Source organism: Heterocephalus glaber, unplaced genomic scaffold, assembly GCF_053883595.1.
Source record: "Heterocephalus glaber isolate CG9 unplaced genomic scaffold, H.glaber_assembly_v1.0 deba00001719, whole genome shotgun sequence".
Classification (NCBI taxonomy): domain Eukaryota; kingdom Metazoa; phylum Chordata; class Mammalia; order Rodentia; family Bathyergidae; genus Heterocephalus; species Heterocephalus glaber.
In genome coordinates, this window is record NW_028258432.1 from 7,858,376 (window position 1) to 8,114,280 (window position 255,905).

The 255,905-nt window shown below is 39.3% G+C and overlaps 3 protein-coding genes and 2 non-coding genes across 10 annotated transcripts; 4 read left to right on the forward strand and 1 right to left on the reverse strand.

Moving 5' to 3' along the window:
• Positions 1-61,571: 61,571 nt before the first annotated feature.
• Usp12 (ubiquitin specific peptidase 12) lies at positions 61,572-156,999 on the reverse strand. The gene is made up of 9 exons (XM_004854815.3): positions 156,722-156,999; positions 104,845-104,925; positions 90,844-91,057; positions 83,139-83,368; positions 78,641-78,717; positions 78,459-78,542; positions 66,728-66,925; positions 65,766-65,844; positions 61,572-64,721 (listed from the first exon to the last, which is right to left on the reverse strand). Exons 1-9 carry the CDS (start codon positions 156,767-156,769, stop codon positions 64,620-64,622), a joined length of 1,113 nt encoding a protein of 370 aa, XP_004854872.1. The 5' UTR covers positions 156,770-156,999; the 3' UTR covers positions 61,572-64,619.
• Positions 157,000-157,333: 334 nt separating this feature from the next.
• On the forward strand, positions 157,334-196,320 carry Rpl21 (ribosomal protein L21). 6 transcript variants are annotated; one of them, XM_013075882.3, is made up of 12 exons: positions 157,334-157,527; positions 186,000-186,065; positions 187,282-187,389; positions 188,433-188,579; positions 189,116-189,210; positions 189,612-190,133; positions 190,618-190,769; positions 192,714-192,792; positions 193,282-193,343; positions 194,269-194,381; positions 194,869-195,019; positions 195,193-196,320. In XM_013075882.3, exons 8-12 carry the CDS (start codon positions 192,726-192,728, stop codon positions 195,280-195,282), a joined length of 483 nt encoding a protein of 160 aa, XP_012931336.1. In that variant the 5' UTR covers positions 157,334-157,527; positions 186,000-186,065; positions 187,282-187,389; positions 188,433-188,579; positions 189,116-189,210; positions 189,612-190,133; positions 190,618-190,769; positions 192,714-192,725; the 3' UTR covers positions 195,283-196,320. The 6 variants fall into 6 exon arrangements, with proteins under 6 accessions (XP_012931336.1, XP_087055537.1, XP_087055538.1 ...); XM_087199411.1 differs by lacking the exon at positions 190,618-190,769 and having other exon boundaries at positions 189,743-190,133; XM_087199412.1 differs by lacking the exon at positions 190,618-190,769 and having other exon boundaries at positions 189,964-190,133.
• On the forward strand, positions 194,088-194,158 carry LOC147821743 (small nucleolar RNA SNORD102). Its single transcript, XR_015446643.1, has one exon. It is a non-coding gene; the product is annotated as a small nucleolar RNA SNORD102 (small nucleolar RNA).
• On the forward strand, positions 194,425-194,552 carry LOC147821744 (small nucleolar RNA SNORA27). The gene has a single exon (XR_015446644.1). It is a non-coding gene; the product is annotated as a small nucleolar RNA SNORA27 (small nucleolar RNA).
• Positions 196,321-196,520: 200 nt separating the features above from the next.
• Positions 196,521-220,629, forward strand: Rasl11a (RAS like family 11 member A). The gene is made up of 5 exons (XM_087199410.1): positions 196,521-205,305; positions 217,669-218,167; positions 218,566-218,622; positions 218,720-218,799; positions 219,897-220,629. Exons 2-5 carry the CDS (start codon positions 218,044-218,046, stop codon positions 220,362-220,364), a joined length of 729 nt encoding a protein of 242 aa, XP_087055536.1. The 5' UTR covers positions 196,521-205,305; positions 217,669-218,043; the 3' UTR covers positions 220,365-220,629.
• The last annotated feature ends 35,276 nt before the right edge of the window (positions 220,630-255,905 follow it).

Sequence of the window (255,905 nt, forward strand, 5' to 3'; positions counted from 1 at the left end):
TGTCTTTCTCTTCTGCCATTCTCACAGCTCACATAATGTCCTTACAAACCAAAGATGGGTGCCCCATCTCTAGACATTCCAAATTCCACGGCAAAATCACACTCAGAAACACAGGTGTTTCTCCTCAATACACTCTTTCTTTCCATCAAGGACAAAACGTTTTCTCAGAAGTCCCCTGTATTAAGGTTCTCTAGAGAAACTGAACCACTTAATATAAAGAGATTTATTTAAAGGAATTGGCTCACATGATTCTGGAGACTGACAGCTCCCAAGATCAGTAGGTGAGTTGGCAAGCCAGAGAACCAGCAAAGTAGATAGTGTAGTTCTGCCAGGTTCAAAATCCAGGAAGATCTGATGTTGCAGTTCAAGTTCAAATTCAGGAGAAAACCTCAGTGCCCCAGTTGAAGGCCATTGGGTTGAAAAAATCCTCTTACTCCAGGGAAGGTTGGCCTTGTTCTAGTCAGATCATCAACTGATTGGATTAAACTTACCAGTATCTGACGGGTGGAAATCTGCACTACTCAGTCTACTGATTGAAATGCTACCTTAACAGACCAATACAGAATGACAGAAATAATATTTGGCCAAATATCTTGGTACCCTGTAGCCCAGTCAAGTTGATGCCTAAAATTAACCATCGTTCTCCTTGACTTGCCACCTCTGTTTTATTGACCAGAACTGGAAAATGTTTCCCTTACCCCAAGCCAACTGTTGACAAAGGAAATGGGGTACCATGATGCCTCAAGCAATCATGACTAATCCCCCGGAGTAGATGCAACCTCAATGTGCACACTACTACTGGTGTTGGAGCAAATAAAACAGTTTTTTTTAAAAATAAGGAAGAGCAAGAGTGGCTATTAGTCTGGCAGCCAATAGTACTATGGAATTAAGACCCACACAACTATGGTTCTTAGCCCCCATCTCTACTCCTATGGCCTCTTCTTCCCTCGCGTTAATTTGGGGCAGATCTCGAGCAGTGTCGTTTGTTTCCTTATATGCCACAGTGCCACCTATTACTTCTTCCCTCTGTGACCCCCAGCTTCACTGTGCAGCCTCCATAAAGCTCCAAGCTGTGAACCTCTGTCAGTGGACCTTAGACTTCATGGTACCCTAAAAGCTCGGCAGACCTTGAGCAATGAGAATGAGAACAGCTCCCATGTCAGGGTTGCTTGGATGGAAAGTCAGGGATTTGGGGGGTTGACTCGTAGGTCAGCATCCACAGTCTTCTCCTCCCCCTAGCATATACTACTGGGGATAGGATGAGACCAGGCTGGATCAGTAGCATTTCTAAAAATTCTACTCTCCTCCATCTCCATTGCTTGCTCTTTTACTGACCCCTTGATAAATTCTCTCAACTTCATCAGAGTTCTTCATATCATGACTCCCATCTGTCAGCCCACAGTCCAGATCCTGGTCTCAGCCTCAGAGCTAACTATTCCTGAATGTGTGTGGAGCTCAATTTTGGATAGTCTTTGAGTGTTTTCCACGGGGAGTCTCTCTCTGCTCACTTAAATAAATAGCCACAAATAGATACTTGGGAGGAGAAAGTACTCATTCCTTGGGACTGAAATATCTAATCTTAGCTGTCTCAAGATGGTACGTTCAGTTATATGTTGTATTTTTTTAGTATGGATAAAGGTAGAGTGAGGACTACATTAAAAAATGAAGATGAAGTGGTAGGGAGGGCCAGTTTATTCACACTCACTCAGTCATTCAACAAATATTTATCAAATCTCAACTATATGCTAGGCACTTTGTGGAACATTGTGACTATAACAAAATAGCCATGTTCTCTACACCCATGAAGTTTACTACACAGGTGATCACAGAGTGGTCCTAGATATCCAGGGTTACTCTGATGCTAAAAGCAAAGAAATTACAAGAGAAGAAACTTACAACCAGTCTATAAAATTTTAACAGGGCTGGGGATTTAGCTCAGTGGCACCGTGCCTGCCTTGCAAGAGCAAGGTCTTGAGTTTGATCCCCAGTACCGGAAAAAAAAATTTAAACAAACAGGCTAAGTAAATATAACCCTGCAGTGCATTAAATGGCTCATAGCTTAATTGATTTATTTCAGGAAATCAAAGTTATGTTAACATGAAAAATCAATTTAATTTACTATATTAAAGAATAAATGACAAAAACTATCCGATCATCTCAATACATTCAAAAATTTTTTATAATAAAATGCATTTCTCATAAAAATTCTCCACAAAATAAGAATGGAAGAAAACTTCCTTAATCTTATAGCTGGTATCCACAAAAAGAACCTAAAGTAAGACTGTATCATAATTAAGAGTAAAAATCTGAATATTTAACACTGAGCTTCTAGCCTGGGCAATAAGGCCAGGGAAATAAATTAATGGCATGCTAAATGGAAAGGAAGAAAACATTTTTATTTTTTATAGGCAACATAATCAACATACTAAGAAATAACTTTTTAGAAACTATTAGAAGTAATAAGTTTAACAGGACTGCAGGATACAATACAAACATTTTAAAAAACAGTTGCATTTCTATGTTTTAGCAACAAACAATCCAAAAATGAAATTAAGAAAAAAAAATCCATTCATAATAACAACTAAAAATAAGAAAGAGGGACAAATCTGACAAAGACACCGAAGACCTGTGTATTGCAAAACCAGTTTTTGGGGGTTTTTTTGTTTGTTTGTTTGTTTTAATTTTTTTTTTTTTTTTTTGCAAAATCAGTTTTCATGGGTCAGGAGACAGTATTGCTTAGCTAAATCCTCTGCTCAAGTCTCAAGGGCTGTAATCAAAATGTCAGCTGCAGCACTGGTCTGATCTGATGCTTGGGCACCTCTCACAAGCTCATTTGGGCTGTTGGCAGAATTCAGTTTCCTGTGGCTGAAGAACTCATGGGGGAATCTCATCTTCTAGGAAGCTAATATTACAGTGTTTCTATGGTATCCAATTAAATTGGCCCACTTAACATAATATCTTTTTATTCACTCAAAAATCAACTGATTAGTAACCCAATTGCAGAAGTGAAATCCCATTATGTCATAAGTCCTGTCCATACTTGAGGGGAAAACATTATACAAGTCATCTCTACTGGGAGGTGAGTATCCTGGAAGCCATTTTAGAACTCTGCCAATCATAACCTGTATACTGATGACTACAAAATGTTACTGTGAGAAATTAAAGCCCTAAGTGAATGGAAAGATACACCATGATCATGATCTGGATGACTAAATACTTGTAAGTTATCAATTCTTTTCAAATTAATTTATAATTCAAAGTCATCAAAATCAAATTCCAACAGGCTCTTTTATAGACATTGACAAGTTGATTCTAAAATTTATATGGAAATGTACAAAGTAGCCAAAGAACCTAGAACAGCCACAATATCTGTATTCATCAGCTATCATTTTCTATGACAACTTGAAGGGGAAAAGGTTGATTTTGGGTCACAATTTCAGAGGTCCCTCTGCTTTTAGACCTGTGGTGAGGCAGAGGGTGTGGTGGAGCAAAGTTTCCGTGACAGCCAAGGGGGCAGGCAGTTTTCCTCTTCCTTTAGTTTGTCCTATCAGGGTCCCCATTCTAGTGGATTGTGCCACCCACATTCAAGGTGAGTTTTCCCACTGAGTTTGCTGTCCCATATGTTAATTGTCCCTGGAAATACCCTCACAGACATGCCAGGAGTGTGCTTTGCTAATTTTCTAGGCGATCTTCAGTCCAATTAACTTGACAATTAAGATTAACCATCACAACATCTTTGAGAAGGATCAGTATTGGAGGACTAACACTACTTAATATTGACCTGTCATACCGCTATAGTTATGTCAACATGGCATTAGCATCAGTGGACCCTTTATTTACAAACTCAATTCATTCCTGAGGGCTGGTTGTAATTCAAGTTGGTCAATTGCCTTCAAAGTCTCTCTCCTAAGCAATTTTAAGCCACACTTTCTTCCAGGTAGATCTCAAGGTCCTTAGACATTGGAAGAGTATTTCTCCATTAACCCCACATAGGAAAGAATGTTGTAATGTTCCTTCCAGAACTCTTTAAGGGTTAAATCTGTATCTGAGATCATCTGGAAGAACAAGCACCCAGTATTAGGTCATAACTCAAGACTTATTCATAAGTTAAAACTAAAATTCTGGTCATAGCCCAAGTTGTTCGTATGTCAGGCTGGTCATAACTTGAGGGTCCATTGTAGACACAGAAAGTCAAACAGGTTAGAGAGTCAAGAAATACAACCACAAACATACAGAAAAATGATTCTTCACAAAGATGCAAAAGCAACTTCCTGAAAAATAATTGTCTTTTCAATAAATGGAATTGAACATGCGTGGGTAAAAAATTTTTAAACTTTGATACAAATTTCATACCATATACTAAAATAAACAGAAAATAAATAATAGACCTAAGCATAAAACCTAACACTATAAATTTTCTACAAGAAAACAAAGGAGAAAATATTTTTTTCTGTTATGTTAGGCAAATCTATCTAAAATTAACAAAGACAGCATGACCCATAAAAGAAAAAGGAATAAATTAGGCTTTGTCAAAATTAAAACTGCTGGGGCCAGGGATTTACCTCAGTGGTTCTGCTGCCTGCCCCACAAGCACAAGGAACCGAGATCAATCCCCGGTACCAAAACAAAAAAAATTAAAACTGCTTTTTCAAAATATTAAGAAAAGAAAAAAGACAAATCACAGATAGGGAGAAAACATATGAAAATAATATACCTGATAAAGAATTTGTATCCAGAATATATTTTAAAATCTCTCAAAATTCACTAACGATAAAAACAAACAATGTACCTCTTTTAGATGGGCAAAATATTTGGACACTCTTCACAAGGAAGATGCACAGATGGCTAATAAGCACATGAAAACATGTTCAGTGCCATAAGTCATTACAAGAAATGCAAATCAAAACCACAAATGCCACTGCACATCTATTAGAATGACCAAAATTTTAAAAATTTATTATACTGAGCATGGTAAGCATATGGAGCAACTGAAACTCTCATTCACTGCTAATGGGACTGTAAAATGACACAACCACTTTAGAAGTTTCTTAAAAAGTTAAACATAAACTTACCATATGACAAACAGTTCTGCTAGACATTTACTCAAGATAAATAAAAATATATTGCCACAGAGAAACTTGTATTTGAATACCATAGTAGCTTTATTTGTAATAGGTCAATGCTCATCAACATGTGCATGGAAACAATACCAATGCCTGTCAACATGTAAATGGAAGGGCTGGGGATTTAGCTCAGTGGTTCCACCGCCTACCTCAAGCTCAAGGACCTGAGTTCGACCCCCAGTACCAAAAACATGTAAGTGGAAAATCAAATTATAGCATATCACTACAATAGGATACTACTCAGCAACAAAAAAGAATAAACCATTGATACATACAAGATCATGATTGAATCTCAAATTCTGAGTGGAAGAATTAAGATTTTTAAAAGTACATGTATTATTCCATTTTATCTCAGTATGCTCAGGCTGCTGTAACAGAATACCATAGATTAAGTGGCTTAAATAAAAGGATCTCTCATAATAATGGAGGCTGGAGAATCTGAAGCTAGAATGCCAGCATGGGGGCTCTGGTAAGGGCTCTCTTGCCAATGTGCAGATAACCGCTTTGCATTGTGTCCTCTCATAGCTGAGAACAGAGGAAGCAAACTCTTCTTATAAGGGCACTAGCCCCTTTCATGAGGCTTCCGTGACCTCATCACCTGCATAAGACTGAAAACCATCACAATGGTGATTAAGATTAAAAATATGAACTTAGGGAGGCACGAATATTCAGTGCATGGTATATTTATTTAAAATCTGCAAAACATAAACTAACCTATAGCAGTGGAAAGCAGATTGATGAGACAAACAAGGAGGAAGAATAAAAGACAAAAAAGACACACAGTAAAACTTCTGAGGATGATAGAGGTATGATCAAAACACACAGGGGATGTTCAAATTTAAGGAAAATTATTACACTGCTATTAATTCCTTCTCAAAAGACTCCCCCTTGCTTCAAACATACTTACCCATTTTCCTTGTCACTTTCTGAAGCAGTTCTGGAAGTCCTCTTTTGTGAGTGTCTTTAATTGTGCTATTGTGCCTACCTTGATGTCCTGAAATGATTCAAAATATTGACCTTAACGATCATTTTCTTTGGAGAAGAGCCATAAGTTGTTCAGTGCCAGATCCAGTGATTAAGGTAAATGAGGACACATGTAATGTTTTTATTTGACAGAAATTCCTGTAAACATAAACTGTAAAGTATTTCAGAAGGTAGCAAGAATAATGGGATAAATGTGTTTGAAGAAAAGGGGACTTTTTTGAGGGAGATTAATGGCAATATGCTTTTTACTATATTTTTAAATTCAAATGCTCACCATATATTTTTATCATCCCATGTACATTGCTTTAATTACTATAAGTCATCTAGAAATGATTTAAAGTACACAAGAGGATGTGCATAGGTACTATACAAATACTGTGCCATTTTAAATAATTGTCTTGAGCATCCATGGATTTTGGTATCCTATGCAATCCAAGAACAAATTCCCTGTGGATACCAAGGGATAACAGCACTTTTAGAACTCCAGATGATTCCAATGAACACTCAACATTGGAACTCCTCTGAGGGAGTATGTGTTTGACTTAGTTACTTTTCTTGTTGCTCAGACAAAACACCTGACACCCAAAGTTAGAGGAGGAGAAGTTTATTTGGCTCACAGTTTGTAGAGATTTCAGTCCATAGTTGACTGACTCCAAGGCAGGGTGGCATCACAAAGGAGAAACAGTTCATGGCAGGCAGAAGGCAGCAAAGCAGCAAAGTAGCAACAAAACAACAGCAGCAGCAGCCTGTCTCTCCCTTTTATCCCTTCCAGGTCACTCACCCTTTGGGTGGTGCCACCCACACCCAGGGTGTACCTTCCCATTATCAACACCTAGAACTATGCCAAACCAGTCAGTGGACTAATTTAGTAATTGGACACCCTTAATCCCAACATCACACACTTAATCCCAGCATCATATGCCCTAGAAGCAGCCACCTCTAAAAAGCCCTGCTTTTGTCCACATGAAGCTTTGGGAGGACATCTAGCCACAAGCTATAACAGTGTGTCAACTTTTTGTGGCTGTGACAAAAGTCAACTTAAAGGAGCATGGGTTTATTTTTAGCTTGTGGTTTCAGGGGTTTCAGTCCATGGTCAGTTGGCTCCATTGCTTCTAGGCCCGCAGTAAGGCACAAACACGGCCGTGGAAAGGTGTGGCAGAGAAAAGGGGCTCACTTCCCACCAACAAGAAGCAGAGAGATCAAGGAAGAGCCAGAGAAGAAAGAGCTGATGACAATGTCTATGCTTCAAAATTCATCACCTTTACTGTGGTGATGATTCCACAGGCGTATTATAGATCAACAATACCTCAATAAAACTACTTATATTTTTCAAGTTAGACATATTTGGCAAGAATATTTCAGGTTCAAACAAAGAGGTCACATCGCCTTCCATCAGCCAGCACATAATATCAGATTGACCCTTTGTTAGTGATGTTAAGCTTCAATAAGTTGGTAAAGCAGTGACTGCCAGATCTTTGCATTATTAAAATCATTTTTCTTTTGCAATTTATAGTATGAAATATTAGCACTGTCCAAATATTCCCTGCCCCTATTTCCTTTCAAAAACTCATTTATCACAAAGGTTGGCAAATGGTTTTTGTACAATTCCAGATACTAAATAATTTAGGCTTTGTGGACCATAATGACTGTAGCTCAGTTACTGAAATCTGCGCTTGTAGCACAAATGCCCTCATACACACTATGTAAATGAACAAGGGTGGCTATGTTACAATAAAACCTCATTTATGAGCATTGCAATCAGAATTTTAAATAAATTTTCCATGTCATGAAATATCTTCCTCCCTTTGATTTTTTTCAACTATATAAAATTTTTATTAGAAAAAATTGGCTCCTGGGTATACAAAATTCAACAGTAGGCTGGATATGGCCAGGGAGTTGTAGTTTACCAAATCCTGGTTGTAGAGAATCCATTTATAACACTTGCTTAAATCATTTATTTTGTTGAGGTTTGCAAAATGGCAATTTTCTAATTCAATCATTCTTTCCACCTCCTATACATTGCACATTTTTCCTGCATAATGTGCATATTAACTGACATTTTTCTCTAAAGAGCTGCTTCTCATCAATTAGGAATGAACTGCACTTTCTCCTCAAAAGGCACAATAAATGTTTAATTCTTTAATTAAAAATTTCCAAAGGGAAAGATATTAGTGTAACTGTCATATTCCCTGACAGTAAATGGCCTCTCTCTCCTCCCCCTTCATTTCCCTCTGCCTCTCTCCTGTCTTCTCCCCTTCTCTTTTTTCTAGCTGTCATGAGACGAGCAGTTTCTTCCACAACACATTTCCTCCATGATATGTTTCTGCCTCACCATAAGCCTAGGAACAATAGAGTCAGCCAATCATGTCCTGAAACCATGAGGAAAAATAAATCTTTCCTCTTTTTAAGTTCTTTTTCTCAAGTATTTTGTCACAGCAACAAAAAGTGATAAACAGGTTAGTTAACAAGGAGATAATTAATTTGCTGATCATTTTCCCATATATGAATGTCAGAGGGAAAGCAATAGATATGGTAAATTTTCTGTTTTCACACTTACTCCTCCTAGCAATTTTATGAGCTAGGTATATTTGTTCTAATTTATAGAAGGAGAGACTAGGAGAGATTGAGAACCCTTGACCCAATTCATACTACCATAGGCCCTTGTGCCTTGAAGGAGGAGAGAGAGGGAGAGGGAAAGAGAGAGAGAATATGAATCAGTTCCTATTAGTGTTTTTAAAATTACTCAGTGGCTTCCCTCTGGGAAATATGAGACAGGAAATATTCAGTTTCATTTATCAATGGCTTATAACAAAGACACATCTGATAGCCAGTTTAGCTTGTTTCTAAGAGTAAATAGGAAATAACTAATGGAAACTGACAAGGCACAGCCAAACCAGATTTTCTGGTAGAGAGAAACACAGCCATAGAACACACTGGAGGAAATCTGTCACCCTCACTCAGAACTTAGACCAAGGACGATGGAGCAGAGGTGAAACAAGCCGCCTGCTCTTAGGTGAGAAGGTACTGGCTGCTGGCTTTCTTACTGCCACTGATGTGAAACCATAAGATGTTTCTCCCACACATTATAAATGCACACACCAAATATTTGTTCATTCAATAAACTATGTTTTGGGCTTATTCTCACCAGGTAAATAAAAGCCCCCAATCCTAGCTTCAATCAACCAGTGTATCATGTAAATGGATTCTGGAGTGGTTCTGCAAAGGCACAGTGAGGATAGGTGACTCTGCTCCACAGCCTTATCCTTGATGGAAGACTCTGCCAGAACTTGGACCCATTCAATGGATCATTTATCCATGTGTTTGGGGTCTGAACTGAGACACAAAAACCAGTTTGGCCTCCTGGAAGCCCTCCATGTCACATCCCCATATGACATGGCTTCTCAGAGCCTGGTGGCTTCATGGTGATCAGACTTTTTACTGGTTAGAACCATTCCAAGCTTGCATGTTCCAGCTCCCGTAGTAGAAGTAACATTGCCTTTTAGGACCCACCTAGGATGTCACAAAACATCACTTTCCCTATATTCATTTAGCCACAGCAGTTTCAAGTATACTCAGATTTAAGTGAGGGAACAGAGTCCTTGCCTCTTCAGGATAGGGTATCAGAGTCACATTTTAGCAGAGTGTGCAGGGTTGAATGAGGGCTGCTAGATCAAAGGCAGGGTGCCCTGTAAAACTTGAATTTCAGCAATTTATTTGTATAGGTAGATACCAGATATTACATGTGACATGCTTATTATAAAAAGGTATTCATTGTATACCTGAAATTCAAATTCAACTGGGGAACTTGTATTTTTATTTGCTCAGTGTGGTAACCTGACATGGGAGGTATTTTTGTGGCCAATATTTGGAAAATACAGTCTACCAGAGAGATAAACATGCAATAAGGTCTCAGAGAGAAAATCACAGTAGTTGTGGCCCAGTACACAAAAAAGGACCCATAGAATTGAGCAGTGCACTCACAGAAAATCCATGTGCATGGAATTGTAATCAAAGACTCTTTTCTCTATCTTAAAGTTGCAGTGAGGCACCCACATCTTCAGAGATGCTGGACCATCTGTGTCCGTGTTGCTCAGAGATGAACCCTGTCACAGGCCCATCTGCTTTGGTTAAGATGTGGTCTGAGTGGACCGGGGATTTAGCTCAGTGGTTCCATCTCCTGCCTCGCAAGCGCAAGGTCCGGAGTTCAATCCCGGTACCAAAAAAAAAAAAAAAGATGTGGTCTGAGTGTCTCCACAGCATTCATGTGCTGGAAGCTTGGTCCCCAGAGCGGCAACATGAGGGGTGATGGTACCTTTAAAAGGTGGAGCTAGTTCAAGGTGATTAGGTGATTGGAGATGTACCCTTGGAAGGAATCAATGCTGATCTTGCAGAGCAAGTTTTTATAAAAAACTGGCATTGGCCCTTTACTACTGCTTTGCTGTGTGACCTCCCCATCTCATACACCACCATGCCTGCCACTGTAATGCCATTAATCATGAGCCCGTTTGACATGCCAAATCAATAGGGCCACCTGATCTTGTACTTTCTGCCTCCAAATCTGTGAGCAAAATCAACCTCTTTTCTTTATAAAGTATCTAGCCTCAGGTATTTTGTTTTAGCAAAGAAAGAGAGGGAGAAGAAAAGGCAGAGGAGATCAGGGTTGGCAAGCGGGGTTCTTAGTGGAAAGCTGCCCTCCTGCTCATAAAGAACGAGAGGTAGGGCTTCCTCTTCACTTCCAAATGAGCAGGAGAACTCCAGTCTTGGACCAGAGCAAGAAGCAATGCCTGAGGGCAGTCAGACCCTGGGGAACTGAAAGAGCAACTGGGAAGGAACAGTATTCCTTCCACTTTCCCCAACCTCCAAGGCCAAGGGGCAATATGAGGACCCCAGAGATGAGCTTTGCTGGCCCTTGGTTACCTCCCACCCAGCCTCCCCTGCAATGAACCCCAGCATGGATCAGGGGATCAAGATTTCATCCCTTTTTCTGCTTTTGCTTCTATCTTTCCTGCCTGGCAAGCCCTCTCTCCAGTTCTTAAATCTGGCTCCCTCATAAAGATAGAAGGCTGGGGTTGCCCTAGTGGACATTCTAAAACATTTTCAGCCCCAAGATCCCTCCCCTTACAGTTTCAGATCTGGTGGCTTTCACTGGGGCCTTACAAAAGCTAATGCAGTTGCTCTGGCTAAATCAAGAAGAAGGACAGCTGCGAGACTCTGCACTGCTAAGTGACTCCCCAAGACTCTGAAGAGAGGAGAGCATCATGGCAGAGCCAAAGACTGCCAGGACCCCACAGGAAGTGAAGTTTGGCTCCAACACCTTTGAGTTTCTCATGCTTGTAACTCTTGCCTTTCCCTGAAATCTCCCAGCTTAGTTCCAGGCCCCCCTTCCCCCTGGAATTTTCCCTGCTGGATCCAGCTCACACTTGTGTCTACACCTCTGATCCTCCTGCACATGCCTGAGAGTCTACTCCAGGATGTGCACCATGCTGGGCCACATTCTTGCATGGTCCTCTGTTAGGTTATCAGCAGGTCCCATCACACCTGGTTGTGTTTTTAGTGCTTGACCTCATGTCTTTAAATGTTTTAATTGACGTACAATTATACACACTCATGGGGTACAGTGCGACAGTTTGGCACATGTATACAATGTGTAGTTATCAAATCAGGGTAATTTACACATCCAGCACCGCCAACATGTATCATTGCTTTATGTTGGGAACTTTGGGTGTCTTTTTCTCATTCTGCCTATTCTGGAGTTGTCTTACATTACAGGCTGCAGATAGATACTTTTCAACGCTTAAAAAAGAAGAAACATTGCCCGGGGATTTAGCTCAGTGGTTCCGGCTCCTGCCTCGCAAGCGCAAGGTCCCGAGTTCGATCCCCTGCACACACACAAAAAAAGAAGAAACATGTATGTAAGTTTGAAATTTTTTTATAATAACAAATTTCATAGTAACAAAAAGATATCTGCACTCCCTCATTCACTGTAGTACTGCTCTCAATAGCCAAGATATGGAAATGGCCAAGTACCTCTCAGTGGATAAATGGCAAAGAAATCGTGGTACATATGCCACAATGGAATATTATTTGGCCTTTAAAAGGAAAGAAATCCCCCAAAACTTGCAATAACATGGATAAACCTAGAAGTCATCATGCTAAGTAAAATAAGTCAAACATAGAAAGAAAAACACTGCATGATCATTATTACATGTGGACTCTTAAAAAAGGTCAAATACATGGAAACAGAGTAATGGAGGAAATAGGCAAAAGTAAGTCAAAGGGCACAAAGTTGAAGTTATGTAGGATGTCTAAGTCTAGAGAGCTAAAGCACAAACTGAAGATGGAGATTATAGTTATATTGTGTTGTATGCTAGAAATTTATAGAGTAGGTTTTAAGTGCTTTTACAAAAAAGTAACTTGTGATGAGTATGTTAATTTGCTTAATTATAGTAATCACTTCAATATGTATATGAATTTTTTTATTAAGGTTATTGGTACATTTTAGGTACCCAATACAGTTCCATTCATCATTGGGATCTTGTACCTTTGCATGATGTATCTTAGTTCTTATTTTTTCCCCATTCCCCTGCCCTCACTTCACCCCCTCCACCCTTCCCTATTTTCAAAGACTTTGCTTCCATTTTTTTCTTTTCTCATGTCTTTTTTTCTTTTCCCTTCTTTCCTTTCCCCTCACATTTCCCCTACTCCTCTGGACCTTTTCTTCCTATTTCAATTACCAATTATACATTGTGATCCTTATTTACACTTTTAGTTTTTCACATCAGAGAAACTATTCGGTATTTACATCTTTGTCCCATTTATTTCATTAAGAATATGGTTTCAATGTGCATCCATTTAACTATAAATGTCTCTAGTTTCCCATTCTTTATGGCTGAGTAGTATTCGATTTTATATTTTAAAAAAAACCCACATCTTTATCCAGTCTCCAGCTGATGGGTAATTGGGCTGTTTCCAAGTTTTAGCTATATTACAAACTGTGCTGCTATAAACATGGGTGTGCATATATCACTGTGGTATGATGCTTTTAATTCTTTTGGGAAGATACCCAGCAGAGGAATAGCTTGGTCAAATGGGAGTTCTAATCCTAGTGTTTTGAGGTATCTCCATATTTCCTCAGTGGTTGCACCAGTCTGTACTCCCACCAACAATGGAGAAGGGTTCCTTTCTCCCCACAACCCTGCCAGTATTTGTTGTTGGTTGATTTTTTGATAGCAGCCATTCTTTCTGAGGTGAGGTGGAATCTCAGTGCTGTTTTCATCTGCATCTCTTGAATGAGCAGTGATGTTGAACATTTTTTCATGTTTATTTTCTGCTTTTACTTCATCTGAGAAATGTCTGTTCATTTCAGGTGCCCATTTTTGGATTGGGTCTTTATATTTGGGGGGGGTCTTGATTTTTTTTTTAGTTCTTTATATATTTTAGATAGTAGACCTTCGTCTGAGGAACAGCTGGTAAAGGTTATTTCCCACATTGTAGGTTGTCTCTTAGCTCTGTTGGTGGTTTCTCTTGCCATGGAGAACCTTTTTAATAAGATGAGATCCCAGTTGTTGATTGTGCTAGTTCCTGTGCTACTGAGGATTTGTTCATAAAGTCTTTTGCTATGCCAAGGTCTTTGAGAGCTCTACCTAACTTATCTTCCAACAAGTTTAGTGTTTCTGTTTCAATATTTAGATTTTCAATCCATTTCAATTTTAGTTTAGTGCATGGTGAAAGATAGGGGTCTAGTTTTAATCTTTGGCAAGCTGAAATCCAGTTTTTCCAACACCATTTATTAAAGAGGCTATCTTTCCTCCAGTGAGAATGGTTGGTTCCTTTGTCAAAGATGAGGTAGCTGAGTATGTCTGGAGTTTTTTCTGCATCTTCTAATCTATTCTACTGATTCTCTGGTCTGTTTCTTTGCCAGTACCATGCTGTTTTTATCACAGTGGCTTTGTAGTATAGTTTCAAGTCAGGGATTGTGATACCCCCGTCACATCTCTGTTGCCTAGAATTGCTTTTGCTATTCTAGGTCTCTTCTGGTTCCAAATGAATTTTTGGATTGTTTTTTCAAGCTCCATGAAGTATGGTGCTGGAATTTCAATTGGGGTTGTATTGAATCTATATAGCAGTTTTGGAAGTATGGCCATTTTCATTATGTTGATCCTTCCTACCCAGGAGCAGGGGATGTCTTTCCATTTTCTGATATCCTCTTCAATCTCTCTTTTCAGAGCACTATGGTTTTCAGAGTAGAGGTCTTTGATTTCTTTTGCTACGTTGACTCCTAGGTATTTCAGTTTTTTGGATGCTATTGTGAAAGGAATTGTTTGCCCTATTTCTCTCTCAGTGAGTCTGTTGTTTGTGTAGAGGAAAGCTTTTGTGTGTTGACCTTGTATCCAGCTACTTTACTGAATTTGGTTATTAAGTCTAGAAGACTTTTGAGGGTCTTCTTGTAGAGTATCATATCATCAGCAAGTAATGATAGTTTAACTTCTTCCTTTCCTATCTTTATTCCTTTTATTTCTTTCTCTTGTCTAACTGCTGTGGCTAATGTTTCCAAAACTATATTGATCAGGAATGGTGATAGTGGACATCCTTGTCTTGTTCCTGATTTTAGCATGAAGGTTTTCAGTTTTTGACCATTTAGTATGATGTTGGCTGTTGGTTTTTCATAGACAGCCTTTATCAAGTTAAAATAAAAACGATCTATTCCAATTTTCTGCAGGGTTTTTATCATGAATGGTTGTTGAATTTTGTCAAATGCTTTTTCTTCATCTATTGAGATGATCATATGGTTTTTGTCCTTGGCTCTGTTAATATAGTGCATTACATTTATTGATTTACATATGTTGAACCATCCTTGCATCCCTGAGATAAATCCAACTTGATCAGGATGTATGATCTTCTTAATGACCCTCTGTATTCTGTTTGCCACTATCTTATTGAGGATTTTTGCATCTATATTCATTAGGGAGATTGGCTTGCAGTTCTCTTTCTTGGTTGGGTCTTTCTCTGCTCTTGGAATCAAAGTAACACCCATGGGCAGCCATGGGCAACTTTGTGCACCTCTGCAGGGCCCCATCCAATTGGGTGAAGGGCACTCCCTTCTGATCAGTCAAGGCTATGGCAGTGGACCTGTTCCCACAGACCGCACACTGTGAGATACTCATCCTGTTTGAGAGGGTGGAGTCCCCCAATGGCACAAGGAATCTAGAGCACCAAGCCCCCCAGCCCAGCCTCCCTCAGGGCTCCCTGATGATATCCCACAGGAAACTAGGCCCTCCCTCTCATCCTAGGCCCTGGCACAGTCAAAAGACAGCTCTCCCAGAGCAGGGCCCATCATGGAGCAGAAGCTGGAGGGGCTCCCCACAGCCTCTCTCATTTCAGGATGCTCAGGAGAAGTCATAGAACATGAGGCCCAGCTTCCCCACTAGGATCAGCCAGTCTGTTGCCACAGGCTGTGGTTTCTGAAGGTGGGTGTACTCTTGTGTATCCCCTACCCCAAATCCTTTCTGGAATAGCCAGGTTGGGAGAGCAAGAATAAACAGCTGTTGAACAACAACAACAAAAAACAAAGTAACACTTGCTTCCAGGAATGAATTTGGAAGCCTTGTTTCCCTTTCGATTTCATTGAAGAGTTTAAAGAGTAGTGGCAATAGTTCTCTAAATGTCTTGTAGAATTCAGCAGTGAAGCCATCAGGCCCTGGGCTTTTCTTTCTTGGTAAATTTTTAATTACATTTTCAGTTTCACTGATTGTAATTGAGGTGTTTAGAATTTTTATATCTTATTCATTCAACTTTGGTAATTCCTGTGTGTCTAGGAATCTGTCCATTTCTTCTGTGTTTTCCATTTTATTAGAGTATAGGTTCTCGAAGTAGGTATTGATGATCCTCTGGATTTCTGCTGGATCTGTTGTGACTTCACCTTTTTCATTCCTAATTGCAAGGATTTGAGCCTTTTCTTTCCTTTTTTCACAAGGTTGGCTAAGGGTTTATTGATTTTATTTATTCTTTTGAAAAACGAACTCTTTGATTTGTTGATTTTTCGAATCATTCTCTTAGTCTCCATTGCATTGATTTCTACCCTGATCTTTATAATTTCCTCCCTTGGATGAGCTTTGGGTTTGTCTTGCTCTTCTTTTTCTAGGAGCTTAAGGTTCACAGCATTAGGTTATTTATTTAAGCTCACTTTGTTTTCCTAGTATGGGCATTCACTGCTATGAATTTCCCCCGTAGAACTGCTTTCATTGTGTCCCATAGATTCCTGTATGTTGTATTTGCATTATCATTTAATTGTAGAAACTCTAATTTCTTCTTTAACTTCCTCTGTGACCCATTGGTTGTTTAGGAGAGTGTTATTCAATTTCCATGTGTTTGTGAAGTTCTTGCACTTTCTTTTTTTTTTGGTACTGGGGATCAAACTCAGGACCTTGGGCTTGCGAGACAGGTGACAGAACCACTGAGCTAAATCCCCAGCCCTCTTGTGGTTTCTTATGCTATTGATCTCCAGTTTAATTGCACTATGGTCTGATAATATACAGGGGGTAACTTCAATTGCTTTGCATTTACTTAAACATGTTCTATGAGCTTGCATGTGGTCCATTTTGGAGAATGACCCATGCAGCCAGAAAGAATGTATATTCTGATTTTGTGGGGTGGAACACTCTGTAAACATCTATTAAGTCCATTTGTTCAAAAGCTTGGTTCAGTTCTAGTATTTCTTTGTTGATTTTTTGTCTAGATGATCCGTTTATGACAGTGGGGTATCAAGGTTCCCCCTTACAACTGCACTGGTGCTTATATGATTTTTCATGTCCATTAATATTTGTTTTGTATAGTTGGGGGCATTAGTGTTTGGTGTATATATATTTAGGATTGTCATCTCTTCCTCTTGGATTGCTCCTTTTATAAGGATGTAGTGACCTTCTTTGTCTCTCTTAATTAGTTTTGGTTTGAAATGTGTGTCGGCAAATAAAACAGCTACTCCTGCTTTTTTCTGGGCTCCTTTCACATGGAGAACTCTTTTCCATCCTTTTACTTTCAGTCTATGAATTACTTTTTGAACTAGGTGTGTTTCTTGTACACAGCATATTGTTGAATTTTGCTTCTTAATCCATGCTGCTAGTCTATTTGTTTTGATTGGTGAATTAAGGCCATTAACATTGATGGTTATAACTGAAATGTACTGACTTATCCTTGTCATGTTATTTTCCTGCTGTTGGCTCTTTTATTTTTTTATTTTCCCCCCCTCCCTTTAATTTCTTGCCTTGCCTGGTGGCTTCCCTCTGTTGGGCCTCATGGAGTTATGATGTTCATTGTCGTTTTCTAGGATATTGTTTAGAATTGTTTGGAGTGCTGGTTTGGTATTCATGAAGTTTCTCAGGTGTTCTTTATGGTGGAAGTATCTTATTTCCCCATCAATTTTGAAAGATAGTTTTGCAGGATACATCAGTCTAGGTTGGAGGTTGTTTTCTTTTAGGGCATGAAATACCTCACTCCAGGCTCTCCTTGACTTGAGGGCTTGTGTTGAAAAGTCTGCTGTAATTCTGATGGGCTTTCCTTTGTATGTGATATGTTTCTTTTCTCTAACTGTTTGTAGTACTTTGTTCTTCTGTTGGGTTTCTGGGATCCTGATTTTTATATGTATAGGTGTAAATTTTTTTTTTAATCATAGCTAGTTGGAGGCCTATATGCCTCACTTATCTGTATGTCAAATTCTTTCACTCTGTTTGGGAAGTTTTCTGTCATTAAGTCTGTGAACAGTTTTTTTATGTCATTTGTACTTTCTCCTGCTTTTTCGTGGATTCCTATCAGTCTTATATTATTCTTCTTTGCAACATCTAGGAGCTGCTGGATCAATCTCTCATGATCCCTTACTATTTTTAAGAGATCTCTCTTGTCATGGTCACTGACTGCAATCCTGTCTTCTGTATCTGAAATTCTGTCTTCACATTGGCTCATTCTGCTGTGAATGCTTTCAATAAAGTTTTTAATCTCCTGGATATTTGTTTGAATCTGTTTCATGGATTCCATTTCTTTCCTATTCCAGGCATTCATGGCTTCCATCATGATACTGAGTTCATCTATTTTTTTAATCTGTTTCTATTCTAGAGTCTCTAATCATGTCTATCATTCTGCTCACCATCTCTGTAGTTATCTGGGAAATTATTTCTGTTTTGAATTTTTCTAGAGCCTCATTCATCTGTTTTGTTGCTTCCTGTACTATCAGTTCAGGGTGTCCAGGTGGCTGTTTATCACATTTTTCCACCTCATTTCCCCCAGAATTTGCCTTTGGTGAGGTGGAAGTCTGGGTTCGCACTTTGCTTAGGTGTCTTCTCATTTCTATTTTTGTTTTTGGTACTGTCCTTGGTTTAATTCCTGGGTTGATACTTCGAAATTGCTTATTGTAAGTATCTTTGTTGCTTATATTTAGAGTCCTTATGGAATGATCACTTCTCAGAAGTGTCTTCCAGATATAGCTGGTCTTTAGGTTTTGAGTCTCTAATGACTCTTAGGAAATCTCATTTTCAGTATACCAGGAAGGACAACTGATTATGTCAAACACAACACCTTAGCTCAAGTGATACACTCAGCAGCAACAATAGCATCAAGCACAGCTTAGAAAATAACAATTTGTGGTAGTTATTAAATGTATCACCTTTAACTGTGTGAATTAAATCAAAATTGAAGACCAGCTAAAATATGTTTATAGTGAATAAACTCTTCAATATAGCAACTTTACCCTTCAGGATGGGTGCTTATAAGGAGTTGGGGAAGGAGGGATAGATAGGTACAAGGATAGGGAAAGGTTAGAAGTGAGGCCAAAGGACACAGGAAGATCATGCAAACTCTAGGAAACTGTTGAAGACAAGAGAAAAAGACAAAATGAAAGAAAGACAAGAACAGAACAACCTAACAGCAATAGGGAAGCTAAAAACTGCATTCACTTTCCTTTAAAACTAATGACAATCAAAAGAAGGAAAAAGAGAGAAGAGAAAAAGAAATCTGAATTAGGACAGTAACATGAACAAAAAAGGAGGGAGATGAAGAACAGGTGGGAGAGAGATTGAGAGAGAGAGAGAGAAGAAAAACAAAAAATAAATTTGAAAAGAGAAAAAAATTAAAAATAAGAAAAAAATAACTTTGAAAATAAAAAAATAAAAATAAAGGGCCTCTTTTAGGATATGTCTCTGCTATCACAATAGACAATGTGGGCAGCGGTGTGCAGATCTAAGTCAATTAGTCTCAGCAAGCTAGCAACAGCCCCCTGAGATTCAGGCTGATTTCTGGCTGCAAGGCCCAAATTGAGCTCCCTGACCTCCTGCTGGGTTGATCTCTGCAAGGTTCTACTGCAGGTTCCAGCTGCCCTTCCCCTGAAGATAGCCCATGTTCCAATGGGAGGTGGTTATCCCTCCAACTTACCAACTACAGTGGTCTGGTGTGCCTTTATTGCAGAGATTTTCTTCACTTTTCCAGTGGGCTCCAATTTTCATCAAGGAGCCTCAGAGAGGCCCTCTTTCTGTTGTTCACTTCTGCCCTATCTTCTGGAGCTCAGAACAATGTCCTTTATGACCACCTGCACCTTGGCAGTGTGGATCCAGGTACTAGCTCAGCACTGCTGTGGGGTGGGGTGAGGGAAGGCGGTGCTATGCTATGGTGGCCTAAGTGGTTCACCTCCTTGGTGCTGGGGGGGGGGGCTCTTGTGTATCAATTATGTTGTATAGCTTAAATTTACACAATAAAAAGATAAATCCCAAAAAGGAAAATAAATAAGTGCAATACTGAGGCCATACTCTTAAGTGAAAGAAATAGGACACACAGGTAAATACCGAATAGTTTCTCCAGTGTGAGAAACTGAAAGTGTAAATAAGGACTAAAAGGTATAATGGATAATGTGAAATAGGAAGAAAATGTGCAAAGGGGAGGGGAAGTGGGAGGGGTAGGGGAAAGGAAAGAAGGGAATGGGATTAATGTGAGAAAATGGAAAAACGGAAAGAAAGTCTTTGTAAATAGGGAGGGGTGGAGGGGTTGAAGGGAGGGCAGGGGAAGGGGGAAAAATAAGAACCAAGAGAGATTATGTAAAGGTGCAAATCTCCAATGATGAATGTTATTATATTGTATACCTGAAATGTACCAATAAAATTAATTTAAAAGATAAATAAATAAGTGCAAGGCTCCGCAAAATCTTAGAATTGAGGGACTGCAGGTATAGCTCAGTGGCAGAGCACTCGCCTGGCATACGAGAATCCCTGGGTTTGATTCCCAGCACCACTAGATAAAAACATCTTGGAACTGGCTTAAACTCCCCTACCACTTCTCCTCACTCCATGAATCACTCAGGGCCATGTGGTAAGATTACCACTTGTATCAGTCAGTGCTTATTAGAGAAACAAATTTAATCCCAGATATACAAATATACAAGAATGTACAAGATTGGCTTATATCGGCCACCCACAGCCAGGTGTGGAAGAGAGCAAAAGGTCTGTCTACATGCTGGAGATCCAAAGGATCCAGTCAAAGGCCTGGAGCCCAGTGTACCGTCCTGCACTTTAGAGCAAGTCCGTATCAGGAAGCTGAAGGGTCTCTGCTGGAGGCTGAAGCATCTGCGCTGGAAGCCAGGAAATGATATCCAAGATGAAGGTGAAGACTGGAGCTCCTCCAAATAAACAGAAGCGAGTCTTCCTGCTTTGTTTCTCTTTACCATTCTGGTGACAATCCTTGCCAGGGACCAAAACTACGCTGATCCAATATAGTTGGGCGTTTCTTAGCCAAGCTGACACAATCAGTTAACTATCACACTACCCCTGGTCAAATAAGGCAACTGATAAAACACTTCCAAATATAGTCAGTTCTGCTATATTATGACATATGTGTTCTTAAAAATCAACATACACTGAAAAATCACTCAACAAACTGCATAGAGCTTATAGGAGAAAATGAGGTTGGAGAAAAACTAAACATCATCATACTAAAACTAAAGAGAAAACCCAATAAAAACTGTACCCCAGTGTTATACTTGTCAAATAGCTAAGAAATCTATAAATACCATAACAAAGGTGACACTTTAGCTTTAAAAAGATTGATGTTTGTTTGTGGAGGGCTCCAGGAAGGGTTGCAGCTTGGAGGTTCTTGTGAATGGCAGAGAGTGCTCTAAAATCACACAGAAAGTTCTCATACCTTTGTGGGTGGGTGGGGCTCATTGACTTTGGCTTGCTTTGACCCTGACCATCACAGGTAAGCAGCAATCTTTCCTAGACTTCAATCCTGCAGCATGTGTTCTGCCTTTGAAATGCAGGTTCTTGGAGCCACATGTTTATGACAAAACTGAAAATCCAATCCAAGATACAGACTCCTTCAGTTAACTACTGTATCACTGCTAGAAATTCATTTGTGACTTTTTCCTCTGCACTCATGGCTGTGCAAATTATAGCAATGTTGGAAACCACTAAGCCAGTTGTCACTGGGACTAAAGGTCAGTTCTGCAGGTTTTGACAAGTTCCATTTAAGGTCTGTAGTTACTGATAATGTTTTCTTTCTTTCAAATACTCTTTGATGTTTTGAACCAGGATTAGGATATCAAATTAGTGGTTTTCTTTTTAATATAGAAAAGCTCCTAAGCGGAAAAGTATAGCAAAACAAAACTTTCTGGGATATCATACATGGTGACCTAAGTAAGTTGTAGATATTTGGTAGTGAGTGTGTGCATGTTGTGTATTTGTACCCAGCTTTATTCAGTGGGGTGCAATTTGATCAACATAGACAAAGGAAAAATTCATGTAATGCTCCAATTGTTTCCTAATATATCAAGTGCTTTAAAACAAGTCCATGTTTTAAAAGCAAGCTTTATAAGAGAATTGACCATAAATGACAACTATTGTTTTCTCAGAAAAGTACTTTTTACTGAATTCTACTCTCCTTATCTACAATATATTATTTATTTTGCTATCCTTTATTTCATCAGCACTTATAATGCTCCTGAATAAGTTTCATCAACTGGAAAAAAAGACATTTTAAAAACCCTTTAAAATAGAAAGAAGCATCTTGAGGAGGAAGAGAAGGAACTGCGTTCTTTCCAATAACTTGTAAATGACTGGGATGTGTACAAGAGCGCACTTATTATGTATCTTTCCTAACATATGTGAGCCCAATACCAGGGAGTCAATGGGAGTTTCAAAAATGCTTCCTTGTCATAGTAGAAGACAAAAGATATTAAACACTACACTGATGGCATCTCGATTACAATCTTTTGTATCTTGCTAAGTATTCTTCTAAAATCAAATTAAATTTCAGCGCTAAAGTTACCATCTCAACAATGCCCAGGGGGCGGGGGAAATGCTAGGAAGCCAATACAAAATCAAAAAGGCAGGGCACAGGCTGTAGCTCAGTGGTGGAGTGCTTGCCTCGTAGGCCCTGAGTTAACATGCAAGGAGGGGAAAAACGCAAAACTGAAGGAGCTCCGGATAAAAGCTACCTACCCAGGAGAGAATAGCGCATTTAGGAAACATGCTAGTTTGGCCAGGGGTGCTCATGGAAGGGCGAGCCACACACCAGCCCACATTGGAAGCCAAGGCCAAGCACACAGAGGTGGCGGCAGCCTACACCTCTCCCCTCTGACACCTGCTACACACAGACCGCGGTGGGCTGGGCTGCAAACCTCTTCCCTGACGGACCTGCCCTTGCTGACTTGCTCTCCATAAGCAGTCCCTCTCCTAGGAGGCTGCTTCCCAGGGGTCATTTTCATCAGCTCAGTTCTACACTCTGCCCACTTGAGGATGGAGAAGAGAATCAACCCTATGAAGGTCATGGCAGCAGGGAGCTAGGGAGAGAGGGGAGCGAGTTGGGGACAAAATAAGAGGGGAAAAGAGCTTCCTTGCTGTAAGAGAATCAGAGAGAGAATCAGAAACCGACGAAGGATGCAGAGAGAAAACAGACATGCACTGAGCACCCTCTGTATGCTAGGCATGATGCTGAGTGCCAGGAACCCAAAGGCCAGCCAGCAGAAACCTCAGGTCAAAGCAGGCCGAGCCAGAACTATGAGTCCTCTTCCCCACCTAGGCTTCTCCAGGGCACTCCCTGAGGAAGTGAGGATGTGGGACAAGGAAGGTGGGCCTGCCCTTATTTTCTCTGCCACTGTGCCCCCGAGTCCCCAGGCAGTGGGGCAGCTGAGTTCAGCATGGGCTGGAAGAGTCCAGGTGCCAGGCAGAAGACTGTCCTCACTCAACCCTAAAGAAGAGGTCTCCTTAGCTAACCGGGCCCTAAATTTAGGGCGCAGCCTGATAGCCATTTGCTGATTCCCGGGTCCACAAACCAAACTTCTATGGGCCTTGCTAGGTAATCTTCCTGTTGGACTACCAAGGTATACGCCTCTTGGGAACATTTCATTTTGCAACCTAGACCTGACTAACGAACATCAAGTTGCAGGGATATGCAAGTATCTGCCAATCATGTACATAGAACTTTCTAGTCAGGAGTGAGCGTGGTTGCCTCCCTCCTCGCACAAGGAGATCAGAGTGGTAACCTGAGCGGGAACTTTCTCTCATAACCAGCCCCTCCCTCTACTCCTTGGAGCCCTACTTTCATTGTTTTATAGAATGTGGCATCTCCCAGGGGAAAATGAAAGGTAAAGATATAAAAAATCATATTACAGTCACAAATATTTACACATAAATAAATAAGTGTTTTCCTTGAGTGGTGATTTTTTTTTAACCTGTGTTCTACAATTAGCACGTAATAGGAACTAAAATTTGTACTCTAGATAAACTATATTAAAAATGTGTGCTACAAAATGACTGGAAAGAAATGTATAAAAATGTAGATAGCTTCCTGCAAATGGGGGAGTGAGCTGTACTTTAAAATTTTTCTTCTGAATAATCTGCATTTTTCAAATTGTCTAAAGTGATAGTAATAATAACAGCAGCAACTTCCGACAGAGCACTATGTGTCATCAATACACTTGAAACATAATCATTCATTTTGGCTCACAGTCCCTGTAAAAAGTAAAGACTGTTCCTATCCCCATTTGCTAGTTAGGAAACAAAGGTACAAAAAAACCAAAGTAATTTGCCCAGTATGCCGGATTAATAAGTAGTTGAGTGTATTCTTAGCAGAAAAAAAAAATCCTTTCAGGAAGGGCTGGCCCTGGCAATGGGATGTGTCAGTCCATGTGAGCCCCTGGCTGCTTGGCTCCTCCACACCTGGATATATGACCCTGGGCAAGTCCCTTCACCTCTCTGAAGTCTGTTCTGGAATCTGGAGAATCACAACAATCTCTTCCTTTGGGTTACTTGAGGAGATGAAATGAGATACAAAACTCTTCTTGAAGTGCTTATTCCAGAATGAACTGAGTACATGGCAGTAGTATTACTGCTGTCCTTGTCACTAGGACTTGTACAGTGGCATGTTTGAGGAGTGGAGAGTCAGAGCCACCATTGAGTGGAGCAGGGGCCTGCAAACTGGGGTCAAACCAGACTATAGCTCACTTTGTAAATAAACATTTCGCCCAGAACCCAGCCTGGCCCATTTGTTTACATGTCCCCAATGGCTGCTTTTACCCTACACAGCAGGGTCTGGTGGTTGTGATACAGACCATATGACTGAGAAGCCTAAAATACTAACTGGATTTTTTTTTTTAAACTAGGGATTGAATCCAGGGCCTTTATACTGAGCTATATTCTCAACCTTTATTTTTTATTTTGAGGCACCGTCTCTCTAAGTCACTAAATTGACCAGGTTGGGCTTGAATTTATAAGACTCCTGCCTCAGCCTCCAATTTTGCTAGGATCACAGGGATCCACCACAGTACTTGGTACTATCTGGCCTTTTACAGAAAGTCTGTTGAGCCTACAAACCAAGATCAGGCAGGACAAGCCTCGTGGGAGACCAGGAGGTTAGCATTCCACATGCCTGTCTGAAGGACTGAACCAGCATCCAGGACCCCTGCCCCAGGCTGAGCCCCTCCCTGGCCCTTTTGGCTGCTACGAGCACCAGCCCCACCCCCCCAGCAGACTGATTCAAGGTCCTCTTCTCACCATGGTTTTCCAAGCATCTTTGGAACCATGCTGCCTTCCATCTGACCCACCCACCTCCAATTCTCTAGGTACCACTACACACACACCCACAAACCTAAACACATAGGAAAACCTTCCCTGGGTAAGCAGTTATGATGCACCTGTGTATGCCTGTGTATATCTGTATTCACCTGAGGCAGAAAGAGATGTGAGGACCTGGGTCAATTACCAAGCAGGAAACAAGGAGTGCTACTTTGAGGAAGGGGGATGTACTGAGGCCTAAACCCAGGGCCTTGTGCATAGTAGACCAGCACTGTACATCCCCAGCTATTTCTATTCTGTTCCGAGATAGTCTCTCACTAAGTTGCCTAACCTGGCCTCAAACCTGCCATTCTCCTGGCTCAGCCTCTCATGTAGCTGGGATGACAGGCCAGGGCCACCCTCCTGGCAGGAGTACTGCTTTTGACTGATCATGGTCATGCAGGCCAAGTATTTCTGGCATAAAACTCCATGGGCAAGAACCAAGATACATCACATAAAGGTACAAGATCCCAATGATGAATGTAACTGTATTGTATACCTAAGATGTACCAATAAACTTCATTAAAAAAAAAGTCAATAGGCAGTCATGATAAGGAAGGAGGTGGAGAGAAGAGAGAAGAGAACAATATTAAAAGCAAGTCAGAGTGAGGTGCCTGATGGAGGAGGCTGGCAGGATCGGAGTAAGAGGAGTGGTGATGGCAGAGGAGTGGCAGAGAGCAGAGTTCTGAAGGGCTGGGGTGCAGTAGAAAGAAGGCTGTGCAACAGAAAGGGAAGGTGGACCATGGGGGGAGGAGGTGACTGGGCACCCAATGTAGTGCAAGTAGTCATCCAAGGCACAGAGAAATTCGAAAAGTGGGCACAGCGGCACAAGCATGAAGCTGCTGTTTGTACTCTCTCTAATGACTCGAGGAATTTTGAAATCGACTTTGGAAAGGCATTAGTAAAACTGTTTAATGCCACTGAAAGTAAATCCAGAACACACACACTGCCTCCTTCAGGGATGAGCTCTTCCTTCAGGGTCTGCCTGTAGGTGCTTGGCTTATGATTCCTCTAGAAACTTCGCTCGTCCTCCACTCCCACACATTCCACACCTACTACGATGATTTGCTTTTGTGTTTTTCTCCTTGTTAGACTAGCAGCCCCCTACCTAAAATACAAGCAGCTGCAGTCTACTTCTCGGGGCCTTGCCAGATGAGCTTGTGCTGGCTTTGCCTTGTGTCTTCATCTATTTTCTGTTGCTGTAACAAAATGTCCAGTACAGTACTTTAGAAAGAAAAGAGGTTTGTTTAGCTCACAGTTTCAGAGGCATAAAGTCCAAGATTGGGCAGCCCCATCTTTTTGGGCTCTCAGGGTGGATGGCATCATGGTGGCAGTGCCTATAGAAGAGACTACATGGTGAAACAGGGCATGAGACAGATTTAGGGTCAGGGTTACACTTTTTATAACTGCTCTCACAGGATCTAACCAGGGTCCTTCAGAAAATACATTAATCTCTTCCAAAGGAGGCAGCCCCACTGACCTCTGAACCTCCCATCAGGCCCCAGCTAATAAAGGTCCCATCACCTCCTAACGCTGCCCACTAGGGACCAATCTTCCAACACACGAACCTCTGGAGACACACTCAAACCATACCCAGACCACAGCAACAAAGCTGAGGCCCAGAGAGGGTGTCTGACAGACCCTAGATCATCCTGCTGGACACTAATAGAAGCTATTTTTGAACCCAATCAGCTGTGGTTCCAGAACTTGAGCCCATTCCATTCATTCGGGCTGCTACCAAGATATGTTTAAAGAAAGTGCTTTATGAATCCAGGTGAATAACTAATGAGCAATAGGATGCATAGTTTCTGACCTCCCCAGAAGAGCCTTGAGCCTCACCACTTCAGAGTGGGTTTGCAGGAGAAGAGTTACAAGGGTGGCTATGAATATGGTCTCTGAGTTTTAGTTGCTTGACCCAAAAGAACAGCAATGACACCTGCCTTGGGAGTGAAAGTCAAGTGTCATAATCCGATGAAAATGGTCCTGGAAACTTTAAAGTAAAAAATGAATATGGGGTCATATTAATGATAATTATTAAGGTGACTTCTTTTCGTAACCTCTGAGTCATTTATTCACTTATCCATTTCTAAGCATCTGTTAGGCTCTGGCACTGGAGAGACAGGAAAATAGTTTCTGCCCTCACCAGCTCATGTTTGGATGGGACAGCCAGGCAGGGGATGGGCAGTGGTATCACAGCTGGTAAGCCACTAGCAGGAACAGTTCAAGGATCAATTCTTCAGCTCTAGATTTATGGAAGCCTAAGAACTTCCTCTGCCAAACTTGATTCTCTGCTTTGCACCTTTTGACCCTGGTCCCCTCAGGCTGGGCAGAGGTCTGTGGCATTTGGACATTCAGAAGCTATGAGAATGTCTGAGTTACTTTTATCACTGCAGGACAAAATACCCAACACCTGAAGTTAAAGGAAAAGGGTTTATTTCAGCTCACATTTTGTAGAGGTTTCAATCCGTAGTCAGCTGGTTCCAATGCAAGGCAACATGGCAGAGGGGCATGACAGAGGATAAACAGTCCATGGCAAGGCAGGCAGGAAGCAGCCAGCAGCAAACCCCCCTTTCCCTTTTATTCCATCCAGGCTACAAGCCTTTTGGGTGTTGCCACCTACGACCAAGGTTCACCTCCCCATTTTCCACACCCAGAACTATGATAAACCATTTAGTGGACTAATCCAGTACCATATACCCTTAATACTAATATCATACACCCTAATCCAGAATCACACACCTATAATCCAGCCACCTCTGAAAAGCCTCACCTATGAATGCATGAAGCTTGGGGGAACATCCAGATAACAACCCATAACAGAGGAAAGCCTCCAGCTGGGTCAACACCTGAATGAACCTGGGTAGGATAGCTGGTAAGACACCAGCCATGAACACAGTGCCTAGGGCTGCTGTGCACCAGCACTGGGGAAACCTATCTGGGGAGGTCCTAAGCTCAAAGCAAGTAAGTCCCCCAGTGAACACTGGGGCCACTCTCATCTCTGCTCCCTTGCCCACAGGCCTCTCCAATGCTCGTGTGGAGGCGAGTCAATGTATTTGATTAATCATAGCCTGTTTACATTTTGGATGCATTTCCAGCAGAAATAAGCCTGTACTCTGCCCAAGATCCACGCATTGGCAGCAACAACCACACAAAAGTCACTTTCAAAGGGCTTGCTATTCCTAGTGATTGTAATAACAATACAGTCATGTGTCATTTAACCACTTAGCTGTGTTCCGAGAATGCGTTGTTAGATGATGCCTCAGTTATGGGAACACCTAGAATACAGGGTGGCGTTATGTCATGTGTGGCTCTAATAGTGACAGCCACCTCATTTTGGACACATCTGTGTGTTAGAGACAGAGATAAGGGTTTTATGGACATTATCACGTTTTATATAATTGCCACAACCCTATGAGCCAAGTGTTTTTCTATTATCCTGATTCAACAGATAGTCATAGTTGGAAAAATTAACAAATTACTTGTTTGAAGACAGTTACCAGATGGTAGAGCTGGGTTTGAACTTGGATCTGATTCCGTAATTTGTGGGTGTAATCAAGCTTTCTATGTCAATGACATAATCAGTCCTTTATAGCTAAATAGTCAAGGACGCTCCTGTTACTTGCTACCTCTGCCCAGAGTGCTCTCCCTCCAGTATGTGCATAGCTCCCTCTGACTCGTGTCTACAATGGCACCCTCTCTCCATCTTCCTCATCCCTTCCCCTGGTTTACTTTTGCTCACAGAGCTTACCTGATGCCATTTTATACATCTATCGTCTGCTTCTTGTCAGTCCCCTGTTGACAACAGAGTCAGGAGTGGGGCTCTATTGGTTCAACATGGAATCTCCACCACCTACAAAGACTCTGCTCTACAGTAGTGCTCCGAAGACCTTGAATGACTACAGGATATGCAAAGTTAAAATGGTGCCACCTAAAATATTAATAAAGCCTCACTTGGTTTCAGAGTTTGAAGTGACTCAAAATGTTTCCAAATTGTAAGAATTCATCAAGAATCACATGATTTCAAAACTGGTAGGACAGGACAATTATATGCTGTGTTTCTGCCATTATCCAGGGTGGCCCTGTTTTAGCTGAAATCCTTGAGTTCATTATCCTCTGAGCCAGGCTATTCTTTTACCTGAGTGACCCTACGGATGATTTGGATGACGAGTGTACTATTCTTTTATTATTTATTAACATTATAATTTAAAGTATTTTTGGTGCCTATGAATGAAAATGCCATCCAAGTATTCACTATGTGCAGGTGGTGTAAATTTTGTTTGGGAATCATTAATTTTGGAGCAGGAATTAGATGTGACCAATAAAGAAGGGCAAATTATAGACTTTATTAATTTAGGAAAGAAGACTGCAAAATATTAGAGCCACAACGAAGAAAAATTTAAAGCAAGTCTATGGTAAAAAAAAAAATACAATAATGGTTAAAGACTTATGTGCTTTAAGAAGTCATGGCTTTGCTATGTTTTCTTTATTTCCACGGAAAAGAAGGTCTTGAATTATGAGTCACTTCTTGCCTAAAACTTGACTACCTTGGACAAGGGCTCAATGTCTTCCCTCATTGCCAGTTTCTGACCTGCCCAGAAGAGCCTGGAGCCTCACCACTCCAGAGTGGGTTTGCAGCAGGAGAAGAGCTAAAAGGGTGGTTCTCCAGCTGCTCAGTCCCTGGTGGGCAGTTCTCCAACTGTCCATGAGCTAATCACCTTAAAAAAACCCATGAGATTGGTGGCATTTTAGATCTAAACCATAACAAATCCACTGATGGATTCACAATTTAATGGGCTAATGGGAAGTGGGAACTTAGGAATCAGGGCCTAGTTGGAGGAAGTATTCAAGTTGAGGACATGCCCTCGAAGATTATATCTTGTCCCCAGTCCCTCTCTCTTGTCTCTCCTTCCTGGTCTCCATGAGGTGAGCAGCTTTGCTCCATCATATCCTGCCTGCTGTGATGTTCTGCTCTTCCACAGCCCAGTAAGAATATAACCATGTGACCATGGATTGAAACACTGAGCCAAAATAAACCTTTCTTCCTTTAAGTTGTTTTCGCAACCATTTTGTTACAGCAATAGACACTGACTAACATATTTCCTCTCCTTTCAGCCATTGAAATCTATGACTCTGGCTCATTACCCCAAGCTATGGCTCATTACTCCAAGCTACGGTAATTCCATAACTTTAAACCCTATCATTCTGGTGACAGCTATTCTGCTTGCTCTTTGACAACACTGAGATAACCAGATTGAGATAGCTCCTCCCTGTATTCCTTCCTTTTCTGTGCAGCCTAGATCATTACTGGGCCTTCATGCAAGCCACTCTCTCACCAACATAGTTAGGTGCTGTATTCTCAGGCTCTGGATCTGTGGGTTCTGCATCCACGGATTCCAACTGCTCTGGACCAAAACTATTTTGTGACTGTTAATCATGCTATGTCAACCTGAATGGATTAAGAAATACCTAGCAGATTAGTAAAGCATAGTTTTTTCAGTGGGTGATTGACATGTGGGCCAGTAAACCAGTAGGAGAAGACCTACCCTGGTTGTGGATGACACCAACCAATAGGTTTACAGCATGGATAGAATAAAAAATGAAACAAGAAGGAAGCATGCCCATTTGGAAGAGCTCCAGCCTTCCTGAAAGAGTGTATTCTTTGCTGCCCTCGCCTTTGGACATTGGTTTCCAGGTCTCCAGTTTCTTCAGCCTTCCAACACTGAGTCTACTGGTGATTCCACTGTGAGTTTCCAGACCTGCAACCCTGGACTGGCGCTGCATCCTTGATCCCTCTTGTTCTGCAGCTTCCATCTTCTTGGGCTGAGCAGCTACTGGATGCTCCAGCTCTCCAGTGTGCAGATAGCCACTGTGGACTCTCCTGCCTCTCATTCTATAAGCCTGATAAATCCCCTTGCATAATTATACACATATTTTCTATTGATTCAGTTCCTCTGGAGAATGCTAAATAACTAATACATGTCTGAAAAAAATTTCATCTGTACTGAACATGTATAGACCTTTTTTCTTGCCATTAGTCCCTAAATAATACAGTATAAAAATTATTTATATAACATATACATGGAACTAGTATTTCAGTAATCTAGAGATGAGTTAAAGTATATAGGAGGATATGTGTTGGTTCTATCTATGTAAATACACCATTTTATATAAGGGACATAAGTATCTGCAGATTTTTTTGTCTTTTCTTTTTCTTTTTGGTTTGCTTTTGTTTTTTGAGATAAGATCTCACTATATAGCCCAGGCTGGCCTCAAACTCAAGATGCTCTTGCCTCAGCCTCTCAAGAGCTGGTATTACAGGCATGCAACCACTATGCCATGCAATACATGTGGATTTCTAAATTGGGGAGCCCTAAGCCAATCTCCTGTGGATACAAGGGGACAACTATATTCTTAATCCCTCTGTAAGCTCTTTGCTGACCCAGAAAGGGTCTCTGTCCTATATCAAGTGTCTCTAACTCTGGATATAACCAATCCTCTGCCATATGTTCACACACACACACACGCACGCACACACATGCACACTTACACAGGTGGCCAAAACTATCAGAGAATGTCCTTGAGCATGGGTTGTTGGCACTGCACATCTATGGCCTCCAGGTACAAGTGGCTCTGCACTGCCTGGCTCTTCCCACCTCGGTCACCTCTCAAATCCTCTGAGTTCTTCGGTCTCATTGTGAGTCCTTTCTTAACAATTCCCTGCCACCCGCCTGAACCCTACACCAACTCCTTGTCTGAACTTGTCTGTAGGCTCATCTCCCTCACTCCTGCTCCTCCAAGCAGAGACCTACCCAGCTCAATATTTCCATCTGTACTCTGGATCCTCCTTCCCTACCCACCTTCACAGACTGTAGTAGACTGACCAATGGACCCCAAAGATATCAAGTCCTAATTTCTAGAAACTAAATGTTATCTTATTAGCAGACAATTGCATTAAGAACCTTGAGGTAGGGAGATTTATCCAGGAGAGCTCTAAATATCATCCCAAGGGTCCTCACAAGAAAGAGGTGGAAGGAGATTTAATACAGGCAGGAGAAAGTGATGTGACCATGGAGGCAGAGATTGCAGTGGTGCCGCCGAAAGCCAAGAAATATCAGGAGTCATCGGAAGCTGGAAGGGACAAAGAACAAAACAGATTCTCCATGTGGGCTTCAGAGTGAGCGCAGAGCTGCGGAAACCTGGAGTCCAGGCTCTGGCCTTCTCTCCTGCCACCCAACTCCTCTCTCACTGTATGTGCTGATTGCACTGTCATTGTCACGTGGGTGCCAGTGAGCTCTGTACTCTGAAGTCCACAGAAGCTTCCCGTCCTTATCTTACTGTCTGGCAACAAAAGACCAACATTTTAACCAGTTGTAGTCCAATAGCCTGTGAGCTCCTCACAGTGCTGGGACCATGGCATTCTCTGAATGTTTAATGTTTTCAAGATTGTGGTCTAGCTGTGAGAAATGCAGAGAAGAAATACAGTGTCATCTGAGCACAGTCTATACAGGGCACTGGAGCTCCAAGGGCTCACAACCCAGACGTGTAGAGGACAGTCAGGGAGGCCTTCTGTAGAAGGAGAGTTACCTCCAAACATCTTGAGTGCAGGGTACTGAAGAGAGCTCGGGAATCCTGGGGGGTGGTCAGAGACTTTTGCTGTGTCTGCAGGAGCCACTGGCAAGAATAGCGGGAGCTAAGGAAGGAGGTGGCTCTCTCCATACTGAGCACAGGCCTTGTCCCAGCTGGGGAAGAGCCCTGCAGTGCAGAAATGAACAGCAGGTAGGCTCTGCCTACCAACAGGGCACACCCTAGGCCAAGGTGTTTGTCCACAGAAAGCAGATGAGAGAGAGATTCTAGATGTCTACAGGGAACCTCAAATCACAGAGATGCTGGATAGGAGTCCCAGGACCTCCAAAAGCCACCCTCTAAGCAAACAAGAGTGTTCTCTTTGTAGTTTTGCTGGAGACAATTAAAAAAGGCAAAAAGACAAAAGGAGTCTAGGAATTGGTGCTGGGTGGGGTTATGGGTGGTTTACCAGCTTCAGGGGAAGAAACACCAGGGTCTAACTCTTAGCACTAACCACGCTAGGGAGGAATTGGCAGAATCAATCTCTGTCTCTCTCTCTCTCTCTCTCTCTTCTTTCTATCCTTCATTCCTTCTTTCCTTTCTTTCTTCCATTTTTTGACATAATTCTTTACACTCAGATTTCCATAGCCATAAACAAGACCTTAAGAGTGAACCACATGTGCAAAGGGCCTGACCCCAAGAGATGCACATTGAGGGTGAGTGATTTTGACAGTCACAGACAGCCTCAGGTTCTGCTTCTGCGTGGCTTGAGATAAAGAGTGAATACTCCAAGAATTTGTCAACTTCAGACTGATTTCAATGCTGCTTGGAGTTAATTCCAACAAAGATGTAATAGACATGTCCAGCCACTTGGGTGAGAACTCAGGAGAAATCTCAGCGGACAATGGAGGTTTGCACTGTGGACATTCTCACTTTAACCCCTGGAGGTGCTCTCACAATTGAGGAAGAATGTCAATGTGATACAGGTGCCATGGAATTATGTCACTCTGATAAGCACCAGTATATGTCACTTTAAATATAAAAATTGAACTGTGGGCAGTACCTTGCACATAATAGTATTTAATAAATGTTTTGGGGGAAAGGAGTATATTTCCACATGTTACACTCTCGGAATATGCGACCACTGGAGCAAGTATTCTTATAGTCCTTTCTTTCTTTTTTTCTTTCTTTCTTTCTTTCTTTCTTTCTTTCTTTCTTTCTTTCTTTCTTTCTTTCTTTCTTTCTTTCTTTCTTTCTTTTTTTTCCTGTGCTGAGGATTGAACCCGACACTTCACACATGCTAGCAAACACTGTGATGGCTAATCTTGATCATCAACTTGATCAGCTGAGAGAAATCTAGGAAGTTAGTAAAGTATACTTCCAGGTGGGTCTGGCTGGTTCTGAGAGCATGGGCTTTGGGGACTACCATATATCCCTGACCTCCTCCTCTCTGGTTCTTCCCCTGTTCCCTCTGGCTGCCCTGAGGTGACCTGCTTTCCTTTGCCATGCCCTTCTGCCATGATGTCCCTGCCTTGGAGCCAGCTAACCATGGACTGAAATCTCTGAAACTGTGAGCCAAAATAAACCTTTTCACTAAGTTGTATACCAGGCATTTTGTCCTAGAAACAGAAAAGTGACTAATACAACCACTAAGCTGCATCCCCACCCTGCTTCTATACTGTATTTCTTAAAAAGCAGAAACCACTACAGCTGGACCCAGGGTGATGCCACCAGGAAACTGTCCTGAACCCCAAGTACCCACTCCACCTCTCTGTTCCTTCATACCAACCAGGTTCTGGGTGAAGCACATGCCCCTCTGAGGAAAAACTAGTTCTGTGTCCCTAGGAAAATCACACTGGGAAAAGATGAACTGCTCCACTTAATTGGCCAAGGAAGTCTCACAACCTGTTTTTCTGCCCTTTTCTGTTTTACAAGCAGCTGTCAAACTGTCCCTTGCTGCTACCAGCAGCTGTCATTCTTGTTCTTCTTTATTTGTAAAGGCCCCCAGGACTGGTGTCCTTCACCTACAAAAGCTACAACAGGTTGTGGTTGTATGTCAGCCTAGGGGATTTTAGGTCCTTTATCTATAAATTCAAGACAGAATAGGGCCTGGGGCTAACTTAACCTGCCGAGTAATTTCTACTGATAGAAAAGAGGCACACAGGCTTATTTTCTTCTCCAATAATTCTACCTTTCAAAGGTCACGAAATGACAGGAAGGGACGGTGAGAGAAATGAGAGAAATAATGACAGAGTGGACACAGTGAAAGGGAATCTAGGTTTTTTAGTGGAGATATGATTTTGAAATTGTGTTTGTAGGCTCAGGAAGAGAACTATATCTATTGGTTTCTTTCCCAAAGACAGTTTACTGAACACAAGCACTTTCACTAAACAAAAGAGAATTAAGACCAAAGCATGGTAGGCCTGGTTAAAGTAGTATGTTTGGGCATTTCAGGCTCCATATTAGATTTAAGATAGATAATGATTAGCTGGGCATGGTGGCACATGCCTATAATCCTAGCTATTCAGGAGCCTGAGGCAGGAGGATCCAAAGTCTGAGGCCAACCTGGGCAACTTAGAGAAACCCTATCTTTAAAAAAATAGTAAATAAAAAGGACTAGTGATCTAGGGATGTAGCTCAATGTTACAGTGCTTGCCTAGCTTCTATGAGGCCCTGGATTCAATTCCCAGATAGATAGGTAGACAGACAGACAAACAGATTTAAAACAGCCCATACATAACTTAAGAAAGTGTTGGGTGATACCACACTAAGCAAACCTTTTGCCCAAGGGGAATCAATGACTCAATTGACTATAGATTTCTCATTTTTTAAAAAAAGACTAAAATATCCATAGAAATAGAAAGGAACATGTATGTCTTCAATGTGCTGAAAGCAAAGGTCTGCAATCTATATTTCATATTCAGTGAAAATTTCCATCAGTGAGAAGGTAAATTGAAGACATTCTCAGATTTTTAAAAAAATCTAAGAGAATTTATTACCAACACATATGCCCTAGAAGCGTTGCCAAAAGAGTCGATCAGACAGCAGAAAAGTGATGTTAGAATGAAACTTGGACCATCAGGAATGAAGGAAAAACCACAGAAATGGTAAGCAGCTGGGTGAATACAATGCACTGTTCTTTTTCTATTGAGTTATTTAAACCATATTTGACAGTTGGAAGCCAAAATTCTAACAGTGTCTGAAGGAAATTTCCTATGTATATAGATACATGAGACCATGAGACCATGGCGGGGAATTGTCAGTGATGATACCAATTGGTGGTAAATGTTTCACATAAGTGGAGTTAACTACTTACACTGCAGTCCCTCAAGCAAAACTAAAAACTGTACAAAGAAATATATTGAATAAAGGGACTAAAAATTAAATGAATAACCTTAAAAGAAGGTAAGGAAGGGGAAATAGAAGGAAATACAGGGGGGAAAAGGAGAAAACAAATAATTAAATGGTAGACCGAAATTTTTTAAAACATCACTAATTACATTAAATATAAGTAGTCTAAACACATCAATTAAAAGACTGAGATTAATTTTTTAAAATATAACCCAATCATATGTTGTCATTGAAAGTAAGATGAGGTACACTGGGGTAAGCACTTGCCTGGCTTGGATTTAATTCCCAGTACTGCAAAACAAACAAATAAATAAATTAATTAATTAATAAACTAAAATAAAAAAGAAACTAAAAAGAAGAGCAAAATAAACCAAAAGAAGAAAATAAAGGAAATAATGAAGCAGAAGTCAATACAATTGAAAACAAAAAAATAGAGAAAAGTAAAAATCTAATTATCTGAAAATCAAAATTGATAAACTATCTAGACTGACAGAAAAAAGATAGCAGACACAAATTACTAATAAAGGAAAAAAGAGGGAATTTCACTAAAGCAACTAGAGAAGAAAATATCAAATAAAGGTGGGGGCAGAGGAAAAGGTGACTGTCGGGTGCAGTGGCATATACCCATAGTCCCAGCTAGTTGGGAGGCTGAGGCAGGAGGATCCCTTGAGGCCAGGAGTTCTGGGCCAGCCTGGACAATACGGGAAGATTTCTTGCCTCAAAAAAGAGAGAAAGCAAGAGAGGAAGACAGATAGGGGAGGAGGGAGAGACCAAGGGAGAGGGGAAGGAAGAAAGGAAGGAAAGAAGGAAAGGAGGGAGGGAAAAGGAAGGCAGGCAGGCAGGCAGGCAGGCAGCCATAGAGAGGAAGCATCTCACCAAGGAATGAGTAGTCAGTCCAGGGTTCTGCTGGAGAGCTTGGAGTTCTGTAGGAGCAGAAAGTGTGCTGCAGCCAGCAGTGAGGTGGGCACACACAGAACTCAAATTCCTGTGGAAGTTTATTGATGGTGGAGGAAAGGGACGCTCAAGGAAGGGAGTTTTGTGTCTGTCTCTTTTTCAGGGAGATGCGAGCTCCTGAGCACTTCACTTTCTGATGGGAGGGACCCAGTAGGGAGGAGGAGAAAGGCTGAAGCAGAGGGAGAGTGGTCCCTCCAGATGACCTGGCCTCTTCCTTCCTCCTTGAGATTAGAGGAGGAAGGCTGAGGAGAGATGGAAGGGAAGCTGGGAGGATTGGCTGTGGGAGCCCAAGGACATTTTTGATTGATCGCTTGTCGTTGTCTTTGTGTCTTTCATGAACCATGGAGACTGCCAGTCCTAACTGGTGCCACTTCCCAACAGAGGATATCAGGCAAGTGACTCTGCCTCTCTGTGCCTCTGTTTCCCCTCTGAAATATGGAGATAATGAACCCAATCTCAGAAGGTGGATTAATTATGAGGATTAATTGAAATACAGTGGTACCTCAGTTCACAAACTTAATTCTTTCCACAATTATGGTCACAGAATTTGCTCCACAATTCTGGGTGCTTGCAATTAATTTTGTGAATCGAGGTACAATGTATTGAATTTAAAAATGTTTGGTAAATGACGCTCCTGCCTCTGTTAATTATTATCATTAACAGTACCGTTAGTAATGTTTCCATGTCAGATTAGATTATAAAGTCTATGCTTTTGCTCTTCCTGTCCCCCCACCCCCAATACTGGAGGTTGAACCCAGGGAGTGCTGAAATGGTCTTTTTTATTTTATTTTGAGAGAAGGTCTTGCTGAGTTTCCCAGACTGGCCTCAAATTGTAATCAACTTGCCTCAGTTTCTCGGGGAGCTGGGATAACAGGTATGCACTACCATGCCCAGGCTTTTTTTAATTTAATTTTTATTTTATTTTATTTTTTTGGTACTGGGGATCTAACTCGGGACCTTGTGCTTTCAAGGCAGGCAGCGGAACCACTGAGCTAAATCCCCGGTCCCAAGCCCAGCCTTTTAATTTTTTAGATTCAAAAAAGGCACATAAAATATTTCCTTGTTGCCATGGCCTCCACCTGGACGATCAGGCAGAGCCTGTCCTTTTCCGTAGCCTCATCCCATGCTCAGCTGGCTGTCACTAGAATGCAGTGCTGGGTCTCAGGGCTGCAGATCAGAGGAGCTAGGACGTTAGCTAGTTAGGCCAAAAGCTGAGCAGAGCTGGAAGGCATGCACTGCGATGTGTCCAAACACATGGCAGCTCTCCCAGGTGGCTTTGAGGCAGGGATTAGCAGGGTGAGTCATAATCCTGTGTGTGCCTTGGTGCTCACTGACACGTGTACACAGATGGAAACTGCAGCATGACAGTCTGCTCAGGCTCCATCCCAACCCTGCAATTAAATCCAGATCCCAGATTCCTTCCTTGTCTCTCTGGCCTTTCCAGAGGCTGTCTCAGCTGAAGACGCGGAGCTCTTGCCTGCTTTACAGTAACAGGCTGTGCCCCTCCAAGGTCTCCTCTTTTCCAAGAACACATCTTTTATAGCCTTGTGCCCTGCCCCTGGGCAGAGACCCAGTTCATGAATCACCCCACTGTTGTGCCTTTTCATGTTCAAAGATCTTCTAAAAATACTGTCAATCACCAAGGTAGAGCATAGAAACAAGAGACTGGAGACCTACAAACCCAATCTCCGAGCTTGGAACTTTTCTTAAATTACTTCAAAACAATCTTCAAAGCCCAAGCACAATCATGACCTTCGAGGAAAATGTCAATGTGGAGCAAGGCCTGTGTTCTGACCCCACCTAGTCACATGTACTTCCTTGCTTCTGCCCATCTGTCTTCACAGGGTCCCTGACATCAGTCTGGCTGCTGTTTTCCCATGGGAGCATTGCACGTATTTCTTCAGTGTTCTTCTTTGCCCTCGATATCAAGAGCTGCTTTGTAACATGGCTCTAACCCAGTAATATTTGGGTACATTCTCCTGCTGGGTGCTCTTGGAGAAACCGAAGGAGGGGGTACCATGTCTTGGAAAGATTCCCACTGGAGGGGATTTCTACATCTTAATAGAAGGTAGAAGAGAACTAAGCTTTGTTCATTGTAGACTGTTTCAAAGAAATTCCACTCTAGAAAAGGTAACCATGTGTCCCAGTTTTCCCAAGATAGACTTGGTTTATAGCAGTTGCTCCAGGAAACATCTTTTTTATTTTTGCTATCGGGTATCAAACTCAGGACCTTGTGCTTGCAAGCAGGTGGTGGAACCAATGAGCTAAATCCCTGGCGAGAGGATACATCTTAACAGCACCTCTTTTACTCTCCAAAGTGTCTTGCTTTGGCTCTAAGATTACATCATCCTGGTTATCCTAGATCTAGTTAGTGGCTGTCAACTTTGCCCCTAACAATTGGCAATTGGTTAATCCTGGCATTGTCTGCCAGAGGGAGCCCAATCAAAGTCTTTTTAGATCTGGGAGAAAGCATCGGGGACATTTGGCAGCACGCCTCTAACTCCATGTCATCTAGCCGTCTTCATAGGGGATATCTCTGTCACCAGCCTTCTCTGTTCTCAGGAGCAGAGAGCTACCCTATAGTAAGAAGTATCTGTGTCAGAGGCTTCTCACTGGCAAAGAAAGGAGACCCAGGCCACGGGCAGCCCAGCCATCTCACTCTTAAATGGCCAAAGCTGCCTTGGCCACCTTAGGATGGCAGGGAGCACCTTCTTTTGAGGACAAATTTCATCTAGTGCCCATGAAGAATGACAAGGATACTTACAAGAGCCCAGATGGACCTAGTGTCTGCACATAGCAGATACTCAATAAATGCTTGTTGCTCAGTGATGAATTCATACATCAATAAAAGGGGTATAAAACTGACAAATACCTGGTCCTGTACCCTGAGCTGGGAAAAAGAATAACATCCTCATCTAGCTTTGCCCTGTCTTCTCCAACCCAGAGCTCCTTCCCTGGAGGGAAGAGTCCCTCTGTCACTTTGCTCCTGGGATCCAGCAGGTCCAAGTAGCTGTCCTCAAGGCCCAGCTCCACCTCTGCTACCTCATTCCAGTCCCCAGAAGGGAGCGAGCCAATCATGCCTCGGCAGCTCTGAGCCCAGACAGATTGCAGATGCCAGCCTCAAAGAGAAGGGAGAGGACAAGGACTCTCCCTGGGGAGCAGCCTTGCTCCTCTCTCTCCCACCCTCTATAGCTCTAGGTTACAAACTTCACTCACTCACGTGGTTCCCTTTTGCTTAAGATCCTGGAGGTGACAGGGTAGAATTATAACATAGATTTAAAAGTGCAAAGCATTAGCTGAGATAATGAGGCTTGTTTCATAATGACCAAGTGACAATATTTGGACAGTTTCCCATTTGGGCTGTTGTTTGGGGTTTTTTTGTTTTTTGTTGTTGGTTTTTTATTTTTGGTACCGTGGATCGAACTTGGGACCTTGCGCTTGTGAAGTGGGCAGCGGATGTTGTTTGGTTTTGACAGTACACAATACTCTTGCGGAAATTTTTTTAGTAAGTCAAAATTATCTTTTGAATATGCTCAATTCACCAAATCATATCACAATTTTATGCATCTACTAACACAGCTTCAAAATATATAAAGCAAAACAATGTCAGAACTAAAATACTGGACAAATCTATGGTTGTGGTAAGAGATGTTCACACAGTTCTCTCTGTAACTAACATAAAAAATCAGCAAGATTTTTTGGACAATTTGACTCATCCTCTTAGAAAATGATCTGGTGTTATCTTTAAAATTATGGTGGGCCGGGGATTTAGCTCAGTGGTTCCACTGCCTGCCCCACAAGTGCAAGGATCCGAGTTCGATCCACGGTACCAAAAAAATAAAATAAAATAAAATTATGGATATGAAAACCCAGTTTTCTAGTTTTCAGACCACAGAGAAACTTGAACGTGTATGCATGCTGTGTTAGTTTCCCATCCCTGTGATAAAATACCTATGATAATAAGCCTTAAAAGAAGGAAAGAGTTATTTTGACTCACAGCTTCAGAGACTTCAGTCTGCTGCTTGGTGCTGCTGCTTTTGGGCCTGCATTGAGATAAAATATCACAGCAAGGAGCATGTAATGGAGCAAAGCTGCTTTTTGCATGGTGACCAGGAGACAGAAAGATACAATAAGGGGCTAGGGTCCCAATGTCCCCTGTGTGTCCAATAACTCCCTCCCACTAGATCCAACCCCCTAAAGGTTCCACCACTTCTCAGGGGCACCACAGGATGGTGACCAAGCCTTTAGGAGACATTTTAGATCCAAATGATAACAGTCACACTAAAAAAAAAAAATCCATCGCGGCATTGTTCATCACAAACAACCCTATACACCAGCCAATCTCTCACCTACAATGTAGTGAATAAGTAATTGTGGTATATTCCTTTAGAATCCCTCCTACACTGCTTTGAAAATCAGTAAACTTGGGCTACACATAGTAATATGGACAAATCTCAAAAAGCAATATTTTGAGGGAAAAGAAAATAAAAAGCAACAATATATTTCTATTCTTATCAAGCTTAAAAGGCAATAAAAATGTATTGTTTACCTAAGGGATCATAGAGATGGTGGTCACCAAGTCAGGAGGATGGGTGCAGAAATGGGGGCACCCTGGGGACCACCCAGGGGCTTCCAGGGCACAAGTCTTCTTGACTTAAGTAATATTAGTCAAGTATGCACTTTAGAATTTTTCATTAAACACTGCAGACATTTTTATGCAAGTTTATGTATATGGGCTGCATTTACTGATAAAAATGAAGTTTTCAGAATTTTAGGAAAGCCTGGGGCCAAGTGACCTCTGGATTGTAACCTGACCTGCCCAGGAAGCTCTGCCTTCCTTCTCTTTCTCTACGCTCTTCACTCACTTGGTCTTGGTCCCAGTTCCTGGCTCCCTCCTATAGCCAGGCTCCTTCTAAATAGACCAGTGCTCAGGTGGGCTTAAAGGAGAGGCAGGGGGAGCCACTGGCCTATTTTGGATCTGGGACCAGCACCTTACTCCAGCCCAGTAAAGAAGCATTTTCTACCCAGTCTACAGTCCACACTCAGTTGTTAGGATGCCCCTCGTCCTTTGTTGTTATAAAAAGCAGAAACTTGCCTTGACCTCCTTGCCTTGAGGACATCACAGGAAAGGGGGGCTGTGACAGGGCAGAATTCAAAGTTCAGGCGTACCAACCCTTTGGCATTGTCTGGCCCCAAAGGCCAGTACAGAGTGGTAAAGGCCAAAATGGCAGAACACTAAGCCAAGCATCCTGGGTAAAATCCCTGCCCCCCCTTTCTTCCATTGTTTGGCCAGAAATATCTGGTCCCCAAAAGTGACCTGGAGCTAGGGTATTTCCTGTCCATGCTGAAGGCCCAGCCAAGTTACTAGGCTTCTGGGAACCACGTTCTGATATAGATCGACTGCTGACACCTGTGCATAAAAAAGATTCCCTTAAACAGACATTTCTCAAAAGCTTCTAAGCCTCAGAGCCTACCTAGAGCCTGATAAATGAAAGCCTTGGGCTCGTCCTTTTTTGACATGGAGCTCTGCAGAAGCATTCCCCAACAGTGATTCCCAAACATGGACAAGACCAGCCACTGCAGCTGCCACCTCTCCTGACACTTCGCAGGCCCCACCACTGGGCTCCCAGACCCTCCCTCCCATTGAGTGTGCTGCAAAGACAAGCAAATCAGGCTCTGTGGTCTTCCTTCCTCTACTCTCCTCCCTGGAGGACAAAGAAATGAAGGAAATAGTTCCCAGGTTTTCCATGTCAGGAAAATAGCTTCTAAGTGAAAATAGCTTCTAAGTGAACTATGTCATGTTGTGCCTTTTCTCGTAGAAGCAAATAGAGGTACCTCCTCTCTCATTCACGGAATCTCCACTTCCGTGTGGAAGGCACAAGTGGCAGTGTACCCTGAAGGTGGCTCGGTGGTATCCAACAGCAGGTGTCCCTTACTGCGACTCGGTTCTCTCTGTCCCACCAAAGGCCCTCCACACTCACCTTTTCACTTAGGTTCCTTGAAAGAAGCTCAGGAAGTAGTTAAGTCTCTGTTTCCTCTGCTCAAGACCAGCCTTCACCCCTGCAGGCTGACTCCCTAACTTGCGTCCATGAGGCCTTGCCATGCCTTCAGGGCATCTTTGCTGTCTCCTGTCCTGACCGTGTGCATGTGTTACCCACTTGGCTTTCAGGGGGCTCACTCTCTGCTGATTTATATTCTCTCCCCCCCACCCATAGTCAGTTATGCAGATAGCAGCCAGGGTGACCCTTTTAAAATATACATCTTATACACTTATAAATATAATTAGCTCAAGATAAGATCAAAATCCCCAGAGAAATCCCCAAATGCATCACAATCTGGCTATACTTACTCTCTGACTTTGCCCTAGCTCTCACTTTCCTGCTACCTCTGCTTTCTCCATTCCTTAAATGCATCCAGCTCAGGCCTACTTCAAGGTTTTTACCTCAGTGGTCCCCAAATGCTCTCCCTAATCTTCACATAGCTCCCCAACTCCTTCCATGGATTTACATCTCTGCTAGAGAATTTCTTTGAGAGAGGCCTTTACTACACACAACAGCCTCTCCACCCCTCCCTTCATGCACAAACCCTGTAGACAGGCTTGTGTGATCATATATGTGCCATACTATGTGATGTACGTGCCTGTTTACTGCAGCATCCTTCACTGGAAGGTAAATTTCAGGAAGGCAGGGACTTGGTTGGTCTTATTCACTTCTGCATTTCCAGAACTTAAAACACTAGCAAGCTCCAACTTATGATGGTTTGACTTATGATCTTTTGACCTTATGAGGGTGTGAAAGTGATAAGCAGGCAGTAAAAATCATACTTCAAATTCTGAATGTGGGTCTTTTCTGGGGCTAGTGATATGTGTTCCTGTCCTCTCTCATGTAGCTGGGCAGTGGCAGTGACTGTGATGTGCTGCTGAGCTAGGATCTTCCATAGGGTGAGTGTACTAAATCCTTCTTCAACTTATGGGTTTATTGGGATGTAAGCCCCTCATAAGCTGAGGAGCAGCTGTACTGACACATAGAAGGCACTCAAGAAATGTGTTAAAGAATTAATGATAACAAATATAGAAATATGTAAACACTCTATTTTAACTTAAAACTCACATATGTCTTGTCACCAGGCCAAAGCTCACATTCTTTGAATGTGATACTCCCATCAGGGACCATTTCTGGTATATAGGACATCTAGAAAGCATCACCCACAATTTCAAATTTTAATTTATTTCAAGCAGTATGATGTTAAAGATACTTGAAAAGCAATTTCAGGACAGAGTCCTTCCATATTTTTATAATTTTCCTCCATCTCCTCTATACTTCATCTAAAATAAATTAAGTCAACTTGCCTTTGAGTCTTTCCAAATCATTTGACTGAGTTGTCAAGAAATATCTTTTTGTGATCATTAGATTGGTTTTTGTAATATTTAATTTGTTTACATGCAGTATAATTAACTTAGTGACAACCACATGAACTAAATTGGCATAAAATGGTTTAAGAACCAAAACTACTGAACTCAAAGATGCATGGATGAGCTGGGGAAGCCACCCACAGTAGCTGGACCACAGGCACCCCAGTGAGTCTGCACCATCAGCTTGGAAGAGGCCAGCACATGGAGCTTCTCCAGTATGAAAATCTCTGCTACCCACATGACCACTACGATGGGAACTGGTGCGGAACCCACAGAAGAGAACAGGAAAAGCAAAATTAGGTCAAGGCTACGGTAGCGTCAGTGCTCCTCAAAGGCCCATGCATTAAAGGCTTGGTTCCCAGCCCATGGCACTGCTGCAAGGTGGTGAAAACTTTAAGTGGGGCCTAGTGGGACATCTCAGGCCTCTAGTTCCTCCTCTTCCTCTTTCATTCTGTGTATCTGTGCATGAGGGGACAGCCCTTCACCACTGCATGCTCCTGCCATGATGTACTGTGCCACCACAGGCCCAGAGCAATGGGGCCAATTGGCCAAGGACGTAAACCTCTAAAACTGTGAGCCAAATTAAACCTTTCCTTTTTTAAAGTTGATTTATCTCGGGTATTGTTACATTAATGAAAAGTTAACAGTCAGCTGAATGAAATAAGGAAGGATTCACTTTTAACTCTTGCTTTCCTAACTTGGTAGCACTTTACATAGTCCAATTGTCTGTATCACAAAATAGCTGAGACCAGATAATTTATAAAATACAGAGGTTTATGTAGCTCATGTCTTGGGGGCTGGACAGTCTATAAGTGCGGTGTTAGCATCTGTTCAGGTCTGGTCCAAGCTTTCTGGCTGCAGCATAACATTGTGAAGGGCATCACGTGGTGAGACAGAACAAGTTTACCAGAAGAAAAGTCACTTTTACAGTAAAGCCACTCCCTCAAAAACCCCTCAATCCATTAATCCACTCATGAAGACTATGCCTTCATGACCCAATCAGGTACCAAAGGGCCCAACTCCAAATACCATTAACATACAACTCTGGACATTAAGTTTCCAACACCTGAAATTTGGGGAGCACATCCAAACCATAAGTCCCTGATGGAGAACTCTGGGCCCATTTATGGGGCTCATCTCAACAATACCCCTTCTCTGGCTCTCAGTGAGACCTCCTTATTGTTTCCACTGCTGGTGTCCTGACCCTGTACACACATGGGTCTCTGCCATTGCCATTATCATATTCCTTCTCTGGTGCATGGGAGCAGCAAGTCTGGCAAAGCCTCTGTGAGCCCTGGTTCTCCCACACTGCACCTCAGTCTAAATGGGCATCTGTGGGAGCAACCAACAGACTCTACAAGCAAAGTCAAATGTTTATGATCTTGCAGGTATTTTACCTAAAGCCTTCAAGGCTACAAATCCTCCTCTGGTCTGAGAAAGCTGAGGGTCAAAGCCAAGATCTTCTGGATATTTGCACGCATATTTTCGAAACTTGTCTGCCATCAGACCCTGGCAAAGGATCAAAACCCTCCTCTTCCTTGGCACTTTGGTAAGCCATCTGTTGGATGCAGACATGAGCTAGTTCTACTGTTGTATCCACACTTAGGAGCCATTTCTGAGTGACTCGATAATGGTGACCTGTAGGCAGCAGAACCACAAAACCAGGAATCCACAGACCACAGGACAGAGGGTCAATCACTCTAGGGGGGAAAAGATTTTCCAGACCTTGGAGATAGCTTTGATTTGAATGAAGCTATTGATCTAACATAATATGCTGGTCAGCAAGGACAGTGGACAATGAGACCCCAAAACCATGGAAAGGGTCACTCTGTAACAGCAGAGCTTGGACATGCCCATACAGATCACCAGTCATGGGTGAGAAGGGACACCTGTAGGAGCATGGGGCATCCAGCCTGCCTGACAAGCATATATCTTATGAGCTAGCAAACCAGATGCCAGGCAACATGCAGACCACACAGTCATTTCCTCTGATCCAAGTCACTCTGATCATTGGTTTTCTTTGCAGTTTTCTTTACAGGGAGCATATGGTGTTCAGGCCAATGCAAACACAAGTGTGTGATAGTCTGTGTGATAGCTACATTCTTCATTATTCATAAATTAATGAGATTACATTCACTCTCAGCAGGTGCCAGTCTCTTTGAGATCTGTCACCTCCAGATCTCTAACAAGATGGTTTCTGGACGTGGATGCATAAGGGCAGGACTCAGATCCCTGTATCCCATCCCTCAGCCATGTAACATCTCTGCTAGGCCCACCAATGTGGATCAGCCACTGCCCACAGGACCCAGTGCAGCGCTTCTCAGTGCTGGCTGCACATGACATCTGTGCTTAAGAAAATGTGAATACCGAATAACTATCCTCACCTGAGGTCATTTAGAATCTGTACAGGGAAGGCTAGGACCATGGCTTTTTTCAGAGCTTCCCTGAAGATTCTAAAGATTAATGAGAACCAGGAACCACTGGGTCAGCATGTCTAAGATGAAGACACAGCCCTCCGATTCTGGAACCAATCTGAACAGTCCTCTGATCTGTGTTATACTAAGTACTTGTGGCATTAGTTACCATATTTTGAGGGCCTAATATGTGCCAAGCCTGGTTATGTATGCTACTTACAGTGAGTGTCTAAACACCTAAAAACAACCCTATAAAGTAGCTATCATTATCCCATTTTTCAAGTTTTATTTTAATTTGTAAAGAAACAGACTCAGGTTAAGCAACTTGGTCAAAATTTGCACAGCTGGTTAAGTAGAAAAGCCAGTACCTAAACCCAGTGTCCGATTCCCGAAGTTCAAGCTTTCTCTTACACCATGTTATCTCTAACCTTTAATGGCTATAGAAGCTATGATTCAAATGCTGGGCTTGGCAATAGTTTTCTCCTTATATTTCATCCATAGGAAATTGAAGTTGGAAGACTTCCTCCAGAGGAGTTGATGCCGAGATATCTGCCTGCTTTCAGGAAGTCCAACTCATTTACAGTAGTGTGTAATCTAATTTTAGAGGACAGCAAACTAGAGGATAATTTTGAGTTAAATGGCATTTGTGTTTTTAATCAGGAGCCAATGTTATTGATTATGTAATAATCCACTCTCGCTGCTTATTTTAATCCTTAGGAAAGCAGTAACTTCCTGCATTAAACTCATTCTGACCCTGATTCTGAAGAGTTATTGCAAGGCTTGAATTTGATGAGACTCACACATAGAACAATGGAATTAGGTGCGTAAAATATGAAAATGGAGTGAGTCCTTTCAATTGCAGAAGTAACTCCTGAGGTACAAAGAATCCTTGGGATCCTCCTAAAAGCACTCTTTGAAGAGGCCTCCACTCGTTTGTCATATTCCCTGACTGATGATCCAGCTACTGTCATTAGAAAACTGGCCAAATGCTTGGTTCCATAATGACTGCTGGGAAATCAAAGAGCCTGGCTGAGTTACTGAAACAGCACTGTGATGTGAAGCTCTGATAAAGTCACACATTGCTTATGAAGGTAACATCCTGAAGACTAAGCCTTCAGTGGCCAAGGTCAAAGTTCAGCATAGTGGTGGGATGTGTCATCCACAGCATAGGTGGAGTACACGCCTCATAAGAACACAGACATTTTATTCGGCTTTACAAGTTTGTGATGATCTCTCCATTTGGTGCCCTTGGGGGTACTCTTGGCCTGAACCCAGAAATTCTATTTCATAAAACCTGATAAACGTGATGTTTAACATTCTGTTTCAAGCTCCCTAAGAGGTTCATGAATGTTCATTGACTAAATGATGGAGATGGGTGAAGGTATATATCCCCAGTACTTCGGTGGGGACTTTTAATACATTTATTAGGCATTCATCTAATACAGTGATTGTAAACCTTTTAGAGCTTTCAGTGATAACAAATAGCTGGCTGTGGCACATGTGCCACAGGTTCTCCACTGCTGATGTAATATAAATCTCACAAGGTTCAAATGAAGAAAATGAGCTCCAGTGAGTAGTTAACAAGTGATGGAATCAACTTTCAAGCCAGTTCTGACTAGCTGCAATCCTCATATTTTTTCACTGTACTACTTATTAACAGTATCCTTGGGAAGGCTCTTGTCTGTTCAGAATGGTGGCTCCAACCTTTGCCCATCCCATTTCTTCATGTAAGATCTTGGGCTCAGCCCCCAAGTCAACTTAATATACTCAGTAAATATCTGTCTTGTCTGCAGGGCACTGTGCCACGTGCTTCCAGAGAGATGACCCAGCCCTCAGGGAGGTTGAGATCTGGTAGCCCGGTGCACAAGTGCCTTAGAGGGGAAAGAAGGCAGGTCACAGGAAGGAAAGCAAGCAAAAATTCTATCCAACTGAGGAGTCAGTTAAAGTCTTCATGTAGTGGCTGATATGTCACAGAGGGCTCAAAGGATGCACAGAACATTAATTAATGGAAATGAGGACAGAGGAAATGGCATGCTCTGGGGCCCACTGTACAGGCACTATACTCTGGGCCTGGGTTTTCTTGGATCCAAATCCTAGCTTTGGCAATTTGTTAGGAGGGTGACTTCGCCAGCAAATAAATTAACTCTCCACATCTCCATGTCTTCACCATAAAAGAGAACCAGTTCTGTTTGACTTCAAAGTGCACACTTTTTCCTCTGTACTCCTTATGAACAATATGTAAAGAGTGCCTGTAACAGAGAACTATACAGTGGATGCGAGGGCAAAATGAGATCATGAGTGTTCAGTGCTAAGCCTTATTCCTGACACACAGAAAGGGCCACATAAATATTAGCTAGTTTTTAAAAATTATTTGTGGGCACATCAATAGCAGCTTCACTGTGTTAATTTCTGTTGTTACAACAAAATATCTGAAAACCTAAAGGGAGGAAAGGTTTATTTTGGCTCATGGTTTCAGTCCATGGTCAGCTGCCTCCATGGTAGAAACATTATGGCAAAAAAGATATGGTGGAGGAAAGCTGCTCACCTTATGGCAGCCACGAAGCAGAGCAGAAAGAAGGGGAAAGAGCTTAAGAGGATGGGAAAAGGAACCAGATACAGTCCACCAGGGTCACAGTCCTACGATCCACTCCCTCCAAGCAGGGCCCACCTTCTGTTTCCATCCTCTCTCAATAATGGCATCAAATTCTGATCTATCATTACAGGCTTCACTAGCCAACCAACTTCCAAAATCCCACCAACCAAGCCTTCAACACAATGAGCTTTGGAGGCACATTTTAGAATAGATTATAGCCATAACACCCATTTGACTGAAGATAGTTAAGTGTAGATTAACTTCCCATCCCTAGCACTTAGTACCTTGCTTGGGACATATTAGATACTCGTTAGAACACAATCCCTTAACTCTGCAACTCTCCCCATTAATCACATGCAGTCACACCTACTCCCAATGGGTAAGGTAAGGAATCAGTGGGACACTGCACCTGAGAGCATTCAGCATAGGCCTGGCTGTGGTGGGTACTCAGTAAATGCTAAGTGAATCCAAGCATCTCCAAGGTCTACTCTGCATTCTTTCCTTTCTGAATCAAGATAATAGAAGTATAGTATTTCTCAAACTGGAATATAGGATGTAATCTGTGTTTCATGGGCTGCCAACGGTGTTCTATGAAAAAAAATCACTGCCTATGTCTATTTCCTTCTGAAATTTAGGCACTATTCATGCAAGAAAATAGACTCCTATATAACTGTCATTTTTCAATAAGGTGTGGTTAAGACATGGAGGAGTGTGTAATTAAAACAGTATGGTCCTGAGAACATGAACGAACTGACAGATCAATGAAACTGCAGAAAGCCTTCAACAATTACAAGTGTGTATGGGATGTCAGCACATGATAGAGATAGCATTTCAAATCTATGGGGAAGAAATGTTTTTTATTTTATTATTTTAACCAATACAAAAAAACCCCATAAATGTTGTACATATTAATGGGGTGTCATGTGCTGTTTAATACATGTATGTACTGCAAATGTTTAAATCAGGCTCATCAATTCTTTATAGTGAAAACTTTCCAAATCTTTTTGTCTGTTTGAAATGTACAGTACATGATTGTCTCTAGTCATCATACCGAGATGTGAAGTATACCACTGAACAGAGGTAGTTTCATGAAGGTTAGGTGTAAGGTGTGGTCAGAAGCCATGCCAATGGCTCTCCTGCTCTGTCACTTTAGAATCTGAATGTGGAGAAGAAATTTTATTTAGTGAATATCATCAGAACAACTAGCTGTTTGAGTTTCTCTTTCACATCAGAGTTTCCATAGTGTACAGAGACTATTGTTTAAAATCAGCAATGATTATTCAAACTCTTGCACTCAATGAAAAAATTTCTATGCTGAAGACACAGCAATAAAGCTACTTGTGTTTAAGATTCTCACTGAAGCAGCCACACAACTGCATCCTGCATCTCAAACTTGCTCCCATTTCAGAGCTCATGCATTTGCTGTTTCCAGCCTGTAACTACACCTTGCTCCACATGCTGTTTCCTATCTTTCAAGTTCCACTCAAATTCCACATAGCTTTGTTCATTTGCTTCCTACACATTCCAGTATCTAACAATTTTGTCATCCACCCTTGTTAGAACATCAGTTCTGGGAGGGCAGTGGGTCTCATCACTTCTCTACTGCCTGTAGTAGTGAGCATGAATTAGGTGCCCAACATTTCCTGAATGAATTAAGGAATGAATGACCCCCCCTCAGTTTAAATATCTGAATGTTACCTCTTTTTCAAGAAGCTTGACGTGATTTTTCTTTTAGCCATACTAGAAGCCTCACTAGGAAGTCTGTTTCCAATTTTTATTTTCAAATAGCTACTCATTCATTCTTGGTTTCTCTTCAGTATCTAAAAGACAATTTACTATAGTTGTATCTCTTTGCTAAGGCACCAATTTATAATTTCAGCAGTATTTTGGGTGATTATATTTAATAATTTAATTCTAAAAATGATAGTTATTGCTTCCAAATCACATTTCATTGAGTCTAATGCCAGAACCTGCCAGTACCACACTCCAGAGTTAAATGGCAGCTGCCAAAGATCGAAGGAGTTCCACCAGTCAATACTGTAACTAAAGAGATTGTGCGTATGTGTTGCTTACTATGTTCAGCCCTCTCCCTGCTTCTAGTTTGTGTCCATAGCAGCATCTGACTCAGAGAAACTGACCCGCAGGAGAGAATAATGACATACAACTGAGAAATTTCTTTACATAATATGACCAAGGCAGGTGCCTAAACCTGCTCTCAATGGCTTTGACTTGAGTCATGTCCAGGGTGCAGAATTTTTCCCCTACTCTTATGTCCTTCTTCTGTGCTTTCTGTCCTGGCCTCGAACTTTTTGTGAGGGGCATATCAAAAAGATTTTACTAAATAAATATCTCCATATGCCTTCTAGATGACAGTTATCTGACTATGGCAGGTTCTACATTGAAAAGATGGCGGCAGCAGTGCCTACCCTGGGGCTTCCTCCCATTGCAGGGTGACAAATATGTGCACTTCCATTGAGATTGGGCAAGCCTTTAGGGCTGCCTCCATCAACAGGCATGATACTATGTGACTTTGGAGGGGAGATCAGAAAAATGCCATGTAATAGGAAGCAAAGGGGCAAAGGGGAGGGGGAAGTGGGAGGGGTAGGGGAAAGGAAAGAAGGGAATGGAATTAATATGAGAAAATGAAAAAATGGAAACAAAGTCTCTGTAAATAGGGAGGGCAGGGGAAGGGGGAAAAAAAATAAGAACCAAGAGAGTATATAAAGGTGCATATCTCCAATGATGAATGTCATTATATTGTACACCTAAAATGTACCAATAAAAGGATATTAAAAAAAAAAGAAAAAGAAAAATGCCATGTAGTCCATCTCATTCTCTGGGGACACATCCTTTTGGATCCCATCCACCATTTTTCAAGGAAGTTCAAGGTAGCTCACACACAGACACCATATGAAAGGATCTGAGAGTCCGCCGTGTGGCTATTCCAGCCAACAGCTCAGCTGGATCCCAAGAGACAGTCTGGATCTACCCTCAGATGACCCTCATCCCAGGTGCCAGGTCATTCTCGGCCCTTGAATCTTCTTTACCTGAGTCCCTGACATCAGGGAGCAGAGACAAGCTGTTCCTACTGTGTCCTGGTCCAGGTAATTTTTTAGCCATAATTAAATTTTAGCCATAATTATTATTAGCCATAATTAAATTTTAGTTCATTAGGCAGCCATATTATGTGGAAAATTGATTTTAGTCTTATATTTTGTAATTTCAACATGTGTTCTAAATGTCCTATGAAACACTATTCTTATTTAGAGTTTAAAAGATTTAGAACAACCAAGCCCACTACATAAACATTCAGGGTAAGGAAAATTACATACGCATTAAGATGGATTCCACTGATGTGGTGTATGTTCATGTGTTTAACATATTTTCTGTGAGCAACTTGCCAAAGAAATAGCATTAAGGCTTTGAGAGTGAAGAAGTCTTCCATGGGGTGAGGTGAGAAGGGAGTGACTCACTTGAAAGTGACTTTAAATAAAACACAGAAAATTCAGGAAAGCTGAACAAAAGGTACTGGGAGGGAATCCACCACCCCTTCCTGTAAGAATCCCTAGACAGCATGTGTGGAAGGTGGTGTTGGTGGTGCCAGGTTCCTGCTAAAATGTGCTAGATCTGAGCCATCTCTACTTACATATTATTTCAGGACATCGTGCTCTCACCAGGCCAGATGATGGTGAGACATGCAGATGACTGACATATAGAAAGTTCACATATACACCCAAAATATTAAAACCAGCTGTCTCTTGATTATGTGTGTTCCAGTCTGGTAAGAAGACTTTCTACACTAACCAGTGATTAAAATAAATACTAGACCCTACAAACATGGACTGTAACAAGAGCTGTAATCTCCTTTCCGCTCACTGCACTTTCTTCCCTAGTCCACACTCTTTCTCAGCTTCTGCCAACACCTCTCAGTCCTCTACTTCTTCTTGCTTATTCACTCCCATCTCCCTCTCCCTCACCCTGTGATTAATAGTGGCTCCACATTGTCACATCCAAGGGACATGTTTTCATCCTCATTCTCCTTGTCTGGCTAGCATCTGACATTGACTATACTCCCTTCTCTGTCTGCTTCTTGGATTCCTTTCTCTTTCTCAGTGGTCCCCAGGACCAGTATACGCACTATACACCAAACGTTAATGACTTCCAAGATCATCTTTAGTTCAATCCTCCCCTGATCTCTTGCCCCAAATATCTTAACTTCCTACTGGGCATCTCCATTTGGTATTATCACAGGAACCTGGAGCTCAAAAAGTTCAAAATCAATAATATTATTCCCCAATATGATATCCTCTTCCTCTTTTTCCTCTGTTCCATTAGCCACCTAACTAGACACCCAGGGCCCAAATTAGAAAGTCCACCCATCTACTATGTATTCATCTATTATTCCTTAGGCATACATGAAAAATTGCCTCACAATTTCAAAGTAGTTTGTTGGTGGTATGGTGAGCCATAAGCTGGTGAATGAGGAAGCAAGCATTTATATTACACTATGGAAGAGGGCACCTGGGGGTGGGGCACTACAGAAACACTAAGGTTCTAACACCTCAACTTCAAAAGATCAGGAAAGATTACACTGAGGCAGTGACAAGCCTATACCTCAAGGTTAACCACGAATTTCTAAGAAATTTGGGAGGGCAAGACTGTTACAGGCAGAAGACATAATATGTACACAAAACTGGAGAGGAGAAATAAAAATGCACACCATATTTCTGAACTAAATCATATGGCAGAAGCTTTGACTATGAAGGTGTATGTGTGCGCTTCGGGTGGGAGGGAAAATTAGAATGATATAACAGAGTATTCAGCAGCTAAATTAACAGGGTCCTTGTTAAAAGACTGTGGATTTTATCTGGATGAACATGGAGTCAAAAATGTTTTAAGCAGGCAATTTCTTTTAGTATTTATTCAATAAATATGTGCATGTTATAAAGAGCACTCAAATTTCCCTGTGGAGAATGGGTATGTGTAGGCCGAGATAGGAGGCAGAAAGGCTGATACAGGCAACAGACGATGGTGGCCTCACCAGAGAACTGGATTAGGGATATCAAACAGTAGATAGGTTCAGAGGAGTTTTAGGAGCTTGAACCTGAGGACTTGCTGAATGTCTATTAACGACTGTGCTGCATCCAGCCTCTGACTGATGCACCTGGGTAACCAAGGTGCCATGAAATCAGTAAATACTGTAGAAAGGACAGGCAGGTGTGGGAAAAGGGGCTAGGCAAGGTGGATTTGGAGTGTCTGTACAACACCTCAGTGGAGCTACCAGGAGCTGTAACTAGACATGTGGCCTTAACTCAGGGATCTTGGTCAGAGACAAGGATTCAGCACTCACTGGCATAGCATAGTTGAAGGCATGGGAGTGAAGAACTTTGCCCTGAGTGTAGGAGAGCAAATGACATAGAATAGAACCCTAAATAACACCAACAGAGAACAGACTCCTGCCTGCTTCCTTCCACAACAAATCTTCAACCACATCCTATAGATTTTACCTCCATATCTTGTCTCAATCCCCTTCTCCATTCCCACAGGTGCCACCTGTTCCAGGTTTTTAGCCCTTCTCAGTGGGGTTACTACGTCTTCTCAGCAGCATTTCTCTTTTAGCTGGGCTCTTCCCACCATGCCACCCAATGGGTCAGTCATATATGTACTATTGGTGGTTCAAACTGCCTAATGGGACAGTCATACATCTACCTTTTTCCACTGCCATTAACAATCTTCACAGTTATTCTGAAATATCAGTCATCTGTTTAAAATCTTTTGAATGCTACCTATGAACATTGTAGGGAAAATCCAAATTCCTTAGCTAGATAAATTAAGCCCTATGGATTAGAATCCTACTTTTCTTGCCTCACATCGTCAAATGCACTTTGCCCTAGCCACACTAAACCACATGGTGTGTTCTTTATACCTGAATGTCTCCCACCTCTATCCACTCATCTAAGTAATCCTTACTTCTTTAACATGCTAACAGCAGTAAGGCTGTACATGCATGACTGTCTCATCCAAGCCTCAAGAGGCTTGTACTACCTGATGAGACTGTTCCATGTCACCTGAGGGTCAGGCATGTTTATGTATCACCAGTGGTTCAAGCCAGCAAGAACGTGTTAAAGCTAGCTCAAGTGCGGTTACCTCCGGAGGCCTTTCCAGCCCAGCAATCTGATTTAGATGCCCTTCCTCTGGTCCCACATTATCTTATTTATGTCTCCATTATGGCTCTCAATACTGTATAATTGCAGTTTATTATTGATTTGTCTGTTTCCTTCACCAAACTGCATATACATCTTATTTGTCTCCTTGGCACAGGCACACAGCAGACAATAAATGTGCTGAGTAAATACACTGAGCACTTTCAACTTAATCCCTACACACTGAATCTCCATACTACTATGGACAGAGATACCCACAATGATCCCTGTTTCCTAAAGGACACTTGGCCAAAGTGACATGGAATGGGACTGGATGTGGAGGTGGGTTGCCTCTGAAACTTTGAACTCTTGTAACTCCTCCCTGTGAACCCCAAAACACTACTCATACTGACTTTTAAGAAAAAAATTTATCTGTTGTAAGCTCTGTGAGAACAGAAATTGTTCTAGTCATCTTTATAACCCCTGCAACAACTGATATGATGCTCTCCACATAATACATATGCAATAAAAACCTGAGAAGCCAGGCATGGTGGCACATACCTGTAATCCCAGCACTCTATGAAACTGAGGCAAGAGGATTTCAAGTTTGAGTCCAGGCTGGGCAACTAATAAGATCCTGTCTCAAAGTTTAAAAATAAAAATTTTTTTTTAAAGGGATAGGGATGTAGCTCAGTGCAAAAGCCCTAGGTTCAATCCCGAGCACCATACAATAAATAAATATCTGAAATACTAGTGCTGAGTCTTAGTATGTTTCTAGACAACACTCTGAAAGCTGTTGCCATGAACTATGCAAGGCAGATCTGATCTGTATCTCAGGTTTCACAACACTTACAAGATGGTAATGCTTTTGCCATTTTATGAATGAGGCAGGTAAGCTCAGGAGGGCTACAAAACTTGCTCAAGGTCATGAGACTATGTAGGACTGGCTCACTGTCTACTTATAAAGAGTGGAACTAATAAAACATGATGCTTAGCTCAGCATACAAAGGAAAAGGCAATCAACAATGTACCAACATGTGATGCAGACTAGGGCTGGGACAGAAGCCAAGAGACTGTGTCAAAACAACCTGTTCAACATATTGGCATCAAGAGCTCCAGAAGAATTCCCTTGAAGAGGCCTGACTGCAATGAGCCACCATACAGCTGGTGAGACTAGACTACCCTTGAGTCATCCTGGCCTCTGACTGCCAGTAATAGTTACATGTGGCACAGGCAGCAGCACCAGGTCCTGGGCCAGTTTCACTGCAATCATAGCTAGGCTACCATCTCTCCAGTAGTCTGTTCACTTTACCAAACTGCTCAACATGTGCAAGTTGCCCAGCAACCACTTCATCCTTTGTCCTACAGCTTCTCAAGGGTCCTTAAAATTGATCATCTTTTGTATTCTAGAGGAAGTGTTACAGATGCAGTGTTTCCAGCATGCTTTCAAAAGCCACTCAACATTCTTCAATGTGAGGGTAATTTGTTTTTATCAACCTGTCCTCAATTATTAAATGCTTCAAGACACTGCAGACCTTGTAACAGGAAACCCAAAACAGTCTAAGCATGCTAGCCATTTCAACTCTACTTAACCTCAGGTTCTAATCAGTTTTGCACATATGGTATGAGGGATGCAGACTAATAGGTCTGGCCTGAGCATATGAATTCTAATTACTCACATGTCATCATGGCCAGACCTCCCACAATTGTTAGGCAAAGTCAATGTACTTAAACCAAATGCTTACAACAAAGCTGTGGCACATCTATCTATACCATCAAACACTTACAATCAAACATCCAAACCTGATCTTCCTGGATATTCAGAAAAACGTCTCCACCTACCTACCTGTGCAAATCAGAGACCTAGGAACCTTGCCCAGTACCCCGACCCTTTTTTGCAGCTAGCCAGCCCATGACCATGTCTGCTCACCTTCAGTCCCAGCACACTTTCTCTGGCCTTCCAAGCCCCTCTCTACCACAGTCCACAATCCAGGAATGTCTTCTGCAAGTACAAACATCTCCACCCCTGCCTGTGTTGGTACAGGATGACAAACTTCATATCTCAGTTTGAAATTTTACATGCAATAAAGTGATTTTAGACCAGTTCTAATTAACAGTACAACATGTAGTAAAATGTAGAATACATACAATGTACAGAAATCTAGACATTACAATGCTCCTATTTTGTATTTATGACAGGAATTTTTAAGAAATACATGTTCAATAATGTTTATTAATAGATTTAATCAATCAAAGTATAACTGGTGATTAGGCAATGATAAGTATATGTAACACTGGGAAAATAGCTGCTCACCTATATATGTATTTTTTGAGGCTTCTATGAATGCATGTGTTTGCAAACCTTTGGGAGGTTAAGAAAATCTAGCAGCCAGTTCAAGTCCAGCCAGCCACAAAAGCATTTGCTTTTGCAGCCTAAAATAAATGGTGTTTGGGCCAGGTATGGTGGCACAAGCCTGTAATCCCACCACTGAGGCAGAACTGCCATGAGTTTCAGGTCAGCTTGGGCTGTGTGAGTTCAAGGCTGGCATGAGCTACGAAGAGAGACCTTGTCTCAAGAAACAGACAAACAAAAATACCATAAGGAAAGTGGTTTCTGACTAAGGGAAAAGCTACCAGCAAAACAAAGTACCAATAAATAGGTTAAAAACTCCACAATCACTGCTTATATCACCCCAAGATTTATACATACAGTATATTACTGTCTTGTTTCTGGCCTTGCAGTGAATAGAGATTTTTGATGACATGGTAGAGCTCAGTAAAATCAAGCTTCTATTTTATTTTTCTGCAATCTTGTTGACAAATGATTCAAGGTACACTGCTGGCTAACCATAGACTGAAACTTTTGAAACCATGAACAAAAATAAATGTTTCCTCCTGTAAGTCGTTTCATGTCAGGTATTTTGTCACACCAATGAGAAGCTGACTAACACAGACTAACACAGAGACTTAACTTGGTCTCTTATCAAAAATCCCAATGGCAATTTTTGCCTAAGAAAACTTAAAATTCACATGAAATATCAAACAGCCCTCAACAGCTGAAATAATCTTAGAAAAAAAAATTATCAGAATCAACACTTCCATATTTCAACTTAGTACAAAGCTACAATAATCAAAAGGGTCGTACTAGTAGAATGGGACAAAAGAAAGAGCCCAGATATAAACCCAAGAATATCTGGCTAATAGATCTTTGGCAAGAGGGGACAAGACCAGTGGAAGTCTTCTCAACAAATGGTGCTGGGAAAACTGGATATCCACATGCAAAAAAAAGCTCAAGTTGACTTTTACATTACATTATATACAAAGATTAACACAAAATAAATCAAAGACCTAAATATAAAAGCCGCAAGTATTAACTCAGAAAACCATAGGGCAAAATCTTTGTGACACTGAATTTCTTGGATATGAAACAAACAAACAAAAAAATGCAACAAAAGAAAAACGTGGCTGTATCAAAATTAAAAATTTCTGTGTATCAAAGGATACAATCTCTAAGAGAATGAAAAGATAGAATAGGAGAAAAAATTTATAAATTATGTTATCTAATAAAGGATTACTACCTAGAATTTTTTTTAAACTACAACTCAACAAAAATCACCCACTTAAATGAAAACATGGACAAAGGGCTTAAATAGCCATTTGTTCAAAGATATCCGAACGTCAGTATGAACATGAAAAGACACTCAACATCACTAGTCATTAGGGTAATCAAGTCAAATCACAAGGTATCACATTCCACACCTACTAGGATGGCAATTACTCAAACAAAAATCAGAAAATAACAAGTGTCACTGGCAAAGACATGGAGAAATTGGAAGACTGATGCACTGCTGCTGGGAGTATAAAATGCAGATGTCACTACGGAAAACAGTATGGTTGTTGTCAAAAAAGTTAAACAGAATTCCATATGATCTTGCAATTCCCAGGGGTACCTGCATACCAATGCTCATTAGCAGTCTAAGTCACAACTGCCAAAAGGCAGAAACAACCCAGATGTAAAAGGATGAATGGACTCACAAAACACGGCATATACAGATAGCAGTATTATTCAAGCTTAAAAAGAAATTCTGGCATATGCTACAACATGGATGTGTGCTGAAAACGTTATACCAAATGAAACAAGCCAAACACAGGACAAACACTGCATAATTCCACCCACGTAAGCTATCTAGAACAGTCAAATTTGCAGACACAAAGTAGAATGCAAGTTACCAAAGGTTTGGGGAGAGGTAAGGAGACTGGGGTGTTAGTATTTAACTGGTACAGAGTTCTTATTTGGTATGAAGAGTTCTGGGAATGGACAGTGGTGAGAGCTGCACAACATGGTGAATACACTGTCATTTAACTGAACATTTAAAACTAGTTAAAATGTTAACTTTTATTATTTTACCACAATTTTAAAAAATCCTTTGATACTGACAGGTAAAAGATAAAAGCTTGGGCACCTACATTATACTATATCTGATGCTTTCCAGACGGTGAGATTCTCGGAAAATTACTAAAGACCTGTAGATTCTTTTATAACACGAGGGTATCACTACCCAGTAGATGTTGCCACTGAGGTTGACATCAAATGAAGTAAAATGCCAAGTACTGAACCAATCACATAGCAAGCTATCACTCAAAAATGATGGGTTCTCACTGTAGCAGCTCTGGAGAGTGAGCAGAGGTAGTATGCTGTGAAAGAAAACATAATAATAGGACCAGGGATTTAGCTCAGTGGTTCTGCTGCCTGCCTCGCAAGCACAAGGTCCCAGGTTTGATCCCTGGTACCAAAAAAGAAAAGAAAACAAAGAAAACATAATAATGAGAGGTAGGAAAAAACCAAAATGCTAAACACACAGGTACTAGTAATAAGCGAATTTAAAACAAGACGTGGGGAAGCATTTTTAAGGCTTTTCAACAGTTCATGAAAAACTCTTGGATATACAAGATTTCACTTACCGAAAGTTCAATATGAAGTATGCAATACAGATGCTTAGAGAAGAAAATGCCACCTTAGGTCTTCACTGACAGTCTTATTTGCTTGTGCTGTTTATTCTGAGAACATTCAGAGATCTAAATAAACAAGTGTTTCCAGAACAGGGCCCCCAACAATGACGAAGTCTTTGAACTTCCTATTAATACAAAGGTCAGTGCTGGCAACAGAAGACATGCTAGGAGAATGAGGATGGACTAGAAATGACAGGAACATTAATAACAATCCAACTTACTCAGAAGTGGAACAGGCTCAAAGTACTCAAGGACAGGTCAACTAAGCAAACGTTAAACAGAATCTACAGGAGCAATTACTACACTGTAAAGAGGAGGAATGGTACAACTGCGACCTTTCAGGTAAAAAATTTATGATTCTAAATATAAAAATAAATAGAGACAAACAGAAGTGTCTTAGTTTAGATCTGGAGTGTCACCCAAAGGCCTATGTGTTGAAGGGTTGGCTGCCAACCACTGGGGATACCGGGAGGTGGTGGAATCTTTAGGGGGCAAGCCCTGGTGGGAGGAAGTGAGGTCATGGAAGTATGCTGTGCCCTTGGAAGGGACACTGACACCCTGGCCCCTTCTCTCTTTATTTTGCATCCTGTTTATACCACACACTCTCCCACCATGCTGCTCTATCTTATCACAGACCCAAAAACAATAATGCCAAACAACCAGGTACTGAAACCTGTGAAAGTGCAAGCCAAAACCTTTTCTGTTTAAATTATCTCAGATGTTTTGTCATAGCAACAGGAAGCAGACCATCACAGCAAGCTATGTGTTAATTCAATACAGGCATATACAGAGTACTGGTTCATATAACTGCAATGCTCTTCTAGAGAAAATCTCTTCAGATAACAAAAATACTAACTTGTGCAAAAACAGCAACACAATTTCCATAATGTGAATTTCTAATTTGCAAATACATTTTAGTAAAAAAGAAAAAAAACCCCACAAGCACAAATAAACCAATTTTAATAGATATTATTTTGTATTTATATAGCGCCTTCTTCAAGAACCTTAAATGCTTTACAGACATTATTTCTAATTAATCCCCACAACAACCCTGTGAGGTAGGTATTACTCCCATTTTACAAAACAGGGAGACTGAAGCACAGAGAGGTTAAGTGACTTGCCCAAGGTCACACAGTTAAGTTCACTGAAGAGCCAGGACCTGAGCACCTTAGCCTCCCAGCTCCCAGCCAAACACCTCATGAGAGAATCTTTAATGAAAAGTATCTTTAAAATAAAGCATCAAGAGTAGTATATTATGAAAATGAGGTCTTCCTACTGCCATCAGAGAAAGAAAACAACCTATATTGATGGTTAGAAGCCACAAGACCCATATAGTACAACATCTTCCCTCCCCTTTCCTAAGCCTTCTGGCTCCTGTAGTTCATAAAATTTCCAAGACAGAAGCCATGTGACTTAGAAGTGGAACTTAATTTAGAGTATTTACTTTTAGTTAAGATAATTTATAGAAATCTTTATTCCAATATACAAAATATGGGACAGCTATCCCAACAAACATGTACATAGATATATAGCAAATCAGCCCCATTTACAATTTTAACCTGCTCCTTATTTTAATCACAGCCAACCCACACACAACCTCACAATGCTTTCTAGATGGGTCACTTTTCTTACTTACTATACCTGTATTTTTATCTCCCCAACCCTAACCCTATATATTTTAAAAGTATATTGAGCTTCTGATAAGCTTCAGAACATTTTACTTATATCCAGCTGCACTAAGAGTAAAAAATAAATTTAGAACCATCAGTCATAGTCCCTCCTATGACAAATCACATGATGAAATACAGTGTAAATGTGAACAAAGTATGTGACGACCATGGAACTCAATACAAATGTTAGAAGTTGCTGTAACATGAAATTTAACTTGCTTTGCCTGTATGGATTTTTTAAATGTGAAAACGCACAAAACTCAATACAGTATTTCAATGTTGTACCTTTATGCAAATGACTTCATCTATCTTTATACTTGCTGTGGCCTAGCTGATGTTAAAACTAACTGTGCTTCACCATATCCTTTTTCTTTACAGAAACCTGTAAAAATACAACTTTAAATTCCACAACAATTCGGTTTAAGCTCTCAAAATACAAGCTCTTCTACTCCTCTGACTTCCCCCATGTTCTTGGTTGTTGATTCTCTGTGTAATGTTGGCAGATCAGACAGGCTATGTGTAATTTGTACAAAACAATTTCAGCTAGGGTAAGAGAAGCTGTATCCTAAAAATGAATTTGTCAAAATATTTTTTGATATTTAGTATAAACACCAAATATTGTAATTTTCAGCACATCTGTCTAAGCAGCCCAATAAGCTAAGTAACCCTGTTAACGATCTGTTTATGGGACAAATAGGTGAAGTCATTTCCTGAGCTAAAAGATATGGATAAGAAATGTTAATAGCAGCACAAGAAACATCTTTTTTTTCTTGTCAACAGTTTTAGTAAAATAACTTTAGAAAACTAAAAAAATTACTCCTTCTGATAAGAAACGTCCAATGCCTAATTGCTATTATTTTGAAAGCAATTTTCAATTATTCTCTGCAAGTTACATTGTGCCACTGTCAGACAACTTACTGATGCATGGAAAAATACCAACTGCAATGATGTACATTTTACTTCACACATATTACTTCTTAAAAACCCCAGCAAAATGAAAAATATAAATTTTAATTTCTGAACGTTCTTCCAATCAATCTGTAAAGTCACAGGGGGAAAAATGGCCTTTTTTCTTTTTTTAAAAAATTACTGGCCTATCTAATCAAAATGTAATCTTCAGAAGGTGTTTTCAGCCACAATCCAGGCTGCTAGGGTTATGATGAATATATTACTTTTTAACCAAAGTTAAAAAAACAAGATATTTGAAAATAACTTAGATGACATGAATTTTTGAGCAAGGCTCAATTTGAAACATCAGACTATTTAAGAATTCTAAAGACCAGTACATCACCACTGCACCAGAATTTCTTTTAATCATTCCAACAACTCTAGGGAATTTTTAAATTTTTATTTTACTGAAATTAAAGCTGAATAAAATAAATGACTTATAAACTATGACAAAAGAACAAATATTGAGCCAGAGATATCAGTTCCTCCTGAAAAAGAATATTTACCTCCTCTCATTGCAATTTTTCTCAAGCTCTCTTACTGATTTCAGATAGAATTTAAAATTCCCCTTAAAAACAGAAACAAACAAAAAGAGTATTTAAACTGACAAAACTAATAAAAAATAGGCTAAAATTTACTGACAGAATCATGGGCACTTCATATAATAATTAAGTCTCTACCAGTTTTAAGTAAAATAAATAAGGAAAAAATTATAATTACAAAGCCAGTCTTTCCCCTTGGGGAAACAAAAAGCCACTTCTGACCAATTGTTCCCTACATATACATACACTGTATATTATTATAAGCTTCTTCAGAGAAGCAAAACATATTTGTCTTCCTGACACTGGATTCTACTGTTAGGTTTGTAAGTCAGGAAGGCAACTGCAAGTGTTGGGCCCAAAAGTATTTCTGGTTTATGCTTAAAAAGACACTGAATATGCTTCTACACATACCAACCCCGGGCATCTGTGCAGTGTGTTCAAAATCATCTCTTTACATTATCGATACAAGCCAGCACATATTCCAATTCTTCCTACTGCACCCCCAAGGAATTCAAATTATTATTGGTGCAATTTATAAAGAGAAAATGCATGTCAATATCTGGAAGGCTGTTTTACAAGAGGAGCTGTTATCTCTGATTTCATGTCCTTGTTGTATGGAACTGCACAGACAGCATGATACCTGAGCAAATAAATCAACACCATGATAGGAAGGGCTTGTTAATCCATAGTCTTTGCTTTATTGTGTGCAAAGTATGCTACTGCCCCCTGAGCTTCCTGCATTTCTCTTTTCTTGAAAAATCAGTGCTTGATCCTTTCCAAAATAACCAGAGAAGAAATGAGGCAGAAAGTATCTCTTCATCATGGTCCTCCTCAGTCCCGAGACTGATAGAAAAGGATGTAACCAGATTCAGAGTTCTTTGAAATATCTGATGTCAACCCGTAGAATTCTTCAATAGCTTGTGCATCTATTTTCTGTGAGGCAAAATGCAAATATTAATATATATGTGAACTCTGAGCAAACAGAATAGCTTAAATTTTAAAAAATGACAATATCAAGCACTGGTGAGAATGAACTCTTCCTACACAGCTGGTAGGTGTGTAAAATGGTACAGACACTTTGAAAAAAATATTAAACAATACTTCTGAAGCTGAATGTTCAGCTACTCTTTGATCCAGCAATTCTACCTCTAGGTATAGGTTAAACACATGAAACACAGTAATTTCAATCATTTTAGACCTACAAAAGTGGCAATTTCCAATGGTCCAACCTAATGTAAAATGCAAGAAAAGTGAGTGCATACATCTAATAAAAGACTTGTGCAAGGATGATCAAAAGACTTTTGTTCATAATGGTGAATAACTGACAAAAAGACAAATTTCTCACTTGGTATGTTCATAAAATAGAAAAATTACAAAGCGAGGAAAAACAACAACTACTATAGCAATAATGAGAGGGAATCTCACAATATAGTAATGAGTGAAGAAAGCCAGACCCAAAAGAAGGCATTCTGTATAAATCCACTTATACTGCAACACAGGCAAAATTAATCACAATGATTAATTTTCTAAATACAATAGTCAGTTCCAGGGGATAGAGGGAAGAGGTGGGGACAGGTGTGTGTATTAATCGAGGAGGAGGAGCCTGCTAGAGTACTGAAAATATACTGCATTTTGATCTGGCTAGTGACTGACAAGTATGTCTGCTCATGCAAATATAAACTCATCAAGTTGTTTAACATTTTTGTTCTTTATGTATATTACATAGCTCTTTAAAAGTAATGAAAGACTTTCTTGGAAACTAGTTCTATTAGTGAAAGGTTTCCCTTATTTATTCTAGTTATTAAAGGTTGGTTAGCCATCCAAGCACTGGGCTTGGACATTATGAAATAAAAAGGTAAAATTAAACTATAATCTAAAGACCTGGACATTTGTCTAATATTCATCACCAGTCATATGACTGAGAAAGTGAAGAAATAAATATATTCACAACTTTAAAAAAATTAAGAAACTACTTACTTCTACAATGTCATCATCAAACAACAACCAAAAATCATGACTCTTAACTATTGCAATATAATGTCCTCGATTGGGACCACTAAAACAAAAGAAGAAAAAGAAGAGTTAATTTCTTACTATGCCTATTCATATTATTCTTTCATGCTCTAAATTTCATGTTCTATAGGGAAACTAGAATAAAATATTCCTTACCTATTTTCCTCACCCCAAAAGATAAAACTACACTGATGTGAAATGGAATCCAAATTTAGAATCAAATAATTACTACAAGTTTTCCAAAACTTGGGAAAAAGGACAAGTGACCTGTTTTAAAATTATTAAAGGAATTATATGCAGTCAATGAAGACTTTATGTTGCAAATACAAGTTTTAATTATGTGATGCTCTTATAGTCTGGAAATTTTTTGTTATTTTGTAAATTAATAAGTATAAATACATATCTATCCATGCAGGGAAAACAGGCAAACCACTGCTAGAAAAGAGAATAAAAATGAGCCTGCATACTAAACTGGCTAATAAGAAATGAAAAATACACTCACTAGTAAAATCAGAAAAATGGTTTTTGAAGAGTATTTCCAAAACCTTTTAAATGCTTTTCATAACCATTAACAAGAGGAACATATCCAATTAGTCTCAGAAATGATTTATTTTGTAAAATTTATTTAGGCAGCATCATTTTACCAACAACCACCAAAAAATAAGCAAACAATAAAAAACAAAAGAGACTTAAGGAACACAAAACATAATACCCTTAGAATAATATTTAAATAATAGGAATAAAAACTAAGGCAATAATTTAATATATAGAAAGCTCTAAGAAAAAATAAAATGTACATCTGAAAAATCCATTTTGAATAAAATTTATCTTGAGAAGGATAAAGAACACTTAAAATTCACATCACTCATGAACATACTGAATGCTCTCTGCTCTATTCATTACCACATCCCCAGAGTTGCAATTACCTTCCACAGTGAACCACAACAGCAACAAGGTCGTACATTCGGTCAGGATTGGTTGCATCACCTGAAGTGTTAAACAGACGGAGTTCTAAAGGAAAAACTACCCGATAAGAAAGTTTTGCATATCGATGAAGCTGATCCATATATTTAAATCTCTTCAGATGTAGAGCTAGAATCATGGGCAGTTTTTTAACTTTCATCCTATTAAAAATAAAGATGAAAATAAAATTTCATAAAAACATCCACCATGTCCTTAAGAGAATGATCAAACTTTATTATCTTCAATTAACAGATTAACTCATGGTCAGTTTTTATAGCCCAGACCACCCAGTTTTGCATATTTCTATTATATCTGTATTGCCAACATTTGGAACATCTTAAAACTACCCCCACCTTATCAACTATCATCAAGCCACATCACACAGCATGAAATAAGGCTCCAAAACAACTGGAATGGCACCAGTCCTTTGTTAAGAATCTACAGTTGTCAAACACAGATCTTTAAAATGCACATGATGCCCAGGAGAGGTGGAGGAAAAACGGATTCCTTAAGCTGCCAATTCCTTTGGATGTGAGTGTAGATTGCAACCCATTTGTTCTACTAATCCATGTAATACAAGAACAGATTGACAACAAGAGAAGTATCAGAGACCATTCAAGTTAAGTGTGTTTGGTGGACATTAGCAACAGTCCCATATCAAGAATTACAACTAGGCAACTACAAAGATCCTAAAGGAATGAAATAATCTGGAAATGCAGGTTGTTTTTTGTGTTTTTTTGGTACTGGGATTGAACTTGGGACCTTGCACTTAAAAGGCAGGCTGCGGAACCAATGAGCTAAATCCCCGGCCCTCAGAAGTTGTTTTTAACTGTGAAACATAGGCTATCCTTTACATTCTAATGCTCTTTGCTATGCCACTGAATACTATTTTCTCCTGAGATCGTGTTGGTACTCCTACTTCACACAACAGCCTATTCTTTTAAAGGCATAGCGCAAAACATTACACCTTCTGGCACTAAAGACTGCTCTCTTCAATCTTCTATCAGCACTTCACAGGTTCACTCTATATAAGTCAAGATTTCATGGTAAAACATTTAGATGATTATGTGTCTTTCTCTTCTTCTAGGATCTGAACTCTTGACAGCCAGAAACCATTTCTTCCATTTTTATTTTCCACTATCTAGCAACAAGTCTGCCTCATGATGAATACTTGCAAAATGTTGCAGAACTAAATTTGATGTGGGCTCAGTGGAGCAAAATGTCCTCCATAATTAAATAAATGAAATTTACAAGCCATTACTTCTAATGAAAGGAAAAGAATAAAGTCATTTTATAGCATTACATTAAATCTGCCTTCTACAAACCATAAATATGGCAAGCAACTTATTCCTAAAGTATTTACTACTGAACTAGCCTGGCCTAGTGGTCAAAATAAAAGTTAGCCATTTCTTGAAACCAATCTAGCAATAATGAAGTAAAATCTTTTATGACCTTTGTCTCATTTCTTATTTTTTGGTACTGGGGATCGAACTCGGGACCTGGAGCTTATGAGGCAGGTACTGGAACCACTGAGCTAAATCCCCGGACCCTCGTTTCTTTAATATAAATTAAATATACCATCTCAAATACAGCACTTGAGAGAAAACTTACTTCTAAAAATTTTACATTGTATATTTTTCTGAAAAATACCTGATAATTTGAAATACCTGTCATTGGTGACTGAGGTAACAAGGTAATGACAGATAAGAGCTAGTCCTGGCTTGTGTGGTATGTTATCATGTTAGAAATACTGAATTCAGGTCTGGGGATTTAGCTCAGTGGTTCCGGCGCCTGCCTCACAAGTGCAAAGTCCCGAGTGTGGTCCCTAGTATCAAAAAAGGAAAAAGAAATACTGAATTCTTCTAATGATACATTTGAGGAATATGTGATTTGAGAATCGTGCCTTCTGAGGATTCACCTCATCACAGCCATATCTGTGTGAAGTCTAATTTGGGACAAACACCAGCCTATAATCCAGTTGAACAAAGAGATTGTTACGTGCTTTGAATGGTGCTTTTCCTTCCTTTGTTAAGCACAATCTGCAGCACAACTTTTCTTTTTAACAAAGCTGGAACAGTTTTGGCTTCTTAAACTTCGTATTTGGGTAGGTTAAGCTGCCATACATGTTCAGTGTGAATAGTGTTTAAGTTGAAAATATTGTAAAAAAATTATATTTTTTCAAAAATATTTAAAAAAAATAAATAGTAGAACTGAAAAAAAATTTTTACATTGTAAAAAATCCTACCTATTCAATAAGAGAAAGTGCTAAAATAAATTAACAAACATCACAGAATATTATATAACTTCAAATAAGACTGCTAAAACTTTCTAAGTGGCATGGGAAAATACCTAAGTAAACAAATATACTGGTGTAAAAACTTACGTATAATCCTCAGTCAGATCTGTGATTAAACTGATGAACAGGTGCTAAAACAAAATCTTTGTAAAACAACAAAGTAGTCTTTGAAAATTCTAAAGGAATGTAGATTCAGAAGAATTTTCCCAGGATAAATCAAGTGTCGGTGTAACAGATGGCAGTTAAGATGAAGAGGAAGGAGTGAACATGGGCTGATGGTCAGGAGAAAGATGCTTTTAGAGACTGAACAAGGGCAGAGGGGGATAGAGACAAAAAGAGGAAAAAAAGTCTACATGATAAAACATGTTTGATCAGACAACACATGAAGACTATGAATGCTATTTGGCAGGATGCCCCCACAGGAAAACTACCATCCACTACAAAGAAGACAAACCCTCTGGGGATAAACAGGAGAGTATCAGAGATATTTGTGGGCCCATGTTTTAAAGACAAGGAGAGACTGGCCTACAGAATCATATTAAAATAGTTCTCTAAGAAAAAGAGAATTGGGGCTGGGGATTTAGCTTAGTGGTTCCGCCACCTGCCTCACAAGTTCAAGGTCCAGAGTTCGATCCCTGGTACCAAAAAAAAAAGAAAACAAGAAAAAGAGAATTCCTTGGCCTTGCAAAAGGAGTACGAAATTTATTATTTTGTAGCAGAAGGAAAAAACCAATACACCAAAGAATTTATAGGATTCTGTTTTTTCTTCTATTCAAATGTGTGGAGAGGGGTTATATTAGGATGCTCTTGGTTGCCGTCATTTTTAGTTCTGTTTTGTTTGTTTGTTGTTTTTGAGACAGGGTCTTGCTATGTAGTTCAGGCTGGCCTCAAATTCACTATGTAGCACAGGCTGACCTCAAACTTACAGTGATCCTCCTGCCTCAGCCTACTGTGTGTTGGGATTATAGGAATGTGCCACTACACCTGGTGCCATCAGAGATTTTTATTTTTCAAGTTATTTTAGAATGCAAAGTTTTTGAGGACTGGGGATACAGCTTATTGTAGAGTGCATGGAAAGAAGGGGTAAGAAAGAGAGGTAAGAAGGAAAGGGGAAAGAAAAGCAATTTAAAGTTTGATTTAAACATGATTTTTAAATCTTCTATAAACTGGCTTAATGATGCATTTTCTATGAAAACTTGTTATTTTCTTTAAAGGGTGTTTATCTACCATATAAATCAGGTTTGGATGACTTTATAAAGTTACACATTTTCTTGCTCTTACATCTTTAAAATTATAAATTGCGTTCGTTTTTTATTCTAATAGGTCTTTACCTTTCTTTATAATATCTAATTATAATAAAAAACTATTAAAAAGTATAAGGATGGAAAAAGACACCATATAAGCATTATATAAATATGTTGGTTATACTAATATTAGACAAAGTAGACTTTAAGACAAAGATTACCAGAGGGAAAAAAGAGATACTTCCTAAAATGATAGTCAACTAACCCAAAGGACAATAACAATCTCAAAAGCTACATATCTAATATCAAAGCCTCAAAATTTCATAAAATTAAAGAAATAAACTTAAAACCAGAGCTGAAGTCTTCAATAGGGCCTTCCCGCTAACAAAAAATCAGTAAGGATAAAGAAATTATGAATCATCTAATTGCAGATGAAACTGACATTTATGGAACACAAACCCAAACTGCAGACTACACATTCTTCATAAGCACAATGAGGACATTCACCAAGTTACTAGACAATCAAAGAAGTCTCAATAAATTTCAAGACTGAAATCGTGGAGTACATCCTGTGATAAAAGACAGAAAAAAATATAGAAAATTCCCCAAAATATGAAAACTAAGCATACTACTAAGTAACCCATGGGATAAACAAAACCACAAGAGAATTTACAATATTTTGAAATAGATGATAATGAAAATACAACCTCCCCAAAAGCTGACAAAATCGTGGGACAGTTACAGTGGTGTTTGTTCCCTGGGGGCACAGGAAGGGAAGGAAGCCAGGTAAGGCTTCAACCTCAGGGAAAATCCCAGAGAGGAACAACTGTGTCCTAGTCCCACAGAGAAGCCTGGAGTAGGACTGCTAGCAAGGTAGCTGGGCTTCTACACCCTCTTCAGGACCTGTCAGCCAATGACCAAGGACTGAAAGAAATGCTCAGAAATGCACTTCTCCACCAGCCCAAGGCAGAGACCCCTAAAGAGCAAGTGTTAAGAGTGGAGACACTCCAAAGCACACAGAGAACACTGACACTGTCTTCATCCACCCCTATCTAGAATACCAGCCAACCAGCTGCAGGCAATTGGTGCCTTAATGAGATGGGGGGAGGGGGAAGATACAGTCTCAGGATCCAGGGATGTTTATCTCTGAACTTTACAACAGTCTTAACCACAAAGAAAAGTGGAACAACTGTACAGACATACAGTTCCATGGACTAAATCCTATGCTCTTTAAAATAACATATACAGGGATAAACTGTGGCATATTTACAGTTAGGGGAGAGAATGAGATTCTATGACCTGAGAGAAAGACATGAAGGTGATGAAGTGAAACATAAGCAATCAGAGGACATTTAGACCACAGAATTTATCTCCAGCACATGTCAAAAATAAAGGACAGGTCACAGGTGTGGCTGAGGACCATGGAGGACCCTGCCATGTGGATGAACATGGTATTAAGCAGTATCTAGAGATCCAGGCAAGGAGTCAGGCATCAACTTGTAGAGACGGAAGGGTCCCACCAACTAGAAATACAAGGACAGACAGCCATAACAACATGATGCTGAGTCCCCTGGGCATTGTATGGGTCTTCTTCAGTGCCTGAATAAGGACAGGACTGTCTCCTTTATGGAATAAAAGGAGAGTGAAGGGACAGAGAGACAGGAAAGAGGTGAAGGCAAGGATCTCAGCCCCCAGCCCACTGTCACCCATCATCAGAGCCCACAGACAGGAGTGACAGAACAGTTTTCTTTAAAACCTCAAACCCACCCCAGCATCCAGAGCACAGGAAAACTCCTGACACAAAGCCATCAGTCCTTCTTCATTCTAATTCCTCAGGCTTTTCACTTTACCTTGACTTAGGTGCTGGACTTGCCCCTGGGATAAAGTATATGACCGATATATTCACATTTCCCTAGTGGTTCAATAAGCACTACACAAAAGGAGTTAATGTATACCTAAATTCTGGAAAAGGTTACATTAAAAACGTTAAACTCTTCTATTCTGTGAATCTTCTCAAGAGTCTACAACATAAAGTATGAATATCTAAGAGGAAACTTAATTATATAGCAAATTCATTTGACCACAGAATACTTATTTTGTGGCACACGGTCAACATTTTCAAAAGTCAGTGTTCCCAGAAGGAATCTTTCTTATAGAACTTTTAAAAATATTTATATAAGCTGGGTATGGTGATGCACACCTGTAATCCCAGCACTCGGGAGGCTGAAGCAGGAGGATCAACACGAGTTTTGAGGCCAGCCTGGGCTACATAGTGAGTTCAAGGCCAGCCTGAACTACACAGCAAGACCTTGTTTCAAAAAATACATATATATTTATACAAACATAGACATATGAGTGGCAGTATTTATCATGGTTTTAAAAAGGTAACATAAAATTTACAATTTTAACCATAAGCATACAATAACTATATTAAATATACAAACACTATGGCAAAACAGATCTTGATAACTTAATCTTACAAAACTGAACCTCTTACCAACTGAACAACTCCTCCCCTCTTTCCTCCCTTCTCAGCTCCTGCCAACAGCCACCTATTTTCTAAGAGTCTATTTTATTTTATTTTTTATTTTTTGGTACTAGGGATCAAACTCAGGACCTTGCGCCTGCAAGGCAGGCGGTGGAACCAATGTGCTAAATAAATCCCTGGCCCTCTAAGAGTCTATTTTAGATCGCACATTGTAAAAGAGAGATCATACAGTGTTTGTATTTTTTATGACTGGCTTATGGCACTAGCATGTGCACAAGGCTCACGGTACCGTAGCATGTAACACAGGGTGTCCTTCTTTATAAAGGCTGAATACTAGTCCACTGGATACATACACTACTTGTTCTTGATTCTGTCATCTGAAAATGGACATTTGGGTTGCTTCCCCTTTTGGCTACAGTGAATAATGCAATGAACATGGGTCTGAAAACAATCTTGATCCTGATTTTGGTTCTTCTGGATTTATACTCACAGCTGGGAATGCTGAATCATAGGGTAATTGTATTTTTAATTTTTTCAAGACTTTCCATACTGTTTCCCATTGTAGCAGCAGGATTTTACATTCCCTCCAACAGTGCACAAGGGTTCCATTAATTCTCCACGTCCTCGACATGGGGGGTGGGGGGATAGTGACCATTCTAACAGGAATAAGGTGATAATATCATGTGGTTTTGAACTGCATTCCCTGATAACTGCTGATGTGCATCTTTTCAATTGCTCGCTGGTCATTTGTTTACATTCTTTGGAGGAATGTCTATTCAAGTCCTGTGTCCATTTTTAAAATAGATTATTTTGTTGCTGTTAGCTGCAACTTTTAAAAATATATTCTGGGTACTAGCCACTTAGGAAATATACGGTTTCCAAGTATTCTCTTCCATTCTGTAGACTGCTTTTCATTCTGTCATTTCTTTCACTTTTCAGATTTAAGTCTGATGAAATCCCATTTACCAATTTTTATTTATATTGCCTCTGCTTTTGTTATCATCCTATTGCCAAATCTAAATTCATGAAGCACTTTCTGTTTTCTTCTAAGTACTCTATGAGTTTCAGGTTTGGCATTTAAGTCTTTAAACCATTCTAAATTAATTTTTGTACACAGTGTTAGGTTAAAGATCCAAATGCATTCTTTTGCAAGAAGATATCCAGTTTTGTTGAATTAATTTTCCTTCCTCCATTATGTGATTTTGACATCTTTGTCAAAGAACAGTTAATCGTATGAGTGGATTTATATACAGGCTATTTTGTAACAGTGGTATGTCAAGTGAGTACCATACTGTTTTAATTACTGTAGCACTATATTTTGAAATCAGGAAGTATGATGCTTCTGGCTCTGTTAAGATTTCTTTATCTATTCAAAGTCTTATGGTTCCATGTGAATTTTAGGATGCATTTTTTGATTCTGCAAAAAAAAAAAAAAAAAAAAAATGGCACTGCGGATTTTCTTTGGGAGGACAGGGGGTCAGGAGTTTGAACCCAGAGCCTTCTCACTGAGCTACATCCCAGCCCTTTTATTATTTTGAGGCAGAGTCTAAATTTCCCAGGAGGAACTCCAACTTGTAATCCCCCGCCTCAGCCTCCTAGAGCAATGGGATTACAGGCACATACACACCACCCAGCCCTGCCATTGAGAATTTGATGGACACTACAATGAATCAGATTGCTCTTGGGAGTATGGACATTTTAACACTATTAAGGCTTCCATCTATGAACACAGGGTATATTTCCATTCATTTGCATCTTCCTTAAATTTTTCCCAGCAATTTTTTCTATTTTCCAGTATACGTCTTTCACCTTGCCTGTTAAACTTATTCCTATGTATTTTTTATTACTTCTGATGTTTTTGTACATAGGACTATTTCTTTAATTTGCTTTCAAGGATTGTTCACTGTTAGTATATAGGAAAATGCAACTGACATTTGAGTGTTAATTCTGTCTCCTGCAATTTTGCTGAACATGTTTATTAGTTTTCACAGGTTGCTGTATATAAATCTATAGGGTTTTATAAATAAGATCTGGGAGAAGAAAGAATTTTACTTCTTCCTTTTTATTTTGGATGCCTTTTATTTCATTCTGTTGCCTAATTACTCTGGCCAGAATGAAGCTGCAAGAGTGGACATCCTGTCTTATTCTGATCTCAGAGGAAAAGCCTTCAGTTTTTCATCAGTGAGTATAAAGTATGATGTTTGCTGGGAGCTTTTCACATATGGTCCTTATTACCCTGAGGACCGTAATTTCCTTCTATTTCTACACTGTTGAATTTTTTTTTTCTTTTTAGATCATGAAAGGGTGTTGAATTTTGTCAAATTCTTTTTCTGTGTCATTGGGACAATCATTTTTTTTGTGCTTCATGTAGGGTGAAACCTTTTAAAGTCAAACTAATGCTTGTTTTTAGGAAAAACTATGAGCTATAGAGTCAACACCAGCTTATTCTGACACTAGAAAGTATAAACTTTTAGAGCTGAGAGGGACCTTGGAAGTGGACCTTAGACTCCAACAGATTAAATGACACAATGGAATGTTAACAGAAGGGTGGATACCAAACCCTAGTGAGAAACAGGTAATTTCTGTAGAGTTATCTTTCTGGGAGCTGACCATAATTTACCCTACAGAAATACTCTTAAAAAGTATCCAAAAATACATGAGGTATAAATCTAAACTGTTGGATTTAGAGGACGAGTAGTATGTCTGTACAGAAAAAAATACTATGCAGCACCTCTAAAGAATGATATAAAAGTGTCTTTTCCTTGACATGGCCTCAATTGTTAAGTAAAAAAATTATAAAACTATATAAAGTTTGATACCATCATACATGTGTACATACATACACACTTATAAAATCTAGGATATATAAAAATGTCAACAATGCTTTTATAATGATTCATAGTCATCTATTTTTTCCAATTTCTTTACAAAGACTATATATCCTTTATGTAATTTAATACCTAGTATTGCTCAATATATTAAAATATCAGAGATGTCTTCAAAACAAATAGCTCAACTTAATTCTCAACTACTTGTATATGATACTTGTGTAAACATCAGTCTATAGGAAGGGCAGATATACTAGCAGATGGGGCCTACTCCGTGTAGTCAACAAAGTCTGTAAGTTGTATTTCTCTTAGCTGGATTTAGTCTTTGACCCTATCTTCCTTAACCAATAGTCTTAAGCACTCTCTACATTTGCAAGATGAATCTAATATGTCAGTCCCTGTGCTTCTGTTCAAACTTAACTGAGATGTCTGCATTATCTGCACTAATGGCAGGGACTAGTAAGTAATCTGCTCTGATTTACCTATACCCATTACCCAAAACACCTCCTTTCCTAATAAACTTATCTTTGTCCAAAACAAAAACAAAATCACTTAAAAATCCTAGCTCTTTCCCTTATAAACAATTCAGTTCAATCACTATGTGGGACCAAATAAGACAGTTATCAGAGTAAGCAGGAAAGGGAAGCCCAAGGTGACTGAGGGTGTCCTGAGAGTGTGTGTGTACATGTACACATATGTATGTGTAAAGGAAAGAGGAGGTAGGGAAAGTGAAATTAATTAGTCACAAGTGCACTGACCAAGTAAGTAAATATCACAAAGGTAATAGAAGTGAATTTTCACTCAGAAGGGAACTGTAAATATTAAAAAGGAGACACTAAAATAAACTGTATCTTATTAGTTGTAACTGGAGCTATCACTGGAATTCATGGTTTTTAATATAGCTATAAAGATCAGTAAATGAATAAGAGAAGTAAATAGTGGTATAGGTAATGGTATATTCACGATGTTCATTAAGGGAGCTTAGGAATAATGATATTTCAATAGCAGTGAGTACACCTACATAAAGTCCTGGTGTCCAAACATCATTCTTGCCTAATGAGTACCACAGTCCCTTCGAAAAATGAGCCTAGGATATCTAGTGCCAGAAAGTAAAGAATTGCTCAAAAAATGATGGGCATATCAAAAAGACATAGGAGGCAGCCTGAAGAGGGGTCCTACTGGCCAACCTGGGGATAACTAAAACATGGAAATAAATAAGAATGGTAAAGGATTATAACACATTGAATAAAAAAGGAATCCTTGGGTCCATACTGAGGAAGAATAGGGGGGAGGGAGTGAGGAGGAGATATTACATTTACAATTTCAAAATATCTGTGACCTAGTAAGTAAATACTGTAATAGAAAGGCAATACAAATTACAACAGGAAAAGTGTAGCTTAATGGTAGAGAACTCTGAGAAATATCACCATCATCAAATGTTCAGGGATAGCAGCACCAGTAAGGGTAAGAGTTAACATGGCCTCAGACTACCTTTAGAAAGGCCCACTTCCAAGGCTAGTCCTTAGATGGTATCTGAGAAGTTGGATTTGGGGAGTATTCCTACTACACATTAAATGATGAAGGTATTTCACTGTACCCAGATTGTTGCAATAAACAACACTGGTCCGGACAATGGTGTGTACTAAGCAGAGGGTGGCTATATGACTGGTCCCCAATAAAAATCTTGGCCAGTGAGTTTGTGAAGAGCTTCCCATGATGCCATTATGCTGGAGGAATTCAGTGTTTTGTGTGACCCTACTGCACAGAGACTTCTGGAAGTTTGCCTGGTTTTCTTTCCCCTTTGGTGGGTGTGCTTTGTATCCTTTCCCTGTAATAAATCTTAGCTGACAGCAAGACTATAAGCTCAGTACTGAAGCCTTCTAGGAAGTCATCAAACATGAGGACACCGCAACACATGAGACACATCAAAGTTGTAAGCTACTTAACAGGATACAATGAGAAGAGTGCAGCACCACTTTTAAAAGATTCCTGTCCAAGATACACAAGCTAAATCTAATCAACAGAAAACACAAGACAAACCCAAACAAAGGACATTCTATAAAACAACTAACCTGTGATTCTCTTAAGAGTAATGATCATAAAGGGAAGAAAAGGCTAGGGAACAATGTATGATTCTGGACTAAATCCTGCCTCTATGAAGGAATTAATGTCATGATACCAGAATTAGACCTAAGATAATAGTAGCATGCCCTTGCATTTCCTAATTTGGATGGGATTGGGCATGGAGGAAAACTTCTTTCTTGTTAAGAAATAGCTACTGAAGTGTCTAGGGATCATGAACTAGCCTATTAGTAATGCACTTTTAAAGGGTGTAGGATTAAAAAAAAAACAACATTGTTGGTATTATTCGTGCAACTCATCTGTGAGTTTGAGACTGTTTCAAATTAGAAAGGTAACATCAATGATGATTTCATCTTTGACAACAAAACTGTGTTTATAACATACTATGAGGGCATACATTATCCAAGGTAGGAATAGCAGAAGCTGGAATGGGGTGAGGGGTACAATTTTCTCCCTCTTCCTCATCAAGAAAAAGTCTCCAAATAATTAGGAAAGCTTCAAAGCCAAACTTTTATCTGTACTAGTTTATGACTATTATATAATCACTAAATGTAGAAAATCACCTGAGGGGACAGTTTTGTAACAAAAGCACTCTATGCAGTGTCATTTATCTAGCAATACTCAATCAGCCTTAATCATTGGTGATAAAATTAAGTTTTACTCAGTGTAACTTCTCACAGAACACTGTCAGCTTGAAAAGGCCCTGCAACATGCAAAAACAAAAATCACTGAAAGATCCAAGAGGCACTAAATTACCGTTTGTGTGCTTCCTGTTTGCTGCGACACTCTTCACAGTAATATTTGTATTCACTGCACAGAGTTTCTGTGTTGCTAAAACCCCTGTGTAAAATTAAAAATAACTTTATTTGTATATAGAAGAAAATCATGAATTCACTAAAAAAATTATTTAAATTTCAAAACAATAATTCTACACATACCTTAAACAGTGAGTAATTGATGTGTTTTGTTCCACGTCAACAGAAAGGTCTAAAAAATCTTCATCTTTGCTGCTTATCTGTAAAAATAGGAAATCATCTTTGATTTCTTCAAATATTAAGAAACCATGGTTCCTCATTGACATAATTCAGTATATTCTAAATAATTATTTTTCCTCAAGTTCAAAAGAAAACTACATGACTTGAATATACAAAAGGATATTGAATAAGTAAGTTATCACATGATAAGTAAAACATCAAAGCAAATATCTGACTGCAAAATTTCATTATTTTCCAAAATCTGAATGTTATTTCAAAGCATGTACACATATACTGATTCTCAGAAAACAAACCAAGACTGAATGAAGTACCTGTAGAAAATCCAAAATTATAATCTTGACTTATGACTTACCCTTATCTCTTCCAAAATCTAATACAAGATTTTAATCTGAGTAAATTATTTTATAGAAAGTTATTGTCCGATTATTTGAATTACAATAGAACAGAACTTCACACATACATTTCCCTGTTTCCTTCAGTGATTCTATTCTAAGGTGAGCATGCAGTAGGAAACATGCCTGATGCGGTTCCCTTCTGCCTTTCATCCATGCTGACTACACATTAGGTTTTAAATGCTTTCCTATTTCAACATTGCATCAGTGTTACAGACTCAGTTGCATGAAGCTGTGACTGATCACAGGCATCCATATCTTAGTTTAGACAAATACAAGTAAACAGGAGCACTGTGCATACTGTATTTTACAATAATTCAAGGCAGTTTCAAGAGGATTTGACTACATTAATTTTCTACATTAAGCTAACCTTACAGCCTAAACCTTCATTTAAGATGCCATTCTAGGGCCAGGGATTTAGCTCTGTGGTTCTGCCGCCTGCCTCACAAGCACAAGGTCCCGAGTTCGATCCCCAGTACAAAAAAAAAAGATGCCATTTTACCATACAACACAAGGTAGAGTAATACTACAAGATAAATGATCTGGGTCTCAAAATATCCAGTGAAAAACAAAGGTGAAGAAGCTATGGCACAAGATGCAGGCCTGTAATTCCAGCTCTAAGAGGCTGTGGCAGGAGGATCACAAGATCAAGACTAGCCTGGGCAACTTTGTGAGATTTATCTAGCACATGCAAAACCCTGGGTTCAATTCTCAATACAACAAAGGTGGAAGTGTGTGGGGAGGTGTGTGATTCAGAGACGTGAAAGACAAGTTGATATGTTTAGGGAAAAATAATTAGCCTGAGTTAGTAGGAAAGCTGACAGGGTGACAAGGGATAGTACATCAGAGGTAGGCTAGAGCACATCCAGGAGGGTTCATGTGTAGGCTGAAGAGAAGTAAAGATGAACCAGCCTGGTGTGTCTCCTAATGAGGTTCTCAGATACTGCCTTAGAGGTCTTCATTCTAAATGTTCACTTTTAGGATAATTAGAAGAAGGAAAAAAACCCTCATGACGTAACGCTGCTCTGGATCATCTGGGTGTATCTGACTTACTATGTTTGTACTGCAATCATGTTGGTACCAGGCAGTCACCAAGTGGAGCACTAAACTTTCAGAAGTGGCATTTCTACTGGGCTAGTGTGTCCAACCAACATCACCTCATACAAAGCACTGAGAGATCCTAGTTCAAGACTCACGGAAAACATCTAGGCTAGAGATTTGGACTTGGACTCAGCAGTTCACATGATAATATAAATGGAACATAATCCTCACAGTGCAGAATGAAAAGCAACCCAGGATGAAACCCTTGGTAACACCCACATTTAATGAATAAATAGTGAAAGAAAATCCAAGAAAAGAGCCTAAGAAGGAGCCCTCATAGAACAAACAACATTAGAAAGAAGTACTACAGAAAACAGCCCCCTCCCCACTGCAACAAATGCATTACTAACACAAAAGCCCTACCTCTTCCAGGAAGCTCAGTCCTGCACATTCCCCACACTCCCCACTCCCACTTGGATTACATATACAATTCTGACTCGGATGGCATCCTGGGCTTACCTCTACTGTAACCCACTGTGCTGGGACTATCTGCTGGGTGGTCTTTACTATCCTATGGGTAGCTTAAGATCAGAGACTCATGTTTTAATTATCTTCTTCTCATCTACTCATCTTCTACCTGGCATAATTGGTAAATACTTGTGCAATACTAAACCAAAAAAGAAATGATATATATGTACTCTTGAGACGTCCTTGGATGTCCTAGATATAGACATGGTACATGGTGATTTAATGAATCTGAATAATGATGCCTTAGGTTCTGAGAGAATATTCTCAAATCATGCTTAATTGTTGGGGAACCATCCACAAACATATAATGCAGGCCACAGAAGGACTTAGTGAAGAATGTATAGGAATATCAATACCCATTCCTTACAAGTCACATTAATAAATATTTAAGCACTCTGAATAGAGATGGCTGATATCACTTTCTCCTTCAAAAACGCTGCATCTTTACATCCATTTTTATGTAAATGCCCCTCCCCCAGTCTCCTGTGTTCAAAGGTAGACAACTGGATTATGGGGGTACTATACTCATCAGTAGATTAATCCATTAGTGAGTTCATAGCTCAATATGCTTTTAGGAGGTGGGGCCCGACTAGAGGTAAGTCACGTGGGCATGATCTGTAAAGCATATTCTTGTCCCCAGCTCTTTTTTTTTTATCTCCCCCTCTCCCCCTTCTTGGCTACCATGTGGTGAACAGCCGACCTCCACCATATTCTTCCACAAGTATTTTGCCACTTCTGCCTTGGAGCCAGTCAACCATGGACTGAACTCTTACAAACTGTGAGCCAAAATAAACCTCTGATCCTTTTGGGTTAGGTATTGGGTATTTTGTTCCAGTGATGGGAAAATGACTACTACAACTCCCCTCTCATCCCTAGGCTACAACACTGACTTCAGAGGCCTTGGTAGAACATCCCAAAGGCCTTAAAGGTGGGCCCTGAATCTACCTTGCCTGTTTCATCTACTTCTGCATTTCTCAACATCCTAAACAAATTCAACTATTGTGCCTCATTAAAGACGACTCAGTTATACACATCCGAGATTTTCTAACACAGATCAAGCTCTAATAAACATCAAAAGACTCCAAAACTCCCATTACATCTACTACTTCAATAGCACTACTACTCTAATAAATGAACAAAATATTTTTAGGGCTTGGAATTCATCTTATAATAACATGTTTTCTTATAAGATACATCTTTAAAATTCAATTCCTGACATCAAAGTTGTCAAGTCATTACTGCAATTAACTGATGGATGGGGCAATGGAAAAAAAATCTTACACCAAAGATACTCTTCCTCTAACACGAAAACATCTTCACAAGCCACTGTTGATGTATTCAAGCACTCAGTTATATCTCCTTCATGTAGGTGAATGAGGTTCACCACTAAGACTTTATTTAGAGAACTTAACTTACTAGTATTGTGTCCTTCACTAAGTAAAATTACACTACTGACATTGATCATTAATTAGATAATAGATGCTTGTTTTAAAAAGTCTCACCTTTCATGCCACAGATGAGAAATTAGATGGCAAAGACTAAAATGAGTGCTAGGTTAGCCAAACCTGGGAATAACTAATTTTTAAGCTTCATTTTTACAAAGTATCCAATGAAAAGGTATTTTGCCCTTCTCAAATGTACACAGTATGGTTTAGTAATTTTTACTGCGACAATACATACCACACTAACTGTAGGAAGAAGAAAAAACAACACACAACCATATGTCACATGCCACCTTGGTCAAGGACAGACCACACGAGTGGTCCTGTAAGATTATAATGGAGCTGAAAAATTTCTATCACCTAATGATGTGGGAACTGTCTCTGTTACAGCACAACATATTTTTGATGTATTTGTGATGATGATGATGTTCACAAACCCACTGTGCTACCAATCATACAAAAGGACAGTACTGTATATAATGCTTGAAAGTAAATGATAATGTTCCTATTTTATGTATTTACTAAACCTTTTATCATTAGAGTATATTCCTTTTAAAGGAAAAGTGTACTGTACAGTGTATACTATGTTATGCAGCCTCATATATTTCGTGTTTACATGAATTGACCTGCTATCTAGGTTTGAGTAAGTATATTCTAGAATCTCCACAATGATGAAATCACCTAGGATGCTCTTCTCACAATGTATCCTCGTTAAGAGACAGACAACTGTACACCTCTGACCTATAATTTTCCTGCAAGTTTACCTAAGACACACAATTTCCACAACATGGTCCTATGATTTCCTAATCTGAAATAAAATTAAATAGTTCAGACTACTATAAGTATCTATCATCTCAGGTATTAACTGTCAATCAGCAGTATTACATAAAATAAAGATTCCTTTTAAATGAAAAATACATATTTAACATTTATATTATACCTAAGATTTTTAAGTTCATCTCCCATACTCTCATTTTCAAGAACCTTTAAAATAATGAATCACATTTTTTCCCACATAACATTTTAGGATGTACTTACAGTTTCACAAGTAAGACATCTGGTTTCATTAGTTAATGTTCCCTGAAAAATCTCATGAACCCACGTTGGGTCTGGTGTGCTGTTGTTATTTTCATTATCAATGTTACCGTTAGGTAAGCGACCATTTTGTTTTTCCTGTTTTCTTTCTTCTTGTAAAATATCAGCAATTGTATTTAGTAGGTAATTTAAGAATTCATGGGCATCTTGTTGCATATAGTTATCAAAAAGCTCTAAAAATAAAAATGGAATATTAAAGAATTATTTCAGAATTAATAACTTTACAAAAAACAATTTAAAAATGAATGCCTAGTATTTTATCAAAACTAAAATTACAAATGTTTAGTATTACTTGTAATGTACAAGAAACATAACTTTCACATCTGAAAGTTAGGACTGAACTGGAGAAAAATAAAGTTAAGATGAATGAAAATCTTAATAATGATCCATAAAAACAGGATAAAACCTATCACACATTTACAGGATACTGGGCAGATACGAAACAACTGCTTTTTATTAGCTCATCTAACCTATTATTCCAAAAATATCTCAACACAGCAAGCTTCAAAGCAGAAGCTGTTCAACCACTTGACAAGGCCATGCTAACCACTTAAGAATCAGTTTATTAAAAGTAAATTCCTAGGCCATGCATCCCAGTGAGTCTGATTCAGTAGGTGTGCAGTGAAGCCCAGAAGCTGGAACTTTTCAGTGGCCCTCCAGGTGACTCTGCTATCAGTCAGGTTCTGCTATGGTATTGGGAACTATCTTTTAAAGCCAGAGAATTTCTCAAGTCTCTTCCAACTGTGAGATTTAAAAATTCCATGAATGTTTTGTGCGGTTACACAAATGAAGAGCTAAAATGGGGACACTGGCAATGCTAATATCAAGTGCTGGGCTTGACATGATGCAACCCTATCACAGAACAGCAAGGGCCTTAGAAGAACCATCGCGTTTGAATCTCTTAATAACCAGGTGATATTGCCATTAACCTTATTTTACAATGACAAAACAGAATTAGAGAGGGTAAAGTCACATTGCAAGGAAAGGCAAAACCCAAGATTCAAACTAGGCCGCCTAATTCCACCAGGCAACATAGAAAGTAATGGAAAGAGTGAGCCTACTTAAACAAGAACATCTCTGCATTGTTCAATAAACTGCACTGAGAAAAATTACCTATTTAGCAAAGTTTATTTTTAGATCTTCAATGCACATTTAATAAATTCCAGAAAGACTACAATTTAATTTTTTAAATGAATGCATACAAATTTAGAGGAAATTAGGAAAGATCTAAGGCAAAAGAAATTAAAATTATATTTTAGAAAAGCTACAAGTATGACTGCAAAAATTAAAGTTCTATGCATTAGAAATCATTTTAAAAGTTACAGGAAAAAAAGAGTAACATTGAAACCTGGAAATTATTAACATCTTCTGTAATGTAAAAATAGTATCTTCTCATACAAAAGAAAAGCAAATTAGACAAAAGACCTGAAATCACCGATTTACAGGAAAGAAACCCAAAAGCCTAAAAAATGTGAAAATGTTCAACCTTATACTAATAAAAAAGGTTTTAACTGTCTATAAAATAAAGACACCATCCTCCTTTGCAAAGTTATAAAAATAAAATTACAACAAGTGAAGGTATTAACAGATGAGGTATATTCTAAATAAACGAATAATGATTTCCATCTTGGTATTAAAAAACCAATTAATCTGGGGGCAGAGGTGCATGTCTGTAACTTTACTCATGAAGCTGAGACAGGAGGATTCCAGGTTCTGGGACAGACTGAGAAACACAGAGATCCTGCCTCAAAATAAAAAATAAAATGTAGCTCATTGGTAGAGTGCTTCCTTAGCATGTGCAAGAACCTGGGTTCAATTCAGTATGTGGCAGAGCGGACTGGCTTTAAAAAGTACCAATTAAAGGTGTACCTGGTTAGGGCCAGGCTGTAAAGGATGGTATTATGGTTCTACCTCTAAATGTCACAGGCAATTTACTTAACCTCCCCCGCTAAGGTACAGTTTCTCATCTAAAAACCTGGGCTAACGATAATGTCTGCCTCAAATGGTTATTATGAAGATTAAAAGTGGTCAGAATAAAACACTGCAAGTGCTCAAAGAACATGAACATTACTACTATTATTGTTACTGAAGCAGAATACAAAACTCAGAAAGGAAAAACCACATAAAACTTAAGAACTTCTGTATGGCAAAGACAACATAAATGAAGACAAGTAAAAAAATAAAGAACAAATCTACACATTAATGTCCCAAGTATGTAAAGTCTTAATATTCAGAGTATTTTTTTATAATCTCTTACAAAACTAGAAAAAATACCAACCAAAACATGCCAAAGGAAAATAATCGGCAATTGAATGTAGAAATAGAAATGCCCAAATAATAAATGGCAAGAAAATGGGAGATAAAAAATTTAAAACAATGTCAAAACATCATTTTACGCCCATCACTTTAACAAAACAAAAAAATGACTTTGTATCTAGTATTGGCTTAAGTATGGAAAAATGGGCATTTTTAACCATTGTTCCTGGAGCTGTGAACATGCATAGCATACTTGCTTTGAGGTGTAATTTCAGCAATACCTTTAACAGAATACAACCTAATTCACCTAGAGACAAAAGCCAGATAAATACGTACCAAAACAAGTTGGATATGATTGCTCATTAATAACAGTAAGAGTCTGAAAATATCTTAAGTTTTTATCAACAGAATAGTTTATTCAAATTATGTTATAATTTTGTTATGAAACACTGGGCAATACCATAGTTTAAAAGGAAGCACTTCCACATAAAATAATAATATAGCAAACTTTTCAAGATATTCAACAAAGCAAAGATGCTGAACATGTATAAATGGATCCCATTTATTAACAACAACCAACAATCAAAAGACTCCACAAAACTGTAACTACAGCTTTCTACCTGGATATATATATTTAAATGCCACAGAAAGGTTTGGCTAGAGCAAGTTATTTCTAAGAAGAGACTGAGGGGTTGGGAAGAGGGCAGAGCATCCAGAGGAACTTCTATTTTTCTGTATGAAGATTTTTCTATACAAAATAAAAAGCCTACTTTTTTGCACCCCATTACAGTCTGTTGCGCATCCTTCATAGTTACTTCTTGAGCCCTCACAATTTTTAAAAACCATTCCTGCACCTGTCTAGTCTGCTTCACTTCTTTTATCTAGCTCAAGTCAGCTTCCCTTACTCAGTCCACTAATGAAGGCATCTTTCTTTCAATTTCACACTGCAAATATAAAACTGTAATGTGTAGAACCTGAATCTTTCTGCATAAGAATTTTCCCTGATATCTCCTGAATTATATGGTAAAATTAACATCAAATCTTTCATGATCATTTTTTGTTTTTACATACTCAATCCACCCACAAATTTGAATCTCAAATCAAATATAAGAGTCCAGTTACAGCCACATTTCATTTTCCTGCTATAAATTTAGTCTGAAGGAATAATCCTTAAACTCCCTATCATATTTAAGAACAATAAAAGCCATGAGTTCCAACAGTTTCTGCATTAGCCACACAAAACAACTTTAATTTGGCAGGCTATGTCCGCTGTATTTTTGCCCTTAAGGAATAGTAGATTCACAGTAGCTGTCACCCTTCCCCACTCCCTGCTCAAAGCAGAAGTTCCGCAGCTACCTGCAACACTGAGGTAGCCTGCAACTCTGCAAACTCCCTCGGTGGTCCAAGCTAATTTATGCTTCAAATCCTCACATGGCTCCACCATGTAAAGGTCTCTAGGCCAAAGATGAGATAAAGAAAGTCAATTACAAAAAATAAAAAATTAAAAAATTAAAAAAATAAAGTCAATTACCTTTAAACTTGCCTCTCAAAGCAATAATTCTCCATCCCCCAAAATAATGAACACTCCTCAATCCCAGTCTCCTATCTTCTACTACTCTCATTTACTTATTGTACCTTGTCTTCTGCCTCATCATTGAGATTTTCTTTATTCCCAACCCTTTTGGTTGCTTCTTCTAGTAACTGTATTGGGTTCTAAATAAATTCCCCATCTCTTCAACCTTTTAGCATTTTCTAGTTCCCAGCTGACATTTCTAACCTCTTACTCTTTCACTTGCATATCAAAACTTGCCTTCAGTCAAAAAAGCACGCAAGATATAGCCATACTGTGACCTGAGTGTCCTCTCCCTGAGATCATTTGCCAAACCCACTGTGGGCCTAATTTATAGGGCACCCTGACTCCTACACTAACCTGACACTTCCATGTCTAGATAGCTTCCTTAAGTATACCTGATGCCCTTAAAAACCAAACACTTTCACCTCTTGCTCACTAACTTAAGGGCTGGAAGGTAACTATGCTACAATTAATGAGGAGACTTAAGAACAGTGAGAATGAATTGGAAAAGTCATGGAAGAAGCTAAACAGGATAATGGAAGAAGGCTAATAAAAAGATTTTATAAACACTTCTGTGGCTCTGGTTAGAACTGGAGATGATTCACTAGGATAAGCAACTGCCAGCTCACGGCCACACACTCATATAGTCTAATTTTTCCCTGTTAAGAAAATTATTTCAGCACACATTCATGTTTTTCAAAATAAATGCTTTTTGCTAAAGCAAAAAGATGTGCAAAAATTTTTTAACATCATCTTATGTGGGGGTAATCCTTTTACCACGAAACAATGACTTCATATCCACAGAAATACCTCCACTGACTTCATTCTCTGGAAATAGTACACTGGAATCTTAACAGTACCCGAAAGCAGGTATTACAGATTTTAAAATATCAATGAGAAAAACAAATATCAAAACAAGCAATTCCTGCAAACTATATCATTTTTTTTTTTTCTTTTGAGACAGGGTCTTGCTATGTAGTTCAAGCTGGCCTTGAACTCACAATGTAACCAAGGCATGCTCTGAACTCATGGCAACCCTCCTGCCTCAACCTCCCTAGTGTTAGGATTACAGGAGTGCACTACCACCCTTGGCATAATTTTTAAAACACTAGTTTTTTATGGTTGGCTTTCTAATCTGCTAAACAGCATAATGGGAAAACTGATTTGGTAAGTTAAACAAATTCATTCATTCATTCATACATTCAACAAATATTTAGTAAGCACCTACTATGTGCCAGGAACTGGATTATGTGCTGGGAATACAATGGTGAGCAAAAACAAATGGGTTCCCTCCGTCATGGAACTGACAGTCTAGTAGGAGAGACAGACAATTTCATTATTAAATAAATGTATAATTATAAATTATAGTCCTGATATAGCTGCAGCATTAATGTAAAAATGAATGTTAAGTCGCTTTAAAAATAAATTTTGTTTTCTTCAGAAACAGCTGTACTGTAGCTTTCATTACATAAAATACCTTTTATGCTCTTCTGGGGAAAAAGAACTGACTAAAATAAATAAAAGAACTTATTTACTCAAATCTATTAGGGGTAATTTGAGAACAAGATTAAGAACACACTTGATTTTGTATCTCTCTACAACACCTGAAGCACTGCTACATATGTGCAGGTTCCTTAAGAACACCAACTCTTCATCTCATTACTGCTGTATCCCTGGCACTTAAAACAGAACTTGCCATATATTAGCTGTGCTTGACATTTTCTGCATGAATAAATGAATGAATGAATGAAGGAATGAATGAACAATAGGGGTTGAAACAGCTAAAATGATATGAAAAAAAGTAGATCTGGTCTAAAACAAACTATATATATTGCTCAGTGAATTCAGTGAATTGGGAGCACACAGCTACACGTAGATGTCAGGTGACGTGACCTCAAGCCCCACTTTAAACGATCCTAAAATGTCCAGCTGACAGTTCTAGCTAACACAATGAGATAACCACCCTGTTTCATTTCTTCCAAATTTTTTCCTAAATTTTCTGTAGAATGAGCCTACAGAAGTCATCTGCACAGAGGACTTTTAATTCTCACTGGCATAGCCTCTGGCTGATCTCCCTAGCTCCGCTGCTCACCAGTTCCTCCAGAGGGATCTTTTCCAGATGCAAATCAGGACACACCACCCAACTGCTCAGGGCCCTCCAAGAGTTCCCCTTGGTTTTCAAAATATAACCCAAGCTCTAGGCCTTTATCTTCCTCTCTAATTTCATCTTCATCTTACTCCAATCTCACACCATGGTAACTTTCCAGCCATCCTTCAAGCACTCAGGGCAATTGAACTTTCTGTTCTTTCTGCTTGTAACAGTTTAACCTCCGATCTTCAAATGGCTTCTCACTTCGAATCTCTAATGTTACCTTAGCAGAGAGCTGCTCCAACTGCCTACTCAACCCTGGCCATTCCCTCCTTCTCACCATCCCCGCTTCCTTTTTCTTCCTACCAATGACACCGTGTATTACATAACTGCTGACTGTGTGTCTTTCTTGCTATACTGTCAGATTCCTGAAGGCTTTTTCTTCTCCCCAGTGCCTAGACAGTGCTTGGCACATAAGCAGATATCAGATTATAATAATCAATGCAAACAATCAGCTAGTATCCATCCCATCCTCAAAGATAGCATAAATGTGGAGTGGTATTGTCATACCATTTTCAGGAACACAGTGCAGAAGTCCTCTTACACTATGACTAGGTAACATGAGTTAGAATTTTAAAAACAAAAACTGATTAATGAATAGAAATTAAAATCAGTTCTTTCCAAAAGAGATCAAAAAGATCATTAATGTATAGCAATAATGGTTAAAGCAATATGGAGCTAATGTCTTTTGGGAATAAAACAAAGTTTTAACAAAGTATAGAAGGAAACTGATTCAGGAAGAACCATCAAACAGTGAAAGTTAGTAGAAATGTTAACATGGGTAACATATTTTACAGATTTTAAACAAAGAAAATATCAGGAAGAGAGCTAGGCAATGGATAGTATTTGAAATCCTCTTTGATTTGTATGTACTTCTTTATAATCCTTGGAAAGAAATTCAAAACCCCCAAATCCATTAATATATTTCAAAAGATATTTACAAATCCCAGCAATATCAAATAACAAAAATGATTTTTGACTATTCTGGAGTTGTGAAAAAGGAAACAAAACTTATGAGATGATGACCTGAAATAAATACTCTTCTGGAATCAGTCTCACTGAAAGAATTAATTCAAAGAATTTATAAGCCTTGTGCAGAAACTATATTTTTAAAAGGGAGGAGAAGAATTAAAACTTATTTGTCTTAAACCAGGAGATCTCAGTACTTACTCTGTCTCTTTCCTTTCCTTGGGTACAACTTGGGTCAAGTTTTAAATTTCTGTGTTGATTGCCCCTCCACCCCCACAGCTTCAATAGTGAAAATAAGTGCTCTATATCTAAGATTACTGAGAGGATAAAATGAGTTAACATACCAAAGCATTATACAAACAACAAATCACAATCCTATAGAAAAAAAAAAAACTTCATTCTTGAGATAGAAAGCCAGGCAGCCAAAAAACAGATTATAATTTCTTATTTCCCAACATATAAAATTCTATCTTTGTATATAACACACATCAAACACTAATTACATCTTCATATTAATAATTGTAAAACTATCTCCTCCACTAAACTAGTACACCTTCTTGAAGACAGGAACGTCATTTTTGCTTCCTCAATGGTTAACACATTCTTGGGTATAAATATTATATTCAATAAAAGCTTGAGTTATGGTATGCTGTATTTAATCTACCTACGATTGTAGGCAATGCATAGGGAAGCAGAATTACCATTTTCCTTCCGTAATCTCGTGATGAACTTCTTAGGAGGTATTACTCCAACCTTTTTCTTCTGAGTGGCTATGCTGTGGAAGAGATCTGCTAAGCACGTAAGAAGGTTCTCCTTCTTCCTAGGCTGACTCTTGTATGCTAGAACTTTTTCCCGAAATGGACGACAAAAATAAAGTGCTTGAAGAACTGAATTGCAGTAGCAGGTATTCCCAAACTGGAATAGAAGAAAAATGGGTTTTGTTATATTGGGGGCAATACATTTCAAGAAGAAGAATTTTCCCATGTCCAGTGGTACTTTGGTTCGCAAACTTATTTTTTTCAAATGATTCTGGTCACAAACTGAATTGGACAAGAATCGAATCATTAAGTTCTCAAATCGAGGTACCACTGTATAGTTTAAAGACAGGGAATTTATGATTCACGTAAATTATAAAGCATCTGAAGGCACAGAAATAATAATTCTGTAAATTAGCTATTTTAACATTAAATGAGTGCTCTAGGCATGAGTTGGGGTTAAAATTGAAGGAAAATATATTCAATAAACTTGGACTGTATGAAAACAGATTTTTAAAACCTATATAGTTACAAATAAAGATATTAATTAAAGCACAGGACTCTGGTTAATTTTTTTCTTTTTAAATTCTCATTGTTACAATACTGGTTATATAATTATTCTTTTAAAATCCCTATTGCTATTATAATACTGGTTAAGTACTAAATGTTTTATGTCATACACTTTAAAATATAACTCAAAATATTTTTTTAAAACACAAGATTTTCTATGAGGTTAAGTGCTTCCCAAACAAAGAAAAATAAAAATTTAAAACCAAAAGTCCTTGAAATGTTAAAAAGTCATCAATGTGGAAGTCTAATAACCATTGAAACGTTGAAATATCAGACATCATCATCCTTGACACATCAGACAACAAACAATCAGAGCCAAATCCTTATCTATGGCTCTATCTCTTACTGGTCACATGACCAGAAATATGTTGCTACATCTTGCTGAACATTAATTTCCTCCTCTTTAAAAATGGGAGGCTGGGGGGTCGGGGATTTAGCTCAGTGGTTCCGCTGCCTGCCTCACAAGCATAAGGTCCTGACTTCGATTCCCAGTACCAAAAAAAGAAAAGAAAAAGAAAAAAAATGGAGGTTGGGAGGCAATCTTACCTCACAGAGTAAAGGACACACAGTTTAATAAGTAAGTACTGTCTTCCTTTCCCCTTCCCATTAAGAGACATTGACCCCAAAATCAGCTAATGCAATACCTAAAAGCCAATCAAAGCCAAAGAAGACTATGAAACTGTAAAAAAAGGAACAAGGATAAATCTCACATTAGCACATTAAGTTAAAAGGGATATCATGGGCTGAGGTGTAGTTTAATGGTAGACTCTGCCTAACATGCTCAAGATCCTGGGTTCCACCATGCCAGCACAAGGAATAGAAGGGGAAGGGAATAGGGAATGAGAGAGAAAGAAAAGGAAGGAAAAAAAAAGGACTAGGTAAAGTATTTAAGGATGAGTGATATTATATCTATATCCACAGATAATTTCCTTATATTTTCCAAAAAAAATGGGAAGGATAAATTACAAGCTAATAAAAATAAAAATGGCTATTTATAGAGGAGGAAAAAAGAAAAGAGTAAACAGGGATAATGGTGAGACCCTTCAAATGTGCAATACAATAAATGGACCCTGGAAAAAAGTAGAGGCACAAAAAGCTTACTTTGTGCCTCTACTTAAAAATAAGGAATGAAAGCCAGGCATGGTGGCTCAGGCCTGTACTTCCAGCTCTCTGGGAGGTGAAACAGGAAGATAGCAAGTTCAAGCCCAGACTGGGCAACTTAGCAAGTCTCTGTTTCAAAAATAAAAGTGCCAGGGGATAGGAATTTAGGTCAGTGACACCACTCCATCCTGAGTTCTATCCCCCGTTTCTGAGAAAAAGAGGAGGAAAAAAAAAAAAAAAAGTAAAAGTGCTCAATGCAGCTTAGTGTGAAGGCCCTGGGATAAATCCTCAGCATAGGAGGTCCAGGGGGAGGGGAGTTAGGGAAAAAACTCCAAAACCTGAAAACAAAAATAAATGAAACCAAAATATATATTGACTGGCAAGTAGAACTACACAGAGAAAAAAAAAAAAATAGAATTCTGGGTAGTATCTTTATTTTTAAATTCCTATTGCTATTATAATATTGGTTGTACAATATTTAAGCAATTTTTAAAACAGAAGGTATATTATACAAGCCAAGTGACACTATAATTAAAATTTAAAAGAACCCCAAAGAATGGAATATGAGAAAATGAAAAAAAGGAAACAAAGTCTTTGTAAATAGGGAGGGATGGAGTAGTTGAAGGGAGGGCAGGGGAATGGGGAAAAAATAAGAACCAAGAGAGATTATGTAAAGGTGCAAATTTCCAATGATGAATGTCATTATATTATATACCTAAAATGTACCAATAAAATTCATTTAAAAAAAAAGAACCACAAAGAAACCTATTGATACTGCTATTTGAAAACTGCTCTAGATATAAGATAATACAAGCAAAAATTATGAAATACCTGCAGGAACCAAAATTTTTAATATAAAGAATATTATAATAAAAATGAGAAAAGTAAAAGCCTATAAATTTAAAAAGGAAATAGCATAAGGCCATGCATTTTCATAATTCTTAAAATATGTGTGTGTTTTCAAACACTGTCCAATGGAAAGGCATTTTCCCTACACACTTCCAGATTGTATTAGCTAAATACTTTTCTCTCACCAAAAGGAGTCAGGATGCCTTGGAGATATGGCTGCCACAGAGCTGAGGGAAGAAATACACAATGTACAGGATTAGCCTGGAATATATTTTTGTGTGGATATGAAAATCAACTTTTATTCAAAAGAATTACTGTAATGGATCCAGAAATTTTAAATGATATGAAAGAAAAGCAGAAAAAAGGGCAGAGGAGGGGAACCCTGACTGTCTCCATTAGAGGTTACAAACTAACATATAAAAGGAAGACAGTAAGTTTTACCTTGTTTTTCTTCTAAGAACCATATTTCAGGGGCACTAAATAATTAAAGAAAGAAATTCTAGTTGTAGGTAATTCCAGAGAATAAACTCAGAAGAAATGATTATAAATAATAGAACAGGCAATAATTATCAATGGATGCTGAAAGCATTAGGTTAAAGGTTGATGGGGAATTTTAAAACAGTAATCTGACCTCAACCTTCAATGCATTTCAATATCGCTTAAAGTGAACAACCAAGTAGTTTATGTGTTTATAATAAACTTCCTATGAAGTATTCTTTAAAAACTTTAAAAAATAAATCACTAAATTTTAATCAAGTCTCTAAATTTAACTACTAATTTACAAGATATGCAGGCAATGGAGGAACAAGTTAGATACCACAAAGAAAGATTAGACCAAGTTTGAAATGTGGGGCAGTTCTAGGACAAATGACCTGGTTTCTGCATAAATCAATGATATGAAAAAGAAAATGGGTTGGGAAGGACTCAAAGGACATCACATTCAAATCACAACTATAAACACTCAGAGTTTACTTGGATCCTGATATGAACAAAGCAACTACAAAAATTCACTTGGAGACAAGAGAAGACATTTGTGAACTAACATTAGATGGCGTTAAGAAGCCCTAATTTTACTAAATGTGAGAATGAGACGGTCATGTTTTGAAAATATACCTGGTAGTTGGAAATACATGGTTAAAATTTTATGCCCAAGATGATGTAAGTAACTAGGATTCCTTTTGAGGGAGGGGCAGGAAAAACTGAAAATTAATTTAAAAATTAGCAAAATATTGGTAAATGTTACAGCTGGGTAGTAAATAGGAGTTACCAACATTTTTTTTTTTAAGAAAGGGGAGATTCAAATCCTCTCCAGATAAGATATGTGTGACTTTTCACACTCACACTGCTAGCCAGAGGCAAACACTGGCTCCAGAAAGGGCTATGCTGTTGAGGATTTCCAGAAAAAGGCTAAACTGAATGTGCAGTCATGGCTTACTCATATTTGGGATCATAAATATAATCGGTTACACTTCAATAAAGCCTTTGTAGGGATAAGTATACCTGCAATACATTCTAGTGTGACTAAGGGAAATATATCAATTATGTAGTATAAATTCACCTGAAGTTAAAAAATATTACTATTTGTACCAGAGCCTAAGGAATGTTAATGACTAACAAACTCTAGTTCTGTTAATTGAAGAGAAGATATAATCTCTATAATTTGGACATTTTTTATTGAAGAATATGCAATGGGAACCTAATAACTTTCACAGAGCAGGTAAAACAAAAGATATGCTAGGTGTGGTGGCGCATGCCTGTAACCCTAGCACTCAAGAGGCTGAGATATGGCCTGGGGATTTAGCTCAGTGTTTTCACTGCTTGCTTTGCAAGTGCAAGGACCCGAGTTCCATCACCAGTACCAAAAAAAAAAAGTCTATGGCCGGGGATTTAGCTCAGTGGTTCCACCACCTGCTTTGGAAGTGCTAGGTCCTGAGTTTGAGACCCAGTACCAAAAAAAAAAAAAGTCTATGGCTGGGGATTTAGCTCCATGGTTCCACCACCTGCCTTCCCCGGTACCAAAAACAAAAAACAAAACAAAACAAAAAGAGGCTGAGATAGGAGGATCATCACAAGTTCAAGGCCAGCCTGAGCTACACAGTGAATTCAAGGCCAGCCTGAACTACACAGTGAGATCCTGTCTCAAAAAAACAAAAAACAAACAAAAAAGATATTGTTTCATAGTTATGTTATAATTATTACGGTAATGAGGATTGAACTACTGTAAAAATACAAGAAACAAATGGTTCAGACTAAGAAGCCAGAGGGAACCTATATTTTATAGAGTATGCCAGAAGTCAGGCTCACACTTCTGTCAACATGACTTGCTCATCTTCTAAATATAAAGCAATAGGTAACACTACCCGTTATTACAGTCTTCTTTTACTCTCATTAAAGAAAAATTAAAGGTTGAAACTACTTCTCCAGAATCAGCTTTCAATCTTCTTTATAATTTTGAAATTTTTCCTTTAATTGCCTTGATTTTAAATGTTAATTTCATTCAAGTTCCTAATTCCTAAAAACTTACCTTCCAAATAGATAATTCTCATGCAAAGGTCTGGGATGCTTTTCTCTGTACTCTTGTTTCTAAGTAAGACAGCGCTTTAGGACTGAAATCTACCCTTTGTTATCACCTGGTCTGAAGATTGGAGGTATTACAAACTACAAAAGTTGCTACCTTTCCCAAGGTCTGATCATGGTGCTGGGGGTGGAGCCCAGGGCCCTGCATGTTAAGCATGCATTGTACTGCTGAGCTACACTGGAGCCCCTAATCACTGATTTTTCAATTGCTTATAGAACATGATGACCACCTGTCCTTGCTTTCAAACTGTACTAATAACCTCTTCAGTAAGTCTTTAAAAAAATACAACACCACAAATATTTTTATCGTATCCCTACAAGATTTTTTAGAAAGATTATTTTTAAACTCACATTCCTAATATACATGTATTTATTTATAAACTACTATATTATATTACTTATATTACATTATATTACTTAAAATATGAAAGAATGGTCAAGGTAAAATGGTTACTTAAATTTCTGATTTATTTCAAAATTTTTTATTTCTACTAAAAAGTTACTAACATTTAAATATGAGTAATGAGACTGACAATGCTTTTTTGTAAACTACGGGAAATCAGTGTGGCGATTCCTCAAAAATCTAGGATTAGAAGTCCCATTTGACCCAGCTATTCCCCTGCTGGGTATCCTCCCAAAAGAATTAAAAGCATCATACTAAAGCAATAAATGCACACCTATGTTTATAACAGCACAGTTTGTAATAGTCAAATCTTGGAAACAGCCCAAATGGTCATCAACCGGTGACTGGATAAAGAAGATGTGGTGGTTTTGGTTTTTTTTTTACAAAATGGAGTACTACTCAGCCATAAAGAAATGGATCTGCCTTGAGGCCATACTCTTAAGTGAAATAAATAGAAACACATGTGTAAATATCGAATTGTTCCTCTGGTGCGAGGAAAATGAAAGTGTAAATAGGACCAAAATGTATAAGAGATACTGTGAAATAGGAAGAACAGGTTCCAAGGGGAAGGAGAATTAGGGAGGGGGAGTGGGGGGAAGGAAAGAAGGGAAAGAAAAAAATGAGAAAAGGAAAAAATGGAAACAAAGCTTTTGTAAATAGGGAGGGAAGGGAGGAAAGGGGAAAGAGAAAGGACAAGAATCAAGATATATCATGTACAGGTACAAATTCCCAATGATGAATGTGACCATAATGTATAAGTAAAATGTTCCAATAAACTTAATGAATAAAAAAAGATTTTAAAATAGTGGTTTGATTAATAAAGCTGAAGCTATCATTTTTAGATAAAAGTAAACATTAGAATTCTAATATTTTCTTCCCATAACCAATGGATCATCTTACAAATTCATGTGGAAACTGGTTTTAACTATCATTATGTCAACAGTATCACCTTTTTTAAAACACTGCAGAGGGGAGCACTTCCAAAGAAGCACAACTCCTTCCACTACCCCCACACCAGACCTGGATAATGGTGCCTTCCCTGGCACCATCCCATCTAACAGCGTGCCCTCTTTCACCAGCCAGTTCTGCTTTAGGTGGCCATTTTTAAAAACTACATCTCTACATTCCCCGGCTCACCATCCTCAGCCCACCTGAACAGATTCGATATCCAGAGGGATCTTTCCATTCCATTACAGATGGAAAGACCATTCCTTACCTCATTCCCTTCCTCCACGGCCTCATCCTGCCTTGCGGGAACTGACTTATCTTCTCCATGAAAATTCAATCAAGGAGTTGATCACAAACTCTGCAGCAGGACTGGACACTTAACCTCATCTAGCCAATGTACCTGGACCAGAAAATTATTTTGCCAGGTTTGATATAAACATTCTCTGGGTTCTCTGACAACATAAAATCTCAAGCAGGTTATGGCCATCAGGTAGAGAGAAACTAGATGAGAGAATTCAATCAATGCAAAAGAAAAGAGAACCAAGAAATATTTGCCTGATAAACTTTATAAACTACAATTTTATTTTATCTCTCCTGCATATAATGGACCTTGCTCCAACTAATGACTATGAGCACTTCAAGTTAAATAGCCTTTTATAAGATGGTGTAGGAAGGCAATCATAATTTTATAACAAAGATCCTGGGGAAGAAGTACATTCCACAGTATCACAAATAGATTTACTAAGCTCAATTTGGTGTGGTGTGATGCCTACCAGTATTAGGGAATTAACAACAATAAAATAAAACAACAAAAGAAGGATATTCAAACAAATACACAGACTGCATTAAAAAAAGGGATGCTACTAGTTTAAATCATTCTACTAATATGTAGTTATGCATCACTTAACCACAAGGACACATTCTAAGAAGTACATTGGGCGATTCTGTTATTACACAAACATCTTACAGTGTACCCGCACACATTTGAACGGTCTAGGTCAATCATTCCACGTGGCTTTTCATGAGGCTGATAGCAAAATAATACAGCATAATGTTTACGGTACTTTTTAAAATAAGTAAAATGAATACACTGTAAAATAATGATTTAAAGTATAAAACAGTAAACACATAAACCAGTAAGTTATTTATCAATATCAAACATGTTCTATACAAAACTGTATGTGTTATACTTTCACACCACTAGTAGTGCAATAGTATTTATACTATCATCACTGTGAGCATGAGTTATATTTTGCACTATTATGTTACAAATGTCACTGAGCAACAGGAATTTTTCAGCTCCATTATCTTAATATGTACTGTTCAACCTTGACCTATATGCTATCCATCCCTGCTAAAATCTCCTTATTCAGCACATATCTATAAGTACTAACCAGCTACAAGATAAAAGGAAATGGGCTAATATGATTTATCAGATTAAAACAATGTTTTTAAACAATTCAGCTGATTATATGAACTGGCATTCAAGCGGGTATTCTCCCTCCCCACTAAAAAAAAGGCTTCCAAAGGCTACTTTGCTTATGCAAGGTCCTTAGTCACACAATCTCCACTCTTTCAGTAATGTTGGAATATTAAATTTATCTATAGGAAAATAAGCCAACAGAAAATCTCCACCCTATGTGTTACACAAATTACAATGACAGATACATTAAGTTAGTTGCCATAAAAACTATTGTTTGTGAAAATGTTCTTCTAAAATGAAAATCTCTCTAACAAAGTAGGCATGGTAGTGGATGCCTGTAATTCCAATGCTCTGGGAAGCTAAGGCAAGAGAGTCACAAGTTTGGGCCCAGCCCGGGCAACTTAGTGAGATCCTGTCTCAAAATAAAAAATAAAGATGTAGCTCAGTGAGAAGCCTGGGTTAAATGCCCATACCATTAAAACAAAACAAAACCTGCAACAGAAAATCATTTTTAAAAGGTTGTCATTAACATTGCTGAAATTAAATTCTGTAGGTTAATTAAATATGGTTATTTTCTTCTCTCCGTTAAATACAAGAATACTGCCCATATACATGTGCTAATTCCCAAAGGCAAGGGTTTTTGAGTAATCCTACCACACACTGCTGAAAAAGGGATTCAATCAGGTTGGTTTAAAAGCAATTCTTTCAACACATATTGTATGTTTGTTAAAGCAATTAAGCCTGGAAATGCACACTTAGCTATTAATAGACTGATGAAAATATATAGGTTCCTCATTTTGACAAAATCCAACTGTTGGAAAAGACTGACCACAAAGTTTGCTAAAGCAGCTACAAGCCAGTATCGTTTAGGATGCTATCTGGCAAGGACAGGGACAGGAAAAAATAACTTAAAATGTTGGCCCCTGAATTAACTAAACCACTCACCCCGCCAAAAAATTTTTAAGGGGCACCCATGAGTGAAGTAATACAAAAACTCTATAAATAAAGAAGGGGTAGGGTGGGCCAGGGATTTAGCTCAGTGGCACTGTGCCTGCCTCGAAAGCTCAAGGTTCTGAGTTCAATCCCTGGTACAAAAATGAAGGGGGTGGGAGTTCGGGTAACAAAAGAGAAAAAGATTGATGGTAATTTAGGAGCTGAAAAATAAGACTTAAAGAGAAAAGATTAAAGGCACAGAACACAGTCCCAAAGTATAAATCACAGAAAACTTTAATCACACTACTAATTCTACCACATCTCCTCTAACCACTGATTTACATTTCTAGGTATAATTCACAAGACTCGTGCATCTTTGATAATTGGATTCCTAGCCCCACTGGAGACTGGAGTGCTTGGCAACTAGGAAGAGGTCATTCTGACCTCCATTTGCCTTTACACCAGAGTCACATAGTCTGTTTCAAAATGAGCAGTTTCAGAAACTTGTAGCAAAACATCCATTAACATTCCACCTGTAACACGTGTGGCTGTTACCCACACCCTTATCTTAAGGAAGGCATACATCAGCAAACTCTGAAGACAAAGACCCCAGCCTCCTAAACTTTCTTTCCCTAGTTTTTTGATCTATAGCCCCACTAGCCTCAATGTCCCTTAGAAGAGCTCCTAGCTCTTCCTAGGCCCTCCCCCTTCAAATGAGTTGCTCCCCTTTTCCAGGGCCCCCCACCACCACCATTTTCCCTTCAAAAACAGCACCTGCTGGGCCCACTGGCCCAAGGCAGTAATCCCAGCACTCCAGGAAATTGAGGCATGAGGATTACAAATCCAAGCCCAGTCTAGGCAATTTAGGGAGACCCTGTCTCAAAATTAGAAAAGGGTTGAGGATATGGCTCAGTGCAAAGGCTCTGGATTCCAACCCCAGTACCAAAAACAAAAAATCAAAATAAACAAACAAAAAACCACCTTTTTAAAAACACAAATGACACTAAAATTGGTAAGTGGCAGTTTACTGAGAATACACTAGTATTACTGGCCATCAATGACACTGAGGTCGTACTGTTAAGAATAACACAGCAAAAAATTATAAAGCCCTAGAACTTATTTCATATAGTTTTTATCTGAGATGGTATTTTTACTTTTTCTGAGTCTATCTGCAAAAAAAAGCTGAACATAAACTGAGAAAATGAAACATTTAGAGAAGACAGAAATATTTAGAAGAAAACAGGTTCTTGAGATACAACCTTAGTCCCTTTTCTGCTGCTGTAACAGAACACCACAGCCCGGCTAAGTTTTAAAGAAGAGAAATGGTCTCACTTTCAGACATGTTGCCAGCACCTTGTGCTGCACTGTCTCATGCCAGAAGGTAGAAGGACAGACAACTGCAAGAGAAAGAGGCCGGGGAGGGGCAGGGCAAACCAACCACACCCACATAATCCACTCCCACAATAAGTACATTAATTCATGGGGGGGGGGTTCTTAATTACATAAGCTCCTACCTCTGAGCACTGTCACAATGACAATCAAATTTCAACAAAGTTTTGAAGATTTAGTGCAACTGAAGGCACATAATTAGCTTTGGAGTTTAAACCGAGTAAGGCTGGTAATCATAGAGAATTAATGATATTTGAGAAACTGAGGTTTCCCTATCCCTACAATTCAAATGAGACCTCTCTGATCACTAGGCAACTCTATAAACATTATATTCTAAGCATGATCATCTTAAATATTAGCAGTAGAGACCAGAATTCTTGATAAACAAGAAAAACTAAATATATTCATTTAACATTTTTTGGGGAAATCCCACTAAAATGACAGTAAAAGAATAGATTAGTTAAAATCTCAAAAGGTCAAAATGCGTGATAAAACAACTGCACACTACCATGGAGTTTATCAAACTTAAGGAAGACAGAAGGCAGATGGAGAAAAAGTGAAGGCCAACTGGCTGGAAGGGAGAGAAAAGTGAGAAAAAAGTAGATTCCTTTGTGAAGCCTCAGGAATCGGGGAAGGTGAGGTGTCTAAAAACACAGGTCTAGTTTTAAGCTCACTCAAGCATTGTAAGTCTTCTTTCAGTCCCACAGAAGACAACTGTGGGCTCATTCTCTGAGATGATGAGCAGGAGGGCCTCTGGGTTCCAGGACCTTAGCTACCACAGAGGACAGCAGAGAGACTCTAAGCAGCAAACAGGATGAAATAAGAACCTGAATTAAGTACTCCTAGGCAGAGACTGGAGAAATGGGAGAGCAAAGTTGCTAGAAAAATGGCCCCTAACTACCAAAATGGTAAGGGGTTTGGGGAACTCAGGGGCTATTTTTTTAAAGCCTGTCTGTCAGAGTAACCCTACTGAACCTGCAATGGACAAGCCCCATCCATAGTACAGGAGGCTTCCAATGAGCTTCTCAGAATGTCACTTTTTAACATGAATGAAATCCGAGGAAAGCTACTAGCAGGAAAGATCAAGCTTAAAACAAGGGAAAAAAATTAACTTAGAAGACTCAGAAATAATCCAGCAACTATAAGAAAATTTTAGCAATGATATCCTGAAAAAAATAGAAGATATTGCCTCATAAAATATTAGGATTAAACGAATAATTGATACTTTGGAATAGGAAAAGGTCCAAAGGGGTAGGGGTGGTGGGAGGGGATGGGGAAAGGAAAAATTATGAGAAAAGAAAAAAAATGGAAATGAAGTCTATGTAAATAGGGAAGGGTGGAGGGGGTGAGGGGTGCACAGGTAATGGGGGGAAAAAATGAAAACAAAGATGCATCATGTACAGGTACAAGCACCCAATGATAAATGTAAACATATTGTATACCTAAAATCTACCAATAAAAGAATTTAAGGAAAAAAATTAGGATTAAAAAGCAATATTCTGAGAAATAAAACAGAATTGGACACAAAAGTAGAAAAATCTAAAATATAGAATAAAAGGATATGATAAAAATGGAACAAAAATCAAGAACGTTAGAGAAATAAACCTGTTTCAATATGTAACTGATAGGCCATCAGAAAAGAACAGAAGAATTACAGCTAGGGAGAATATTTCTCCCAAAAAACAGTACCACAAATGTTCTAGAACTAGAATACTTAGTCTGAATGGGCCTATAAATGCCCAATACAATAATGGAGGAGAAAAACTAAGACACTATCATTAAATTGCAGGAACATTACAGGTAGAGAAAACACTATCAGTCACAAGAAATTTTAAAACAAAAAAGGGGCAAAAGTCACATTCAGAAGAAACCAAGGATGTGAAGTGCATGAGACCTTCCAACAATGACAACAGAAGCCAGAAGGTAACAAAATGTCTTTAAAAATCTGAAGGAATGGATCCATATCTCACTATAACAAACAAAGGTTTTTAAATACATACTGTGTCAAATTTATCTCCTATGCACACTTCTTAAAGAAGCTACTGTAGAGTGTGTTTCACACAACACAGGAAAAAACCAAGAAAGAAGACAGGGGAGCTTAAAAAAAAAAGGAAGAAGGGTAAGGAAATCCAGAATAATGGAAAAGACCACTGGGCAAAGCTGTGTGGCAGGTTCTGTAGAGCCCAACCAGCCCAAACAACAAGACCAGCTCCAGAGCAAGGGCTTCAGAGACACAAGAGTATACCTGGTGGGTGGGGGTCGTGAAAACTATGGTGACAAGGTCTTTTGTTTTTAATTCTGTCTCAGACTATAAGAAAATTAAGGACATAGAAAAATAAGAATTCCGCAAACAGTCATATAAAAGGAAAGAAAGTACAATCATAGTGTGACTCAGCTCTTCTAGGAGCTCATCTCATATAACTACTTATAATAGTTACAATAATTAAAACATGGAATAGTAAGGTAAAAACTGTTATACACATAGAAAGAATAGGAATGAGTGAAGTTAGACAGGGAAAGTGGTAGAGGGAGATAGCTAAATTTCTTATACACCATAAAAGTCAACAGATTAAAAAAACAAAAAACAAAAAACAACAGCAGTACAAGCATTTTAATTAGAATGTAAAGTGGGCCGGTGGCTCACACCTATAATCCCAGCACTCGGGAGACTGAGGCAGGAGGACTGCCAGGAGTTCAAGGCCAGCCTAAACTACATGTGAGTTCAAGGCCAGCATGAACTACATAGCGAGACCCTGTCTCAAAAAATTAAAAATAAAAAAAGATAAATTTTAGAAAAAAATTAATTACAGAAGTAATGAACAGGCTATTCTGGGGAGAGGCAGAGAAAGGAAGGGATTGCTGTTTCTTTCTTACAAGTTCTATACACAGCTCCAGAGAAAGGGCACCAGGGACAGAGTACACCTGGTGGATTCAGGACTCAGTGAAAACCGAGATGATTCCCAAAGCAAGGGGAAACCCACATATTACTTCAACTGCTTTCCTGAGATCCCAGGAGAAATCCATCTTATATACCCTAATGAAATCCATCTTATACACCCTAATGAAATCCATCTTATACACCCAATATTTAGTGAGACACCAATTTATTCAATATAACCTATTTTTCCTGTTTTATTATATTATCTATATTTTTAAAAAACACTCTCCATTGATCTATCCAACAGTATGCACAGCAGTAAAAAATAAACTATAACAATTACATATCACAAATGAATGGTATTATCCAATGATTCAGAACAATTAAAATTAGAGTTAAAAATTCTAAAAGTTCTTCCAAAGTTTGAATAATACATTACTAAAAAGATAGGGAAGAATTTTTCTCCTGTATTTAGCACTTTTATAGCAATAGTAGTGGTACAATACCTGAAGTACATTGACAAATACCCTATAGACACATGGAAGCATTTACAAAAGTCTATTTATACTCATATATTTTCTACTTAATTCTCAAAGAATCAAGACCTCACTTGTCTACACACATGGAATTTTGGTTATGAGAAATATGTGACACAAGTAAAAATTAGGCCAACAAAATTTGAAACTATTCTAGGACTCATTTCAGGCCAACTTTCTTTTCATTAACAATCATTTTCAAATTCCAAAATCTGTTTCTTGCACTGAATTCTAATAATATAAATGAACTATTCTCCTTAAATAAATTATGAAATGCATTCATCATTTCTCAAATGGCTTCCAAACAAGTTCTGAAAGCTAAGTATCAGTGGATACTCACATTGACTAATCCAAAATAGTGCTCGTTGACTGGAAACTGTTCTGGACCAATCTCTTTCTCTAATGCCGAGGCATTGGCGCCCTGTAAAATGAAAATTTAAAAAAAAATCTTAATATTTATAATATCTTCAAAATGTGGTCACAATTACATAGGAATTACAGAGATATCCTTTTAAAAACATCCATACACCACACCTGTTTCCTTGGGAAACTCAGAACCCTTGTTAGACTCTCAACCTTAAGCTTCCTGCTCAGTCAAGACTGCAAATGAGTATAGGTACCCCAAGAGTCACTGGATAGTTTCCACCTAACAAGACATTTCCCATAATCTCCTTCAGGTAACCAGCACTTATATATACAGGATATTGTCTTTATTTTTTTAATTTAGGAATTACTTTTAGGCTTTATACAAAATCTTGATACAATCATTAGCTAACAGATATACTGTAACTTCTAAATTTTACCATCACTCCAAATTCAACTACCACGTGCAACTTCAAAATGCACTGAACAAAACTGTTAGAATGTACACCAGTCCCACCCACCAGCTCAAGTGCCCTGTCACAAAACTTTCTCACATATGTTGAAAATAATCAATATACTCAAATTTTTACCATCTGTTGTAAAAATTCAAACTAATACTGTTCTATTCAAATGCATATAACCACTTCCCCCCAAAAATACAAAAGGCACTACCATCGAAAAAACACTCTCATGTTACCTATCTATTTACAATAAAAGATCAGCACACACATTAAGAAGCATTTCTGACCCTTAAAATGAAGAACAGAATGACATATGGACATTTCTCCAGCTACCAATCCCATGCTACACACTCCGTATTCTAACCATTCCACATGTCCCATTTGTCTCCATGTACACCATACACTTTCACGCATGCTTAGCTCTTCCCTCATCCTCCTCACCTCACAGTTTTGACAAGAATTAGCTAGCTACTCTGCCTGTTTCCCAGCTGTAAAAGGAAAAATGTTAGCAACGACTTTATAAGGTAAGTACACATAAACTGAGTTTCATCTTTTGTAAGCTGGCAATGGCCAACACATAGATGGGTGTCCCATAAATGCTGGTTCTCTTCTCACCCTCCCTTTCAATCACAAAGAAACTAAATTCATTAGTAAGTCATGGTAATAAATCAGATCTGCTCTGCGCAAAAGCTTCTAAGAAAGAAACAAAAATCAGAAGAAAACAATAAACAACTCTTAAAATTAAAAAAAAACAACAAAAAAAAAACCAGACCCTCTCCTGGGCTTGGCAGGCAAGAGCTAACAAAGAGTGCCCAGAGGTATCATCACTATACTCTTTAAAAGTCTAACAGCAAAGTAGAATGGTAACCTAATTCAGAGGTCTGGGAAGAGGAAGCCAAGTGGAAATAACTGCAGAACACATTTAACTCTTGTGGATTTAAGAAACTTCATTTGCAAAATAAAAGAGTCAGAATCCACAATGATTTTCATAACTCCTAGATCCAAGTTTATCTGTTGGGTTTTCAATATAAGCTTGTATATGAATTTAGACTTAGTTCAGTTAAAACTATTCATGAAATTAAAAGATTAGGTAATTTCTAAAGTCCTTTCTAACTCAATCTATTATTTCAAATCATTTTTATTAATGCCTCTGACGACACAACTATAATTAACAGAAAACTCCAGGAAGTCCTAGCCAACTAATACATGTGAAGTAAAACAAATCAACAGCTTGAGGAATTGCAGTTATGGAAGGAGTCATTGTAGCAGATCAATATGGAAAGTACAAAACAAGAATAGAATTGACTTTATTATAGCTGTAAACTAAGGCATAATATAGTAAATACTATCTTACATGGTAATGAGGCTATGCAGCAGATTGTGCCAAAGCAGAAGGACCGTTCCAACAGTACTGATTCAAGATTTTCTCTGCAGAAATGGTGAAAGCACATTCCTATCTCTGGCCCAGTGGTGGTGAACCTATGGCATGCGCATTATTGTGTTTTTAAGACAAAAGATGTTAATGTATGAGTTGCTTTTTCTAAGCTAAAACCTCAGTATTCAGTTTTAATTGCAGGGTTGGCACTTTGTGATAAATAAGTGGGTTTGGGGTTGCAGTTTAAGCACTCACCTCTAAAAGGTTTGCCATCACTGCTCTAGCCTAATGCTAACTAAAAAAGTAATAGATTATATATACAAAGCAATCTTACAACTAAGTGGTTTTAAAAGGAGATAACTGGTGGAAACCAACTGCCAAGCTAAAACTTTGCTATACAACCTTTTAGCATTTTGAAAGTTCTCAAACCAGGTATTCTTCAAGGATTCTGCTAAAGGCTGACAAATTTTATGTCAAATAATGGCAATCAAGCATCCTACAATTTGAATTGAGCCTAAATAAGTATTCAAGAGCAATGGCTGAGAACAATTTTCTATCCCCACACTTTAAAAACTATGACCCTACGGGGCCGGGCATTTAGCTCAGTGGTTTCGCCGCCTGCTATACAAGCGCAAGGACCCGAGTTCAAACCCCAGTACCAAAAAGAAAAAAAAAAAATGACCCTACAAAAGTGAACAGTCTATGAAATCTGCCAGTCTTAACTGAGATAAAGAATGTGGTATACAGAGTTTAAAATCCTCTGCTCTGGAGCTTTTATAGGGATCAGGATTGCTTTGTTTTGTCTGAGTACATGATACACACAGATGGAAGAAGTCATTTTTTTCCTGACCTGTTCCCATTTTGTAACTTCGGCAAAAGATCACTTTAGGCTTAACACCTAGTACTACAGAATTTACTGTGAAGAAGCAATTAGATACTCAGGATCCCCTGGATGGAAAAAAAAAAAATAAGTGAATGAAATTTTTTTTTTAATTAACTGGACCAGGCCAGGGACATAGCTCAGTGGCACCTCGCCTGCCTCGTAAGCACAAGGTCCTGCGTTCAATCCCTAGTACAAAAAAAGAAAAAAAAAAAAATTGACTGAACCAGTAAAGGAAGAAGAAATTCATAGAAAGCCCAAAAACCATAGTATAAGGAACCACAGATATAAGCAATTGGCAAAAACCAGATTTCACACTGAAAGTATTTTCTAACCCCAGTGACTTTTAGTGTGTAACAGATAAACAGAATGAAAAGCAATCAGGAAACAGGTACGCTGGATCCCACCCAAGACCCCCAGGCAAAAGAGGAAGTCCCAGAGTTCTCATGTCTGAGGGAATGAGAAATAATACTGTACCACAAGGAAACTTGCCTGACTTATCCTCAGTGCTGGGAGGGGGAGAGAAAGAAAAAACAAATCTCTTTGCGACCCAAATTAGTACAAACTGTGACTAAAAAAAAAATCCCAAACAAGGAATTTAGTCCAAAGAGATGCCAAATGAACGGTGCTGCCTTCCACCCCATAAAAGGCAGAATTACAAATTCACTCTGGAAGAAGATAAATTTAATCTATCTACAAATAATTCCTAAAGTTTCAAGAGATTTTATCTCAAGGTTAAAAATAATCACAAAAATACACAGGGAAACAAAGTACCATAAATAAGAGCTAACAGAAATACAGGCAGCAGAATCAGAATCATAAAGATATAAAATATTAAACTACTGAACACAAGATATTAACAAAAATGCTTAGTATGTGCCAAGAAATAACAATGACTTGACTATTAGAACAGAAACTCGAAAGTCTAAGCAGAATCTTTTTTTTTTTTTTTTTTTTGGTGCTGGGGCTCGAACCTGGGTCCTTGTGCTTGCATAGCAAGCGGTGAAACCACTCAGCTAAATCCCCAGCCTAAGCAGAATTTTTTTAAGAACCAAAAAGTTCTAAATGTAAAAGTTTCCACAGTTAAATGTAAAAATGAACAGTTGTTGTCTAAGAACAAGGTTAGATGGAGGGAGAGAAGGGAACATGAAAAGAATTAAGATGTGTTATGTACATGTACCAACTTCGCATGATGTATAAACATATACTGCAAACATATATTAAGAAATTTTTTTTTTTTTTGGTGCGGGGATCGAACTCGGGACCTTGCACTTGCAAGGCAGGCGCCGGAACCACTGCGCTAAATCCCCGGGCCATTAATAAAATTTTTTAAATAATTATGGTTAATATTGGGTAGTAATTTTTAGTCAGTATTCTTATCAATATAACATAACTGAAATTAAGGTTTCATTAAAAAGAAAATATTTTACAAAAAAGATTCCATGAGAGAATGGATCTACTATGGAAGTACTATAGAGGCACTATGGTATTCTAAAAGTAGCACTAAACTAGGAAAGCTATGGATTTGAGTCCAGTCCTGGCCAGAACACTAAAAAAGCAAGTGACTTGACAAAAGGCTTCTCTCTCTTGACCTCAGTTTCCCCAGATGTGAAGCCTCTATTTCTATACTACCTTTCCTTCCATCCCCACATTTCCATCAATGTGTAAATCCATCAGCTTCTCCCACTTCATTAAAACGTTAAGGATAAAATGTTGAATAGTCTCTTAACCATCTGCAAATGTGAAAAAGAACATAATCTGGGAGATGGCTGTCCTCTGATGAATAATTTTACTTCCACCAAGGAGAAGTGTTTTTGTTTGTTTTTGTTTTTGGTACCAGGGATGGAACTCAGGACCTTGGGTTTTCGAGGCAGGTGGCAGAACCACTGAGCTAAATATCCAGGCCTGATGAGTAATTTTTATATAGTCAACTATGAAAAATACACAAATGACTACTCTTTGTTCTGCCATAAGATACATACAAAATACACAAAATTAAAGCAATAACCAGGAACATTTTCAAGAAAATAATCAACTTATTTTGGAAATAACTTACTTTCTTAATTTAGAAATTTCCCACCAGGTGTGGTGGTGCAATCCCGTAATCCCAACACTTGGGAGGCTGAGGAAAGAGGATCCCTGGTGAGTTCCAGGCCAACCTGGGCTACACAGTTGAGTTCAAGGCCAGCCTAAACTACAAATCGAGATAGTGGCTCAAAAAAAAGAAAGAATTTCCTGTGGCTGAGGTCAGTGGTATTTGCTTAGTGTGCACAGGCCCTCAATTTCAATGGTTAGAACTATAAACAAAAACAAATCAAAAAAAGGAGGAAGCAGGATAGATGAGCAGGAGAAATGTTGCCTTAAAGCTTGCCTTAAATCTTGCCTTAAAGGTAAAATACAGTACAAAATGATGTCATCAGTAAAAAACTGGCACAGACAGCACTAAGCAACTACTTAGTCCTTCCTATATCTGAATTACAATTACCTACATATTGCTCCATTGGTCAGATGAACCCCTGAACAAACTGGAATTCCCAAAGTCAAAATCCAATTTCAGGGACTAGGAAAGTACTTGGAGGTTCCACACTGATGAACAATCATCCTAAAAACCCTGGTCTAGATCTTCTACAGTGGCCTCTTCTCGTTTTGACTGTGCCAAAGTTAAAATGTTCTCCATTAAAAAGTAGTACAAATGATTCTTCAATGGGTCCAGACTTAAAACCAGCAATCACACAGATATCAGAGGGTTTCAAAAGCTGTCTTAAAATAAGAAATCAGCACAAAGGAAAGCCACCCGTCATTAGATGTGGTAGGGCATGGTACCAATGATACAAAGTGGAGTAAGATATAGTCACCAAGACTAATTGTGCTATTTCTGAGAAAAATAAAATATTATTCAACCAATGACCAGGCACCAATAATCACCTTAATGAAGGACCCCTGGCTCTGTTACTATCATAGGTCTTCTGAAAGCCATTTAGTTAAGTTGCAGAAAGAAAGAGAAATTATATACATTTATTTTCTGGTGGTGTGTATTCATTTGTGTGTATGTTCCACCCGCCTGTCTAACCTCCATACCACCTCCAAAATCTCCAACCAATAGGAAAGATGTCTAACAAGTTTTCAAAGTTTTCCAGAACAGATTCCTTCCCCAAAGAAATTAGAAGCTTATTTTCTCCTACAACCACCAGCATAGAAGCACATATTTAATGTTAAATATGTAAATTTTTCATCTACTCAATTCAGAAAAATCCAATTCCGAGACTATTCATCAGCCAAATAATTTCAAATTTAATTTACTAAAACCACATATACATAATCCTTTTTATCTAATAATATATACATAAATATATCAAATAATAAAAGAAGCTAAGCAACAAGTTATATATGTGGCTCATTGATAAAAATGACTAAACCAAAAACAGGCATGACTGTAAGCTCCCAAAAGTTGAAATATCCATGGTCAAAACCATTCCTATCAGACAATATTGCAATTATTCAATTCAGCATCTTCAAAGAAGTTTAGTTATACAATTCAAGGCTATGCAAGTACACAGAATATCTATAGAGAAAAAAAGAAGATTCAGATTCACCTTAAATCTTTTAATTCCGTACTCTGACTCCAATACCCTCCCCCCCAAAAACCATACTTTTGGTCCTTAAATGCTCACAATGAGACAATGAAATATTTAAAGAAAACTTTATTACTTCATCTATGTCAGAAAGTAGCAGTGATGATCCTGTACTTATCAGGACTTATTCTGCTATTTAGCTTAACAAAAACATTAAAAATAAAAATGTCAGGCCAGGGATTTAGCTCAGTGGTTCCACTGCCTGCCTTGCAAGCACAAGGTCCCAAGTTCAATCCCCAGTACCAAAAAATAAAAAATAAAAATGTCAACCATGACCAATACTGGAATAATGACATACTTAACAATCTCAGTGTGCACAATGTAATAAATAGTATTACAAATCTTACTCTTCTATTGATATCAAAACTAATTATGAAAAAAATGCATAATACTCTCATGAGTAGAGTATTACATTTAAAACATAACTATATCTGAACTCTATTACTAGTACTTTACCTAGAGCAAATATGGTCAAGATTAGTTGTTTTTTTCTTCTTTTTTTTTTTTTGCAGGGGTGGGTATCAAATGCAAGGCCTTGTGCATGCTAGGCAAGCACTCTATCACTGAGCTATATCCCCAGACATGAACAAATCACAAAAAATATTTCTTCATTTTAAGTTCTCTCTGCTATATTCTTGATAGTTTCTATGTCTTATTTCGCCAAGTTGCATTTCCACTCTATAAAAGTCAGGGGTCCTGGACTGCCACCACACGTAGGCTGAGGATACCTGCCTGACGTAACTGGCTTGACCGACAGTACTCAACCAAAAAAACCTGTGTTCACTACTTTTCCACTTAAGAAATCAAGCACTTCTATTTTTCCCAACTCCTATGTTATGGTACAGCAAGGTATTTGTAAAGTACCTCCCACTCCTGAGAATATCATTATTAAACTACAAGGTATTATTAAGTTGAAATGAAACCAAAACTGGCAATATAAGTCACTGACTGGCGTAGGTTAGAGTAACTGAATTCATATTCCAGAATTCAGAGGCTAACTCCAGCTCAGCTGAATAAAAAGTAAAAGTATCATCAAACTTAAATCCTGTCTTACCACTCTGACTATTCCATATCCTTCAAATAAAATGAACTCTCAGAGTTTTTGTTTTTTGGGAGGGGGGTTTTGAGACAGCGTCTCACTATGTAGTTCTGGCTGGGCTTAAACTCACTCTGTAGCTCAGGCTAGCCTCAAATTCATAGCAATTCTTCTGCCTCAACCTCCTGAACGCTGGAATTACAGCTGGGTGCCACCAAGCCCAGCTCAGAAAGAGTTCTTAATTATTATCATGATTTTTAAAAAGCTAATTACGACTCTTTCTGAATTGCGGGGACAATAGGAATATTACATTAAACTTAAGCGGAAAGAACAGAATCATCGCTGCCAGTTGTTTTTTAGATCTGAATTCCCTTGGCCTTATATGGTTATAGCTATTTTTCCAGCTGTAAAACTATGAGAGAACTGAAACCAACTTTTAAGTTCTGCAGAAATAAAGGTAATTTTGAGCAACCACACTATCAATCAACGTCCCAGAAAATGACAGCATTACTTTAAAAGCATGCATCATTTCTGTGAATGGTGCTAGGGAAATCCTGCAAGAGACTTCTCACACTACTGTAGTTTTAGTCTCCACCACAATACTTTCACTGTTTTGGACAAAAGGAACTGACTGCAGGTGGCACCAAATGTAGTCACATACAAAACATAAATAAGGGTGGAATGACATCACAGAAAATAGCAAAATAGGAAATTCCAGGGGGTCAGTCCCTCTGCCAAAACCATTAATACCAAAAAACCCATGAGAATCAACTATTCTGTACTCTGGAACCTGAGCAGACATTAAACACCCACAGGAGTGGATTAAGAAGGGAGAGGGAAGAATGAGGAGTTATTACTGAATGATTATTGAGTTTATTGTTTGGGATTATGAAAAACATTGAAAATAATGTTCACAGTTATACAACATGGTCAGTGTAATTAATGTCAATAAATTGTACAGTTAGAAAATGGCCAAGTATCATTTTTATGTGACAGGTATACATATACTTATGTTTTTTAAAAACCACAATTTAAAAAGAAAAAGGCCACTATCAAGGGTATTTCACTAGGCTCCCAAGAGTTGAATATGTTTACTTCCCGCACCAAGTTACTTGCTGCAATCCAAATTTCTTGAGTGAGCACCCTACCTGTAGGGTTCAGATAAGGCTCAGTGTTTGCAACAGTAACACAAGCCCAAAAAGACTGGTTAACTCTGAATGCCACTGCTTTGTTTCAACAAACCATGACAGTTCAAAACAAGGGTACCAAAGGAAGTGAAATGATTAAAATGTTAGGTGCATTTACAAATCTGACAAAATGAAACCCATTAATCTGTATAACCAATATGCACTAATAAAACAAAAAGGTCTATCCAAGAGAATATCAAGCATAAGAGTTAGTAAGTAAGCACTGCCTACCTATGGAAACAAGAGGCCAAGTGATCACTTATAAAATGTCTCCATGGAGCATATTCAAATATCTAAAATTTGCAGTAAAATTCACTTTTCAAATTAAAAACAGGTTTATGTAATTTAAATACAACTTGAGTAGAAATTTCAGAATGTAAGAAGAAATCAATGCCAGTACTTGAATGTGGGTTACATTATAAACGAGAAAGCCAAGAATTGGCAGGAGAGGGCCGGGGATTTAGCTCAGTGGTTACACCGCCTGCCTTCCAAGCGCAAGGACCCGAATTTGATCCCAGTACCAAAAAAAAAAGAAGAATTGGCAAGAGAAATACTGCAGCTGTGGCAGAACAGGAGACACTGAGCAGGCATGGAATCACTATGGAGCCAACAGCTGGGCATGCAGTAGTCTGTGGCCAAACTCTGCTACCACTTCATAAGCCACATACATCAGGCAAGTCACTTTATCAGTTGTTTCTTCACCTTAAAATACAGGAAAACAAACTACCTACCTCAGAGTGTTGCTATGGAAATTAACAAAGGCAAAAGATCTCAAAAACGTAAGGCACTATGTAAAGGCATTACTAGAAACATTAGACATGAAATTTTCCTCAGTGACAGTTTACCAAACTGAGCAACACAAAGGGAAAATTCAAGTGCACTTTGTTTTTGAAAGTACTATGTAGGTAGAAGGTAAAGATTCCAATCTCTAATCTATGTAGAAGTCTTAAGTTAGCTCCCTGTGGACAGCTGTTATAAATACTAGAACAAGCACCAAGCTCCTTTTGAATGTTTTATATAAAACTTTATTTTATAAATACTGCACACAATCTAAAAATAATTCAAACTGTGAAGAGGACTTAAAATTTCAAAAATCAAATTATTATTCACTACTCCCTCTTCCCTTAAGGTCACTTTTCCCTAAGACAACTACATGAACAATTTTAGTTTTTAATAGTGATCATTATCATAACTTTAAATAACAGATTGCATGCCTTAGTCAACAGCTTAATTCTATGTTTTGCAAGATGAGAAACTGGCACATACACTTTTCAGGTCTGCTTCCCAGGCCATGTCCTCATCTGTATTAGGTATTACTGGATACAGTGTTTTTGGAAACTTCTAGTGGTTCTATATCTAAATCTGTCTAGATTTACCAGTTTCATATACATAGTATTTAAGAAACTTCTGCTATCATACAAAAGGAAATAAGTACATTCACCTTTCTACCACTCTTTCCTCCACATCCCAATTACTTCTTTATATATTAGTAGGAATTGTAACAATGCTACTGTAATTGTAACAAAATCTTCCATGCTTCATCTACAGGTTTATTCAAAAAACAATCATCTACAAAGAGAGGATACTGGAAAGGAGTTAATGCCTAATGAGCTTGACTTGTGAAGTGGTGAGGGGCAGGTAGAGATGCTGAATATATACAAGAAAATTTAAATTGTGTATGTTAAAATGTTTACAGATCAACTAGCAAAAATAAAGAAAATGTCATCATTCCAACAAAAGAAATAAAAGGGGGAGGGGGTGGGACAGAAATACAGCCCTAGCTCATTAAACTGCCACTTAAAACAGAATCTTCCATGTTTCAAGCTCTTGAAGCTTTCCTCAAACGTCTGGAACCCCTGGTTAGCTGTTGAGATTTGTCAATGACGGATAGCCCATATACTGTATCTCACATGGATTTCCTTTGCACCTGTGTAGGTCTGGTTATCCTGAAAACAGCTGGTTACAAGTTGTGTATAAGCAGGCAGGCAGATGACCAGGCCTTCCTGTAGGGCATGTGAGTTGCAGGTGGGCAAGTTAACAAAAACAGCAGTACTCTGAGGGCAGAACTGCCCTATCTCACATGCCTGCTATGAAAAACCAAAGTGTCACAAAGTCTTTCCTCCCCACCCCCTCCTTCTCTCCCTCTCTCCCTCCCTCAATTAAAGACCGCCTACTTTCTGCAAAGATCATGTCTCTGGCTTTATCCTAGCAGTGAAAAGCCAGGCTTCCCAGCTACATGCTCTTTTTTTGTTTGTTTGTTTGTTTGTTTTTTTGGTACTGGGGATCGAACTCAGGTTCTTGTGCTTGTGAGGCAGGTGGTGGAACCACGGAGCTAAACGCCCAGCCCTACCTACTCTGAATAGGAAGTGAAAGAAGGCTCCACAGCTATTCTAAAAGAACTACTTTAATTATCCAGCCACAGTCCAACTATGAACTGCTGATTCCAAATTCAAGCTTCCACTAGAGCTCTCATGAGAAGATGACTGATCTCAAATCTTGTGTAACAAAATTTATAAATTAACCTTTTAATTATTCTATCTAAATCACTACACATTTACAGAATCAAGCATTTAAATACTCACTGTCTATTGAATTTATATTAATCACTAGAAATCTGCTTTTTTTTATACAGGTACACATGTATAAACATAAAAGCATTTACAGCCTAAAGAAAGCCAGGAAGAGGGGATGGGCTGGAAGAAGGTAGCAAGGAAGGAAAACATATGCTTTTCTTTGCTTCTCAAGTTTGATGAAAATATCCCATCCGAAAACATAAGAACTTCCCTTTTTTTTTTTGGTACCAGGGCTCGAACTCAGGTCCTTGCGCTTATGAGGCAGGCGGCAGAACCACTGAGCTAAATCCCAGGCCCAAGAACTTCCTTTTAATAGGGCTCATTCTGTCTAGAATTCAGCAACTAACAATATCTTTTCCCACCCATTCTTCCATTGGAGGGCTGATTTACTGCTGACTTAATGTTTTCTACTGGCTGTTTCCCCAACATGGGTCAATTGTGAAAAAGTGATTAAGAAGAACAGGCAACTTTGCCACCGCTGCAGGCTTCTGAAATGATTACTGTCCTGAAATCAAAATACTATTTTAAGCAGACCTTAATCTGTCACACTGCTGAGGGTGTGAAAACTAGAATGACTATAATAAAACATTTTCCATGTTTGACTTACTGCCTTCATTCAAAAAGCCATGACTACTAGAGAAGCCAAAAACCTCAAAGCTCCTAGAGTCCAAGTCTTACAAATACTAAAACAAAACAGACCTTAATGATGACCCTTTAGGTAATTTAAGACAATGAAACTCTTACTCAATAAAGAGACCACAGTAGATAGATAACTTATCTTAGGTTAGTTTGTGAGTTAATTCAAACTAAATTAGAGCATAGTCATTTTTCTGACTTCTAAGTGGACTTACATATAGCTTTCCATACATGTATAAAACTTATTACCCACCAGCCAAAACTGGAAAACTAAAGATAAAGAACATTATGGACTATATCCTCAGGGAGCACATAGTGTAAAAGATAACCTAGATCAAACACAAAAAGTTTTAAAAACACAAAAAAAGTTAAGTGTCACAATACTTACATATAACAAAATAACATCTAGGATTTGCCTCAAAATAATCTGGAAAAGTATAAAGTAGGGAGGAAGAAAAAAGATACAAAACTAGTCAACAGGCCAGCTTGGTGTTGCATTCAGTTGAATGGCATACAGTGAACATAATACTGTTCTGTCTACCTCAATATATATTTAAGTTTTTCTATAATAAAGTGATTTGCCTCAGACAATCTGTACCAACTGTCATGGCATTATTAATAGCACAGATTTTCATTCCCAAAGTGCCCAGTTTAGATGATAAATTCTATGACTGCTCAGACATATCCTATATATCAACATTATGTAATTATTGGCAACATTATATAATTATTTTCAGTTTGCTCCTACTGTATCTACATCATACTTCTAATCAGCTCAGTAACATTTTGCCTTATGTTTCCTACATTTACGATTTCTTTGGCCAAGAAGTTCAGCACACACCTAAAATGTACACACACTTAATAGAGCATTCTATGTAGAATAATCTTTTCCCTTAGATCTGAAGGGAGTGATTAGTTTCTATAATACTAACATACCCTATATTCCTGTTGTAAATTTCCTACAACTTCTACTACATTCTTGGGTAAAACTGTTTCTATAAATATTCATTCTTATTAACTCAATACTTTACATTTCCTTTTGGGGGGGGTACCAGGGATCGAACTCAGGACCTTGTGCTTGCAAGGCAGGCAGTGGAAACCACTGAGCTAAATTCCTGGCCCAATACTTTACATTTCCTTTGAAAAGCATTATCTCCCCTATAGCAATTTCATACATGTAAGACCCACTAGAGGTTCTTTCATGGAGATGGGATATAAATAAATGAAGATGAAGTCACACACAAGTAAGTGTTAACATATATCTGCCTAGGCTGATTCACATATTTATTTTAAAAACATTGTGATGTTTCTGTGCTAGGTACTATTCCAAGAACAAAGTTATGACTTTATCTTTATAAAAGGTCAAAAAAAAAAAAAAAAACCCCAAAAAATCCCCAAGGAAACTGAAGTTTCTTCTGGAATTATGGAATTCAATCCATAATTAATAAGCAGGCGATAGTGAAAAAGATGTCCTAACATTTTTGTCCTTCAAGTAAGTCTACTGATTACCCTGTAATAGGACAAAATAGAAATTAAAGGTGACTCCTTAACTGAAAAATACATTATTTATGTACTTACATTAAAAAATCACAACATGCAACATAAAATGCTATTGCAAAACCCACTTCAAGTTTCTCATCTAATAATACTAATCTAAAAATAGTTTCTTTACTAGATACATTGTGTTTTGGGTAAAGCATAACACAAGAAAAGAAGAATGTACATACTGTCCTTGAGAGAAAAAATGGTGTACAGTTATGGGGAAGTATGGATTCAGAAGGGCTGAGAATATCATTTCTTAATAATAGAGCTGCATCTAGTCCGAAAATTTATTTGAGGGTTATACTTACATGAAACCATCATTTTCAAATAGGTATAGTTAAAAAAAAATACAAAGTCAAAAGATTTAGAATGTAAAATCTTAAATTTACATAACAGGAGTATAAATCAAAGAAGTACTTTTTCATGCTTATTATGCCTATAAGCATACTGGTTTATAGTAGAATGCCGTTAATTAAGAACCTATAAAGCAAAGCCTAGGCAGAAGACTACATGAATTTTACACACATGATGTTAAAATTTAATAGTTTTATTATCAAAATAACCTTTTCAGATCTTTTCCTAACTTTATGGATAACAGATCAGAAGTCTTCTGTACAAATTAGCCCTTAAATTCTAAGAAATTCGAAGCCATTTTTCTTCATAGGTAAAGCACTATCTAAATATAACAAACTCAAAGCTTTTAACTGTAATTTCACAATTCTGAAGTTGCAAAATGTTCATTTGCTCTAACAAATTATTCACAATTATTTTCAAGTCAACTAACACTGATTATCCAATCAAAACAACAAACAAAAACTTAGAGAGTAGAACTGAACTTCAGAAGCACCACACAAAAATGTCGCTGAAGTCTTCTCTGGAACTATTCCAGTTAAAGAGATATGATTCAATGAAGAAAAAAACGAATATGGATTTGAAAGGCAAATCTCTTGAAAAAACAAAAGTTCCTTGCTCTGTCCACTAAAAGAACCTAAAAAACATGACACTACAGTGAGAATGAGCAGATCCAGAGCCCATATCTCAGTTCCTAAACACCATTCTCACCTAAAAGACACTTTAGATTGCAAGGCTGGGGAAAGAGAGATTCTAGAGTATCTTATGCTGAGGTTAGTAACTGTTCAAAGGATAAAGCCATGAAAAGGGGGCAGAGGAGTCAGCTTGAAGTCTACTGACCAAGTCAGAGACAAGTAGAGAATCAAAATTGATGATAACAGATCATAACTATTGAACAAAGTAGAAGTCCATGCTGTTATAAACAAGCACACATACAAAAAAAGGGAACTCTCTTTCTTGCAGGAAAATGTCAACCAAAACATACAAAGTCGATCCCAATACACGTAAGTGAAATTTGGTAAGAAGCAATACATTTACTAAATCTCAAACATATCTCCCCCAAAATTAATTACAAAGCAAAATACAGCAACTTGATAGTGGAAAAAAACCTGATAAACTTGTGTTTTTGCTTAAACCAAAAATAACACAACTTGAATCTAATCATGAAGCAACATCAGTCACACTCAAACTGAGGAACAGTATGCAAAATACCTAGCATGTATTCCTCAAAAATGTCAAGGTCTATAAAGACCAAAAACTGCTGAAGAATGATTATTAAAAGGACATTAAACATATGATAATCTTTCATTTGATATCAGACATTACTGGGGATAATTAAACTTAGAAATAGACTAGATTAATAGCATTGATTTTTTAAATTACACTTGTTGAAAGAGAATATCCTTGCTCTTCATAGTATCTTATTTTCATCCCTGTTATTCTGTGCTGAAGAACTTCCTTCCCTCCTTCCTCCTTCCTTTCCTGTTTTGGAGATTGAAAGCAGGGGTAAACTGGGATGTTTTGCCAATTTACTTTCAAGCAGTTAGATAAAATCAAGTGTGTACATGAGATTTGACAAGCAAACTTAGCAAACTCTAAACAATGAACAGATTTAGGCATGTCTTATATCATTCTTACAAATTTTCTGAAAATTCAAATTTATATTAACAAAATCATAAAAAATCAATCAAAATCATAGCCAGCTCAAAGAACCTTCCACTGACAAAACTCAGAATAAATTAAGCATCAAAAGGGAAGCCTGTAATTGATTATCAAGACATCTATAACTGGTTGTAATACAATACATAAATAACCAATCTGACATTCGAAAAAGAAAATAATAAAAGAGAAAAATACATTTGCAGCATCGGTGAGGAGTATCATACCAATTTCTTACTCTAAAAACTAATAACTAGAGATGTAATATTTACTCTTTTTTGAAGGAACTATGCTTCAACCCCAATTACTGAGACAAAGCTCTTCTTCATAGAAAAATGTCTGCAATAAATGTGGAAAAAATAACAGAATTAGAAATATACTACGAACTTGCTCTTATCATCTACAAGTATACTATGGGACCAGATCCTGGCCAACTGCTAAATTCTCATATTGCTTGGTAACTGTGAACAAGCAATTCACTCATACTGAAGAAATCTGCTGGTTTGCACTTTAATCAGGTCATCAAACTCAGTATATCAGTAATACAATGGCCACAATGAGCCTACATCCTTATCTTTCTTTTTTTTTTTTTTGAAAAGGAATCTTGCAAAGTCACTAAATTGCCCAGGCTGAGCTTGAACTTGCAATTGTCCTACCTCAGCCTCCCAGAGTACTAGATTACAGGTGTGCACCACCAGGCCAGGCTAAATGCATGAGTTTTGATTGGACAGTGGTTCAAAAGTGATAGGGAAAAGTTTTAGATACCTTAATAGATTGAATACTAAGGCAGCTGTAGAAGCAAAATAAGTAATGCATTCCTTTAAGATTTGCTTTTCCCATAACTATTGTTGTTGAAGGTGATGGTTATCTGATTCTTTAACCAGTAACTTCATTATGGTTAACATTTTAAATGAAGTTGCAAAGCCTAGGTAAATAAAATGTGTATGTGCTTACCTTGTGTCTGTGACTTGTAAATAGGAACTGGAATTGTATTTACACATCAAAGACCACTAGGGGTGAGATAATGACGAACAATGGTATAAAAGAAGAGACTAACAGAACGCAGATGGACACTGACCAGACCGGTTTCTGGCGGTCCTGCCTGCTTGTAAGTAGAACTTTTATTATTTTACCCGAATTCTGTGTCTCCGTTTATTTCTTTCCACGATTTCTAGAACATTTGGTTCCCTGACTGGGAATCGGAAATAAAATAGCCCTTTCCAGCATCGGCCCGAACCCCACCAGAGGGAGCGGCTCTCCCTCTCAAGAGGAAAGGCAAGCCCATGCCCCGGGACTAATTTCCTAGGCTCCTCAACAGGACAGGGATCTCCTGAATCCGAGATGGAGGACGACAGGAGGGCTGCTGCTGTTGGTGTCTCATCTGTTTCCTTTGCTGGGTGAGAAATCCCATGAAATCCCCTAGTCGTTAACTTTTGGTTTTGTTTTGGTTTCACTTTGTGAATTTGTATTTTGTAACTTTGGGCAAATACAGCACAGGAGGCTGATCACCCCTTGTGCTTTGCCATTTGGGGAGGTAGCTCCTCCCATTTGTTTTGGTTATAGTTAGGGGGTCACCAGAGGGAATGTGATAACTTCTAAATAAATGTGTGAGTGAAAGAGTTCTGGATAGGAGAGCGAGGGGAACAAGCTACAGTACCAAGACAGAAGGAGGAGGCATTTACATTTAAAGAGCCCTCCCCAAGTCGCGGAGCTTGTGTGCAGTCTGTCCAGTGATTCTGTGGTTGCGTTTAACAAAGGTACAATGGTGGGCTTAAGCGACAGCCCACCTTAGCCTGAACGGACCTTAAAGTGGCCGAGAGGCCTGCAGCCAGGCAGGCAAGCGAGTGGTCCCCACCTTTGTCTTGTGTCTCCGTACAAGGGTACCCATACATACTCAACACGCTGATCAGCTGATCCTGGGGACAGAAACATCTTGTCCTATTGTTCTGAAATGCATGCTTAAGAATTTTTTTAAAAGGTTTTACTGGAAATTATGGTATTAAGATGAAACCCCAAAAACTTAGAATCTTTTTTGAGTTAGAATGGCCCATGCTTTGCCCAGCTTGGCCAACTGAGAGATCCCTAGATGAGGGTCTCGTCTGGTCTGTCTGGCTAATAGTCACTGCCCCTGGATGAAGCCCTAAAGGGAAAGAAGGAGAATCATCTACTTTGGAATATAGAACAGGAGGAAGCTTCTAAGAAACTAAAACTGACTTTGGCAGCCATCTCTGCCTTAGGCATACCGGATGTAAAGCAGCCTTTTGTTCTATATGTGACTGAGTAGACTGAATATTAAGGTAGCTGTAGAAGCAAAATAAGTAATGCATTCCTTTAAGATTTGCTTTTCCCATAACTACTGTTGTTTAAAGTGATGGTCATCTGATTCTTAACCAATAACTTCATTATAGATAACATTTTAACCTAATAAAGTTGCAATGCCTGGGTAAATTTACAATGTATATGTGCTTATCTCCTTTCTGTGACTTGTAAATAACTGGAGTTGTATTTACACATCAAAGACCACTAGGGGTGAGATAATGACTAACAAAGGTATAAAAGAAGACTAACAGAACGCAGGAGGACACTGACCAGACCGGTTTCTGGCCATCCCGCCTGCTTGCAAGGAGAACTTTTACTATTTTACCCGAATTCTGTGTCTCCATGTATTTCTTTCTGTGATTTCCAGAACAAACGAACAAAGCAAAAGATTACAGAAGACATTTTTGAAACAACTAGGGCAACTACACTATATTCTGAATATTCAATGATATTAATAAATTATCACTTTCCTCAGGTAAGAAATGGGAGCTGTTATTTAGAAGTATGCTTTTATTTTCAGACAATGTGTCTAGGGACTGCGTATTCCTCTCTTAGTATTTAATTCCCTCCCAAATATGTCTTTTTTTAGTCTTAAAAGTTAAAAGGCTTGATGAGAACCTAATGAAGAGATGAGTATGTAAAAGCAAGAGAAGAGTAAAAACAAGGAAACAATCCAACAGGAAGAGATAATAATTACTAATATATATATATATACACTGAACAATGGTGTGCCCAACTACATGAAACAAGTACTACTGAACATAAAAAAAAAAACTAGATAAACGTAAACACAATTATAGTGGGGGACTTCAATACTCCACTATCATAAATAGATCAACTTGACAAAAAAAATTAACAAAGAAATATCAGAGTTGAACCAAAACTTCAACAAATGTACTTAATAGGTATCTACAGAGTGTTCCACCCAATAAGAGAACACACATTCTGGTTCCAAAATCAGACAATAATCCAACCAAAACAGAAAACTATAGACCAATCTCTTCAATGTATGTACAGCAGATGGAAAAATATTCATCAAGATACTATAAAACAATGCAATGAATCATTCAAAAGATCATACATCATAACCAAGTAGGCTTCATTTCAAAAATGCAAAGATGGCTCGACATATGCAAATCAATAAATGCAATACACCACCTAAACAAAAATAAGGACAAAAATCACATGATCATCAACAGAGGCAGAAAAAACCTATGACAAAATCTAACATCCTTTTATGATAAAAACTCTGAAGAAAATAGGTATAAAAGGACCTTATCTCAATCTGATTAAAGGCCATTTATGACAAACCTACTGCCATGGTCATATTAAATGGAAGGTATCAAATGGAAAAAAGAAAACTAAAAGCTTTCCCTCTAAAATCAGGAATAAGGTATAAAGAAGGACTTTCTGAACAGACCCTGGTTGGACAGGAAATAGTACCAAGAATCAACAAATGCGATCATAAAATTAAAAAGCTTCTGCACAGCAAAAGAAACAACCAGTAAGTCAAAGACAACATGCAGAATGAGAAAAAACTTTTTTCAGCTATTCCTCAAAGGACTAATATCTATATAGACCACCCCAAAATAAAAGACCCAATCAAAAATTAGGCAAGCAAAATGAATATACCCCTCAAACAACAACTACTAATGGCCAATAAATACATAAAGAAATGCTCAACATTACTGGTCATTAGAGAAATGCAAATTAAAACATGAGATTTCATGTGACTCCAGAAAGAATGGCTATCAAGAAATTAAATAATAACAAATGTTGGTGAGGTTGCAGGGGGAAAAAGAACCCTTGCTGGTGAGAATGTAAACTAATACAAGCACTAAGGAAATCAGTGTGGAGATCCCTCAAAAAACTGAAACTAGAAATTCCATTTGGCCCAGGTATTCCCTTTCTTGGTTCTTCCCAAAACCATTAAAGCAGCCGGGCATGGTGCCACATGCCTGTAATCCCAGCACTCGGGAGGCTGAGGTAGGAGGATCACCCTGAGTTCAAGCCCAGCCTGGGCTACATAGTGAGTTCAAGGGACAGCCCTCCCTACAAAGGGAGACCCTGCCTCAAAAAACAAAAACAAAACCAAAAGTTTTAAAGCTTATTATTATTAGAAGCTGGGCATGATGGTGCACGTCTATAATCCCACACTTGGGTGGCAACTCCCCACAGCCTCCACCCCTAGATTCTTTCCCTCTTCCTTGTGGTGTCTGGAGCCCTGCCTTTTGCAACCCGGCAGCAGCTGACTCTTCAGTACCTGGCTGCAGGCACATCACATCCACATGTGTGCACCCACAAGCAGTCTCTGGGGGTACCCAGGAGACCCCCACAGACTCCATGAAGAGGGATGTTCCCCCCAACCCCCACCCCACCTCCCTCCTAAGTCTCCACTACCCCATCCCACACCTGGTCCAGATCCAGATCACAGTGTGGCCCTAATTCCCCTGCCCTCCCCTCCGCCCATCCCAGTGGCCCCAGCTCCCAGTCAAGCCTGACTCTGCCACTCTCCTGGCCTCTTCTCCTAAGAACCATGGCAGAGCCCAGGCAGCAGCTGCATACCCGCTTGCCACCCTTCTGAGCCAGGCTTAGGGTCAACTGGGCACCTCATACCTGCTGCCCCCATGCCACTACAACCTCCACAGAGCTTGTCCCATTGTGCACACCCTGGAGCACCACACACCCGTGGGACCCTTGCCCACGCTGGGTGCCCAGCATAAGCCAAGACTCCAACACACCCCATGGTCTTGGTGCTGCCCTAGCAATCCCACATGTCCCTTGACCCCTGCACAGCTCTAAAACCCCTGCATGGCGTGTGACCTCTACACCCTCTCAGAACACCAGGGCTTGACCAATTGTGCTGTATCCCCTGGTGAGGAGCACAGAGCCCTGTCCCAGAGGACCCCTCTCTTCTAACAGACAGAGCCCTGCCCCAGAGGGTCCCCCAGGTACACTGAGACCCATTTCAGCCTGCTCCCACCCACCAGAGTGAATAAACTGCCTCACAGCCCACACAGTGCCTGCCCAGATGATATCTCTCTCTAGATAGATATATAGATAGACGGACAGATAGATAGATTTCAAAACCTGCACATATATTTGCAATGCCAGGATTCTAGAAACTCCGACTTATAAAAACAGCAGTTTCATGTGGTTCAAGAATAATACATGCTAGGGCCAGGGATTTAGCTCAGTGGTTCCGCTGCCTGCCTTGAAAGTGCAAGGACCCAAGTTCAATCCCCAGTACCAAAAAAGAAGAAAGAATAATACAAGCTATTTGTTGGGGATAGGGGGAGAAGGCTCTCAGTTCCCAAGGGCGAAAAGTCCCTAACAGTAAGAGATATGGCCAGGATGCTACCTCCCAGAGTGGTTCCTCTTCCTGCCTCACAAGCGCAAGGTCCGGAGTTTGATCCTTGGTACCAAAATAAATAAATATATATTTATATATATCCTAAATTTTGACTGGGGATTTTCACCTTAAATAACAAGGTAATGAAAATGTGCAGACCAATCAAGGGAGGTAAGATGTCATTAAAGCTTCTTTTGCTGATACAAGGAATTCACAGTTTGTGATTACGCGTATGTGGTAGATATGAAAATACAGGCTCCTAGCAGGGAACTAAAGAGCTAAGAAAGAAGGTGACATTTACTGAACTGGGCCCCTTCACATGCATTATTTTATTCATTCCTCCCAATAACCTTTAAAGCAGTGTTTCTGGACATGTAACTGAGTTTCGACAGTTATAATTGAAAAGCCAGATCTAGACCTCAGGGATTCAAATCCTAGCTTTCCAGCTTAATTACTGTATGACCTTAAGAAAATTTCTCAGTTTTCTTAAGTTATCTGTGTAATTCATAAGGCTGTTGTGGGCAATGAATGAGTTAATATGTGTAAAGGGCTTAAAAGAGCAATATCAGGTGTACATTAACTACCACCCCTTTGTTAGCAGACTTTAGTCCATTTTTAGACAAAATAGAGAGATTAGGATGATTTGTCCAATAGTCACAACTACTAAATAGTAAGAGAAAACTTGACTCTATCACAGACCTCCAATTCCTCACAGCACTTCCCTCCCTTTCTTCCAAATAGTATGGTCTCCTCAAACAACTATCAAAATGTAAGATCCTTCCCAAAGTCTAGAAGTAGCAAAAGACATGAAGTTCACTTTTTTGTGTGTGTGGCAACTGTGGTCCCTAAGAATCTTTTTTTCCCCCCATAATGTTGAACTAAAGTAACAATAGTGATAACACTTTGTCCATTTACCAAAGGAACTGAATATAAACATTGTTTCTATGGAAAATGAGTACTACCTCCAAACAAATAAGAAAAACAAAAGAAAACAAAACAAATTTGGAAATTAATGTTAGTTAAGAGCTTCCTACATGACCATTATCTTCCAAAGCTTGTTGTTTCAGTAGGGTAGTTTTGTCTGTAGACAAATTAATAACAAACAAAAACTAGCTCCTATATAACTTAAATCTAAATTTACTATGTGACAGAGTTCCTTTAGAATGTCACTGTGAAATACGATCTCAGATTTACTTCCCCTGAAATACTTTCTTGTCACTAAAACTAGTTGTCCCAAGGTCCCTTTCAAGAACAAAAGTTTGTAATTCTATCACACTAAAATTTATTATCAGTAAAGGAAATGAGAAATAAAAATAAATGTGTCTTAGACCCCAAGAGATTACCGAATAGAAAAAGACCAAAAAGAGTCTAATTTTGAGAATACTGGCATTGATAATTAGTTCAAATTACCCACAAAACAGTGTTAAGGAATTAATGATCCAATTTTTGTTCTAAAAATGTTTGCCACGCATGGAAAAGCCAAGAGAATATACATAAAAAGTTAAAAGTAATTGATTATTAGGTTAAAGGTAACTTCTAGTTTCTTTACACATTTCTATCCATCACAAATACTCCTTTTATATAATAGTAAAACAGTAAAATTTCTTTGAAAGATTAGTAGGAAGGTAGGAAGAGGAATGAGCAGTTAAGGAATCAAGCAATCAGTTATCTATAACCACTTAAAGAACATGTTAACCATTACTTTAATTCAAAATGAATTATAGATTCCACCACTGTAGCACTCTAATTCAGGCTTATAAAAGGGTTTAAAGATATTTACACTATTTAGTTTAGAAACATAAATGAAACTGGGTGTGGTCACCCACACCTGTAATCCCCACACTCTAGAAGGCTCAGGCAGGAGGAGGATACCAAGTTCCCATCCAACCTGAGCAACTTAGTGACTTACCAAGACCTTGTCTCAAGATAAAAAATAAAAATTAGGAAAAAGCCTAGGGATGCAGCTCAGTGCAAAAGCCCTGAGTTCAATTCTCAGTACCAAGAGAAAGTTTTTTAAACCACATATATGATATATATACATACCTAAATGAACCAATTGCTACCTGCCTTGAAAAAGTAGGGTTCCTTAATTCTCTATCTTATTCCTGAAAGGACTTACAATGGCCACATTCCTTACACCCATCTCTATGTGTTCAACTGTGGCCCCCTCAAAAATGACATAATGAAGTTCTAACCCTCAGTTCTTCACACTGTAACTTTAGTTTGTTGGGGTTTTTTTTGTTGTTGTTGTTGTTTTGGTACTGGGGATCGAACTCGGGACCTTGAGCTTGCAAGGCCGGCAGCAACACCACTGAGCTAAATCCCCAGTTTATTTAGAATCTTTACAGTGATAATGAGATAGTGGGTGCAGTCCAATACAACTGGTATCTTTACACAAAGCGGAAATTTGGGCACATACAAATGAAGATATGTGAAGCCACACAGAAAGAAGAGAGGTAACAAATGCCTAAGGGACCCCAAAGCTAGGAGATACACCTGGAACAGATCCTTCTCTATTATTTGCATAGAGAACATGGCCCATCAACATCTTGATTTTGGGCTTCCACATCCAGAATCCCGAGGCAATAAATTTGTTATTTCCAGCCACTCAATTTATGATACCTGTTAGGGAAGTCCTAGAAAACCAATACATCATCTTTATATAAACTCCACATAACCTGCCACACTAATAGCTACTGTGTTTTTAAAAGAGCTAGAATTAAAGGATAAATAATGTATCATTTGAAGATATACAAAATACAACTAATTTATATTACCATTTCAATTTGTTTTCAATTTTCTTACAAATGTCTTCTGGGTAAATGTATCATTTAACTAAGTGATATATTTTCAGGTGAGATATTTTTAAAATCCCAAACTACTCCTTATGACTTAGAAAGTTAATATACTGTAACTGAAATCTCAAAATAGAAATAAAAATACTTCCAACTTAAAAGTATAAGCATTTAATATAAAATTTATGTGCTATAAACACAAAAAGCTCAATAAACTGACACATAATTTTTAAAAACTGTTGAAAGTAGAAAACAAGAAAAAGAAATTTTTTTTAAATTTGGTGATTATAGGGACCAAACTCAGGGCCTCTCATGGTAAAAACACATTCTCCCACCAAGCAACATCTCCAGCCCAAGGAGAAAATCCTGAAGCAAACAAGAGAAAAGTGATGCATCACTTACAAAGGAACTCCATTAAGACTAATGGTTGACTGTTCAGCAGAAACCAAAGTAGCTAAAAAGCAGTATAAGATATTCAAGTGTTCCCAGAAAAATAAGCCATCAATGATGGATGCTAAATCTGTCAAAGCTTTCAATCTAAAAAAAATTAAGACACCCCCAGATTTCAAATCAAAATAAAGAAAAAAGAAAAACCTGACAATCTTAAAAAAAATCAGGCTGGAAGCAAGTAATCTCACAGTGCACGTGAAACAAACAAAAAAAGAATACCTGTAACAGGAACTGTTTAATTTGAAATGACACTATAAACTTATGTTATTTCTTCTTTCCTTCTTCACTGGTTGATAAATCAAATATCCAAAACCCCCAATTTTTTGAACACCAACATGACACAACTAACAAAAGCTTCCACACCTTACCTCATGTGACACGTCACAGTCAAACATGCACACCAAAACTACTGTATAATATTAACTTCAGGCTATGAGCATGATATGTATATAAAAAACAAACGAACTCTGTATTAGACTCCAGTCCTATACCCAAGAGATCTAATTATACATATGCAGCAAATATTCCAACATTCAAAAAATTCAAAATTCAAAAATTCTTCTGGCCTAAGCATTTCAAATAAGGACACTGACCTGTAATATATTTACCAAAACAGCACAGAAGATGTGGTTTGTACTGGGCCAAGGAAATAGATGATAAAATACTAATTATAAAAATATACTCCTGAGTTTGTAACATTAATGGATATAATATATAAGAATGATACCATAAAAAGTAGGGAAAGGGACCAATGAAGTTGGCAGCCTACCTAATAACCCCAGCACTCTGGAGGCGGAAGAAGGAGGATGGCGAGTTCAGGTCCAGCCTGGGATATAGTGAGTGTGACCTAGGTTTTTCCCAAAACAAAGAGTGGGGGAAAAAAATCAGTAATTGGATTAGAATGCTACGTTAGAAAAAATTCACTTAGTGCACACAAAAAAAGCCCAGACCCACATAATGTCACTCATGATTTCTACCAGACATTTAAAGAAATAATACCAATTCTTTTAAAACTTCCAAAAAATAAGAGGCTCAATTTTATGAGGCCAATACTATTCTAAACTAAAATCAGACAAAGGTACACTACAAAAAACCTGCAATATCAATACCTCATGAATGTAAATAACAAATCCTCAACAAAGTAGTAGCAAAATGAATCTAGTAACATACAAAAAGAATTATATGCCATGACCACCATGTAAAATTTATTACAGGGATGCAAGGTTAACCTCCAAAAATCAATTATTGTAATACACGATTATCAACTGAATAAAAAAAAATGGCATGATCTCAACAGACACAAAAAAAGTGCAATTGACAAAAATCTAACACCTTTTCATGGTAAAAAAAGAAAACACTCAACAGAACCAGAAACAAAAGAAGTTCCTTGTTAGGAAAAAAGAAGGAAAAGAAACATAGGTACAAGCTCAACAGGACATACTTATTTGAAACCTGAGAGGGACTGCTGTGGCACCAGAGACCAGACCAGCAACTTGGGGTCTTTGGGTCATGGGAAGGACGTAGTTCAGTGAAAGGGATTATGGCTACCTGCAAAGAACAAAGTTTGTGAGTGCACAAGCAGTAATGGATGCCCAAGGAAAAGACTTGGGAACGGCGGGGGGAGTAACGGTTATCATCAGTAGTAGGACTGAATAATGACATGAGCTGATATCAATAGCAGGGCTGGTACAAGTCACTAGGTGCAGCTATGCAGGGAGAATGGGGGTTCAGAGGGGTCTCTTCTCAGGATGGCAGCAGTTGGATTCCTTCAATTTTCCACCTGATAAAAGGTACCTATAAAAAAATCCACTGCTAACATATTCAATGGTGAAAAACTACATGCTTTTCCCCAAAATCTGGTACAGGTCAAGGAAGTCTACTCTTCTTACTTCTATTTAACGTTATATTGGAGGTTCTAGCCAGAACAAGTGGGCAAGAGAGAAAAAAGGCATCCAGATTTGAAAGGAGAGTAAACTCATCCACCTGATATAATCCTTGTATACTGAAAATCCTAAAGAATTCACTTAAAAATAGTTAGAATAAATGACTTCAGCAAAGAAGTAGAATCGAAAATTAATACATCAAAATCAAAACCAATTATATGCCTGATTTTCACTGAACAATCTGAAAATAAATGTAAGACCACAATTCCAGGCACAATTAAAATACTACTTAGACATAAGCTGGGCATAATAGAGAGGCAAAGGCAAGAAGATCACCAAGTTCAAGAATAGCCTGAGCAATTTAGCAAGAACCTGTCTTACAAAATAAGAGTTGGAGGGCTGGGGATTTAGCTCAGTGGTTTCGCCGCCTGCTGGGCAAGCACAAGGACCAGAGTTCAATCCCCGGTACCAAAAAAAAAAAAAAAAGAGTTGGAGCCAGGCCTGATAGTGCACGCCTGTAATCCCAGCACTCAGGATGCTGAGGCAGGAGGATAACTACAAATTCAAGAGCAGTCTGGGCTACACAGCAAGACTCTGTCTCAAAAAACCAAAGAAACAAACAAACAAAAAAGAGCCAAAGATATAGGTCAGTGCAAAAGCCCTGGGTTCAAACCCTACTACATCCCCCCCCCAAAAAAATTTAGGAATAATAAATTTACCAAAAAGTTAAAAACTTCAAAATATTCTCAAAAGATACTAAAGAAAATAAAAAAATACTAAATTCATGGATTGGAAAACACTGTTAAAAATGTAATATTGTACTGTACTTTACAAACTGATCAATTGATTCAATGTGATCCCTATCAAAATCCCTACTTTTTTAGAAACCAACAAACTGATTCTAAAATTTATACAGAATTTTTTTGGGGGTACCGGGGATTGAATATACAGAATTTTAAGGGAGACAGATCTTATGCAAACAGGAAGGGGACAAAATAGGCAAAATAATCTTCAAAAGACAAAGCTGAAGGACTGAACCTTTGTGATTTCAAAGCTTAGCTCAAAGCAATGGTAAAGCAGTACAGTACAGATGAAACAGGTTCCAAAAACAAACCGATGTATCTATGATCAAATGATTTTCAGCAAGGGTGCCAAGCACAGTCAATGGAAAAAAGAAGTCTTTCTACAACTGGTACTGGGACAACTGGAGAGCCTATGTAAAAGAATGAAGCTATACATTTTCTCTAATCTATATACCAAAAACTATAAAATTTTTAAAGAATTTTTTTACTAGTACACACATTTGCTATTCATGATGCTTACATTCATCTTAGGAAGTAGATACATATGCTAAAAATGAACTTGATTCTTGTTATTTCCCCTCCCATCCCAACTTTCCTCCCTCCATTTCTAGATTTCCCCATCATTATTATTATAGTTCATGCTTGCAACATAAGATTATATTCATTTGGGGTAGTTGGTACATATATAGGGCACATCTTGAATCTTTTTACATCCACTTTCCCCTCCCCCAGTTTCTTTGTTCCTTTCCATTTGCATAAGATCTATCTTCCTATTTCCTTTTATCAATCTTTTATTTTGCTCTTTGTACTCTGGATTACTCAAATGAAAGAAATCACATGGTATTTAAGCTTGTATATCTGATTTATTTCACTTAACATATTTTCAAGGTACATCCATTTTCCTACAAATGATTCAAATTTATTCTTCTTTATAGACAAATAACATTCCATTATGTATAGATACGACATCTTCCTTATCCATTCATCTGTTGAGGAACACATACAGGCTGCTTCCAAGGTTTAGCTATTATGAATTGTGCTGGTATAATCATGGGTATGCATGTATGATGTCTTTTCATAGCAGCCAGGCCAGCATTTGTTATTTCATTTCTTGATGATAGATAGCCATTCTTTCTGGAGTGAGATAAAATCTCAGTGAAAAACTATACAATTCTTAAAAGAAAACACAAGCTCTGGCAAAGGACAGGCCTGGGATCCTTTGCAAAGGATTACAAAATACATTAATAACACCAAAAGCATCAGCAACAAAAGAAAAAAATGAACAAATCAGACTTCATCAAATTTAAAACTTGTGCTTCAAACAGTACCATCAAAAAAAAAAAATGAAAAGGTAACTCAGAGTAGGAGGAAATATTTGCTGATAATGCATAAGTCCCTTGTAAAGGGACTTAAAGAATTCTTATAACAAATATGGGTGATCCAATTTTTTAAAAAAGAAAAGGCTATAGATTATTTTTCCACAGAAGATGTACAAATGGCCAATTAGTAAATGAAAAGGTGTTCAACATCCATAATCATCAGGGAAATGCAAATCAAAACCACAATGAGGGGCTGGGGAAGCTCAGTGGGTGCCTCGCCTGTCTCGCAAGCACAAGGTCCTGAATTCAATGCCCGGTACTGGGGGAAAAAAAAGACCACAATGAGGTACTACTTCATACCAATAGAATAGCTAGAATCAAAAGCACATAACTGATAGGTGCTGATGAAGACATACAGAAATCAAATGCTTATATACTCACTGTTAGCAAGAATATAAAATGGTGCAGTCTCTCTGGAAAGTAGTCTGGCAAATTTTCAAATGATTAAATATAGTTACTATATGACCCAGCAATTCTACTCCTAAGCATATATTGAAAAGAAAACATGTCCACACAAAACCTCGCACCCTTGATTTTCATAGCAGCGTTACTTGAAAAGCCAAAAGGCATAAACAATCCAAATGTCCATCAACACAAAAAATTTGGCAGGTACCTATAATAGCAAATTTGTCTATTACATGTTGCAACACAGATGAAATGTGAAAACATGCTAAGTGAAAACAGCCAGTCATAAAATATATATAGGAAAATATAAATCTCTATAAAGTCAATGAGTGGTTGCCTAGGGCAGGAAGGGGAGTGATGGGAAAGCAAAGGCAGTGGGGGAAGAGGGATGACAAATAAAGGGTAGCAAGTATCTTTTGAGATGATGAAATTGTTCTAAAGTTGACTGTGGTAAACTGTACAACAGTTATACTAAAACACTTTAAATTATGTCTTACTCACTTTTCTTGTTGCTGAGACAAAATACCCTAAGTTAAAGGAGGAAAGGTGTATTTCAGCTCACAGTTTGTGGGGATTAGAGGGTTTCAGGCAATAGTCAGTTGGGTGGTGTGGCAGAGGACCAACGAAGAGGAGAAACAGTCCATGGTGTGGCAGGGCAGGCAGAAGGTAGTGAATAGCAAATAGCAGCAGCAGCCTGACTTTTTTCTGTCCCTTTATAATCCATCCAGACAGGCTACCTGCCTGTTAGGTGGTACCACCCACACTCAGGATGGGGGATCCTTAATCCCAGCATTATACACCCCAATCCAGCTACCTTGGAAACTCCAAACCTATAACCACATGAGGCTTGGGGAAGGGGCATCTAGATACAAGCCATAACAACAGGTGAATTATATAGTATCTATTACAGCTCAAGAAAGCTGTTTTATGAAAAATAACGTGCATGTCAATTTTGAAGGTTTTTTTGATGAATTTTTATCCTGAACACTTGCAGTGTTTGAAACTCAAATTCACTTTTAAAGTCCTCATGTAAATTTAGCTGTTTATATAAAATGGATATATACACGTGTGTGTGTGTATATATATATATATATATACAATTACAAAGTGAAAGAATAAAATATTTTGTAGTTCCACATGGTAAATTCTGTAAAATCTACTAAACAGTAAAATATTCCAAAAACTGAAATGACAAACGGATATCTCACTTCTGTAAGACTAAAAAGTTGCTATATATGTGCTCACTTCCATATACTAAAAAAATCTGCGATACATCTGAGCTACAGATCTTGCTAATATTTGAGAATTAAATGCCCGACCTTTCCCCTTTCATAGTCTACCCTTACAGAGCTCAGACATACACTTTTCAGGTACTGTTCTCTGCTGGATATAATCTGAAGTCTTATCTCCCCAACTGACCATATCTGCCTTCAGAACAAGAACCATTCTTGTATCCACCAGTTCACCCAGCACAGTCCAGAGATAAATTTACTGGTTCTTTTTGTCTCTTCTTTAAATGTCTTTACTCTCTCCTGCAGCTGATTTTCTTCCAGATTCATAAGAAAAATGAAAAAGTAAGTCCTGAAATCTCCAGAGTTGGTTTTTTTTCTTTTTGGTCTCATCCTATTTCTCATAAATTTGCTGAGATTTCAAACATAATTATGGCAGTTCTTTAATAAATTACAAATAAAAATCTTATGAGATTTTGCAATCCCCAAATTAGCTTCTTCTGATATTATCTTAATCATTAAAATCTACTCTCACAGGAATCTCCATGTTTTCCACTTTGCATTAAGAGATACAGTATCTCAAGTGCCCTTTCCTGACTTTCCCATAGGAGGCACAATCTGTTTAAGTCTCTTCTCTAAACTTTATAGATTTTGTTTTAATGAAACCCAACCACCAGGGAATTATAAATACAAAGGGTTTTCATCCAATCTTAAAATCCTAAAATGTATTCTACATGTTCTCTGGTGACCAAAGCCAGGTGGTACAGGTATAACCCCTTTTATCCATTTTCATCATAACCTCAAATGTTACAAAACCTATGTATTTACTTGTTTAAATTGTAGTAGCTAATTTTCCTGACATTCCACTCTGTTACATCTTTACTTCTCTCCTGCTGTGAATGAGGTTGTGCTAACAGCACCTGAAGTCAAAAGTTACCATTTTACTAGCCCTATGACTAGAACAGATAACAATCACCTCTTAACATTCACTTAATGCACTAAAGGTACATGTTTGCAAATTCACTCAACTCCCTCACCCAAAATTCATTACAGGCAGATCAGGAATCAATTTTCTATAACTGAAAGTATGCTGGTTTCTTTGCTAAAGTTTAATAGCCCCCAAAATGTCCACATTATAATCCCCTGAACCTGTGAATATTTTATGCTATATGGCAAGGGGAGAATTAAGGTTGCAGAGGAATTAAGTTTGCTAAAATCGAGGCCTTGATTTGTTTGGGGAGATTATCCTGGATTATCCAGATGGGCTCAATGTAATCACAAGAATTCTCTTGGAGGAAAGGAGAGGCAGGAGAGTCACTGACAGAGGGATATGGGAAAGGGTGGACAGTTGTTGCTGCTCTGAAGATGGGGCGGGGGGGGGGGTCCTACAAGGTGAAAAGGGCAAAGAAAACAGACTCTGCACCAGACCCTCCAGAAAGGAACACAACCCTGTCAACATGCTGGTCAGAGTCCAGTAAGACTTTTCAAACTTTTAACCTCCAAATCTGTAAAATAAAAAATGTTATAAGCCACTAAATTCGTGATTGTTACAGCCTCAACTGAAAATTAAAACACATGTATAAATGCTTTGGTTCATCTTAAACATTACAAACAGAATTAAATGCACTCTAGTACTTCTAAAATCTTAAAATGAGCTTACCTTGTCAGCTCATCTAATTTTCTGAATTATATGCTTAAGAATTTAAAGTTACTTTTTTAAAGGAAAAGGAAAAATACATTAACTTCAAAATGGAACATATTAAAAATGAAAAAGAAAAGCTACTTTTAAAGTGTTAGTATACAAGCAGTCATCTTATTAACTATAGTTCAGGTAATCCCAGACCTTGAGAAGCTGAGGCACGCAGGCCCCAAGTTCAAGTCCTACCTGGGCAACTTAGCTAGACCCTGTCTCAAAATAAAAAGGGCTGAGGACGTAGCTCCATGTGAAGGCCCTGGATTCAATCCCCCCCACCAGGAAAACAATAATTCAGATGTAATAATTTTCACCAGAATCCCAGGTATTCAATTCACCTGTAATATCACAAAGATATACTTAAGTATGTTAAAGGTTCAACAATTTTTTTAGCTATTTTACATCAGTTTATTCATAAAAGGTATGTAGTTCACAAACTTCACATAAGACCATGCTAATCCTGAATGTATTATCCCAATTTTAGCATATATGCTGGTGAAGTGAGCAAGACTTATTTTTAGGCTTTAGCCTATTATTTTGGGAATACAACTACGAAAATATTTTACAGATGCAAAGTTTATATTAACCTAGCTTTAAGTATAACCAAAAAATCTGTATTATCTTTAAATTCTTTTTGTATTTATTTTTTTAAAACTACAAGCAGCTAAAACTCTATTCTGAACCATTAATGAAATACTGGATCTAGGCAACAATTATCAACAGATGCTAAAAAGCCACTAGGTGAAATGTGCCTTGTGTCACCTTGCCATTACAAAAAAATCAGACACTGTGTGCCATATTGTGATGTAATAAAAAAAAGTACATGCCAGTATCACCTATGTTTTTTCACCACTACCCATCATCCCCCCAGTCCAAAAATAAGTAACATCAAGCAAGGAATGTGGATCAAGGATCTAGATCTACAAGGCAACAGAATACAAAGAATATAAGAAATTAAACATCACTAAGAGGACACAGTCAACAGTGCAGAAAACATACACACAAAAAAACTATAGAAAAATCTGATTTCTTCAATTGATGAACTATAATAAAAAAGGAGCCATTCATATTTAAGAGATACAACAACAAAATATGGACCCAACTACATAAAACCACTTAAGAGACAAGTAATTTCAATAACGATTGGAAATTTGAAGGTATTAAGAAATTGAGTGTGTATCTATCTATGTGTGCGTACATTGAGGAGTAAATGATATTGTGGTTTTAATGAGGGGGACACAGTATTTGTACCTATATCAGCACCAGTATGGACCAACAGCAAAAGCACTAGACTGAATATAGAGAGATTTCAGGCAGAATTCCTAAACTCAAATCATGATAGAACCCTTAGAATATCAAGTCTGTGTCACTAGTTTACCTTCATATGTTTGAGTCTGGTCTCCCCAAGGAGACCTCGAAGACATTTGAGCATTGTATCTCCATGTCTAGTACACAACCCACAGAATGAACATTCACTGATATTAATGCGCCTGACTGTTCTGTTGTTAGGGGATGATAAAAATAATTTGTTGTAGCAGCTCTAGCAAACTAGTGCAACTGGTATTCTATAACCAAACATTTCTAATATGATAGGCACTGAAAATAATGGATAATTAAAATGTGCATAGTTTTGGCCTAAGATGAAACAACATGACAACAAAAAAGTTTACTACAGGCTGAGGGTGTAGTATAGTGGTAGAGCATTTGCCTAGCACTTGTAAAGTCCTGGGTTCAACCCCTAGCACTACAAAAAAAAAAAAAAAAAGAAGGGAGGAGAAGAGGAAGGAGGAGAAGTCCACTACACATTAAGTGAAAAAGACAAGCTGCAAATAAAACTTGCAGAACTGGTTTTATTTGAGGGTGGGGATGGAGGTTGATACATACAACACGGTATATTTGTGTCTATAAAGGTAATATCCAGCAACACACATACACCCCAACTCTCACTAACAATCACCTCTTGGGAAAGGATTGCTCTTCGACGGATTTTTTATTATTACTTCACAGAAATTTGTGCTTTCTAAATAAGTAAGGTGCAATGGTGTGGGCCTGTAGTTCCAGCGATTCAGGAGGCTAACGGGAGAAGATCACTTAAGCCCAAGAGTTGGAGACCAGCCTGGATTAGTGAGACTCCATCACAAAACAAGTAAACTTTTTAAAATGCAGAATTAAAACTATACCATTTTTCCACGGTAATCAGATGTCACATTATTCTTTAACAACAACACAGTTAAACCTGTATAATTTAATTTATTTTTAAATCCCTTATTCGATAGTCCAAAAACAAGTTATAAATTATTAAACGGCATAACTATTACTCCATTTCTAAAACTAATCAATATTAAACATAAGCTTGTTCACCAAAGTAGCAGAAAGATTACATTTACCAAGCACCATTCCACATGTACCAGGCATATAATTCTGGGGTTTTACAAGTGTTCTGGCATTAAATTTCATTTGTCTAAGATATTCTTTTTTTTTTTTCTTTTGGTACCAGGGATCGAACTCAGGACCTTCCGCTTGTGAGGCAGGTGGCAGAACCACGGAGCTAAATCCCCAGCCCAATAAATTTCATTTCTCATTATCCACACCTTGCATGTGGTCCAGTCTTTCTAAATATGTCCAGTAACATTTGTAGAGGGCCTTGTTACTTTGGTACCAATAGAACATTCACCAAACTACTCTCTCTAATAACTCATTCTAGGTTTACCATCTATAAATTTATCTACACCCAAGCCTTCTACGGCTTTAGTTTTAAATGTGTGAGGAATTATGAAATTTGAAATTATATATTTCAAATTGTGAGGAACCTAGCAACACCACTGGTAGCCACCCATTAAATATTAAATCTCTTAAGTTCCTTGAGAAAGCTAAAAGTCACATTCATCTTTACAAAGTCTGCTAATATCACATAAGGTATCATTAACATGAAATGGCAAGAACATCACAATAGAGCTAGGCTATTAGCAATGAACTGGTACAATATCTCAACCCAGTCTAAAGAGGTAAAAAGCAAAGGCAGTAGCAATTAAAGTGATGAACGTCTAGGGGAGAAATGTGTAACAGAAGAGACGCTTTAAGAACCTAAGGAAGACAGCAAGAGCCCAAGAATGATTTGCAATGAGCAGCAATCTGAGCAAGCCCTTAAAGAATAAAGATAATTCCTTAAAATGAAGACAATATTATTTGTTAATTTTGCCTTTAAAAACCTGGTGGGAGGGGGAGACAATGAGAAAATAATAAAACAACTACACAGGATAAAAAAGTGGCAGATTATACTAGCATATTTTTAGTTAAAAAGGGCAATCCATGATGTCTTCAAACAAGACAGCGTTGTAAATGTGCAAGTATGGTTATCAGGGTATGGTGTGGTTTTTATAGAGAAAAAGAAAAACAATTTGAAAGTTGCTTCCTTTCAGCTTTCCTCTGGCAAAGCTGATTAAGTTATGGCATCTGCTATAATCAGTCACTTAAACATGTAGGTCCTTGTTCAGCTAGGCTCCCTGTCGGGGAGATACCAGCCCCTTCAAATTTAAAAAAATGCAATAAAAACAAATGAAACTGGTAAGCAACAACAACAAAGTGACCTTTTAAAAAAACATGCAACTGAAGGTGACAATATTTTTGGTTTTGTTTTTGATCAATTATTTCTGTTTTGAGCTTCTCACACTTCAAGTGTTCCAAATTTTGTTCACTTTTACATAAACCTGATTTTATCAGAGGGAGGAAATCACCAATATTACACCCTTAAGTCCATCAAATAATGAATGGTGAGAACACTTGATTCCTATTCCTCACCAGGTCCTAGAAACAAAGCATCATTATTCAAGGCCATTAAGTCTGAAACCTTCTAAACATTATGAAGCCCTTTCTCTATTATTTCTAGAACTATTATTTCAAGAACTATTATTTTCAAGAATTATTATTTTAAAACAATTACTTAAGTTCTCTTATCCCTGAAAAACCCAGATAGATCAATACTGTAGACAGCAGCACAATTTGCTCTTTTGAAAGGGTTTAGACCTTTTAAAAAACACATGTTACTAGAAGGGAATTATAGGGCGCTTGCTAACACAGATGTTAATTGCTCCCTCATACCACAAATAACCTGGCAAAGAACTGTAGTGTCTGTATTAGCATGAGAACCAAGTCCAGATACTCTATTTAAAGAAGAAAATTTAAAAGTAGCACCTCAGTAGGAATAGTGATACACATCTATAATCCCACCACTAGTGAAGCTGAAGCAGGAGGATCACTGAGCATTCAAGGCCAGTCTGGACTACATAAAACTGTCTCAATCAATCAATAAAATAAAATGTAAAACAAAAAGCAGCAGCTCTATGAGCCATAAATTCCTAATACAGTAAAAAAAAAATTTTTTTTGGTACTAGAGATCGAACTCAGGACCTTGCACTTGTGAGGCAGGTGGCGGAACGACTGAGCTAAATCCCCAGCCCAGTAAAAATATTTTTAAAGGGTAATCTAAAACTGCTTCATCAATTACCTGAGCAGTCTTAGACCAGGATGATTAAAATATTCATTTTAACCTCTGAAATGATTACACTTTGTCAAAGGTAACTTGTAACTCCTACCATACATGTATCTATGTGCCTCCTATCCTTCCTTTATAAGAACAAGCAGTCCTACCAATGATGACCAGATTAGTACAAAGGACTTTCACATGTGTAATATCTAATCTAATGGAGAAATTATTATTCTATTTCATAGTTGCACCCAGTTAAGGGGCTTACCAAAGAATAATTTGAAAAAATAATAATCATTAGTAAGGGAAGTTGCCAGGCGGGGTGGTGCACGCCTGTAATCCCAGCATTCCGGAAGCAAAGAGAGAAGGATCACTATGAGTTTGAGGCCAGTCTGGGCTACACAGTGAGACCCTTTCTCAAAAAAAAAAAAAAAAAAGTCTCATTAGTAAGGAAGTGACACTCAAAGCTACACACACAGCTAAGAAGTTAGGGACAAAATTTCCCAAATTCTTGTTTAAAAGGGAACAGTTGTGTCTCATCCATCAAAACTTCAACATTTTGGCCTACAGTTAACACAATGCATTTAGTAGTAAAGAAATCAGAACCTCATCTTCAATGTAAGGATGACATTTGCTTGTTTTGCCATTCATGGAAGTGGGACTATTATCACCTAATTTTTCCTAACTCTGAATGGCTCTCAAAACGACAGATACAAGAAAAAACATGAAACAAAAAAGAAAAGTGCTGATTTTGAAATGCTTTCAAATATCTAGAAAAATCTATATAGTATTAATTTTCTTAGATATAACAGTATTGTTACCTAGATTGTCCTTTTGTTTTAAGTAGGTTTCTTGTTAAACATTATTTTGGCTTTTTTATCCACTTGGATAGTTCCTTTAATATAGATAAGTTTTATTATGAATAAACTAAAGCTTACTTCTTCCACTTTATTTTGGTTTTCTGTTTATCATTCTTTCTCTTTGAATCTTGTTTTTCATATCTTCCTGCTCTCAGCATGTGAATGATAAGGTTTAAACTTTTGCTGGTTTGGAAGTAAATGTTTCCTGTTTGGGAATACATTTATCCCTAACTTTTTAACACATATAATTCTAAATTTTCTAGTAGTGGTTATTTTGCTGACTCCTTAAGAAGCTTTAACTACCCACTGAATAGTCCTTCCACCCAACCCACCTTATTATTGTCTTTTTATCTTGTTTTAAAAAAAGAAGAAAAATTTTAACAATCAATACAACAATTTACCAGCATATTATCAATGTAATTGTTTCTTACATCCCGCAACTTTCTTCTGAACTTAATATTTCCTCAGGCTAAATACATACTTTAATGATTACTGCCAAGGCAATCAGTTGGTAAACTCTCTTGGTGCTTCCAAATATGTCCCCTTCCTTCTCTCCAGGATTATTTTTCACAAGACTCCTTCCATGTCAAACCACTAACAGAATCTAAAATTAACACATTATCCTATGACTTTATCTATATCTTTGTTCACATCTTGTATCCCATCTCTTCCTATCTACACAATAAATGGCTGTTCATTTTGTAAAAGTTCAAAACCTGTCCTATGAAGTTTCTTCCTGAAGCCCTCATCTCCCAGAAATAACCACTTTATCTACACTTAACCATTACACACTAATTAAAAAATGATCCCACTCATTTGTTTTGTCTATTTTTCTCTATAATATAGTAAGCAAAGCTGATTCTCAACCTTCTCACCAGGGCACATAGAAAATAATATATGTAGAGCCCTCAAGGACATAGAGGTTAAGTCTGTTCTCACCTAAATGAGACTGGTGGAGAGTTCCTGATCAACCCAAATACAATCTACCTGTTCAGGAATCGAGGAGGCTTACCTTCTCATCACAACTGTAACCCACTCACCACACATTCAAATGGGAAGAGCCTTAAGACGAGAGCATATCTCAGTCATTTTCCAATTCTCAAGACTTATAAGCCCAGGTATCCATTAGTATTTCCTAAACTTACTTACTGAAGAAAAAAAAGAGACAGAGGCCCTCTTTGGGGGAGAGTACTGGGGATTTAACCTAGGGTCTTCAAACTAAGCCACATCAGAGGCTTAGTCAAAACCAAAAAGCACTGAAATAAAATCAAAGCAACAATATGCCAGCTCCACCAAAAGATGCTATGACTGAAACCACTATTTAAAAGTAGGAAATGTATACTTAGTCCCTGAACCTATGAAGCATTTCAGTAAGAACACAGAACATCTGTTAATTATCACAAAAACAAACATCTACTTTTAAGTTTTCAGTGGTAGACAGCTTTAGACATGCGGATGACTACAGATGGAGTCTAAGCAAGCTTATGCACTTCTTTTGACCCAACACACTTTTAAGAAAAAACAAACAAGAAAGCCTAAACTAGTGAGCAGAGGATTAAGAAGAGCTACAGCACTGCACACAAGCAAATTCAACAATACCTTACATTGTACTATTGCAAAAGTCTCCTTGCTTCCTTTGTAAAAGCAAAAACTTAATTTTTCTTCCAAAACAAATTATTTACAAAAATCATCACTTTTACCTCCGAATACAAATCCTGTAAGGTATTAAATGATCAAATCTTGCAAGTATTTTCCACAACAGAGTCTGATTGAGTTTTCAATTCAGCAACCTATAATATAACTCTTCATAACAGCTAACACTCACTCATACTTTTCTTCCAATAATTTAATGTAATATATAGATATTTAAATAATCCTCTTCTGGCCCAAGAGACAGGGAAACAGTGGACTTTAGAAAGACGATCTAAGAGCAGGATAAGTACATCATAAACTAAGAAAAGATGTTATTGCAATAAAAGATGGAGCTTCATAAGGATATTATATGTACTATGCCCTTCATAAGTAAAAAGCAGAAAAATATGAAAGGGAATAAGGTCTGAAACTGACTTAAATACACCTTGCTCTATAATTACAAAAAGGTAGTGTGCTTTTTTAGTATAAAACAATAAAATTAAAGGCTAGCGATACAGAACCCATGCTTACTATGTGCAAAGCCCTGGGTTCAATCCCCAGTACAGTAAAGAAAAAAATACAAACAAGATTTTTCCTCTAAAATCAGTATTCCAAATTGTATAAATGAAACTGGTTGTTTTTGATCCCAGACAAAAAAACCTAATCTTTCTACAGAGGTAATCAATTACATTCTTAGCTTTAATAGTACATTATAATTTAATCCACTTAATTTCAAAATAAATTAGTGTTTCCTCAGAGATATATACTAATAAACTAGTGTTTCTTATGATGAAAATGAAGCAGCATAATTGTATGTCATACAACAGATTTTGATTTTGGTATCTGTTGAGCTAACAGATTAATCAGTGCAAATGAGTACTTCTTGTCTCACAGAGGGAAAACAAATCAATTCAGAAAGGTAGAGATAATAAGAGCCATGAGCTTAGTACTAGTCTACAAGCCTATCAACTACGTGTTATTTTATCTCCATTTTACAGCTAAAAGAACCATAGCACAGATAAGTAATTTCTCTAAGATCAGCTATGAAAATAAGTGTGAAATCTCAAAAATGGGAATCAATTAAAATGCTTTTTTAAAAAATCATATCAGGGGCCAGGGATTAGCTGAGTGGTGCCACTCCCTGCCTCGCAAGGTCCCAAGTTCGATCCCTGGTACGAGAAAAAAAAAAAAAAAAAAAAATCAGCAAAGAAAAAAGTGTCAAAAATGAGTATATAGCCACAGTGGATTAGTCGGTGCCTAAAATTGTGATGCTACTAACTGCAATATATTTGATTTTAAAGGAAAACAACACATATTTACTTTGTACTCTAATTTGTCATAAATTCTGTAACATTAAAAAAAAATTAGGAAACTAGGCATAATTATTTCTAACTATGTCTAATTCCATGATTAGAGCTCCCCAAAGGAGAATATTTATCAATAATCATTTACAAACTCTCAAAGAATCAGCTCTAAATTTAAGCTCTAAAGGAAACAAAGGAATATTAAAGATTATCTAGTTCAATACTTACATTTCACAGATAGGAAAAAACTAACTCAAAGTTTTGAGTCTTTCCCACACATACTTATCTAAATGTCAAAATCCAAACTAAAATTTACCTTCTAGTCCAAATGGTCATTTTATTATTCCATATCATAGGACACCTAATAAAATATGTACTATACTAAGTTTCTGGAATAGAAACCAAAACAAAATTAGATTGCTTAAAACTGAAAAATTAAGGTTTCAGAAAAAAAATTACACAAAGTAATGCTTAACTAATCTTTTCTGAGACAGTTAAGTTTCAAAAGAACTACAATAAACATGGCTTTCTAGACAAGAAAGAAATATGGTCAGTGGCAAAAGGGAGGTAGAGGGCCAGGGATTTAGCTCAGTGGTGTTGGCGCCTACCTCACAAGCACAAGGTCCCGAGTTCAATCCACAGTACCAAAAAAAAAAAAAAAGGAGGTAGAAGGCTGGAGCTTTCAGAATTTCATCAAAAGCTCAAAATCAAAAAAGACAAGATATGCTGTGATAATCTGGCTGAAATTAGCCAAGATGCACGGTGTTAGGGTAGATAATTAACCTACTTTGAACTTATTATAAAAAAGATTTGCCAAAGATGGAAGAAAAAAGCTAAAAGATAAAGCCATATAAAGATTCTAATGCACATCACCTAACTGAATATTTTATCTGATACTAGTTTTCCAGCATATTACAAGTATCAGACTCAAATTTGTGAATACTATTTGTGAATACTAAGTGCCTAAGATTAAAGCCAATACCTTATTTCCTTTCTAGCTCTACTTCTAATAACCATAAACACATTAACCTGTCAATGACCTAATACCCTATCACTGTGCCTTAATGAGTTAATAATCTTGCCATATCATTATTTTAAAGTATTAAATTAGGTAGGTGTGGTATCACACCTGTAATCTCAGCACTCTCAGAGGCTGAGGTAGAAGGATCACAAATTTGAGCCGAGCCCAGGGAAATCAGCAAGACCTTATCTAAAAAAAAAAAAAAAAAAAAGACTAGGGATATGCCTCAGTACAAAGAATCTGGGTTGAATCCCCAGTACCAGCACAAAAAAAAAAAAAAAAAAAGCGTTATACCTCCATGTTTATCCTGAAACTAAGCATATTTTAAAATGAACGTGACAATCGTTCATAGGAAAAACAATGTAATACGGTTATCAAGGGAATCAGCTCAGGATCTCTGGGAAGACGGCAGAGTGGTGAGCAACAGAGAAAAGGCTTCTCCAAGATTTGGTGTCCTTACACTGGAATATAGCAGGGAAAGAAGGAGGAGGGGGGAATTGGGTCCCCAGGACCCAGGAAGGATCTGAGGCGAGAATTGGAAGTCTACAGGGAGAGTGAAGAGAGACTTTAAAGAGGACGGAGGTACCAAGCAGAGTTCTCTCCCAGAACACGGTCTCTCCAAGAGGTAATGGCAAGCCAAAACTGCCGACACACAGTGACTACTGACAACCTCAGAGGCCTCCATGGAGAAACGCACCAGTGGAATGCAGCAGTGGATGAACAGGACCAGGACTGCAGCAGCTGGTGAGTTATCCGGATTCAAACCTCACTCCGGAGAGGGTGACTGGCTGGTAGCCATCTTGGAGAGGGGCCTACTAAACTCAGAACTCAGAACAGCTTCGGGCAAACTCCATCTAGTGGCTTCTGGTGCTTTGATGTGGGTGCTGATGTCAAGTCAGCAGGAGGTCAGAGAGCGGAGTTCAAGCCTGCAGGAGACACAGACTGTTGTAGGCTCAAAGAATCTGGTTCCAGCCTCATAGCCAGAAACTGACCTGAACTTCAGAGGAACTAAAGGAGCAGGCTGGCTGGGATTATCCACTACCCCACCATGAAGCTGCAGTTAGCTTGCTGGAATTAATCAACTTGGATCTGGACTCTGTTTGCCTATATTGCCCAACAGTGACAGCAGAACCACACCTTGAATTTGACATTTTGGGTCTTTTATCTTTCTTTTCTTTTCTTTTTTCTATTTTTCTTCCTTTCTAGTTCTTGGGGTTCTTTTGTTTAGTTTTTTTCTTGATTTTTTTGAACAGTTTCTAGTTTTTTGTTGTGCTGGTCTGATCTTGTTATTTCTTTCGTTTTCTTTTTCCCACCTGCCTTCTTCACCAGTTTCCTAAAGTGTGTCCTCCAGCCTTGTTTCTGACCTCTTCCTTTTCTTCTATTTCTGTTTTTCACCCTCAAACCCTTTTAAATCTTCTCCCCCAAGGGTAAAAAAGCCATATTAAGGGCTACAATTTGTCATTTCCTAGGCTGTATGTGATGCTATTGTTATTGATTGTACTACATTAGCCAAGAAACTGTGCTAATCAGTTGTTCCTCCTGGTATACCAAGGCTGAGATGGCCTAAGGGTCTTAAAAAAAAAAACAAAAAAAAAACCTACAGGCCAGTGCCAAAGAACTGGCAGCAAGGAGGCAGAAACTTCTCATCCCCAACAAATTGAAGAGGTAGGATCCTGCAACAGACTCAAAACCCAAAAGCTAGCTACACCTGGAAGATGATTCTCAGAGCAGTCATTTCCTAAGGGTTCTAAATACTAGCAATAAAGCTGCCTGCCATAAGCAATTTACATGCATCAACTCAGGAATCAAACTGTAAAAAAGAATAGAAAATGAGAAGACCCTTAAACAAGATGCAACCCATACAGACTTTCAGCTCACCAAAGGCAAACCCCAGGGGCAATGAAGTAGAACAATCCTAAAGCCACTCAGCTGGACTCTCTGAGGTGGTAACAGCAAAAATAACAAAGCAGATGAATAAGGCTCTAGAAAAAATTCAAAGCAGAAATAATTTCCCAGATAACTACAGAGAGGGTGACCAGAATGAAAGATATAGATAAGAAAATAGAGGAGTTCAGGGATGTGATGGAAGCCATGAACCTCAGTAAGGAAAAAAATGGAATCCATGAAACAGATTCAAACAGATATCCAGGAGATTAAAAACTCCATTGAAAGTAGACACAGCAGAATGAGCAAACGCAAGGACAGAGTGTCAGATACAGAAGACAGGACTGCAGTTAGCAATCAGGAAAAAACAGATTTTTAAAAAACAGCAAGGGACCATGAGAAATCAATTCAGCAGCTGCTAGATAATGCAAAGAATAACGTAAGATTGATTAGAGTCAATGAAAAGGAGATAGCGCGGATGACCAAAAAAAAAAAAAACTGTCCTCAGAAGTAATGGCAGAAAACTTCCCAAACAGGGAAAAAGAATTTGACATACAGATAAGTGAAGCATAATAGGACCCCAATTAGCCATGATCAAAAAAATCTTCTCCAATACATGTAATAGTAAAGATTCCAAAAATTTAACACAAGGACAGATAATTAAAAGCTGTTAGAGGAAGAAACAAATCACTTACAAAAGAAAGCCCACCAGAATTACAGCAGACTTCTCAAACTCTCAAGTCAAGGAAAGTTTGGAGTGAAGTATTTCAAGCCTTAAAGGAAAACAACCTCCAACTATGACTGATGTACCCTGCAAAACTATTCTTCAAAACTCATGGAGAAATAAGATACTCCCATGACAAAGAGCACCTAAGAAACTTCATGACCACCAAAGCAACAGTACAAAGTATTGTGAAGGATATTCTAGAAAGAGACAATAAGAGACCCCAACAGAATAAATCTACCAGGCTAGGCAAGAAATTAAACAGAAAAGAAGGAAGCCAACAGCAGGAAAATAACATGACAGAAATAAGACAATACATATCAGTTATAACCATCAATGTTAATGGTCTCAATTCATCAATCAAAAGAAATCAATGGCAAAAAAAAAAACCCACAAGAACTTCACATGCAAATTAAGTAACACCCTCATGAACAACCAATGGGTCACAGGCTGCAGCAGGAGTCTTTTCCATGCTCCCTTTCTCCTCCATAGGTTAGAGTCAAACTCATATTGTAGACCCTGGATGGCACAGCCCCAGGAGACAGGTACATTGCATCCTTCCTTTCCTGTTCCCTTCCTGCGCATGCCCCAATCATGAAACAATCACGCCACGTTGGGCCTAGGCCACACGGCATTATTTGCCTTCCACTATAAATAAAGAGCCTGTGGTGCTCCAGGTGGCCATTACCTCCTGACAAGCTAGGGTTCCACCTGGTCCCAGCTATCAAGAGTAATCTTGGTCTCATCATCTTTTCTTTATCTCCCCCCACCCCAGGCTTTGGACCCTACACTGCACAGTCATGGCAAGACGAAATTAAAGAAGAAATCAAATAATTTCTACAATTAAACAGTAATGAAAATACAACTACCAGAACTTACGGGATGCAATGAAAACAGTCCTAAGAAGGAAATTTATAGCCATAAATTCCCATATCAGGAAAACAGAGTGGGCTCAAATAAACAACCTAATGTTGAACCTCAACCTTCTAGAAAAAGAAGAGCAAGTCAAGCCTAAGGCTCATACAAGGGAGAAAAACCATAGAAATCAGAGTAGATACCAGTCATGGTGGCACATGTCTCCCAGCACTTGGGAGGCAGATGCCAGCCTGGGCTACATAGTTAGAGCAGAAATTAATGCAATGGACACAAAGAAAATAATACAAAGAATCAATGCCCGAAGAGTTGGTTCGAGATTAAATAAAATTGACAAATCCTATGCCAACTTTATCCAAAAAAGGAAAGAAAAGACTCAAATCCATGCAATTAGGAATGGAAAGAGAGAAAGCACAATAGACCCTGCAGAGATCCATAAGATCCTCAATACCTACTTCAAGAACCTGTATTCTAATAAGATAGAAAATACAGAAGAAATGGACAGATTCCTAAATACATATGAATTACCAAAACTGAATCAAGAAAATATACAAATTCTAAATAAACCAATATCAGCCAATGAAATTGAAGAAGTAATTTTAAAACTACCAACAAAGAAAAGCCCTGGCCCTGCTGGATTCACTGCTGAATTCTACAAGAAATTTAGAGAAGACCTAATGGCCCTACTCCTCAAACTCTTTTAATGAAACTGAAAGGGAAGCAATACTCCCAAATTCATTCCTGGAAGCAAGCATTACCCTGATTCAGAAACCAGAGAAGGATCCAACCAAAAAGGAGAATTTACAGGCCAATCTCCCTAATGAACATAGATGAAAAATCCTCAGTTAGATACTGCCAAACAGAATGCAGTAAATCATCAAGAAGGTTATACACTATGATCAAGTTGGTTCATCCCAGGGATGCAGGGATGGGTCAACACAGGCAAATCAATAAATGTAATAGAGTATATTAACAGCCAAGGACAAAAACTATATGATCCTCTCAATAGATGCAAAAAAAGGCCTTTGACAAGGTCCACCACCCATTCATGACAAAAACCCTATAGAAAATTGGTATAGATGGTCTTTATCTCAATCTGATAAAAGCTATCTAGAATAAACCAACAGCCAACACCATATTAAATGAAAAAAAACAGAAAGCTTCTGAGTCCGGGATTTAGCTCAGTGGTTCCGCCACCTGCTTTGAAAGTGCAAGGTCCCAAGTCTGATTCCCAGTACCGGCCCCCCAAAAAACCCAGAAAGCTTTCACTCTAAAATCAAGAAGACAAGGATGTCAACGTCACCACTCTTGTTCAATACAGTTCTAGAAACATTAGCCAGAGCAATTAGACAAGAGAAAAAAATAAAATAAGGATAGGAAAGGAAAAAGTTAAAGTATCATTATTTGTTTATGATACGATTCTCTACATAGAAGACCCCCAAAACTCCACCAAAAGACTTAGATTTGGCAACCAAATTCTGTGGCATAGCTGGATACAAAGTCAACACTCAAAAGTCAATAGCCTTGGGCCAGGGATTTAGCTCAGTGGCACCCTGCCTGCCTCACAAGCATAAGGTCCGGAGTTCAATCCCCAGTACCAAAAAAAAAAAGTCAACAGCCTTTCTGTTCACAAATAACCGTCTCACGGAGAGAGAAACTAGAGAAACAGTCCCTTACACAATAGCATCCAAAAAAAAAATGATACTTAAGAATCAATCTAACAAAGGAAGTAAAAAACCTCTACAATGAAAACTACAGTACTCTGGAAAAAAAATACAGTACTCTGAAAAAGGAGACTGAAGAGGATATCAAACAATAGAAAGAAAATAGAAAGATATCCCTTATTCTTGGATAGGAAGAATCAATATAGTGAAAATGGCCATACTTTCCAAATTGTCATACAGATTCAATGCAATCTCAATTAAAATCCCAACAGAATATCTCACAGAATTAGAAAAAACAATCCTAAAATTCATTCGGAACTAGAAGAGACCTAGAATAGCAAAGGCAATTCTGAGCAACAAAGGCAAGGGAGGGGGTATCGCAATCCCTGACCTGAGATTACACTACAAAGCTACTGTGATAAAAACAGCATGGTACTGGCAAAAGAACAGACCTGAGGATCAATGGAACAGACTAGAAGATGCAGAAACAATCCCACACACATGCAGCCACGTTATCTTTGACCAAGGAGCCAAGGACCTTCACTAGAAGAAAGACAGCCTCTTTAATAAATTGTGCTGGAAAAACTGGCTTTCCATATGTCAAAGTTTGAAACTAGACCCATATCTTTCACCACACACTAACCTAAAATCAAAATGAATCAAAGATCTAAATATTAAAACAGAAACACTAAATCTGCTGGAAGAGAAAATAGGACGCTTGAGGACACAGGAGTAGACAAAGACTTCATGAACAAAATCCAGACTGCATGGAAAATACTACAAAGAATCAATAACTGGGACCTCACCTTATTAAAAAGCTTTTGCACAGAAAGAAAAACCACCAACAGAGTGAAGAGACAATCCACAGAGTGGGAAAAATTTTTTACTAGCTAGTCAAATAAATGACTATTATCTAGAATATATAAAGAACTCAAAAAAATCAGACCGCTCAAATTTAAAGACCCAATGCAAAAATGGGCATCTGAAATAAAGACAATTCTCAGATAAAGAATGAGAAACGGCAAATAAATATATGAAAAAATGTTCAACATCACTGGTCATTCGAGAGATGCTGAGATTAAAACAACACTGAGATTCCATCTCACTTCAGAAAGAATGTCTATCAAGAAATCAACCAATAGCAAATGCTGGAGGGGCTGTAGAGAAAAAGGAACCCTTCTCCACTGCAGGTAGGAATGTAAACTGTGCAACCACTGTGGAAATCAGTGTGGAGATTTCTCAAAAAATCTAAAACTAGAGGTTCCATTTGACTGAGCTATACCTCGTCTCGAAAGAATTAAAAGCATCATACCACAGCAATATATGCACACCCATGTTTATAGCAGCACAGTTTGTAATAGCTAAATCTTGGAAATAGCCCAAATGCCCATCAACTGACAAGAGGATAAAGAAGATGTGGTTTTTTTATTCAACGGAGGTTTTATACAATATGGTTTTTTATACTACTATGCCATAAACAAGGATGAGCTTCAGATATTTATAGCTAAATGGATGGACCTTGAGACCATACTCTTACGTGAAATAAATCGGACACACGTGTTTAAACACCGCATTTTTTCTCTGGTGTGAGAAACTGAATGTGGAAATAAGGACTGAGATGTATAACGAATGCTGAGAAATGGGAAGAAAATGTCCAAATGGGAGGAGAACAAGGGAGGAGAGAGGAAGAAAAGAAGGAAGGGACATGAAAACAGGAAAAAATGGAAACAAAGCTTTTTGTACATAGGAAGGGGAGGGGGCTTGTGGGGGGGGATAAAATAAAATTTTTAAAAAGCTCAATTTTTAAAGTCAAAGAAAATACACTCAAGTGATTTTCTCATACTTTCTCACAGATCCTGTATTTTCTAGATTTTCTGTAATGAGAATGTATCATTTTTAATGTCCAAAATGTATTTTACCCAAATCCAAAAGAAAAGCAGACAAAATCTTTACAATATTTTTCCTAAACATTCTCTCTCCCCAAAGCCTCAGCATGCTCAAACATTCCTTTAAGTGACAGAAGAGTCCTCACTGTTTAAGTTTTCTTCCTTCTCAAATTAACATTTGCAATAAAAGCAGCAAAAATATAATAAAACAATGGCAACACTTGAATGTTCCTGGCATAGAAGTTGCTATCTTACTAATAACATAAAAAAATATTTTGTTAATAAAAAGAATTTGCCCAATTTCTTGAGAAGTAACAAGGTGCTTTATTATTTAACAGTCTGACTACAAGAGGGGACTATGACCTCTCTCATCACTCCTTCCCTCAACAAAACTGATATTTTGAGCCTTCCTCCCCCCACTTCTTGTTTTCTGGACTGATAAGTTACATTTACTACACATAACTTACCCAGCAGTGAGACTAAGTCAATACCAAAAGGCAAACAGTAACCTTTACCTGCAACTTCTTCAGTAAGTAGTTTAAAGTTTACATAGCAGGGTGCTGTGCTACCCACAAGCTTTTTCAAGAAGTACAACCTGTTAGACTTGCTCGCATAGCACCTACCTTGTGGCCCAGGGCTCATTAATACCATGTTCTAGTGGTCTCTACTAGAGGATGGGCAAGCAGTCAGGCCAGTACTACTCCACAATCTAATTCCACTTTACCCCCAGCAAAGTATCCAATTCCTTCTCAGTGGGGACTCCCGCAACCCCAACAGAACAAACAATAATGACCAGGGTAAGAGCTTAACATTTATGAAGCTAACAATAAGCAGTATCTGTCTTCATACAAGCGCCAATATGGACACCTTTATTAGCCACCAGATGCCACTCTAAGGCCTTCACCTCCACTTCAAACCAGAGCCCCTCTACACACAACAGTATTCTGTCACTTGCCCCATTATTCACAATTATTAATATTATTAATCTGGTAGCCACTCTGTGCCAGGCATGAAGTTTGCAAGTACTCCAAAGGCAAAACAAACAGCATCTAGCCACGTGGTGGCATGCACCTGTAATCTCAGCACCCCAGAAGGCTGAGCCAGAAGGATCCCAAGTTTGAGTTCAGTGTGGGCAACTCAGTGACTTAGTGAGACCCTGTCTCAAAATAAAGAAATAATAAAGGACTGGGTTCAAGCCCAGTACTGTAGGGGGAGAAAAAGTGAAATTGAAAATGTACTACTATTTCATGTATAAATAAAAGGCATATCTAGAGGTACCTTGGCAAACTTACTCACTGTGATCTAAACATAGTCACTCATTTGGGTCAGGTTATAACATACAAAGAAAAACAAATTTTACTACTTTTCAATGTAGGCAGAACAAACGCTATCTAACATAAGATATATCTGAAAACATTTGTTTTTAACAGAATTATTTTACCCAATTAGATATTACAGATTTGCCCTGTACTTTATTTTGACAAATGAATTATGTAAACTTCGATATTTATAAAATAAAATTTCCACTAATTCTAAATGTTTTCACAGCTGCAGACTCTCTGAGGAGGATCATTCTTAAAAAGACCAGACTCTTCTTTCTCCTACTTCCCACATTCACCCAATGTGACCCCTACTTAGCCAAACTCACTTCTGGTTATCAGTAGAGAAATGAAGGACTCTGGGAGACTCTTATACTGTGTATAGAGTGCTCCTGATCAAACTGCAGAAATAAATGATAGTCCTTCACCTGAAAGCGTTCACAATCTAATAAGAGGTAAGATAAAAATATACTACACAATAAATCTGAGATTACAAAAATGCTGTGAAATTTTATGTAGCAGATGGACATGGGTAGGATTATTTAGGTTAAGACTACCAGTTCAAGAGACAGGTACAAACTTATAGACAAGGATGGGAAAACTGTTCCAAGCCTCGAAAAACAGCATCTATAAAGGCAGAGGTAAGTACTTTTGCTTTTCTTGACTTTCAATTTTAAAATTCTCAGAAGATGGATGGCAATTTTCTTTAGAGAATGAAATTGCAAATTACTTAAGAGATATCAGCACTATTCTGAGAGTGCATTAGAATTTATTAAAATATGAGTATGGACATATCCAATTTTAATAATACTTTTGGAACAATCTCATTTGGCCAGCATTGATGTTTTCATATTTACCAAGGACACATACACACATATCATTAATGCACCTGGGGTGGAAGCCCTAGAAAGAGCTTCAGAGTCTCACATCCTTGCGATCAGAATTACACTTACTTATTAGTGACCCTGACAAATCTGTTTCACTGTTCTAATCTGATTACTGTATATATTTATAGTTTATATGAATACCGTCTCCCCCAACGAAAAAATAAACACCATGAGCATGGACTACTGGTCACTACTGTACCCGTCATTCAGGAGTCTGATACTTAGTAGGTGCTAAAATGTGAACGTGATACATCTGAGCAAATGAATAGTCAGCAAAGATGAAGCCCTAGACTTTGACAATGAACTATGAACCCACAAAATGTGTAGCTTAGCACTGTGGCAAAATTTTCACTGTAAAAGACTTATCATACGCTTTGAAATTAAATAAGATAACTGGCATATCTAAAACTAGCCCAAATAATCCTCAGAAATGGCTTTAACATAGTTCCTTTAATAACAATATTTTCCTAAAATGTAAATTGTGAGAAAGAACAATCCATGTGGAAAATCCGATTTTTCAGTGACTCCTTCCTTCAATGACTTCTTTAATGCTATAGATTTTAAGCCCACCTGCTTTCGGCCATTTTTTTAGCGTTCCACAGAATGCAGTACAGAACCAGCTTTTAAAACATCTTCCTGATCTGACTTACCACTCCTTAAAAGAAAAATATATAAAACATACCACTCTTATTTGGAAGACTGGTTGGGAATCTATATGAAACCGGGTGCAAAGAACTAAAACAGAAAACTGTGGAAGTCTTTAATAACAACACTATGCACACGTTGCAAAGAGTAACTTTTTTCAGTGACGATTCATAAATTACGATCCCTACGTATAGGCTCATAAAGGAGCTAATGAAAAAAGCTTGTTGTCACTTCATGTGAAAAACTGTAGTCCTTCTGACCAAGTACAAAAACAAATTTTAAACCCACCCACGTTTTGCTTAATTCGGGATTTTCAACGGACATTACTACTCTTCCCTTCAAGTACTCTTAAAAGCCCTACATAAAACTAACACAATCGCCCTTACATTCAGTCCCCGAACAGATAGTAAGTACACTTCAAGTCTCATTCAGAGGAGACTAGAGCATTACAGTAAACAACTGATGAAAAAAGCTAACGCTGCTTCTCAGGATTAAAGTGGATTTCCAGGAACAAGACTGCCACCTGGACACATGTTGAAAACGAGAGAGCTCGCTCCTCTCGGAGTAGAAAATGGAGAAAATTTCCACAGTACTTATTTAAAGTTTGCACCTTCACGTACACCCCGTCCCCTCAACACCGGGCCGGGGGCTCCGCCCCGCTAGAGGCGCGAGGAGGAGGAAATGTGCACTTGACTTCCGTCCGCTCGCCCGGCAGAACGAGACCCTTCCTTCCCGCCGGCAGACCCCCACCCTGCCGGGACACTTCCCGCACGGCGCGCCGCCAGACAGAAATGGAGACGCTGGGGCCCGGCGTCCTTCCTCGGCCTAACCCGCGCCGCCGCTCGCCGCTCGCCGCCACGTCCCGTTCGGCCGCCCCCTCACGGCCACGCGCGCCTCCCCTCCCCCGCCGCGCGCGTCGCCGCCCCTGAGCCAGGCCCAGCGGGTGGGCAGCGCCGTGAGGGGCGGGGACCGGGCCGCCCGCCCGCCAGCAGAGCCCGAGCCGCCCCCGCCGCCGCCGCCCGCCGCACCTACCATGGTACAGATGGAGGCGAATTTGGAGACTGTCATTAGGATTTCCATCCGCCCAGCGCCATCTTCCACCCAATCACAGCAGCGGCGGCGGCGGCGGCGGGCGGGGAAGAAGGGCAACCGGGCCGCCCGCTCGCACCACACCCCGCGGGCGGACCCCGAGCCGCCGCGGACCCACGCACCTAGCCTACTGAGCCGACGCTGCCGTCTTCCCCGCCGGTGCTCTGGCACTCCCGGCCTCGGGCCCCAGCCCCCGCCTGCCGGCCGCCCGCCCCCGGCTCCGCCCCGGCGCAGGGCGCAGCCGCTGCCTCGGGGCCCGCGCCTGCCCGCGAAGCCGCTCGCCGCACACTCCGCCCAGCACGTTGGAAAACCGGCTCCGCCGAGGCCCTAATGCCCGGCCTTCCCGGCGGCTGTGCGTGGCCCCGCCTACCCCTCCACGCCCGCCTACCCCTCCACGCCCGCCTCCTCCGCCCTAAGGCGAAAGCGGCTACCGGCCCGCCCCACCCTGCGTGTGGCCCCGCCCACCCTCACGGTTTAGCGCTAGAGAGGGGTCTCCAGCCCGCCCCACCCATCTGGGGGCGGGGAAGGAGGCGGGCCCCACCTCCCGCCCGCCTTCGCGCGGTCCTAGAACCTGCGCGCCCGCAGAGAGAGTCCCGGAGCCGTAAGGCTAAATGCGCTGCCGGGCGTGGCTGGGCCTTGAGTAAATGCTGGAGGGAGCTAACCCGCCTCTCCCTACCGCTGGCGAGGAGACAGCTATCTCCCCTTGCCGAAACAATTCAGAGGCGACGCTGTGGATAATTCTGGATGGGGTGAGAGGAAACCTGTGCGATATAACCCGCGTCTGTCCCAAGGACTTGGTTTCTTAGTTTTTACATAATTTGAATGAGTAACTTTGAATGTGTCAAACTCTAGAAAAAGACCAAGTAATGAAGTGAAAATACAGTGGCAAAGAACAAAGTAGATATTTTAAACTCTGAATTAAGAGAAAAAGTGTTAGGGGAGGGGAGAGAATCCAGCCTTCCTGCCTACCTGTTGGCCATAAATTTTGAATATGTGACTACAAAATAAAGATCTCGGCCAGCAGGGATGCAGATGTTACTAGAGACAGTAGTAGTAAGCTCCGCAAGTGAGAAAAATGTCCTGTGTGAAATACTTAAGCAGTGTTAACTAGTGGATGGATAATTGCTGTTTTCTACTTTTACAAAACTCAATGTTACCTTGTTCTTCGTGACTGCTAGCTCTGCTTTACTTTTCCCTATTTGAGAAAATAGTTCAAGTGAGTAGAATAACTTCATAAATCAAAGCTTGCGATATTTTTGTTGCTGAACTAGTGGTGGAGTGGTTTTCTGTATTTTCCTATTTTAATGAGCTGAGAGCCTGAATTCAGACAAAGCTCTAAAATCAGGCATGCCTCACCTTATGGGTTCAAACCATTCAAAAAGCAAAGCATTCAAATAAAAATTGGGTGAAAAATAGGTTTCTGATACGTGAATGTTGTTTCCATAGTGATTCCATTACAAGCTTGGGGGTGCGGAAACACGACAGATTGATATCGATTAGTCCAAGACAGCAGCTACCTGGGCTCCAGGCGCTTTCTCCCGTGGAAGCCAGGGGCCCTCCTTCTTTCCCCGGGTGCAAGCCAGTGCCTAGACTCTAGTTTTCAGCACCATCATTCAGGTCTGAAGTGCCTACACTCTACTTAAACTACGGGTTTGTGGGTTTATTCATCTACTGATGAATAAGGAAATTCTATGGCCCTATGAAGGACCTAGACCATTGGAATAGATGAATTATTTTATGGAAAATGAGGTGAGAGGATGAAGAACCAAGTGTGGTCAGCTCTGAGGACGGTATGGCTAGCTCTTCCCACAAGAGGGACAAACTGAGATAGCTTAACCATCTGGGAAATAGGATGAACAGTGAAATGGGAAACTTGTGGTCTTCTAGCAAAGAGAATGCTGCATGCCAGCCAGACTTGGATAGGGGTGATGGATGTGCCTATGGCTGTACCACAGGGCATGTTTCAGGGCATTTGTAGACATGATTGTTACATGTCAAGGGGACGATCTGATCCATAACGACCCCAGCAATGGTTTCTGGAATCTCCACTGTCATATCCACCAGTAATAAGCAGAGAAAATTTTTCTACCTTATAACCTTTGTTTTTTACAGTATCAATCTGGAATCCCAAATTTGCAGTTTACAGTACTGAGATTAAACATGGCAGAGAATTTTGAAGAGACATCACAGCAATAGGTCTGTCATTGGGGAGAAAACAGTGTCTTTACTTGAACACAAACATAAGCCACAACACTTTTTTGTGTGTACTTAGCTCCTCCTTAAGCAAGGGCTCTTTAAAGGAAATGAACTAGATACTGGTGCGGACAATGCAATCATTCCAGCTGTTTACAGCAAGTTCAGAAATGGCCAAGAGTAAATTGAGAATGTCTTTTCAAATGTTTTCATTAGCCCCTCTTCTGTAAAAAAGGGGAGAGAGAGACTACCATAACTTACCGGACATGTTGACAACTTTGGATACAAACATGAACCCTCCTAGTGGCTCAGTTATTCAGCAATGCAGGTCTGAATTCCATTTACTTAGTCAGATGGCTGATGGGTACCTCTGATATGTAAAAGATTTGTGGTAGATACTTAAGGAACAAGAATTTTTATTTTTCAAAATTTTTATTTTTAGAGCTGAGGATGTAGCTCAGTGAAGAAAGTGCTTACCTAGCATTCATGAGGTCTTGGGCTCAATACCACCCCCCCCCCAAAAATGAAAGTTTCATACTGTCTTTAGTGAGAGAAATGAAGTTATGCAAGTGGCAGTTTTGTGATTTATAGTATTATAAGGGTTCAGAGAACACAGTGATTGTTTCCTGGTTTTCGGTCATCAGAAATATTACCACATACAAGGAGCAGAAAGAAGGGCAGGGGAAGGGAATAAAAAAAGGATTAAGATGTGTCATGTTACTGTACCAAACTCCACAAGGACTGTAATGATTATGTTCTGCAAACATACTGCAGGAAATAAAAATCACCACGTACCACAGCGTCCTCTACCCACTCCTCCTCTCCTCATTTTCTTTCTCTTCCTCTACTTTCCCACCTCCTCTCCATCTTGCCGCCTTCCACTTTCCCCTTTCCTCTCTCCCACTCCGTCCCTCGCTTTGTTCTTCAAACACCACCAGAGCACTGCACCTCTGAGTCTCGGCACTGGCCGCTGCTACCCGGACAGCGTGGCGAACTCTTAGTGTTAGGCTTCAACCTACCTGTCACCTCACCGGCGCCTGGTCCCCTCCTCTCAGCTCATAACCAGAGCTTGTCCCTGTGTATTGTCCTGTCCCCACACGGGTGAGAGTGAGTGTTCGATGATTAAGCTGAAACTGATGAGCGCCTACCCTCTATGTCCAACTCCAGAGCAAATAAAAATTTAAATAATTGATACATACAAACTTTTTTCTTCTTTCAGCAGCACAATAAATTTGAAAGTCCCTCAGGCACTAACAAATAATCTGCCTTCTTCTCTGACCCTGTCAGGATGAAGTTTCCCATTTTCCTCAGCATTTGCTCAGCTTTAAGGGGACGTTCATCAGAATAAAAGAAAGAAAAAAAAACCATGACAACCTCAACAGCAGAAAGCCCTAAGCACCTGCGTCTAACTTCGCCAGTCTCTCTTTACTTTCCCTACAGGAGTTTTTCTAAGGAGACAATGGCCTCCTTCACCCTAACCTCTGCCTACGACTTTGATTTTTTTTCTTTTGGGGGGAGTGGGGTGCGACTGAGATAGGACCTCACTTTATAGCTCATATTGGCCTTGATTGAACTCACTATATAGCCCAGACTGGCCTCTAACTTTTGGTTATCTTTCTGCCTCAGCCTCCCAAGTGCTTGTGTTACAGGCCACCACACCCAGCTTACTTCTCAGATTTTTCTGAGTGGTTTTTCAGTATGTTTCAGCAGAGTTTAACCATATGTTTGGGGTTTGTAGTGTAAAAGTTGACTTTAGCTCGTGATGTTACTGTCACTTTCACGTTTAGATTTGGAAGTCAGTATTCAAAAGTCATCTCTCCATTTGACCTTCATCAGCTTACTTACCTAGGGCACTTGTGTGAGGGAGAGCATATACACCATTTGGGGGTTTTCCTTAAATGTTCAAGTTATGTCCTCAGTTGTGAGAAATAGGCATGGCTTCCACTTTTTCTTTTTCTAAAAAGTACTCTATTAAAATAACCAAAGATAGAAATGTTAAACAAAAGCAAAACTTCCACATATATTTAGCATAAGAAAATCCTGTCAGATACACAAGCAACTGAATGGTGATTTCCTGGAATCAAAGTAGAAGTGTGTAAACTGGGGGATAGAATAGAAAAGAGAACTTTCACAGTATACTTCATTAAACTTTTTGAGTTTTGAATCATGCAAATGTATAACTTTTAAAAATTAGGTACCTTGAATATTTTTTAAACTTACACATATTTATGTTTTGTTTTGTTTTGTTATTATTTGAAGTACTGGGACTTGAACCCAGGGCCTTACACTGAGCTATATCTGAAGGCCGTTAAAGTTTTTTTTATTTTGAGACAAGGTTTTGCTAAGTTGCTCAGACTGCTTGTGATCCTCCTGCCTCAAGCTTCCAGAGTGCCGAGACTACAGGTGAGCACTTCCACACTCTGAAAATGTTTTGTTTTTAAACATAATCTATCTATGTGAGCCTAGTTAAATCTGGTTCCTCTCTGCCTAAAATGAATACATATTTGGTCTCCCAAATACCTTACTTAGACTCTCTAAAGGACCTTATCTTTTACCTTCATTGACTCTGACTCCGCCTCAAAAGAAAGACAACAGTCTCTTTACATATATAAATTAAAGGGCAAGCATTTATCTGCCTCCTTTAAGAGAGCTGCTATGCATTATTTTTCCTGAGCTGCAAAAAGGAAGAAGTTATAAGGGAAGTAAGCAGTGGGAAGAAGGAAAGTGAACCCAGAAAATTCTCTATGTTTTCATGTTTCTTGTGCTCCATCCACATGACCTGAATAAAAAGGGGAGAACTGGAAATCAAACAGGGGTGCAGTACCCTGAGCTACATTTCCAGGCCTTTTTATTTTTTATTTTCAGGCAGGGTCTTGCTAGGCCTAGGCTGGCCTTGAACTTGTGATCCTCCGTAGTAGCTTGGGATTGATTATAGGCATGCATCACTGTACCCAGTGAAAATGTACTTACTGTAATACAAATTCAGAAGGACCTACCAGGATAGATATAATAGTAATAATAATAATAATGATAATAGTAAAAACAAAGTAACTGGGTTGGTGAAGATGTAAAGAAACTACAAGCCTGGTAAACTGTTGAGAAGAATGTGAAATGGTACAGCCATCGCTTCTCGGCCTTTTGGCTAAGATCAAGTGAAATGGTACAGCCACTATGGAAAACAGCATGGTGATCCCTAAAACTTAAACATAAAGTTACTGTATGACCCAGCAATTCCATTTCTGGGTATATATCCAAAAATAATCAAATGCTGGGAGTGGAAGGGATATTTGTTCCCTTATTTTCACAGCAGCATCATTCATAATAGTCAAAAGTTGGAAACAACCCAAGTGTCATGGGAGGAAGAATGGATAAATGTATAAACAAAGTGTGGTCTAGCCATGTAATGGACCATGATTTAGTGTTCAAAAGAAATGAAGTTCTGACATATGCTACAGTATAAATGAACCTAGAGAACAACATTATGCTAATTGAAGTGCTCCAGACACAAAAGGATAAATATTGCATGAGTCTGCTTATATGAAATAGTTATATAGTCAGATTTAAAGAAATGGAAAGTAGGGGCCAGGGATTTAGCTCAGTGGTACCAGCGCCTGCCTCATAAGCACAAAGTCCCAAGTTTGATCCCCGGTACCAAAAAAAAAAAAAAATGGAAAGTAAAATTCAGGTTTCCAGAGGCTGAGGGCAAGAGAAAATGGGAAATTATTGTTAAATGGGTACAGAGTTTTTGGTAGGATGATGAAAATGTTTTGGTTGTAGATCATGGTAATGGTTGTACATCATAGTGAATACATTTAAAATGGCTAAGATGATAAATATTATGATATTTTACCACAAAAATAACCCTCCATGCACCACAACCTTATACAAAAAGTACTTCTACAAAGACATCTTCCTGTCAATATTCTCTTCAACCTGGGACTGATAACACTCTAAGTTATTAATCATTATGGTGAAGGATTATTGCTTCAGATTTATCTGAAGTAATCTTCATTTTTGTCTTTGAAAAACTTCCTCTTGCCTCAAACATACCCACAGTTTACTATGTCATGTATATTCTCATTGCAGTATTCTGTTATGATAATTCTATTCCCAAACTGACATTATTCTCTAGAGAACCTTTCCTTCTGATTGTTTTATTTAGGTTGTTGCAGGTCTGTGCTCATTTAAATATATTCTGAAATGTTATGGTAAAGTGTTGAGCCAATGATACCCTTAGCTCACAACACATTGGAGCCTATTGTTTATATTTGTGCATGGTCAGTATCTGTCCACCTTGCCTTAAAAACTTTCTTCTACCACTATTGCTACTTAACTTTTTTTTTTTTTTTTTTTTTTTTGGTACTGGGGATTGAACTTGGGTTCTTCCGCTTGCAAGGGAGGCGGCGGAACCACTGAGCTAAATTCCCGGCCCTACTGCTACTTAACTTTTTTTTTTTGTACCGGGGATCGAACTCGGGCCCTTGCGCTTGCGTAGCAGGCCACGAAACCACTGAACTAAATCTCTGGCCCTGCTACTTAACTTTTGCATCAAGCACTACCAATAATTATTTTTAGCCAATATGGTCTTTTCCATGGACATAGTGCTCACAGAAGCAAGACATTCAAAAGGACACTAATCTTGCTAAGTCCCTTTAGGAGTAGGCCTTACCCTGGAAATCACTAAATACCTTTTCTCCTGGGTGTATTATTAAGAAGTCTGAAAAAAATCTCAATCCTATAACCAAAAGCACATCCAAAAAAAAAATTGACTGTGTCTTTTTTCCTAAGTGAGACAATGCAGAGCAAGCTGATGGATGAGAATATAAGTGGGCATCTTGCTGATGCTGACAGTGAACTTGGTTAGAAGAAATGGAATCTGGACTGGAAAAAATGGAATTAATTATTTTGTGTTTTCTTCTTTTAATGCCTGGATCAAAGCAACCCAACTCATTTTCTGTGATGCAGGGTTAGTGTTCTAAAGAAGCAGAACCCTGCTCAATGTAAAGACTCATAACCTGTTCTAACCTGGAAAGTGTCACTCTTAATCTCTCTCCCTTTATTCTATGCCACACTGTAATTTAAATAATTTTCCTGCTTTCAAGACTGCAGTAGATTTCTTCCCTCCTCTCTTTTGTTCTTTCTTTGTTACTTTTTTTTTTACTTTTTATTATGGAAATTTTGAAGCATAAAAAAGTTACAGAGAATAGTAAAAGGAACGTAATCCATCCATCGTGCAGTTTTTCTATATAGAACTTACATACAGTAAAATGCATGGATTTTTTTTATAAACGTATGTACCTCTTTAACTGCCACTCCCAATCAGCATACACAGCATTTGCATCACCTCTGAAAGTGGCTTTGCCATCCCCTGGGTTTAGCAGGTTATCGGTATATGACCACCCTCTCTACCCCTGCCCTCTAACCCACAGGATGATTCTGAGGCAAATGCAGCCATCACATTACTTTTTCTGTAAATATTTCCTTATATTTCTACAGAAGATAAGGAAATATTATCACACTGAAATGAACAATAATTCCACATTATCAAATACCCAGCCCCTATGTAAATTGCCCCAATTCTTTTAATTTCTACATCCAATATTTACACATTTCTAATCTACTATCATGATTATCTGTTAACTTAATACTCCTTATTCTGGCATGATCTTGACTCAGTATAACTTTCCCATTGAAATTTCTAGTATTTCTTTTCAGGTAGCTTGCCCTTCAACAAGAGTTTTCTACATGAATTTTATATGAATAACCTTGTTTATCTGTCTTTGAAAATTTAGTTGTGTGGTCTCTTCCATCCACCCTGCCCACAAGTACTCATTAAATATGTATCTGCAGAACATCTAATAGGCCATGGACTGCCTGGTAGTTAAGAAATCTTTAGTAACCATGTTAAACATGGTTCCCATGCACAGGGAGATTACAGCATCCTCCCTTCTCTACCTGTTGGAATTCCATGTACTTTAAAGTGAAGTCCAAAAGTTGCCTCTACAAAGTCTGCCTCACTTCTCCATGCAGAACTATTCCCTCGGTCCCTTAAGACTCCTTCTTTGCCTCACTTGCAAGATTTGTAGACTACATACAACATGAGGGATCTGAACACAAGACATGTAGAGAGAGTGTCTTCATCTATGAAATACCCTCAAAATTGAGTAAAAACAATGAATGTATGAATCAAGTTCTGCTCTTTTATTACTTACTATTTTTTAATTGCCATGTAATAATTGGATACATATATTGGGAAAAATGTGCTATACATATATACAACAAGTAATGATAAAGTCAGGCAATTAGCATACCCATTCCCTCAAACATTTATCATTTCTTTGTGTTGGAAACATTCAAAATCCTTTCTTCCAGCTATTTTGAAATATACAATAAATCATTATTAACTATATCACCTACAGTGCTATACCATATCTCAGATGAATAAATATGTTACAAGCAGTTACCCCCAAAAATTACCTTTTGACTGCCAAACCTGACCCTAAAATTATACATGTATATATTTGAGAAATTCTCAAGCTGATGTAGGTGACTGCAATGCCCTAAGAAGATTCAGAGGGAAAGTCCATTTATGGAGCAATTAGGAGTTGATCTGGAGATTAAAAAGCTATACCTCGAAATCTTTTCCTTCTTTTAGTTCTCTTGTTCCATTATGGTATGTTTCTCTATTTGGCACAAGGAATGAAAGCCAATTTTCTGTAGTCAGAAATTACTAAAAATATATTTCTAGGTCACTATATAAGAAAATATAAAAAAGAAAGTTAGAATCACCCATAATTAGCTAGGCATGGTGATACATAGCTGTTATCTCAGCTATTCAGGAGACTGAGGCAGGAGGATCGAGGCCAACCTAGGCAAATTAGCAAGACTTTGCCTCAAAAACGTAATTTTTTAAAAAGTTGGTGATGTAGCTCAGTGAAAGAGCACTTGCCTAGAATGTATGAGGCCCTGCATTCAATCCCAAGTAACAGCCCCCCATCACACACAATCTACCACTCAGACAAAAATCACTGAACATTTTGACATTTTGGTATATTTCCTTTCAGTCTGTTGTCTCTGCATATATAGAAAAAGACTAAAGCTGGATGTGGTGACACACGTCTGTAATCCCAGCACTTGGGAGGCTGAGGTAGGAGGATTGCCTCAAGTTCAAGGCCACCCTGGGTTACATAATAAGTTCAAGGCCAGCCTGAACCACATAGCGAGACTCTGTCTTAAAAATTTTTTTTTAATTGACACAGTAATTGTACATATTCGAGGGGTACAGTGTGACATTTCAATATATGTATACAAATATGATCAGAATGAGGTAAATGGTATACCCATCACCTCAGATATATATCATTTCTTTTTTTTTTTTGGTACCGGGGATTGAACTCGGGCCCTGTGCTCGCGCAGCAGGTGATGAAACCACTGAGCTAAATCCCCGGCCCTTATATATCATTTCTTTATGTTGGGAACATTCAAAATCCTTCCAACTCGCTACTTCGAAATATTCCATTGATTGTTATCAACCATAGTTATCCTACTGGAGCAGCATACTTAATAATAACAGACCAAATGCTTTCCCTGTGATCAAAAACAAAGAGGATGTCTTGTTATATCACTTCTTTTCAACTGTGTATTATTTTTAACTATGAGATATTTAAAACCATCCTGTACTCAAGTTGCATTTCTTTGTGAGAGTAACTCTTAGATATATTAGCAATTTGTACTTCCTGTTTTTATAAATTACAAAAATTATTATTTGTAATCTTTGCCATGAATCTGTTATCCCATTCCTTTACTTCTGTGAGCTCTCTATTTTTGTCTCAAATATTTGTAATTTGCCTTTTTTTTGGTACCAGGGACCAAACTCGGGTCCTTGCACTTGTGCAGCAGGTGGTGAAACCACTGAGCTAAATCCCCGGCCCTGGTTTGCCTTTTTCTTCCTTTCTTTCCTTCTTTCTTTCTTCTTTTTTTATTTATTTTGTTTTTTTATCTTTTTGCAGTACTGAAAATTGAAACCAAGGAGCACTGAGCTACTTTCCTAGCTCTTTTTATTTATTTAATTTATATTTTGAGACAGGGTCTTACTAAGTCGCCCACGCTGGCCTCCAAGTTGAGATCCTCCTGCCTCAACCACAAATAGCTGAGACTGCAAGTGTGTGCCATCATCCCCAGCTATTCTTTTTTACCATTTGTGAAAAAAACTATGAATTTCATCTCTTTAACAACTACTTTGAAGCTTAACTGTTTCATACTACTACAGAAACTAAATTCTGTATTCCAGAACTGCTTGAGTAGTTCATAGCCTATTATTTACCTAACCCATTTCCTATAAAAAAAAGTTTGTATATTTTGCAACTAGTGTTATTTGTTTTGTCATAATACATCAACAAGAAACTGAGAAAATCTAATTTGCAATATTGGTTCAAAGTTATAACATGTAGGATTTATACTAAGTTTAAAGCCATATTTTCATCTGTAGGGCTCAATTAAAAGGATGTTAAGGTTGATATTTGAGAATTACACAGAAGCATAAATATGTATGGTGTAATTTTACAGGGAAGGGTAGTCTAATTTTGAGTGAATGTCCACCATACCAATTTTTTGAAATAAAAATGGAAAAGTATTTTCTCCTGTTTAAGAATAAGTAATAAGTAAAGAGGACAAATAAGAAGAGTTATTGTCATGGGTCATTAATGAGCAGTGTTTATTTAGTATTTAAATTTTCTAAAAGTTTTGGGCTAAGAAGGGGATGATTTTTTGATGTTATCTTGTTAGTTTATAAAAGTGAAGTTGAAAATCTTTTAATTGTTTGACTTTATCTGTAGCTTAACTCACTACATACTATCTGTAGGTATTATCTTGCTGCTGGTAAATTACTGTATTTTTATTATACCTCATATTCCTTTGTCTCAGAATGAATTTGGATGTGAATCAATAAGACATGACCTCAGTGTAACTACTTTCCAGAATTAGTATAAACCTATGATGAGTAAGGTTTTTATAATACCAAAACTTCAACATGAAACAAAGAGAAAATCTGGGTAAAGCAATTTAAGGGAATAATTTAAACAAAAGTACAAGGTCCTAGATTACTGAACTTCAAAAGGGATTCAGCTATTGACCACAATTTGAAAATACATCACTAAAAAGAAGAAAATTGCACTGACCAGCATTGCTACCATACAAAGTTCTTGGGAGGGCCAGAGATTTAGCTCAGTGGCACTGCCATCTGCCTCTAAAGTTCAAGGTCCGGAGATCTATCGCTGGTAGCCCACCCCCCCCCCAAAAAAAGTGCCTGATACATGTAAAATCTGGGCTCTCGCTACTTCATTTATGCAGCTCTCTCTGTACTCAGTTCAGCCCAGCCTTTCTCAAATATGCTTTTATACCATTGCAGTACCTGTACGCAGCAGAGACTCAATAAAGACTGCTACTATGAAATCATTTTTAGTAGATCCTTGGGGAACGGAGACAGCATACAAAAACTGATAGACGTTGTGGATTTGAGAGGTTAGGCTCTGGGGCCAGGCTACCCAGATGCAAATTCTGGACCTGCTATTGACCACCAGCATGACCTTGAACATTTTACTTAACCTGCAAGTATACTTTACAATCATTTAAGATGGAAATATAGTAGCTTCATGGGTTTATGTCAAGGTTGAATGAGACAAGGCAGAAAAAGTACTAGGCATATAATAAGCATTTAATACCCTTGAGCTATTCATACATGGAGGAAAGAAAAATAACCAGCTAGATATGTCCTATTTGTATTATCCTAGCAAGTAAAGCATAACAAAACTATACATATACATATACATATACATACTTTGAGGACCATTAGAATCAGTTAGGATTTGGCTTTGCTACATGAAATAAACGCACACACAAAACCCTCAGAAATTTGCAAAAACAAATTCATTTCTCTTGCATATAAAATAAATTAGAAAAGAAGTAGACAGCCCTGGCTGCTGTCATGGGAACATGATTATGTGGATCTAGACTCCTTTCATTGTACTGTTCATCCCTCCTTCCCAGTCTGCCTAATGGTCTGGAAGGCTGCTTGACTGTTACCATCTGATGCCCTTTTCTAGGTGGTAAGAAAGAGGAATGTGCAAAATGGGCCTGCCCTTTACCCTTTCAAATTGCTTGTCAGCTTATCCAATGCTTCCATTAACATTACACTGTCAAGAAGTTTGTCCCATCCTCACACCTAGCTACCAAGAAACTAGGAACTAGACTTTCTTATGGGTGGTCATGTAACCACTAATAATTGGATGTTCTAGAATAAACAAAGGACAGAATGGGTATTAAGGAGGAAAATAGCAACCCCTAACACAGCCTACTGGGTAACAAACTGGCTCTGAGCTAGAATCTAATGACACTATTCAGATTCGAGGACAACTTGAGGATTTATTTATTTATTTGCTTGTCTGTTTAGACAAACTTGCCAGCTATTTTCTTACTGTGTTTTAGAAAAATCATAAAAAAGGATTATGTCCTTAGCCCTCTTGGAAATCCCTGGCAGAAGGTATTTCCCATTATCATCTTTGTGGCCTAAAGGAGAGGTAAGAGACTTGGAGAAGATTTCAAAAAAAAGCCACCAGGATGACTCATAGCTAAAAAACAATCAGCATTCAGGAATAAAAATGAATCAGCCAGGGGAAAAGATGCCTAGAAGGTGACTAAATAATGATCTCTTGCTATGCAAAGGACTCTGGCACAGAGGGAGGAGAAGGAAGGAAGACAAGGATCCATTGTTCATCTCCACTAGGAACCCAAGAGAAGGAAAAGGAAGAGAAGAGTGACTCTGATGTGGAAAGGCAACTGTGCTGGTGGGGATAGCAGTTAAAACACAGGTATTCCATGAGGGAAACCAAAGCACGGGAAAGGCACTCATAGGTACTCCTGTTGTTCATCCTTTTACTTGTGCCCTGGCCCTCCAGTCACCCAAGTCCTGCCTCAGAGAGGAGCATATACAGTCACTTCAGAATTCAGAGACGTACATCGATAATGGAATAACGATGGAGTTTAGAGAAGAGATGCTATATCACTTTCAAAGATAAGTTCTGCTTACCTATAGAAAATAATAGCTGTAATATCCATATGTTACAGAGAAGATCTCACAAATAGAGAATAGAATGGTTTGCCTATATTGTAAGATTTTTTTTTCCCCATTAAGTTTATTGGTACATTTTAGGTATAAAATACCTTTACATACATCATTGAGATCTTGTACCATTACATGAGTATCTTGGTTCTTATTTTTTTTTCCCCTTCCCCTGCCCACCCTTCCCTTTTTGAGAAGATTTTGTTTCCATTTTTTTCCTTTTCTCATTTTTTCTTTTCCCTTCTTTCCTTTTCCCTACCCCTCCCACTTCCCCTGCTCCTTTAGAACTTTACTTCCTATTACACAATATCAATTATACATTTTAAAAATTAAACTATCAGGGCTGGGGATGTAGCTCAGTGGTTCTGGTGCCTGCCTTGCAAGCGCAAGGACCTGAGTTCGATCCCAGGTACCGAAAAAAAAAAAAAAATTAAAATATCAAGATCTAGGAGACATTACCACATATTTTTCAGAATTTAAAAGGATATAGAAATCATATTACAAAACTCTGTTTTAAAATAAATTTGACAACTTCTAAGAAGTACCTTGGAAGACAAATTAATGAAATTAACTCTGGAGGAAATATAAAATTTGAATAGCACCTATTAAAGAAAATATATTCCTAGCTTGAAAACCTACCTGTATGACAACAACAGGCTCATAAACATTTTAACTGATAAATTATATCAAACATTTAAAGCAGAAAAAAAAAGGAACACTTCCCCCCTCATTTTAGGAACTCAACATTATGCCAATCCTAAAACTGGATAAAGATAATAGAAGAAAAAAGTAGATAGATAGAAATTTGTTTAACAAAACAAACTATTAGAAGTCAGATCTGGCAGTATGTAGAAAGTGGTTTTGTTATAGGTATGACAGTGTTGATTCAGCACTGGAAAATCCACCTCCAAAAATCATCTTAACAGGAAAGGAAAAAGCCATATGATCCTGTCACTAGTTGGAGAAAAAGTATTGGACTAAATTCTACAGCTGTTCATGGTAAAAGCTATCAGGAGACTAGAAGTAGAACAGAACCTTCTCAACAGATTAAAGACATGTACTCCATACTTCCAGTGAGAATGCCTTATACAAATGGAGAAGATACAATGCTTTCTCCTTAAGGTGGGGAACAAGGGCAGATATGCTTACTCATCATCTGTCCATTAAACTTTGAAACCTAGGCCCCATCAAAATAGTCTGGCAAAAAAATGACACAATTAGGATAGGATTGAATAGGTAGAAGTAAAATCTTTATATGTTGATGAAATAATCATCTACAGAGAAAATACTAAGAAATCTCTAGGAGCCCCTAGAACTTGTATTGGAGTTTAGCAGGATTAGAAAACACAAGGTATATATAAAAATTCAGGTCTGTGTATATTTGCTATAAATGAAGAATTGGATATTGAAATTTAAAAGTTATGTAGGAGTACAAAGGACCTCGAAAAGTTAAAAAAGAAACAAAAAGTGTTGGAAGACATTTAGTACCTAATTTTCAGACTTCTTCTAAAGCTACAGTAATCAAGGCAGTGTTGGTGTAAGGAAAGACATATAGATCACTGGAATAAAACAGAGAATCTAGAAATAGAACCACACATATATGGTCCACTGAGTTTTGAAAGATTATTTAACATTAGCATTTTATAGAATATAAACTCAATTTAAGAGCCAAGGAAGAGATAGTGTTTGCAGCAAATGGCACTAGAACACCTGGTATCCCTATATAAAAAGTTAACCTCAACCCTTTATTTCCGTACATGAAAATAACTTGAAGGGATCTATGAACCTAAATATGAAAGCCTAAAAGTATAAAACTTTAAGAAGAAATTATAAGGGAAAATGTTTATGAATTCAGGGTAGGCAAGAGCTACCTAGGATACAATAAAACATGATGTATAAAAGAAAAAAATTGATAAATAAGATTCCATCAAAATTTAGAACTTTAAATGACATCATTAAAATGAAAGTAGTCGTTAAACAGACCATATTTCCAATGCATATAACCTGTGAGCAGAATACATAAAGAATTCTTAGAGCTCATTAAGAGACAACCCAATTAAAAAGTAGACATAAGAAGATGATAAATAGCCAGTGTAGCACAAGGAAAAGTGTGCAGCTCTAGAATCAGAAAAATACTAATCAGTACAATAGCAAGATTGAATTATACACTCATTAGGGAGATGAAGTTCAAAGTTTTAAAAGCCTTATCATGACTTTTTCTTTTTGTTGGATTCTCCCCCTTTGCATTTAATTTGTCACACCCAACGGATTCATTCTGATGGGCTTCCTGGGGTTGTGATCTTCACTGTCTAAAATTTTTGGAGTGCTTGTTTGGTATTCATGAAGTTCCTGAGGTGCTCTTTATCATGAAAGTATCTTATTTCTCCATCAATTTTGAAAGATAGTTTTGCAGGGTACATCAGTCTGGGTTGGAGGCTGTTTTCCTTTAGGGCTTGAAATACATCACTCCAAGCTCTTCTTGCCTTGAGGGTTTGCATTGAGAAGTCTGCTGTGATTCTGATGGGCTTTCCTTTGTATGTGATTTGTTTCTTTTCTCTAACTGCTTGTAGAACTTTGTTTTTCTGTTGGGTTTCTGGAATCCTAACTATTATATGGCTATGTGTAGATATTTTTTGATCAAGGCTAGCTGGAGTCCTATGTGCCTCACTTATCTGTATGTCAAGTTCTTTTCCCCTGCTTGGGAAGTTTTCTGCCATCACTTCTGTGAACAGTTTTTTTATGTCATCTTCACTCTCTCCTCTTTCTTCATTGACTCCAATCAGTCTTATGTTATTCTTCTTTGCATCATCTAGTAGCTGCTGGATTGATTTCTCATGGTCCCTTACAATTTTAAAGCAATTTTTCTTTTCCTGGTCACTAATTGCAATCTTATCGTCTATATCTGAAATTCTGTCCTCACATTGGTTCATTCTGCTGTGCAGACTTTCAATGGCATGGAATGGTGGCGGGGGAGCCTCCTTCCGAGTGCTGGGACTGGCTCACCTTCTCTGCCCTCTATTGTAAGATTTTTTAAAAAAATTATAAAAGTAATGCAATGGCTTGCCAATCAAGATAGCACAGTAAGATGCATTTCATCTGCTGCAAATATTAAGCAATACTAAACAAAATATACAAAGTATCATAATTTGAATGTGGTTTGTCCCCACCAAAAATCACATGTAGACTTAATCCCCCAATGTAATGGTATTGAGGTGGTGAGTCTTTAAGGGAGACATTAGATATTGGGGCCACTGCCCTTGGAAAGGATTTACACCCATCTTGTGGAAGTGAGTTTTGTCTCCTGGGACTAAACTGGTTATTTCCAGAATGGGTTGTTACAAAGTGAGTTCAGCTTTTGTGGTTGGCTTTCTTACTTCCTCTCATGCTGTGTGATCTCTTTTATGTTCATATCATGTGATGCCATCTGTTGTGTTAGGATGCTCCAGAGGCTGCCTAGGTAAACCCAATCTTGGATTTTCAGCCTCCCAAACAGGGAGCTAAACAACTCTTCTTTGGAAAGTACTCAGCCTCATGTACTTTGTTATAGAGATATGAAACAGCTAAGGCACAAAGAGAAAAACCAAAAAGATATAGAATGACTAAGAGATGAGGTAATTTCTTATGAGGACCATAAACAACAGAAACAGAGTTGAGCGAGGCAACACAGTGGAATCTGTGGCCATGTGACTCAGATCAGGCAAGGGTAAGCTGCCAGTCTAGCTTCTCTAGGATAATGGTGACTGAAAGTGTTCTATCAGAGCCTAAAGACTAGAGCCAGACTCACTAGAGAAATCGGAGGCTGAGGTATAAAATCCCCTTCCTTCTATCTCCTATTCCTTTTTCCAAATCCCACTCCCCGTGGGTACCTCCTCCTTCTGTGTAGTTCTGATGGCCACTCTGTAAGAAGAGAACATTGTGGGATATTGAGGCATCTACAGGGCTTTCCACCTCCCTTTCCCTTTCCCTTTTTCTGTTTACATATTCTCTTACATATTCGTCCTGTTCTTTAACTATAATTAAGTCTGTTGTGCTTTGTCTATGGGTTCACTGCGGAAGCAATAATATAACTGAACCCACAAGGAAAGGAAAGTATACTATGTTATTAAAGCTGTGTCACTGTTAAATAGAGTATTTTTCTAAATTCTATATATAACTCAACATTATATGGTTTTATTTAGCTTCATGTTTAGCTTCACATTATGACTTTCTTATATAGCATTTGTTTTCCCCAAAGTTTCTAATTTCCTTAGTGTGTGTGCATGTGAATTTGCATATAGTTATTGAAAAATCTCTACTTTGTCAATAAGCATGTCCAGGCTTTAAAATATTCAACATGTGTAATGAGACAAATTTTCTTTTCAAAGATGTTCTTCTTGGAGCCTTTTCACTTCCTGTTTTTATTTGACCTTATAGTTTTGTAAATCTGTGACACAAGTGACACCTATTTTGTTTCTTTCTATTATTTTCTGGGTTATCTTCCTAGTTTCTTGGATTCCATATCTCCATCTTTTTTGAATTCCTTTTTGGTTTGGAAGGAGTACATCCTCAACTAACTTTTTTCAGAAAAGGTATATGTAGAGAAAAACTTTGTGAGTGCCTAAGCTCCTTATTCTCAGAATTGCTTGATTGAGTGAAATATTTTTTTCTTTATATATTTGTAGTCATTGTTCCATTGTCTTTTAGCAACAATATTGCTTAAATATATTTGATGCCAATTTGGTTTTATTGTTGTTGTTTTGGAGGCAAGTTCTCACTGTGTAGTCTAGGCTGGGCTTGAACTCACTATGTAGACCAGATTGACCTCAAACTCACAGTGACCTTCCTGCCTCAGCCTCCGGAGTGCTGGGATTACACAGGTGTGCCACCTTGCCTGGCTCAATTTCTTTATTTCTGCATGAAAAACTTATTTGACATCTTCTGCAGAACTAGGTATGATCCTACTCGTCCTTTTTCTCCTCCTCCTCCTCCCTCTGCCTCCTTTTTCTTCTCCTCTTCCCTGTCTTCCTCCTCTTTCTCCTCCCGTCCCTCCTTCTTTTTCTTCTTCATTCATTCTCTTTGGACTGATAATCTCTCACAGTTGAAACACCTGTTTTTTCTTCAGCTCAGGGAAATTATCTTCTTTTATTTCTTTAAATACATTCTCTTATTCACCATTCTTATCTCCTGGAACTCCTAGTAGATAGGTGACAAAGCCTCTGGGGTTTTTTCCTTTTTTTTTTTGGTTAACTTCTCCTCATTCTAGCTCCATATTTTGCAATATTTCTTTATCCACATTTTTGATCACTACATGATCTACATAATTCAATTCTTCTGCTTTGCATTTTCATTTTGGTTATTTTTTTTAATTTTTGAGAATATCTTTCTTATATTCTGAGTAGTCTTTTCATGGTCTCTCCTTGTCCTTCTTCTCTTCTTGCTGCTCCTCCTTCTGCTTCTTTTCAATCTATAAATAGGTTATCTGCTGGAGTTTAGAGCAGACAGGTGTTTTTAAAGATTCTATTTCTTGCATTATTTGTCTCCCATTCTATGAAAAGGAATATTCTGGTTTGTTCAACCGGACTTTCATAATATTGGGGTTTTTTTCTTTTTTGTTAAAGCCTTAAGATCTTGGACATAAAACCAAGATCTTGGTTTATGAATGATGGAATACAGCACTGTATATTGATCTTTACAAGCAGTTTACATGAGTTTTCCTTGCAAATAGGTAGACCTATTGACCAAAAAGTTCTCTTTCTCACCCTACTCTCACCTATAATCCTCCCAAAATGGGAGGTAAGAAGTTTCTGTGTAAATTGGCATGCCTTTCCCACAGGCATGCTCCTCTTAGGAATATTCAAGGGTTTAAGCCATAAAATTGCCAAAATAAATAAGAATCTCCTCTGGGGATGGAGCCCTTATTATGGACAATCCCTGTTCCCTCAGTGCCTGCTCCACCTTGGTCTGCCTCCCCCATCCCTCACCGAGCTCTCCCCTGACAGGGTGGGAGGAGGGGCTCACCAGGCCACATCTGGGAGCAAATGGTGCTGCTCCAACTATTTAAGAGGAGAGAGGCTCACCATTCTATAGCCACTCTATTGCTAGTCCTCCAGTTCATCATCTTCCTCCCCAAACTTGACGACTCCAAACCTGGGTATTTCTCCAGAGCTCCGCCAGGAAAAAATAGCTATTGCTTGTATAGTGGTCTGCACTTACAGTTTTGTTCTGCTGTGATCCCATCTACTTTCTATTATGTATACATTTTTTCAAAATGTCTTATCCAAAGTGGAATCCTTTGTTGCTTTCAAGGCCTCTCATATCCTTATGCTATTTTTTTATACATATCCTTTTTTACTTGATTGGATCTGTGTTCAGCTCTTTGTACAACACAGATAAAGTCATTTGCCACACAGAGTTTATGTTTTTGAGCAGTAAGTACATTTACAATTGATCAGACAACTACTTGCAATATTAGCACACTACATGCTGCAGGAAAGACTCCCAAAACAGATTTGGTAGGTGGAAGACACACTCTTTTCTCCTAACTGTACTCTCACAACACCACCCTCCCACCCTGGACTGAGGATTGAACCCAGGGAGCACTGAACTATGTCCCCACTCATTTTCCATTTTATTTTGAGACAAGTTATTGCAAAGTTGTCCAGGCTGGCTTTGAACTTGCAGTCCTCCAGCCTCAGTCTGGAGTACAGTGGACCCTTGACTTACAAACTCAATTTGTTTGTAAGGGCTGGTTGTAACTCAAGGTGGTCAATTGAAGGTTCAGGCTCCTCTACACAGCCTTCAAAGTCTCTCTCCTGTATACAGGCAGATCTATTGGCCCAGGATTTCTCAGTTAACCCCACACAGGAAAGGATGTTGTAATGTTCCTTCCAGAACACCTTAAGGGTTAAATCTATATCTTAGACCATTTGGAAACACAAGTGGCCAGCATTTGAGTCATAATTCAAGACTTTGTTCCTAAGTTAAAACTAAAATTCCAGTCATAACCCAAGTTGTTCGTGTGTCAGGCCAGCCGTAATACAAGAGTCCACTGTAGCTGGGATTACAGGGATAGCCACCATTTCTGGCTCTCAACACTTCTAAACAAGATGTGTGGAGGTTTCCCACACACATGAAGCAGTTCTCCAACAGATACCAAGCTGAGTGTTCTATCCTAATTCAATTCTGATACTAACTGGTGTTAGAGTGAGATCCCAAGTTGAAAGCTCAGCCCACAAGTCTGCCCCCCACTTCAGACACCAGTCCCCAAGTAGCAGATTGTTATCCATACTTCTGACCAACTGGCTGTAAATGGATTTTCTACAGACTCTTAACATGTGTCACAGAACTCAGGGAAACACAGCTACTGGTTTATTATAAAAGACATGATAAAGGATACGGATGAACAGCCAGATAAAGAGGAGCAAAGAGTGAGGCACACAGCAAGGGCTTGAAGCTTCCATGGCCTCTCAGGTTATGGCACTGTTTTAGCTACTTTCCTCATCTCTGAGACAAACTATCTGCTACCTGCAATTTAAAGGAGTAGACTTTTATTTTGGCAATTTCATGATCAAATTGCCTTCCAGACAGATGGATAAAGAAGATGTGGTGGTTTTTATGCAATGGAGTACTACTCTGCCATAAAGAAGGATGAGCTTTATAGACATTGACAGCTAAATGAATGCACCTTGAGACCATATTCTTAAGTGAAATAAATTGAACACACGTTTAAATACTGCATTGTTTCGCTGGTGTGAGAAACAGAAAGTGGAAATAAGAGCTAAAATGTACAATGGACATTGGGAAATGGGAAGAAGATGTTCAAATGAGAAGGTGAATGGGCCGGGTATTTAGCTCAGTGGTTCCGCTGCCTGCCTCTCAAGCGCAAGGTCCCGAGTTCGATCCCCAGTACCAAAACAAACAAACAAACAAGAGAAGGGGAACAAGGGAGAGGACAAGAAGGAAGGAAAGAAGGAACAAGAAAAAATGAGAAAATTGAAGGGAAAAATGGAAACAAAGCTTTTGTACATAAAGGGGGGAAATGGAGAAAAAAGAAGCAAGATATATCATGTACTGATACAAATTCCCTGTGATGAATGTTAGCATTATGTATATTTAAAATGTACCAATAAATGTTTTGCTAAAAGAAATGGCCTTCCAAAAGCCCCACCTCTGAACACATGAGTCTTTTCAGGGGCATTATAGATCAGGCACCTCTATGGGTTCAGTAACCTAGAAACTCATCAAGTCTTTCTGTCCAAGAGTTTTTATACAATTTGACCTTCAATCCCCCACCCCCACCTCCTTTACTGAAGCTAGAGTTTCATCTCTCTATCCTCCAATCATTTCTGGTCTTTTTGGTGACCAGCCTATCCTGAAGCTATTTAGGGGCCCTATACTAAGTCACTTTGTTAGCATAAACTCAGGTGTTATCAGAGGCTTATAAGGGGTAACAAAAGACACTACTATCACTCAAGAAATTTCAAGGATTTTAGGAGCTGTGTGATAGGAACATGGACAGAAATCAAAAGTACTGTATAATACACACAGAAGAAGTGGGTGTCTAAGCTGAGATCTGAATGAATAGGAGTAGAGGGAGAATGTGGACAGCATAGAAAAGAGAAAGGAAAAGCATTACAGCCCAAAGGAGTAGCATGTGAAATTGTATTGTTCCTGCAGGTGAGAGAGGCCAGACACAAAAAGTGTCTTTAAATTTCTTCATGACTCATGGGGGCATGATAGGCAGGTGAAAAAGCTTCAACAAGGTGCCTCTGATAGCTACTCACCCTATTCACTAACCACATTCCTTTTCCAGTCATTTTTTATCTCCAAGGACATGAGAATCTGTATTTAAAAGGCCTTCTGGTTGATATGTTTACACTTATTGCCTCACTTAATGCTTTTAGTAATCCAGAGATAGGCATGATCATTACCAGTTTAGAAGTGAAGATATTGAAGCTCAGAGATGGTAAGTAACTTCCCAAGGCCATACTACTTGTAAGTGGTATTGCTAGAATTTTAATCATTTGGGGCATGTCTAAAGCCTGCATGCTTTCCTACAGTAAAGCACTTATATTGTAACAGCAATAATGGCTATGCCATTTTGTCTTATACTGCTCTATTCTGGATTAGCTCTACTTTGCAAATTGCCCTGTAAAGTTATTCTTGGTTTTTCTGCTTTGGCCAGCATTGTAAATTCTAAATAAAATGGTCTCCAATGACTGAAATAGTAACTGCTGGAGTCAGCTATTATAAGAAAAGAAACAACAAAAATACTGGTCCCAAGAACTACTAATTAGCAATCTTTCTTTAGTTTTTCAGAACCTGGAATATCTGATTGTTGTAGTCAGGGTTTGCAAGGGAATAGATTTAATACAGGACACATAATTTATAGGATTATTTTATAATATTCACCCAAAAAGTCAAATGTAGAGGAGTGCAAGAGATCTAACCTCCCACTAGAGACCCAAAGAATCCAGCTGAGAGCCTGGATCCCACAGCAATGTCCTGCACAAGTCCAGCTAAAGGCCTAGAGTCCAAGGCAATGTCCTCCACAAGTCCAGCCAGAGGCCTAGACCCCACTGTAGCAGACGCCTCTGCCCAATATTACCAGGCTATAGTGGCACAAGCTTCTTGTCCCTCCATAATTTGGGTGTGTTATATTGGAAGTAGGGAGCTTGGCTGAGTATACTCCCAGTCAAGGTCTACTGACTCAAACTAAATTCCTGCCCTCTGAATTAACCATTTGTTCTCTTTAGCAAGGATATGCTTATTCCTTCATTGTACAGTCCTACTTGCTTCATCCTTATTATCAGCAGGTATCCCAAGGCCTGCCCAGTTTTCCCCCTTCCCACACTTACAAGAAATAAAACACTAGATATCCTTGGAGTCTTTGTCTTTGCTGCCCAGAGTGGCTTAGATCAGCCCAAAACTCAGATTCTCTCAAGTCTCTGTCTGTGTGCTTCTTTTAATTTCCACTTTCCTATCTCGTGGACATTGTACTGGCTTACAAGAGGCCAAGACCACTACAGGGGTCTCTGACAACATCCCATTACCCTTCCCTATACCCACAGCAATATCTCGTGTTGTCCATATTGAGGATCAGCACTGGGAAGGTCCAAAGGTCAGTGGTGGAAGCTAGAAAGCCTGTCCCAGTGGGGTGAAGGATTTGTGCCATAGGCTGAGGGATCTCCACTGGGGCTCACAGCAAGGATCAGAGTTCCCCTGATGAGAAGAGCAGCCATTCCCAGCAACAGCAAGGACCCAAGCTCCTCTGACAAAGAGAGAATAGCCAATTTCACATCAGGAAAACCCTCCATGGCAAGCTTCTCCAAGAAAATCAACAGCACACAATCTTCCCCTCTAGTTCTCTTTTTATGAAGTTGGCCACAATCCTCAGATGGGGCTTCCACACCCAAACCACACTGATTCAGTTCAGCTTAGTATTCCAAGTTGACCATTAGATAATCCACCACACTAATGGTTTTTGGATAACATCAAAGTGTGGGAAACAAAAACAAAAACAGTGTATCCACACCACAGCCTGAATTTGGGGCTGCCTTGAAACTTCCTCTATCAATTAGTTCACTGCCCTTAATCTCATAATAACATGGGAAAAATGTAGACAAATTTTCTGCAAGAGCATAACATACATGGTCTTGATTCCAACTGCCAATGGCATCCTTGTTTGCAAATGAAACCTCCTAGGTATGGCATTCAGTATCTGCATTTCTGCCAGCATTTTGGTCTTCTAAACTCGATGAGACTCTTCCATCAAGGTCAGTTTACAGCATTCTAGCTCCTTCTCTAGCCAGAACCTCCAAACTTTTCTAAATTCCTCCCATGAAAGATTTCCAAAGGCTTGTAAACCACATGTCAGGTGCAGTCTCAGAAATGGCCCAACCCCTGGTACCAAAATCTATTTTAGTCACTTTTCCATTGCTGGGACATAATATTTCACACACACAACTTAAAGGAGGAGAGTTTTATTTTGGCTCATGTTTTCAGTCCGTAGTTGGCTGGCTCCAAGGAAGAAAGGACATGGTAGAAGGGCTTGGTAGAGAAAAGATGCTTATGTCATGGTAGCCAGGAAGCAGAGAGAGACAGGAGGATCCAGGGAGGGAGATCTACCCTTCCAGGTCATGTTCCCAGTGACCAGCCTCTAACCAGGCCATATTTCCTAAAAGCAAGTCAGCTATGAATTCACCAGTGGACTAATCCACTGATGGATATAGTGCCTCCATGATCCATTCACCTTCCAAAAACCTCACCTCTGAACACACGAGGCTCTTGTGGGACATTCTAGATCTAAACCATTTGATGGGGCCAGGGGGCTGAAAGGAGGGCCTGGCCAGGCAAGGTTCTCAAAGGAAAGGACATGCATACAGCAGATATTGCAAACAAGGAACCCAGCTTTCTTCCTTTTCGGGGGGGGGGGGCAATGTCTTGCTATGCAGTTCAGGCTGGCCTCAAACTCACTATGGAGCCCAGGCTGTCCTCGAACTCACGGTGATCCTCCTGCTTCAGTCTTCCAAGTGCTGGGATTACAGGCATGCGCTACCACACCCGGCACCCAGCTTTATTTTCCAACAAAGCATTTATAGTAGTTTTTATCAGCTTACTAAAACATAGTAAGACAAAACATTCTGGGCAACCTTAGATGGCCATGTAGCATGTGTGGTTTTCTATGCTGATTCATTATTCTAGAACAAAGCCCCATAATGCACCTGAGCTAAATGAAGGGATCGTGTCCTCAGGTGCCCTCAGAGGCTCTGACTTGGACACATCTCACTGCAGCCTCCTACAGCATTACAATGGAAGAATGTTTAACTTATAAGAAGATCTGTGTTGTTCTAAAGAATTATGGACACTGGTCTATAAGAAAAAGACGGGCTGTTATTGCAAAGATGTTCCACAAAAATAAAAAGTAAAACATCCCTGAGTGATAGATATGCTTAATGAGCCTGGATATACAACTTTTCATACAGTCTTCCTGTTTATTACCCCCAATACACTCTTTTCTTCCCCATTAAGGCCCTTTCATGTACCTGTTTTCCCCAAGGTGAGGATCTGAGACAATAGTTCCCCATCATCTTCTCAAGTTGATTTCCTTCCTACCAAGACTTTCACAAATTATGATGACTATGATGTTATTAGATGATATACTCTCACAGGATCCATTATGTACACAGAGTCTGCTGAAAAAATGTGTACTCACTTCCATGGTTTGCCATACTAATGAATGTCTGGAAGCCAGTGGCCACCACTTTGAGCACCTCTTATAATTGTAGAGGCCAAGGTAACTTGTATTAATCTCATGATGTCTCAAACATTTAGTATTAAAATATTTATATAAGTTTTTCTTTTCCTGATATATACATCTTTGGTGGACTCTATATATTTTGGTGGATTCCTTATGTGGTGCATGACTGTGAACATAACAAGATTTACCATATTAACTATTCTTCAGTGTTTAACTCAGTAGCATTAAGTATATTCTCCATGTTGCACAGCTATCACCATCCTCTATCTCTACAACTCTGGGAAAGCATCTGGGACAATACCTTCCCAGACTGAAACTGCACCCACTGAAGTAACTCTTCACCCCCTTCCCTCAGGCTCTAGCAAGCAGTATTATACTTTCTGTTCCTGTGAATTTGACTACTCTAGGGACTGTATATGAGTAGAATCACTTAGTATTTGTCTTTATGTAACTGGCTTATTTCTCTGAACATAATGTCCTTGAAGTTCATCCATAGGTGCTGGTATTTTTTTAATATCCTGTACCTCCTGATAATCCCCAGAAGAAGAATATACCCCAGCCTAAACTGAAGAGGGTAGGATGGGCTGAGAGGGTAGGTCAATGGTAGAGCTTGTACATAGTGTAGAAGAGCTCCAATCTCCAACATCAGGGGGGAAAAAAGGTGAGAGAAGTTAGAGTGTGGCAAAGCCTGGATCATTAAGAAGACTGTTAAAATGATGACATATCAAAAGTGGACACTAGAATTTTCAGAGTCTCAAATTCTGAACCCACTATTGCATATGATCTTTGTCTCCATTGTAAACTAAATAGAAAGTACATAATGTACTGGTAATCTAACTTCAACCAATTTGGTCCAGAAAGCTTCTTGCCCAGTGACACAACTTTTAAACTCTATGGAAGAAATGAACTCTCAGGCCGGGGATTTAGCTCAGTGGTTCTGCCTCCTGCCTCGAAAGTGCAAGGTCCTGAGTTCGATCCCCAGTACCAAAAAAAAAAATGAACTCTCCCTTAACATCAGAACAGGATCCGTAGCACAAATGTGTGGTATGCCATGTACAAGCCAGTGAATAGTTTTCATTTGCATTTCCCAAACCATCTCTACATTCTGTATTCTGCTTTGTGTCTCATAGTCTGACTGTAGGATCGTGTTTCAGTTAGGTTTGGCTAATTGGGGGCACTGGCAGGAGACTAGAGGTTGGTAACCAAGTGAGGCTGCATATTTATTACTCTGGCTTTCTCTCTATTGGTTGCTTTTGGTTGGCTGCTCTACAGAAAACACTTTCTGGTACTTAATTTGCAGCTCATAACCTAGAAAATACTTTTACTACCTCTCTTTTCTCTCTGCAAAAAAACCAAAATCAGTTTGCTTTCATTTGTCAAGGACAGCAATGTATCTTATTTCCTGCCTCAGGGCTAAATCAACTACCTTAATATGATCTGAAGGAATCTTGTTTATTTTGATAGTGTACAATTACAGTGGCCTATTATACTGATGGCATTATGATAATTGGATCTAGTAGTGATCAGGAAAAAGCAAGTACCTTGGATCTGTTGGTAAAACAAACCCATACCAAGAAACTGATAAAACCCCTAAAAGTCCTACACAGAGGAAGTTCCTCAGTGCTCAGTAGTCTTTGGGGATACAGGATCTCTTTTTTAAACTTTTAAAAATTATTTTGTCTTCTTTTGGTGTTTTTGAGTCAGGGTCTTGCTATGTAGCCCAGGCTGGCCTCGAACTCATAGCAATCCTCCTACTTTAAGCGTCCAAAGTACTAGGATTACAAGTATGTGCCACAATGACCAACAGGGAGTATCTCTTTCTAAAAGAGAGATGGTGTCTGCACCCTTTCTCACCTATTACATAGGAGGCACAAGGCTTAGTGATATTTTTTAAATTTTACTAGCAATTTAAGCCTTTTGGGGGGGGGTGCTACTTTAACCTAATTCCTTGGCACCTATATTATAAGGCTACTAGTTTTGAGTGGACATGGTGTATAAAGAGGCTCTGATATATGTTCAGGCTACATTACACCCAGCCTGACCAGCAGACCCCATGGAGCAGAAGAATCTGGCAATCAGAGGAGAGATACAAGGTGTTCCTGGCAAGGGCCAGCATACCCAAGTAAAGCCATGACCTCTTCCACTGATGATTATTTTTCACTTGAAAAGCAGCATGAGGCTGTTAGAGAGACCTGGTAGAGCCTGCATATCCGACTCTGAATCAAAAATGGCCATCAAGACCTGGACATGTTCAGCCATGCTCATTGTTAATTATAAATGATATTTTAGGAAACAAAAAGCAATATCTTTTCCTTACCCATCACAGAGTTCATGGCTGAGACCTCTATAACAAAAGACAGATTAACAACAGAAAAGCGTAAACATTTAGTTAAATTTCACACGACACAGGAGTCTTTAGAAATAACTCAAAGAAACCAGAAAAACTCTATTTTTATGAATAGTCACACAGAGTGCTATGATTGAAGGACAAAAGGTGTGATTTAATGGTAATAAACTGAGGGGAGGGAGGGACTTGTCAAGGCTTGTTGGATCAGATTCCTCTTGGCATCTCTTGCTGTCATTTCTTTCCTCCAAGGATAGGGCAGGACCTCCCACTGAAATAAGGATCCTGAGATCTGTTTTTCAGTGGAAGGTCAGGTAAGTTTTATGGCTGCTTCAGAGAAGGGGCAAAGGACTTTCTACTTTCTATAACCTATTTCTGCTGTTTCCTCAAATTTCTGGGTGCTATATTTGCAGGTAGCATTTCCCACACTCCATCAATATACAGATAGTCCTCAATTTAGGATTGTCTAACTGATGATTTTTCAATTTTATGATTGTGTGAAGGCAATGTGCATTCAGTAGAAACCATACTGATTTTGAATCTAGATCTGTCCCCCAAGATTGCAATATGTGGCCTGACTCTCTGACCTTGCTGGCAGTCGTAGTCAGCCCCATGATCAAAAGGGGAAACACTAAAGTTCTACAGTATGCTGTGTTGCTAAGCTATGGTGCTTTTTCAGGATAGGTAGATTAAATGTGTTTCTACACATATTTTCAGGCTTTCATTCGGTTTGTTGGGGTGCGGCTCCATTGTAAGTCAAGGAGCATCTGTGATGGGACCAAGCTTTGCAGGTCTGGAAACAACAAACTTCAGAAGGAAGTGGTTTCACTTCCCTGGCATCTGTTCCTACTGCTTTGGTGCTCCTCTCTAATCACATACCTGTGGCTTTAGATGGAGCTCCCTACAGCCACTTAATAGAGGAGGGAAAAGTGGGTTAGGTTTATTAATGAATATGCAGTATGATGGAAGCAGCTAGAAATGTAGAGCTGCTGAACTACAGCACCTCTCAAAAATGGCCCAAAGGAGGGGGTGGAAGCCAATCTTCCCAGTGAGCAGAGCTTCAGGCATTATGATTCCATACAGAATAAGCCTGGAACAGGCCGCAAGAGGTAAGGCAAAAAGCAGGTCCTATACCATTTTGAGAGCTTTCTCCTGTACCATCTTGCTCCACAATCACGATCTTAGTCTCTACTGTGTGCCCTCATTCTAATCAGAACTGGGCAACTTCAACACACCAGACCCCTTCTGAAGACAGTACTGCTTTCACCCACACACCTGAAAAGTGTAACATGATTGGGCATTATTAATGTTTAATACATTTGTTTTTCAGGTCTTTATCAGACTCTCAATCCACCGGAAATGGAGAGGACAGAGGAACATGTTAAAACACAGTGGAGTAAGAATCAGCAGAATCCAAAATGTGGGGTACTTTAGGGTATCAATTGGTTTAGTCCACAAGTAAAGTACTGGAGAAGCATAGGTTTTAAGAAACCTCTAGATGAAAAGAGATCTAAAAGACGTAAAAATAATCATGTGACCCTTCCTTGAAGCCTGATTTTTAAAAGATTATTAAAAAATTATAAAACAATTGAAATGTGATCAGTAACTGGATGCTTGATAATATTAAAGGATTGTTGTTCTTTTTTTTTTTTTTTTTTTTTTTGAGACAGGGTCTCACTGTGTTGTTCAGGCTGGCCTTGAATTCACTATGTAGCCCAGGCTGGCCTCGAACTCATGGCGATCCTCCTGCCTCAGCCTCCTGAGTGCTAGGATTACAGACATGTGCCACTATGCCCAGCAGTTGTTCATTTGTAAAGGGTTTTAGCAGTATTCTGGTTGTTTTAGAGATACATATTGAAAATATTTATAGATGAAATGAGCTAGCTGGTGACTGAGGTTTCTTTGGAATAACTGAGTAGAGGAGGAAGTAGATGCTGGCATGGATGAAACAAAGAAGGGTTTCATAAAACTACTTTTTTTTTATTCTGTATAATTTTAACATATCATCTGACTGGCAAGTCACCTCTGATAAAACATAAACTGAAAATAAACTTCTAGACTACTTAATTTTACCCTTCTTTGCTATTGTCTAGTTCCAAAAGAAGCAGCATGGTGTGAAATTTGTGGGAAGGATGTTATTTAGAGTTTAATTTTATTAGTTAGAAACCCACTGAAAATCCAGCAGAAAGAAAGTAGAAATTTCTAGGAGAAGCTAAAAGCTACTTGGAAATTGGAGAATTTATATATATAATTTCTCTAAAATAGAGCATTAAAATATGAGGGTTGAAAATTGAATAAATGAATTATGACTGAATGAATCAATCTTTGATTCAAGGCGTTATTAATGAATTGGAAATAACTGACAATGTCATTTGTTAAATATTCCTCTGAGGAGTCATTAGCACTATTTGCTAGACTTTTAAAAACAATTATATCCAAGGCTCAGTTAAACTGAATCAGAATCTTTGGAAGACAGGTTTAGCCAAATATATGAGATATGTGTGTGTGTGTGTGTGTGTGTGTATGGCTTATATATTATATAATATACATACACATACATATATATGTGTTGAAGTTTTTTTGGTTTTTTTCTTTGTTTTGTTTTGATACAGGGTCTTGCTATGTAATCCAGGTTAGTCTTGAACTCACTATGTAGCCCAGGCTGGCCTTGAACTCATAGTCATCTTCCTGCCTCAGCCTCTTGAGTGCTGGGATCACAGGTGTGTGCCACCATGAGCAGCTGCCAGTGTTTTTTAAAGAACCCAGTGTCTCTTAAAAAAAAATCTAGTTTGAGAACCACAGCTCTATAACCTTGTACTCAAAGTGGGGTCCAAGAACAGCATTATCTGGGAAGTTGTTAGAATTCAGAATCTCAGGCCCAACCCAGACCTACTGAATAAGAGTCTGCAGTTTAACAAATCCTTCAGGTGATGTGTATGCATAATAAAAGTTTAAGAAGCGCCAGGTAGTCAGAATTGCCTTGTGTCCAGTGTGGTACTGGTACTTAACTACATTTAGGGGACTTGCCTCCATCTCTTCTCCCCTCCCGCTTCTCCTCTCTCTCTCCCCTCTCTCCCTCTCAAAGCCTGGGACTGGAACCTGGGGCCTTACACATGTTAGGCTAGCACTCTGCCACTAAACCACCCACAGATAGTTCTCTTAAGGTTTCTTGTTCCCACTTGAACCTGGGAGCTGCTCAAATCACCATGTCCACTCTAGTTTGGAGAAATGTCAACGGCAATAGCAGAGTAAATGTTATGATTTAGATGAACATGTCTCTCAAAAATTTTATGTGGTCCGAGGTAGGGCTTTCAGAAGGTATTAACTTCATTGTGGCTTAATTCACTGATAGGCTATAATTTGATAACGTTATTGGGAGATAATGGACACCTAGGAGGTGAGGTCTAGTTAATGAGAGTGGATAATGGTGATGTGACCTTGGGGACTTGTTCCTGGCTCCTTCTTCTCTGGCTGTTTCACTCTTGCTCTGCTTCCTGGATGCCATGCAATGAGCAGTGTTCCTTCACTATGCCCTTCCACCATCGTGTTTCTGTCTCACCCCAGGCCTGAAAGTAATAGAGCAATGTTTTGGTTTATACTGTATCTAGATGTCCCCCCAAAGCCTCATGAGATCATAGGCAGGACCTTTGGAATGTGATTAGATTATATGGGGATTAAAGCTGACCTGCAGTTAGGACATGGGGTCTGGTTCAAAAAGGCAGGTCACTGTGGGCATGACTCGGAAATTGTACCTCCCTTCCAGGTTCTTCAATTTCTCTGCTTCCTGAATGCCATGAAGTGAGCAACTTTTCCTCCAGCATAACTCTTTGCCATGACATTCTGCCTGGAGCCAGCAGACCACGGACTGAAAGATGAGCTAAAATAAACCTCTCCTCCTTTAAGTTGTCAGGTATTTTGTCCCAGCAATGAATAAAGTAACTAAGATAGGCAACACAGTGGTTTATGCATTCAAAAGAGCAGTTTCAGTAGCACGACTGGGGGAAAAGTACGAATAAATAGAAAACAGAACGGGAGCTGAGAGGTGACTATTTTTAGGTCAAACCATCTGACAACTGCTGATTGCACAGTTTTGTTTTGAGGTGCTGGAGGCTGAACCTTAGGCTTCACTCACGCTAGGCAGGTGGTTTACTACTGAGCTACATCTCTGGTCCCTGAACATTTCTGATGTACAAAACCAGTACTTTCATGATTTTTAAGTAAAAGTTTGATGGAATAAAAATGAAAGTCTGGAACAGGAGTTAGAAAGGAGTATGAGATTAAACAGAACCATGAAGGTGGCACATTTTAGGTGGAAAGAGAGCATCTTTCTACCCTGATAAAAATGAGGTAGCCATCAGCTGAAAGAAAGGTGGGAAGACATGACCATTTTTCTAAACTTGTTTTTCATTCTCTTGTATTTCTTGAATACTTTCGTTACATGTACAGTGGACCCTCAAGTTACAACTGACATACGAACAACTTGGGTTAATCAGGTTAATGGAAGATTCATCTGCCTCTTGTTATCTATAGCATGTACCCAGGTAAACATCCAGATCTCAGCTGTATTGACTTACAATCAACCAGGCCTTGAACGGATTGAGTTCATAGGTCCACGGTATATCTAAGCAATGTACAGTATTGTTCTACAGCTTTTAAACTGTATTGTCATACTATGTATTTCTTCTACATCGTCCTCCTTTGCCTCAACCTGTTTGAGTTCAGTCGTTTTGCTAGCATATATTTACTTCATCCTGTTTATAATGCATAATGTATTCTTACAGAAGAACGTTTCTAACTTTTTGCTTCTACCCACAGTGCTATTATGTATATCCTTGTTCACATATCAGAGTTCCTACAGGACATACACAGACAGGAGTGAAACGCTGGGCTGTGGTGTTTTAAAATCCTTTATTTTACTAGATTTTCCCAAATTGCTTTCCAGAGTGGTATTAATCTCCGGCGGGTGCATTTAGACGCACAGACGGAAACCTATTGATTGCCATAAAACTACACGTTTTTGTTTAATTACAATTATTTTTTGCGCCCATGTAATCATTTTTACAAACAATAAAGCAGCAGCTTCGAGGACTCCAAAGATTTCTGCCACACTCTCGGAAGGGCCCACCGCCCCTCAGAAACGCAGACACTCGCTTCCGGCCAGGACGTGACACAGCAGCGGACGTCAGCACGCTCACGACGTCGGCGTCCTGTTGACGCCTTTGAAGGCCCCTTTCCGGGCTGTCTGACACAATCCAAGTGTCAGCTTGTATTGGCCGATTCTATCTCGTTTGCAGTACTGTATCCGAACAGAGTCTCTTGGTTGTCAGAGACGACTTCCTTGCTTAGAAAAGCCAATTCCAGTTGGCGCTTCCTTCAGGCAGCGCCGCGGGCAGCCCACAGGCCCTTGTAAGGCGCGCGCCACGGCTCCGCCTCCTTCCTTTCGGCCGGAACCGCCATCTTCCAGGTAGGCTTTTCACGTGTCTCCCGGCTTGTAGCGTTCTACAGACTCAAATTATAACGCTGGGTCCGCTGCTGTTGTGCGTTAGAATCCTAGGGAGACGGTTTAGGCCGTCCGGGATCGACTGGCTTGGGCTGAACTTAGCCTGTCCTGCCATATCTGGAGCATCGTACACTGTGGGACCGAGGCCCGGACTCCTAGGCCGCCACTCTATATTGGGACGGCCTCGAGAAAGACGGAGCCTTCGCTGCGAGGGGATTAAGGTTAATCTGGCGGAGGCTCAAGTCATATGTCTCCATAACTCCTGGGCGTCCTGGGCTCTCGCACCACTGTGTGTAGGGTCACATGGCACGAAACCTTTAGAACTCATTTCAATATGATATCTTTACCCCGTTGGATCCCTGAGCGTGTGATGCTGTTGAGTAGGGATTTGGGGTTGTGGAACAGAGTTCAAAACCTTGAGTCGGTTTTTGTCTCTGGTGAGGTCTAGATGTGTGTGAAAGCCCGGACTTACGGTTAGAGAATGATGTGGATGCCTGGTGTCGACCTGGCTAATGGACCCCAGACCCTTACTGCATTTCAAGAAATGTTTTACAGTCGCTTTTAAATTTTGGCTTCAAGTGACGTTTAGAGGAAGAGAAGGTAATTTTAAACGTCCACACAAACATACTAAAAGGTGGTGTTTTTGGTTTTGTTTTTCTTTCTGGTACCGGGGATCGAACTCGGGTCCTTGGGCGAAACCACTGAGCTAAATCCCCGGCCCCGAAAGGTGGAGTTTGATCTAATTCTGCGCAGCATATATTAAGAAATTTCAAAACAGCAATGTATCTGGCTTACAAGTTTAGGGTGAGTTATTTAGTAGCAACTTTAGAAACGTGGTCTAGTCTGGATATTAACAGCCAACTAGCTACCAGAGTTGAGGCAACAAGGGCTCACTTTATAGAGTGGATCCCAGTTGGCTTAAAAAAAAAAAAACCAACCTTTATAGATTGTAGCCGTCTTTGGCTTGTATGTTGAGCATTGTGTTGAAAAACTTGTTTTAGTGTGTTGGGTTTAGGTGTAAAATGGATATTTTACTTCGGAAAATGGGCTTGGTGGAGAAACACGGGCTCTGGGGTCAGAAATTACATGACTGATTTTGCTGCCTTTGGGCTCCACACACACAAAAAAGTGATTTGAATATGTGGAGCATAAATATAAATTTCATACAGTTTGGGGGGATTTTAAGGATTAGAACAAGTTTGTAGTTTCCCAGTTACCCTAAAAGTAAAGGATACATCATCCCTTGAAACAAAGGTTTGACTTTGGTGAGTTAAGTGAAACATTGTGTCTCCCAGGCAGTTTTTATGGACAGGGTACTATGTTTGGTAGTCATTTTTAAGAGTGTTGATAAATTAAGAGACTGCCACGGTTTCAGAACACTGTCAACAGGTTAAGGCTGGCTGGAGTATTTTGCCTTATGATTAAGAGTAATCACCAAGATTGGCAGTTCACAGTTACCAAAACCATTATTTAAGATTAAATTCTAAATACCTGTAGGTGAACCTATGGCATGCCTGTTACTGTGTTTTTCTTTTAAGACAGGATGCTAATGTGAGTTATTTCTAAACTAAAATCTCAGTATTCAAGTTTAATTGCAGTGTTGGCACCTTGCGATAAGTGGGTTTTGGGTTGCAGTTTGGCACTCGAGATCTCTAAAAGGTTCACTATCATTGCTATAAACAGGTGAATTTATAGATAATGACAAAATAGATAACCATTTATCTGGGAGGGAGACACAGGAGTTTGAGGCCATCTTGGACTATGTACATAGTTAAAGGCTACCTTAAGCTGTATAGTAAGACCCTGCCTCAAGAAACAAAAGATACCAGTTATGAAGCAGTCCACCTATGCCAAAATTGCTGAGTGCCCTGTGTAGACATTACCTCAGTGTAAAAGTGCTAACCTCATTTTACAGGTAGAGATGTGAGCTTAAATGTAGATCTCCCAGAAAGTGACAGCCTGTACTGAGTTTTTACCAGTAGATGTTTTCCCTTTCTACCCGCTTTACATTTCTTAGTAAATATAGTAAATAGCAGTATGAAGTGAGTTGAGAAATTGTTGGTTAAGTAGATGGTAAGTTGAAATAAGCTATCACAGAAAATTAGGTCAGTAAGAAAAGAGGCTTTATCCACCCCCTGAAAATCTAAGGCTGAGTGTTATGTTCTCCAACAGTAACTTATCTGTAGTTAGTACTGTAATTGCAAAGTTTTTGGCATTCTTGACTGGGTTTTATAGATATGTGATACAAGTCCTGGTATATTTTTATATTCTGATAGGGAAGGCATACTGGTTTAATACCCAGTTGTGGTTAGGAGTTTTAATGTTATAGAACTTGGGCTGCTTTGGCAAAGACCTTACCTGATAAAATGACAGGGTTTGTATCCTTTAAAAGAAATACTGATTGGTGCTCCATCCAGCCTTTTAGATTTCAAATCACTACTGTAATAGGAACACTGAAACTATAGGTCTTTTGGGAGGAGGGGCTAAAGGGGCATATGGCAACAATCTTAGTTGTTTGACTATTTTTATACTTTTTGCTTTCAGTAATTTGCCAAAATGACGAACACAAAGGGGAAGAGGAGGGGGACTCGGTATATGTTCTCTAGGCCTTTTAGAAAACATGGTAAGTAAATTGACCCTCCTTGAGGGAAAGCATGACATAGATAATTTGGTTTTTTTATTTTTTAATGTATATGGTTCATACAATGTTAATCAGTAATAGTAAATAACCAGAACATACCTGAATTATTTCTAATAAGTATACGATTAAACTTTGGAGAGAAGTTGTCCTGTAGTAGACTGCCTTTGCATTCTCAAGAAACTGTCTATTGGCAAGATTTTTAAATTAATAAACTGTCAGTGTGTGCACCTGGCTTGGTGCATACCTGCAATCCTAATTACTCAAGAGCCTGAGGGAAGTGTATCTCAAGTTTGAAGCCAGCCTGTGCCTTAGTGACCCTAACCTTGAAAGTTATAAAAAGGATTGGGAATATAGCTCAGTGCTCTCTGGCTTCAATATCTAGTGCTGCGGTGAAAAAGAAAAGATGTGTGTGGAAATCTAGTTTTTTAAGTATCTTTGTGGATTTTTGTCTAAAATTGACTTTTTTTTCAGGGGTTGTTCCTTTGGCCACATACATGCGAATCTACAAAAAGGGTGATATTGTAGACATCAAGGTAAATTATAAAATTGAGGAACTAGCACTATTGAAGTTAGAAAAATTGGATTTAAATCCAGTAGGAATTCAAATACTTATAATTGCAGAGCTGTGGGAGGATAAGGCAGGAAAATTGAAAGTTTGAGCAAATTAGCGAGGCTATCTCCAAATAAAATGGGCTGGAGATAATGTAGCTCAGTATGAAGGCCCTGGGTTCAATCCCCAGTACTGCAAAAAAGAAAATGTCTGTAAGACTAAAGAATGGCTGTTTTAAAGTTCTGTTCTTTTTTTTTTCCCCATTAAGTTTATTGGTACATTTTAGGTATACAATACAGTTAAATTCATCATTAGGATCTTGTACCTTTACATTACATATCTTGGTTCTTATTTTTTCCCATTCCCCTGCCCTCCCTTCACCCCCTCCACCCTTCCCTGCTTACAGAGACTTTGTTTCCATTTTTTTCCTTTTCTCATATTTTTTCTTTTCCCTTCTTTCCTTTTTCCTACCCCTTCCACTTCTGCTACTCCTTTAGATGTTTTTTTAAAGTTCTATTCTTAATGGGTCTGATTTTTTGCATTACCTGCTAAAAGTTAACTAATGGAAAAAATTAAGGGGGGGGTTCATCAGTTGATCATGACAAGAAAGAATATCTTGGTGTAAAATTTAATTTTTGATAGACATCGAGAGTTCTGCCTTTATCAAAGTCCCAGTGAAAGCTCTGTTCTTTTGTGGCCAGTGTTTAACTGAATCCTAACACTCCAGAGCTTAATGATGATTGTCTTTGTGATTGATTGAAGCAATGTGAAAAACACATTTCACCGGCTCTGAAAGCTCTTGAGTTACCATTTAAAGGAAATCTTAAAATATCTTAGTCATACTATTAAAAGTTACGGTAAAAGGAAGAGGAGATTGCTGGAATAACATTGTCTCTGACCTTAACCAGGGAATGGGTACTGTTCAAAAAGGAATGCCACACAAATGTTACCATGGCAAAACTGGAAGAGTCTACAATGTTACCCAGCATGCTGTTGGCATTGTTGTAAACAAACAAGTTAAGTAAGTAATGTCAGTTCTTTGTGACTAATTAGTATTCCTTCATATACCCCCTTTCACTTTGCCAATTGGACTTAATGTCTTTATTGGTCATTCAAGTGGGGCAAAAGAAATATCCTTTTAAAACTCAGGCAAACTAAATGTTTGTCTTGCAGCCTGTCAGAGGAAACAGATTAAAGTAGATTTGCTGGAAAAAGTCTTACACAGTTTGGTATTAAGCAGTTCTTTTTGTAACATGAATTATTTTAGTGGTGATCTGGTTTTGGTTAAATTACTAGTGTTCACACTCTCACCTCAGAAGAGTGCCTTTGATATAGAGATGTTCTAAGCCTCTTATAGTAGAATTAATGATACAATCAGGCCATTACCCTCTTGCCTTATCCTGAGTAAGAGATTGATAATTTATTTACTACATGAAACTGTCAGCAGTTTTCTGTATTTTCATTTTATTTTTCTTAAAGCATTTGTTAAAAATTTTTGCTCTTTCCAGGGGCAAGATACTTGCCAAGAGAATTAATGTGCGTATTGAGCATATTAAACACTCAAAGAGTCGAGATAGCTTCCTGAAACGGGTCAAGGAAAATGATCAGAAAAAGAAGGAAGCCAAAGAGAAAGGTACCTGGGTTCAACTGAAGCGCCAGGTGAGACCTTGACTTGGTATTAATCAAGGTATTAATTTTGGGTAACTCTAAAATTTGCTCACTGATTTTTTTTAATGATGGTTAAAAATTGATAAATTTCATTACTTCAAAGAATACTTTAAAATGTTGATTTTTAGTACTTTACATAATGACTTTTTTTTTTTCCTAAACAGCCTGCCCCACCCAGAGAAGCACACTTTGTGAGAACCAATGGGAAGGAGCCTGAGTTGTTGGAACCTATTCCCTATGAATTCATGGCATAAGCTGGGGATGTAGCTCTGCCACACAGCACCTAATTAGCGGCTGAATGCCCTAATCCCTACTTCAAAATTAAAAATCATCCTGTGTTGTAAGGATGGTTTTCTTAATTGAACAGGTGTGTGGTGCCTTTACCTCAGAGAAGCAAATATTTGGAGCAGATTCTCATTATACCCAGTTAATTGTGTCAGGTCTTTACACTTCAGTGTTTTTCTTGCTGAAAGATGTGAGGTATTGTGCAGATGTATACTCAAATGACCAAATATTTATGAAACGTTTATATTGGCTTGAAGATCCTCTAAATCACCTTGGGGACAAGATGTATCAAAATAAATGGAAGTCAGTGTATGGCATTTCAGTTAAATAAATTGTTTAAAAGCACCCTTATGTATGTTCTAGTTCTGAATTGCTTTGACCATTTCTTGAAGCCCTTGGAAAATATGTAAACACTAGACATTTTGTTTAATTTATTATTAGAACATGTATTCGTAGTACATAATGATTACAGTCCTCGTGGGAAGTTGGTGCATGTTTGAAACATAATACCACAACCCACCCCCTTTTATTTAATCTCTCCAACAATAGAAGCTTAAATGTTTGCAGTTCTAGAGGCTAGGAAATCTTAGAAAAGAGTGCTGGCAAATTTGGTGTCTGTTGAAGTTCTAGTCCCCCGCTTCAGAGATGATGCCTTGTTGCTCTCCATCAGAGGCACAGTACATGTACTATCCTCACCTGGTCGGAAGAGGGAAAATTGATGGGTTTGGAATGAGGCATAGGCTAGTTTCCCTCTAGACCCTTTTTAAGGGGACTAACGAATTATAAACCGCCTTAGCCTTTGTCATTCAAACAATCCTCACTATAGCCTGCCTCAAGTCTGTTTTGTTTATATTCTATGTGTATTGTACCCAGTTGCTACCTTCTTAGGTTATATTTACCATGTTTTTGTATCCGTGTTTAGTGTTCTGTCCAGTACTGGGCTCATCTTGACAATCTTTGTATTCCCAAGTAGTAAATGCTTTGGGTGAATAAAAGGTTCTAATCAATCACCTTGAATTTTTTTCTAGTAAAGTGGGATGGGAAGTAGATACAGTATTGCATTTGTAATCTGGCAAACCTGGATTTGAATCTCAGTGAATGCTTAACATAATAGACAGTAGTTATTAACTGTCTTTAAGTTCACATTCTAGTAGTGGAGAGTTGGCATTTACAATTATTGGCTGGGCCATGATGGTGGTGGCATGCCTATAATGCTAGCACTCTGGGAGGCTGAGGCAGGAGGATTGCAAGTTGAAGCCTAGCCTAGGGGGCTTGGTGGCTTAATGTAAGACCTTTTTTTGAAATTAAAAAATAAAAAGGGTTGAGATGTAGCTCAGCGTAAAGGTCCTGGGTTCAATCCCCAGTACTACAGAAATGAAAATAAGATGATTATATTTGAATTTTATTCTTCCTTTTTTTTTCACTGCTTCTAAATGCAAGATTTATAATCACATTTCTCCTTTCTGTACAGCAGTTTCCAGGCTCTGGTTATTCTGTTAATATTGAAAGTTGCTTAAACTGTGGCCCAGTTTTCTTATTTGAGAAAGGAGTGGTAAGTGACGATAAGATGGAAATACTAAGAAGCACCTGGTGTCATATTCAGTAACTGTCAGCTTTTCATTATCATCTCCCAAATGAGAACCTCAGTTTCCTTCACAACTGCTTAAGAGTATTGGGTTTTTGAGATAGGGTTTCATGCTTTGAATTGCCTCAGCCTCCTGAGTGCTGGGATTACAGGTGTGTGTCCCACGCCCAGCTTTAGAGTATTTTGGAAGTTCAGAACTAGATCATCACTCCAGCTAATTTAGTTTTTAAGGATATATATGATTGGCCTCTCCTATACTTTACTATAGCATTAAGTACTATGTAAAGTTGAAGTTTCTCTGGGTGTTTTTTAAGCTTTTAATTTCTGTATACAATGAATAGCACTTTAATATATTCCCCAAATTAGTTTTGTAATTTTTGCTGTTTTCTGATTTGTAAATTATTGATATATTGGTATATGTAAAGGTCTCATTCAAAATAGCTTTATGTAGAGCAAACAACTGAATTCATATCTTAAATGTACCAAAGAAAATGACCCCCCCCCCCCCTTTAGGTGACCATTCCAAAAGGAGTAAATTAACCTTTTATTTTTCTCGTTATGGTCACTGACAAGTACTGGATTTACTGCCTTGAAAAATAGGGTCCTGGTCTTGATATTCTTGGCTTTTTCTCCTTTGGCCCTTCAGAGGGTATTCATGTTGGTAGTAACCTGCAGGGCTCTTCGCTTGAGGTGACATCTGCAGAATCTGCCTTCCAGCATTGTGGTACCATGATCTGCTTCATAATGTCTCTGGGTCTTTATTCATTTTCTCTGGAGATTTTTCAACAACTTCAGTGCCAGTTTCTGTTAAGCTTCAGAAATTGGGAGCAGTTGGATTGTAGACTAGTTGGAATGGATACTTTCTCAAATGCAGAATACTCTTGGAGCGTCTAAATCTAAATGAAATGCTTCAAATTCTAGTTCTGTAAGCTAACATCTCTGGTTTAAGGATGGAGGCATTAAAACATGTATTAAACAGCCAGTGTGGCTGAAACAAAACTTGTGCCCATAAGCTTTTGCCTTGGTTCGGGGTACAGAGAGTAACAGTCTCAAATGTTAAAAGTGACCATGTGGTTGGTCATAAATAAACCCACAGTTCTGATACATGCAGTGGGAAAAAATGCTCTTGGAGTAGCGTAGAAGCTCCACATGACACTGATCTTGAGATTTTGTTTTGTTTTGTTTTAGTGTAGCAGGTTGACTTCAGTATGCCCCAGCCCACCAGGCAGGTGTATCAGCTACCACTCCCACACACGCAGCATAAGTTAGCAGCTCTGGGCAGGGCAGGATGTCAGCCTTTCCTGTACTACAGCCCCATGAGAGGTCATTTTTATGCTTATTTTACCTCTGAGCAACCTGCAGCAATGGCTCGTTCTCTAGTAGTGTATTACTAACCAGTGAGTATTACAGTACTAACATTTCTTGGCCATGTTACCTACTAAGGGTATGCTGTTTGATTTTTGCGACAGCTTTAAGATTTGGGAACTACTATATTTTATGCATAAGAAAAAGCAAAGAAGGGGAAAATGGCTAAATTGTCACCCTGCCAGAAACTGGCAAAGCTGGGACTGAATCCACAATCTTCATGCCAGGGATTTCCCCTAGGCAGTCTTTTTTTTTTTTTTTTAAAGTAGGAAGATATTGATAGGAAAGCTTCTGAAGGGCAGGAAGGGGTCCCGAGTGGGTAGCTAAAGACCCCACTTTACAGAGAAGTTGTATAGGGTGAAATCCATGTGGGTACAATGTGGGCCACAGCCATGAACATCCAGTAAGGTTATGAGTATAGTCACGTAGGTAATGTTGGTCCAATTGGGAAGCAAGACACATAGCAAGCATGCAAGGGTTTTCAGTAAGGTTGAGGGTCAGGGATATTTCCTGGAGAAGATGGGTTAAGACCTTGACCCCCCACCCGGATGATCGGTACCTGTTTAGAATATCAATCACTGCACCAGGGGAAGCATGAGGTGTGTAGTTTTTCTCCTTTTACAGTTCTGGCCTTCAGTGAATGTGCCTTGGGCCACAATTGTCCTCTGTGCCAAAGGCCCAGCCCTGTATAACCAGCTGTAATAATTATAACTAACTTAGCTGTCTACAATACCAAGAGCCCCCAATAACCTTCCAGCAAATCCCCTTGGTGTAGGTTGGTCTATCCCTTTGTGTGCATACTGCCAGAAAGTCTAATTGTGGTGCTGTGGTTTGTTTCACCTTTGTCCTAGCCTCCTCCAGGACTTAGCCTTATCTGACTGCCTATAATATTTCTACCTAGCTCATCTATAATATTCCCCTCTGAAGTATCCCGAACTGCCATGAGGGGGTAGGGGGCCATGACTGCTCGAGCTACTTCAGGCTGAAGGTTGTGGTTGGCAGTCAGGGATACCCTTCAGGAGGTCTATCTAAAGGTCCTTGATAGGCATCACGCATTTCCATCATGGGTAGGCGTATAGCTTTAAGTTTGGAGGAGACTAGGCCAGAAAGACAGGTAAATACGTGGGCCAAACAAATCAAATATGAGTATCACAGATGTTTCTGCCTGGAAGAGCTAGTAATAGCCTTTCATAGGGAGGATAAGGAGAAGCCCCAGGGAAGTTCAGAATCCATCACAGAAGTAATGGTCTGGTGGATCCTGGTAAAAGCATCCTAGCACTTTTGTCGTTGGCTCCATTTGTATGATCTGCAGTATGGCAGCCTCTAGGCAAGAATAAACAAAACCTTATAAGAAATTAGAGCGTGTATAATCTAAGCATGAGCACACTAGAATGGAAGGGCAGGTTGGGAAGAAAGTCACACTTAGAAATTGGAATAGTGATTGTAACCTGCTGGCTCTTCTAGATTCTACAATAGTTTTTTCCGAATGATGCATAACTGGTCAGCTACTGGTGTAGCTAGAAACTGCCGGGGGGGGGGAGGGGTCAGTGACTGAAGCCCCTTTATATCTACCTTTATTACTGTGGCATTATTTTATACATCTTTTGGTTATTTTCTGCTAGGTGTTTTAAGACCAAATTAAAGTGAGACCTGTATCGATTAATATGAACCTCTTGCTGTCTATCAAGGTCAGTTAAGTCCCCTTAGGCATTACTTTGGAACCATGCATACAGCCTCTCAGCTCCTTTATCAGTGTCACCCATCAGGATGGGTCACGGCCTTGCTTGACCATGTTGCTTTCAGTGAAAGCATGGGAGACATCCTTCTTTGTCCTCTGGTGCCCGGCAGTCTCCCTGGTCAGGAGGTTGAGTGACTTAACCAAAGATACAGGATCCTGTAGGAAAGGTTCCTTTGTGTCCTGGATTTTTGTTGACCTTGAGGGGCCAGGGCCAAAATACTGCCTGTCCTTATAGCCCAGTTACCGTTCTAGTTTTGGTCTCCAAACTTTAGATGTTGAACACCCAGAGGAGAAGATCAGTGACATAAGTATTTCAGTTGGAGCAGTGAGTTTAACTATTATAATAGTTAAAAAATCAAGCACTTTTGAAGTATAAAGCACAGTTAGAGGGCTGTTATTTCTTACCAACCATGGTTTTAGTAGCTGAATCTCTGCAGAATGTTGACAACAGTTATATATTACAGAGAAACTTAAGATCAAGAGCTACACATAGTATTTTAGCTTGACAATCATGATGACATTTTCTTTGTAACACATGTCCATCTTAGTATGGAATAGTCTTAGTCAAACACTTCCATCTGATCACAAGACATTAAATGACAAAGAAAACTTTATTTGTTATCCTTTAGTAGGATGCCATCTAAAGGGAACATACATATTGGCCTATAAATGTACATTCGGAGTTCATAATGTCTAGCCTCTAATTTTAGTGTGTGATGTTTCAACTGGTGACAACATCCCTAAGTGTGGTGGCATATACATCACATAAGTTTTTAAGAAGCCTACTATTGGACTGATTATCTCATTTTGGCTTGACTTACCTCTTATCACAAGTAGCTGGAGTGCTAGGGAAAGACATACCTGAGTGAAAAAAAAATCATTATAAAATCTTAGACCTGTACACCTAGAAGGCATGGATGTATATACTATGAAATAACAATGAGTATCAGTTACATGAAAACCTTTGTCCGTTAATTTAGTTTTGTACCAAGAACATTTTAAAACCTTGTTTTCCCACAGAAAACTTAGACCATGACCAGTGTATACATATCACAGTATTATGTTTAGCAATGTTTTTCCCAGGAGGCTGTGGAAATTACCGGGGTCCCCTTTGTGAACAAAGGCTGGAGTAAATTTTTCCAGGCAGCCGCTCCTTTATTTACCAAGGGGAGTCCTGTCTGGTAGTTTTCCTAAGCCCAAGAGTCTTTAATTATCTTAAATATTTAGATGACCTATGAGAGCCAGATCATAACAACACATTAGTTTGATCAATGAAAGATTTTATACATAGACAACAATATGTACTATATTTGTAAAACCAGTTGACATTATTTGGATCATCTGGCAGTCTGGGGGAAGGATGTCTTTAATTATATATCTGTAAGCCAACTTGAGTTACAAGCAGACATCTTAAAAAATCCAAAAGGCCAAAAGAAAAAAACTCAAACATAAGAGCTGTACACATTTTAACAAATTGAACAGACACAAGACAACTTGTTTATAAACGAGTACACTCAGATGTATTTGGCCAAGTTGAATTACAATTTCTATAATTTTTAGGTTTATAAATAAGACTAGTCAGAACTTCTTAGATTAACAGAGATCTCTTGCAGTAAGAATTAAAAGGAATAAAAATCTACACCTGTGAAAGCAAAGGTAATTTTAAGACAAGCCTTATGCTGGCAGCTTATCTGACTGGAATACCCAGCTACACAGGCTTCTCATTGTTTTTATAGCCACAGTTGTTCGATAGCCACATGTAATTATTTCCTCTAAAGGGACAAACTGCTAAATATCTTCAGGGGAGTGCGCTCAGGCCAAGTTTGGGTATAGAAGAGACGAGGTGACACTCTGGAGCTAAATAGGAATTCTAAACAGTGAGGGAAGAAGGTCTGTCAAGGCTCTAACCTGCTGTGCTGCAGATGTCTACCTAGGAAAGTTTTTTCCAGTTTGAAAAAAACAGGAAAAGAAGGCATCCTTGTCTATCCCTCTTGTTCTGTGCCCAATCTAAGGTGTCCGTTAGACTTTATCTCATCCAGTGCCAGTGGCAGCTGACTAGAGGTGCAAGGAAGTGGCCAGAGCCAGGTTAGCTGTTGTTCTTACCATTCTCTAATTTTGTCTAAGGGCTGAAAGGCAGATAAATCTGGACTAAAACTATACATTTATTTCTTGAGAGTTTCAGGATTAAACCTCGACCAGTTTTCTGTATGGCCCACAGATAAATGAAGGTCAGCTTTACTCTGGAGGGATTCCAAGGAGGGGAGACTCACCATTCTGGAAGCTTTGTCTTGAAATCTAGCAGCCACAGAAGAGGGAAGTGCCTCGAACCAAACACTGTTGACAAATGTGTTACTTCTCAGGGTCAGGGCAATGGAGAAGGGACAGAAGAGTGCCTTTAAGTATAGTATAAGAGCAAAATCTCAGGTGTAGAAGGACATTTAGGATCAGGAGCTTTTCCAGAGTGGATCTGCAATCCTTACCAAAACATGTCTCTAGACATGTTTTTTTTCCTATGATTTTTTTTTTTTTTGACATGGGGATCGAACTCGGGACTTTGCACTTGTGAGGCAGGTAGCAGCACCGCTGAGCCAAGTCCCCAGCCCACAAAAGCTATGATTGACTCCAACTGAATTAGCAAGCAGAAAAATCAAACCAATAATCAAAGAACCTGAATGGCTGCTTCTGCCTCTTGAAAGAGAATAAAGGTATTCTAATTATATTGTTTAGGGCTTTCTAAAGTAAATTATTTTGAATCTATAATATCTAACTTACGACTTAAATACCCTGCAGGCTGTTGAGCAGCTCCCTGATGTTGTAGAAACACTCACAAAGCCACGTTTCACCTTTTATTAACATACAGACTGAAATGGTGTCCTGTAGGTAGGCACTTAGAAGTGCTTGTTTGAGCTTCTGGAATGCCATCTGGGAACTAGGTTCCCAGGTTAAAATATGGCTGTCTTTTGGGCTTTTCTATAAGCTGGTAGATGGGTCACACAATCTCACTATATCCTGTTATCTAAAGGTGACAAAAGCCTGTAATTTCTAGAAATCTCCTTAGCTGTAGAGTCTTGGGCTGTGGAAAGGAAAGAATCGATTTAATTCTTTTTTTCCCCAGTCTTTGGGTTCCCTTAGATATAAGGCCTAAATATTTTACCTCAAGGCCGCAAAGTTATGCCTTAGATCTAGAAACATTATAACCTCTGTTAGAAAATTCAGCAGAGCAGATGTCTTGGCTAGAACGCTCTTCTGAGGGGGCACATAACATACCATCTACATACTGCAAGACTGTGACTTTGGAAAAACTATAGTATTTCCTTTTATCAAATCAGGATCTAGGGATGTCCTTATCATTTTCCTGATAAATAGTTGACAATTTAAAATAATTGAAGGGCTCAGTTCTCATCTTTCTTAGATCTTTCAGATTACATGCCTGAAAATGTCTTCTGTTTTAATCTATCTGATTGACAGCCCAGTTGGGGCTTGTATAGAAACCACTTGTATTCTAGTAGGAACCAGTTCCCTTGGCTGCCTGTCTTCTGAGCTTCCAAAATAAAGATAATATGTGTCTCTATGTAGTACAGCTTGTAATACTATTTGTCTCTCAATGTTTGATTTAAGAGCAACGTTATATCTTTCTACTCTAGTCCATAGATCTGAGTAAGTTCTTCAAAGACCTCAGTGTACATATCAGGGTCATCTGAAAACTTTTAGATCTCATTTGACCTGTCTTAGATCACTGAGAGAAAAAGACACATAAACATAGGTAGTCCCATATTTGCCATTTACTTCCTGCAAGGGATATTGTCTTTAAGGGGTTTGAACAAAATTAGCTATGGATGGATATAGTTCTGTAGAGGTTTTAACTACAGCTGGCTTGGGAATTTCACCCTTAGATTCTAAAGGATAAGGGGGAGGGATCTCAGGCTCTAAAGGGCAAGTGGGAAAAACTTCAAGTTTGGAGGTAGGTAGAGCTTTCACTGGGATTGCCTCAGAAACTTTGTCCTCATGGTCCAAAAGGCGAGGGTGGAAAACCTCAGGTTTAGTGCTAAGGACTGGAGGAGTCTCATCTTCCTGCAGCATATATTTACACTTGGAACACAAATCAGGATTATCTCAATGCAAGAAGAAAGATCTGGACATAAGGCAATTCTGACCATCTTTCCTCTTTTTTACAATATAATCCTAGTTGTGAAATGGCGTCATAATTAATACTTCCTTCTGCATTTCATCCTGGCTCTAGAGGATAGGCAGGCCATGCCCGGGTGCAGAAGAATGTTAGGTTCTCAGTATGTGAGGATCGAACTTCTGCCAGTGTTTAAGAATATATTCCAGGGCTGGGGATTTAGCTGAGTGGTTTTGGTGCCTGCCTCCCAAGCACAAGGTCCAGAGTTCAATCCCCAGTACTGAAAAAAAAAAAAAAAAAATTCCAAAGGAGTAAGAGATTTTGACTTGGCAGTCCCACATTCTGGAAAAAACAGAATCAGGGCATCCCTATGATTCTGATTGATTCCTTATGCTCCTAGAGTGTCCTGTAGGATCACAGCTCCATGGCAGTTGGCTGCCATCTGGAGAGAGCCCAGAAGGTAAATTGGACTGGAGTAGCCACCCTTTAAGAGCGTGCAATCTTACTTTCCCCAGGGAACTTGTGTTTTTACTCCTGTATGAATTTCAAAAGCTCAAGATACAGTTGATTTTATTTGTAAGATCATGTCTTTTTGAAGGAAACATTGTTAGCCAAACTGGTAATCAAAAGTAAAACACTGTTTTCTAAATCTTTGAGAGAGAATGAGGCAGATAGATTAAAAGGTTACATCACCTTAGGCAGTCTTGACTGTCTAGTGGAGACTTGACCAATAGGTAGTTTATAGGGGGGGTGGGTGGTCTTTTTTTACATAGGTTTGTTGAGGTATAGTTGATATGCAAAGAATTATACATATTTAAAATGTATGCAATTGTTAATACCATCACATATTTGACCCTGTATTTAGCTCCTACTAAATTGTTTTTCCTTTCATTTTGTTACATTTTCCTTATGTTTTAGCTGTTAGGAAAAATTTATAGTTTTTCCAGTTTTTTTGCAGATATACTTGGCTTTGCTTGAAATGGCTGTACATTCCTTGGTTCAGTTGATGAAATTCCTATTTGTCCTTCAGCATCTAACAGCTTAAGTGTTGTCTCATAGGTGATACATTGCCTTATTGTAAGGAGAGGAATGAATACAGTGCTTATGATCAGAGAGGAGACAGATTCCTTCAAGAGTTTCCCACATAATTGTTCCCATGACAGATGTGTTTGCTTCTGTTGGTATGTATTTTTTTTTACTGTTATTTTTTTTGTAGTGCTGGGGAACAGAACCCAGGGCCTTATCCTAAATGCTAGGCAAGAGCTCTTCTACTGAATTATACTCACAACCACCAGTGTTTTATTTTTTTTAAAACTTAATATCTATGCTGAGGGTGGTGATGCACACCTGTCACTGTGGGAGGCTGAGGCAGGAGGATTGCAGGTTCAAGCCCAGCCTGGGCAACTTAGTGACTTAGCAAGACCTTGTCTCAGAACATAAGGTCTGGGAATGTACCTCCAGAGTCCCTCAGTTTAAACTCCAGTGCTGAAAAACAAAAAATACTTTCCCACTATAGCTGTATATAAGGATTGTCATGCTAAACTTTACACTCCTAGTGCCTGATACAATAAAAAGTTCTGCTCTTCAAAAAATAAACATCTACATTCTGATTTCTATACGTTCAACTTTGTTTTCCTATGGAGTTTACAAAACTAATGTTTCTCTGAAATTTGAGGGCCAGGTAAGTTTTGCTTGTGAATAGTTGGGATTGTTAATCCTCCCATTTGGTGGGGGAACTCAGCCATTCTTTCGTTCCCCAGCAAGTCTTGTAACCCTCACCTGTCTCCTGGTCAGTAATATTGATATAGGAATTGATACTGGACCTCTAAATGATAGAGGGGAAATATAACAACTTGCTAGATGTCTGACATGCCAAGTTTGTGTTCCCCAAAATCAAAGAATGAATTAAGGAACAACACCAGTTAAGAGTAGGAAATATTTATTGAGGGGAAAAATACAGCTCCTCAGAGAGGCGGGAGGGGACCCAAAAGTGACCAAGGACCCCACTTATGGGGAAGTTTTACAGAGCACAACCACGAGTACAAGGTAGGTTACAGCCATGATCAATAAGATACAGTCGCTTAGTAGCATTGATACAATGAGGGAAGTAACCATACATGGAAGGACTAAAGAACTTTTCAGGAAGGGATGAGTGAGGATCTTTTTCACCCATGGAAGTGACTGATGTCTATCTAGACTTCATTAGAACACGTGTTACCACTTAGGCCTGGTCCTTTCATCTTTATCTTGAGGCTTGGCCTCCAGTAGATGCACCTCCAGTCATTGTAATATGTTTGCCTTTGTCCTGACTCAAAGCCTAGCCCTGTCGGACAGCCTGTAATATTTCTGCCTAGCTTAGCTGTCTGTAACAACGATAGAGGACTAAAGCATATTCCTAGAGGCCTTTATTGCACAGTCTGGTTCTGTTTTACTACAACCTGGTAAAAAGTATTGTGACTGTCAGAGAGGAAATGGGGATGTAATACCTCAATTCAGGACAGCTGATTAAGCTGGACATTGAGAAAGGGAAGAGTGAGAATGGCCTTGGGGGAACCGTAGCAGATATTTAGAAAATGAAAATTCCATTTGCTAGCACAGTAATTTTCCAAAAAGCCATTAATGGCAATACCATGAATATGCATAAATTTTTTTAGTGTTTTGAGTTAATCTTTAAAGATACATTCCTCACAAGCAAATCTCTGTTAAAGAATATGTTTTCCAGATTCGTTTTTTTCCCATTAAGTTTATTGGTACATTTTGGGTATACAATAGTTACATTCATCATTGGGATCTTGTACCTTTATATGATCCATCTTCATTTTTTTTAATCTTCTTTCTTTTTTTCCCCATTCCCCTGCCCTCCCTTCACCCCCTCTACCCTTCCCTATTTACAAAGACGTTCCATTTTTTTCTTTTCTCATATTTTTTCTTTTCCCTTCTTTCCTTTCCCCTACCCATCCCGCTTCCCCTATTCCTTTAGACCTTTTCTTCCTATTTCACATTTTCAATTAAACATTTTAATCTTTATTTACACTTAGTTTTTCACACCAGAGAAACTATTCGGTATTTACACATGTGTGTCTTATTTCACTTAAAGAGTATGGCCTCAATGTGCATCCATTTAGCTATAAATGTCTCAAGTTTCTTGCTCTTTAGGGCGGAGTAGTACTCCATTTAAAAAAAAAACAAACACATCTTGTTTATCCAGTGTCCAGTTGATGGGCAGTTGGGCTGTTTCCACAATTTAGCTATTACAAACTGCGCTGCTATAAACATGCGTGCACATATATCACTGTGGTATGATTCTTTTAATTCTTTTGGGAAGACACCCAGCAGAGGAATAGCTGGGTCAAATGGGACCTCTAATCCTAGTTTTTTGAGGTATCTCCATACTGATTTCCACAGTAGTTGGTTGCAACAGTCTGCACTCCCACCAACAACGAGGAAGGGTTCCTTTCTCCCTACAACCCCGCCAGCATTTCTTACTGGTTGATTTCTTGATAGCAGCCATTTTTCCTGGGGTGAGGTGGAATCTCAGTGTTGTTTTCATCCACATCTCTCGAATGACCAGTGATGAACATTTTTTCATATGTTTATTTGCCGCTTTTACTTCTTTATCTGAGAAATGTCTTCATTTCAGATGTCCGTTTACTTGAGTCAAATTTCTTAACTCTTAACTTCGGTGAAAATGCAGCAACCACTTATATTTTGCAGAAATTTATGAGTTAGATACTGTGGCCACTCACATTTTCAAGATGAGGAAAAGCTCTACAAAAAACATTTTATCACTGACACAAGTCTCTTGACAGTAATTCTTGTCTAAAAGCAAAGACATGTTTTCCAGCACAGTAGAATATAATCCTCCTTTCTTTGTTGCAGCTTTTAGTCCATGAGGAAAACATGGTGAAAATCTTTGTAGGAAGTGACATTTTCTGCTGAGACTCTTAGAGACACTATGCTCATCATCATTAACGTGGTCTGATTTACATTCAGGTTCTTCCTATCCTGAACATGTTCCCAACATCGATCTGTACAGTCATGAGACTGTCTCAACTCCTAGGGTCCCACCAACAGGGCCCTATTCTGGTCTCTCGACTCTGTTGTCCTCCTGACCAGCAGACTTTGTGGGCTTTCAGGTGACACAGGGTCAGGTTGGTTTGCGGAGCATGGCTGGGGGACATCCTACTGCCACTGTCTTTACCATCATTCAGAAAACATGCCTCCTGACCCCTGATAAATACATGGAGCAACCATATCCACAATTTATTCACCAGAAAAGTCCGTAGTCCAGTCTCCAACAGATGACAGGTGGCCTACTGCCTTCATATGTTTTGAAGTGCTTTTTACCTTTTCACAAAGTCTTCTCTCCCCTCAGATTTTACTGCCCGCAGAAGCCAGTGGCTTTTCATGTTTAAGAGAAACCAAAGGAGTTGGAAAAGAGTGAGGTAATGGGGTGGAGCCATTTTTCTAGAATGTTCCAGCAAGTTCTCAGTTCCTCACTTAAGAATACCCTTTGGCTTTTGAATATCAGGAATCTGATGAGTGACTACAGAAAATACTGCCTTAGGTTCCCCAGGTGACCTTGGGTTCATGGCTGGGAAATTACGATTCTGTGGGGATCCTGGGTTTTTTCCAGTGACGGTTTTTAAGGCACTGGCTATGGGGCTCAATTAATCTGTTTGGCTCTGCTCCACTTGTGAAGAATTCCCTGGGGTAAGAAAGCAGAATGCTTCAAATATTGCATCATACACAGTTCATCACCTCCATCCTGTGTGCACTTCCTCTGGGGCACTCCAGGCTTCCAGGGTCCTCTTGGGGAGGGTGCTCTGTCCAAAGCATGTCCCACAGTTGACTGCTGGGCCCCTTAAATTCTGCTGCTCGAGTTGCAGGAAGGCCTTGGGCATGGCCAGCTGGGTATCCTGGGTGGGTGTCGGGAGTCCTAGGCAGCAGCCTTGAGTCCTGGTGTGTGGCGGCCACATGTCCCAGGTAGGGGCCTCCAGTGCTAGGTGTCTGGAGTCCTGGAGGATGGTGGTCTAGAGTGGTGAAGCAGTGGGTGAGTCCTCAGGCCCCAAACCACTAAGTGACTGGCTCTAAGGACAAAGACAAGGCTGCAACCTGATGCTCCTTAGGCTTAGCAGGAGGAAAAATTACACTTCATTATGGTTTGCACACTACAGAAACATACACAGCCGCCACCCAACACCAGTCACAAAGGAATGAAGGTTGCGGGGGCAGAACAGATCTTAAGAGATGTACAAGCAGGGAGGATTAGGGGAGGGAGAGGAGGGTGAAAGTGGACAGGAAGAGATGAAGGAGGGGTAGGGGAGAAAAGACGGGAAAAGATTGATAGAAGTATTGGGGGGAAGGGGAAGTGTGGTCAGCTAGGTCAGGTCACAGGAAGAGGAGGGGGAGGGGCCAGGCTGGGTCACAGGAGTCAGGGGAAGGCCCCGCTAGACCAAGGGAGTTGGAGAGTGGAGCAGTAGCAGGGTGAGTGGTGTGGAGTGGAGGGCAAAAATGGCCAGTCCTCAGCCCCTACCGACCGAAGAACCATCTCTCAGGGCCAAAGTCAGAAGGCTGTTCCCCACCTTCACAGCTGGAACACTGGGTGGGAAGTGTAAAGCACGTAACCGCCCCGCGCCTGTGCTCAGAAATGTGGGGTTAATTTGGCGGAAGGGGTGGGGCCTGGTCAGGTCAGGTGGAACTTGGCCACACCCTTAGGCAAGGGCCTCTTTCTGGACGCAGCCGTTCCACTCTTGAAACCTTGTTGGGTTCAGCTCCTCTGTGAGCTGGCAGGGCAGCACCCCTCCCATTGAGTCAGCCCTGCACTCCTCCACAGTGACTGCCCCCGCAGCCCCCGTAACTGGACAGTGTTCCAGTCAAGGCCAGACTTGAACAGACAGGCCCACTGCTTCCAGCCCCCGCCCTTTCCGCCAATGGCGGCACCATTTTCTGGGGCACGTGCATGTGCATTCACGTGCCTCACACTACCCACGGAGCTGGCCAGGAGGAAAGTGTACAATCCAGTGTTCCAGCTCCACGGGCAAGGAAGCCCTTGGGCCTCGGCCCTCCTCCTGGGAGATTGTTCTCAGGCTGGTTAAAGCCCTAGGACTCACCACCCTTACACCCGACACCACACCTCCTTGACCCTGCTGTTGCAACTCCCTTGACCAGATGGGATGCTCCCCACTTCCTTGACACTGCCCGCCCCGGCCCAACAGAGCCTGCCTCCCCTATCCCCTTCTCCATCTCCCTGCCCTCTGGGGTCCTCCCTCATTTTCCAGATTCTTGATTCATTTTGATAAACTGATTTCTTAAAAGCTTGTACCACTTTGCACTCCAGTCTGCAATGCTTGAGACTGGTGGCTTCATAGCACTCTCCTCAGCAGCAGTTATTTCTTATACAGTCTTTGGTAATTTGGTGAGAGGAAAATGTTACATTTTTCTGTTTCTGAATTTGAACACTTTCCTGGTTTCCTTTTATCTCCTTTGCAGTCTTTACAGGATCTCTTTCTAGCCTTCCAGTGTTAAAGTACCTTTATTCTCTGGGTGATATTTAGCCTCACAGTTTGGAATATCATCTCTGTCCTGACAGTGACCCTGGCCTACAAAATGTTCTGTCGTCTGGGCTGCGGATACCTTTCTGATTTTGACTACTGCCAGCCTCAAAGTTGGATTCAATCACAGGTTCCTTGCTGTGCCTTTGATATATGCCAAGCACATTCTTGTTTCAGACTTTTTGCATTGAATGTTTTCTCTGTCTGGAAGGCTTTTCCTTCATAGATCCCCATGGTTTGTCCCCTTTTCTTTGAACAAACTTCATTAATTTCTGTGCCTTTATTACTCTCTGTGATACATATTGATACCCAATTTGTTTTATTGAGAGAGTCTAAGTTTTTAAACAACTTGTATCTATAGATCTTTATTAAATTAGGGAATGTTTGCTGGAACCTATTCTACTGAGGAAGGAGGATAAAGGTAGCACCATAGAACTCTATTCTTAAGGAGGTGACAATGTAGGAGGAGCAGAAAGACTCCCACAAGGCAAAAGTTTATCAAGGAGTGTGAAAGAACAAAGGGAGAGCTGGTATTGACAGAGCTCTTGTTTCTACCCCACCCACCTTTTTTGGCAGTACTCAGTATTGAACCCTGGAACTTCACACTATGCTACATCCCAGCCCTTTTCATTTTTTGAGACAGAATCTCACTGAGTTGCCCAGGCTGGGCTGGAATCTGTGATCCTCCTGCCTTAACCTCTGAGGGTGTTGGGATTGCTGGGATTACAGATGTGTGCCACCATGCCTGGGTATAGCTGCTGCTTCTTGACATCCAGATTGTTCCTCATTTTTCTTGTATCCTGACTCCATTCCACTTCTTCCTTGACTTTAGCCTATAGACTTGAAAACCTAACACATTAACCAGGCTGTCTTTTCCTGTGCCTTTCTGGTCCCGTTGATAGCTGCATTTCCTGGTCGCCCACTGAAAATCTGGCTTCCACCTCCACTGTTCTGATGCAACTGTATCCTCAAAGGTTGCCAAAAACTTGGTCATTTAATAAATGTAGAGTCCTCTTTCTATTTTAATTTGTTATCTTGATATTTGGCAGGGCCAACCAATTTCCTTCTTTCCAGAGACTAATGTTATCTTCTCTGAGGCTCTTCACCTACCTGACTCCTTGATATTCCACATTTGTCACTTGCTTCTCTCTTAAGTTCTTCCTGTGTAATCTAAACCAGTGTCTCTCAGAGTGTGGTCCCCTGGCCAGCAACAGTAGCATCATCTAGGAACTTGTTAAAAAAAAAAAAAAAAACCTCGGGCTGGGGATGTAGCTCAGTAGTAGAGGGTTTGCTTAGCATATAGGAGGCCCTGGGTTCTGTCCCCAGCACTGCAAAACAAAACAAACCTACTGAATCTGAAATTCTGGGGTGGAGGCCCTCCACTCCATCTTTAACAAGCTCTCTGGATAATTAAGATGCATGCTGAAGCTTGAGAACGCTTCTCTAACATGCTTAAGCTCACAATCTCTGAAGCTCCAGATTGGTAGTTCCAACTTCCTCTTGGGCAGCTCCATGTGGGTGTCCTATAGTTTTAGAAGGTTCATTAAGTGAAGAGATGAATTCAATAGAAATTTAAGCTTAAAGTAGTTTATTTGTATGTGCACTGATAAAATTATGGGTCTGCCTTGAAATGCAGCTCTTTTTAAATAATGAGCAACCCCCACACATTGTGAATTTATAAATTCACCCTTTATCATACAATTCTCTTTTCTTACACTTGTCAGTGAAAAGAAAAATACTATGAAATGTTTTGACCTTTCTTAAAGTTAATAAGAGCCATAACTATGAACTTTTTAATTCTGTCTTTTCTGAACTAGTCAGTCACCTTCTGTTTTTGTTCAGTTGAACCCATATCCAAAATTATCTTTTGAAGTCTTCCTTTGAATGTTGTGGCAAAAACAAAATACTCAAGTTCATGTCTCTTCCATATTCCTGCTAGGATGATATTAACAATTTCTCTGTACTGGAATGGGAAAATGTTATAAACAGTTGCTAAAATTTTGCAGTAAAATTGCTAAAATTTAAATAAGACAGGTTTATTCTTTTCTGAGCGCAAGAAAAGTAATTTGAAACTGGACTTGATTTACTTAGAATATGAGCATTTATGCCATATTTCTTCATATCCAGCACTCCTTAAGGGAAGAAAATGGTATTATGCACGCAGAAAACTTGCACAGACTCTGTTAGACACTAAGGTTATGAATAGTAACAGTGAGGCAGCATCTGTAGCTGTTATACTGACCTGGGAAATGTGTACTGAGGAGTGAATAAGCAGCTGAGGTTCAGTGTTGTGATTCTTTTCAAACAGTGAGAATGTGTAATAAGTGAGCACCGGACAGGCCATCTCACAAAGCCACTAATGGAAAAGGCATAGAGAAACTGCTCTCAGACATACTTTTTCAACAAGATTAGAATTTATGGAAATTGCGTAGCTTGGGAAAGAATTCCAATGGGGTACTCTTTAATGAGGTGGTGGCTAAGGGAAGATGCAACTGGATTTTAATTTTTGATCCACTTGAGAAGGAAGAGAACTGCTCATGAAAGATGAGCAATTAAATCTTAACACTTAAAATCATTGAGAATAGAGACTGTATCCTGTCATTCGTAAACTCCTAGCACAGACACTGTTGGCCCCAGTAGGAGCTACCTACTCTCCACAAGAACAACCTTTTCCATAGCCTCCTGGAAATTCCTTAGCCTCGCCAGGCATAGTGGTGTATGCCTGTAATGTTGGCACAGGAGGATTGCCACAAGTTTGAGGCCAGCCTGGGCCACATAGTGAGTTCAAAAGCAGCCTAAAATATATAGTGAGACCCTGTCTCAAACCCCACCACCACCGAAATTCCTTAGCTTGGCACATGCTGCCATCCAAATGCTAGTTGTCAACCAACTTTTTGGTTTCCCTCCATCCAAATACTAACCAGGCCTGACCCTGCTTAGCTTCCAAGATCAGACAAGATTGGGCATGTTCAGTGTGATATGGCCAAAGACTCAACCAACTTTTTGGATCTCCACCACTTCCTCCCACCATGAGACTACTCAACTTTCCTGAAGCTTGCCATGTGCTTCCTGCCCTGTGATTTTGCACATCTTGTTCTCTGTACTTCATATACTCCCTCTCCCTACAGCTCCTCCTATCACACACTACTCAGGCTCCAGAGAGCAGTTTGCTTCTCCTGGTAGCGTTTGTAGAAAGCTTTCCCCACCTCAGATTTAACTCTCCCTGTTGCAGGCTTTTTGGAGCCTGCACTTGACCTGTCCTTTGTCCTTCATGTAGGTGACCAGAGTGTTCATTGTGCTCCTCACACTGGTGGGAAGGGCCAAGATTTGTAATCAGAGAGCTTGGGGTCTCCACTACTCTGTTACTTTAGATAAATTACTGTGTTTACCTGAACCTCAATTTAGAAGATGTTTAAAACCCATTTTACAGGATTAATAAAGACTTAGACATTAAGTAAGAATTAAGATACTATTTGAGAATATTTTTAGTAAATTCAGCAATTATTTACAAATGATAATTAATTCCTCCACTACAAGTGTGTCAGAGAAGGCAGGCAGGCATGTCTGATACTTTACTATCCTCTCAGTGAATGTCTGGTAATAGCTGTTCTTTGTGTTCTGTACTCTTACCAAAGAACCTTAAAGAGAGGAGATTTTCAATAATTCTGACTATTGAACTGAAATAATACAGGGATCTGGTAGAGGGCAGAAGCATGATTCCTATTCTGGGGAGAGCAGATTAAAGGCAGAGCCTCTGAGACATCAGTAAATTGAATATTCGAGGACTGGGCAGTAGGTTGAGGGAATGTTCACGGACTAGAGGGCCCTTGGCAAATTTTGCCCACATTCTAGAATTCAAACTCTTATTTGGCTGATAAAGAGTTAATAACTTCCTGTCTGATATAATTTGTGTTTTATCAAATTCTGCCCTTCACGCTCATTCTAAACACCCACAGATTTGTGTATTTCTATCTATGCCTACTCTTCTCTATTATCTTTTTAAAACCACTTCAGTATGCCTGTATTATATTGGTTGCACCACAGTTTTATGTAACTCTGGACACAAAGAAATCTAAAACAAAACAGCAGAACACAAGTAGCAACAATTTAGGCAAGGCTATTTATAATTCTCTAATGGCTTATTGTCTTCTCTAAAAGGTCACAGATTATCTTGAATATCTGTAAATGCAAAGAACCTTTCCAAGGAGAATGGGATAACATTTTGAGCTCTTCTAAGCAAAAATGCAATGGAAATGGAAAATGGAACATAACTGTCCCTGCGTAGAAAATAGTTTTAGGAATTCTTATCAGATAACCTTAAGCTAAAGTGATCTTATTCCAAATAGTGAAAGTAAAATTGGGAGTGAGGTGAAGAGATATGCTCAAGATTCAAGGCCAAGAAAAGGCTTGTTTCCTTTCAAAGTTCTTTTTTTTTTTTTTTTTTTTTTAACTAAGCAAGGCTGTACCACTTAGCTATAAGCTCAAACCCAATATTCTGCATTTTAACCCCAGAAAAATGAAGGAGGTTTGCAGCCGACTGCATAACAGCCATTCTCAGTTCTCTTTCTTGGTTTTGAATAGGGGCAGTAGTATGTCCACCCCCTGGAGAGGAACCATGATTGTCTAAGCTAGTCATGGCCATCCTAACCTTCTTTGCTAGGTTTTTGGATCATATCTCTCCTTAGCTTCTCTGGCTTGTAATAGGTAAGAGAAGTCAGTTAAATTATGGTGAGAATTATTTTATTTCATAGTTAAAAAAAAGTCCTCCCCTTCCTGTTTGGGTGAGGACTTGATGCCACAGGAGCCATCTTGTATTCAACAAGGAGAAGACAAGAGAATCTAAGATAAAACAGATCAGACCCCCAACAGGCCACTCAAAACCCCTGGAACCTAAACGTTTCACCTTTGCTCCCTAAGGAGTCCTTGTCTTCTTTTTTTTTTTTTCTTTTTTCTTTTTTTGGTGCCAGTGATCGAACTCAGGTCCTTGCGCTTGCGAAGCAGGCAGCAGAGCCACTGAGCTAAATGCCTGGTCCAGGAGTCTTTGTCTTTATAGTGCTCTTTCCCCCTGTCAGGGAGAAAGGCTATAGTTTTCAGTCTTTGAAGTTCAGTGGAGGAAGATTGCCTTGTGCACCATCACAGTCAGTATAACTCCAATATGGCAATTCATCTCAGATGTTTCCTGGGACATTTCCTCTGAGAACAAGTTCCTTTCAAAAAGCAAGACATTGGGATAATGATCATAAACTCTACTTCTGTCTTTTCCAGTTCACACAGTGAAGCCTCCCGTCATCCATTTATTTATTCAGAAAGCTAGTTTATTACAACAGGTACTACTATATGCCAAAGCTATAAACTGGGGCTCCTGCTCTCTGGAAACAAGCATAAGACAAATATTCCACCAGAAAGTAAAGGCAGATGAGATCAGTGCTGCGAAGGGTTCCCTGAGGTAGAGTACCCACAAGGTGGAGTAGGGGTACTGGTAGTGATCAGAGAAAGCTTCTTAAAAGGAGAAACAAGTAAACTGAGTCACTATTCTAGACTATTTCAGGATCATTCAGGATTCAATTGAGAAAGAAGAGCAGTAGGGATGGAGAGAAAGAGACACCAAGAAATGTAGATAGCAGAAATGATGGAACCTGGAGATTAACCAGTGAAGGGAGAGAGGTGGCTGGAGTCAAGAACAACTCACAAGGCCTGGCTTAGCCTACTGGGTGGGTGGAAGCACATTCATCAGTGTGTTCAACTGCACAAATGGACCATGTTCTCTACTGCTTTCTGCCATAGTCCTTTCAAATGGGCCATTGCTGCTCCTTCCACAGAGAAGTATAGTATATCTCTCCACCTACTGAATTGAGGCTGGCCTCCTGACTTGCTTTGGTCAACAGAATGCAACACAAGTGGCAGATTCCACATCAGAGCTTAGACCTCATGAGGCTTTGAGCACTTCTACTCACAATTCTGCTTAACAATTCTCCATGACAATAAGCCCTGCCAGCCTGCTGGAGGGAGATATGTGACTCAGCTACTACCCCTTTGCTCAGCCTACAGGCAGACTGAGTGAGCCCATCCTGGGGCATCTGGCCTGATCTTTCCTCCAGGACCTGGGAGCTCTATGCAGCAAAGGAGTCAGCCACGATCAGCTGAGCTTGCCTGACCTATATTAAGTAGTGGACCCCCTGAAACCCCTGAGCTACAGCCCTGTAAGCAAGTACAAGAGATTGTTACCCTAAGCCATTAAGTTTTGTCTGGCTTATCACACAGTTAATTGATAAAAACCAGGATAGGGAAAGGGAGTGAATAGTTTGGAGCTAATACGTAGGCAGTTGTACAGATAAGGCTGAAACGCAGGACACGACAAGCATGAAGGTTTATTAACTGTGCAAGGATAAACTTCCAAGGTTTCTGCCTCACCATGTTGGGCTCCAAGAACTGGCCATACCTCTCCCTTGTGTTCTCTTCCTCCCACTCCCTCAACTCCACCTGTACTAGAAGTAAATACTGAAATAATGAAGCACAGGCATGAGTCAAGTGCAGGCGACAGGATGAATGATGGAGGAGTCCTGAACTGCAGCTCACAGCAGGTGGAATGCTCTTGAGTGTTCCGGGTGAGTCAGCCGGCCCAGCGCCAGCAGAGAAGGGGCTGCCAGGTCTAGATTCTGAGCTGCAAACAGTGACTGCCCCCAAGGGGACTTCACAAGCAAGTGAATGTAGTTACCATGATGGATACCGATTTAGGGCTTATGTCCCCTCCCTTTCTTTCCTCATATTAATGTCACCCCTCAGCAACTTTTAAAAATAAAAAGGGCAGGGTCGGGGATTTAGTTCAGTGGTTCCAGTGCCTGCCTCGCAAGCGCAAGGTCCTGAGTTCGATCCCCGGTACCGGGGGGGGGGGGGCAAAAGTCGGTAGGAATTTATTCCTCCCATTGTTGAGGATGTATCCAACCGATTGTACTTTTCTCTTTTCCTTTCTTCCACCGACCCCAAACTCAGATTCACTCACAGGACTAAAGACTCAGGTGAGGCTCAGTGGGTTGGAGGGGCCCGCAGGTTGGGCAGGCACAGCGGGAGCAGAGGCAGGATACCGGGTCTGCTGGCGCAGCGCGTCAAGCTCGAGGCTGCGCGCACGCGGGCGGGGACAGGACGCCAACCTCGCGGGGGCCGCTCCCGCCCTTCCTCACCGCTCCAGGGGTAGGGGCGGGCTGTGGGAGGAGCTGGACGCCGTCCCCCGGCACCGGGAGCGCCCGGCCCTTTAAAAGCCGCGAGCCAGGACAGCGCCGCGTCTCGATCTCTGGGCTCGGAGGCGGCCCCTTGTGCGGGCGCGTCCCCGACCGCTAGGCTTGCTCGCCCCGCCGTGGGACGAGCTCCATGTGGCTACCCACCATGTCCGGGCACTTTCTACTCGCGCCCATCCCGGAGTCCTCCTCCGACTGCTTCCTGCCCAAAGACATCAAGCTGGCGGTGCTGGGCGCCGGGCACGTGGGCAAGAGCGGTGAGTGGGTCGGCGACCGCGCGGCGGAGAGCCGAGGCTTCGGCGGAGGTGGGAGGGCCGGGGACCGAAGGAACCTGGCTGCGTTGGCAACGCAAGGGTCCCCTATCCGTCCTGGCGCCCTTCTGCCCACCTGTTTCCTGGGAGCATCTGCCCTTGGGCTGTAGCATGGGTTGGCGCCTGGTCGAGGATGGGGTGCGGGAGGTGTTCCCTCCGGTCGTGCCAGTCCCAGTACCTCGGGAGGCCACTCGGCTGCACCTCAGGCTTTGCAGAGCCGTGAGTGCGATGCGGGCAGTGCGTCGTGCTCCGCGGCCCATCACGGCTCCCCCAGCTCCCCCGGGGTGTCCCCGATTTACGCTCTTGTCCTGTCCCCCGACTTGATATTCCTGTTTCCTTTTCAGCAATGATTGTTCGCTTCCTGACCAAGCGATTCATTGGCGACTACGAACCGAATACAGGTTAGAATAACTTCGTGCTCTCTGTTTTTCTGACTGCATGTTTGTTTGCTGATTCGAGTGGGGGAATTTAAAAGTAAACTCTTCCTTCACACTCCAGGCAAGTTGTATTCCCGGCTCGTCTTTGTCGAAGGGGACCAGCTATCCCTGCAGATCCAGGACACACCTGGTAGTGTCCAGGTAAGGACTGCCGGGAGCGAACAGCTCACCCCTCCGGGGCCACTAGAGGATGGCCAGCATGTAGGTCGGTCCTGGGCCAGATGACTAAATTCCTATGATGTGCTGTCCACTGGTGGGTCTGGGATTGGGGTACTGTAAACCCTCCAAGGGAGAGGGTTGATTCGAGGCACCTTTGACAATGCAAGAAGTAGCAGACCCTGCATCTCTTAGGGAACTCCCTCTTCCCTCAGTAATGTTATCGGAGACCTTATCAGACCCCATATATGGGTCACTGACCTGCTGCTTCCCTTCACTTTGCAGCCCTGACAGCCAGTCACTAAGGCACCTCTCACCACTTTCAGAGCTCAGCCATGAAACAAACAAAAAAATCCGGGCTGTAAATGTAGGTTGGTGGTAAAGAGTGTGGTTAACATGTGTAAGGCCTCCCCGCACCATGCCCCACGCCCTGCTCGATTCTCAACACCTTACAAAAATTAACTAGTAGACAAAAGCAAGAAAGGGTGGGATTCTGGGGGGAGAGGGTCTTCTTTCTACCAAGGACTGCCAAGTGCTCCTGTTGTTGGCTGCTTCTTTAAGTCAGTAATTGCAATCAGATAACCCCTTGGCCAGCGGTCTGGAATCTAACTTAACCAACAAGTTACTAATGCTAATCCCTACTAGGGAGGAAAGGTCTTGGGGAAGAGTCCAAAGAAAGGAATTTATTTCTGTAGCATTCTCACGAAGTTGCCTGCTAAAAATATTTTTATGGGTTTGGGAAAAGATATTTATCTTGGCTTATTTTCAAAGTTTTGTTTATTATGAAGTTCTCTAAAAATTGAGCCATTCTGGTTTAAAGTTGTTCTTCAGTCACAGTTCACCAGGTCAAGTAGGGAGGTTAAAAATAATGCACCAATAACAGCTAATAAAATAAGGTAGGCAGGGAGTTTGAGAATTTACAGTTTCTCTATCAAAAGCCTTCTGCAGAAGCTGGGTAGAACCTGGAAACTATTTAATGCTTTCTTTTTCCAGTGTTTCTTCAATGGTTATTTTGATGATATATTTAAACTCATCTCTCACCAAGAGCTTCCTTGACCAGATCTCATTTTGATCTTTCTCAGGCCCAAGACAACCTCAGCCAGGCAGTGGATTCCCTGTCCAAGTGTGTACAGTGGGCAGATGGCTTTCTGCTGGTCTATTCCATCACAGACTACAACAGCTACCAGTCCATCCGGCCCCTCTACCAGCATGTCCGTAAGGTCCACCCTGACTCAAAAGTCCCTGTCATCATTGTGGCCAACAAGGGGGACCTTCTGCATGCCCGGCAGGTGCAAACACATGATGGCATTCAGCTAGCTAACGAGCTGGGCAGCCTATTCCTTGAAATATCCACTAGTGAAAACTATGAAGATGTCTGCGATGTGTTTCAGCACCTCTGCAAGGAAGTAAGCAAGCTGCACAGCCTCAGTGGGGAGAGGAGAAGGACCTCTATCATCCCTCGGCCACGCTCCCCCAACATGCAGGACCTGAAGAGGCGCTTCAAGCAGGCTCTGTCCTCCAAAGTCAAAGCCCCCTCTGCCCTGGGGTGAACCATCTCAGGCAAACTGTGTCCTTTTTATTATGCACTTGTGCAGCTAAAAAGACTGGGTCTCTCCCTTTTTAATCACATATTCAGAGTTTATTTTTGTAAAAACTATTGGTTTTCAAGTGTATGTGTATTTCTGAAAATTCAAACAGTGATTGTCTACAAGTTAGGTAGAATTTTTTTTTTTAATAAAAGAACTTTTTTTAAAAAACTGTAACTGCTGGTCACTTTTCCATTAAAGGCAAAATGGCAACATTGCTCCTTGTTTTCTAAATGCCTTTTTATAGAAATCATACTTGCACCAGAGCCCAGAACTGCTCGATGCTTGTCTTAAGTCTGAACTCTGATTGATGTCATGTGGTAGGGAGGGGGTTCTGTAGAGGGAGTCTGCTATGGGAGAAGGGAAGGTATGCAGGGGAGGAAAGGGATTTGAATAACCGCAGGATATCTTTAATTAGGGTATTTTGCCACAGTATGAAATTGACTGTGTTTTTGAAGTGAAGGGATACATTATGAGCTGATACAAAAAGTCACGAACCATGAGTAATATTTTTATTTATTGGTGCAAATATAAGTGTAGCCTCTCTTATTGTAAGAAAAAGAAAAAAACCACCGCTTTTCCAGGATTCACTTATGTCAATAGGTGGGCTTTGCAGGTCAGGAACTGCCTCAAAATCCTCCTTCCCTTCCTCTCTTCCTCTCTTCCTGATCCTCTGTTGCATATTATAGAAATAAGGAGAAGATTAAAGTATGATTTCTCAAGTCACACAGCTTGTTGCCATCCAAAGAGAATGTTTTCTGAGTTCACAGTGCTTAAAGAGGAGAGTAGCATGAACAAACCAATTATTGTGGTACGTTGACCACATAGTAAATGAGCTCCAAAATTGTTAACGTGCTCTTCAATTAGAATATTAGGTTGTTAAAACTCTAGTTCTGTTAGGATGGAAGCAAGCCTCTGTGGAAAGGGAATAATAAAAGTTGAGGTATCCTCTTTTGGGGGGATGCTGGGGATTGTACCCAGAGCTTAGTGCTCTACCACTAAGCCACACTTCCACCCCCTCAGGTTTCTCTTGTATGATTTTTGGGAGAACTGGCTTGAACACTATCACGGAGATGGAGACATGTGAGGTCCTTTAATGCCACTGCATGATGCAGGCATTGGCAGGCAAGGCTTTAGAGTAGCCGCTACGCTAACAGGGTGTCACCTTGTTAAAGCCTGAGCTCTGCATATTCAGAGAAATGGCAGCAGAATATAGCCTTCCTATGGCCTAAGCTCTTAAAGTGCCAGTCAATAATATGTAACGTGCCAATGATATAAGTGCCAATATATATATGGTGTGTGTGTGTGTGTGCGCGCGCACGCGTGCGAGTGTGTGTTGAAGTCCAGTAGTTGAGGGCAGAGGCTAGGTTAGGAACCCATATATGGAGTCTGATGAGTCCTGACTTAACATTCCTGAGGGGAGAGGGAGTTCCCTACAAGATGTGGGTCTGGTAAGATCTTGCACTCTCAAAGGGGTGGGGAATATAATCCAAAACAAAAACATCACATAACAAGTTATGTGTTTGGAACATTTCCAAGCTACATGCCGCCTCACATCTCATGGCCCCAGATTTGTCAGTGTCTTCTATTTTTCTCTAAAACCTCCTGCCTTAATCCAGGTCTTTATGCTCTTATGCAGACTGGCAGGCAGGAGTCTTAGCAAGACTCTGGTTTCTCAGCCTCTGGAATAACATCCCTCCAATTCTTTCTCTACAGCAGAGCATTACTAAACCTTTAATGATTTTACTTCCATGACTGAAAAAAACTCAACTAGCTTCCTTTTATCTACTGGGTAAAATATAAATAGTACATGGCTTTAAGATTATTACTTCTCCAGTTTCATCATCCCTTCCCTGCTAAACACGTACACACAAGTGTACAGACACACACACACACACACACACACACACAGAGCCTTGAGCAGTTTCTCCCCCAAAAACTGCCTTTCTTGGCATGCTCCAGGGTGTTTCATGTCTCTCTGCCTTGATACAAACTGCATCTCCATTGCAAATATGTTTTCTTGTTCTGTACCTAAGGGCTCAATGACTCATCTTCCAAGACTCAAGTCATATACTAGACACCCTGACCCCAAAAAAGATAACTCTAGGCATGGTGGCACATGCCTATAATCCCAGCACTTGAGAGGCTGAGGCAGGAGGATTTCTGCAAATTCAAGACCAGCCTGGGCTACATAGTGAGACCCTGTCTCACTCCCCTCCCCATAAAGTGACTTGCTAAATGCAGGTCCAGGATGCCTTCTCTGATTCTCCCTCTATCCCTGTAGCATTTGTGTTATAACCCAACTGTGCCGAGTAGCTGTTCACAGTTTCAAAGGTTTCAGCCCATGGTCACTTAGCACCATGGGCTTGGGGCCTGGGGTGAAGCAGTACCTAATGGCAGTAGTGCGTGGCAGAGAGACTGCTTACTCATGACAGCTATCAACCATGCCTTTAACACTTGGATCTCTGGAAGACGTTGCTGATCCAAGCTAGAACACTACCTATACCAAATGACATAAAAGACTAAGAAAATTAGATAGCTCATCTCTAAAGTGTCCAAATAATTAAAGGAAAATATTATTTTAGATTCTATTATCTTTTAACAAGTGCCTTAGCTCCCCTTGCTAGTTTGCATGGTCTCAAACAAAGGTAGCTCTTTCTATTCATTATGGATTCCAGCTTTCCTACCATACATCTTAACACTGTCAGTACAGGCAAAAGAGTAACTGATTCTCCTACTCTTGCTATGCCTACAGCCACGTCTAGATTGCCAGCTGGTGCCAAGGGCTCCTCTGCTGTCAAGGATCTGAGATCAAATATCCCATGGGGAAAACTTTAAATGCAATGTAAAAGCTAACTCAAGAGGTGTCCTAGGCAACCTACGATCAAGTGAATAATAAGAATAGAAAGTCACCTTGGGCCTTCCAGGGGAGAGCAGGCTGTGGACCAGCGGGATCAAAAGATGAGTCCCCAGACAGTTTGAAAGGGGGTCACAGCTTCAATAAGCTCAGGCAGAGTAGACAATGCTACAAACCGTTTCTCTTCTGTTTCTGTTTTTCTCAGCATCCACAAATGGTGCATCCCTGGGACCTCATGGTTACCTTTCAAGATCACTGGTTCCAAGAACTGGCCCAGCAGAGAAGCTACTTCACTTGTCTTGGCAGGAGCTCCATTCCTATTGTTTCTCTTTCCCAGCCTCCTGCTGATTGGAATCTCCCGGAGCTCATGGTACTTAGGGAACATCTGAAATTGCCCCGGGATAGTAGCCTTGGAGATGAAAGATGGCAGCATGGAGTTATCAGGAGGTAGTTATGGTGGGAAGTTGTTGAAGTTCCATGTGAGAATGAGAATCTGAAGATGTAAGTCTAACCGGGCACTGAGGAAGCCTTTTTGAGGGGAAACTGAGCCCTAAACCAACTTCAAAAGTGGAGAGGGAAGAACCAATAAAGATGTGGGTATCATTATTTTGCTCATGTAGCAGAACTTCTGAAATATTGGGTAGAACATTAGAGCATGGATGGATGTGGAGAGAACAGTGTCCCTACATTTTTGCTCACAGCTGGCCTTTCCTCTGAGACACCATAGCCAGGGTGAGCATGGCCTACACCTTCAGGATGGGGGCGGGGGCACAGCTTCCCTTGGTCCTTGCTATAGTTTGGATGAGGAATGTCTCCCAAGGCCCATGTGTCTTACCCCTCAGCTTGGCACTATTGTGGAACTTTTAGGAGGCAAGTCTTAGTGGAAGGTCTTTAGGTCAATGGGAGCATGCCCTCGAAGGGACTGTGGGGCCCTGATCTCTTTCTATTTCTCTTCTTCATCCCAGACATGAGGTGAATAGCTTTCTCCACTATATGCTTCCACCATGATGTTTGTGTCACCACAGGCCCAAAAGCAACAGGGCCAACTGACCATGGACTGAAACCTCTAAAACTATGAGCCAAAATAAAATTTTCCACCTTATATCTCTGGTATTTGTCATAATAACAGCAAACTGACAAATACAGTCCCACTTTACTCTCCCTCCCTCCACACCCTGCCTCAATCTTAAGTTTTTGCTTGTTTGTTTTTATGTTGTTTTTGTAGTGCTAGGGATTGAACACCCTTGCACATACTAGGCAAGTGCTCTACCACTGACCAACACTTGGTAGCTTCAAAATTTGTCTTTGAGAAATCTCTGTCCATCACTCATCCTCCTCTGGTTAAAGCTCAGTTGTTGATTCTGTCCTAAAACTCTGCAGAATGATTTAATTAATGTTGCAAACAGTGTAGTCCTAGAGAAATGGATGAAATCCAAATGGCTAAATTGTACATCCTGCTAACATTGTGTACTTCACATGCAACTCATGGAAAGCAAGCTGGAATAATGGAAAAATGAATCAATTATAACAGAAGAAAATAAATTCATTTTGCTTGTGTTGAAGTGAAAGACAAACAGAAGTTCGAAGTTTATTAATATCTACTTAGAGAAATGAATTAAATAAACATCTGTGGAAGGCTGGGGTAAACAATACAGCAAGTAGGAAAGACAAGATGACTATTTAACTATTAACTTTGGGCTCAAATAGCTCTCTTGCTACAAGTATATGTTGCAATTTTAAATTCCTATTACGCAAAGTTACAAATTCAAACTCACATTCAATGATGTTTTGCCTAATGAATAAGCTGTTCTTACCACTTGATCTCTTTCTAAAAGGTGGAATATTTTGGAAGACTGTTAAAATTAGTCTCAAGCTATTTTGAAAGATGAGATAAAGGAAAAAACGATTTTTTTCTAAACAGGAATTTAGCTAGAGCTCTAGGAAAAATTCATCTATGTAAGGGATAATGATTTGGCTGCCATAGGGGAATGGTTCTCAGCAGAGAAGAGTAGGGATTCAGCTATTCTAGACGGAATTATACAGACCACTCACGTCAGGATGCCCTCAAACAGGAAATAAAAAAATGTGGTTAAGGGTTAAATATTTTAAAAATGTATTGCAGTAAAAGACATATCACCATTAATCCTCCTCAAAATACTTCCCTTCACTTCTTTTTTTTTTTTTTTTTTAATGTACTCTTTTGTTTTTGGTACCAGGGATTGAACTGGGGTCCTTGTGCTTGCAAAGCAGGGGTGAAACCACTGAGCTAAATCCCCAGCCCTTCCCTTCACTTCTGATACACTTACCCCATTGTTCTTGCCACTTTCCAAAGCAGTTCTGGAAATCCTCTTTTATGTCTTTATAGTAGCACTGCCATGGCTGTCTCCAAGTCCTGAAACAATTCAAAATATTTACCTTTCATGGTCATTTTGACTTAGGGGAAGAGCCAGAATTCACATCATGCTAGATCCAGTGAATAAGGTGGACGAAGAGACATCATAATGTTTTTACAAGCCTACTGGCACTCATTGGCAGCATTCACCATATTTTTGATCAAACCACATAAAGATACAAAAAAGGGCTTTCAGAAATGCTTCAGAAAGTAGTAAGAATGATGGAATAAGTGTGATTAAAGCAAGGGGGGGTATTTTGAGGAGGATTAATGGCAATAGATCTTTTATTGCAATACATTTAAAAATTTTAAACATTTTGATCATCCATTGTACTTCTTCTTCTTCTTTTTTTTGTTTTGGTACCGGGGATTGAACGTTGCACTTGCAAGGCAGGTGGCAGCACCACTGAGCTAAATCCCCAACCCAATCCATTGTACTTCTGTCCCAACAGAAAACCAACAGAAAACCAGCTCCAGTTGGGATGGATCAGCATTCATCTTTGGCTCCACCTGTTGGACTGTCAAATACACAGCAGATCCTCAAAAATATTTCCTAAACTGAACCATTAGATAAACAGTCTCTAAACTTATTTTTGGATCATTAATGAGTACAGGTGTATATATCAATATTCTGGTTTCTTTCCATAAAACTGTCTGAGGCAGGTACTTTTCTCTTCTTTAGCTGGAAAGTAAACGTTCTCCAGAGAAGGGCTACTTAAACAAAATGCATGCTTTTGAGATAGTTAACCTATCCCTCAGACTTATGAGATTAACAAACATACGAGGGAATTAGGAGTTACAAAGTGGGCCAGTCTTCAAGGCTATGAAATTCAGATAACATAGTAGGAGATAGGAGCGTGAGACGTCAACTCAGCCTGCAAAGACTCTGCGAGTCGGCGGAGATACCAAAAAGCCAAAGCTGAACAAACAACAAACAAAACCCTAAGATCGTTAAAATCAAACCCTGTGAAGCAGAGCAGATCTGCCCTTCTCCAAAACCCAGTTAAGATCTTTCCCAGATGATAAGGAACAAATTCCAGGTGGTAAGAGAAGAGCATATTTATAGAATAGTCACGAAAATAATCTCTGTTTACTTCTCTTTTACTGACATAGTAAAAATCACACTCTGAGGTGTAGTCTTAAGATGGTGAAGAGACATCGTAAGGAAGAGAGCAGGCACAGCTAAAACTCAATCTGTACATGAGGTGACATGCAGAGATCAAGGCCCTGCCTACCCCTAGATGCCTTAAAAGCTGCACACCTTTTTCCTTTGTTTGGCTCAGCTTGGGATTTCTGTGTTCCATGTGCTACCTCCCTACACCTTTGTGCCTGAGCATAAAACTACAACCCTGAGAAAAAACAAAACAAAACACTACAAGCCTGGTTCCTGTGCCAAGGTGCTTCTGTCTGAAACTGGGTGCACTGTGATTTGGTGCATGTATGTTTGTAATTGTTATCTCTTTCTTTTGAATGGTTCTGTTAACCATTACATAATGTCCTTCTTTGCCTCTTTTGATCAGCTTTAGCTTGAAATCCACTTTGTCTGAAAATTGGATAATTACTCCTGTTTATTTTCAGATTCCCATTGCATGGAATATTGTTTTCCATCCTTTGATTTTTAGTCTATGAATTTCTTTTTGTGTTAAATGTATTTCTTGTATACAGCATACCATTGGGTTTTATTTCTTGGTCCATTTTTGCTAATCTGTGTCTTTTGATTAGTGAGTTAAGTCCATTTACATTATAGTTATAATTGATAGGTACTGACTTATTCCTAATTTTTTTTATTCTTTTATTAGTACATATTAGGTATACAATATGTTTACATTTATCATTGGGTGCTTGTACCTGAACATGATGTATCTTAGTTATTTTTTTTCCCATTACCTGTGTGCCCTTCACCCCCTCCACCCTTCCCTATTTACATAGATTTTGTTTCCATTTTTTTTTCTCATAATTTTTCCTTTCCCTTCTTCCCTTTCTCCTTCCCCTCCCTCCACCCCTACACCTTTGGACCTTTTCCTATTTCAAATTATCAGTTATTCAGTTTAATCATTTAGTCCTTATTTACACTTTCAGTTTCTCACACTGGAGAAACTGTTCAGTATTTACACGTGTGTCCTATTTATTTCACTTAAGAGTATGGCCTCGATATGCATTCATTTAGCTATAAATGTCTCTAGTTTCTCGTTCTTTATTTATTCCTATTATAGTATTAACTTTCTGCTGCTGTTTTGCTTCTTTCCCTTTTACTTAATTACTAGCCCTATGTGATGCCTTCATTTGATTGGACCTTTTGGCGTTCTTAGCATTGTATCCTTCTAGGATATCTTTGAGAATTTTTTTTGAGTGTTGGTTTGATGGTCATAAATTTCTTTAGGTTTTCTTTATCATGAAAATATCTTATTTCTCAATCAGTGAAAGATATTTTTCAGGATATAACATTCTGGGTTGGAAGTTGTTTTCTTTAAGAGCTTCCAACTCTTCATTCCTTGCTCTCCTTGCCTTTAAGGTTTGTGTTGAGAAATTTGTTGTAATTCTGACAGGCTTTCCTTTCTACATGATTTGTTGCTTTTCTCTAAGATTTTTTGTTGCTTCAAGATTTTGTTCTTGTGCTATATTTCTGGTATTTTAATTATCATGGGATGTGGAGTGGTTTTTTTCTGACTGTGGCTATCCAGGGTTCTATATGTTTCACTTATCTGTATGTTAAATTCTTTTTCTATGTCTGGAAATTTTTCTGCTCCCATTCTTTTCTATGCTGGAAGTTCATGTTTTGCATCTCTTTCTTTAGCTCTACTAGCTGTTTATTAGTATCTTTTCTAGATTTGCTGATATTTGTTTCATTATGATCATTATGTGATTAGTTTTATTTTCTCTAAATTTACCAAGCACCTTGCAGAACTGTTTTACCTCCATTGGTTTCCTTTCAGACCTATCTGCTGTGTAGCTTATAATTTCCTCCCCCTCGTTGCCCCTTGTACTGATTTTGAGGGTGTTGCAGGTTTTTGGAGGCATTTTTTTACCTTGTCTTTTCATGTTTCTGGTTTTTTGTGCTAGGGTTTGGAAATTCTTTGGCCCAGTGCCCCATTCTTCAGGAACGAGTCACAGTCTTGTTTATGACCTCCAGGCAATCCAGGTATTAGCATAGAGAGAAAATTAATTGCCATCCACCACTGTGTTACCTTGTCTATGGTAGTAAATTCAGTAACAACAGGGGCATAAAATGTCAACTAGATATTGACAAACCCTAGGAACCACGCAAGCACAGCCTTTCACCAAAACAAAGAGGACTCTGATTTTAGTGAAGGCAATTAGGCTCCCCTTGTATTTACCTATAGTAATTCAGAGCACTGATTTCTGGTGGATATTGGCAGGAGTGCCAGAGATGAAACATAACACCAGATTCAATGCCTTCTTCTTCAGGACCACCCTCTCTGATGATTACTCCCACTGAACCTGATCTCCCACAACAGAATACAGGCCCCAACCCAGGGGAGCCCAGGAGGTGCCCATTTAGCCTCACTGTCTCCAAGCCTGTCTCCCAAGACTGTCTCTCACCCAGCCTCTGCAAGGGTATTGCTTCAGTCCTATAACTAGACTTTCCTCCTGGGTGTTGGTCCCTTCTTCAATCAGGTCTGTCTGTTGATTGTCAACCCTTTTGCCCTGTGCTGTGGAGAAGCCAGGGACTAGAAGTGGGATACTCACTTCCTGAATCCTCTGGGTCAGCTGTGGGCCAGGGTGCTTTTGTCTGATTCTTTTGATAACACGAGAACCCAAGGAATCAGTAACACCTTCAATTTCTCCCCTATCAATCATGATTTGCATGATCAAATTATATTTATTGAGTACCTGTATCATATTTATTGAGTGCCTGTTTCATGTAAAACCCTGTGCTGAATGTTGCTATGTCAAGACAGCCTGCCTTCCCAGGAACTCAGTGCTTGGAGTTCAGGGTACACAGCCCTGAAGGTGCAGACTTTGTGGGGTGAGTTGTGATGTAAGACCTTGACTCTATTTGAGGGTGTTGAAAACACCTGTGGAGATAGGAGTTACAGAGAGCTGAATGGGGAGTAAGAGGAATCCCCCCAAATATGTAATTATCTTTACAAAGGACGTTCCTACTTTACAAATTGTATAGCATTATTTTCTTGGAGGCCTGTGCTCAGTGAAGAATTAAAACATAAACTACCATTTCTTATGGACATTTTCTACTTAAATTAGAAGAGTATTTTCAATTGTAAGGATTTAGCCTATAACCAGATTTTGCCTAGAGATACTAATGTGAACTTACAATTCTAGAAAAATGGGCATTTTAGGAGCTCTTACGGATGAACAGATGGTTTTTAACAAGCATTGTGGAGGGGGGATAGGTGGGTTCCTGAGTGAGGTCTGAGTTCAAATCCCAATTTTTTTTGGTACTGGGGATCAAACTCGGGACCTTGAGCTTGTGCAGCAGACGCCGGAAACACTGAGCTATATCTCCAGCCCTTCAAATCCCAATTTTGCCATTCATGGACCTGTGACCTTGAACAAGTTTCCTTATTTTAATTTGGGGATGATATTGCTCATCAGGCAGAATTGTTGGTAGAACCTGACCCGTATAAGGTGTTCAGGAAGTTGCAGTGTATTTTTTTTTAAAGGCACATGGTTACATGATACAGCTGTTTGGGGAAGAGTGCTTCTTGTGCTTGCTTGCATAGTCTAGAAGATACAGTACTCCCACAGAAAGATGTGATGGTCCACATTTTATATCTGGGCAAAAGACGGCTTGGAGGGGAGAAGTTAGTGCTCAATAACACCTAATAATGATGTACTCATCACTGTCCTAGTCTATTTTCTGTTACTATGACTGAATGCCACTGGTTGAGTAATTTATAAGGAAAAGAGTTTTATTCAGTTCATGATTTTGAAAGCTGGACAGTTCAAGATCAGGCAGCTAAATAGAATGAGCTCCTTCTTGCTGGGGACTCTGTAGAGTCCTGAGGTGGCACTGGGCATCACATGCCAAGAAAGACTGAGCACTCTTACTCAGGTCTCTCCTCTTACAAAGCCATAGTCCCATTAGACTAGGGCCCCGCCCTTGTGGCGGCATTTAACCTTAATTACCTACCAAAGGTCCCACCTTCAGAATACCACAGTTGAGTGTTGGGATTACAGGCATGGGCCACCACACCTGGCTTTATTTTGTTCTTGAGAGAAGATCTCACTATGTAGTTCAGACTGGTCTCGAACTCACTATGTAGCCCAGGTTGGTCTCAAACTCTGGGTGAAACTCCTGCCTCAGTCTCCTGAGTACTGGGAATAACCACCACCATACTCCGTCTAGCAAACAAGCATTTAAATTTTCTCATTAGTCCATTATCATTCCCATATTTCAGATGAGGAAATAGGATCATAGAGGGCAAGCAATGACCTAACATCACAGACACCAAGAAACCCGGAGATCTGGCTCAGGCAAGAACAGAAATTTTTTTCAGCTCGGGGTTGTTTCCTCTGGCCAGGCCTTTGTGCATGCCAGCATATTTGAGGAGCTTGTTAAAAAGGCAGTTCTGGGGTCCAATCCCAGGGATCTTATTGCTGTGTTTAGCCATGGGGGATGGATCTGTTTTAACAAGCTCCCTGGTGGGCTCGGGAGCCTAATCTCTTGGGTTTTGTTGCCAGCCTACAGCCCATCTCAGGATTCCCGTACCTGGGGTGGGGCAGGGTTAGGAGCAAGGAGCCAGGCTGGAAGGGACACAAAAGCCTCGATGGGTAGAAGTAGGGAATTATGAGGCTGGGTGCTGGGTATGTTGACTGCACTGAGCTGCTCCCAGGATTGTCTGGCAGAGCTGCGTCCTCTGTACCCAGGCAGCTGAGTGACCACTTTGAAAGCCATCCCCCGGCAGAGGCAGTGGGTAGATGTCTGAGGTGGGCAGTAAGCCAGCCGGTCCCAGGGACATCTCCCGCTTGCTCTTTCTCTCTGCAGACTTTCCATTGACCAATGTCCCAAGACACAGCCCCTGATACACGTGCTTTCTTTTCCCAGGAGCCTTCAAGGAAGGAGGAGAATGACTCCTGGGGGCTGTGGAGTAAAGAGGCCAGAGGTAGAAATGCACAGGGCACTTCTGGGATCTGCAAACATACCCTGTTTCACACAATATGGCCCAGATTGTCTCTAGGAAGTGCATGTGCACGCACGTGTGTGTGTGTGTGTGTGTGTGTGTACACATGTGCGTATACATGCAGGGAGAGGCAAGAGCAACAGGTTCAGGGTTCTAAAAGAAAGGTCAATGAATTTTCCCAGACTTCAGGAAAATAAGAGGAGGCCGCTATTGTGTTTGAGAGGTTTTGGCTGGGGCCTGTGTGCTGGTCACATCATTTGTAGCATAACAATAGAACTAGTAACAATTTGCTACCATGGCTACTGAGCACGCATTATTGTTATTATTAATACAATAATACATTATTGTATTATTGTGTTAGAGTTCTCCAGAGAAAAAGAACGGACAGGAGCTAGCTGAACCTTTTCTTAGACCTAAACCCAGACCCATAGCAATGTTCATCCAAAATAGCGATACAGACATGGATTTGTTACAAGGAACTGGCTCATGCGATTCTGCAGGCTGATAAGTCTTAAACTCCGCAGTCAGCGACCTAGGGACCCAGGACAGCTGATAGAATATTTGGAATCTAAGGCTTTCTGCCAGCAGAATTCCCTCTTACTTGAGGGAGGTCAACTTTTTTGTTCTATCCAGGCTTTCACGTGATTGGAGGAAGCCTACTCACATTCAGGTGGGCAATTTGATTTACCAGGTCTACTGATTCAAATATTGATGTCATCCAAGACTCACCTATAGACAAACCCAAAGCAATGTTTCCCTAAGTGTCCAGGTGACCCAGTCATGTTGACACCTAACATGAATCATCACCTCTATCATCACTGAGTTTTAGGTGTATTATTATTTAATCTTCCCAATCACTATTAAGTAGCTTACTGTTATCACTTGGCAGATGAGGAAAAGGATGATCAGAGAGGTTAATTAACTTCCTCAGAGTCTCTTAGCTGGTAAGTGGCATTAGCTGAGATTCGAATCTGAATCTTTCTGAAATGAAAGCCATTACACTGTATTCTTCTGTGCTGATTTTCCTGCTGTCTACATCCTGGTAGGGCACCTGGAAGCTGCTTCACTCTCCCACCCAACCACTTGCCTTGCATTTTGCATGTTGTACCCATCAAGGCTGTCACTTGCAAGCAGTAGAATAGACTGCTTTAATCAAGAAGAGTTTTCTGAACTCCCAGACCCACTGAGCGTTGGCAGTGGTCGGTTGGGCTGTGTAGCTATGCAGGAGGCTGAGAAAGCGGGAGTCTGGCTGTCCCACATCTCTATGGCAGAGGGGCCACAGGTCTCTCGAGGCAAGGGCTGAGTGCAAATGCTGGAAGGGGCTGAAAGTAGCCTGAAAAAAATGGCAAAGACTACTGCATATATTTAGTGATGGTTGGCTGGTAGGAAGGGTCTCCTGCCTTCAAATAGAAACATGACAATTGCAATGTGTCCTAGGGACTTCCATTGGGGTAACTGAAGTTCTAAGACATGAAGTTATACCCCAAATCTGTGGGTAAAGAGAGTTAATGTGATGGGTTGAATTGTGTTAACTTTCAGTACCTCAGAATATGACCTTGTATGGAGGTAGGGTCTTTATAGAGGAAGTCAAATTAAAATGAAGTCAGGATAGTGGGCTCTTACCAATGTGCATGATGTCCTCATAAAAGGGAGCATTAGACCCAGAGACAGGGGGGAGACAGGAGAAATGCCACATGAGGACAAGGGTGGAGATGGAGTGCTGTGTCCAAGGTGCTACCAGGAGTGAAGGGAAGTGCCCGGACTGGACCCATCCTGGCACCCTCTGACCCGGAACTTCCCAGCTCCTGAACCAACAGTGAATTTTTGCTCTTTAAGCCATTCAGCCTGTGATACTCTGTTACCGTAGCCTTAGCATATTAATAGTATATGACAGTGCATGAATTCAAGCCCAAAGTCTAAATCCAAAACCACTGCCTGGCCTGGACCACCCACAGCAGGAGGGAGGATACTGTATTAGATCCTTTGTTTTGAGACAGGGTCTTGTTATGTTTGGAATTTAGGCTAGTTTTGAACTCACTATAAAGCAAGCCCAGGTTGGCCTCGAACTCAAGGCAATCCTGCCTCGGCCTCCTGAGTACTGGGACTATAGGTGTGTGCCACCACACCCAGCTGTATTCAATTCTTGAATTCTGAATTAGTAGGGGAATTTAGGTGATATGAACTCCAAATGACTTAAATATGGGACAAGTGTCTCTCTCCCCCTGTGCAGTGCAGGCTGGGCCTTGTAGGTCTGGAGCCACTTCTCAGTCCCCTGCCTTTCCAAGGCATCACTGTCCTTCCCACAGTCTAAGTGGCTCTCAGCCCGGTCCATATTCCAGCGGGCAAAAAGGGGGTTGGAAAGGGCAGAGAGGGAAGGCTTCTTTCTTTTCAGGCTCTGGCCCTGAAGTTGACCACATCTTATCTGCCCACATCCCATAGTATGTGGTAGTCTTTAGCCGGGCAGCCCGTGTCTCACTAAAAATTCTTCTATTATTATTTACATAAAGAAGAAACATCAAAACAGAGTTCCCTGTTTTATGGGTTTGAAGGGGATGAGAACGAGAAAGGAAGCTTTTCCTTTAAGTCTGGCTGTGGAAGGAAGTGAAATTTTGCTTCCAAATGGAAGCACTGCCCCATGTCCTCCCAGTGGCTTCTCTGTTCTGATGCCTTTTGTCTCCTGGGTGCGGAAAATATGTAAAAATCAAACAGTGTTACTTGCACTTGTTGAAGCCTGCCATGATTAATGATAGATTAGGCAGTAGATTATGCAAGCTCTTTATGAATTTGGGTAAATGATTCATAAAATAAGGTGTTTGGATTGCATTTACTGTCCCCAGAAGCCAGGGTGTGGCAGGATCCTTCGGGAATACTTGTTTAAAATAGACTCCTGGCCCCTGCTCTCAGAGATCTTGATAGAGTAAATCCAGTCTGCCCAAGAATAATGATTTGTAAAGTGTACTGAGCATAAGACATGTGCCAGACAAGTTCTAAAGAGTTTCTTGTAAATGCACCACAATAATCCTGTAAGGTCTGTACTATCATTATCCCCATGTTACAGATATGCAAATTGGGACATGCAGCAGCTAAAAGACTTTCCCCCGGTCACTCAGTTGACGATCAATCTTGGCCAGCCTTAAGCCAACCTTTCTACTGGGTGTGCAAATAAAAAGTTGCCCCTTAGGAACCTGAAGTTTGACAAAGAAATGAAGTTAGATAATCACAGAATATAATCATCCCCCATCTGCTTCTAGGGCTCCTGTGGATATCAGATCTGCATATGCTCAATTCCCTCATACAAAATGAAGTAGTATTTGCACAGAACCTCTACATAGCCTCCTGTGGATGCTAAATCATCTCTAGATGACTTACACAATGTCAATGCTATGTAAATAGTTATGCTTAATACAATGTAAGTGCTATACAAATAGTTGTTATACTGTATTGTTCAGGGAATGACAAGAAAAAAAATCTATTCTTGTTCAGTCCAGACACAATCTTTTTCTAGTGTTGTGGATCTGGGGTTGGTTGAGCCTGAGGTTGCAGAACTTGTGAATGTGGATGTGCAGGGCCTAGTTCACAAGGCAGGCAGGCACAAAAAGTTGAGCAGTGGGGTTTGGGGCAGGCTGGTGGGTAGCAGCTAGTGAGGGGAGTCCAGTCTTTCTGTTAGGAGGGGTCAAAGTGAAGACTGAGAGGAGACATTTCATCTGGCCCCAACATCTGGGTGACGCAGAGTCCTCACAAAGGGAAGGAGCAGCAGGGTAATCCAAATGACTGAACATTTAACAAATCTCTTTTCCTGTAAAGCTGCATTTCCTAATATTCATACTATAACCTAAAGAAAAGAAGGATCCGGATTATTAAGACTCTGTTTTTCTCAGGCCAAGGAATAGGTACACATTACAAAAAGTAGTGGTGTTTTGTTTTTAACTCTGCATTTACTGAGTCCCACAATAGAGAGGTGGCCCAGCGTGTTTATTTTCCATAATAAGCATTTATTTAGCATTTTCCAGTTGCTCAGCACACTCCACAGTACTTTGCTATTACTCTGCCTCTAAATCTTTGGGTAGTTGCTCAGTTTCTCTCTTTCAAGGGGCTTGCAGTTCACTGCAACAAAGGAACTGCCTCTTCTTTGAACTAGCACATCATCCTTTGCTTCAGTTTTTCCCTGGACAGGCCCTTCAGGACATGGTTGTGGTCTTTCTCTTGGGCTTGTCTGGATCCCTCTTTATGAGGAGAAGCTATGGAGACTAGGAAGAGAAAGACTCCAGGGCCTAATGCTTGGGGTCCAGGGCACAAGTAGCCTTGATTGCTCATTTTTGGCAAGTCTTAGACTCTTTTAAAAACACTTATTTAAACATAATTTTAGATTTCTAGAAACATCACAAAGCATGGAATACTTCAGTATGGAAGCTACCTGTGTGGTCTGCACCCAACTCCATTGCACATAACTATGGAGCATTTATGAAAATACTCCTAAATAGTCCTTTTTATGGCTGCTATAAAAAATTACCGCAGACTTGATGGTTTCAAGCAACAAAAATGTATTACCTCACCTTTGTGGAAGTGACTCTAAAATGGGCCTCATGGAGCTCAAATCAAGATGTAAGCAGAGTGCTTGCCTAATCCGCATAACGCCCAGCATGCTAGGGTCTCATCCCCAGCACTACAAAGGAAAAAAGAGAAAAGACATGAACAAGGCTGTGTGCCTTTCGAGGGCTCTAGGAAACAATCTACTTTCCTTCTCCAGCTTCTAGAGGCCACCTGTGTCCCTTAGCTTGAGCTCTGTCTACTCTTTATCTTTTAGAATTTCTGTTTTAGAGCAGTTCTAGATTCTCAGGTTAACAGACTGGCACATACAGAGAGTTCCCATGTACAATCTGCCCCAACTGGTGCATAAATGCCCCAAACCATTGTCCATGGTGGTACATTCGTTACAGTCAATGAACCCACACTGACACATCACTATCAACCAAGTCCAGAGCTGACATCAGGTTCAGTCTTAGGGTTTTGAGAAATTATAATGATGCGTGTCTGAGTTACTTTCCTGTTGCTGGGACATAATACCTGACACTCATGATTTAAGGAAGAGAGCTAATATTGATTCATAGCTTCAGAAGTTTCATTCCACAATTGGCAGGATCAAACACAGAAACATATTGCCAAAGGGTTGCCTTTGAGGAAAGCTGCTCACATCACAGTGGCTGGGAAGCAGAGGGAAAGGAGGACCTTCTCTCCCGGCCTCATGCACCCACCTCAAAGTAGGCCCCATCTCCCAACAGCACATTAACTGCTGAACTCATGTGGGTGAATTTGCTGATGAGTACAGCGCCCCATGATCCAATCACCTTCCAAAAACCCTGTCTCTGAGCACGTGAGAGTTTTAGGGGACTTTTAAATCAAAATCATAACATTGTATCCACTATTACAATACCATACAGAGTAGTGTCACCATCCTAAAACCCCTCTATGATCCACTTATTCACCTCTCAGCCCTCACCCATCCCGTCTTACTTTTTGGTAACTATTGAACTTTTTATTGTCTCCATAGTGTTTCACTTTCCAGAATGTCATACAGTTGAAGTCATACAGTAGGCAGCCTTTTCAGGTGGGCTTCTTTTACTTAACAATATGCATTTAAGATTCCTCTGTGTCTCTCATGGCTTAATCACTAATTTTCAGTGCTGAATAATATTCCATTGTTTGGATGTACCACATTTATTTATCCATTTGTCAGCTGATGGACATTTGGCTTGTTTCCACTTTTGACTATCAGGAATAATGGGGCTGTGAACATAATTCGTACAAGGTTTTGTTTGGCCATACATTTTTACACCTAGGAGTGGAATTGCTGGGTCATGGGATGACTTTGAGGTATTATTTTCCAGGGCAGCTGCACCATTTTACATTTTTACCAGCAATGTGTGAGAGTTCCTATTTCCCCACATCCTTGTCAACACTTATTATTATCTGTCCTAGGGTATAGCTATCTTTATAGTGTGAAATTATATCTTAAAGGTTTTTTTCTTGTCTCTTATGTTCATCGTCATCATCATCGTTAATTTTGGTATTATTACATGTGTGTGTGTGTATGTGTCTATGGTAATGGGGATTGAACCCAGTGCCTTCACACTGAGCTGCATCTCTGGTCCATATTTTTTATTTTGAGATAGGATCTCACTAAGTTGTTCAGGTTGTGATCCTCCTGCCTCAGCCTCCTAGAGTTCTGGGATAACAGGGATGCACCAGTATGCCCAGCTTTCATTGCGTTTTTTATAAAGATCCAGTAATGCTCTTTATAGCATTTTTCTCTCTAGTGAAAAATCAAGTCACATATTTTATTCAGTTATCATATCTTTTTAGTCTCCTTTAATGTCTCTCTAATATTTTCAGACTCTTTTTTTCCAAAGCTTACATTTATCGACACAGGAAGGTTTAGAAAATAATATTCTTCAAGTAGCATTGTGAATTTTTGGTATGGAGCTGGGGATGTAGTTCAATAGTAAGCATTCTTGCCCAGCATAACACCACTCCCTGGGTTCAGTTCCCAGCACTGCAAGAAAACGAAAACAGTGAAAGTTGAATTTTTGACACAATGTACCAGAAAAGCATCAGTGGATCTTTCTATTGAGACAGTACCTTTCTCATGCATAAAGCAGACCATGCTTATATGTAGGTATGTAAGTATGTATGCATGCATGTATGTGTGTATTTTTCTGTACATACTGAGCTACACCCCCCTCCTTTTAAAAAATTTTAATTTTGAAACAGAATCTTCTTAAGTTCCCCAGACTGGCTCCAAGTTTTGACTCTCTGCCTCAGCCTCCCAAGAAGCTGGGATTACAAGTGTGTTCCAACATGACAGGCATGAGTCTTTTTCTCCAGACTCCAAAAGGGAAAGAACATTTTCAGGTTTCCCTTACTGTTTCTTGGGTGCTTTAAAAACTGAATCCCACAGGGCTGGGGATTTAGCTCAGTTGTGCTGCATCTGCCTTGCAAGTGCAAAGACCTGAGTTCGATCTCCGGTACAGCAAAAACAAACAAACAAAACAAAACAAAACAAAAAAACAACTGAATCCCACACCCAATGGGATGGAGGTTCCTGACTGATAAAAGTGGGTGGGAAGACCCTAGTTTACTTCAATGATCCAGCTGTTAAGAATCAGATTGGTCCTTCCAAATTCCCCACCCAAGGGACAGTTTGGCACCAACAGATCCTTCTCTTTATTGTCCCTGGTCCCATCATACTTTAGAAACTAATGTGGTTAATGTGTGATGCTATTGTAGAGGTTCTTGCAATAGGACTGACTTCCACCCCAGGAACCATCACGAGATATAGCAGAAGCTTCCGGTGGCTCCCACCATCCACGCTTGAAAGGAAGTGTTTGCATGAGCAATAATACTCATGCTGTGAATGGTATACAAACAAAAGCATTCAACTGCAACAGATTTAGATGCTCAAAAATAAGCATCAGTCAAGTCAGTTTTCACATGCTGACATGCAAATCCAAACGCCCACTGCAATGGGTAGAATGGAGAGAACAGTTATTCCAAGTAAAAGTCTGCTTATGCTCTTGATAATCAAAGCAGCTTGCAATCGTTGCTGCTTCCTTCCTCTCTGTACCCTTTCACTGGAAGGGAGAGAACTTTGCCGACTTCTCCATTCTCCCATCTCTTCCTTTTACCTCTCTGTAGCTTGATTCCAAACCTCCAAGCTGCAAAGAACAGGTGAGGCAGATTCCTCTCTCAGAGGCACAATTCTTATCTGCACATCTAGCATGACAGCCCACTCACTTCTGACACAATCTTCTTTCTGTTCCTTTGAGACCCGATCTACTCAGCAACCCTAAATATGGCTTGTCTTTCCTGTTTCCTGGCCTTCACTCATGTCATTCCTGCCATCTGGAATCCCTTCGCCCACCAAAGTCTTTGTTCGCAAAGGCAAAATGTCACTTCTTCCACACAACCTCTTCTGATTTTTCAGCTTCTTCCCTGAGTGCCTAGCACTCCAGAACTGAGAGACGATTAGCTGTTGTTGAAGACACCCAGTCTGTAGTACTTTGTGAAGACAGCCTGAGCAGACTGACACTCCTTCTCTTAGGATTATTGTGGAAAATTCCATATGTAGCTTCATTCCCCCTTAATTTTGAACAATATTCATTTCATCTGCCCATGCCTCCAGGTCACAGTCAGAAAGATCAAATGCCATGCTTAGGGTCACTTAAATGGGACATGGTGGCATAGGGAACCTTGTCTGGTGCTGTCTACCCTACCACACTGCCTTGTGCCAACATTAAGAACTTCGCACCATTGGCTGTTCTCGGCTGAGACCCTCCATGCTAAACCAGCCCTGGTGCCTCCTGCTCAGGTTAGCTGCTCTCAGTGTCCCTCCATCTGGTGTGGCTGATTGTTCCCACACTGAGGCACTTGATCAGCCCAAGCAAGAACAAGCAGGGCTGAGCTTCCTGCTTCCTCTGAATCAACATCAGCAATTCCTCAATCCCCTTGAGCAATCTGGCTCCTGAGGCTGAGAACAGGACTTTCTGGCACTGTGGAAAGGCCCTGCTTACAAGGATGGTGATCAGCCTGGGCTCTGGAGGATCAGCGCAGGCTGAGTGGGTCTTAATGGGTCTGCCTGTTCCCTCTCAGTTTGTATTGAAAACTGCTGATCTGCTGAAGAGGTTCTCTCAAGCTCCCGGGAACTGTGTGACTGGTAGCTGTCACAAGGGATGGATTCTTGGGAGGAGCTCCTAGGGTGCCAGGAGAGCTGCTGGGGATCTCTTGGCCACCAAGATGGCAATAGAAAGAACAAAGGCCTGGCTGGGTCTGACCTTTGCTTCTCATGAGCCCAAGACCCTTGTCAGTAGTAACAGTGGTAACCACTGCTCACTCTGGGCCACTACTCATTGTAGACAGAGCCTGTGCTAAGCTTTGACATCTGTCATCTCATCGTCTTCTTAGCAATCCTGAGAGGGCACCTTATTATTCAGTTGAGGGTGCTGAGGCTCTCAGGACAGGGAGGCTGAGTTATTGGCCCAAGGCCATATGTTTAATAAAGAGCTAGGATTTGACCCGAAGTTGTTGCTTTGTTTTGGATTTCTCTTTCTCCCTCCATTCTTCTCTTCCTCACTTCTTTTCCTTTCTTTTCTTTCCTTTTTTCCTCTCTCTCCCTCCCTCTCTCCCCTTCTTTCTCTCTCTCCTTCTCCCTCCCTCCTCCCCTCTCAGGTTTTTTTGAGACAAGGTCTTTTTTTTTCCAGTACCAGGGATCAAACCCAGGACCTTGCGCTTTCAAGGCAGGCGTGGTGCCACTGAGCTAAATCCCTGGCCCTAGGGTCTTGTTATGTAGTTCAGGCTGGCCTTGAATGTATTACATAGCCCAGGTTGGCCTCGAACTCACAGTGACCCTACTGCTTCAACCTCCCAAGTGCCGGGATTACAGTCATGACACCAAGCCTGGTTTATAACAGTAATTGATTATAATGTTCCTGGAAAACAAGATTACTAATGAAGAAAATGACATTAATTTATGGGCGTTAATTTGAATTCTTTATAATTTTAGATGTCACAAAGTAATTTTTTTGATAATAAAAATATTTTAAAATGTAAAATTCTTTCTCAGATAATGGTTTATACAAAAAGGAGCAGCCAGATTTAACCTGGAAACCATAGCTTGTTGACTCCTGAACTATCATGTGTGATAAGCTTCCTAACAGCAAGGCCTCCGACTTATTTATTTCAGCTTCCCCTCGAGCAGTAGTGGTGCAACTATGGCGCAGGGGCTGCAGTGGGCACATAGAGCCCTCTCTGTTGGCTCATGAGCCAAGTTGCCCCAACAGCCAGGCATCAGATAACAGCATGCAAAGGGGCCATGCACATGCTCAGAAAGGAGTAGCAGCGCCAGGTGATGACGTCATGAGCTGCCACTCATTAGCTATTACTTGTCTGAGTTTTTTCATAGTCAACCAATCAGGGCACTGCCAAGGATATATATATTTGCTTACAGTGGCTATGAGTTTTAATACATTCATTTTTATTAATGTAAGATTTTAGCTTTGAATTTTCTTATGAAAAATTGAAATTTAATATCTAAGATTTAGCAAAGAGATGTTCTAATTAAGAGACTGAGATTCTTTTAATGTTGTGCTGTCCTTGCATATTTGAACTGGCAACATCCTATTTAGTTGTTTGTGAAGAATTTATGAAAATAAGAGCAATGATATATATTTGAATTGGCTGTGATTTTAAAAGAAGCCCCCACAAAGGTAGGAAATGCACTCAGACATCTTTTTCAGAGCAAGCCAAAAGCTAGTGGTCAGTGGAACATCGCTCCTTTGTGCTGGTGGTCAGAAAATTCAAGAGGAACCATACCTGAGAATCACTGCTGTAGATTTTTGATTCAGGGAGTATCTAATTCTTTAGTGTTAACTAATAGTGTTAGCTATTTTTGTTATAGGGATAGATTTGTATTCGGTGCTTCATATATTTTTAAAAAATTTTGTGTTTGTGTAGACTCCAAGTATTGAACACCAAAAAATGACTACAGAAAATAAAGCAAAGCTGAGAACAGATAGTGGAAGATGATTCAAAGAGGCCTGGGCAGAGTCATTTGGAATGACTGAATGCAACAGGAAAGAGTAATGTATTCTGTGTAATGAAAGTGTTGTGTGTCACACATCGTGTCAGATGGCACTCTGATACCAACCACAAAAGTGTTCCCAAACATGGTGAAACTGAAAGGAAAGAGTTTCTGGAAGGGAAATTGAGGAAATATAATTTCCAGTATCTTAGTTTTTGCAACTGTCTTTCTAAAACAGATAATCTGCCAGCTGCCAGATTTCAAATTTCACTGTGCATAGCAAAACATGATAAGCTCCTCTCTGATGAGGATTTTATTAAAATGGCCATAGTGTCAGGGAGTAATTCCCTTTTTCATGATTTTCCAAAGAAAGATAAAATGATGCAACACATATCTGAGATGCCATTTAGCAGAAATACCATTAAAGATCAAGCCCTACACATGGCAAGTGGTGTTAGTCAACAGCTCACCACTGACTTACAAAAGGCAGCCTGTTACTTACTCCCATGTGTTTGAATGAAAGCACATATATAAATAATCATGCAAGGCTAGCAGTGATTTTGCGTTATGCTGTTGGTGACATCGTAAGAGCAGAGCTGGTGAAATCGGTGTCTTTGCCTGAAAGAACTCAAGATATAAATATTTACAATGCTGTGATGGAGGCTTTAGACGTAAGACCAGAAAAAGTGGTTTTAATTACTAGTGACAGGGCATCTTGCATGGTGGGGGCAACATGTGGTTTCATACAGTTTTTTGTTTTATTTTGATTTTTGAGACAGGGTCTCACTATGTAGTTCAGGCTGGGCTTGAACTCACTATGTAGCCCAGGATGGCCTCAAACTCTCAGTGATCCTCCTGCCTTAGTCTCCCAAGTGCTGGGATTACAGGCATGTGCAACTACTTGGCACATATAGTTCTTTGTTAAAGAAGCAAAATAACCAGTCATTCAGTTTCATTGTATTATACACCAAGAAGCTCTTTGTGCCAGGGAAAGCAGCAAAAAAATCAGATGATACAAAGATGTCCCCAAAAATGATGAATAACATCATGACTTGTGCTTTTAATTTTTGACAGCTTCAAGGACTTCTTGAGGTTTAAGCACAGTATAATCCTTTACTTATGTACAATAATGGCTGGTGCCTGAGCAGAGGATGTCTTGGAGAGATCTGTAGCAAGCTTAGATGAAATTAGGCTTAGTATGAATAAAAAAGGGCTAGAAGAGCCACAGCTCACTGATATGGCATGGCTTAATTTCATGTTTGTTTTTTTTTACACATTTTTTTTTACACATTTCAATGTACTGAACAAAAAACTATAAGGTATAAAAAAATCAGAAAGAATGTTTTGTGTTATCAAACCATTTGAGAGAAAACTGCAGGTTTTGGGAAGAGAACTTGAAAGTGAGCAGCTGAAATATTTTCCAAATCTAAATATGCATATATAAAATTCTACAACATTTGTAGAGAATCCTATAAGGCATCAGGAAATCTGCAGAGAATTTTCTAGCATTGCAGCAGCTGTGAAGGAGAATTTCAGTAACAGATTTTTACACTTCTGTAAGATGGGATAACCCTGTGTTTTCTTATTTCTCCAGATAAAGCCAAATTTGAAGAACTTGATCTTTCCTGCTTGTACTGGTTAGATTTTGGAAATCTGGAAATAATGGAATTTTAAGAAAGCTCTATCTGGAAAAATAAATTCCTTTTTTTTTTTTTTGGTACCAGGGATCGAACTCGGGTCCTTGCGTTTGAGCAGCAGGCGGCGAAACCACTGAGCTAAATCCCCGGCCCTGGAAAAATAAATTCTATGGCCTGTGTGCAACACTTGAGGTGATAGAGAAGACAGAGTGTGAAGGGGTGACAAAGGACAGCACAGTTGGTAGTTCTGAAAATGAAATCTTTAAAGTGGGGAATTCTCTGCCAAACAATTTTAAGTCAATGAAAGCCCTTGGGGTTGCTTTTCTTACTTTTTTTCTTTTGGATCATCTTATGCTTATGAGCAGCATGAATTACATCAAATCTGATATAAGAAACAGACTAACAGGTGACCTGAGTGCTGAATGTATTGCTTTCAAACTAAGGAAGTGTGAGCCAAGGTTTGACAAATTATTAGCATGTGTACAACAGCAAAGATCACGCTAATTGTGCAAAAGCATGCCAAGTGCAAACTTTACCTTTCAATAAAAAGCTGTTTGTATCGTTGAAAGCTCTGTTACTGTGTTTTTCTTTTAAGATAAAAATGTAAACGTCTTAGTTGTTTTTTTTCTAAACTAAAACCTCAGTGTTCAGGTTTAATTGCAGTGTTGGCACTTTGTGATAAATAAGTGGGTTTTGGGTTGCAGTTTGGGCACTCAGTCTGTAAAAGTTTCACCATCCCTGCCCTTGAGCATTGTTACTATTTAAATCTTAAAAGTTCCCCAACGGTGAATATGATAAAGGCCTGATAGCCAGGCTGTGGGCACTACTGAGAGGTGGCAGAATCTTTAAGAAGTGGAACATAGTGCGAGGAAGTTAGGTCACTGGGGATCATTTGGATCATTTGGGTCATTTCAGTAGACTGAAACTCAGAGGCAAAATAAACCTTTCCTTCTTTTACCTTGTTTATTTCAGGTATTTTGACACAGTAACTGAAAGCTGACTAACACAGGCACTTTGCAGAGTCTCAGTGTTCATTGAATGAATCACTCTGTTTATCAACTACCAGGTAACATAGTATTGAATCTAATTTTGCCACAGACACTGAACTGAGAATTTCACATTTGTTGATATTCACACCAAGTTGGTGAGGTAGCACCATAATTCTTATAATGTAGGTGAGGAAATGGAGGAACAAGAAACAGGCTTGTCTTCTGCCATGAAGCAATTAAGCAGCAAGGCTTTGGCTGACACCTGAGTCTGCTGACCCCCATGGCCCAGGTCCATCCAGTCCCCTAATGGATTTAGATGGGAGTAGAGATCTGGAACCGAGAGCAACTTCTTGGAGCAGAGAATTCACAGCATGGAGAGAGGCTGATCTCAGGAAGGGAGGAGTCATCTGAGAACAAGCAAGAAGGGGAGGCCTCCCTGTGGGCAGCACCTTCTGGAAACCCCTTGACTATGTAGCGATCCATCAGCTCCACATTTCAAAGGTCAGGAACAATCCAGTAGTTTTCATGGATTTAACACTGAATCAGGACAGTGTTCTCCTTCACATAACTAAATGTTATTTCCTACTATAGCTAGGCATGTTGATAATAAGGGAAATGTTGTTAATGTGTTGCTGTTATAGTTTAGATCTAGCACATCCCTCAAAAGTCGCCACAGATTCTATATATGTGGCAGATGGCCACAGTTACTGACATTCATGGTAAAATATAAGGTCAATATCTAAGCCAGAGTGGATGATACTACTTATACATATTCACTGTTGTTAGAAATCTCTTAGTTGCTATTTTGTGATGAATCTAGATGACTTCTCCTGTTGCCAAGTTCTTGTCATTTTATATCATGCATTGTACCAAAGAGCAAGACTCGGTGCCATTGAAAATGCAGAACACCTTCACATTATGGCTGATTGCATTTATATTCCAAGATGAACCTTCTTTGGTATATACTAAACAAAAACAGGGGCCGGGGATATACCTCAGTGGTTTTGCCGCCTGCTGCGCAAGCGCAAGGACTCAAGTTCGATGCCCGGTACCAAAAAACAAAACAAAACAAACAAAACAAAACAGAAACATTGGGGGACTATATTTTGAAATGTATCATAGCTAAACTCTAGCTTCTCAAAAGTTTTATAGAACTAATTTTTTACACAATTGTTAAGTAGTATCCTAAGCTTCTGTGTCAAATTATATAACGGGATAACCAGTTGTCTGCTTCAGTGTGCCTTATTATGGTTGATGTATTGCTGTGATGAAACAAAATATGTTCAAAAGTTTAAAACATCCAGGTCTATAGGCCCTTTTAGGGTACCTTTGAACCTGTGTGTATTACATTATTTCCATTAGTCTATCTTCCATACTTGTTTAAAATTGTCTTCGAGGGGAAAAATAATAAAGTTGAATCATTTTTATTAAAAATATTTCTTAAGACAAAAAAAAGGTCTCGTGTTCAGAGGTGGGGCTTTTGGAAGGTAATTGCATCATAGAGTTGCTATACTTATCAGTGGATTAAGTCCTGGATGAATCCATAACTAAATGTGCTTTTGGGAGGCAGGCCTGGTCAGAGGACAGGGTCGCTGGGGCCATGACCTGGAAGTATACATCTCCCTCTCCAACTACTCCTTCTCTTTCTGTGTCCTGGCTGCTGTGAACAGCCTTCCCCTGCTGGGCCCTTCAGCTGATCATGGACTAAACGCACTGAAACTGTAAACTAAAATAAACTTCCTCCTTAAATTGTGGGTGTTGAGTATTTTGTCCCAGTAACAAGAAAGTAACTAAGACAGTTGCTAAAGAGAAAAAGTAGGTTAGAAATAGTGTGAATATGATGATATTTTTTTTTCTTTCCCCGCTCAATCCTCCCTCTTTTTTTTCTATGTTGCTGGGTATTCAAACCCAGGGTCTTGCACGTGTTAGGCAAGTGTACTACCACTATGTCACCAGCCCCTCTCCCATTTTAAATCATGTTATAAAATTTGTGGAAATATAAAGACACTTTCAGGTGGGAAAGATTATATGCAGATTTCACTACAAGATGCTGCTGGAAATCCTACTGGAAATCTTACTGGAAAGGACAGTACACCTGGCACAGACTGGAAGTAGCACAATTCCAAATATTAGTCAAGAGTACTTCATCTGGGAGAAACTTAAAATAATAATTTAAAGCTTAAAATGAGGCAAGAAGCATTCCAATTTAAAACAAAAACAGGGCTGGAGATTTAGCTCAGTGGTGCCGTGCCTGCCTCACAAGTGCAAGATCCTGAGTTCAATCCCCAGTACCAGAAAAAAATTCTAGAATTAAAACAAAAACAAATACTATAATACTGGCAATGAAAGGAAATAAACTTCTAAGTGTACCAAAAGAGGTGTAAGGCAAATAAGAAATTTGCTTTTGTTGAGGTACAAATAGGTGTGTTGCATAAAAGGGGCATTAATTATTATTATTAATAGTAAACCTTGAAAATGGAAGATAAAATTGAAATCACTGGTCACAGAATTCAAAATTTACATGTAATAAAGGCAAATAAATAGTCAAATTATAGCATATCAAATATTTACTCCTCAGACATTCTCTACAGAAGCACTTCGCCAGTTTGTAACCATGCACCTCCCTTAAGAAAGCATGTATTGTTGTACAATGTGTGTAGAAGAAAAGAAAGAGGAGGGCTAGAAACAGTGTTTATGCCTGGCTGGTAAGATTATTTTATTCTTATGCTTATATGGCCCTCTATGCCTTTTCTTCCAAAAACTGATTACTTTTGTAAAATATCAATTTAAAAAGAAACTACAGTAGTCCCCCCTTATTCACGGGGCATATGTCCCAAGACCCCCTGTGGGTCCCTGAAACTGCAGATATATGCAACCTTATATATGTACACGATGTTTTTTTCCTATATATTCACACCTATGATAGAGTTAATTTATAAGTTAAGCACATAAGAGATGAATGACAATAACAATAAAATAGAACACTTATAAGATTATACTATAACAGGGCTGGGGATTTAGCTTAGTGGTTCCAGCGCCTGGCTTGGAAGCACAAGGCCACGAGTTCAACCCCCCGTACCAAAAACAAAAAAATTTTATACTCTAATACATGTCATGTGAAAGTGTATGTTTTTCACAGAATACCTTATTTTACTGTACTCAGTAAGGTTCACCATGGACAACTGAAACCTAGGAAAGATGGCTTCTTGGGCTGCCGAGCTGTCAATGTGCTGACACGACCAGGCTGTCACGTAAACTGGTGCATATCAGGTGTCTTCACTTCTACGTGTGTACTTGTTGGTTATTTCAAACGAGTTGCATTCTGCCCTTGCTTAATTTTAGTCTTTTTTGTTATTGTTGTTGTGTTTTGTTTTTTCAGGTATGTGGAGTCATTTGACCATATCCAATAGTGTAGTGAGAAAAGCACACCTATTGAGGCTAAATTTTGATTTTGAATTGCTTTGCACTGAAATCCAAAATATTATTTTAAACTCTATAAGTAACTCTTTTTTGGGGGGGGGTTTAGTTATAGAATTATATTCTCATTTCTACTTTGTGGGGAAAGTAATTCCAAAATGTTGTTTAATGTTATTTCACAATGTTCCTCAGTGAACAAACTAAATTCACCCAGGGAAGACTCATACCTCTCAAATCAGCATCTTGACTACTTTCACCCAACAGATTATCTTCCCAACAGCTTGCAATTTGTCTTTTGCTAAAGGGCATTTTGTGGTGGATGTTAAGATTTAATAAAGGGCAGAATGAAATACAGAGTCTGAAGTGCTCAGCTGGTTTGAATCAGGGCATCACTGCACTGGTGCAAAATCAAAATTATAAGATACACACTGACATTGAGGGCTGGTGGGCAAAACACCCTCCTCAGCTCCAGGTCAATGCCTGGGCAGGAATCCCCCAAATAATTTAATTTATTTTTTTTGTAACAGGAATCGAACGCAGGACCTTGTGCTTGCAAGGCAGGCAGCAGAACCACTGAGCTAAATCCCCGGCCCAAATCTTGACAACATAACTTGAAATATGAAGCATCGTTCTTTTTGGGATTTTGAGACAGGGTCTCTCTATGTAATTCAGGCTGGACTTGAACTTATTATGTAGCCCAGGGTGGTCTCTAACTCACATTGATCCTCCTGCCTCAGCCTCTTGAGTGCTGAGATTACAGGCATGCACCACCATGCCCGGCCAGAAGCATCATTTTTAATTTATAGTTTAAAAAATTCATTTATTTATAAGTCCTTATAAAGTTAATTATGATACATACAAATCAACATCCAGACAAACAGATCAAAAAGCCATATAGAACACATAAGACAATTATACTAAATCAAAGTACATTTTTAGATATGCTGTCTATGCTAGATTACAGTAACTTTTTCTCTCTTTTTTCCTCCTGTCTTTTATTTTGTACTTTATTTATATATTGGGTTTCTCATGTAAGAGAAACCATGTGATATTTAAGCTTGTGGGTGTGATTTATTTCACTTAATATTATGATCTCCAGGTTCACCTATTTTCCTTCAAACACTCAAGTTTGTCTTTCATTATGGCAGAGTAGTACTCTATTGTGCACAAATACCACATTTTCTTTATCCGTTCATCTGTTGATGGACATACTGCTGCTTCCAAGATTTAGGTATTATGAATTGTGCTACTATAACATGGGTATGCACACATCACTGTGATGTCTTCAACTCTTTTGGGAAGATACCTGGAAGGGGAATAGCTGGGTAAAATGGAATTTCTATTTTTAGTTTTTTGAAGAATCTCCATACTGATTTCCATAGTGGTTTTACCAATTTACAGTCCTACCAACAATGAAGAAATGTTCCTTCTCCCTCACAGCCTCTCCTGTATTAGTTATTGGTTGATTTCTTGTTAATGGCCATTCTTTCTAGAATGAAATGGAATCGCCATGTTCTTTTAATTTACATTTCTTGAATGGCCAGAAATGCTGAACATTTTTTCATGTATTTAATGGCTGTCCATATTTCTTCATCTGAGAAGTGTCTATTCATTTCAGATGCCCATTTTTTGATTGGGTCTTTAAATTTGGGCGGATTATTTTATATTCTAGATATTAGTCCTTTGAGGAGTAGCTGGCAATTTTTTTTTCCTATTCTGTAGGCTATCTCTTCACTCTGTTGGTTGTTTCATTTGCTGTGCAGATACTTTTTAATTTAATGTGATCCCACTTGTTGATTCTTGGTATTATTTCTTGTGCAACTGGGGTTCTGTTCAGAAAGTTTTTGCCTACACCTATGTCTTAAGAGTTTTACTTATTTCATCTTCTAGCAGATTAGATGTTTCTATTCTTTTTGCTTTTCTGTATCTTTCAGTCTTACTCACTCCTAGTGTCAGGATGTGACTCCTGTGGATGAAGATAGGCATGTCTAATTTGATGACATGTTCTGATTTTTTTTTTGGCTGTTCTTCCACTTTAGCTGCTAGAAACAAGGCTGCTGGAGCCATGGAATTTTGATGAAACTGTGTAGAAAAGACTGAATCATGTAGAATCAATGCATACATACTATAGCAATGTTGATAGTCAATTGTGAGACATTGAGATGTCCCATGTCCTGGAGTAGGCTGGCCACCTGCTGGCAGTGAGAAACTTCTCTAACTGGGCCCAGACCAAAACAATGGGATGGGCTATTTTCCAGCTGTTTTTGAGTAAAATACCACTGTTTGTTTTTCTTCTTCTCTCCCTCCAAAGTGTTTCAACCAAAAGGCAGGGTGGAGGTTGAAAGCACTTACTAGCATCATCTAAGCAGCAACACACATCTACCTTGTAAAGTTTTCAAAAATTATTACCTATTTATTTACTTATTTGTTTATTTTTAGGCAAACACTTCAAGACTCCTATAACTGAGTTTTTGTACTTCAAAGTAGTTTCCATGAAGTAATACATGTTTCCTCAAAATATTCATATTCCTCAAATCATTTTTGTTTTGGTTTGTCCCCACCGCCCAGCCCTCCTCCCCATACTAGGAACTGAATCTCTATTTTGAGACTGAGTCTCACTAAATCATTATGTTGCCCAGGCTGGGCTCAAACTTGTGATCCTCCTGTTTCAGCCTCCCGCAGTCATCCAAAGTGTTTTGTTTTAAATATTAAACAGTGAATACTTAATAAGGACTTCACTTTTCCCCAAAATTGGCTGCAATCCACAAAAACATACTTTTAAATCTGGTGACCATGTAGTACATGAGTACTTACATCAAAGGTGATAATATATTTAAGATGCTATATACACAGAGTGTGGCTCAATTTTGATTTGCTTATAGAATAATAAGTGTTCATGGCTTCCCCCCCCCCCCACAATGTGCTGTTTGGAAAATATTTTTGTTTGTTTGTTTGCCTCTTAAAATAAAACTAGAGTTAAAACAAGATAAAAAAAAGTGACAACATACAGATTTGGCTTATATAAATAATTCATAGAAGAATGTGTTCAAAAGTAGTGAATATAATTTTATATACAATGATCAATTCTGGGTGTTTTCTTTCATATAAAATATACATAAGCTAAAATCAGTTTCTTTAAGATATGAATGTAAAAAGAAACTTCTGAAATATTACAATTATAACTTAATATATTAATTTTATTTTGTTAATGCTTTATATTTCTAGGCTAGTATTTTCTGAATATCTAATGTATGTTTTCTATTCTTTCTTTTTTATTAGCTAAAGATCTCTTCTTTGACCCAATACAATTTTGCACATGCAAAACAGTTATGTGTGGAGCCTTTTTTGTTTTGTTTTCCTTTGTTTTTTAATATCAACAGTCCATTCCCCCAAAGTGTTTCTGAAACTTTTCTTTTGTCATTGTTTTCTTTCTTTCTTTCTTTCTTTCTTTCTTTCTTTCTTTCTTTCGGGGGCGGGGTTATTGGGGATCGAACTCAGGACCTTGCGCTTTCGAGGCAGTTGTCATTGTTTTCTAAGCCAGCTTATAGACCATGTCATAAAACCACTTTCCCTACTTTGGATTTACCTAAAATTTACAGATCAAAATGGCATTTTTCTATCTGGGAATAAAACTAATTGATATTCCTATTCATACATTATGCATAACAAAATAAAAAGCAAATGGATGAACAATGAACATTTAAAAACATGGAAAACATGAAAGCATAAAGAGAAATTGCAAGAGAAAATTGTTTTAGGAATCTCAGAATGGGGAAGATTTTCCTAAGTATGATGCAAGCATATGTCTTAGGGTTTGCCGAAAAGAAACAACCAGTAGGGAATTAATCTATATATGTGTCTGTGTATCTACCTAAGTATCCATCCATCCCACTGTATTCTATGTATCTATCTATCTGTCTATCTATCTATCTGTCTATCTGGAGTTTCAGATAAGAGTTGAGTTGTAATCTTGAGACAAAAGGCTAGAAAAAATTCAGTGTCTCCAAGTTACATGTTGAGAATTCTTTCTTCTGAAAACCTTAGATTTCTTAAGAATTTTATTATAGTTTGGATCTTGAATGGCTCCCAAAAGTCCATGTGTTAAAGGATGGGTTCCAAATGTGGCACCACTGGAAGGTGAGAGAATTTTAAGGAGGAGGGAGGTCTTCTGGTCATTGAGGGTGTGCCCTTGAGGGAGACAGTGGGACTTACCCCTCTTTTGCTTCCACGACACAAAGTGGTAGCTTTGCTTCACCTCCTGCTCATGCTAGTATGTACTGCCTCACTCCAGACCCAAAGCAATGTGGCTAACTGATCACAGATGGGAATCTCCAAAACTGAGAACCCAAATAATCTTTTCTCTCATAAGAAAATTATCTCAGCTGTTTTGTTATAGTAATGAAAGGTTATTGACACAGACTTCACCTGCTTGGTAACATTAACTCAAATGGTGGAGGGCAATTGACTTTCTTCAAATATAAAAATACCCTCCCAGCAGCATCTAGATTTGACATTGGCCCACACAACTGGTACTATAGCATGGCCAAGTTGATACATAAAATTAACCATCATAACACAGAAGATATAAAAGGGAAGGATGACAAATATGATGAAAAAACAAAGTGACAACAGCCCTGTCTCTACAGGGCTTGTCCCACGGTGACATCACTGTTACTACATCTGCTGGTCAACCTGTTTCAGTCCCTTAAGTGGCAGTTTGAAATAAACTATGAACTTGAACAACTTCCACTTAAAAAAAAAAAGATGTATTTAAGGAGGTATTTAAAATAAGAATTATTAGGCGGAGAGTAGAATCTGAGTCATTCTTCAATGATTCAGTGGCAAGATTAATTTCTTTGGCACTTGGAAATACTGCTACATCTTCTCTTCAATTATGTTTTTATTTGGGGAAAAATTTTTAATGAGAAACTTCAGTTAGTTCAGACATTACTTTGCATTTGATATTAACTTTCATACAAAACTAAAACTGATTTTTCTTATTTAAATAGCTGTTTTAAAGGAAGAAAAAGATGACTTCAATTAACTGCATTTTAAACTTTTTAATTTTATTTTTTATTAGTACATATTTGTCATACATATTGATCACATTCATCATAGGGAATTTGTACCTGTACATAGTAAATCTTAATTCTTTTTTTCCTATTCCCTTCCCTTCAACCCTTCTTATCATACCCATTTACAAAAGCTTTGTTTCCATTTTTCTCCTTCCATTCTCTTTTTTCCTTTTCCCTTCCTTTCCTTCTCCCTTCCCCCTCCCTTGTTCCCCTTCCCATTTGAACATATTCTTCCTATTTTCCAATGTCTAATTATGCTCTTTATTTATCCTTTGGGTTTCTCACACAAAAGAAACAATGCAATATTTAAACTTACATGTTTGATTTAATTCACTTAAGATTATGGTCTCTAGGTGCATCCTACAGATGATGTAAGTTTATTCTTCTTTATGGCAGAGTAATACTCCACTGTGTATAAATACTACATTTTCTTTATCCATTCATCTTTTAATGGGTATATGGGCTGTTTCCAAGATTTAGGTATTATAAAGTGTACTGCTATAAACATAGGGATGCGTATATCACTGTGGTATGATGCTTTTAATTCTTTTGGGAAGATACCTAGAAGGAAAACATCTGGGTCAAATGGGTTTTGGGGGAATCTCCATACTGATTTCCATAGTGGTTGTACCAGTTTACACTCTCACCAGGAATGTAAAAGAGTACCATTTCCCCCATAGCCTTGACAGCTTTTGTTATTGGTGATTTTTTGATGATAGCCATTCTTTCTGGAATGAGATGGAATCTCAGTGTTGTTTCAATTTGCATTTTTTGAATTACGAGTGACGTTTAACATTTTTTCATATATTTATTTGCTGTTTGTACTTCTTCGGCTGAGAAGTATGTATTCATTTCAAATGCCCATTTTTGGATTGGGTCTTTAAATTTGGGAGGGTCTGATTTTTTAAAAAAATTATGATAAATTAAGTTTATTGATACATTTTAGGTATACATATATTGATAACATTCATCACAGGGAATTTGTATCTGTACACGATATATCTTGCTTTTTCTTTTTTTCCCCCCACATTTCCCTTCTCTCTAAAGTCTGATCTTTTTGAGTTCTTTATATATGCTAGATGTTAGTCCTTTGTCTGAGGAGTAGATGGTAAAAAAAAAAATTCCCATTCTGTGAGGTGTCTCTTCACTCAGTTGGTGGTTTCTTTGCTGTGCAAAAGCTTTTAAATTTGATGTGATTCCAGTTGTGGATTCTTTATAATATTTCCTGTGCGATTGGGGTTTTGTTCATAAAGTCTTTGCCTACACCTATATCTTCTAGAGTTTTACCTAGTATCTTCCAGCAGATTGTTTCTATTTTAATATTTAGATCTTTGATCCATTTTGATTTTAATTTAGTGCATAGTGAGCAATATGGATCTACATTCAATTTTCAGCATGTGGAAAGCCAGTTTTCCCAGCACCATTTAGTAAGGAGTCTTTCTTTCAGTGGAGGTGTTTGGCCCCTTTGTCAAAAGTGGGGTAGCTTATTGTGCTTAGAATTGTTTCTGCATTTTCTATTTGTTCCATTGATCCTCAGGTCTGTGTTTCTGTTTTTGTTTTTGCCAGTACCATGCTGTTTTTATCATGGTAGCTTTGTAGTATAACTTTAAGTCAGAGATTGTGATGCTCTGTGCCTTGCCCTTATTGTCCAGAATTGCTTTTTTTATTCTAGGTCTTTTCTGGTTTCATTTGAATTTTAGTATTGCTTTCTCTAGTTCTGTGAGGTATGCTATTAGTGTTTTGATTTGAATTGCATTAAATCTGTATAACAGTTTTGGAAATATACCCTTTTCCTTATATTGGTTCTGCCTATCCAAGATCAGGGGATATCTTTACATTTTCTGATATCCCCTTTGATCTCCTTTTTCAAGTACTGTAGTTTTCAATATATAGGTCTTTCTCTTTCTTCATTAGATTGATTCCTAAGTATTTCATTTTTCTTGATGCTATTGTGAAAGGTGGTGTTTCTCTAATTTCTCTCTCAGTGAGTTTGTTATTCATGTACAGGAAAGGTACTGATTTTTGAATGTTGACTTTGTATCCTGCTATGCTGCTGAATATTTTTTTTAATACAAGAGAAGTGTTACATTCATATAGTTTTGGTTTCAAGTCAAGAATAATCAATGGGGAAAGGTAAAGTGCTCTCTAAGATGGGTGAGTAGGTCTGATAAAGGCAGCATAGGTTGGGAAACTAGGGAGGCTTCCACAGAAGTAAAGGGCAAAAGGTGTTCTATGGTCAAAGGCCACAGCAGAGCAAGGGACACTGCCCTGTTTGAGGCTTCAGACAGTGAAAGTCTGTGTGTTGCATGATGTCTGGGCTTGTATTTTCAGTCCTCTCTGTTATCAGCCAAATAAGAACTTTAAAAATGCTGGATGGCAAAGGAAAATGGCAAGTGGAATAGGAATAAGTAGAAGCAATGAGTTTAGGCAATTCCAACCTCATGCCAAACATTCTTGAATA

What these genes read in the sequence shown, in the direction of transcription:
- Usp12 (XM_004854815.3), bottom strand. Translation starts at nt 156,769, where the DNA reads ATGGAAATCCTAATGACAGTCTCCAAATTCGCCTCCATCTGTACCATG. An exon ending in TCGCCTCCATCTGTACCATG is followed by an intron (nt 104,926 to 156,721) that starts GTAGGTGCGGCG and finishes TTCATTTTACAG; the next exon opens with GGCGCCAATGCCTCGGCATT. An exon ending in GATGTCTTACTTGTGAAACT is followed by an intron (nt 78,718 to 83,138) that starts GTAAGTACATCC and finishes CTATTTTTACAG; the next exon opens with ATAAGCAGCAAAGATGAAGA.
- Rpl21 (XM_013075882.3), top strand. Translation starts at nt 192,726, where the DNA reads ATGACGAACACAAAGGGGAAGAGGAGGGGGACTCGGTATATGTTCTCT. An exon ending in TAGGCCTTTTAGAAAACATG is followed by an intron (nt 192,793 to 193,281) that starts GTAAGTAAATTG and finishes CTTTTTTTTCAG; the next exon opens with GGGTTGTTCCTTTGGCCACA. An exon ending in GTGATATTGTAGACATCAAG is followed by an intron (nt 193,344 to 194,268) that starts GTAAATTATAAA and finishes GACCTTAACCAG; the next exon opens with GGAATGGGTACTGTTCAAAA.
- Rasl11a (XM_087199410.1), top strand. Translation starts at nt 218,044, where the DNA reads ATGTGGCTACCCACCATGTCCGGGCACTTTCTACTCGCGCCCATCCCG. An exon ending in CGGGCACGTGGGCAAGAGCG is followed by an intron (nt 218,168 to 218,565) that starts GTGAGTGGGTCG and finishes TTTCCTTTTCAG; the next exon opens with CAATGATTGTTCGCTTCCTG. An exon ending in CGACTACGAACCGAATACAG is followed by an intron (nt 218,623 to 218,719) that starts GTTAGAATAACT and finishes TTCACACTCCAG; the next exon opens with GCAAGTTGTATTCCCGGCTC.